At 34.5% G+C, this 288,358-nt stretch overlaps 2 pseudogenes; both read right to left on the bottom strand.

Annotated features, from left to right (window-relative positions):
* Nucleotides 1–71,321: 71,321 nt before the first annotated feature.
* LOC143398874 (E3 ubiquitin-protein ligase RNF152-like) lies at nucleotides 71,322–71,965 on the bottom strand (annotated as a pseudogene).
* Nucleotides 71,966–222,406: 150,441 nt separating this feature from the next.
* LOC143400056 (transcription factor JunD-like) lies at nucleotides 222,407–223,429 on the bottom strand (annotated as a pseudogene).
* Between the last annotated feature and the right edge of the window lie 64,929 nt (nucleotides 223,430–288,358).

The following is a 288,358-nucleotide window of genomic DNA, read 5'->3' as shown; positions in this document are numbered from 1 at the left end:
GATTAGTGTACGCCGAGACTTAAAGGATCAGCCACTGCCCTACCCTGAGGTCGTATGGTTTACGGATGAGAGCAGCTTCCTCCAAGATGGAGACTTGGCTGCACAGGAACATTCAGGCAGCTTATCATCTGGGACACAGATACAGAACTCTGGGAAGCCTTCTCCACAAAGAAAGAAATAACCCAGATAGTGGTCAAAAAGATTCTGGAGGACATCTTTCCAAGATTTGGACTGCCTAATGTAATGAAGTCCGATAACGGACCGGCGTTTGTGGCCCAGGTAAGTCAGGGACTGGCCAGGACCCAGGGGGATTAATTGGAAGTTACATTGTGCCTATAGACCCCAGAGTTCAGGACAGGTAGAAATGATAAATAGAATCATCAAAGGGACCTTAACAAAATTAAGCTTGGAGACCGGCATAAAAGATTGGACTATGCTCCTACCTTATACACTGTTTTGTCCTGATCAGTTCTATTTTTGGTCAGCTGTATGTGTTAATGTCTATAAAATAATCTGCTTAAATTCAAAAATTTACAAGTATTGTTTCAAAATGTGACCAGAAGTTGGTTTTTGTCACGACTGCCAGGATCTCAAACAGGGGATTATAATGTATAGCTCTGCCAAAATTCTAGGTAGCTAATATGTAAACTAAATATGTTTCTACCCTAGTTAGTTTTGTTTTGTAGTTTGCTCTTAGATGGTCTAAGGATTGCCTGTTAATGTTTTAAGGAGATACTGCTTTAAGAACTTACAACCTGGTTCAACTTAAGATAAGAAGTTACCACCTACAGGATAGAGAGATAGGCATTAAAGCCCAGTACTTTTAATATAAGGCTGTTAGAACTTATTTGCTGGATGTTTAAGATCAAGTTTTAAAATTAAAAATTTGGCTCTTGCCCTCTGAGTCAGTCTAAATCAGGGAATAGGGGAACTTCTCCAAAGAGCTTTGCAACTCTGGGCCACATATCCTCCTGAACAGGGAGATTAATGAGACCAGTGGAGGACAGAAAGCCAATCGGTGCATTTGCTGTGAAGAAGAGGGTCATCAGAAAAGGGGGGACATCCCTGATGCTTCCGAGGGAAGCCATATGGTCAAGCAAGGCCTGGACCCATCCTAGCGCAAATGGCACTAACAAAACTGGGAAGCTGCTGTAAGTTCCCCGAGGACTCCCAGGGAAACTCAGTTGACTGTTAACAATAGATGGAAACAAAGGTCAGTTTAACTTGCTTCATCTTAAACACTTAGCAAAGACAGTTAAAGCCAAAGCATAGCTGTTCCTGGGCATTTTAAATGATAGTAATAGTTAACTGTAACTTCCATAAATAAATAAACTAGAGGCTACAAAAGAGATTCTTAGGTAAAAATGCCTGATAACCATCGAAAGGAACTGCCAGAGTAGTTTTTTAGTTCAAGGCCTTTAACCAACGCAGATAAGCTTAATGTTTGCTAATATGGTTATCCAGCCCTAGTAACAGAATTAAAGCTTTCTCTATTAGGCACAGAGGTCATACTAGTACAAAGATTTTGCAAGATCAGATGACATTAAATTATTAGACAGACTATATCTTAAGGGAAAGGACATCTGTAACCCTAAAAGTTAAATGTTGTATGACAAGTATCCTTAAAGATTTACATGCTCAGACAGAAGCCATGTATTCAGCAACTTTGTCATGGAAACAATATCTTAGCTCCTGGTTCTTGGTACTGCCTGATGAAAAACATTGTTAGTCTTTGTCTTTGCCATCATACTCATTGGCATATTCCTGTGCTATGAGATTTATTGCTGCATCAATCTGGTTCCAGTACTAATGAATTCTTGTTTCTCTTATAGACCACTCATCATTCAAATGGCCCTCCAGTCTGTTACTTCTCAATTGGACTTTTATCATGGACCACTCTATAGACCCGATTTTTTTTAGAGGGGGACTCCAAACTCCTTGCCCCACACCGTCCCTTTTCAGCCTAAAAAAGCCAGAAAGATCATCTTAGCCCCCCTTCCTTACAGCAGTAAGGAGTTCCCAAATTAGAGGGGGGAAAACAAAGCCAGATTTAAAGTTAGGTTGTCAGTGTAATTAAATTCGGTCTAATATCAAGTGGGATCTAAAATGGAGGCCATACTAAAAATGATTCCAGGGAACGCGAAACAATTCATGTAATATGAGACCCTTCAATAATTATGATTTAGTACTTTTAAGATTAAAAGTAGTCAGAAAAAGGAGTGGGGAATGTAAAGGTAAAATTTCTAAGCTGATTCTAAGCCGCAGAGCCAGAGTTAAAGTGTAAAAGACCGGACATTGTGAAGTCTCTAACTGCAAGGCTTGGGTTGTAAAGTAAGAGACCATTGATATGTTAAATACCTCGGCTACCCCGGAGCCTTTGATCTCTGTAGCTGTTAGGACAATACCCGAGCTGCCCAGTAAACATTCTCACTGGCTCCTGTGGTTGTCTAATAACCTGGGACTCTGTAAAATGGCACGTAGACATTACAAGTCCCAAAACCAATCAGTTTGAATGTGCACCCCACTTAGAAGTAACCAATCACCCCTGTCCAATCTGTTCCCGCCAGTAAATGTGCTAACCAGGTCTCAGAGTTGTTGTTCAATTTTCCCGCGCCTCATGATGATTTGTTCTGATGTATGCAAAGCCCCCCCACTCTCCAAAAAAGTGTACATAAGCTCTGCCTGACCTTTGCTAGGGGCTCTGGGCTGCTCTATCTTCCTGAGTGAGCCTGGAGCCTCAGCATGCTGAATCAATAAAACCCCTTCTGCCAATTGCATGGAGCCGGTCTCTTGTGGTCTCTCCCTCCGACGTTTCGCTGGACCCTTACACTTATACTCTAGGTTCTGGGATACTGAGAGATCTAGAGAACTGGTAGCTTTCACCTCTTTATTATTTTAAATATTATTACTAGAAACTTTAAAATTTTACTTGTGCCCCATTTGTTGTAGGGGAGTGGGGACATTGCTGCCTCAGGAAATTACTTATGAGTTGAAATCTCAAGCTGTTTCTCATAAGACCAGAGAACAGAAATATTAAATAAAAATTTAAAGTAATTTTGATATTTCATTTTTATAAAAAATTATACATATGTATTCAAAAATTGTTTTAACCTTCTATACAGTGACAAATATAAATTCACTTCTGTCTGGGCTATATCTATGTGTTGGGAGGAATCTTTGCCTTGAATTATTCCATCCTGAGGAACTTAATGCAATTCACAGGGGAAAATAAAGATTCCAGGGCTGTGGAACATTTTTGTAATATCAGTTACTTGAAAAGCCATCAAAAAAAGAATTTGAGACCCTGTCCCAAAACTCTATTTATTTTTTAACCATTTATTAATTCATTCATCTGTGGTTGTGGGGCTCTGTAGTGAATACCCATGGGTTTGATACCCAGTGTTTTGTTTTGTTTTTTTTCTGACTGGGAATTGAACCCAGGTGCACATGACCACTGAGCCACATCCATAGCCCTGTTTGTATTTCTTTTAGACACAGTGTCTCACTGAGCTTCTTAGTGCCTTGCCATTGCTGAAGCTGGCTTTGAGCTCACCATCCTCCTGCCTCAGCCTCTCCAATTGATAGAATTACAGGGACGTACCACTGCATATCATTGATCTCCAGTCTTCTCTAGACAAAAACAAAGCAGCCAAAAACCTGTGTTGTGACCTTATTTGTTTCTGGTCTGGATGCAATTTACTGTAACTCAAACAGTAGGCCTACCAGGCTCAATTGTGGAGGAAGTGCCTGAAGCCTTTTCCAATCTGACACTTAGGTGAGTACTGTCCAATCCTCACACAGGCAGCAATGAGAGGGCAGGCTTTCACAATCTTTGCTTCCTTTCTTTCTGGGGGCTGCCATTCTTTGCATTAATTTCTATGCTTCCAGTCCTACATCAGGAGCCCCAGATCTGTGGTACCCAGGAGCTGAAAAAACAATAAAGGGGAACACTAAGCATCCTGAAAGTCAGAAAATGGTAAGTATATGCTCTTATTTTGAGACTGGATAGGGAGGCTGTTTGAAGCCAGTGGGACTGGCAATGGCAGAAACTTGAATTGTTGTCCAGAAACTCCTCATTATTGTCTTCAGTGTCTGGTGACCAGAGGTTAGCCTTCAGTTTTCTCTGACTAGTCTAGTAGAGCTTAGATCAGTATTTGAGACCCCAGGTCTTTTGTTCCAATATTTTATGGTGTTTTCAGGGACTTCCTGAATTCCTATGTGGGCATTTGTGTGCCATTAGCCTAGCATGTCCCCAGATTGTGTGGTGAAGACTGGGATAATTAGCTGTGTTCACACATTAGCTGTGTTCCTGTGTGAGAGAAGCTAGGGACTCCTGTTTTTGCTCCTTCTGGTTTTTTATTTTTGTTGTTGTCATTGTTTATATGTTTGTTTATTTTAGACCAGGAATTATTCCTAGGGGTGCTTATCTACTGACCCACATTCTCAACCTATTTTTATATTTTTATGTAGACACAGGGTCTCACTGAGTTTCTTAGCACCTCACTAAGTTGCTGAGGCTGGCTTTAAACTCACCATCCTCATGCCCCCTGAGCTTTCTAAATGTAGGCTAAGGAGTATCTCAAATCCAGAATGGCTATCTGATATCCAGAACTTCAGTTTAGCCATCCATAGGCATGACATTAAATCCCTAAATTTCTAGCTCTCTCTTCACATTCTCAAAGCCAGGGTTTCCTGCTCACTTTGATTAAAAAAAATAAAATAGTAAATGACCAGGCAGCTGTATAATGGACATCTTTCAACCACACCTGGAGGCTAATGGATAAATATGTTAATAAGCACCATTAAGGCTTGTTTCAAATGTAAAAAACCTTGAGGCTCACTCTTGGGCACACCTTCTACAAAATTCTTTGTATTTGGGGTAAATCCAGATGAAAGTCACTGGAAGGAGGATGGGATACAGAAAGGACAAACATGAACCCGTTTGGTAGTCCAGATGCTTTTCTAATACCTATTTTAAATAGATTTTTCTCCATGCTCTGCCAAATACCCTATATAAACTCCAAAGATGGCACACAAAAATGGTTTTCCAGCTATCATGCCCTCTTCCATATTTTGGGAATTCTATTTTTTCTTGCTAAAATAAATCATTTTCTTTTTACTCTTACCTTCCTTGAGTGTCCATAGATTTTATTCTTCAGAATTTGTGAGACAAGATCTCAGAGAAAATTTGTTGAATGGAAAATTTAATTTTATCTCAAAACTTTAATTTCAACATGATCATTTATTTTTTCCATGTTTCATTTTGAAGTGTAAGAGTAAAAGAAATTGAAGTTAAAAAGTGAAGGACCAGGTATTGTTAAATTCCTCTGCTACACCCTGAGGCAGTTAAAACAACGCCCTACTAGGCTATTTTGCTGATTCATAGCCTAGAGCATACAGGGCCCGAATCAATCAGTTTGAATGTGTACCCCGCTTAGGAATAACCAATCACCCCTGCCCAATCTGTTCCCGCTAATGAATGTACTAATCATGTCTCAGATTTGTTGTTCAATTTTCCCACGCCTCATGCTGATTTGTTCTGATGTATGCAAAGCCCCCGCCCTCCCCAAGAAGTGTACTTAAGCTCTGCTCAACCCCTGCTTGGGGCTCTTGGCTGCTCGCCCTTCTTGAGTGGGCCAGGAGCCCCAGCGCATTGGAATGGATCCCCAATAAACCCCCTTCTGCAATTGCATGAGTCAGTCTCTTGGTGGTCTCCTCCTCCGACGTTTTGCCAGACCCTTACAGAAGGGATACCTTATTTGTAATTTTTTTTCTCCAAGAACTAGAGGCAGTTTTAAAAGATTTTGCTTCATTCTTGTGAGTTTTTCACATAAGAAGAAATTAGGAAAATATTAGGTGACATTAAAAATAATGACTCTCTTCTAAATAAAATAGTATATTTAAGGTGTCCCTGTCACTGAAGCCAGATTTAAAATTAGGTAGTCAGTGTAGTTAGGTAAATCGGGTCTAATATCAAGTGAAATCTAAAATGGAGGCCATACTGAGAATGACTCAGGGAAAACACAGGACCACTCATGGAATGTTAATGAAGTCATGAAAAGGCCCTAGACCAAAGTCCATCCCAAAGAAGTGTTAATGAAGTCCTTCCTGCTCAGACTACTTCTTTGGCCCACCTGTGTCCCACCCCTCAGGCCTTCCCACTTACATTCCATCACTGAAAGAACTATAAAAAGGGGAGACAACAGCCCTTCCACGGATTCCACCTCTTGTATCCCCTTCTTCCTCCGGGAGAAGTCTTTTCTGCTGTCCTTTAATAAACTTCTAATTTCTACTCTGACCTTGCCTCGGTGTGCTTCTTTGGTGTTATTCTTCAACATTGGGGAAGCAAGGACTCGTCACTGGTCAACAGCGGTAACATCACTAGGGGACAAAATTGTGATGTATAGTCAGGGGAGAAATAAAAAAGTCTACATGCTTCTACCATTTTCAATGATTTATTCACTCAAATTACTCAATACAATTTTACCCTGTAGGTTTTTAATTAAGAAAACGACAACCCTTAATGCTCGGTACTGTAGTAGACATAATCCATTCACAGCAAAAAATTCTAATATTATTCATTCACAGCAAACAATTGTAAATTAATTAGTTTACTGCAAACAAGTCTAGATTAATTTTAAGCACTGCAAAACACACTTAATCATGACAGGATAGTGACAGATATTCCCTCTTTATGTTAAGTTCAAATGTCAGAAATTAAAAGTCTCAAGCCTTAGGCTTTAAGTCCAGCAGATGCACACTCACTCAGACCCTGGTGATCAGGTCTGAAACAAAGGCAGACTTTTCCTGGCTTGGAGTGGACAATCAGTTGAGAAGAGAGCCTATGGAATATTTGTGGCTCTCACTAATGTCCAGAGAAGGCAGTAGAGTTGGAGAGCCATGAGGATCATGCAGAGGATCAGGGGGAAAATGACAAGGATTGTCAGGTCCTCATTAGCCTCTCCAGGTCAAGTGCCTTCTTGTTTCAGCTGGCTGGAACCCTTCTCATTAATTCTATTATTTATAGTAAATTTTGGGGCTTTTGACCCCCCTTTCAATCCTTATCAGCTACCAGCAGATTTCTGCAAGACATAATTTACCCTGGGGTCAGAAACTTCTTGTCCAGTGTTATCCATCCTGATCTTCTGTCTTTCCCTTTTATCAGGCAAGTACACCCTGCCAGATATTTTACTCTGTTTTTCAGGGTGAGGGGAAGTAACTGTTGGGAAAAGTATAAATGGCAGCCACACCCCAGAGAAAAACCCCAACATGGCACCTAAAGACCTTCTCTTCCAACTTTCCCCTTTTTCTCACTGGCGCAAAAATTTCCCACCATGTGAACTCTCCCTCCAGTGCCAATTTCAAACCTCGCTGGTGGGAAACTTAGCCCCAATAAGAACTAATTCCTGGGCTCCAGAGCTGATATCTGGAAGAACTTGCCAATAAATTGGTGGCCTGCCATTTATCTAAGCTCTGCCATCTCCCCTTAGATCTATATAAGCACACAGCCTTTTGCAATAAAATTGAAATTCTCCCAGCGAAGTGTCTTTAGTGGAGTATTCTTTCAGTAACTTGTTCAACTGGAGGCCCAACTGAAGATCTCTGTGGGTGTGCCTGGTGAGATGGCAGGTTTCAAACTGGAGTTTTAAAAATGAAGTTGCTTAGGCTAAGACCTAAATACATCCTATCAGTCTGAATAAAATATTTTTTAATTTAATGTGTCCTTAATTGAGTTTTCCCCCCTATATGTAAGACCACTTTATTAAAATGACCTGTAGAAGCATTCCAAACATTCCAGAAAATATCTTTGTCCTGCTGTGGAGGAAAATAAAGGTGGGACTGAACTTGGTTTAAACTACAGGGACATTTAATCACAAGAACTAGAGTACCTAGTGCATCTCAACACCAAAAGCCATGTGAATAATGTGGTACTTTTTAATTTTTTTAATTGTCAATGGACTTTTATTTTATTTATTGATACCTGGTGCTGAGGATCAAACCTGGTTCCTTACACATGCTAGGTGAGCGCTGTTCCACTGAGCCACAACTACAGTCCTAAACTAGTACATTTTTAATAACCTGTTTTACATAGATATTAGCCAGAAGACTTAATACTTTTTCAATATTTGTTTGGATTGAATCAATAACCCAGAAATTAGTGAATCAGAGAATCTAACTCTATCTCCAATTTTGTTTTCAGTATCACAGTGTCTGAGTTAAGATTCCCCTTTGATGAATTTACTATGTGTTGTGTTCTCATTCCAACTTTCCATATTTGCCCAGTCCTTAGTTTTAGAACAGTCTTAAATAAGGTGCCCACAGACAGCAATCTCTTTTGGCCTATTTAGAAAATATCAGTATCTGAGTCTTGCCTCCTAGAAGTCAGTTTGAACTATAGGTGTGTAGCATCTAAGGGGAGTAATTGGATATTGTGCAGCTGGAAGGAATCTTCTGATGTACCATTAATCTAAAAGAAATTTTATTTTGGGGGTGCATACCAGGAATTCAACTCAGGGACACTCCACCACTTAGCCACATCCCCAGCCTTATTTTAAATTTTTCTTAGAAAGAGTTGCTTGGTGCCTTCCATTGCTGAGGTTTCTTTGAAGTTTCCATCCTCCTGCATCAGACTCCCAAGTTCATGGGATTACAGGCATTTCCCACCATGCCTGGATGGCAGTTCTTTTTTTTTTCTTTTATTAGATACTGTGAATAAAGCTACAACAAAAATGGAACTGCAGTTATTTCTTTGAGAGAAGTTTTCTAATTCATTTAGATATATACCCAGGAATATTATTACTGGATTATATGACTTTTTAACCCAGATTTATTATTATTTTTATTTATTTAGGTACTTGAGATTAACCCATGGGCAGGCACTTTGTCACTGTACTATATCCCAACTTGTTCCCCTTTTTTGAGATAGTGTCTCACTCATTTGCTTAGGACCTTACCAAATTGCTGAGACTGGTCTTGAACTTGAGATTCTTTTTTCTTATCCACCTTAGCCACTGGGAGCACAGCATGTGCAGCCTTGTTCTAGTACCCAAAATTATTGTTAGTGGATTATATGTCATATTTATCTTGAGCTTTTGAAGAACTTTAACACTTTTTTTTAGAAAATATATTTATTAATTTTATATTTGCACCTATGTTTTTACATGTACATATACACTGTCATACTTATAATCTTTCAGAATTTTTTTATTCTTAGTTGGTTTGGCACTGGGAAATTAACCCAGTAGTGCTTACCACTGACCCACATCCCTAGTCCTTTTTATGTTTTATTTTGAGACAATTTGTCATTAAGTTACTTACAGGCTTGCTAAGATGCTGAGACTGTCTTTCAAATAATAATTATAAACTTCTGGGATTACAGATCTCTGCCACCACACCTGGCTTTCAGATTTTTCTTAAAGACATCCTAAGAGCCCTGCAGAGGGTCCAGGAAATTAATTGAATTCACACATTAAATTCTGAGGCAATTTTATGTGAAGTAGCCAGTGCAGGAGTATTCTGTAAAGATTTATTGGAATAAACAGAGATTTCTGGTTTCTAACTCCTATTCTGAACTACTATTGGGTATCATAGTTCATAAAGGTGCTAGAAATACAATGTAAATCTATTTTTTTTCAACCTAGGCAGATTTGCACATGCTCAGTCACCTTTGCTTCAAGAGTTTAGAAGTTCAGGACATAGTAACATGAACAAAAGATGTTTAAGTTGAGAAATTCAGTGAACAAGCAAACTCCTTCTAAGAGCAATTGGTAGTTCTGGCTTTATAACCGGGGTGAGCAGGGTTGGGGCTGGGCTCATGAACTACTAAAATCTTACTCAGGGTACTAGTGCTTTATTGTATTTCCCCCTATTACATCTACAATACAACCTAGGGAGAATCTTCTCTTATAGTAACAGCAATTGGGAAAATATGTTGGCAAATTTCTTCCTGAGGTAAACTGACATCATTGATATTTGGCCTTGATCCCAGCTAATAAAACACTTGTAGAGGCTTTCATGGCTCCTAGGAATCACCATATTTTCTGTGCTTAGACACTTGTAAAGCACTTTTCCAACATTTCTATTTACTGTGGGTGATATTGGCACTTGGGGATTTTGTCTCAAATGTGATAATTTGCTCAAGACAGGACTAATACTCAGTGTACCCCAGCTTTTTATTCTGATTGAAGGTAGATATTTTTTAAATTCCCAAATATATTTAAGTCTCTTTACTCATTTATAACTTTGTCAAAGAGACACTGAGAACATTAGTAGCTTTTTATTAATTGTATTTATAGATGGAGGAAAATGTCAGAATTTTAATATTCTGCTTTATTTTCAACATCATTCCACATTAACACCTGCCTTTTATTGTGTTTCTAAGTTTGGACCTGAGTACCTTGCACATTTTGCACACACACACTCTACTAATAAATTGTGCTACTGGTCCCAAAATCCAACTTCAATTGGATAAATTCACTATTCATGTCTAATATTATTTTTATATATATGGTTTTTTTTAGCCTTACTTATTTCTATTAACAATGCACAAAATGACATATATAAGAATTCAGATTTGGTTAATTTATGATTCATTTGTTTTTATTAGATCCATGTAGTTTCATTAATAAAATAATACACATAAAATAATAGCAACTTTATTTGATCTTCAAAATGAAAAGTTTTTGGCTATTTTACATATGTTTTTTTTTTTCTAGATAAGTTTCAAAAACTACAATTTAAGAATACTAAAATCTTAATTGGTCAATATTATATATTAAACTGAGAAAAATAGTTTTCTTTGTAATTATGAGTTTTATTTACATACATGATGTGTATAATGGAGCATTTTATGTCCTCTGTAAATTATTGTTTTGTGATAAATTGCACATATTTTCCTTGAAAGCCTCTATACATGTGATGTGTTACACAGATATCATCTGTATGTAATATTTTTTTTCTGTTAATTAAACAGTATATAATGATGTTGTAGGCATAGATGAGGCAAGACACTGAAGATAACAGAAAACAGTTTTATCTATCTGCAGCCAGATTTGGAGTGCATAGCTTTTACTATAATCAATCAATCCTCTGAACCCCAAGTTTGAGTAGTTTCATAGTTTTATTGCCCCCATTAAGTGGAGAGGTGCAGAAGTTCGCAGTCTGCAGAAGTTCACACAAAAGCAGTTTTTTTTTCTGCCACTGTTCTGGGCAAGATAACCCTTCGAGGACAGCACCTGAGAAGGGGAGAGCTTCTTCTCTTCTTTCTTTCCTCCCCCTGCCAGATATTACCAGGGAGCCAAATTGGTAACTTCTCTTGTCTTAGAAATGTAAAAAATTTTGTGAAGTTCAAATAAATGAGGCCTCAAATGAGGCCTCATTTACACATTTTTTACAAACTACTCTACTGGATACATTTTTGTAAGGTACTAGTAAGGGGGTGTCCAGCACCTAGAGTGCTGATTTCTTCCAAGCCAGTGGCTGATTAAAACAGGACAACCTGAAAATTGGAAGTTTATCTACATTAAACTCTTTTATAGAGACTCTTTTGCTGACAGTCCTAAATCAGCCATGGTGAAGATTTCTGGAGAAGCCCAGTTAAGACTTTTCTGTAGAGAAAGGGGGTGCCACTTCAATGAAATTAAAAATGTGTCTGATCCCAAGATAACATTTTTTTTCACACTACAGTATTTATTTTATTTTAAATGTACCTCCTCTTTGCACATATTTCCCTGGTTTCAACCTCATGGACTAACATACCTGTAGCCTTTTGCTACCAGGTAACAATATATTATCAGGGTTTAGAAACACAGTAATTTATATAAGCTTTACTACTGGTTGAGGATTGTCATATATATTAAATAAAAACTTGACAGAAAAAAATCATAGCAATTTACACTCCTTCTCTAATTCAAGAGAATTTGTTTATTGTCCTCATCAATATTGTGTAATTTTTTTGGTATATAATATTAGTTTGTATTTTTCTGATTTGTTAAGATGTTGAGAGGTTTTACTTTTTGAACATTTCTTCTACTCCAAAAGTGTTATTTTCTTTTTTTATTAAACATACTTAATCTTATGTAATGTCTATGTTCACCCACCTTGTCACTTCTTTTTATATCTTTTCTTAAAAATATTTTATTATCTAGTTGTAGTTGGATATAATACCCTTATTTTATTTATTTATTGATACGGGGAGCTGAGGATGGAACCAAGGATGTCACATGTGCCAGGTGAGTGATATCCCACTGATCCACACCCCAACCCATCTTTGTATCATTTAATGAACAAAACATTATTTTTAATGTTGCCCAATTTATATTTTTTTAAACAAAGTGTGTTTATTATATTTTTTAAATTAATTTTTTAGTTTTAGATGAACACAATATCTTTATTTTTTTTATGTGGTGTTGAGAATTGAACCCAGCACCCCACACATGCCAGGTGAGTGCACTACTTCTCGCGCCACATCCCCAGCCCCAATTTATGAATTTTTAACATATTTTTATAACTTTTTGAAGATAAATAACTTCTCTGTTTTGTGGTTCTTGAGATTTAAAACAAAGCTGCTGTTACACTCATCAACATCCCAACCATTTTTGAATCTTGCTGACAGGTTGTCAGGAAGCGGCCCAGGCTAATCTTGAAATTTTAATCTTTTTGTCTCAGTCTCCCAAATAGACAGCATTAGAGGCATGTACTATGACATTTTCAATATAAATCCTTTTTATTCATGCTGGGGATTGAAGACAGGGGCACCTGAAAAATCAATCACATCCCCAGTATTATTTTATATATTATTTAGTGAAAGGATATCACGGAGTTTCTTAGTGACTCATTTTGTTGAGTCTGGCATTGAATTCACAATCCTCCTGCCTCAGTCTTCAGAGTTTTTGTATTGCAGGCATGTGCCACCACACCTAGCATAAATCCCTTGTTATAGTAACTTTTGACAGATATATATGTGTTATTGAATCTAGCAGTGGTCTACCCTTAAGCCACAGCTATATACCCAGGCTATTTATTATTTTATTTTGAGACAGGAGCATCCACATGGTGGTCACAGCCTTGCTAAGTTGATGAGGCTTTCTTTGAACTTTTGGTTCTTCAGCTTTTACCTCCCAAGTCATTGTGATTATATAATACCATTCATAGCTATATTTTATTTTTTTATTGAAGTATATAATATTTCTGAAAATGATTTTTTCTAGTATTAAAAAAGCATATAATATAGTCTTCCCCAAAAATAACCTCTTGTCCCAATGGTTTTCTTTTTTTTTAAACTGTTTATTTAGTTTTTAAACTTTTCATGTCACTTTGTCTTTCTATTTTTTAGTTTTGACTCCCAGACATTTTTGAGACCCTGGCTTCATCGTCTGTGAAATGGTCCCTAATGGTGACAGTCACAGGGACTCTCTTTCCTGAATGCTATTAGTGACCTGTGAGAGAAGGGCATGATTTAACTTGCCAGTGAAATGCACAATTGTAGCTGTGTAGAACGACTGAAGACAGCATATGCTACAAGCTGGTATTCATGTGACCTTTAACATCCCTGTAATAGATGGCTGCTGCAGATGTAACTGAACTATAACCAAGAGAAAAGAATTTATCTCCTCTCTTCAAAGTATCATACTCTTAAAGACATTATCTCACCCAATTTGTTAATGCTAAGAGCTCATAGCAGTAAGAACTTGCAGAAGGACGACAGAATGAAAGAGTCTTAATGTATTTTGCCAAAGGGAAATTTACCATCTACCTGTCTTCATGAATCACATATGCTGAGAATAATATTTTAGAAGATTCTGACAACAAGATGCAGTAATTTGTAAATGAAAATTACTGATGCTGCCCTTTTAAAAAGCAATCCGTGGAATAAATCAGTACAGAAATCTATAGGGTCACAAGTCAAAGAATTGAAATAGGAGAATAATAAACTATATTATTGTTTTTTTTTGTAATTGTAATAAAGATACCAAATCTTTAAAATGTAATTACTTTGATTCAAACTCCCCTGTTTCCATTTGCACCCTTTCAATGTGCCCCAAGGCAGGACAGAAAAATACATTTTTACAGCCAAGAGTACAATCAAATCATACTTGAAAAACATTGTCAGACATGCATTTAAAGATCTCACAATTACATCATTGACAAGTCTGATTTCTCAGACGGTGTTCCCTATAGCACAAATAATGCAGTGGCAATCAATGGAAGATTTCAAATTTCAATGTGTGCTAAAATCAAAAGGTGGAATTTTAACTTTTGGAAAAAGTAAAATGTAACTTAAAATTGCAGAAATCCAGTCATAAATTTGGGAACAACCAAGAATTTTCCAGCAGTGATCTGGTCATGTTCTTGCTTTATCATATACATATCATAAATTTAGAATGAAAAACCATTCAAAGTTGATAGAAATTGGGGAATAGGTATTCTCTCCAAAGTTGGTTTCGAAAAGAGTATTAATGAAAATGGAAGGTTTATTTGGACAGTGACACCTCTTATATTATAAATCAGGTGATTTAATCTTGATTCCATATGGGCTGAGAAACCAAATTAAAACATTAATTTCCTTTCTTACTACAATTAGTGGTGGTACTGATACTGCCATATTTTTCTTTTTATTAACATTTTTTATTAGTTGTTCAAAACATTACAAAGCTCCTGACATATTTCATGCATTTGATTCAAGCAGATTATGAACTCACATTTTTACCCGTATACCTATTACAGATTCACATCGGTTCCACATCCACTTTTTTACATATTGCCATACTAGTGTCTGTTGTATTCTGCTGCATTTCCTATCTTCTACTATTCCCCCTCTCCTCCCATCTTCTCTCTCTACCCCATTTACTGTAATTCATTTCTCTCTCTTGTTTTTTATTCTCCTTTACCATCACTTCCTCTTATCTGTAATTTTGTATAACAATGAGGGTCTTCTTCCTGTACCATGCCATTTCCCTTCTCTCTCTCTTTCCCTCTCCCCTCTCGACCCTGTTTAATGGTGAACTTCTTCTCATGCTCTTCCTCCCTATTCTGTTCTTAGTTGCTCTCCTTATATCAAAGATGATATTTGGTATTTGTTTTTTAGGGATTGGCTATCTTCACTTAGCATAATCTGCTCTAGTGCCATCAATTTCCCTGCAAATTCCACGATTTTGTCATTTTTTAGTGCAGACTAATACTCCATTGTGTATAAATGCCACATTTTTTTATCCATTCATCTATTGAAGGGCATCTAGGTTGGTTCCACAGTCTAGCTTTTGTGAATTGTGCTGCTATGAACATCGATGTAGCAGTATCCCTATAGTATGCTCTTTTAAGGTCTTCAGGTCCGAGAAGGGCAATAGCTGGGTCAAATGGTGGTTCCATTCCCAGCTTTCCCAGAAATCTCCATACTGCTTTCCAAATTGGCCCCACCAATTTGCAGTCCCACCAGCAATGTACAAGTGTACCCTTTTCCCCATATCTTCGCCAGTACTTGTTGCTTGACTTCATAATGGCTGCCAATCTTACTGGAGTGAGATGGTATCTTAGGGTGGTTTTGATTTGCATTTCTCTGACTGCTAGAGATGGTGAGCATTTTTTCATGTACTTGTTGATTGATTGTATGTCCTCCTCTGAGAAGTGTATGTTCAGGTCCTTGGCCCAATAGTTGATTGGGTTATTTGTTATTTTATTGTTTAATTTTTTGAGTTCTTTGTATACTCTGGATATTAGGCCTCTATCTGAAGTGTGAGGAGTAAAAATTTTTTCCCATGATGTAGGCTCCTATTTACCTCTTTTATTGTTTCTCTTACTGAGAAAAAACTTTTTAGTTTAAGTAAGTTCCATTTGTTGATTCTTGTTTTTAACTCTTGTGCTATGGGTGTCTTATTAAGGAATTTGGAGCCCGACCCCACAATATGTAGATCGAAGCCAACTTTTTCTTTTATCATACACAAAGTCTCTGATTTGATATCAAGCTCCTTGATCCATTTTGAGTTAACTTCTGTGCATGGTGAGAGAAGGGAATTCAGTTTCATTTTGTTGCATATGGATTTCCAGTTTTCCCAGCACCATTTGTTGAAGATGCTATCCTTCTTCCATTGCATGCTTTTAGCCCCTTTATCAAATATAAGATAGTTGTAACTTTGTGGATTAGTCTCTGTGTCATCTATTCTGTACCATTGGTCCACCCGCCTGTTTTGGTACCAGTACCATGCTGTTTTTGTTACTATTGCTCTGTAATATACTTTAAAATCTGGTATTGTTATACTGCCTGATTCACACTTCCTGCTTAGAGTTACTTTTGCTATTTTGGGTTTTTTATTTTTCCATATGAATTTCATGATTGCTTTATCTATTTCTACAAGAAATGCCATTGGGATTTTTATTGGCATTGCATTAAACCTATAGAGAACTTTTGGTAATATCGCCATTTTGATGATGTTAGTTCTGCCTATCCATGAGCAGGGTATATTTTTCCATCTTCTAAGATCTTCTTCTATTTCTCTCTTTAGGATTCTGTAGTTTTCATTGTATAAATCTTTCAACTCTTTTGTTAGGTTGATTCCCAAGTATTTTATTTCTTTGAGGATATTGTGAATGGGGTGTTTTTCCTCATTTCCATTTCAAAAGTTTTGTCACTGATATACAGAAATGCTTTTGATTTATGGGTGTTGATTTAATAACCTGCCACTTTGCTGAATTTATTTATTAGTTCTAGTAGTTTCTTTGTAGACCCTTTTGGGTCTTCTAGGTATAGAATCATGTTATCCGCAAATAGTGATAATTTAAGTTCTTCTTTTCCTATTTTTATGCCTTTAATTTCTTTCATCTGTCTAATTGCTCCTGCCAGTGTTTCGAGAACTATATTGAATAGAAGTGGTGATAGAGGGCATCCCTGTCTTTTTCCAGATTTTAGAGGAAATGCCTTCAATTTTTCTCCATTCAGAATGATGCTAGCCTGAGGCTTAGCATAGATAGCTTTTACAATGTTGAGGTAAGTTCCTGTTATCCCTAGTTTTTCTAATGATTTGATGATAAAGGGATGCTGTACTTTGTTGAATGCTTTTTCTGCGTCTGTCAAGATGATCATGTGGTTCTTATCTTTAAGTCTATTGATGTGGTGAATAACATTTATTGATTTCCATATATTGAACCAGACTTGCCTCCCAGGGATGAATCCTACTTGATCATGGTGCACAATTTTTTTGATGTGTTTTTGTATCCAATTCACCAGAATTTTATCGAGGATTTTTGCATCTAGGTTCATTAGAGATATTGGTCTGTAGTTTTCTTTCTGTGAGGTATCTTTGTCTGGTTTCAGAATCAGGGTGATGTTGGCCTCATAGAATGAATTTGGCATAGCTCCCTCTTTTTCATATTTATTGAAATAACTTGAAAAGTATTAGTATTAATTCTTCTTTAAAGATTTTGAAAACTCTGCTCTATACCCATTTGGTCCTGGGCTTTTCTTGTTTGGCAGTCTTTTGATTGCTCCTTCTATTTCATCCATTGATATTGGTCTGTTCAAGTTGTGAGTATCCTCCTGACTCAGTCTGGGCAAATCATATTACTTAAGAAATTTATCAATATCTTTACTATCTTCTATTTTATTGGAATATAGGTTTTCAAAATAATTTCTAATTGTCTTCTGTATTTCTGTAGCATCTGTTGTGATATTGCCTTTTTCATCCCGTATGTTAGTAATTTGAGTTCTCTCTATTCTTCTGTTCGTTAGCATGACTATGGGTCTGTTGATCTTATTTATTTTTTTGAAGAACCAACTTTTAGTTTTGTCAATTTTTTCAATAGTTTCTTTTGTTTCAATTTTGTTGATTTCTGCTCTGATTTTAATTATTTCTTGCCTTCTGGTAGATTTGCTGTTGTTTTGCTCTTCTTTTTCTAGGACTTTGAGATGAAGTGTGAGCTCATTTATTTGTTGGTTTTCTCTTTTTTTGAGGAATGACCTGCAGGTAATGAATTTCCCTCTTAAAACTGCTTTCATTGTGTCCCATAGATTCCGATATGTTGTGTCTTGCTGAGAGCCATAGCTAAGTAAGAATGACGCATGGCAATTTCCTTGTCAGCCTACCCCATGTTGCTTAGAGGGAGGACTCTCCATTGTGGACCCAAGTCATTTGCAGTGACATTGCATGAGAAAGGTGACCCTGCTCAAGGACCAGGGTTGATCCAGGCTTAGGGAGGATCCCGCTGGATTAGGGTGGTTCCAGGTTTAGGGTGTATCCTGCTGGGAATAGGGTGTATCCCACTCCTTGGGTTTAGGGCGGTTCCAGGTTTAAGGTGGACCTTGCTGTGAATAGGGCATATCCTGCTGCCTCAGGTGCCCTCCCACTCCTTGAGTTCCTGTTGAGTTCTCCCGGGATTCAGAGGGTATTTTGGGATTCAGAGCCCAGTGGAGAGTTTGGATTTTCCCCAGAACGTATGTGTAGAGTGCCGGTGACAGTTCGGGAATAAAGAATTGCTGTTTGAATCTACAAGGCTGTGAGTGGCTAGTGATTTTGTGCCCAGCCAGACTGCGGCAGTGTCTGTATTTTCATTTATCCCTAAGAATTTTTTGATTTCCTCCTTTATGTCTTCTGTAACCCATTGATCATTCAGTATCATATTGTTCATTTTCTATGTGATGTAGGATTTTTCCTTCCTTCTTTTATGATTGATTTCCAGTTTCATTCCATTATGATCAGATAAAATGCATGGTATTATCTCCACCCCTTTATATTTACTGAGTGTTGCCCTATGGCATAATATATGGTCTATTTTTGAGAAGGATCCATGTGCTGCTGAGAAAAAAGTATATCCACTTGATGATGGTTGATATATTCTATATATGTCAGTTAAGTCTAGGTTATTGATTGTGATATTGAGATCTATAATTTTGTTATTCAACTTTTGTTTGGAGGATCTGTCCAATGGTGAGAGAGGTGTGTTTAAGTCACCCATAATTATTGTGTTGTGGTCTATTTGATTCTTGAACTTGAGGAGAGTTTGTTTTATGAACGTTGCAGCACCCTTATTTGGTGCATAAATATTGATAATTGCTATGTCTTGTTGGTGAATGGTTCCTTTTAACAGTACATAATGTCCTTCCTTATCCCTTTTGATTAACTTTGTCTTGAAGTCGATTTTATTTGATATGAGGATGGCCACCCCTGCTTGCTTACGAAGACTGTGTGTGTGGTATGTTTTTTCCCAACCTTTCACCTTCAGCCTGTGTATGTCTTTTCCAATCAGATGTGTCTCCTGGAGGCAGCATATTAGCATATTATTGGATTTGTCTTTTTAATCCATGTTACCAGCCTATGTTGCTTTATTGGAGAGTTTAAGCCATTAACGTTTAGAGTTACTATTGATATATGGTTTGTACTCCCAGCCAGGTTTGATTATTTATCTTTTTTTTTTTTTTTAATTTGGTTTGTTTCTCCATGATTAGCTTTCCCCCTGCCCTCTGGCTTTACTTAGGTACTTTGCACTGTTGGTTTTGGTTATTGTTTTTCATTTCTTCCTCATGTAGTGTTCTGCTCAAGATGCTTTGCAATGCTTGTTTTCTGGCTGCAAATTCTTTTAACCTTTGTTTATCATGAAAGATTCTTTTTTTTGTTGTCATATCTGAAGCTTAATTTTTCTGGATACAAAATTCTTGGTTAGCATCCATTGTCTTTCAGTGTTTGAAATACGTTGTTCCAGGATTTTCTCGCTTTTAATGTCTTTGATGAACAATCTGTTAACCTTATTGGTTTAGCACTGAATGTAATCTGCCTCCTTTCTCTTGTAGCTTTTAATATTTTCTCTTTGTTCTGAATATTGGATATCTTCATAACAATGTGTCTGAGCATGGTCTACTGTGATTTTGTATCCTCAGTGTCCTGTATGCATCTACAATTTGTACATCTGTTTCCTTTTTCATTTCTGGAAAGTTTTCTATAATTATTTTATTCAGCATATTGCTCATTCCCTTGGTTTGAACCTCTATACCTTCTTCTATCCCGATGACTCTTAAGTTTGGTTTTTTTATGTTATCCCATATCTCTTGGATGTTTTCCTCATGATTTTTTACCAGCCTTTCTGAGTTGGCTAGACTCTTTTCAAGATGATATATTTTGTCTTCATTATCTTACATTCTGGCTTCTACTTGTTCCATTCTGTTAGTGATACTCTCATTTGAGTTTTTAATTTGGTTTATAGTTTCCTACATTTCTAGAATTTTTGTTTGATTATTTTTAAAATCTCTATCTTCTGATAAAGATACTTATTTGCTTCTTTTATCTGTTTATGTAATTCATTTTCAATGTGTTCCTTCATTGTTTGAATTTGCTGTCTCATATCCCCTTTAAGATTTCTTTCCATCTGTCTAAGGTATTCCTTGAGTTTTTTTTATTTTAACATTTTACTGATGCCTCTAGGTGCTCCTGAATATTTAGGCTGTCCTGCATTGTTTGTACTCATTTTCTTCCTTGCTTTTTCATGCTGCTCATTCATGTTACTTACAGTTCTGTTTGACTGCTGAGTTATTGTTTACTCCTATAAATTTATTTGATGCTTGCAAGGAAAGGTATTAGAAAGAAAGGGAAGAAGTCACTAAAGAGAATGAGAGAAAACAGGTAGAATTCATTGAAGGGGGAATAAGGAAATTGAAAAGAAATGAAAAGACAAAAGAAACAAAAATAAAAAAAAATTAAAGAATGATCAAAAAACTAAACATAAAAATAAAAAAATAAGAAATTTAAAAAAATTAGAAAAATTAAAACAATGAAAATGAAAAAAAATCCAAATTAAAAATAATAATAATAATAAATGCAGTCTTAGAGTTCAATTAACTTCTCTTCCAGCAGGTGGAGCTGTGCCCACTGGGCCAAGCTTCTCCTCTCTATATGCAGGAACCAATCACTGTGCAGCAGTTCCTCCTCCCCGACTGGGCAAGTCTCCAATCCTGAGTGCCTAGTCACTTCCCCACTTTTCCTCCAGCCAGGCCCTGCTCACTGGTGAAGCTTACCACAATACTGGCTACACGCCAGGTCTGTTGCTCACGGGAGCCCTATTTTTCTTGAACAACTGAGCACACTCTCCCTGCTTGCCCTTCCCTCAAACCCTAAAGTTGTGGAGCTTGGGGCTGATAACCCTCACCTTATTTTGCTTGCCCTCCGGTAGCCATGCCCCCGGTAGCTGGTGCAAGAGAACTCAGTTGTCAGCACTGGAGGGAGCGGTAGCTGGGGGTTCCATTCTGCAGGTCCCGCGCCACTCCTGATTCCCTCGGTCTGACTATGGTGCTCACGGGAGAGCTGGGAGGGGCCCTTGAGGTTTCCCCGCTGTGTGGAGAGGGAAGGCTAGGGGTTATACACCTGTCACTGCCGGTTTCAATGAAGTTATCTCCTCTGCCACATTCTGGTGACATCAGTTCTCTGCCATGATGGTATCCCATGCAAATGTTGACAATTCGTTCCCTTTGCCAGGTGACCAATGCAACGGGTGGGTCCTGACTGGCTCTCCCAAGCCCCCCAATGGTTTTCTTTGGAAACAATGTCATAGTTCTATTTCTGCAAAGCACTGCAAACTTTCACTAAATTTCAAGTGTTTTATTTTTTGTTTTTGTTGTTGTGTTGTTTTGTTTTGTTTTTTGGTTTGTTTATTTCTTTCTCCTTTTTCTTAATAAAGGATCTGTGTTACTTACACAGGTCTATCATTCATATTATTATAAGGTATCTACTAATTTCGATAAGTTCATAGTTTACAACTATGTGTGGTAAAGTCATCTGTTGTTCAGTGATGTACTTTATGTAGATATAATATGCAGCCTAAATATTTGGTAATACAAAATTCTAGATGTCAGTTTTCACTATGATATTTAAAAAAATAAAATAAAAATAATAAATGAAAAAAGTTTAGAGTGCATTTTTGCAAATCATACCCATCATTAAATGAGGCATGTTTTGTACTGGTATATTAATATATATATATATATATATATATATATATATATAATATTATATTCAATATATATATATAACCATTATATATTACCATTATATTTTATTACCACATCTCAAATTAATTATATCTCTTTAAATTTAATTTGTCTTTTGGAAGCACTCACACGTGATACTCTGTGCATATTTACATTTTGTGAGTTTTGAAAATTTTGCTTTTGCTTAGTATGTTCTGTCCTTTACTCTCTTTTTATAAAATTATTTTTTTTCAAAATTATTGATTTTCATGAATTATAGACCTTTTATTTTAACTAGTGAAGTCTGTAGATTTTCTTTTTATCCTCATCTTTAGGTGCATCCCACTATATAAACTTTAATGTTGTGTAATTGACCTTTAATATTCTGCATATTTTACCCCCAATTTTGAGCATTCTGGACTATTGATGTCTGAATGGGGGGAATCTCAAAATTATTCATCCACAAGGCAGGAAATAGATGGATCATAATGTAAGAATTTGTGGAAGCTGAGTATGTAGATGTCATTATTAAAAATGTATTGGTGAAGGGGCTGGGGTTTTGGCTTAGCTCTCGAGTGCTCACCTAGCACATAAGAGACCCTGAGTTTGATCATCCGCACCACATAAAAATAAATAAATAAATAAAGGTATTGTGTCCAACTACAATTGAAAAAATAAATATTTTTAAAACTTTATGGAATATGTGAGTGTAGGGGGAAAAAAGTAATGAAGAATAAAGTAGAAACTTGAGTAGTAGAAGGGTTAAGATGCAACAAGTCTACAATGGCATCATGAGGGTAGAGGGATAGTGTTCTTGGAAGCAGATATAAAATTTGGGGAGCAAGAAAATGTACCTGTTGTGCAGTTCCCAAGTGAGAGAGCCAGGTGAATGAGTTCTGTTTTTAACTCCTCCAATCTAGAAGTGGAATTGATAGTTTATAAGATATGCATAAGTAAGTAGTAAAACACCGTATCCAAGCACCTTACCACTTTTTCAAGGCTACAAGCTCTCCTTGATAATTTCAGCCACATTACATCTTTATACTTTTTAGTTATTCATTCATTTATTTTATTATTTATTCACTTTTTCTTTAGTTGTCATTGTTTTCACATTCCTGGTGATTATATAATGGTATAAATATCCTGAATATTAACTTCTCTGATATTGGTTTATGTGTTTATTTATATACTTGTTATTGGAACCTTTTCCCTTTTGCCAAGCATGATTTGTATTAGGTCTTTATCTTGTTTTATGAATACTAGATAAAAACACATTATTTCAAACAACTTAATTTCAATTGCAAATTAAAATGGACCTTAGGTCAATTAAAAGCTGTTTCAAAACTCCTCTTTGTTCCTATACACATCTTAAAATAGGACTTCTCTCTCACTTGTATATTTTTGAGAGCAAACTAACTTCCCAAAGCAGCATTTAACAAACCTAGATGAATTTCCATTTACTAACCCACTATTGTTTTTAAATTGTTTAAATCCTTGACCCTGAAAATGTCACTGATTACCTTTTTTAATTCTCTCTCTCTCTCTCTCTCTCTCTCTCTCTCTCTCTCTCTCTTTCTCTCTCTTATATTACAGATTGAACCTAGGAATGCCTTTTGGCTAAGACACATCCTCAGCATTTTATAAAATATTTTATATAGAAAAAGGGCTTTGCTGAGTTTCTTAGAGCCTCACTAAGTTGCTGAGGATGGCTGGCCTTGAACTAGTGATTTTACACCCAGATTCAAAAGACTCTAGGATTACAGGCATGCACCACTTCACACAGCTTTTGATACTCTCTTTAAAATAATCAGTCACAATTCTAATAATTTAAATTGCATTTACATCACTCTTTTCTTTTTTTAATTTTTTTATTAGTTGTTCAAAACATTACAAAGTTCTTGAAATATCGTATTTCATACATTTGATTCAAGTGGGTTAAGAAATCCCATTTTTACTCTGTATACAGATTGCAGAATCACATTGGTTACACATCCACGTTTTTACATACTACCATACTAGTATCACATCACTCTTTTCTAATGCAGTAATATATTACCAACTAAAATATTATTAAAACAAGTTTATTTAATGACTACTCTTTTACTCCCAGAGTTTATTCTGTTACCTCTCAAGGACTTGGTAAATGGTCTTTTTTCTTCTTAGAATATGGGTGTCTCTTCTTATCAAATGGGTCTATCATAAGTGTGTAGAAAATTATGATTCTATACCTATCACCTATTTTCACATTTCCAAGAGTATTGAGGGCAGTAAAAGAGCAATATTCATAACTAATGAATCACTTTCAGTGGAAGCATAGTAACAGTGATGAAGATGAAATGCAATCAAGATGCTTCAGTGGTAAGTTGGTGTCAGAACCACCACCCTATGGATTTGGGGACATTTAAACCACCATGTACATCTCAGAATCTTTTACTCAACTTTTAAATACAATTACTAATGCTTGCATGAAAAACAAAACACTATGTATAAGAAAAATGAATGAAAATTAAATCCTCTGGAGGCACCAAGGTTGATCTTTAATTCTAGTGTTTTATTAGTGAAATAAGAAAGACCTTTCAATTGCCCCATCTTTCCAAACTACATGAAATGGAACATTTAGATGTACTAAACTGAAATGACAAAAATGCATTTCAAGGAGGTGGTATCAAAGAAATTTTTATGACAGAATCTTGGAATTGTGAGATAAAAATATAGACGTACATATACAGTTATATAGAGAAAGGATATATGATAGGTTTATAAATGCACGGGTAAATTTAATGTGCCACATGTGTTGTATGTACAAGGTAATGACAACATCTAAAAGATTAAGAAAGTAGTAATTGAGATGATTCAGAACTCTATAATTGTGGGAAATATTAATAGAAATTTAGTAAAAAAATTGATCCTGTTACATCCCTTTAAATATGCCTCTGTCCTCTGCTCTTTATCTGAATTTAATTCTCACAAGTGAGATTATGTGGGTAAGGTGCTCTCTGAATTTTTGTTTTCTTTTGTTTTCAGGATTTTGTCAGCTATCTCTTCTAATGCCCAGTCCTGAACTCACTTTTGTGGCTCTTTTACAACTTATTCTTGTCTGCAGAGGCACAGACCCACTTCACTCATTTTATGCAATGAACTGACTTTTCTCTATCTTTGCAAAAATGTTTTGAAGAGCCAGTCTATTAGAGGGTCTTCCATATTATATAGTATGGTTCCCAGAAACTAGGGTTTGAGGGTAGTTCCTTGCTATGTTACTACCATATTCTCTGTAAGAGGGCTTATCTGTTTTCTGTGTTTTTAGTGTTCCATCAACTCAGATTCTTCTGAGTTGAGCATTTGTAGTCACAAGCTAAAAAATACTAGAATCCATGAGATTTGAGAAAATGCAAGGAATAATTTGCTCTTAGAGCTTTGATAGGTAGTATGGCTATTTCATCACTTTAAAATTTGTACATTCACATTCACTCACACTGTGAAAGTCTTGTATTTAAATTATCCATAATTGTATCTTATAATTTCTGGTTATGTCATTCCAATATGTGTCTAATTCTTTTTGTAGTCATATTAAAAATTTAGAATTTACTGCAAATTAAATCTGTATATTCAAATTTCTATCAGATAATGTGATCAGCATTAAGTAGTAATTAAGTGTACATTGAATGTACATTGAACAAAGTTGCTATAAAATATGAGGAAACCTCTCTGTTTTTTCTGAGTGTCAGAAACAGATTGATCAGGCACCTTTTAATTTCTGAATAGTATGTAAGTGTAATTGGGTGTAATTGGGATTCATTTCTCAGTACCAGTTTTTTTTTTTTTTTGTGATGTAATCTATTGGTGTTCTTTGATAAACTATTCCCTTAATACTAGACACTAACATGTTCTCTTTGCTCTTCGTTACTTCTGGTAACTTTTGCCTTAACTATCATTTCCTTATGAATTTAATAGGAGTACTTTTTATTATTTTGAACTCATAAATCTGATTTTCACAGAAGGAGGTTTTTAACTGTTAAACATATCCTGATCACTCTTGTTTTATATTTTGGAGATTGGCTGATATATTTTCAGCTTTTTAACATACTTAGTTTAAACATGGTCAAATTGTTCGTTAGTTTTCTGTCATTTGTTTCATTGAGTGAATGTAGTTGGATCAACTTTCGGGTCCCATTCTCTACTTTTCTACCTCATTGATACAGTTGTTCAAAGTTACCCATCAAAGTCTCTGATATGTGGTGGGGTAACTAGTGATGAAACTCAGGGCTATGGGACTACTGAGCCTCATACGCAGCCATATTTTGTATTTGATTCAGAGACAAAGTCTCATAGAGTTGATTAGTTCCTTGTGGTTCTTGAGGCTAGCTTTGAACTTGAAATCCTCCAGCCTCAGTTTCCTGAACTGCTAGGATTATAGGTGTGTGCCACCTTGCCCATCTAGATCTTGCATTTTTTAACTTTATGTTAAATTAAATTTTCAAATACAACTATATTGTACTCAAGAAATATATTTCCAAACAGTATATAACTATTTTTGTGGTAACAAAATTTTGGGGGGTAAACTTTCTCTATGATTTTTTAGTACTTACTAAATTAAATATATGAAGTATCATTATGTTAGTGTCATATCCTTGAGAGTATTTTACAACATTTAATATTTTGTAGCTATTTTGTAACTAAAAATAAATAAGCTCATATTTTTTTCAATCTTGTGTAACCCCAATATATCTAATTTTGGAAACCCTTTCCAGTGTTTATACTCAAATTTATCATTTGATGATGAGTACAACAAGGACAAAATTTGAATTCATCCAAAGAAGAAGCATTTAATTGTATTTATTCAGGTCATCATCACATCTGATAAGCCTATAAAGAAAATAGTAGTGTGACTCCTTTATAGTTGATTGTGAGTTATTTGAGTTTAATTCTGCTTAGTAATTAATGTGTTACTACAATGTTTTCATTAGAAACATAGCTCATAATTCACTCAGTATACATTCATTAAATTATGATCTTTTGAGAGACTTTTAGCATGACAGAATAAAGATATCCATAAAAGTTCAGCCCAGCAGAACTAATGAACAGAGTAAAAATAATAGCAACACAATTCCAACTATTTATAATTGCTGCTCCAGAAATGTAGATAAAGAAAATAGACAAGGAAAGGTAAAAATAAAAGTATAAAAGCCAATAGAAATAAATTAATTATGTATTTTTAAGAAAGATACATAAATTATCTTATGTATTTTTCATGGTTGAATTTTTCTACTTTCTTAATAGATAGTGAAATAAACATATAAAACTGTGTATTTAGAATATATGTTTCTAGTACCACACACACACACACACACACACACACAAACACCATGTGGGAAGCATTCTCCGTATTCTTCCTTATATTATTTGACTGGGGTTTCTGAAAAAAAAAATGTAAATAGTAGGGCCTGTGCAGCCTGAAGTGTTTAACACTTTTATTCATCACCCCCCACACATATTTGACCTAGTATAAAAATTATGGTTTAATTTTACTAATTTATATTTTTTTCAGGGTGTAATCAACAGCTTCAGGATGTGTATTTTTTCACTCTAGCACGTGCTTAGTGCCACATTATATATTCTCCAATAGTAATCGGTTCTCATATGAGCTGAGTAAAAACTATCAATAAATTTCAGTTTATTCAGCTTTTCTCTTATTGAATGTGTAGGAGCAAATCTGTTGTAAATTCTGTAACTCTACCAACTTAACTAAGGAACTGATTAATTAATTTAATTTTTAAAATTACACGGTGGAATTGACTTAAGTAGATTTGTGGCTCTCTCCCTACAGTAGGTAGATTATCTTATGTATTTTTCATGGTTGTATGTCTTTATCTCCATTAAAAACCAAGTTTTATTTTATTTTTTCTTGTTCTTCTTTGTACTGGGGATCAAATTTACTGTTTTCTATAATTGAGCAATATTATCTATGCCTAAGTTGCCCAATTGGTTTGTACTTATTTTAGTATCAGAAATTAAACCCAGAGGCACTTAACCATGGAGTCACATCAAAAGTATTTTTTTGTTGTTTTTATTTTATTTATTTATTATTTTAAATTTATTGTACCAGACACTGAAATCATGGGTACATATCAACTAATCTGAATCCCTGTTTTTTTATGATTTATTTTTAGGTAAGTTCTCTTTAGGTAGTTTATAGCTCTTCTAAATTTCTAAGACTGGACTTGAACATTCAATCTTCTTGGTTAAACATCCTAAACCACTGAGACTACAGTCATCTACCACTATATAGAATTTTTTTGTTTTTTTTTTTTTGTTTGTTTTTTTGTGTGTGTTTGTGTGAGACAGGGAATCACTAAGTTGTTTAAGGGCATATTAAATTTCTGATGTTTCCTTTAAAATTGAGAATTCCCTGCCTTAGCCTCCTAAGATGCTGGTATTACAGTAATTCACCATGATGACAAAGAGTCTTCTACTTATTTGATTGGCCTCACCATCCCAACATCCAAAAATTTTAGATATACACAATCATGCCTGGCTCTTATTGAGCAAGTCTGAGGTACTGGGTTAAATTCTCAGCAATACATATACATAAATAAATAAAAAATGAAAGTCAATCAACAGTGTGTGTGTGTGTGTGTGTGTGTGTGTGTGTGTGTATAAAATTCATACTTCAAATTTGTTTCTTATTTATTACTAAATTAACAATTGTTAATAACACTTACTTACATTTTTAATAACATTGGTTATTAAACCCTTGCTATTATAATTAGAGTTCATGAAACTGGATAATGAGCTAAAAGCAATGTATGTGTCTTGGCCTCAGAGGAGTACAATTCTTCAGTAATTTACAATAGATATCATGTAAATTTGATTTGCAACTGTAAGTTACCTTCTTCATGTAGGAAGTAAAAATGAGGCTAAACAATGTGTAGGTCAGATGTTTTTCACCTAAAAACTATGTGTTGATTTTTTAATTTAAAGAACTATTACATAATTCATTAATTCATTTTTAGTAAATTGCAGGTATTAAGTTTTTTGGCCGTTTTGGTGATTGACCCCATTGACACTTTACCAATGAGTCACAGACTGAACATTTTCAATTTTAAGACGGGGTCTCTCTATGTTGCATGGGGTTTCACTAAGTTGTTGAAGTTAGACTCCAACTTTCAATCCTCCTGCCTCAACTTTCAACATTTCTGTGATTACAGTAGTGTGCCACTGCCCCCCTACAGTTATTAAATTTTAAGAGAGAACAATTGGAAATATAATGACCTTGCTTAGCTGACTTTGTATTTGTAATCTTTTGGCCTCAGCCTCCAAAACTGCCAGTTTACAGATGTATGATAAATTGTAATTTACATCTTTGTGAATTTTGTGAATTACTCATATAACTAATGTGTAAATAACATGTCAGGGAACTTTATACTCAAAATATTATTCCTCAGATTTTATTTTGTCTTTTAGTAAATGCCTTCTGACTCCTTTTTCATAAATCTGAATGTTCCTATGCATAGTTTTTTCTGTCTGAAACATGGCCCTGAGATAAAGATGATTTTTTGTTTGTACATTTCAACACAGACTTGTGCCTTGCTATGTTAGAGTAAGACCCAGGACATATGCACTAGAATAGGTAAGAGAGATTGCCAACAATGAACTAGAGCAAAAGCAGAAGTGAGAAGCTGAGGAGTCCAGAGAACTGAGGAGTGTGTGAGACTGAACACATCAATCATCAGGGAGATCAAGTTTATATTATATATAAAATAAATAGGCAGTACAAGAAAGCATATGTGTGAAGTAGTAGAAGTGATTAATCATAGGGAATTTTTATACACTCATAAAACAGCAAGAGCAATCAATAGAATAGTAACAGAACATTAATTAGAACATGATAAAAGTTTATTTTAACAATAAGAAATATATACAATATAAACTTAAAAATTGGCATTTTATATCCTTTCAAGAAGAGATAAAAAGACAGATATGGTAAGACATGCTTGAAATCCCAGAACTGGGGACTGAAACAGGAGAATAATAAATTGGAGGCCAGCCTCATGAACTTAGAAAAACCTTCTGTCACTATAAAAAATATCAAAAGAACTCGGGATGTAGTTCAGTGGTAAAATTTGCTGGGTTCCATCTATGTTACATAAGTGAAAACAGAAAAATATAGTGAGACAAAGATAGAGAGAGAGAGTAAGGGACAGAGAGAGAGAAAAGAGAGAGAGAGAGAGAGAGAGAGAGAGAGAGAGAGAAAAGAAACCACACAGAGATTGAGTGAGACAGAGAGAGAAAGCAGAGAAAGATAAAGAGAGAGAGAGAGAGAGAGAGAGAGAGAGAGAGAGAGAGAGAGAGAGAGAAGGAGAAGCAACAAGGATTAAAAATCCAAATTTGTAGCGGGGGTTGTGGCAAAACAATGCAACAACTGTCATGTTTGTGCAAGATCTTGGGTTTGATCTTAATCAGTGCATGCACACACGCTCACAAAAAATGTATATTTATTTACATAAGTATATTAAAAACTTGACAACTTTACAATACTGATTGAGGCATAGACATACTTTTCTTATATGTTTATCACAAATTATGAATCAAAAGAGAAAACCAAAAAAGCCACAGCATATTCACTTAGATGTAAGTGGGTCTCATAATGAAAACTCAGTGTTTCTTTGAACAGTAATCAGTTACATTTTAATTTTTCTATTTTGCTTGCTGGGATTTTGGCTGGTTTATGCATTCCATAAATTATTAATCTATTAATTCCTTCAAAGCACCTGTGAACTTAAAATTAATTTTATAAATATTTTCAGAGTGTAATTCTTTATCATTTAGTATATTTACATGTGTACCATCCCAAACATTTAGTTTCAGAAACTATTTGAGATAGAAGGAAATTGGTGCTCACTAGCATTTTTTCCTTTGTTTCTTTTTCACACAGCTTTTGGCAATGACTAATCTGTTTTGCCTTCATGAATTTACTTGTTCAGAAAATTACATATAATATTAGTTGTAAAACACATTACATATTTTCTGCTTACTTTCAACAAGCTTATGTTTTCCATGCATATCTTCATTTTAACATTTCATGCTCTAATGAAACATACTTGCGCAGTATGGCTGGGATTATAGCTCAGAGGTAGAGTGTTTTCCTAGAATGTGTGAAGCCCAGAGTTCAATACCTAGAAACACAGAGATAATATTGCTGAATAATATTCTACTGTGGGGATGTATACGTTTCCATTTATCTACTTACCTTGCATTGATTTTTACATTTGGGTTCTTATGAAGAGTTCAGCAATAAATACTCCTTTAAGAATTACAGTCTCAACACATTCCCAGATTCTTTTGGTATATTTTAGATATAAGTGCTTGTTCATCTAGTAATTCTTTATTTTACCAAGAAACACCAAGTTAATTTGATTTTGTATCAAAGAGGCATGAAATTTTCAATTTTCTGTATATTTGACATTTTTACTTTTCCATATTCATCCATTTCTGCAATTTTTTTGCAAATGCTAATAATATAAGACAGTTGCATTTGGATAGGCAAAAGGAACAAAAGAATACTGACAAATTTAAACACATATTGGTTTATTCAAAGGCATAGCAAAAACAAATTACAACTCTGGTGGCAATTTGTACATGTCAAGTGCTATGAAGTCATCTAGATTTTAGGACTTATTGACTAAACAGCTTGTAAAAATTGGGAGTCACTGGGATTTATAACATTTTTCAATGGTTTAATCCCTTATTATGGGGTAATTATGAAAGATGCATTTTGGCAATGGAGTGTGAGAGACTATAAAAAGATATTGAGGCTGTGGGCTCAATCAGCTTTGCAATAAGGAGGATTGATTACACTCCAGACAAGGTTAAAAACTGAAACAGATAGTTCTTTGAAAACAAATAGGAAAATTTCAAAATTATGTCTTCACATTCATGGTGAGGTTATTATTTGTACAGAAGTTTTTTCAAGTCCAATTTATTATTTCTTATTTTTACTTTGGAATCATAAAGAAGACTCCACAGCTAAATCTGATTTATAAATATATTTTTCTTGTTAATTTTTTATAGTTGTAATTTTTATATTTTGGTATAAGATACATTTCATGTTAAATATTATAAATAATCTCATAAAATCCAATAATATTTCTTAAAACATAAATATGTATTTATATTAATCTTGCTTAAGGCAGAGACTACTTATTCTCCATTTAATTATTCTGACAAAAAATTGTCAAAATTAAATTGACCAGAGGTGTGGAGTTTACTTGTAGACTTTCAATTTTTTTTCATTGTTGTATTTTTCCATCTTGTTCATATATATACTACCTGAATATTCAAACAATTATAATGCTTAAGGTGGTAGGAAATGTCTATGTCAGTAAGATACACTATGTAATAACAGATCACTTGTACTTAAGTTTATGAGACATAAACAAGAACAAATAGTGAGAAAAATTGAAGCACAACATTTCTAAAGAATTTTTTTTTGTGTAGCTGGGATTGAACCCAGGGGCACTGCACCACTGATCCACATCTGCATATCTTTTTATATTTATTTAGAGACAAAATCCCTCAAAGTCACTTAGACCTTCACTAAGTTGCTGAACCTATCTTTGAACTTATTATTTTTCTATCTCAGCCTCTTGAGCCACCATTTTTGCTTAGATTAAGTATTTCACAAAGGTGAAATATTGTTCACCTGTGTTATTGGAAATTATTCTCACTCATTAACAGAAGCGTAAGTAATCAGAAAAGTTTAGGATAAATGTGGCCTCTTTAATAGAAAGCTGGAACTAAATTTTCATCTCTATACCAGGGAACACTCTTGTGACAGATATGGCTTTACTTATATCAGGTGTGTCTTATAATTGATTTTTATTTAAATTATTAGTTGTTTTCCATTAATTTTTATTATTTTTTTAACTAAAATTCATATTTGTATTTCTGTATATTAAATAATTAGAATAATTCTTGCAATTAAATTTAAGATGGTGTTCTATTAATGCATACATATCATAATCATCGAATGTACTTCCCATTTATGTCCATTAAAAAATCATTTTATATTGACACAAGTTTTATGTAGTTTCATGTTCTTATACAGAAAGGCCTAGATAATAATCTCATAAGAGAGTTCTAGAGCATTCTTTGGTGTCTTGTTTGAAAGTGTTGTGTGCTTCTACACTCTCTTTTATGGGTTTTCAAAATTTCATTTTTATCCATTTTGGGACACAGATGAAGTATTCTCTTTCTAGAATTTTAAAAGACTATATTATCACCATGCCTGTGGAATGCATTGTCATATTCTCATAAAAAATGTATTGTTGATAATTGATTTTCTGAATTGAGACATCAGCCATTACTCAAAATTATTCCAAGATCTTTCTAGAAGCTTCAGAAGAACACACTTGAGTATATTATTTCCACCAGTGATGTACACAATGTGGACAAAGATCCTGCTTTTTTGGTATGTCTCTATCCAAAACCTAAGACAGTGAGAAAATTTGCATGTAGTATATGTGGTCTAATGGAAACTATGTGATTTGGAGTCATGCAGAGTTGATTCTGAATTCTACCTGGTCTGCTTAACAGCTTTGGATATTCAAACATGTTTCTTTCCTTCAAACCATTATATAAGATTCATGTATAAAATAGGGTAGTATGATATAGAGTGCATGATATCAGCAATTTTTCATTTTTTTCTGAATTTGTAAACTAGGTATTGTGTTTTTTATCTTCACCTGTTAAGATGCAGAATCTGTTTCCAAGTCCTTAGATCTAATATTTCTTTCTTTCTTTTATTGGGGTTGTGGGGTGGTTGCAGTATGAGGGATTGAACTCAGCAGTACTCAGCTACCAAGCCACATCCTCAGCCCTATTTTGCATTTTATTCTAAACAAAGTCTTACTGATTTTCTTAGTTCCTCAATATTGCTGAGACTCAGTTTAAATGTTTTTAACAATTCTCCTTCTTGGGTCTCTTGAGCCATTTGGATTATGGTCTTGCACCACTGTGCCTGGCATTTTTTAAAATTTATTGTATCTCATAGGTACCAATAAAGATGAAGTGAATAGTATGGTATCTACACTCAAAAAATTGTTTTTGGTTTTGCTTTTCAAACCCTTCTGTGTCCAAAATAAGATGCCCACATTAAAGGAGGAATTATCAAAGCAGAGAATCAAGGTGACACTGGTGAGAATGATAGCTAACCCTCTGAAGTTCAGCAGTCATCAGCTAACTCTTTCTACCATAAAATCCCAAAGAAGCCCAGCATGAATTAATAAACGAGCCCAATCACAATCTAATAACCTCTAGAGTGACTCATTCACCAATTATAATTGGAAACCAAGATTCTTTCACATACTTTGAGAAAATTCTGTGGAAAACAGCAATTTCCTTATTGGTACTGTTTTCCTTTTTTCATAAGTTAATTCTGTACCATTATTAAGGTGCTATTAGCTAATGCAGACATGCATACATCAGATTGATGCTAAAACTCTCACAATGTCTCATTCCAACTGAGGAAACAATATCACAGCATAGGCATTATGTCAAAGGCTAAGTTGCAAAATAAGATGTTTGTCTTTAATATATTTAAGTTTTAGTGTCAAGTCTGAAATGAGACATCTAACTATTGTAACTCTCTCTTCTCTTCTATGCTGACATCTGAAATGAGAAGAAGTCTGTGTCCAGCATCAAATAGAAAAAAAAAATCTTATCTTTTGGACCCTGGCTTGTTTGGTCTTCCTTCTCTTTCTGAGGGCAATACTGCTATTGCTGTTTGGTGTTGTGAAAAAGCATTGATTAAAAAGTGTATTCTCATGCCTCTTGTATGGAGTCCAGGCACTTTGACTCCCCACTGTCAGAGGAGTCATATTCTCAAAATGGAATGTGGCCATAATGAATTAAGATGTGCTAGAGCCTTAAAATGGAGAGAATTGTGAGGATGTAGTTCTAAATACATATATATTCTTTCTTAGTAATTTTATATTTATCACACAATAATAGTATTCTTGATATATTCAGTTTTTTGATTAAAATTTAACTATGTCTTTTTTATTGTATATATGAAATAATTAAAAGCTACACCTGTGCCTAACATTATTTGTACTGGACATTAGGGGAGATCTTCTAAGTAGAGAGCTCTAACTGCCTTTTTAATACATAGATCAGAAAAGTTAAATATAATAAAATTATTGCTCATTGTGTGGTTTCCAATAATTAACAATATTTATGCATACAATTTATACATTGATATTATATAAAAGTTTTAATTTAAATATCCTACTTCTAGGCTAGACTCCCTCATTTTTGGAAAAACTTGCCTTTTAAAAATTTGCTATCTGTACTCAATTCTAATCACCTTAAAAGAAAAGTGAAGTAAATGCACCCAAGAACCCACCTCTCTTGACTCATTCTTGCCTCATTCATTCATGGAGTTGATGCCATCTACTGTCATTTTGATAGTAGGCTCAGTGGATTCAGATGAAGAGGAAAGCAGTTTCCAATCAGGTGCTTTTGGGTGATAATTGTACAGTCCAAAATATGATAAGTACAAAAGGTATGACTTACACTATCTGATTGACTTTTAATATCTAGAGCTTGACATTTTTTTTCAAATTCATTTCTAGGCTTCCTTCTCAATGCTCAGGAAAGCCAGGTTCTGCTTTCACCCAGAAATGAAAAATCTATAGGGAGAATTTAAGGCACCCTGAAGGCCAGGCAATAGAGACTATGCAGAATTTTGAGACCATATCTGAACACTGCAAATGGAGACCATTTGAAAGAAGTTTCAAACAGCAATTCTTATCACTGGAAGTGGTTTTGGTAGATGGGAGTTGCCCAGCATAGTCTCCAGTATATGCAAAAATGAATCATCTTATAGAAAAGTTCATTTCCAGTCTCCTCTGGCCAATTCAGTGGGAAATACTTCAGCAGCTGAAATTCTGGACATTCTTCCCCATCCAACAATGGTATCTTCAGGCATGGGCTGAAGTGTATGTTGAAAGGTTTTTTCTGGAAGCATGGCTTCTCCTCAGATTTTGTGGTACTGACTGGCATGATTATCAGAAGAGAATCTCAAATCCAAATGTAATTTAACATAATAAACTGTTTCTCATATTTCAAATAGACACATTATTTTGTAACTATTTTTTCCTAATACTAGATGGCACTGTTCATAATATTCATTTTATTTTTTAGTTAAAGGTGGACACCTTATCTTTATTTTATTTTTATGTGCTGCCAAGAATCAGACCCATTGCCTCACATATGCTAGGTGAGGGCTCTACCTCTGAGCCACAACACAAGTTCTAAGAGGCATTGCTTATGGGATTTTTATTCTCCTGTTTGTGAGAATTTAATATTAGAGGGAAAAAAAGAGAAGAATCATTTGATACTTTGTAATCAATTGCTCATTCTTCAACTTTCTTATTCTTCCATTGACAGAGATACCTTACTGGAATGTATTTAAGTTGGGATTCCCTATTGTAGACTTGGCAGGATGATATGTCCTCATGACATTCTCATACTTTCTCCTGGGTCACTTTTTTCTGAGGTATCCACAGCTGTCATGCCTATATCATTTTGGAGTGCATAGCCCATTTGAATCTCTTTGTCTTCTCCTGCCAAGAGGAAACAGTCTGAAATATAGTGTGGAGATTATCTGGAAAGTAGTTGGATGCCCTGCACCTGAAATAAATTTCCTGAGACACACTTCACTGAAGTATTTTTTTTTTTGACAACTGGCAATACTGCTTCATGATAATGGGCATGCAATCATCTCTTTGACTTACTCATTTAACTTCTTGAATTTACACCCAGAATTAATTTAACCAAGTTATATTTTATTTTTGTTATAAATTGTTCAAGGAGTCTATATTATTTTCACAAATGACATTCCTAAACTTATATTTTCACCAACAGTGTGCAAAAGTTTTCTTTTTCACATATCCATAGTTTCTTGACCTTTGTTTGTAATTAGATTGTTGACAAAACTGTTCTTTCTATTTTTTGTGGGTAGGCACTGGTACTTGAACTCAAGGGAACTCAACCGCTGAGCCACACCCAAAGCCCTATTTTGTATTTTATTTAGAGACAGGGTCTCACTGAGTGCTTAGTACCTCACTTTTTCCTGAGGCTGGACATTGAGCTGAGACCCTCCTGCCTCAATTTTCCAAACTGCTAGGATTACAGGCATGTGCATCCATTCCTGGTGACAAAACGTACTCTAACACCTGTGCTCAGTATACAAGTGTTCACTTTTTGACTTGTGCATCAAATCTGTCATGGAAGATTGGAGAGTCCAGTCTGTCAAATAGCCACAGAGAGAATGTGTGAAAACCTTATCTGGGAATTCACAACTGTAAGTGTTTCTAACCCCTTCTCTGAACTACTGCTTGAGATTTTACCAGCCCATTGTGATGCTTGCAAATCAATGGAAAACCAATGGTTTGTGATCTAGGGGATATTTGCATATGATCAGTAGTAAGCTTCATTTCTGGAACTTGAGCATTTGGAATGACTTTCTCTTTGGTGTCCTCTGCCTAAGCCTTCTACCTTTTTTTTTTTTTTTTTTTTTTTTGCAGAGTGTTTTGTTATATGTGAGGTTACTAGTTTCTTCCATTGAATGGAAGATTTTAAGATGTTACATAAGTCAGTGAATAAAATTTTTCCTGCTGGGAAAAATTGGCTGTAATGGAATTTTTAGAGGGGAAATCTGGAGACTGGAGCTCTTTGTGTGCTGAACACCCATAAATGCATAAATCAAATTATTTGTGATTTAATTTCTCTGTCCCAATCCCATGGTTTTAAGCCCATGAATGCCCCTACATGAACGTATATAACTATCATTTTTTTCCTGTATTCTTAGTTCTATGTATGAATGTCCTTCTTCAGCACAAGAAAAATTAAGATTAAAAGCACAGAAAACTATTTAGAGGTAGGGTGTTATATATATGGTCCCAATCTTCCTCTTTTCAGGGTACCACTAGCTGTTGATAATTCTGTTCCAATTACATAGCGCATTGCCTAAGGCTGGACTGAGGCCAAAGTCTACCCTAGCTTTTTAAAATCATCAAGTGACAGATATTTTCTTAGTTGTACAGTTTATATTAATCTCTCATCTCATTTTTTACTTTGCCTAAGAGAAACTTGGAACATAATATTTACATTTAATATATTCATGGATGGGGAGAGAGTCAGAGCTACTACTTATTTATATCCAAACATTGGCCTCCCTTTAGATAAGCCTTCTGTAGTTGGGCTCAAATTTTAATCCAGTGCTTTACAGATTGTTTTTAAAAAAACGATACCAGTTACTTCTGCCTCCAAGTTGATCTTTCTTTAGGTTTGGCAATGTCAACCATTTACATATGATGTTGTTCTTGAGGTGTTTAGATTTATGTTTACCTTTCAATTTCAATTACATACATATGCATTTATCTATGGATTTTATTTTGTATTATGATTCCTTAGTTTTTATTATTGTAAAATAAGTTCTTCTTTTAATTCAGAATTTGGGGGCTGATTTCTGTATAACATATAACATTCCAGATGTATTTTAGAATTTTTTCTCTGGTCACTTTTTTTTTATTAAAAGTAAAATATGCTAACATTTTAATGAGGTGATACTGTAGATTTAGAGAAAATTTTACCTCTTGATAATGATGATTTACATTGGAGTGTATGATAAAGTCTTTTATGTTCTTTTGTATACATTTATTTACTCAAACTCTACATATTTTTATACATGTATGAATGCAAAATATCACATGTATGTGACATCTACATAAAATTATGTGATGACTCTCATATTTGTCAAACTGGATATATTATGATGAAAATGGGTTCTGAAAATCATTTTTATCACTGTATTCCCTTTGTCTTTCTAACCCTATTCTCATTATATCTTTCTCAGTGTATATTGCCTTTTCTCCATGTCCTAGATTTTATTTGTTTGGACCAATACTGCCATATTCTTACATGTATCAGGGTTCAGATATGTAGTAATTTTTATAAGCATATGCTTCTGCTGGAAAATGAATATGTGTTTTCAATCACCATTTCTTAAAAGAAATATCAATTTCTACTCTCTCTTTAGTTTCTGAGAATTTACTTGCTTCATGTGTTTACTGATACTATTTAATTTTCTCTCACAGATATGATTTTAATTGCCATTTTCAAATTTCTAAGCTAGTGAACTATTTAATAATTATTGAACACTATGTTTCATTTTAAAAGGTGGCTATTGAAGTCTCTTCCCTGCCTTTTATTAGTACTAGGGATTGAATCCAGAAGCACTTTACCACTGAACAACATCCTACATCTTTTTTTTTTTTAATTATCTTATGATACATGGTTTCAATTAATTGCTTTGGGCATCAATAAATTGCTGAAACTGAATTTGAACTCACCATTCTTATTTCTGAGTATTCTGAGCTGCTAGAAGTATAGAAATGTGCCACCATGAATACCCTTTTTTTTTGAGTCTCTGTTTTTGACAATTTAAAAATTTTTATTTACTTATTTGACACTCAGTTTTAAAATCAGGCATGCTGTACAACAACCACTGCTCTTTTTATTTTATTTTATTTTTCAGAAATGGCCTCAAATTTGCTTATGACCTGGATGAGTTGCTAAGGCTAGCTTCAAAATTGGAGTCCTCTTGCCCTATACTCTTTTTCTTCTTTTTCATATGTGAGGCATACATTTTATCATATGTGAGGCAATTAGTGTATATATATATATATATATATATATATATATATATATATATATATATAGAGAGAGAGAGAGAGAGAGAGAGGTAGATGGTATATAGATATAGATATGGATATAGATAGTTTGTTTCTCTTTACTCTTTTGAGGGCTTCATCACTATAAAAAGAAAAGAAACATTTGTAACCACAGAAAAGTGACCAATAGCCATTAGAAGCTAAAATGATTCTCTCACAGAGTTTCTGCAAAAAGTGTGGCTTTACTAATACTTAGATATTAATCCTCTGTAATGACAATAAAAACATCCATATCTATAAAAATGAGTTTCTATTATTTTAAACTGTTATATATTTGATTATTTTCTTTAGTAGCAATGAAAATCTAGGGATTTTTTGCAACTCGAATTGATGATGTGACCAAACTGAATCATGCTACAGTGGTAGGTATCAAATATAAATAGTGGTTGTCCAGGTTGTGCATATATTTGCAAATTATAATTTAAAGCTGCCTACCATATAATTAGAAATAGAAATAGCTTGGTAAAGAAAATTCTTCAGTATTTTAATTTTTTTTCTTTAATTCTTTAACTTCTGGTTACTGCAGATGTGACTTTAGGAAGTATTCTCTCTATCTTTTATGTAACTTCTCACTACTTATTCTTCATAAAATATTCTAAAATACTTTTGTATGTATTTAATTTTTACAGTATTTAAAAGTGTAGAGCTGATTCTGACAAACATCCTGAAAATATATGTTTTTATTTTTAAAGATTGGAGAATTTTTATTGCTTCTGTTTACTTATTTGAGAACAGGTAATTTACTGGTTAATGTTTCTTTCATTTTCACTGAGTGGATGTATTTGTGTCTCTTGGGTTGTATTCTTTTTTTGTTTCTGAATTGTAGGCTTGTGAGATTCTCACCAACATTTTTAATTTGGTGAAAGTAAGGTATATACAAAGTAGCTTCCTTGTATCTCTTGCTATCTTAATTTTGTTCTTTCCCCCAATGAGTAATAACAGAGCTTAAAAAGTAGATATTTTCAATGTCACCATAAATGAAGTGTGTAAAAATAGGAATTATTAGATAAAATGGTAAAGTCAACAAAGTATATACACTTGAGCTTCTGATTAATGTATATAATGTGGTCAATTTCTGGCTTAATGTTATCTAAAGTGTGTGTTATTGTGTAGATAAAAATTTGAGAGTGAGGACTTAAATTCAGAATGTTCACATAAAACTTTTTTCATCTGTAATGTGTCTTAGAGTTTTCACCAGGGGTATTAAAGAATCTCTATACTCCTTTTTGTGTAGTGTTCAGTGACTTTGAAACCATTCTTAAATTCACCTTCTTCAAACTTTAGAAAACTGAGAGCAAAGTATCTTGTACAACATAAAACAATATGTATAAAGAATAATATATCCTGTTGTTTAAATGGTACTTCATACTATAAATAATGACATTGAAAATTTATACTTAGAAATATGTGACACATATGAAAGAAAATTTACCAAAACTACATTTCTACTAATATTATAGCCAAAATGTCACTAATAACATTTTACGATTTCTCAGTATTATCTATTAAATCCAATATGTATTATGTCATTGTCAAAGTTTTACTACACTGCCTAAGTTTTATAATATATATTAGATTTTTTTTTGGTCCCATTGATGAAACCTAGGTACACTTAAGCACTGAGCCACATTCTGAGCTCCAATACCCTTTTAAAATTTTTTATTAAAGACAGTGTTGTGCTGAGTGACTTAAAGCCTTGCTAAGTATCACAGGTATTATTTATCTTTGTGATCCTACTGCCTCATGCTCCCAAGTCACTGGAATTATGTGTGTACCACCATGGCTAGCATATATTAGGAACCTTATGATTGACACTTGTTACTTTTTGTTTTTTAGTAAAGTGATTATACAGTGTATTTTGAGATGTATAATATATACATAAATATTTGTAGTAGTTGTGCAAACAGTATAAGAAAATAAACAGTTTGTGGTAAGGTTTAATTTTGTATTTATTAAACACATGAATATTGACTCTAGTTAAATTGAAATGATAAGATGAAAATTATAATTTTCATGGAAACCAGTAAAAATAAGTGATTTGTTGACACCTGGTGCTTCTTAATGTCATGTGCTTCTGCCATAATGTGCTCACTCACCTCAAACATAAAGCTGTAATAGCAAGCACTCATCAACAAGAATCTCCAGAACTTTGATTCAAAATAGAGGTTTTTCTACTTGTTAGTTGATTATCACAATTATTTTTCATAGCTATAAACAAAACAAAACAAAAAAACCCAAAAACTGAAAAATTGGGTGGCCAAAGTCATGCACATATATCTTATGTGTCTTTGCAAATCATTCATCAAAATATATTTATTTAAAATAGTGGTTTTTATTTTTATTACACATGATAATTACTTTCCAATCTTTCAAAAACACTGATGTCTGAGTTTCTCTCCAGGGATATGGATTACATTGTTTTAATGCAATTTTTTTAAATTAAAGAGTCCTTCAGGTCACTATACACTTAAGTCAGAACTGGGAACTACTGGTTCACATTTGAAAATGCATTTGCTCATGTGGTTTCCTTGTGTTCTGTGTAGATTTGTCCACTTAAGCCTTTCTTGTAGGTTTTTATAGAGAAGAGATTTGCCATTTTGAAAAAAATAACAGGATGATTTTCTTGAATTTTCAGGTGTTTAGTCAAACTGCTGGTGGAGGAAGTATTTTGTCAGTAGATCACTCTTGTTCTCTCGCTTTCATATCAAGAAACTATTTTATGAAAAAAATGTCTAGGCGTAGCCTAGGTTCAAAATCATAAGTAGACTAAAAACACACACATAAAAAGAATAAACTAAGTTGAAGATATACTTTGTGTTATGCAAATTTTTACTATTATCTCATGGTGAGATATAAAAATGAATCATTTAGCTTTATTTTCAAAACATAGTCCAAATTGATTTAACCAAAGTACACCCTAAAAAAAAAAAAAAAAAAAAAAAACCAAAAAAAAAAAAACAAGCAAACAAACAAAAAACTTGAGTGCTCTTGAAAGTATTGGAATAGTAAAAAGTAATAAAGGATATGAAGCTAAAAATGTGCTTCTATAGAAGAGGTGTAATTCTTCAATTCCTGGAATACTTAAAAAAATTTATGATTTTTTTTTTTGTGTGCTGGGAATTTATCCCAGGGTCTTTTGCATTCAAGGCAAGTACTCTATCAATTGAAATGTATCAAGAGCCCTAGAAATGTTGCATGATTATTGCTGCCTTGGAAAATCTTTGAGTTTTTGAGACAGACAATTGTGATTCTGAGTTCAAAACCTGAATAGCCTCTTATTACCTGTGGTATTGTTAAATGTTATTAATTTAGAATAGACATACAAATATTCTCTAAAAGAAAACCAAAAATGTATAAAATGAAAATTACCTCCAGTTCTGAATTCTTTCCTGTGTCCCAGCAAATTGGCAATTATCTTTTATAGCTGTCTTTATCAAGAGTCAATATCTCTTTGACAATATGAGAATTAAAAAAATGGAATTATATTATAGCCAGTAGAAGAGAGAAAATATAGAAATATACTGGTATTATGCTTTGACCTAAAGTGTCTTAAATTCTTCCAATATTATCTTTGTAAACCTCATCATCTTAAGAAGAAGAAGCTCATATTAGGCTTATAAAGAGAAGAGGCCATGTGGATGAGAATGCAAAGACCTCAGTGGACAGCCATGTCTAGTGTACATTTCCCAGATTTAAAAAACAAAACAAAACAAACAACAACAACAAAAACCGCAGCTCTTAAGGACCTGAGATTCCAGCCTTTATTCATGCCTGGATTAGATAATATTCCCTGTCATTCAAAAAAGGGGATCACTGGTCTCAGATTCAAGTGCATGATCTGAAGCCTCTTCCAATCAAAAACATTTTGTGAGGACTGTGCAATCCTGCGTGTCATCAGGGAGGAGGAGGGTGGGCTTTCATAGTTACTTCTTATCTTCTGAGTCCTCCATTTTTGCCATTTGGCTGGACTTTAGTCTCATACTTCAGAGTCACAGGTTGTTCTGCTGTGCAGCATCTGAGGATGCCAAGCAGGCCTGACTCCTGAGAACCAGGAAATGGTGAGTGTGCATTGGCCTAGCAAGGGAGGCTTGGGGAGAAAGACTATTGCAGCCACAAGACTGGCTGTTGTGAAAACAGGAACTAGCAGATTGGGACTCTGGGCAGTCTCTGGAATCTGGAGGCTTAAGTCCTCCACTGGGCCACTATGGCCTCACTCCTACTGGCCAACTAGGTGGGGAACATGTCAGTGGCAGAGATTCTTTGCTGCCTTCTTTATGCTCAAAGGGCATCCTCAGCAACTTTATAAAATATTGTGTGTCAGGTGTGTTCCTGCAGCCCAGTGTCTTAACAGATGCTGGAGATCGACAGGTGGAATAATTATCAAAATCAAACTCCACAAGCCATTTTCCTAAAGGAGAAGAGCTATTGTTGTCAGGGACCTAATTTCCTTTTGTGCTAGCAAATTTTTATTTTGACTTTCTTTTATTTTGACTTTCTTTATTATTATTATTATTATTATTATTATTATTATTATTATTATTTATTTTTAATTTTTGTTAAAGTTAGGAGAACTGAGGGATACTTTACTACTTAGCCATATCCTTGGTAGTGAAGCCAGATTTACAGATAGGTAGTTAGTGTAGTTAGGTAAATTGGGTCTAATATCCAGTAAAATGAAGAATGAACACCATATTGAGAATGGAGTCGACAAAAAGGGGAATTGAAAATGTCCCCAAGGCCCAGAGCCCATCCCAAGGAAATGTTAATAAAGCAGCTCCCAGCAAACTTGAACATGCTAAACCAAAAGCCCTTCCTGCCCAGATTACTCCTTCAGCCCACCTGTCCCCCACAATTTGGGCCTTCCCACCTACATTCCATCACTTCAAGATAACATAACAAAGGACAGAAATGTGACAGGAATGTTGGAAAGCTGAAGGAAGACCTTAGTAATAAAAAAAAGGAAAATTTTTGCCCTTCCATGGATTCCTCTTCTTGGGTCCGCTTCTTCCTCTGGAGAGAAGTCTTTTCTGCTGTCCTTTAATAAAGCTTCTACTTTCCACTCTAAACTTGCCTCAGTGTGCTTCTCCGGTGTTATACTTCAGCATTGGGGAAGCAAGGACTCTTCAACAGTAAACAGCTATAACAGTAGGTTTAAATTTGTTTTGTAAAACGTCCTAACTAAATTGCTGAGATTATTTTTGTTATACATTGATTTATCTAGACTTTGCTATTGCAATAAAGCATACAGTTTTTACATACATATGTATTCATATGGGGATTTTATTTATATTGTGATTTTTGATGGTTATTGTAATATTATAATTTCACCATATATATGAATAGTAGGTCATTATAAGTTCTTTTTTTGCTCTTATAACTGAAAAGTTTTTTGGCTAAAGTTACATATAATTTTGTAGATGAATTTTAGAAATTTATGCTTAATTTTTTATTTTATTTAAAGTAAAGCTTGTTGATTTTTTTTATTATTGCATTATTGTTGTATTTAATAGTCAGGTTTATTTTGACATAACCATTAAACATGGAATATAATTTGCTCCCCTTCAGTATCCAGTAGTTTCCCTTTCCCTATTCTCCTACTTTCTTCTATCATATACTTATTTATATTCTTTAATCATTGCTTTATAGAATACACACAAAATAAACTTCACTCTGATATACTCATATTTGTACATAGCAATTTTGGTGAGATACACTGTGGATTACTTTGGGAGAAAATATCACCTTTATAATGATGTGTTTTATCATCTATACATGGGATATATAATTCAGTCTTTTATGTGATTTTTGTTATTTTTATTATCTCTTAAGTTCTACATATTTTGTTTCTAAAAATGTACAAATGTGAAATACTACTTGCATAAGGCACCTATGAAAATTTATACATAGTGTTTTGTGCTGTTTTGTAAACTGGATACATTACAAAATGTGACTGGCCCTAGTGACCATTTTTTCCTACAGATTATTATTTATCTCTTCCAAGATTTGCATTGTATTGAGCCATGCCCTTGGGCTTCAAGTGTTTGGATGAGTACCATTATGTATTTACATGTTATGATGGACACATATGCTCTAATTTCAGTAAGTCTTTGTGATGGCGAGTATCATGTATATTCAATAGCAAAATAGTTTCCACAAATACATACTAATTTAAACTCCTTTTGAGTTAATGATTATTCATTTGTTTTATATGTTCATCAATATTACTTAATTTTACCAAGATGGGTTTTTATTTTGCATTTCTTTTGTTTCTAAAGATTTTGAATTTTTATAATTAATAAACAAATCTCATGTATATATTTACAGTTCAAACTTCTGGCCTTTATATCTTTTGTGATTTCTGGCTTTAAATATGAGAAAATGGATCCAAAAATGCAGCTAGAGTTTGATTTTAAGAAAAAAGAAAAAGGTTAAATTTTTTTAATTGCTTTTTTTTTCTCATCATTTATTATAGGATTCTTCTGTGATTGTAAGTGTAGGTTATTTAAAGTGGATTCTAGGGATTATCTTTGGAAATTACTACAAGAAAAAATAAATAAGAAAATCTTTATACTATGGTTGCAGAAAAATAAATAAATTTCCTCAAAATCATATGGTAATTACATTGTCAAATGACATTCACTCCTTAAAGAATTTTTTTCTTGAATATTTATGTCAGTGAATCATGAATTCTATTATCTGAATTTTGGGGTTTAATATAAAATCATATGGAATGACATTTGGCCAATCCTAGAAATATTCATATGTAATTTGTTGATTACTTAATGATGTTGTGAAGATAGCAATTAATGAACACATTTATTTTTAGAAATAGTTACTTTTTTACTTTTCAGTTTCTAGTAAGCCTTTTAGATTTATTTCCTTACTGAGTCACTCAGGGCCACTAATGTGTGGTTTTTTTTCTTTCTTTCTTTTTTTTTTTTGTAGTCTCCAGGTACTTACCCTTTTAATAAATCTGTCTTGAGAGCTCTGTTTCTGAAGAGTTTCTTAACATGAAAGAAAAAAAAAGTATTTATGTTTCCCCTGAAATGTATTATCAATGCACTCTCTTCAAAATGGAGAGTAAATAATAATATTTTCCCAGACTGACATCCCTGTGTCAGGCGCTAACAATGCTCTGATGATCTTTGAAGAAATTTCATACTGTTCTGTCTCTGGGTAGTTTTCTGTGGACTGCTGAATTGCCATTTAGTATCCAGATACACATGTTTTTTCATCTGTACTATGGGAATAATTTTAAAGGACACGAATGAATAATGCTCTTCATGGAGGCTATGAATACCTGTATGTTCTATAGTGCACAGCTGACAAAGTTCCTAGAATACACTGTGCAGATACTAATTGGTTTACCACTATCTGCCACTCACATGAAATTTCTTTCAAAAGCTTGTAATAACCTTTTCATTTTAGGCATCCATGTCATCCACATTCCCAAGTATAAAAGTTTGAATCATTCTTTTCTGAATTCCAGGTTCCATTTCTCTTGTGGTTCAAGGTGGTGCAAAAAAATTATGTGCTTTTTTCTTTCTTTTACACTATGTTTCCAATAAAAATGTTCTCTGCTCCAAGCCTATATTCCCAATGTCCAGCTATGTTTAGAAAACAACATAGAAAATTGTATTTGATAATTTATAAAGGTGAGTTGAGAATACTTCTGGCTCATTTCTTCTTTCCTTAAAACCAACCAGACCTATGCTTGGTCTTGAAAAGGGAGCACCATAACTAATAAGATATATTTAAAAAAAATGTTTATTGATTGTATATTCTCTTCTAAGAATTGTCTGTTCAGATCCTTGGCCCATTTGTTGATTAGGTTATTATTATAATTATTATTATTATTATTATTATTATATTTTTATTAATTATTATTTGCTTAGATTTTTGAGTTCTTTATGTACCCTAGATATTAGTGCTCTATCAGATGTGTGAGGAGTAAAAAATTCCTCCTAGGAAGTAGGCTCTCTCTTCACCTCACAGATTGTTTCTTTTGATGAGAATAAACTTTTTACTTTTATTCCATCCCAGTTATTGATTATTTGTTTTAATTCTTGTGCTATAGGTGTCATATTAAGGAAATTGGGGCCTACTCCTACATAATAAAGATTACAGTCTGCTTTTTATTCTATTAAATGCAGAGTCTGTGGTTTAATTCCTAGGTTCTTGATACACTTTGAGATGTGTTTTGTACATGGTGAAGGATAGGGGTTTGTTGAAGAGGCTAACTTTTCTCCAGTGCATGTTTTTGGCACCTTTGTCTAATATATGATAATTGTAATTTTGTGTGTTAGTCTCTGTGTCCTCTATTCTGTACCATTTGTCTACCAGTCTGTTTTGCTACCAATGCCATGCTGTTTTTGTTACATTGCCCTGGAGTATAGTTAAGATCTGGTATAGTGATGCCACCTGCTTCACTCTTCCTGCTTAAGATTGCTTTAGCTATTCTGGGTCTCTTATTTTTCCAGATAAATTTCATAGTTGCTTTTTCTATTTCTATGAGGAATGCCATTTGGATTTTGATTATAATTTTAGTAAATTTGTATAGTTCTTTTGGTAGCATGGCCACTTTGATAATATTAATTCTGCCTATTCATGAGAAAGATAGATTTTTCCATTTCTAAAGGTTTTTTTTTATTTTTTTCTTTAGGGTTCTGTAGTTTTCCTTGTATTGATCTTTTACCTCTTTCATTAAATTGATTCCAAAGTATCTATTTTTTTGAAGTTATTGAAAATTGGGTAATTTCTTTCTCAGAAGATTTTTTCACTGATATACAAAAATGCCTTTTATTTATGGGTGATGATTTTATATTCTGCTACTTTGCTAAATTTATTTACTAGTTTCAGACGTTTTCTGATGGAGCTTTTTAAGTCTTCTAGGTATATAATCATATCTGGCATTTGCAGGTAAATGAATAGCATTGGAGAAGATAATGCTAAGTGATGTTAGCCAGTTCAAAAAAAATGTCAAATATTTTCTCTGATATAAGGAGGCTGACTCATAATGGGGCATAAGAGAAATAGATGATTCTAGATAGAGTAGATGGATGGGAAAAAATAAAGGGGGCAGGGGATTATCAAGGATAGTGGAATGTGATAGACATCATCATCAAAATTACATGTATGAAGACACAAATTGGTATCGCCACCGTGCCCGGCTTCGCCACACTTTATGTACAACCAGAGATATGAAAAATTGTGCTTTATACATGGAATAAGAATTGTAATGTTTCTCTTGTCATGTATTTAAAAATTGATAAAAAGATATATAAAAAAATTGTTTATAAATTATATACATTAAATATATGCATGTTATATATAGAATATATATATCTAGGGGAAGAAAGTCTCTTTTCTAATTTTTAAAAAATCAATTAATTCATTAATTTGTTCTAATTTTCTATTAGAGCAGAATGCATTTAACTTCATAGTACACAAATGGAGCACAAAATTTTATTTCTCTTGTTGTACAGAAAGTATAGTTACAAAACCCATGTAACTCCACTTTGTACAACAAGATTTTGATCTCATTCAACCATCTTACCTAACTCTACACCATCTCCCATCACCTCCCTCCTCTTTGTCTTATTCACAGTTTCTTCATTTCTTCCATGCTACTTCCCTCTTCCCTTGTGGATCAGCATCCATTTAGCACAGAAAATATTAGGTCTTTGGTTTAGGGGGATTAGCTTACTTGTCTTAACATGATATTATTCAACTCCATCCATTTACTTCCCAATTCCATAATTTTATTCTTTTTTTAATTCTCAGTAACATTTCACTGTATATATACACCATATTTTCTTTATCCATTCATCTCTTGAAAAGCATATAGATTGGTTCTATAGTTTACCTATTGTGAATTGTTTTGCTATGAACATTGATGTGGATATGCCACTGTATTATGCTGTTTTTAACTCTTGTTTGTCTAAACTGAGGAGTGGGATAGCTGGGTCAATGATGGCTCCTTTTCAAGTTTTCTAAGGAATTCTATTCTTTTCCAGATTGGTGTCACCAATTTAGAGTCCTACCAACAGTGTAACTGAGGGCCTTTTTCCCCACATCCTTACCAACATATATTTTTGCTTGTATTTTTAATAACTGTCATTCTGAATGTAGTAAGATAAAATTTTAGAGTAGTTTTGATTTGCAATTCTTTAATTGCTAAAGTTGTTGAACATTTTTAAATATTTATTGATAGATTGTTTATCTTCTAAGAAGTGTGTCTCTTCAGTTCCTTAGCCCATTTCATTGATTGGAAAATTTGTTTTTTGGTATTAAGTTTTATTAATTTCTTTATATATCCTGGAAATTAGGGTTCTATCTGATGTGCATGTGGTAAAAATTTGCTCCCATCCTGCTAAGAGCCACAGCCAAGTAATATGATGCCTGGCATTTTTGATTGAAAGGTGATGCCAGCTAGCCATTGAGATGATATGATTATGTTAAGATTTACATTCATATGGATATTGGACTCCTGCTGTTCACCTCGGCCTGCTGTGGGACTCCTGGAAAGTTCCCATTGTTTGGGGAAGTGCAGTAGGAGTGAATTCTGGAGGAAGAACCTCCTCTTGGGATCCAGGAGAACGGCGGCGTGGGTCGATCTAAAATCTTCCCGGGCACACACGGGCCATTTGCGGCAGTTTCAAAAATAAAGTTTGTTCCTTCTTGAGTGGCTCATGATTTTGTGCCCAGCCAGACTGCGGCAATTGGTGGCCCGTACGGGAAACGCCTGAAGCTTGGAGGTGAGTAAAATTGCTCGCCCCTGAGGGAAGGCAACAGAATGGGTGACCATTTCAAAAAACAATGTGTTCTTTTTTGTGTTATTTTGTTTTTGTTACAAGCTGCTTATCCCTAGAATTTTCTCAGGCAAACTGGGAAAAATGGTTGGCTCAAGGTTTGAAGTTGTTTGGCCCTAAGAAAGAGAAAATTGATACAACTATTCCTTGTTTCATTTTTGTTTCATTTTGTTTTGGTTTTGTTTTATGCTATCTTATTGGGTTGTGTTACCTTTATAGTAGATTAGAAACTAGTAAAAAACAAACTGAAAGACTGATAAGTAAATTATTAGAGGTCTAGACTGTGGTAGAAAACATGTTAGGTCAAGCAAAAGAGAAGGTCTCTCGAGCTAGTCAGACAGAGGAAAATTTGAAGATAGAAAGCTTAGAGGAAAAACAACCACCAGGCGGGGAATTACAACAGAAGGCTGCTACTAATTCCATTCTATCACCAGAGGGTGTAATTTAACCAACAGCTCCATCTACAGCTGAGCGGCCCTCAACTCCCATAGTTGATGGACGGAATCCTGAGGCAGGACCCCAAAGATTAGCATGCCCTGTACTTGATTAGGCAGGAGGGCAATGAATGCACCGTGCTTTAGATTTCAAAACAGTAAAGCAATTAAAGAAGGGTGTAACAACCTATGGTCTACAAGCACCCTTCACCATTAGTATGGTCGAATGTATTACCAACTTGGACATGACACCAGCAGATTGGGCTAACATGTGTTGATCTGTGCTAAATGGAGGACAATATTTGTTATGGAAGGTTGCCAATGAGGAATTTTGCATGGAGACAGCTAGGCAAAATGCACCACCCGGTTACCCTCAAAGAAATCTAGAAATGTTGTTAGGAAAGGGACTTTATGAGGGTCAATGGCAACAAATTGAATATGATCCAGGTGTATATGCACAAATTGCTGTAGATGCGGTTAGGGCATGGAAAACTTTACAAGGGCATGGAGATTTACAAGGACAATTATCTAAGGTAATACAAGGAACTAATGAACTTTACACTGAATTTGTAGATAGGCTTATTCAAACAGCTTCTAGAATATTTGGAGATATAGAACAGGCAATGCTATTTATAAAACATCTGGCTTATGACCAAGCAAATCGTTGCTGCAGAGAGGTCATTAGACCATGGAGATATAAAGATTTAAACACATATATTAAATAATGTAGAGACATTAATGAACAAGGGAAAGTCTTAGCAGCAGTACAACAGGCTTTAAATGCTAGGCCAAAAACATGCTATAATTATGATCAAACAGGACATTTTAAAAGGAGTTGCCCCATAGGAGAAGGGTTTAACAAAGCTAGGTATCAAAGGAATAGAATACCAGGTATTTGCCCACGATGCCATTGAGGGAGACATTGGGCTAATGAATGCTGTTCTCAAACCACCATAGAGGGTATTCCGTTATCAAAAAACGGACAAAGACCAAGTGTTTACCCACAATATCATGGAGAAAGGCATCAGGCTCCATTGCCAAAAAATGGACTGGAGGGCCCAATGCTCCGGAGCCCAAAACCACAAATATACAGGGCAATGGAGGAACCCAGCAACACCATCAAGGTAGTGCCCAGAACACATTTTCCATTAACTCCTTCATCAGACAAACTAGAGGGAACACAGGGTTGGACATCTGCGCCTCTTCCAGAGCAGTAATAACTCCAGAGATGGGAATTCAAATCATTAACACAGGAGTAAAAGAACTTCTTCCCCAAGGAACAATAGGCTTATTATTGGGATGCAGTTCTTCCACACTAAAAGAACTTATGATAAGTCCCGGGGTGATTGATCCCGATTATGAAAGTGAAATAAAAATTATAGCCAGTTCTCCAAGAGGTATATCAGTAATTTCACCAGGAGATAGAATAGCACAGTTATTAATAGTACCCAGCCTACATGATAAATTTTCCAGTCATACTGTAGAAAGAGGTACCAGGGGATTAGGCTCCACAGGTGTAGATTGGGCTATGCTGTCTTTAAATTTAGATTCTCACCCCATGCTAAAACTAAATATTCAAGGACATAAATTTAATGGGCTGCTGGACACAGGTAATAACCTTAGCATCATATCTCGTCAAGAATGGCCAAAACATTCGCCATTACAACAAGCCACTCAAACGCTTTGAGGCCTATGAGTGGCGACTAATCCCCATAGAAGTGCAATGGTATTAGATTGGAAGGATCCTGAAGGATGTGAAGGAACTATACAGCCCTATGTATTGGATCATCTTCCTTCCAAATTTATGGGGATAAAATGTCCTAGATCAATTAGGTTTGACATTAACAAATAACATCAGTCCTAATGCGCCCACTACTAGGGCTAGACAAGGCTTTAGGAACGAAACAAGATTAAGAGAACAAGAACAAGGTATGACAGAACCAATTCAAATAGATCAAGAAATAAATAGACATGGATTGGGTTTTCAAAAAGGGCCACTGAGACAATCAAAATTACTTGGAAATCAAAAAGACCAGTGTGGGTTCCTCAGTGGCCCCTGACTAAATAAAAGATACAAGTAGCCCATGACCTGGTCAAACAAAAATTAGCGGAGGGACATATACAACCTTCTGTATCTCCCCATAATACTCCCATTTTTGTCATTAAAAAGAAATCTGGTAAATGGAGATTATTACAAAATTTAAGAGCCATTAATAATGAGATGGTTATTATTGGACCCGCTCAATCAGGGATTCCCCATTTGTCTGCTTTACCAAAAACCTTGTATGTTTTAGCTATAGATATTAAAGAATTTTTTTTCAATTCCAATTCATCCTGAGGATAGTCCACATTTTGCATTAAATGTGCACTAAATCATGAAGGTCCTGATCAGAGATATGAATGGAAAGTTCTCCCTCAAGGGATGGCTAATAATCCAACTATGTGTCAAATTTATGTTAACAAAGCAATCCAGCCACTTAGAAATCAAAATCCTGAACTACAAATATTTCACTATATGGATGATGTGATATTGGCACATAAAGATAAAAACACATTGCTAGAATGTTATGCCACACTTACAAATTTATTAAAAAGTTATAATCTAGAGATAGCAATAGATAAAGTACAATTAAATCTTCCAATTAATTATTTAGGAGTTCTATTATCCTCAACCATGGTCTGTCCACCAAAAATTCAAATACGAGTAGATCAACTCAAATCACTTAACAACTTTCAAAAGTTATTGGGAGACATAAATTAGATAAGGCCTTATCTAGGAATACCAACAGGAGATCAAAGACCTTTATTTGATATCCTAAAAGGTCCATCAGATCCAAATTCACCCCATATGTTAACGCCTGAAGCAAGAAAGACATTAAAAATCATTGAAACATATATGGAAAATATGCATTTGGATAGAATTGATATAAGCTTGCCTTTATTATTCATTGTACTACCAACAAAAAATATTCCTACAGGATTATTTTGGCAAGAAGGTCCATTATTGTGAATACATTTATCTTCTTCTAATACTATTCTTACTAGATATCCTGAGGCTGTAGGACAATTAATACTCAAAGGAATAAAAGCAGCAAAGGGAGTGTTTGGGATTTCTCCCAATAAAATTATTACTCCATATACTATGGATCAAATTGATGAGTTAGCTAATGAGTTAAATACTTGGGCAATAATCATGTGTAAATCTAATGTTTCATTTGATAATCACTTACCATCTAATCTTTTGTTGTCTTTTTGGTCTAAGCATCCTGTAGTTTTTCCAAAAATGACAAGAAAAACCCCTATCATTAATGCTCCAAATATATTCATTGATGGGTCAAATAATGGTACAGCAGCAGTAGTTACCCCTGATCAAACTTTTACATTTTTATTACCCAAACAATCAGCTCAAAAGGTAGAGCTTAATGCAGTATTACAAGCTTTTATGATGTTTAAAGATTCTGTATTTAATTTATTTTCTGATAGTCAGTATGTAGTTAATGCTATAGTATCCCTTGAAGATGCTGGTAGGATTCCCCTTCTTCTACTGTTTTCTCTTTGTTTTCCACTATACAAAGTCTAATCTGGAACAGAAAAGATCCATTCTTTATAGGACATATCAGGGCACATACAGGATTGCCTGGAGCCCTTAGTTTGGGCAATGAATTAGCAGATAAATCTACACATGACATACATATTTTCTCCACAATAGAAGAAGCTATAAATTTTCATTAAAGGTTCCATGTCAATGCTAATACTTTACAAAAGCATTTTAAAATAACTAAAGAACAAGCCAGACATATAATAAAACAATGTCAAAATTGTGTGACATTTTTACCACAAGTTAATCTTGGAGTCAGTCCTAGAGAACTGATACCTAACCATATTTGGCAGATGGACGTCACACACTTTCCAGAATTTGGAAAATTAAAATATTTGCATGTTACAGTTGATACTTCTTCCAGATTTTTGATGGGCTCCCTTCATGCTGGACAAAAAACTAAAGATGTTATAGCTCATTGCTTACAAAATTTTGCCACTGTGGGCGTTCCAAAACAATTAAAAACAGATAATGGTCCTGGTTATGCTTCTACCTCTTTTAAACAATTTTGCTCATCATTTGGCATTACTCACATAACAGGAATTCCATACAATTCACAGGGACAAGGCATAGTTGAAAGAGCTCATCAAACTATTAAAATGTACTTATTAAAACAAAAGGAGGAAATTAAAAAGTGGTATATATCCCCCAAAGATAAACTTAAAATAACCCTTTTTACTCTAAACTTTTTAAATTTGGATTCATCAGGGCTTAGTGCTGCAGAAAGACATTTGTATCCAAAAAAATGTACATAAGCCTAAGGTACTTTGGAAGGATATTCTAACAGGACAATGGAAAGGTCTTGACCCAGTGATTATCTGGAGTCGGGGCTCTGTTTGTGTTTTTCCACAGGGAGAACAGCAGCCGATTTGGATTCCAGAGAGATTAACCAAAACAAATTCTACAAACCAAAAAGAAGTTGATTTGACTGAAATCCATAACAGCTGATATCCAGAACTCCAGCGTGGCTATTCTTACATCTGTGACAGTGATTAACCAGGATGCTTTTTTCAATATCTATTTTATTATTGCTTTTTCCCACATCATAAAGTTCTATTCTATTTTTGAGCTCATACAGACCTAGGTTAATGTTTTTCTGATCAGTTTTATTTTTTGACTGTGGAGTTTTTAAACATTGCAATGGAGATTTCACCTAGGTAAAGCTACAAGGCCTTTACTATTGTCTTATGTGTTGTATGTTACGTGTGCACACTTCTGTTTTGTGTTGTATGTCTGTATGTGCGTATGTCCATATATCATACATGAGGAGCGCTCATGAATAAATGCATCCAATTTTTTTTATTATTCACGTGATTTTAATGATTTAATTTAAATTGGGTAAACAGCTGTTGAAGATTGTTTTAATATGTGTACAAATAAGCAGGTTAACAGATCTGTTTGTTTACTTTCACCTTTCCTTTTCATTATATTTAATAATTCTGTTCAGGATAATGTAAATTGTTCTAAAAATTGTTTTCTTAGTACCTGGTGAAATGTTACATTTTTTTTTAACATCATTGTCAGAATTCCTATTTTCATCCCAGTGCCGGTGAAGACAAAGATGAAACCAAACTACAACTTTTTTGATGATTATCACAACAAACTGTATAAACTGATAATCAATGAATAATAACTCAACAAGTAATGCTCAATCAATGAGTTGATTTATTTTGGGAGGAAATGGTCATATTGATAGATTCCTCCACTTTGAACTGCTTACAGAACTTGCCTGGAAAATGTATCTCTTGTATGCACTGTGATCTATCTGTTGATGCAGCGAATTATGATAATGCTGGTGTATCTTTGCTGATGTGTCACCAGTGATTCAATTTTTCCTAAGGAGCCGTCAGTTGACTTGGTGTCATGGCATTTCTGTATCCTCCTTCCTTCTACTAGTGATGGTCTAATTTGGGGGGCCAACAGAGTTGAGGCAATGAACCTCATCCCCCCACTGGCACCAAGGCCAAATCTGGGGGCCAACAGAGGTGAGGCAAAAAACCTCATCCCCCTATGGGTGCATAGGCCTATCCACAAGTATGGCTGTATGCTGGACTGGTAGTCAGTGACAGGTATGATCCAATTGCAGTGGTATCAACCTAAGACCGGAGGCTGATGCCTAGAGGTCAGTTTTCCGATGATGGGTAAGAACCATATGTTGAATTGGACAATCCTAACAGGCAGGGTCCCTAGCCACATTGCTTGTTGCTTAATTAAACAGAAGGGGGGAGATGCTAAGAGACACAGCCAAGTAATATGATGCATGGCATTGTTGATTGAAAGGTGATGCCAGCTAGCCATTGAGATGATATGATTATGTTAAGATTTACATTCATATGGATATAGGACTCCTGCTGTTCACCTCAGCCTGCTGCGGGACTTTTGGAGAGTTCCCATTGTTTGGGGAAGTGCAGTAGGAGGGAATTCTGGAGGAAGAACCTCCTCTTGGGATCCGGAAAAACGGCGGCTCGGGTACATCGAAAATCTTCCCGGGCGCAGACGGACCATTGGTGGCAGTTTCAAAAAATAAAGTTTGTTCCTTCTTGAGTGGCTCGTGATTTTGTGCCCAGCCAGACTGAGGCACCATCCCCTGGTATCACTCTTGCTTCACTGATTGTTCTTTTTGCTGAGAAGAATTTTTCAGTTTGAATTCATCCCATTTAGTGACTCTTGTTTCTATTTTTTGTGCTTTAGTAGTATTCTTAAAGAAGCAAAATTTCAAATCACCTACATGGGATTACAGGTGTATGACATATGCATAGCAACACAATTCATCTTAATTTCAAGCCCATTTTCTTAAGGGGCTTTCATCCTAGCAAGAAAATAAAAATGTTATAGACAGGCCCTAGGGTCTGAGGCCATGTCATAAAATTAAAAATATATATACCATTAATTAATTTAAATAATAGATTCAAATCTTTGGGTGTGTGCAAAACACACACACACACACACACACACACACACACACACACACACACACATTTTCTGGTTAAATCTCCCTGCCCTCACTCAGGGCAGTTTCTCTCTAGATTTTTATATCTCAGGAGAATTATTGATTAAAAAATATATCTTTCACCTGTAGCATAAAAAGAAGTGGTCATGTCCTTCATCTTCCTGAACTTAGGACAGGCATAACTCTCAAATATGTTTCTGTAAACTGAGACTTTTCTGGAGACTTGACATAGTTTTGAGGGTGCTGTTCCAAAAATATATATACTTCATTAGTAATATTTTAGTCACATAATGGTAATTTTTACCTAGTGGATAAATTGTGTTATGCTATAAAATTCAAATTTTACTATTTTTATATGAATTCTGAAAAAATAATTATCTTTCAACCTCATATAATTTTAATGTTCAATCTGTTTCCATACAAGAGAAGGTAACTGAAATTTTACAGGATTGCCACTATATTATTTTAATCCATAAATGATATATTTACATATAAAATATACAAATGCAAAAGGCCTCATATGGAAGATTAAATGCAAATGCTTTTCTGGGTTGGCTGGATTTTACTTCTCCAAGGATACTTTGCCTTAAATTAGCTGCAGCTTGAGGATCTGGATTTCAATTCCCAGAGCCAAAAAAAAAAAAAAAAAAATACAGACAAAATCCTACAATTGTGACATTATTTATTTCTGGATTTGAGGTTATCTCCTGTGATTCATAAAACTCCCTAGGCTCAGATTGAGCATATGAAGACATAAACTGTGTCCAATCAGGAGCCCTCATATAAGCATTGTCCAATCCACACACATTCAGTAAAGAGAAGCAAGTTTTGACCATCTGGTGTGAAGCCTGCCAGTGTGGGTATCCATTTCTAGGCTCCCTCACTTATGTTCAGGGAACCTGATTTTTTTCTGCTGTTTAGGTACTTTGTGATTTATAGGGAGGACATTTGGTTCCTAAAAGACAGTAAATGATGAGTGTGCAGTGAAATCCTGAGACTGGACAGTGAGTCTCATTGAAACTGGCTGCACTGACTATGGTGAAAAATGGCAATGGTTGGCTAGAATCCCTGGTGTAATCTTTAGTTTCTGCAGTCCTGTGTCTTCTTCTGAGAAAGGTCAGCCATGAATCTCCACTGGCCAGTCAACTGGAACATATATTAACAGTAGACCCTCAAACTCCTATAGTATCCTCTAGAATATCTTCAGCCCCTACTTTCAGTTCTATCTGAGAACATTTGTGGCAACATTTCAGAATCTTCTCAGATTGTGTATGGATTCTTGAGTGGGGAGATCATCAGAATCACAACTCCATGTATATTTTTTCCTCCAGGAGGGGGATGAGATAGTCTATAGGTATCTCAGTTCTTCTTTCCTCCTGAGTTCATTCTCTTTCATTTTGGAGATAGTGGTATTGTGGACTGAGCCCAGAGGTACTGTATCACTTAGCTACATACCTGGTACTTTTAATTTTTTTATCTTTAGACAGTTGCTGAGTGTGATTTAAAAATTGTGCCCCAGTATTGTGAGTTGTATTTATATATATAAATTTTAGTTTCCTGTTCAATGACAACTTTCCTCTTTCCCAGTATTATCAGTTACTTTTTTGCAGTATTATCAGTTACTTTACCCATATTATATTTCAAATGAACATGGTATTTTCAATTGTTATACCAAAAATTTGATGAGACATTTTAAAGTATTTTTTTCTCTCTGGGTGCAATGATACATGTATATTAATTCCAGAGACTCAAGTGGCTAAGTCAGTAAGATTGCAATTTCAAGGTAAACATCAGGAACTTAGGTGGACCAAATAGACAATTAGAAAAACCTGTATCAATATTTTAAAACATGGCTGGGTATGTAGCCCAGAATTAACATGCTCCTGTTTCAAATCCCCAGTACCATATAAAAAAAATCAAAAGCAATTTTTTTTTATTATGAGCATTTTACATGATTGAAAAGTAAAGAAGAATCCTTGATCTTGCCAAAGTCATGTGTTTCTATTCTTCCTTTTGGTCTCCAAGGGCTGACAACCTGTCAGAGTGTCTTTATGTTCAGATTTCCTTTTGTGGAATTTATATGAGAGCATTCCATTCCCTAGTCTGGTATTTTCCTGAAACTGTGTTTCAGACCTATGTAATATGAGGATCCCACAACTAGCACATCTAATGCCTCTTGTAAATCCAGACCAATACTTGGGGATTTTCTTGTTCAAGAGTAGTATAAATGTAGTGGGTATAGTTTCTCAAAGAAGTAACTGAGAGAACTCTCAACTTCCATTTTTTAAATGTCTTCAATAATTTTATATTCTAGCACAGTATTTCTTTCTTCCATATCCATATAATTGGAGTACTACTTACTATTCCACTTTTTGAGAGTAGCCATTCTCACAGATGTGCTGAAGCTGCAGAAGATCTTATAGTTGGCTGGCACCTAAAATTCTGATGCAAGCTTTTTAGATTCCAGGGTGCCTTATGCTCACTGGAAAAAAATTTATGTACACCTATTTTAGAAATACAGAGGGATCTTGCAAATTCTGATGCAAGCTTTTTAGATTCCAGGGTGCCTTATGCTCACTGGAAAAAAAAATTGATGTACACCTATTTTAGAAATACAGAGGGATCTATGATTTAGAAATACAGAGGGAAAAAATTGATGTACACCTATTTTAGAAATACAGAGGGATTTTCATAACTAATATTGGAGATTTTAGCCCATTACAATGTTTGCACACCAATGTGAAACCACTTCTTTTTGATCTAGGGAGATTTGCACCTGAACAGGTGCCATTGCTTTCAAAGCTTTGAGGTTTAGGTTGTACTCCATTGAATGGAAAAAAAAAATATTGAGACAAATTACTTACAGAAAGAATCGGTTAGGTCTGATGTTATTAATAAAGTGAGCTGGGAGAGAGCTCAGGAAGTGCTAAACTGCCACCTTTGCTTTCAGTGGTGGTCTGTATTTCCCTGTTAATATTTTGGTACTGTCTAGATAATAGTTGAACTGTCAGCAACATCTATTTGCATTTTTAGAGAATGTTGGTAAATCCCTCCATGGGATTAAGGGGTTTCCTTAAGATTTAACACCTCTTCTACTCTGGTCTACTTGAAGAAAGCCTGTGGATCTTGCATGGCCATAATAAAAACACTTATTTTTTTTTTTCTCCATGGAGTTAATACTCATGTATATTTTATTCCTTCTTCTGTGTATAAAGATAAATTAGCATTCAAACTACATGCAATTTAGAGTTAAGTATACTATATTTCAAACACAAATAAGTCTTTCTTTATTCATTTTAACACTGGATTTGGGCATTTTGTTCCAGTAATATGGCATATGGCTCAAATCAGGAGAATGTTCAAGTGCATTCTACTCATCTCTTGGTAGATATTTTTTTTCAGTTTTCCAATATGTGTGCCTCTAATTCCTTTACAGTTTTAAAAAGGACCCAAAGGAGTATATATTTATTTGGTGTATCCATCAATGGAGGGAGACTTGTATTCTGCTTTTATTTTGATTTTATTTTTTAAATTATCTCTCTTTATAGCTGCTGTTAGTTGGATACTTGTGTATAATTTCAGTGTCACACACCTTTTTTACACAAGTTCCTACTATGATTTGAGCCTCTTGTTCTAACATCTACCTTGAGGTTGGATTGTAGCATTCATTCACATTAAATACTTTTATTGATATCTTTTGAATTATATACTTTAATACTTAACATTAAAAATGATATTTGCATACATATGAATTTCCCTCTGTAGTTTTCTATGTGTGATTACTTTATCTTAAAATTAGTACACTGTTGTAATATTATACCATGTATTAGTGTCAAGTAATGATCACTAGTACATTTGCTCTTATGTATGAGAGAGTTCTTGGCTAATATTATATACATTTAACTTTCCAGGAAAATTTTAAAAGTTTTTCCTTTGATTTCTTCTTTTTTTTTAATTTTTTTATTGGTTGTTCAAAATATTACAAAGCTCTTGACATCTCGTATTACATATATTAGATTCAAGTGGATTATGAACTCCCATTTTTACCCCAAATACAGATTGCAGAATCACATCGGTTACACATCCACATTTTTACATAATGCCCTATTAGTAAGTAAAGTATGATAAAATTTTGACCAGTTATCATTACAGATTAACTTGGAAAAAATGGTTGCTTTTATAATGCTTTTATCCTTTGTAAATATGTTGAACATTTGAGTCTTTTATGTGCTTTTCTCCATTATTTACTTTCTCAAATACTGCATATTCCTTTTGTAAATATACTTGCATATGAAATGCAATATTCATGTGACATCAGCATAAAACATACATGGTATTTTATAGATTTTGTCAAACTGGATATAATACATCAAAAATAATTCTAGCTACTAGAATTTACTATTTATAAAATTTAATAATTATTTATTCCTCTTTAACCATGCCCCTTGGTTTTAAAACTGGAAGAATATGGCTGTATTCTCATATGTACAGTTGTTGTAATTTTAGTCTCTGTTTCTTGGGTGGGTGTATCATATACATTTGATTACAAAACAGTTTCAACAAATGGATAATAAAAGCTTAAATTATTATTTTCCTTTTGTGTGAATGCGTTAATTCCACATATTCATCAATAGTATTTAATTCACCTATATGATGTGATTTTATTTAATATTACCTAATTTCTAAAGATTTTGAGTTTTTATAATTATTGAACACTTAGACATATCCTTTTTAAAGTGGCTCTTCGAGAATTTATTCTGCTTTTATTTTGCAATCTGTTTTATATTTTCTTTCTTCTTATAAGTATTTGATTATTTGTGAGGAAATTACTTTTTTTTTACCTTGTCACTTTTGCACCTTTAATGTAATCATTTGATGAATAGATTTTTAATATTAATATTTTTAATTCATAAGTTTAAATTATTATATTGTATAATTTTGAAAATAAAAATCTATATTTTTTCTATGTGATATTAGGGATTCAACCAATGTGTCATATTGCTGAGTATATCCTCAGCTCAGTTTTAAATTTTATTTCCAGATGGGGTTTGCTTAATTTCATCAGTTGGCCTTAAATTTAAAATTTCATCTCTTAAACTCCAGAATAGAAGATATTTCCGGTGTGCACCACCATTTGAACCCTATCTTTTGTTTGTAAACTTTTAAGATTTGTACTTTATTATATATTTCAGTATTATTTTTAATAACTTTTATTCAGCATTTAATGTGTCAAAATAAGTTGCTATGTTTTATGAGTGAAGGGATACAATAGTATTTTATTATCACATGGTTTTCCCAATATCCTAGCATCTTTCTTTGAAATGAATACCATTTTTGCTCTTACCTGCACTGTAAACTTTATTTTACATTTATGCCTAAATAACAAGACACTTATAAAGAGTTTTTGTGCTGGGGATGTGTCTCAAGCGGTAGCACTCTCGCCTGGCATGCGTACGGCCCAGGTTCGATCCTCAGCACCACATACAAAGATGTTGTCTCCGCCAAAAACTAAAATATAAATATTAAAAATTCTCTCTCTCTCTCTCTCTCTTTAAAAAAAGTTTTGTTGTTTTTGTTGTTGTTTTCAGTACTTCCACCGTTTATTTTATTATGAGGTTTACCCTGATTGATTTAACTTCATAACATCAATCATGTGGCATCATGGTATTTTGGTCAGCAGTAGATTTATGTACAAAAGTGGATATAGCAAATATCTTAGCCATGTAACAATCTATACTATCTAGAATCTTTTCATTACACTCAGAGAAATGGAATTTTGCAGAAAATTCTTAGGATAAATTTTCCAGAGTGTATTTCCATGAAGTGAGAAATCATTATATATGCATATATTTACAGTTATATACAATACAATTAACATAATTTTTATTTGTTGAATTTTCAAATTTGCTAGTGCTTTTTTAATTGTATCTGCTTTTTCAAATTTGTACTGAAGATTGAACCCAGGGTGCTTAACCATGAGGCCATATCCTCAGTTTTTTTTTTTTTTAATTTAGAGACAGAGTCTTGCTTAGTCTTGTTAATTCCCTCACTAAGTTGTTCAATACTATATATATATATTTCACTACATGTTCAGAACAGCCAGCTCCATCAAAGAAATAATAATTAAGATTCTACTCTTTAGTAAATCTCTGATTAGTGGTTGTACAATTAAAATTTGAGGATTCTCTTTCTTAATTACCATAATTTTCTCATCTGAACACTATGTATAAATTAGATTATGATATAAAAAATTACAAAATATATGTTTTTTGGTAATGCCTGAGTTTTATATTGTGTTTCATAAATGTGGAGTATATATCCTTTTCTAAACTTAAATCACTTTTTCTGAAGAAGTAGATAATAGTATCATTGTGTTCCAAAATACCACCTACATAATAGTCTAATAACTCTCATTTCAATTTCAATTACCTTACAGACTGTGCAAACATTTATGTGGTGAATATGTTATTGATTTACCTATTCTTATTTCAGATACTCTTAACATTCAGGGATATAGCCATTGATTTTATTGAAGAGGAGTGGGAATGCCTTCAGCCTGCTCAGAAATCTTATATAGAGATGTGTGGTAAGCCATTGTTGTAGATTGTGGCCGCCATTAGAAGATGGCGCCAGCTTCCACTGTGGCCTGTGGTAAACAAATTCTTTTGTGGAGAGTTGGCACGCTATCCCTTGCCACCCTATAAGAAAGATCCACGTGGCGGCTTAAGATTGGTACGTGGGAGGCTTTATTAGGCTGTGCTTGGGCGCTCGGGAGAGAGAGGGGGGTCACTAAAAGATACTTTAATCAAGGCCTGAATAAACTGCTGAAAGAAGATTCCTGAGTTGCGTCTTCCTTGCGGGCAAGGGGTCGCGACAAGTGGTGCCGAAACCCGGGAACCAGAACTTTCAGCAGTCAGGGGTGGTGCACCGGTTAGTCCCAGGTAAGTGGGACCCGCGGTCAAAGCGGAGATTAGTCCCAGATAAGTGGGACCCGCTATCAAAGCGGAGATTAGTCCCAGGTAATTGGGACCCGCTATCAAAGCGGCAGCTCCTCTGTAAAGTCAGAGAGAGCATTACATCTTATTGCAGCTGCACTGTGTACTTTCGCTCTTACTTTCACTTTTGTTTTTTGTGTGTCTTTTGTTGTGTCATGGGTGCCGTATCTTCAAGTCCGCTTCTCCTGGCCCTAGATGACCTGTTACGTTCCAAGGGCCTAGAAGTGAAACGTAGTACTTTACAGAGATTTTTATAGAAGACAGATATTGCTGCACCGTGGTTTGCGTTCTCGGGCAGCCTTACTATACCTAGCTGGGATAAGTTAGGCACAGATCTTGACTTTGCTTCTGAGCAGGGCATATTAGAGGGTGGGGTGATACCCCTTTGGAGGATGATCCATAGTTGCCTCGCAGATGGCAGATGTCAGGAAACACTTACTAAAGGACAAGAAGTTTTAGAGCAATTACATGAAGAAAGATCAGAAATGGCAGGCAGTGACGTATTTCAGGAGGATGGCAGTGTGCGGAGCGAGAAACAGGGGAGGAGGCGATTGTCTCTGGCACGGAGTGAGATATTTCAGGAGGAAGGGAATGTGCAGAGCGAGAAACGGGGGAGGAAACGCTTGTATCCAGATCTCAGTACACTGCGCACACTCCCATACAAAAGTGGGTCAGAAGAGGAGGAGGATGAGGAGGAGGAGCTCGGGAGACTGTCTCGGCAGCTAGGGAGTCTAACTATGGGAGAAGGAAACAAAAATAAACAGTAGCTCAAAAAAAATGATCCTCTGGACCCGCCGCCTTACGGTGGGGGTGTTTCGAGGAGAGCTTTCCATGCCCAAACATGGAGGGCTGTTAACGCTGAGATGGGTCTTGCTTATCCAGTTTTCCAGGATGATAATAGGGGAAGATTCCATGAGCCCTTAGATTTCAAAATTGTGAAGACCCTGGCAGAGTCTGTGCGCACTTATGGGGTGGATGCCGCCTTCACATTAACTCAGGTGGAGAGTCTGTCTAGATACTGTATGACTCCCTCTGATCGGGCTAGCCTTGTTCGGGCTTGTGTTTCTCCAGGCAAATATTTGGACTGGAGAGCCTTTGTGCTAGAGGGCGCTGTAGAGCAGGCCGCCCAAAACTATGCGGCGGGACACCCCCATTGGGACAAGGATATGCTTTTGGGACAAGGCAGATTTGCTAATCAACAGACAGGATTCCCTCCTGAGGCATATGATCAAATTAACAACATTTGCATTCGGGCATGGAAGTCACTTCCAAATAGAGGAGAGGTGTCTGGTAACTTGACTAAGATTCTGCAGGGCCCCACAGAACCCTTTTCAGATTTTGTAGCAAGGATGGTGGATGTCGCTGGAAAGATTTTTGGGGACCATAATAGGCACCTACAGGGGCGTAAGCATCCTGTGCAAGGTCATCAAAAGCTTAACAGGTTTCGTCTGGGTTTTTCCTAGGGGCCACTGGGGCTCAAATACCCATAACATGGCTCACCGAGGAGCCTGTTTGGGTGCCTCAGTGGCCTCTTCCCTCGGCTAAACTGGCAGCAGCCCATGATCTAGTCAAAGAACAACTTGATTTGGGTCACATCCAACCTTCTACTTCTCCATGGAATACTCCCATATTTGTCATTAAGAAAAAATCAGGGAAGTGGCGCCTCCTTAGGACTGAACCATACATTGCAGCCGCTTCTACACAGTGGGATAGGACCTCTACTTTCGCCTGCATTGTTTTATAAATTAGAAGGGGGAACTGTGGTAAGCCATTGTTGTAGATTGTGGCCGCCATTAGAAGATGGCGCCAGCTTCCACTGTGGCCTGTGGTAAACAAATTCTTTTGTGGAGAGTTGGCATGCTATCCCTTGCCACCCTATAAGAAAGATCCACGTGGCGGCTTAAGATTGGCACGTGGGAGGCTTTATTAGGCTGTGCTTGGGCGCTCGGGAGAGAGAGGGGGGTCACTAAAAGATACTTTAATCAAGGCCTGAATAAACTGCTGAAAGAAGATTCCTGAGTTGCGTCTTCCTTGCGGGCAAGGGGTTGCGACAGAGATGTGATGTTAGAGAACCATAGGAACTTTGCCTTCCTTGGTAAGTTTAACTTCCCTTTAAAATTTTTAATTAATAATTATTATTTAATTTACTTCTGTTGTATCTTCTGGGAACTTCTCTATAAGAATGAGTTTCAAATTTGTGTTTCAAACAAAAAGGGCATTTTAGTACAGATATCTTACTCTTTAATATATATTATTTTACTCTTTAATCGCTCAGTTTCTTGGTGTGTTATACATCTTTCACTTTAGATAAATAGTACCTAGCATAATTTAGTGATGTGAACTATTGTAGCCTACACATAGTAGGGGATACAGTTGAGATATTCAAATGTCAAGGAGAGAACCAAACTAAAAAATGTTGGCAGAGTAGTTACTCAGCAGAAAAAAAATTTCAGAGGCTTAGGTTTATTTCTATTTATTGTAATCATTGAACACATACTGCCCAACATTTATCACATTTTTCAAATTCTTTGTAGTCCTCTGTTTTCTTGTTTAGTGATGTCCCACTTTATTCAGATTAACCACCAAAACTTACCTTATGTTGTGAGTGCCAGCATGATCTGTTACAAATCTTATTGTAAGAAAACCTGTAAAGAAGGAAACAGAAGAAAGACACACACACACAGTGAAAAGAAAAGATAAGAAAAGGAAAAAAAAAACTGGCCACTCCTCTTCATGGCTGCACATAGTATACTCCCAAATTAAATAGTTTCTGTGACCATGACTACATTCTAACCCAGTATTATTTTAACCACAAGTGCTAGCTAACCAAGATAAGGTACAGTTAATACAACCTAGAGTCCCTTCTCGCTAAGGACATTACCACAGAAACTAGATAGTGTGCCTGTATAGTTGTCTTAATAGCTTCAGGGAGAAACTACTGAGCATTACAATTGTGGGACTCAGGGTGCAGTTACCATCACCCCCACACTTTCCTGTCCATTTCCAAGGTCAGAATACCTACAGCCCCACCTCATTTTTACAACCTTTTGAATACTTAATATTACTTATCTCCTTAATGTTGGTGGGGGCAAAAATTAGGGCAGGCATAGAAAAGAGCAAGTGCCAACATCAGTAAACATCCACCTATGAATTTTTTTTGACCCCAATGAAACTGAGTAAACATAAAATTAGCCAATCCATCATCTTCTTGGACCTTACTAATGATATCTTTAAGGTAATCTAACTCTTTTGAAATAAAATTACTATTATCACTTAAATTGAACGAATACATGTTATTAAACTTTTAATATTCATTATGATATAACAATACCAGACAATCAATTGCAGCATGAATGTCAAGTATGGCTTCACAATGTTGTTTTTGTTCTTCATTAAGCATATAAATGGCCAGGGATGCATGACTAATACCTTTTATGATAGCATAGGTGAGTTTCATAGTAGTTTTGTAAGTCTGTAGAGATAGTCCAGGGAAACCCAGTAAGGAGAATGTCAAAGCATCAAATTCTGCCTTAGAGAGGTTCACTGAATTATCACAGTTTTTATCAAGAATAGACCTTTCATGAATAAATTGTGCATGATGGTGACCTATTAAATACTATGTGAATGGTAAGGACACAGTTATTCTGCTAACACAACAATGAATACCATGAGACATTTTTTGCAGGTATATAACAATTTCATCCAAGTGAGTTAAGATATTGTAATGGGTTGTAGAAGTCCAGGATCTGGCAGCACTGAATTTCCCACAGCTGATGTACAAAAACAGAACAACATTGTTATTAAGAACACAGCATTTACAGAGTTTTGTGAGTTTATCAATCAAAGCTGGAACTAAGTTAATAAGAGTACATTCCAACCTATTTGAGCCAACAGCTTTTTATCTGAGATGGTTAATGGTTTTATATCTCCCCAAGTAACTGGAATTATAGTATCTTGGGTTCTTCTTTTAATATATCTCATATTTTAAGGAGAATGATTATTCTCTTGTTTGGAGGGACTCTTCTCTTCCAGGGTTAAATGAATCAGCCTGTCAAGGTCCTGATGTACATTTATAATTGCTGTATTTCATGCATCAAGCTAGAGTCCAAACAGGACACGTTGGCATAAGTGTAGCAGTCCATGCTTTTCTCCATGTGATCTAAGGCATAGGATCTTGTCATGCTGGTCAGGTGGAATCTTATATATTACATATTTTTTTTTGGTAGTGGCTGTTTGAGAATGAAATGTCTATTCAATGCAGATGACCAATTTTAAGTATTAACTTTAGGTTGTATATTGAACACATTAACTTTAAATAAAACAATATTTAATGCATAATAATATGAGGGAGGCTAGATCTTTGTTAGTTTGTTTCTGTTTTAAAAGGAAAGTATGCGGATACAATTTGCTCACTCATCAAAAGCTTGTTCAAAAGGATTATGAGAAATTTCATGATTTAAAACTATATCTCATTGATTAAAAATTGTGCAAAAGGATGAGATGTAAATACAGGGGCATTATCCATCTTTAAACAAATAGGGCCTCTAGGAGCACATCATGGTTGCTTTCTTTCAATGCTCTCTGCTGGAACTGAGTTGCAAGTTTACTTTTTTAGATTCAATTCTGTTAGTAATTTTTTTGTTTTGTGTTTTGCAATAATGCATTAATAATCATGAATATTTTGAAGTGAATAACTCATTATATTTCTACTTTGTAAGTTGTTTTTTGTATTTCTTACTTTTATGTTTTTATTAATGATTTAATTTCTGGATCATTGCTTTTTATTGTGGCATGCTTGGATTATTTTCACAATTTTATATATTTATATATTTATATATATATATATATATATATATATATATATATATATATATATCTCCCACTTCCCCTTTTATATTCTATAGGGTTTTAATTTTTACAGTGTTTCACAGGTTTCTTAGTTTTGTCTTAAACTTGGTCCTGCTTGATAAGCCTCTCCTATAGTGGTAGAATTTCAGCTTTGTACACTAGGAATGCCCCTGTCATTTTTTCTTAAAGAATTATTCACATACACAATTTGTGCCTATTTATATTAGTATTTTTTATCTGAATTTTACTCTCTAAACTGTATTTAAATATTTATTTAGTGTTCTTTGAGTAATTCATAACTGTCAGTATCCTAATGTTCAGTTCTTAATTTTTTTTCTTTTTTTGTCAATTGGATTAAGCCATGCTTCTCTTTGTTTATATTTGCTGTACTATTTTTTATTTGTTCATTAAAGGAGTCAACAGTATATTATATAGTCCATTTTGGGGAAAAAAAGTATAAAAACTTTTAAACAAATACAAATAGACAAGAACAGTGCTGCTTCCTTGTAATATTTGCTAATTGGGAGGCCATGCAAAAGTACTTCAAGTTTGACAGAAGTCACAGAAATTTAGACACAGCATGACTCGAACAATTTGTTTTTTAATTCAGCAGTTCTTTCTTTATGAACATTTATAAACCACTACACATTTAATAACACTTACATTAGGAATGTGAATTGTATGTCTACCTTGCCATTTCTCTCAATAAAAACATATTTTGAAATACAGAAGATTTTCTTGCTTACACCAAGAGGAAACTGGAATTCAAAAGGGTCTAATGCTGATGGAACAGCATCTTTCAAAAAAAATAATTGTGGACTGCCTTTTGAAATGCCCATCAGTTTTGCCATTGCAAACAACAAGTGTGGCTTTTAAAATACTCCAGAACTAGAAGAAAAGTCAAACTTTTGTTACTCTCCATTTGTGCCTTAAAAACTACAGGACTTAAACACAGAGCAGAGGGGTGAGTATTGGGGTGTCGTGTAGGAGACGTCTCATTGGGAGGATCAAGGTGCCTACCGTTTCAGATACTTGAGTTCTTCATGCCCACGAGGTCTTAATACTGGTGTTCTTCTGAAAAGACTCAAAAACCTGAGGCAAAAAAAATTACACACACACATATACACACAAATACACAATATTTACATTTTAAATTCTTATTTTGTGAGATGGCTTGGGAAAAATTGTCATACAAGATTCCTGCGGGATTAGGCATTTCTCATTATTTCTTGGTTTATTGCTTCCCTGTCGGGCTTTCAGCTTAATAAACATGTACCAAGCTCTAATCACAAGTGAAGAAAAGTGAAGGTACATGACAAAACACAACACACTGGAGATACTTGTTCAAATATTTTCTCCAAAAAAACAACTGTCCATTTCACTTATTTTGATTTGGGGTTCCATTCAAAATGTGTGTGTGTGTGTATATATATATATATATATATATATATATATATATATATATATATATATATATATATATATCTTAGCAATTAAATGAAGCCTGGGTTCCATTTAAGAAAAAAAAAAAAAGAAGCCTGCAGTGTATGTCTACACTGAATTTTTTACATGGATTCAAGGTTTAATTCTACTTGTATACATAGCATCTTTATTTTCATCTACCGCATTTAGAGATCACATGGTATGCACAAGTATGGTTTAAGGTCTAAGTAGAGTATGTCTATCTCATAACATGATGTTGAAAACTCATAAATCACAGCCCATTTAGTACATGATTACGAGGATGCATGCAATCATCTTCAAAGCCCTTGCCATCCACACTCAGAACAATTCACCTGCACCTTGAAGAGACCTCACCTTCCTCCCTTGGCATCTGTCTTCAGGTGAATCAAGTGGCAACCCAGAGGCCAGCGCTCAGAACCAAATGGTCAGTGTCGCCCTCCCTCATCTCGCTGGGATCCCGTCACCAACACCTACTCAACCCCTAAGTTGGCACCCACAAGAGCCTTCCCTGCACCCCGCCTCAGCCACAGGATATCACAGTGAAGCGCTTAGAAATGCAAGACATATTGTGGAGCATGATGCCCAGAAGGATGATCAAGACACAGGCCACCAATATGACAGTGCACATGCCCGACCAGGTGGAGCTTTTCACCACGCCCGGCCTGTCCAGCTCCTCGGCCCCTGCCTCCTGCAGAGCCACGCCTTGCAGCGGCTGCTGTTCCGCAGGGATGGTCACCACCATGACGGACTTCTGCTGGTCCGGGAGCAGGCGGCAGCCCATGTCTCCAGGCAGCAGTGTGCTGCTCCTTGGACATGGGCAAGGGCAGCATGTGGCACCCATTGCTAGGAAGTTTGATGAAGATTTGGGTGTGCTTGGAGGTGTGCGGAATGTCGATGACGGCCAGGACCTTGGGGTCATAAGGCAGCTGCGACACAGAGAAGCCAGGGGGCACCTTGGTGATGCCACGGCATAAGGGGCACCTCATGCCCTTCTGGCTCGTCCTCATCTGCTGGAGGCACACCGAACAGCAGGTGTGTTTGTAGTCCAGCAGCTTGGGCCTCCGCTGGGGGCTGTAGTAGTTGAAGCAGATCTGACATTCCAGCAAAGAATCCTGGGAAAGTTTCTCCATGGTGGACCGTGAGCAGCAGGGGCAGCGCCAAGACCAAGGGCAAGGAGCTGTTACTCAGAGGCCTCTACTCTGCCTTTCCAGTGCAGCCAAGGAAGCTCACAGGCATCTAGCTTTCATGGGCGTGTTCATTTCTTTCTCCACTGCACTCTCGGTTGCTGACTACACAGGCCGCGGCAGCATCTCTGGGTCGAGCTTTTTGTCATGACTAACAATTTTAAAAAGACTTGTATTGTAGTTCAGTGATATAGAATTTTGTGAGTTAATCTCAAGCACCACACATGAAAAATTAAAAGTTGGATGACTTAAAGATCCAGAAATGTCAGTACTAAATAAGTATCCATGAACAATTAAATCAGAAAATTTAACAGATACCTCTGCTTTTGTGTTTATTGAAAACATTGTTCTCAGTATTAAAGCCAGAGACTCTATGTATGTGCCAATCAATGATCAAATGAGTAAAAATATTGTACATATATACTATTATTATTTAGTTTTGAAAACATTTTGTCTCATAAAATGTTATAAGAAATATATGCAGGACTTTGCATTAAATAAAATATGGCAGGCAGAGATTAAGTTACTGGAGCATTTGAGTCACATGTGGAAGTCAGAAATTTAGTGAGTAAAATTTTGCTCACCAGGTACTGTGTTTTGTGTAGGATTGATATTATAGTCAAAGTCTCCATATTTTTATTTTATTTTGTTGACTTTATCCAAGTATTATGGCAAAAGGTTATGCAAGGTTTTATAGTCTTATAAAATGTTTTTATGAAAAATTTTACAGACATATATGTGTGTATTTCTTAGTAAATTTTTTGTTCATATTTCTTTTTAATAGTCCATAACCTCTTTACCCTTGTTGAATATTTGTGGTATTATCACTCAAAATCTACTAGTTATTTTCATGTCTCTATGTCATGGTAGACACAAACCAGTTTTTGGACACTCTTTGAAAAAGCCACAAATGTTTGTATAAGTTTCACCTTTCTCTTATTCTACAGAGAGTGAGGGAAGCTGGTAGATATTTCTAAATACACAATGCTATCTTATGGAGAACACAAGGCTGTAGAATGCAAAAGTAACATGCTTTGCTTCTTTTTATTATATTACTCTTCTTAATGATGTATTCCTCTTGGATACTGTGATTTCTACAAGAATTTGGAAAATATTCTCAAGGTAATTGTGTCTGTCCATTTTTATTCAAATGATATATTTTTGGATTTATGATGACTATAAACATACTAATCTGCTACACTCCTGATGTACTTATTTTACTTTAATTTCATGTTATGTATACAAAATATATTTATCCAAGTCTATTAGGTATTGTTTTTTAATTTTTATTTATACCAGCCATGAATTCTCATGATACCCAAGAATATTCACCAGAAAAGAGTATAAAACATATATTTCACAAAGTGATATGTGGAAAATATAGAAGTTGTGATTTTGACTATTTACAACAAAAGAAATTTGGAGAACTACAAGTGAGAGTGAACCAAAAATCATATAGAATTTCAGGCCTTGTTCAACACAAGAGAATTCATACTGAAGAGAAGCCCTAAAACATAAACAATGTGGCAAAGTATTCAGTAAAAAAAAGGTCTTATTTACCAAAGAAGAACCCACACTAGTGAGATGCCATACCAATGGGCAGAATGTGATAGTTTATAAAGAAAAATCCAACTTTATTAAGCAAAGCAGAATTCACACTGAAGAGAAGCCCTACAAAAGTGAAGAATATGGTAATGTTTTTAGAAAAAAAAAGTAAACCTTAGTTACCCAAGAAGAATTCACACTGTAGAAAGGCCCTACAAATGTAAAGAATGTGCAAAGCTTTCAGTCAAAAAACAGACCTTATTCACCACAGAAGAACTCACACTGGAGAGAAACCGTACAAATATAATGAATGTGGCAAAGCTTTTGGTCAAAAATCACACCTTATTTGCCACAGGAGAACTCACACTGGAGAGAAGACCTACAAATGTAAAGAATGTGGCAAAGTTTTCAGTTGAAAAGTAGGGCTTATTCACCACAGCAGAACTCATACTGGAGAGAAGCCCTACAAAGGTAAAGAATGTAGCAAAGCTTTCAGTTGAAAAGTAGGGCTTATTCACCACAGAAGAACTCACACTGGAGAGAAACCCTACAAATATAAAGAATGTGGCAAAGCTTTTAGTTGAAAATCACACCTATTTGCCACAGCAGAAACTCACACAGGGGAGAAACCCTACAAATGAAAAGAATGTGGCAAAGCTTTCAGTAAAAAATAATACCTTATTCACTACAGCAGAACTCACACTGGACGATAGCCCTACAAATGTGAATAATGTGGCAAAACTTTAATAAAAAATAAAACTTTATTCATCACAGCAGAAGACCCCCTGGTGAATGTGAAATGTGAATAAAGTGATAATACTTTTAAAGAAAACTTAAACCTTTACCCAAATTTATCTTAGTAATTTCTACATTGAAAAACTAATGATACCTCTAAACAAAACTATTTGTTGCAATAAATCTGAAATAGTTCTTTAATATTGCAGAACAGAAAATTGGTGGCATTATTCACTGAATGCCAATATTTTCCAATAACACCTCAGACCAAAGTAAATGTACCTTATATAGTTTAATACCTAATAGGGGTACTTAACAAAATGGATAGATAATTAAAATAAACAGTGAAGTGAGACCCAGAAACAACTAATTTTAGTAAAAATTATTATTACCTTATTTCAAAGATACAAATTATTATTACCTTATTTCAAAAGGGTGCACATTTTTGCTTTTTTTCCAAAAGTTATTTTTTTAACCTTTTGGTATGATATTTCACTTCAATTATATAACATGATAAATAGTACTGTTTTTTCATATACACTTTCTGATACTTCTCAAATATACTTGCATACCCCAAGACCTTAGCAGATTTCTATGCACATTATTCACTAGAGAAACAGTAGTTACTTCTGAAATCTATATTTCCCTTTTCAAATGAGGTTTTGCAGTTGTTTTGAAATATTTAAAATAATTAGGATGAACTTAGTTCTAATTAGGATATAGTAAATTCTTGATAAATATTTGTGAAACGATGAAGAAATAATTAGAGCATTTATATAATCTGTACAATATGATGTGTGGCATTTCATGTTTTTAGCTACCACTTATTGAATACTATAACAATATTACTATGTGGGTAAGATAAGCATATAATGAACCAATAATAAATAAAAATTGCCTGCTGCATTGTTAGTAATTCACCAAACAATTTTTTCAAAAACAGACACTCTGATGTGTGATTTTTTTCAACTATTATATTATGAATGAATGAAGTTTAGTAAATGAATAATTGGAACTACATACTTGATTAAGGTGCCTATCATTCATTGTTAAAAAAAAAAGCTGTAGCAACATAAAATTTTAATACTGTATGTCACATTGTGATTTAATGGAATTTCGATAAAATGTACATTAATAATGCTGAAATCTTTCATTGAGTCTTATATCAGTTTATGAAATAAAAATGCTATATGTGATTTCCTCAATTCTAAGTGTCTCATGTTTTAAGAAACTGTATGGACAATGCAAATTAAAGTTAACATACTATTATCAATAGCAGAAGAGCCACAGGAAAGATGAAAGCAAAGAATTGGGACATTCCATCATTATAGACATAATTTTCTCAATATCTTTTCAATGTACCTAACCCAGTGTTGATACCAAAATTAATGAGTAACCTCTTCTCATGCTGAATGTGCATGATTCTATTATATAAAATGAAAACAATTGCAAATGTGTCAGAGATGCATTTTACAACATTAGTTGAAAATACAATTGATTGATCAGTATCTCACTGTGTTTGACCCCAGCAAATACCTTCTCAGTGTATAAGATAAATGGGTAAAAAATTTTAAAAAAATAAAGTAAAATCCATGTTAAAAAATAACAGCTGTTTTTCATAAGGAAACTTTCAATGTCTTATTGAAACAACATGACAATAAACTCTGCCCTGTCACATAGAGGAAAGCAACAATTCTGGTAAACTTTTTTTATTTTATTCTTTGAATATGCCAAGTATTCTTTGGCAAAATGCCACATATATTATTTTAATTTCATAGGTGTAAAATATATCTGGTTTTCTCTAAATTGCTACTTAATTAATATAAATTTGTTGAGAAATTATTTCTGCATGTGCTGATTAGTGAAATATAGTGAGAAATGAAATCATTTAAATCTCTATGAATTGCAATCCCAGAATGGTGGAAGGAATTTTTATATAATCATGAGATACATATTGTGTACTCTTAATTTGTTTCAGATATTCATTTCCCTTAGTATCCACTTTTCACTTAAACTAGTGCTTTTAAATGGAGCTGACTATTAAAAATCATAGGAAAGGCCATAAGAGCAATCAGAAGAAAAAAATTAAAAGAAAAACAAACAAATCATCTGGGTGAAACAGGAACTGGCCAACTGTTGAATCTTAGCTTTTGACTTTACTAAATTTTCTCCTATCTTTCTTTTGATGATGACTAAGAGGAAGGTACTTCTATTAAGACCATGACCAGGACAATTCAGTTTATGGCAATTTGTTTTTCTAAAACATATATAAAATTGACTTGCTAACTCAGAATAGAATCTAATGAGTATATCTTGTTATAGTAAAAACAAACAAACAAAAAACGTATAACTAATCAACATGAAGACTGGCGTTTTGAAAAAAAAAGAATGTGAAGGTGAAAACCAATTTGGAAAGGTAGAATTGAATATTTAATATCAAAAAAGGCAGGAATATTTAAATAGTTTTGATTATTAGATGCATGTAAAAAAATCAAAAGATAGTGTCCAGGCCTGATGTGGTGGTACATACCTATAATCTCAAAAATCATAGAGGCTGAGGCAGAAGTATCACAACTTCAAGGCCAGCTTTGATAACTAAGTGAGACCAGTTCTCAAAATAAAATATCAAAGAATTGTGAATATATATGAGTGATAAAGCACCTGGGTTCAATTCCCAGTACCATATAAAACAAAAAGTTTCCAAAATTTACACCCAAATCAGCAGCCTCCACTCTTTCTGCAACTATATAAAGTTCTAAATGGCAACTAAATTTAGCCATACCTACAAATAGTTGTCTGATATTGACCATAATCTTGAAACATATACATAGAAGACCCTTCACAATGTATTAGGTATTCCCATTATTTTTTTTTTCAATTGTAATGATAGAGGGAGAAAAACCAATTTAGTTTAGGGGCCACTTCTTTCTCTTCAGGCCTAATGAATCAAATATTAAAAAGCTTTAGTGTTTACTTGATTATTATTTATGAAATCATAATGATATGTGTTCTGTGATTTCTTTCTTATTCTACCTTAGACACTTTATTATTTCGAGTAACAGCATCTGTACAGACCACCACACCCCACTCTATTTTTTAATAGTTACAAGTCCCTGTGTTCATGCTTCCTCAGTTAGTTCTTATCCTTTTAAAATAATTATGTGTTGCATTCTTTGTCAACAGATAATTTATGAAGGTTAAAAACCAGTAAGCATTTTTACAAACTTGACTTTAAAATATTTTTTATCACAAAACACACAACGGAAGCAAGAATGATTTCTTTGTCTAACTTATTGCCTTTCTGACATCCAATATCAGAACATAAATGCTGCTGATGGAGGGATGTTCTTCCCATCAATAACAATCAATACTACTTTCTTCTATTCCATTAATTGTTAAAAAAGTGAAAATTTTACTGTGTTTCATATGCAGAACTTGCCTTTCCATTATTTGTGTTTAGTGGGCTTTTACTTTATTTTTCATCAGTTTGTTTTTCCTGTATTTTCTAATATTCAATTTTTTTTGTGGTGAGGAAAATAGATCGCTAGAATCTTCTAACTTTTGCTATGTTCAGTCACTTGACTACTCACTAGCTAATATTACTATTAAACCATCATTTTAAAGGTAGGACTGAGGTAGGCTAACAAAACTATTTTCAAGGTCTACTGCAGAATCAACATAACTGTCTTGAGCTCTGTAGTTAAAGCAACAGTTTCTGTCCAGAAGCTCTGCTCCCTTTGTTTTATTTTTCTTCTATATTGAGTAACTCTCTTTGAAATGAGGTACATAAAATAGCTTTTTGGAATTTTATCATTTATGAAAATCTATTTTTAATTATCATTGATGGACAGTGTGCTTCAGTTTAGAATACAAGGCTGAATACAATTTTTCCTTTAAATCTTGAGGTTATTCTGTATTTATCATCTATAAGCCATCATTAATGATAAATTATTGGATTCTATTTTTGCTTTCTTGAAGCTGATTATGGTTTTTCTTTTCAGGACATTCTCTTTGTTTTAAGCATAGCTACTTGAGAAATTCTGTAGATATATTTAGCACGTTTAAATTTTATTTTCTTGATTATAGCATTCAATCAAAATGGAATATTTTCAGACCTGATTTTCTTTTAAGTACATACATGTAGAAAACTGGATAAAATATTGAAAATAATATGTCTCTTTTTCAAACACCAAAAACAGGCATAGCAGGTGAGTGAAACCATGAGCAATAAGTGCAGACTGGTGAGGCAAATTATAACTTTATTTAAAAAATTTTCTTAATAAGTGCAACTTGATAAAATGCTGTTAAAACTTATGGGTAAAGGGGAAGTAAGAATAATCAAAATATACCATTGTAATAAAAACTTGAGGTTTGGCACCTGAGAGCAGACTGTGGGGGAAAATCATGTTATGATAGGAACCCCCCCTCCCAATTTTTCTTCACCCTCTCAGACACTTAACCTCACCAGGAACCACCATGATGCCAAGAATAAAAGGTTTCTAGTTCAATAGTCACACTCTATCCAAATACAAAAAGCAGTTACAATTCAACTGAACACAGAAGCTTCAGTGCAAAGTTATGAGGATTTGAGACATCATATAAAAAGTTATGTTAAAGATGATCCTGTGGGTTTGTGTGTGTGTGTGTGTGTGTGTGTGTGTGTGTGTGTGTTTGTTTTGTTCTGAGGGTGTATCTATTCCTTGGTCACCTGAACTCAGCAAATAAACTGTTATTTTCATGAAGTATCAGTGGCTGACCAACATTAAAAATAAATGTTAAAAAAAATTTTTAAAAGCCTAGTTACCAAAAAGGAAAAAAAAAATTGTTGCTCCTTTCTCCCTCCACATTTTGCTTTTTAAACTATTTTTTAAAGTTTTTTATTATTTTTGCTCCTGAAAAGTAGACAGTAAGACAGCTTCTGGAAGAATTTACAACCAACTGCATGGTGGTCTGGGAAGCTGAGAGGATGGTGCATGGCTGGGAGGAGCAGACAGGAAGGGGTCTTTCCCTTAGTCACTAGAGACCAACTATAACTAAATAAGACAAAAATCAGTGTTTGTAAACCAGAAAATGACACAGATTTTCAAGTTAGTATTAGTTATAAAAATTTATATAATCAAGAAAATAGAGAAATCATGAAAAGTATTAGAAAATAATGGGTGTAAATTTTACTTTTAGAAGTTTATTTGTGATACATAAAAAATGAAGATGAATTTTAAATTTTGATTTTAAATGGAAGCAGAGAGATATGCAAGTCATATAGAAACTTCAAAAATCTTACTTCAGTTAGAAAAGTATAATCAATTGATAGCTTCTACTTATTTTACTCTCTATCTTCCTTGGCATTTGACCTGAGGTATCTAATAACTAACCAAATAACTAACCAAGAAGGTAGTCACTGAAAACCCCAGTCAATTTCAGAGCAAAAAAGTGATACAACCCTATTAATTTCCTTGTTTGAAAAAAAGGTCCATTTTATGAATCAGATAGAAGAGAAAATTGGCCAACCTTTATCAAAATGTTGCTAGAAGTAAATATGAGTTAGCTTCATTTAGAAGTAAACTGAAATAAAATAACACCATTGTACAGCATCTTTCAGGGTTAGCTTGAAAAAAAAAAAAAAAAATATATATATATATATATATATATATATATATATATATATATATATATATATATATATATTTCCAAAGAGCAGAACACTTGCCAGCACATTTCATCCTCAATTTCATGTGGAAAAAGTTACCTCAGGTAACAAATATATAAACTAATAGGAAGAAATCAAGACATGGTCAAGGGTCTAGAAAGAACTTTTGAAGATTATAAAATTTGGGGGGTAGAGTAATCAGGGGGGTAGAGTAATCAGGATGGATTTCTGAGAGAGACAATGAAGTGTAAATATCATGGGATTTCATGCTATCACATGGCAAAGCACATGCATTATGAACATTCTACAAGACAACAAAGTTGACAATTTGACTTGGCTTGTTGTTTTCTCCAGTCTTGGATGATGCACAGGATGAATGAGAACTGAGTACCATAGTGGTTTCCAGCCACCACATTTTATCTATTAAATACTTCTTCCAAATATCCAGCCAGCTAGGAGTAGAGATATATCTCTAGGTTATTTTGACAGCATCATTATTTTCATCATTCTCTCATAATAAATTAACAAGTAGAACTCTTTTAACCCAGAAATAATTTTAAGCAGAAAAACCCAAACTTTTCTTTTTACATTTTGCTTTTACAGACAATAAATGCTAAGAAAGCACCACTAAAAAAAGACAACACTTAACAAAAATAAAGATATTACTATCAGTCTATGACCATGGTATCCACTGTATTATAATCAATAAAAGAAATAAAAAGCTGCTGGCCTGGTAGAATTCTGGAACAGGTGATGGTGTTGTTAACACTTCTTAAATTTCACATCATTATATCAGGTTGTGCTACCAAGAGATAGACTACATAGATCTAGGAATCAGAGTATCAATGTTGAAGAGTCTTCACTCATGATCACTCCCATTAACCACTTGGCAATTAAATTTTCTTACACCATGCCTCTGCATCCTTCAGTTTTAGAAATCCTAATTATTTAACAGGACACTTTTCCAACAGGATGCCTAACAAGATTCCTAGTAAAATTAATTAATTAATTAAATTTTGTTTTTAGGTTCTTCTTAAAATATTTATTTATTTTTGGTACTGGGGATTGAACCCAGGAATGCTCTACTACTGAGCTACATCCCCAGCCCTTTTTATTTGTATTTTTTTTATTTGTTGTTCAAAATATTACAAAGCTTTTGACATCTCGTATTACATATATTAGATTCAAGTGGATTATGAACTCCCATTTTTTCCCCAAATACAGATTGCAGAATCACATAGGTTACACATCCACATTTTTACATAATGCCCTATTAGTAACTGTTGTATTCTGCTACCTTTCCAATCCTCTACTATCCCCCTCCCGTCCCCTCCCCTCCCATCTTCTCTCTCTACCCCATCTACTGTAATTCATTTCCCTCCTTGTTTTTAAATTGCATGGAAATGGAGGGAGACCCTCAATGTTATACAAAATTACATATAAGAAGTTGTGAGGGGAAGCGGAAAATAAACAAGGAGGGATCCTAGTAAAATTTAAAGTACACCTGAGGATTTTAAATTCTATGTACTAAGAAAACAGAAAGCAAGAGGAGAAATTATAATCCTAGCTAGGTCAATTCACTCTCATTACCAGAAGGACATTGATTCCATGTTGCAATAAAGACAAAAATCAGATATTCAATTTGAAAACAGATGATCCAGTTCTCTAATTTTTAGTACTCACTTGCCCTACAGGAATTGTAAAAGGACCAGTACAGTAGTTGTGTCTTGAGAAAATTATGGTGAGGAGGCTCAAATGATTTGGGGATGAATATGAGTTTCACTAAGCTATGTTATAGAGACCAAAAGAAGTACACATAGGAGATCTAAAATGAAAAGCAGAAGAGACAAAAGATGACCATTAATTTGATATTCAGTGTACACTGCTGCCAAAACTGTAATTAGTTGCACTGCTTTCCCTCCTTATTAGTTTTCTTCAGGAATCGAGTCTCAACAGTACAATAAACTAAGTACAGAACTTAGACTGAAAAGTGAATTTTTGTGGTGTCACTATAGGGAACTGTGTTATTTGGTACCCTTATGACTGAAGGATTCAATTCCCAGGCAATTGCTGAAAGTGGTCATTTCAAAATATTTTCATCAGAAGAGAGTTTTTGTGGTTATTACCATGCAAGGCTTCCTACACTCAAGACTGTTTGAGATTCATGTAAATTACACTCCATGTCTCAAGTAAGAACAAATATGAGAGTGCAAGAGAGCTCCAAAATTTCACTTTGAGTAAGTAGAAGCCTCCTTTGAGATTAAACTGCCACCCCAGATTCCCTGTGCCCAAACATTCTTCTTTCCCTTTATTTCCATTGTGCTGATTGAAGCACACTAACTTATAGACTTCAAAGATGCCTAATCACAGTCTTAATGTACATCCTTGGAATCCCTAGTCAGAATTCAAAGGCATCCTTCATCTACTTCCAGATTGTCTATTTTCCAAAAGTTTTTTGAAATCTTTTGTCACTGGAGATCACCTCCTCTTTTCATGTGTATATTTATCTCATTTTCTGCTTCTCTTTGTTACTTTAATTCATTGTGGGTAAAATAGACTTGTATATTTGAAGATCCAGATCTCTAAGTAAAATAGTTAGCTTAGTTTATGGGCTTATAATACACAAAAAAATGTGCAATACATTTTAATATGAATTTAGATTCATGATTATAATTGGAGTAAATAAATAAGCTTTATAAGGACATAATTCTGCACTACAAAGTTGTCATTGTTTTCAAAAAGGATAAAAATTTTGGAGGATAACATGGCACCAAGAAAAAGAATCACTATTTTTTATATATAGTTGTGCTTGAAAGAGAATAATAATGTCACCATAAACTGATGACATAATATAAAACAAAAAGCTTTACGACCAAGTTGTGTTTATTTTTGACCAAATAGCAAATCCATGAATCTCTTCAAAATACTATACAGTAAATAGCATTTCTACACAAATCATATAATATTTATGATATTATGTAAATTTTTAGACATACATGTAGAAGATAAATACATTAATATTCTTTCTCAAGGCACATTTATTTTGAAGCATAGTTCTATAAATCTGCAAATGCAATTAACTTTTACTTATTATACACAGATCAGTACCTCAAAAATGACCAAATACCTGGAAATAATTTCTTTGGCATATTTCTATTTTTTAGACAATATGGTCAGCTTTAATATAATATATCTTCTACCTTTTCAGTGACAGAATTTTTAAATTTTATGTAGACATATCCTGTAGGCTAAAAATTTACCATAAAACTAAGGTACTAATACAATTAGTGATGGATGTTACAAAAAAAATTTAGTACTTTTAAGAGAGTTGTTTGAAATGAAACACTAGATCAACACATGATCCTTCAAATAAATTATAATAATGCATGCACAGCAAAAAATTTGGCATAAAGAAGGTATAGGTATTTATTAGCTACAGGTCATTGAAAACACATGCTTTGGACCTAAAAGACAATTAAGAGAGGGCTGTGAGACTCCATGGTATTTCCCCAGCACCGCCTGAGCTGTTCCAGAGATGCCTGAAAACCTGGATATTCCCTATACACCCTTTTAAGCAGAGACCACCAGTGAAATCAAGGGCAAATTATCTCTCTCTCAGCTGTCAGTTAGACACCAAATTCTGGCTTTTAGCATCTCTTTAAGGTTCTTCCTTTTATTTATCAACCTGATCAATAAGACTTCCTTTTTTGTTAGTGTAGAAATTATATGCTTTCTGAAGTATACACAGCAGAAGAAATCCTTCCCCACCCAATTTTGATTTTAAAGCACTAAACCTTGAAAAAAAGAACTAAATTTCATGTCATGAATCAAAAGCTCTGTGTGTGTGTGTGTGTGTGTGTGTGTGTGTGTGTGTGTGTACATGTGTACACCTTCATGGATTTGCTGTGTTTTAGTGGGTTTTCCATCACTGTGATGAAAATACCCAATGAGAACAACTTAAAGGAGGGGAAGTTTATGAGGGGCTCATGGTCTCAAAGGCCCCAGTCCACAGATGGCAAACTTGATTTCTTCAGGCCTAAGGTGAGACTGGAGGATAACATGGGGGAAGGATCCAGGAGAAGAAATCTTCTCAGGTTATGTTGGGGTCAGGAAAAACAGAGACAGAGATTCTTGCCCCTTTGGTTCTGGACAGGAAAATATGATCCCAATGTAGGTTTGATAGTAAATGTTAATAATAAATGGGTATGCTATAAATATTTAAATAACTGGGAATGAATCAGACATATGGGGAACCCTTGATGCTTAAAAACTAGAAAGGAAAAGTTAATCATTAGAAAACAAATAAGTAGATGGTATTGGACTCAGGGACTGGCTACCAGGGCTGAATGTTATAATATTTTGCCATTCAAGTGATCCTCTGAGACCCCATGCCAAGGCCAGCCCCTGGCACTGAAGGCCATATTAAAAGATAAATGTTTAACTTTCCTTGGTAAATGTCAGAGAGAACAAGACTTAGAGGTGACCTTAAGAACTGGTTTGCAGGCATGTCTTAGTCAATCTTGATTTTATTTCTATCTTTTAGAGAAACTATTTTTTGATATATTCCTCACCTCCTCAAAATAAAATGTGCTGTCCCAGAAGCTATAATTTGTTGAATTAAGTTTGGATACAGGGGGGTTGGGATTGTAGCTCAATTATAGAAAGCAAGCGAGTTTGATTCTCAGTACCACATAAAAATAAATAAATAAAATAAAGGTGTCATGTCCTTCTACAACTAAAAATAAATAAATAAAAAAGTTTGGATACAGGGAAATAAGAAGTAAAAAGTTAGTAAGAAATGCCATAGACTATTATTGCAATTAAAAGCAATAATGGAAGACAACATAGAATTATTACACATAGTATCTTACATTAAAAGTACATCTAGGAGCTGGGGCTTGTAGCTCAGTGATAGAGCACATGCCTTGTGCATGTGAGATACTGGGTTAATTCCTCAGTAACACATAAAATTAAATAAAGATATTGTATCAACTACAACAAACAAACAAACATCTAGGAAGGGACTGGGGTTGTGGCTCAGTAGTAAAATGCATGTGAGACACTGTTCAATCATCATTACCACAATATATATATATACACACACACACACACACACACACACACACACACACACACATACACACATCTAGTCGGGTGCAGTGGTCCACACCTATAATCCCAGCAGCTTAGGAGACTGAGGCAAGAGGAACAAGAGTTCAAAGCCAGCCTTGGGAAAAGCAAGGCACTAAGCAACTCAGTAAAACTCTGTCTCAAAATAAAATACAAAATAGGCCTGAGGATGTGGCTCAGTGCTCAAGCACCCTTCAGTTTAATCTCCAGTACTAAAAACAAAAGTACTTCTAAATTTTTGACTCAGTTATGCTAATATAATTTTTAAAATACTTAGAAAAGTCTTCAGAGTTGTAGTACATAAGATACTGCAAATTAAATATAAATTGAACACATTAGAAAATTTATTCAATATGTACCCATAGGACATGCTCTATTAAATGAATAAAAATACACTTATTTTTCATTAAAAATCTTAAGAATATAATTTTGATTTGACCAATTAGAAAACAAACTGATTCCCTATTAAATGAACACTTTAAAAAAATAAACTTAGAAATGTTTTATGTCCTCTCCCCTAAAGTTGGCATCAGTTCAGACATCTGTGTAACACAAATCTCATTTTCCAAATCACTTCTTTTTTCTTTGTAACTTGCTGCAGCTGCTGGAGTATCCTCTATTTCCCCATGTTAAACCTCAGAGCTACCTTGACCTATGCCTTTTGCCTGCTCCTCATATCCTGTCTCATAACTACATACAAAAACTTATCAGTTGCTTTTGCACATGGTCATTTTGCTTAGTATATTTGGCAAATTAAAAGCTACTCTGGTCAGGCATGGTGGTCATGTCTGCTGAGACAAGGAGGATCAGAAGTTCAAAGCCAGCCTCAGCATGTTAGCAAGGCCCTAAGCAAATCAGTAAGACCCTGTCTCTACATAAAATATTTAGAAAGGGCTGGGAATGTGACAGTGATTAAGTGCCCTTGAGTTCAATCCCAGGTACAAAAAAAATGAAAGAAAAAAAGGAAGCCACTCCATTTTCTTCTCATTGTTTATAGAATAATTACACAAGCTTTTAAGCTGCTCCTGATTATAGGTAATTTTCATAGAATGTGTGTACTTAGAACAGCACCTGACAAGAAAAAGAGCTCAATAAATGGGAGCTCTTATGATTTATATCAACAGTACTGTTTGTTTGATTTTATTTTGTATAAATTTCCACAAATTTATGTTCAAATAAATCACATGCAATATTTAATTATATTAATTATGTTATATATTATTATTATATTAACTATAACATACATTACTTTCTGGTAAATAAACTAAATAACATCCATCTAATCTATGTTGAAAATTTTTACCTCTACCTCAAATGTTGTTTTAAATAGCAGGCATATTTTTTACACTATAAGATGTGTTTTTATTTTAAATATCCATTTTTTATATTGAGTTCCAACATTTTTTTCATGTAAAGTTGAACCCATAATGTCATGGTGAAGACTTTCCCCCTCAAATGTGCACTTGAAAGTTGATTGATTTAAAAAGTACATTCTGATAATTGAATGAATCTCAGTACTGATCCTTGAAACTGATATGAAGTTGCCCATAGGCAGTCAAACTCACAAATGAACTACACAGATGTGTGCCTCATCAGTTAATCCCTTATGCCTTTAGTGCAGTATCACAAACAAAAACATAATTGGTACTCAAGGAATGGATCCCTGGCATACATAAAATCAACAACCTGTTTTCTGGGAGCAGCAGATGAAGAGTGGTCTTCATGTCTGGAAACCCCCACCTGACTTTTTGGAAGAATGAGTTCATTTGCTCTCTATCCTGGAGCTACTAGTGTAGAATCAAAAAGATTAGCTTAGCAAGAAGAAAAGCAACTTTGTAAGTCATCCCTGGGGTAAAGAACCAGTCATTTTTCAATGCTGTCTCCATGTTTGAACACTCATCTCATTCCTTAATAAAATTTCCTGAGATGAACTGAAGGATCAGAAATCTTTCTCTACAACACAAACATACATTTTTGATCCTGAGTATCACTTTTGTAACTGAGAGAACAAAGTAGAATGGGACCACCTAGGGCTACTGATTTTTTTTCTAATTATTTTCAGCTTTAAACTCTGCAAAACTCAAAAGTATAAAAGGAAATGAACATGGAGTTTTTCTAGCTGAATCAGGTGAAGTCTGTGTCATCCATGCCCATTCCATGACCACAAGGCAAACTGCAGGGGTCATTTGGCTCTGGGAGTCATCCTGAAACATCATTGACTGAGGAAAAACATTGAGAAAAAATAAAAAGGATAATAGGGAGTGGTAGAAGACAACCTAAGCAAAGTCCCTCTGTTAGTCAGCTTTATGTTACTAAGCAAATATTAAATGCAATTCAACTTACCATGATCAAAAGTTTCTTTTGTCTGGGTGTGGTAGTGCATACTGTTGGGCATGGAGCCAGAACAGGACCAGGTCACCACTCAACAATGGCGACCACCCCTAGGGCTTTAGGCTTTAGGCTTCCGGGTTCTTCTTCCTGCCTAAGAGAAGGGGCCCATCAAATAAGCCCAACAAAAGGCCATCATCTGCCCAAGAGCCCAATAAAAAACTGACAACAGGGATGCCAGTCATAACCACACACACTTCCCATGGGGGATGATTTAAGTCCTTAAAACCACACTGCTGCTATCTGTAGCCTGTACTGAATAAACTGATCTCTGGACAGCCCAGTGTGCTCCCTCATTGAATGGTTGGGGTTTTCAGGGGTCTTTCACATATCTGTAATCCCAGTAACTTGGGAGGCTGAGGCTGGAGGATCATGAGTTCAAAGCCATGGTTAAGCACCCCTGGGTTCAATCTCCTGTACCAAAAAAATTCCTTTGACTCATAGTTCCTATCCATAATCCATTGACATCATTGTTTTGGACTTTGATGGGTTAGCACATACTGATGGGAGCAGGTGGTGAAATAAAACAGGTCTCTCATGAACTGGAAATAAAAAACAGAGAGAAAAGGGTTGGGGTTGTGGCTCAGCAGTAGAGCACTTGTGAAGTACTGTGAAGCACTGGGTTAAATCTTCAGCACCACATAAAAATAAATAAATAAAATAAAGATATTGTGTTCATCTAGAACTAAAACAAGCAAAGCAAAAATTGAGAGAGAAAGAGGAAGACACCAGATTCCTAATAATTTTTTCAGGCAATGGAACAGAGTAGAAGACACAGAGGAAATTCAACATTACTATAGTCATCAGGCTCTTTACAAAACTAACATCAATATAGATTGGAGAATAGAAAGTCTATTTAACAAGTGGTCTTGGAAACATTGCATATCCATACATAGAAGAAAACTAGATACAGATCTCTTAGCCTGTACAAACATACACTCAATATTGATTGAAGGCTGAAATATTGGATCCAAACTTTACAATTATTGGAAGAAATAATTGGGGAAACCCTTCAACATACAGGCATAGGCAAAGATTTTCTGAATAGGACTCCTATGGCCGAGGAAATATGAAAAAGAATCAATAAATCAAATAGCTCAAATTTAAAGACTTCTGTACAACAAAGGAAACAATTAGTAGATTGAAGAGATAACCTATAGAATGGTAGAAAATCTTTGCCAGCCACTCTTCAGAGAACAAATATCCTAAATGAATAAGATTTTTTTAATGCTCCCTTGGACTATATTTGCTTTAATATTGAGGTAACCAGTCAACCTTGTTCAGTGAAAATACTTTTAACACGATGAAAAAAAATCATATATGCAATTCAAATAAAAATAATATATGTATAGTATATATTATATATTATTTTTAATTCATTAACGTTTACAAAATAAAACCTGTTTTCTACTGAAATTTTTGTGCTTCATCACTAAGCTTGAAAGAACAGAAAAGTCCAATTAAATAATCTTACATATGGATTTAAAGATGCAGTTTGTGAGTTCGTGAAAGATGGATAAGTAATAGTTGGAAATTAATGCATCTTTAAAAACTGTTGCTTATTAAAATTTATAAACTTGAACTGTAAGACCCAATTAAAAAAAAGACCACAAAATTTGTCAAAATAGATTAGAATACAGGAAAAAATTTCATGAAACTACTGAGATACTAACTAGTGCTATGGCTAATATTAAAAACTGAAAATTCTATTTAAATTGTACTCAAACTAGTTCTACACACATTGAACATTACAATCACAATAATCAACCTCAAATTAGCAACAAATTTTCAAGATCCATAAAAAGCTTCTTCAGCTGGCAAAATACTAGGGTACATTTACAACATTTAGGAAGGAAAAAAAGTTTTTAATAGTATAAAAGTTGTTTACTGGTGTTTTTTACCATAAAGCTCTTCTACAAATTAAAATGAATAAAGCAATTATGTATGTGACAGTGATCAAAAACTATAGAGCAGGCATTTCATGTAACATTTGGCTGACAAATTTTAGTATAACAGATTATGAAAATATTTGTTACACAGTTATGATTTAAAGCAGAACTAAAAACATAAAAAATATACTCAATATCCATATGCTCTTCTCAGCAATATCTGGGTTTAGATGAATGTATAATAAGTATATAAACTGTCAAATATCTTATCTTCCATCAGCAGAAAAAATGGATATTGGCAGACATTGGATTTTCCTATTACTTTAGTACCTACTATTGATTCAAATGTGAAATTTCTACAAGTATGCCAATACATTATTAACATTTTATTAAGAATCCTAATGCAAAAATAAATAAATAAATAAATATTAAAAAAGAAAATAAAAATTAATGTGCATGAACACACAGTCTACTAATAGGGAAATTAAAAATATACTTTTAAGTTAAAATAAATTTCACAAAAAATAACTATATTCAAAAATCTGAAAGGTGTACACAAATGAAATTGTAAAATAAAAAATAAAGCTGTTAACTGAACTTCCATAGAAATATGCCTGCAAATATGGATCATTGACTCCACTCTTGTGATGGTTGAATGGGAAGACATTCCCCAGTGAGAGCCAACTAGTCTGACTCTTATACATGGAGAAAAATTTCTGAATACAAAATCTAACAATCTACTATAGCCTTTGTTAAGTCACCATCTTTATCACATTATGTGATAAAGATGGTGACTTAACAAAGGCTTTAATAACACATAAATAACACATTCTGAAATACCAATGTTTAAATTAATTACACATTAGTCCAATACCAATGTTTAAATTAATTTACACATTAGTCCACTTTTTTTAAGCTCTGTCCAAGGAATAGCTTCCTATATTTGTTATGTCTTAAACAGCAATTATGTAATCCAATCTGAGTGAACTAGGTAAGAGAGATTTTCTACTTTATTGCTCTCTTTTTAACTTTTCCCTAATTAATTGTGTAAATGTGTGCTCATTAAAACAGCAAAAGATCATGAAATAAATACTGTATATTTCCTGGTAAACAAAATCAGTTTCATCAAATATTAAATACACAATATTTTCTTTGGCTTAAATTGAGAATTTGCTTTTAATTTTTCTATAGTCACTGCAACCTTTCCAATAACTTTATTACTTAAGCTTTATTTTTTTATGACTGTAAAGATTTTAAAATCTGATAATAATATTTACACTAAATAAACAAAATAGACAATAAAATTTTAAGTAAAACAAACTGTATCCACATCTATTAGACCAAGCAGGTCTCAACATCTATATTTTATTTTATAAATTACACAAATACATTGTACATTCTGAAACAATGAATTCTTTCAATATTTACTTGTAACCTTTCCACATAAAACAACTTACACAGGAATGTGAATGGATCAATATTTGTGATATAAATTGCAACTCTCAATTTTTTTCTTTTGTGGCTGTTGTTTTTTCTTCCTAGTTTCCACAGACTGCCGCAGGATTTCTTATGTTTTGGCTATGAAATATGAGCTGAATGTGGCAACATTGGCTATGAAGGCTTATTTCTATGATGGAGCATTATCCGTAAATCTGATGCCATTTCCAGAGAAAAGTAGGAGAATCACAGCTATCACAAATTTTCAGGTTCTGTTTTGATGACTTTCTTTTCCAAAGTAGAAGCTGAGTGAGGGTAGTCTTTTAAAATCCCAAGACTCTCTGAGGAGTGGGACTTTGCACAGATTTAAGAGTCCTTTGTAAATTACTAAGTTTCACATCTGGTTAATGTGAAATTATTTCTCATGAGGGCTTAGTCTTTGTAGAAATCAGAGCTGAACAAAGCTTAGCTAGATCTAATGATTAGAGAATTACAAATAATGCATTAATTTAAAATGAAACATGGGAAAATAATAATTGATTATGTTGAAAGTGGAGTTTTAAGATGAAACAAAATTTCTCATTTTGCCAATTGCATCTGGAAGCTTGTCTCACAAATTTTAAAGAATAAAATTTATTTAAGCAAGAAGAAATAGAACTTCTGATGTAATCCCAGATTCTTGAGACTCCAATAGATCTCCAGGTGCCAAATCTGATGAAATCACACAAGAGTCTTTATTGCAGCTAGAGCCTGGACTCAAATCATTTCTGACATAGCGGTCCCGAGGAGTGAGTTCTGACTCTTAGTTCAGAGGATTTATAAGTTTGGGGGGAATACTCTATGCATCACAACATCACACAGCAAATTATTTCATACTGCAGGAAAATCAAGCAACAACTCTTAACATTGATTAGCACATTCACTGGCAGAAACAAGTTAGGTAAGTGTTATTGGTTAGGTCAAGTTGTGGATATATTTGAACTGATTGGATTAGGCTGTGAGGGGTTGAAAGAGGGTATATACTGAACTGTAGGGTGGCCTAAGCATGTTATTAATCACTGAAACTACTTGGAGGGTCACCTGGAATTTCAGATATTTCCTTGTCTCATGATGATTGGTGGTTGTGAGGAGGTTGCTATGGGTTCTCACATAGCATAATGGAGTCAGGAACACCTGGCACTGCAGATCTCTCCAGGGAAACACTCAGCAGGGTGGATATGTGCCTAGGAACCCCCTCCCTCTGGAAGACCCTTGAGTTAGAAGCTGGTTTCTCAAAAAATGGAGTCACATAAGTTTCTGACCACCATGTGGGAAGGGGAATGATACAAGAATAACTCATTTTGGTGTGCCATCTTAGAAGTTTACAGATGGTTTTGGACAGAACATTAAGCAAAATTTATTTAAAATAGGCTTCAGAAAAGGCATCCTGACTATCATATGGGTTCACTTTCTTTCTTTCTGTGACCCATACTCCTTTCTTCAACTTCCATTCGAATCACCCCTGGAACAAAGGACTTTGTTGGAGGTGTTCCCACAAGTAGATTTCAAGGATTTGTACATTTAAAATAGGCCTTAATGGTCTTCATTAACATATCTTCCAGTTAGCTTCCAAGTGTGGTTGAATGAGGAACATTATCCTTATTACATGGTCATTTTACAATCCACTCTATTTTATACTTATTCACTGTTAACAGAGCAAGACATTACTAAGAGATATGTTAACAAAGAGCTAGAAAAGTACAGGTTTATTTTTAGACATATGAAGACCTAAGCTGAAGTTCTGGATTTCAAATTTTTGTTTTGGATTTAAGATAAAGCTTCCCTTTCATTTAAAAAGCTCTGGAGTCATGATGAGTATGAGTTAAAAGCCAGAATCAGCAATTTAGTAAGGACCTAAGAAACTCAAAGGGACCCTGTCTTTAAATAAAAATGCAAAAAAGGGAGGGCTGGGGATCTGAATCAGTGGATGAACACCTCTGAGTTGCATTTCTGATACCAAAAAACAAAACAAAACAAAACAAAAACTCATGTTAACAAACCCTAAAATCCATAGTATCTCTCATGCATGAATAGAACAAATGGATTTGGGATTCTCTCCTTATAATTATCCCAGGCTTCAACAGTGGGATAATAATCTGGGGACATGCTGGACTTGTTGTACATTGATGCCTCCAAAGGGCTTCAGAAAGAAGCTGAAAACTCCATACAATGATGGAACAAAATGCTCAGGTTTTCAACTGCTTATCTAAGCTTCACAAGACTAGTCAGAGGCAGGTGAACCCTGAGCTGTCACTGAGAGTCCCTCTGGCCCCTGAGTCTGGAGAGAACCATGAGGAGCCCCAAGCCACTATTTCCAGTTTCGGCCATTGCCACTTCCACCAGCTTCAAATAACCTTTCTACCCAGTCCCAGGATAACAAACACTTACCATTTCCTGACTTTCAGGATTCTCAATGTTTTCCTTGTGATTTATTTTCAGCTTCTGTGTAGCAAAGAAACCTGGGCTCCTGATTCAGGATAGAAAGCCTACAAAAATATTGAAAAAATGGTGGGCTCCAGACAGGAAGAGAACAGAATATTGTGGAATCCCACCCCCACATCACTGGCTGTGTGAGGATTTGACATTTCTCACCTAAGAGACTGATTAGACAAGGCTTCAAGCACTGTCCCATTTTCATTGTTGACAGATTAAGGATCAGGGATGAGGATATAACTTAGTCAATATAGTGCTTTCTTTACTTATATAAAGCCACAAAATTCAATCCTCTGCACCATAGACACACAAAAAAAGAATAAGTGAAGAACTGTGGGACCTGGGGTTGTGGTTAAGTGGAATAGTGCTTTCCTAATATGTGTGAGGTGCTGGTTGGACACCCAGCACAACATTAAAGCAAAACGAAACAAAAAACCATTTTTTTGTCTTAATATTTAATGTGTAATGTGTGAGGTGCTGGTTGGACACCCAGCACAACATTAAAGCAAAACGAAACAAAAAACCATTTTTTTGTCTTAATATTTAATGTGTAATTAGTCAAATCAGGTGGGCCTTGCAATTTCCTCCTCTTTTTCAACCACATGAAATGGAGCATTTAGACACTCACTTCAAGTGACAAAAGTGAATTTAAGGGAAATGATATCACAGAAATTTTCAGAACAAAATTATAAAAATGTTGGAAGAACACCTGCACACACACACACACACACACACACACACACACACACACACACACACATATATATATATATATATATATATATATATATATATATATATATATGTATATATATATTTGCACAAATGTGAGGGTAAAGTCTGTGGCCCACAAGAATTGTTGGTTAAATATAATGATAATATGCAAATAATAAATTTGTGAAGATGATGCATGGTTCTACAATTCTGGGAGATGATAACAGGGGTATAGTAAATAACATAGTTAAACTCTCTGAATGTGCCTCTTTACTCTCTACCTAAAATTCATTTGCGTTTGGTGATTTCTGAATATTCTCTGTTCAGAATACCAAAGGTAATATCCTCTAATATCTTATCCCATGTCAAATTTGAGGCAGATTTATCATCTTTTTCAGTCTGCAGACATAAGAAATCATTTCACTTATTCTGAGAAAAGATCTGACTTACCATATTGAAGAATATTTCATAATCATTTTTTCAGTATTTTATTTTTTCTACATTTTATTGGTGTATTATAGTTGTACATAATATTGAGATTTGTTGTAAACTATTCACACATACACACAATAGAATTTTTTCAATTTGACTCCCCTGCAGCCCCATCTCCCTCTTCTTTTTTTCTTCTTTCCCTTTTTCTTGACTGCTCTTCTTTTGATTTTCAGGCAATCCACCCTTACCTTTTATTTTATTTTTTTTTGCTACCTAGCTTCCATAAATGAAAGAAAACAAATGACTATTATTTTGCTAAACGTCATGGTCTCTAGTACCATTTGTTTTACTGCAAATGTCATAAATTCTTTTTTCTTTGTGTTTAAACAAAATAATAATAATAATAATAATAATAATAATAATAATAATAATAATAATGTATCCATCTACAACAACATATGATATTTCAAAAAAAACCTGTTTATTATACTTGGGCACCCTCACTACAGGACACCACAAACACTTTTTATATATAATATATAGATATATGTCTTCAGAGAGGGCATACATTATTACTGTGATGCTTTTTCAGCTAACATATATTACAGGTGTTTTTCATAAACCTGAAATCCCCCTACCCTGTTTGTTATTATTTTGAGTGGCTGAGAATTGCATTAAGTACCTCTGGATAGAGTTATTTTAAGGCAGAGTTTCCTCCAAATAGAAGAACCTAACCCAGACAGAAGTGCATTGACACTTATCACTGTATATATAGTTAAAGAAATTTTTGAATAAATATGTATATATTTTTATTTATGGAAATGATATCACAGTTACTTTAAATTTTTATTTAGCTTTTCTGTTCTCTGGTCTTATTAAAAACAGCTTGAGCTTTAAACTCATTAGCAATTTCCTGAGGCATCAATATCCCCATATCCTTCCCCCCTAAAAAAGTGACTCACAAGTATAACTTTAAAGTTTCTACTATTCACATTAAAAATAAAAGAAAAAAGTCAGGCACAGTGACTCACACCTGTAATCCAAGTGACTCAGGAGGTGGAGGCAGTATTAGACCAGGAAGCAAAGAGAAGACCACTGACTCCTATTAAAATCAAATTAAAGCAAACTTATTATTTTGACCAGTCAGGCTGCCTCTTCCAACTAAAACCGCAGGAATAAGGCAGCCTTGTAACTTTCTTGCAGCCCAGCTTTATAGCCCAGAAAGTTACACAAAGTGGGGGTTACAGATAACAAAAATCTGACAAGCATAACACAAATGCTTGTTATATTTGGGCTGGCCGAAGCATCAGAATTTCTGAAGGTCATTTGAGCCTCAGAGAGGGTCATTATCTTGCCAGGGAAGGCCAAGATTTATGAGGCATCACTAAAGTTTCAGAGAGTGCTTCTATCTGATCAGGGAAAGCCCAGCATGGGTGTATTGAAGGCACAGGCAGGTATTCTCCTAAAGTTCAGAATTTGCAGTAATTTAGAGTAAAGCTGAAATCAGCTTTTTCTGTCTTTGTGGTGAGATGGTTCTAAATTTTAAAAGGGAATCAGGCTGGGTTTATCAGCAAAAGAATTGTGAGTTCAATGTTACCTTCAGAAAAATGTTAGGCACTAAGAAACTCAGTAAAACCCTGTCTTTAAATGAAAAAAAAAATAGGAGGAGGAAGAGAAAAAGAAGTAGGAGGAGAAGAAGAAGAAAATAAGAGCTTAAACAAGTTGTTACAAGTAAAAGCCACTATTATCAAAATATTATCTGTCCTTGGCTCCTGATCCAGGACAGAAAGCCTACAAAAATATTGAAAGAATGGTGTGCTCCACAAAGAAAGAATACAGAAGATTGTGGAACTACAATACAAAAAAGAGCTAAAAAATATTAGTATGGCTTCAGCACATATGCTTTCTGAAGTTGCAGCCAAAAAGCAACTGACAATGATCATTTGCATGAATGATAAGCTTGTCTGGGTACCATCTGGAGGTGGCTTTTAGTAATCCTAGGCAGGGGTCTTGTATTCTGGTCACATGACTTTGAAGCATACACTGTTTTTGTCTGAGGATGCAGAGCTCTGGCCTTCTTGCTAAGGGATTATTACAGAAGACTTCAGATGTTTGGATTTTGTGATGAGGGATCCTAAAAATATGAATTGATAGAGAGGCCCATGATGGCTATATGTATGCTGTCTTGCTGATGCTTCCATCAGGTTGGTTTTTATTATGTATTCAAGGTAATAAACACTCTGATTCAGTATTTGTATTGAAGGTCATAAATATTTATTTTTCAGCATGTATTCACTATGTAAAATTTTTGAATTTGGCCTTCTGTTTTTGAGATATATATATCTCCTATGCAATGATGCAGGAGGCTATGGCCACTTCTGCATAAGCATGACTACTATGCGTACTGTGCCTCATATATTTCAACTTCTAGAGATCCAACCATTGCTTCCTGAATCTGATCTCTCACAAAGCAACAGGAATAGTCTTTAGGATCTTTTGCAGGTGAGAGATACCTGAGCCCTGATATATTAGTGGTGTTGATTTGTGGAGCAGGGAGCACCTATGGCAATCAAGAAACTTATAGCACTCAGTGTCCACAATCCTATTAGAATGTTACCCCTATGAAGAGCTAAGATATGAGGGATGCATTTCTTGTAAACTTAAGGAAGGCTTCTGATTGCACTGTGTGTTTACAAGAACCCAGCAAGTTTAACTGTCAAGGACTTGTTAAAGCAAAGACCTTATTCCCTGGGCATGGAAAAAATGGCTTGTAGAAATAGCCTAAGGACCATGTGCAGGTGCTAGGGCCACAGTATGAGTGATTTCTATTTATGTGACAGAAAAAGCTGACACAAAGCTAGATGTGGTGGTTCACACCTGTAATCCCACCTACTCAGAAGGCTGAGGCAGGAGAAACCCGAGTTCAAAGCCACCCTCAGTAAAAGTGAAGTGCTAAGGAACTCAGTGAGACCACACATCTATATAAAATACAAACCAGGGCTGGGGAAATGGCATAGGGGTTAAGTGCCTGAGTCCAATCCCCATTATCAACAAAACAAAACAAATGAACAAAAACAAAGAAAAAATACTGACCAAAATGGATGAGAGATTGACACAATTAGAAAATTTTAAGACAAACAAGAAGCCTATAAAGCCAGAGCACAATCAGTAGAGGAGGATCTCTATACTTTGAAAATACCCATCAACTTTCCCCATAGTGTTGATTGAGTCAGGGAAGGAGAAGGAGGATAAAGTCCAGGAAATCCAGTCAATGGTGATGCATAAAATGAAACAAGAGCAGCCAATGGCTCCAGTGAACTACTGGCAGGGTCGTCCCAGGTATCCAATTTCATCACATTTTACCAATCAAGCAGAATTTGTGGACTTATGAAAATAAGTTAAACATGGGGCAAGAGATCTCCAGACTCTTTTGTTTTTTTGTCTGTATGGTTTAGAGATGAATAGCATTCTGCGTAGTACCTTGAAAATGGAGAAGTTAGCACTGCTCTTTACAGCAGAAGTTGCAAAATACTCAATGCCATGAGGTTTTTATAGGGCCAAATGTGACTGAGTGTGTTACAAGGTGGCAAGGCTTTCAGAGGGCTAGGATTTTAGTAGGTAGCAAAGGTCATAACACATTTATTCAGTGTATATACTCAAGGTCATAAACATTTGCTTGAGTTTATGTACTTACTTCGGTAAAATATTGGCAATGTGCCTTCTTTGACCTGCAGTTAAAAAATGTTCTATGGAATAATGTAAGGGACTGAGGTCTAGAATCTAGAGTCTGGCTAGAGACAAATGTTGCCTTCAAATAAAGCAACCCTACTATTACACTTTCTCCTTACATCTTTTTTTTTTTTTAAATTTCTGGAGCCCTAAACCTTGTTTACTGGGTCTCAGCCACTGCACAGCAGCCAAAGACCTGAAAACAATTTGTAATTTGAGGCTAATACAAATCCTCTGATTTAAAGTAAGTTCCAAAATGTATTATTACTTTTTTTGTATTTTTGTTGTTGTTGTTATACTCTCAGATGATATTCTTATAGTGGAGATTTGTGTATCATTTGTTTTATAGATCATAAACATTGCCATATTTACTTCTCCCCTTTATTTTCTTATGTGGAATTTCATATTTTCAATTTGAAAAACTCTTTTTTTTGAACCAGGGATTTGACTCAGAGGCACTTGAACACTGAGTCATATCTGAAGACCAATTTTGTATTTTATTTAGAGACAGATTCTCAAAGCATTTCTTAGCACTTCACTCTTGCTGAGACTGGCTTTGAATTCACAATTCTGTTGCCTCAGCCTCCACAGTCACTGGGATTGCAAGCATATGCCACTGAACCCAGCTTCAATTTACAAGAGTGTTGTAATACAGATACAATTTTCTGGTTGCAGTATCCATAAGCATGTTGCATTATTAATATGTGTGTAATAAAACATATCCATTTAAAAATTTCTTCTCTGATGAGAAATTAAAAATATATTTTGTTTCTTAATTTTTTAAATTCAGTTCTCAGCCTTTTTTTAGTTTACTTCAGGTTCATGCTAGAAGTTTTGTAAGTCTATTCTCAAACATATTATTCCAATTGGAGGGGGGGCGTCAAACAGTATGAAATAAATGGAAATTCTGCTTTTATCTTATTTATTTTTTAAATAATATTGAGTATTTAATTCAGGGATGCTTAACTACTGAGCTATATTTCCATTTTGTGTATTTGTGTGAGTGTGTGTGTCTGTGTGTGTGTTTGTGTGTGTATGTTTATTTTTGATTGTGAGCTTCTTCTGGGTATTGAACCCAGGGCGCTGTGCACATGAGGCAAGCACTATACTAATGTAACTTTATTCTCACCCATTTTTTTCTTTTCATAAGTTTTTAAATTTTTTTCTTTTCTTTTTTTTAAGATTTGCTATTTCTTTATTCTGTGTTGGATAATATGTGCATGCACTCATGTGCCTCTTTTTTAAAATTAATTTTGAGACAAGATTTTGCTGAGGTTCTTAGAGTCTTTGTAAGCTGATAAGACCAGAGAAAATGCCACCAAACTGTAGCTTTGTGTGTTTTTTTTTTTTTTTTTGAACCCTGCCCTAACATCAGTAGGGGCTGCTCTTTGTTCTGGAGTGAGCACTGGCCAGTAATAAAAGCTTCCTATTGGAATACTGCTGACCATGTTTAGACTATTTTATTATTGAGGGATTTACTCAACTGGTGGGATATAACAGAACAAAATTGATGTCACCATAGCCTGATGATAAAATATCATTATTTGAATGTTCAAATATATCTGAATCTCTATGCAAGTGGAGGCCCCCAAAGGTGTCAAAGACAGAGAATAAGGTAGAGGTTCAGGGTGCTGCAAAGAAGAGAAGTAAGGACTCCACACCTCATCTCCATTCATCCAAGGAAAAGAGAACACAGGAAGCAGGACGTCTCAAGGCCTCCCATGTTTAATTAGAGCAAAAAGAAGCAGGGCACACTTTAGTGAATTAGTAAGCTCCTGATAGATTTATTTATTGTCAGGTCTATGGAGTTTTTTTGCAAAATGAGAAAATCTGGGATCAGCTTTCTTGGACTCACAATGAATGCCATTTATTTTTCCTTATAGAGAGAGACTCAACAGAATCTCTCTCTCTCTCTCTCTCTCTCTCTCTCTCTCTCTCTCAATACACAAATCTTTATATATAATTTATTTTTGTCTTATGTAATAATAGCCAACATTTATTGACTTTTTACTATATGGCAAAGACCAGGTGAGTTGTTTTATGAGCAACATTTTATTTAATAATTGAAACAAATCTGTGGGATAGTTACTATTATAACCCATGGTTTTACAGATGAAGAAAGAGTTTCAGAGAGTTGAAGTAACTTTTCCAAAGTTGCAAAATAATGGAGAATAACAGAACTGGATTTGGACCTCAGAAGACAAATCTCAAAGATCTCTTTGTTAACATTTTACTTTCTTGCCTCTCTTCTGTATTTAAAATGTAATATACTGTTATAACTCAGTGAGCAACTTATCAAAGTGAATCTCTAATGAGAATGTTTAAAAGAAAAAAAATCTAACATTACATATGCTAAATTCTGCTATTGTAAGTAGTATCTCATGCAAGCAGGATATTTTTACTACAAAGTTATAAAATATCTATAATTTTAAACTATTTTCACCTTTTAATGAGACTAAGCTGAAAGGCTGACCCTTTTCTTGAATCATGAAATGTCCTTTACTCTTGAGGTAAACTTGAAATAAAACATCTGTACAAATATTCCTCCTTTGCAAGCAATTTGTTTTCTTTTATTAGATCTCTCAGTGAAGTCATAATCCTATGTTTTATACCAAGAGCTTTCTGGGAACCACCACAGACTTTAACATCAGAATTTCACTACTATTTTTGGCAAAGACTTGATATTTTCATGGGTATTTAAGAAAAGATAACTTCAGTTGGAGAGGGTAGTATAGAATAAGCAAAGAAATTTGTAGAGGGGAGAAACATAAACACAGGAAAAATGCAAAAATTGAATCATCTTTGCAGCTTTTTATTTTTTTTAAATAATGGACTATTCTGAAAAAAAATTGGAAGTTATTTTGATAATTATAAGACTGTGCTCTCCTTCCAACCTAAAGTGTTAACTTTATGAGCTATCAAAAGGTTACCCAACAATATTATCCCCAAACTCCCCAAATGTTCATCAGCTGAATGGATAAATAAATTGGGTATATTCACCAAAAAATTTAAAAAAAGAATTGTTGCTATTTTTATCAATTTGGACATATTACATGGCATTATATTGAGCTAAAGAAGACACCAAAAATGACATCTTATGTTTGATTGAATTTAAATTCACTCAAACAACAGATTAACCTATGACATTTGGAGTCAGAATGGTAGTTCACCTTGGGACAGAACAATGACCGTACAATGAGCAGTGAGGTTATTTCTTTATGGACTTGGATACTAATTTCTCAAATGTGATTAGTTTGTGTTGTACGCTTTCGATTTGTGGATTTTTCTGGCTATATGTAATAATTTAAAAACAAATTTGAAGAAATAAAATAAGGAATACCCACCCTCACGAAAGAAGAAGAAGAAAAAGAAGAAGAAGAAGAAGAAGAAGAAGAAGAAGAAGAAGAAGAAGAAGAAGAAGAAGGAAGAAGAAAAAAGAAGAATAAAAAAAGAAGAAGAAGAAGAAGAAGAGGAGGAGGAGGAGGAAAGAAGAAGAAAAAATGTACTGAAATGATATACCACAAGTGCTTGCTACCTGTGTGGAGAAAATTCATTATGTATAATTTAATGTGACCAGAAAGAAAACCACCCAGAAAGCTAATCATGCATCTTCAATTTACTTCTTAAAATCATCTTCCAGAATTCATTTTTACAATAAATTTTTCTCTCACATAAAACAAGGGCTACCAATTAATATAAGGTGTTGTTTTATATAAAATCAAAAGAAAAAAAAAACAGGAAAACATCTGAAAATACCTGGAATACTAAGGGTCTAAAAATCATCCCAACTATCACCACATTAATGCAAGGACCTCAATTATGAGCCAATCACTAGCAAGTTTTCTGCTATAGAGACTGAACTGTCCTGTAAGGCCACAGGTGGGGAAAGACTGCCGCAGTCCAGCTGCAGCAAAACAACTGGGGGGTGACGAGCAACTTGTGTAGATTGATACAGCAGGAGTGGGAGCCATTTATTGTAGGACAGGAGGGGTATATATACATTATACACAGCTTATCTTAATTAACATAAACTAGATACAGCAGTCAACCAATAAGGGATCTCCACACTTAATGGCTCACTGGCATTACTTCACAAACCACTCCCTCTAGCAAAATGCCAGGCACCATCCTGACTTGTTTACAGACCTTAACAAAAGACAAAATGCTATAAAACTCAAAGGAATGTTCAGAAAAGCACTTCCTTTTTCTTAGGTCTATAGTGTGTTCATTTGAAAATTTGTTTAGAAGATTTTTGTCTTGATAAGGTAATAGGATCAATTGTCAGATCAATTAATTATTTGCTATTCTTAGTATTCTGTAGTCCTTTGATCAATATGGTATACTGCATGATCGCTCAATATGATTCATATAAAAGGTGATAGTATACAAACTTGCATCAGAAATAACTATACACTAAATTACATAATATAATGAGAAATGCAGATTGCTCATTTTTACTCAAAACTTTATAATAACTTCATCTGTTACTGCTGTAAAGTCCCTTTGGTCCCAGAAAATAGGAGGGAGGCATTGACAGCTTCCCCAAATGCTGGGGGACTAATTAAATGTTTTTTATTTATTTCATCATTAGCTCTTAGACAAAATATGTTCTCAATCTTTGAAACAGGAACTGGCTTTTGGAAGAGGTAGGGGACAGAAATAAGCACCCAGTCTCTGTAAATTATTTAACATCAAAGTAGTGATTCAACAAAACACTGAGGCAGACAAGGTTTCCAAGGCAAATATTAACCAGAGAAATATTCCATGCTCATAGGCACAATAAATTCCAATAATTTAGTCCTTTCTCCTCAACTAAAGAAGATCTCAATCTTTAATTTTCACATCTAAATTAAAAGTTCTCCCTACCTCAGCCTTGTTTTAAATAATTATCCTTCTAAGATTAAATTTTTCTTTCAATCCAATGCCCAGAATTTTACTTCCTCCTTCATCTCAAATTATCGATTTAACTTGATTTTACTTATTTTTACAGACTCCTCCCAAGTCTCTAACCCAGGATAAGGTACAATTTAAAAAGACTACCCCCTACATTGAAACTAAACCACAGAGGCCCACAATACTATTTTCCTTGCTTAGATTTAGAAAGAATATATTTTAACTAAAATTTCATTATCATAAATTTCTTCCCTACATTTCTCCTATTCCTCCTTCTGTTTTAAACACAATCACAATGTAGCAAACTCTCAAAATGTGTTATATATATATATATATATATATATATATATATATATATATATTCATATAAAGACTTTCTAAAAATATGTAACTGCAAGTATGCCACAAATACCATTTTAAATTCTAATGTTAGGGATAGAGATTAAAAAAAACACTGAAGTTTTTATATACATTGTGCTTGTTTTTTGTTTTCAGGGGTAAGAAGGCCATAGAGGATTGAGGGCCTTCATACAAGAACCAATTGCTTCACCCGAAACTACAAACTGTATTGCAGCAGAATTCCATTGAAGACTAAACCTTTTTTTTTTCCTTTAAAGGGAAAAATTTGAAATTGCACATAATAAAAAATAAAGTCTCTATATCTTGCCCATAAGGATACAAAATATTAAATAACTTATTTTTTCCACTTGAGAAACAGGCTTCATGTATCAAACTAGAGCCTTATGAAGTATGTATTAATGAGTAATAGAAAAAAAAATCATCTCTCCACTTTCTACCCTTTAAAGACTTAAAACCGTGGTAAAATGGTTTTAGAGAATGCCCATTAATTTAATTATCAATTCAGAATACAACCTAAGGGGTATTTTGTGAGTGCCATCTGGGATCCAGGCAGCCTTATCAACAAAAATAAAACTTGTTGAGATCATCCAAATTTAAAATTCACATATGTTTTTACATCTGGATTGAATTAATCTTTTCTTGGTAGTGGTTTTCATGTAATCAAAGACTCCCGAGGTGACTGGCTCGCCTGGTGCCTGACCCTAGAAGCCAGCGAGCTAGAAGAAGAAGAAAGACTGAGAGGGGGACACTGCCTTCACCGGGACTGGTGACCTCAAAAAACCCTCCCTAAACTGTCCAGTCCGGCTGACAGGGGACCCAGCCGGCGCCAGCGCTCGGTTCCCAGGGAGGCGCTGGGTTCCTTTTCTTCCCCCTAGAAAGTCCTGAGCGCCAGGAGTCAGACCCTCCTCAGCTGTGGTCTTCTTCCTGTCGGTGCCTCCTGCCCGCTCCTTTGTTGAGTCTCTCATAATGATAAGTCTTCTCTGGACTATGTGACTTTTTGCACCACTGAATCTGGAAAGCAAGGCAGAACACTTAGCATCTTTTTTAAAAATTATTTTTAGTTGCGGATGAACACAATACATTTACTTATTTATCTAGTATGATGCTGAGCATTGAAACCAGGACCTCACACATGTAGATAAGTGCTCTACCACTGAGCCTTAATCCCAGCCCCACTTAGAACAAGCAGGCTGGGGTGAGCTGTCATCACACTGTTATTTATTTATTAATTCACCTTGAAAAGCACAGAGTGTTTAGCTACTATTAAGAATGAACACTTGGGTAGTGGCTTTGCAAGTTTTTTAGGAAGGAAGGTGAGTGCCCAATGCCTGGGATCCATGTGATTTACCTGGAAACTGGGCAAGCACCAAGGTCAATTTTTCTTTGTGCAACGCTGCCATCAAGAGGCCACTGCGATATTTCTGACCAGTCAACTACTGAGCCAGAGTGCCCAGCTGAGTTTTACACATTTCTGAGCTGACTCCACTCTTTTGAAATGATTGCTGTTTTCTGCCTCCAGCCAGAAAGTCATCTCAAGATATTTAATAATTTCAGAAGGAGGAAAATAAGGGTCTAATGCTGCCATCCCGGTCCAGGTCTTCTCCAGGGCACCTGCTAGGCCTGCTTTGAGCCTCCCTCAAAATGGTCAGGAATTCATTGACCTATTTCAAAGGGGCTGAAATGTCATCACTGTTTCTATAATTTTGTATTGATCAACATTAGCATAAAAGATACAAACATGACAAAGGGAGAAGATAAGAAGCAAACCTCTCATTGGCAATCTTTTCTTTATTCAGTATTCAGCAGTAGAGTCAAGCAGTGGTTTACCTAGCATGGCTTATTTTGGGGGCAGAAAATGGCTTAAGTAAGGATCTGGGTTACATAAGCTTCTTTCACCATATCAATTTTCTTTCAGAAGCTTACAGCATTCTTATCATGGGCACTCATGCCATGCACATCTCCAAATACAATATGTCAAATCTTTCTTTTCTGAAATCTAGATTCTATTTTTTGATGTTTCATAGTCCTTCCGGTAATTATATTTCCAACCTTGGTCTCCTTTTTCCTCTATGTGCTTTCTATTTAAAAATAAAATAAAATAAACAAAGAAAAAAGAAAAAAAATTCTTCTGTGTGCCTATATAGCTCACATTTCTTTTAGTTTTGAAAACATAGGATTTGGTGGTACTTTACATCTCTCTAGATAAGCCTGTTCTCTAATTAATAAACCTTGATTAAACTTCCAACATATTCAATGTTAACCTATATTGTGTATGTAAACTTCCAACATATTCAATGTTAACCTATATTGTGTTGAGATAAATTCTAGCTCTTGTTTGTCCTTGATGTAAACTGTGAAGTGTATGGAAAATAAGTCCAAGCACATTACTCTAAATCTTTTGTCATTTAAAATTATAGACCTCAGTCAGAGCAAAGGAACATACACCAAACTACTTGCACCAGCCTGGTTTCAGACCCCCCCAACCTAATGGAGCAGCTGACCCCAAAACAATAGGCCAAGTAAATACCCTATTCACATTCCTGTTCCATGCTAATGACTCAGCTGGGATCAGTGCAGAGAAGTAGCCAAATATCAAAGGTGCCAGTTTAACTTAAGACAGTATCAGCATATTTTCTCAACTACTATTGCTGGCAGTATTGTATTGTGGGTTTAATAGGGTAGAATAAAGTAAATCACCAATACCCTGAGTGAGATTTTAGACCTTCCAGCACCCTGGCCTAACTCTGCTGACCACAGTAATAACTCCACAACTATCAATTGCTCCTAAAATAAATTTGTTTGTGCACTGTTTCAACTTTAAAAAATTTTGTTTAAGTTACTATATTCTGAAGTTTAAAGTTTTAGATGCAAAGGTGAATGAGCATGTGCTAATATCTGTAAACTGCAAAGAAACAAATTTGCACTTTTTTTTCTAGGACTTTTATGGGCTATGGTTTCCAACAGTCATTCACAAAAGAGGTTAGAAAAAAAATCCCTGTTTATTCCCCAAAAATCTTTACACAATACTCTAAAACTGGCTACTTCACATAAAATTGTGCCAGGGATTTAATTCATAAATCAAATGAATTTCCTGCAGCCTGTACAGTGCTGTTGGAATAGCTATTATAATAATCTATAATTGTCATGTGTGGTAACATATGCTTTGAAAGAATTCCTCCATGCAAGACACTTTGCTGGGATAGTTCCACTTTATTACAAAAGGCTGTGGGCTTATATAGATATAAGGAGAGAAGGCATGGCTTAGGTAAATAATGGGTCACTCATTTATTGGTAAGTTCTTCCAGATGTCAGTTCCAGAGCCCACAAAATTAGTTCTTATTGGAGCTAAGGTTTCCTGCCATCGAGATTTGAAATTGGTGCTGGCTGGGGTTTTTGGTGCTGGCAGAAAAGGGAGAGGCATGAAGAGAATCTCCTCAGGCTCTATGTTGGGTTTTTTGGGGGTGTGGCTGCGATTATACCTTTTCCCAACATGTCTGAAATCCTAGAAGTTCAGGAAAATGAGGAAGGAGAATTGTTAGTTTGAAGACAGTCTCAATAACTTAACAAGGCTCCAAGAAATTTAGTGAGAGCCTGTCTCAAAATATAACATAAAAAGGACTGTGGATGTGGCTCAGTGGAAAGCACCCCTGGATTCAATACTCAGCACAAAACCAAATATTAAAAAAAATAAAACATAAGGATTCCAGGGTACAAAAACATGTAAAAATGTTGGCAACAGCATAAATTTAATAAATATATTTTTATAAAAGTGTTAAGGTTCTTTAAAGGCCCAAAATTAAAATGCTACATAATTCACTAGTAATAATTTGGGGTAGTAGCACAAGGTTGTACATGCCTGTACTCCCAGTGGCTTAGAAGGATGAGACAGGATGATCTCAAGTTAGAGACCAGACTCAAAAAATTGGCAAGGTCCTAAGCATATCAGTAGACTCTGTCTCAATAATAAATAAATAAATAAAATTGATGGAGACTGGGTATGTAGCATATTGGTAAAGTGCCCATATGTTAATCCCTGGTTTCAATCCTCAGTACCACAAATAAGTAAATAAATGAAATAAAAGAGAGAAAGAGATATATTGAACTTGCATGTAATTTAAATTCTAAATAAATAAAAAATATTAGTATATATGTAAAGCAATTGAAATTCTTTCGTTGAAGATATTGTTGCTCTTCTATTGTTATTGCATCATTATTTACAGTATCTAATAAAAGAAAACAAATGAAGTGCCTTTTAGGTAAAATGTATAATCAGAAAATGCCTTCCAGCTGCAGATTATTCAACTAGTCCATTTAGAAACTACACACTTAAAATTAAAACTGGTCCCTAGAAGGCAAGACTCAGATGCTGGTGTTTTCTAAGTACTTCAAGAGATTTGGTATCTGTGGGCACCTTTTTTCAGACTGTTCTAAAACTCAGAACGATGCACATATGGGAGGTCAGGATGCCACCACAACATACAGTAAATTCTTCAATGGGTAATCTTAACTCAGACACTCTGATTGATGAAACAGTGTTGGAGATAAAACTAGATTCTCTGTTTCACTGATTTCTGGGTTATGGATTAAATGCACACATATATTTAAAAAGACTTAAGCCTACTGGTTAAAATTTATTTAAATAGGTATTAAAAATATACAAAGGGCTGGGTGTGTTGGTGCAGACCTGTAATCCCATTTGCTGGAGAGGCTGAGGCAGAAGGATCAAAAGTTCAAAGCCAGCTTTAGCAAAAGTGAGGTGCTAAATGACTCAGTGAAACCTCATCTCTAAAAGAAGTAAAAAATAACCTGAGACTGAGTCTCAGTAGTTGAGTGTTCCTAAATTCAATCTCATATCCCTCATAAGAAAAAAGTACCAGGGGGTGGGGGCTGGGCCTGGGGCTCAGTGGTAGCTTAATTGTCTGGCACGTGTGAGACACTGGGTTCAATTCTGAGCACCACACGTAAGTGAATAGAATAAAGGTCTATCAACAACTAAGAAAAATTAAAGTTTTTATATAATGTACCTATTTGTTGAAAGCCTTTGTCCTCATTTGCTGTGTACTTTAGTCTTTGAGATTGAATTTGCCCATGCATGGTGGTGCATGCCTGTAATCTCAGCTGCTTCAGAGGATGAGATAGGAGGATCTTGAGTTCAAAGCCAGTCTCAGCACTGGTGAGGTGCTAAGCAACTCGGTGAAAACCTTTCTCTAAGTAAAAATTAAAAATTAGGGTAGGGATTTGGCTAAGTTGTAGAGTACCCCTGACTTCAATCCCGGTTTTGCCCCCCAAAAATGGGACTGGTAATATAGCTCAGCTGCTAGAGTGCTTGCCTTCTAACCATGAGGCCCTGGATTTAATCCCCAGTACCACAAACAACAACAACAACAACAAAAAAAAACCAAAAAAAAAAAAAAAGGAAAGAAAGAGAGAGTTTAAATTCAAGGTAGTCACACTTTTATTTTTCTGCCATACCAGAGAATGGTGTTTACTTAAATGTTTGTAATGTTTCAATAGGTCAGGGTAATTTTAATAAACTTGTCTTACATATGAAAATAAGATGAATTGAGGACCAATTAAACCCAGATTTAAAGATAGGTAGTTAGTGTAGTTAGGTAAATTGGGTCTAATATCCAATAAAATTGAAAATGAAGGCCAAATTGAGAATGGAGCCTGGGAAGGCAGATCAGCACTTGGGAAATTGAAATGTTAATGTTCCAAAGGCCCAGAGCCCATTCCAAAGAAATGTTAATGAAATAGCTCCCAGCAAACAGGGAGATGCTAATCAAAAGCAGCCCCAGGCCCTTCCTTACCATATTACTCCCCAGGCCCATCTGTCCCTCACCTTTTGGATCTCCCAACCTACATTCTATCACTGCAAGATAACAGAACAAAGGACAGGAATGCTGTGGGAAAGCAAAAGAAAGACCTTAGCTGTAAAAGAGGGAAGATCTCTCTCTTCCACAGACTCCACCTCATGGGTCCCCTTCTTCCTCCAGGAGAAGTCTTTTCTGCTGTCCTTAATAAAGGTCCTACTTTCCACTCTAACCTTGCATTGGCATGCTTCTCTGGTGGGGAAACTAGGACACATCACCGATAAACAGAAGTAACACCATTAAAATTTTGAAAAGTCCTTAATTGGGACACATAAAGTATACTACCTCATTTAGGAGAGATTAATTATATTTAATGTCACCTAATTTTATTCTGTGAAAAGCTCAGATTGTTGGTAAAGATGGTGCCTGGAGCATTTCTCTTCCAGGAGCTCAGGTCCAGGACAGACTGAATGGCGTGAACTTTGAATGGTTTGTGAACAATCACATTCAATCACTGTAAATGGTGTAAACTTTGAATGGTACACCTCCAAATTCCTTAAGTGACATGAACTCTCAGCCAATAAAGAAGTAACAGCCCACTCCCCCTGCTCCTCCTCATCCTGCTTTGAGCCCATAAATATCAACACCCTGTTAGTTCTCTTTCTCTCTCTCCCCCTCCCTCTCCCTCTCTGCCCCTCTCCCTCTCTCTCTTTCCCCTTCCTCTTCTCCCCTTCTCTCCCTCTCCCCCTCCTCTCTCCCTAGGCCTCCCTCTCCCCCTTTCCCTCCCCCTTTGCCTCCCCCTTCCCCTTTCCGTTTTCCCCTCTTCTCTTCTGTGACAGGCTGCTACAGTCCTGCTAATAAAATCTTGGCTTGTTGAGTTTATGGAACTTTTCTGTCATTTCTACACAGATGATAAATCAAAATCTTTTAATAATGCCCTCCATTTCTTGAAGGAAAATGAAATAAAACATGGGAAAAAAAATCATTGATAATGTTGAAAGTGGAGTTTTGAGATGAAACAAAATTTCTCACTTTACAAATTGCATCTGGGTGCTTGTCTAACAAATTTTGAATAATTAAAATCTATTTATTTAAACAAGAAGAAATAGAACTCCCACCATGTGGGATAGGGAATGATACCAGATAAACACATTTTTTTGTGTGCCGTCTTAGAAATTTACAGATGTTTTTCAGCAGAAATGGAAAAAAAAAAATCACTTAAAATAGGCTTTGGAAAAGGCATCCTGACTATCATATGGGTTTACTTTCATCTTTTCCGAGACCCATGTTTCCTCTCCCAACTTCACCACAGGACAAAGAACTTTGTTGAAGGTCCAAAAGTGGACTTTAATGCTTTTTACATTTGAAATAGGCCTTAATGGTGCTCATTAACATATCTTCCAGTTAGCCTCCAGGTGTGGTAGTATGAGGTCCATTATCCTGATTACACTGTCATTTTACTATTTATTCTATTTTATACTTATTCAGTATGAACAGAGAACCATAGATTTGAATATGTGAACAGAGAGCTAGAAAACTAGGGGTTTATTCTCAGACCTAGGAATAGCTAACCTAAAGTTCTGGAATTTAGATTTTTCTTCTGAATTTTTGATACTGCTTCCCCTACATATAAAAAGCTCAGGAGTCATGAGGAGCATGAGTTGAAATCCAGCATCAGCAATTTAATGAAGCCTTAAGAAACTCAAAGGGACCCTATCTCCATCTGAAAATCCTAAAGAAAGGACTGGGGATGTGATTCAGTAGCTGAATACCCCTGGGTTGAATTCCTGGTACCAAAAAGAAAACAAAACAAAACAAAAATCCTCATGAGTAACAAGTTCTAAATATACAGCCTCTCTTGTGTATGAATACAACAAATAGAGTTGGGGGTTCTCTCCAGATAATTATCTCAGTCTTTACCACACAATCTGGGGACATGCTGGACTCATGGCACATGGGTGCCCACAAAGGACTTTCGAGACAAGCTAAAAACACCATTAAATTATGGAACAAAATGCCCAGGTTTTAACTGCTGATCTAAACTTCACTAGACTAATAAGAGGGGGGGCGAAGGTTGAGCTGCCACAGAGACCCTCTGAGGAGTTCTGTGAAAGTGGCCTTTGGCCTCAGCCTGCACAACTCTATTTTAAAAACTCCAGTTTCAAACCTGCAGTCTCTCCAGAGCACTCCAGTATGGCCTCAAACAAGTTACTTCCCTTCATTCTGATAAACAGAGTGAAGCCCCTGGCAGGCTGTCCTAGCCTGATAAGAGACAAAAGCAAAACAATCAGGCTGGAGACAACCAGACCAGATGTTTCTGACCTCAGGGTAAATGATATCATGAAGAAATCTAGTGGTAGCTGAAGATGATTGCAAGGGGGGTCAAAAGGCCCAAAGTTTAATATAAATAATAGAGATAATAAACAGGGATTCAGCTAGTCAAAACAAGGATGCGCTGGACATGGAGAGCCTGATGAGGACCTGACATCCCATCACTTCTCTTCATTTCCTGATCCTCTGCATGATCCTCACAACTCTCAAACTCTACTCCCTTATATGGTCCCTGGTGAGAGCTGCAACTTCTCCCTATAATCCCCTCCTCAACCAGTCATCTGCTGCACACCAGGAAAGGTCTGCCTTTGTTTTTGACCTGATTACCATGGTCTGAGTGAGTGTGCAAATGCTGGACATAAAGCCTAAGGCTTGAGAGTTTTAAACTTAGCATGTAGAGGGAATGTCTGTAATTAGCCTGACATAATTAAGTGTGCTTTGGAGAACTTAGAATTAATTTCTAATTGTTTGCTCTAAATGGATTATATTGATTGCAGTACCTAGCATTAAGAATTGTTGTTTTCTTGATTAAGAACCTATAGAGTGAAATTGTATTGAGTAATTGAGTGAATAAAGCATTGAAAGGGGCAGAAGTGCATGGACATTCTTTATTTATCTCCTGTACTGCATAAGTCACAATTGTTGCCCCTTCACAAGTCCCTAGCCACAATTTCCACTTTCCACCATTGCCACTCTTGCCACCTTCAAACAACGTACTTATCCATTCTCAAGATAACAAGGCACACTTACCATTTCCTTGCTTTCCAGGTTTTCAGCATTCTCCCTATGATTTGTTTTCAGCTTCTTCTTATTATAGAAACTTGGGCTCCTGATCCAGGACAAAAAAAACCTATAAAATGATTAAAAGAATGGCAGTTCCAGAAAAATGGGAATAAAAGATTGTCAAAGCCCTCCCCCTCATCACTGGCTGCATGAGGATTGGGCAGTTCTCACCTAAAAGACTGGATAAGTCTACAGGCACTGCCTTCAACCTAAGCCAAGTGGGCCCAGAATCAATTCAAAAATGCAAGCTGTTCCATTTTCATTGTTAAAGACTAAGTATCAGGACTGGGGATATAATATTAAATAAGAGAAATTAAAATACTACTTATAAGGTATCTGCAGTTTTCCAGATATCCTCTGTACCACATGTGATTGAATCCTGACATTTTCCCTACAGTGGATATATTGTTGTCTATAACTGTATAAGAAGTCACTCTAAAATGTACTATTTTATATTTGGATTGAACTGCATTCATCTGCAATATTTTTGCTACATATATTTTGCTGTTAAGTTAACTAAACTTCAGAGGGTGATCTGGCTGCCAAAAAAAGCACCCTGAATCTTCTTCACATGCTATCTCAGAATCAAATAAATTAAGGTGAACTTGTTATCATTGAGGAGACAGTGTTCTAAAAGCAAAAGCAAAAACATTAAAAAAATATTTCCTGACTAGGTACCTGACTAGTACTCTTTCATAGCCACAACTTTATATAAGCCATAAAAAATAAGAAGAGCTCTGACCCAAAGTTTGGAGAATAAATTCTGCATTTGACTAGAGTAGGAGTAAAATTGCATTACCAAAATTCTGTACACAGATAAGGCTAAAGGACTACTGATACTATGGCACTAATTCTGCCTTTTGTAGTAGTTGAGGTTTATACAGCTGTTTCAGTGTCAAAAAATATTTTCAAAGTCCCACAAGTACTGTGTGTATGTGTGTGTATGTGTGTGTGTGTGTGTGTGTGTGTGTGTGTGTGTGTGTGTGTTTATATGAGTACAGTACTGGTGGTTAAACTGAGGGAATTATTCTTCCTGAGCTATATATCCTCAATTTTTTGTTTTCTTTTTTATTAAATTTTGAGACTGTATCTTACAAAGATGGTTTGTTGTGTTCCTACAATTTTTAAGTATTAAGTATATTAAGATCAAATATGCGTGAACCAATGGCAAAACTTACCTCCTTTAAAAGCCATGATTCATCATTATTTTAAAATTCTCTTAAGGAGATCCAACATGGCTGTGGGCATGGAGAGATCAAGTCTCTGACCTCTTCAGCTGCGCAGGCATAGGGAGTCTTAAATTTTCTAAATGCTTTTTGCTCAGGATCACTAGGCAATGCTGAACTAACGTGGATGTAGAACGAACAGTCTGTGCCTCTCAGAACACACATTGAGCCCAGATCGGCTGAATTCAGGATCCCGTTCACCTGCGTCGGCCCTTCTGAACCTGCGGAGGTTAATACAAACCGAGCCTTTATAGGCAGTGGCCACAGGATTGAGACGGGGCTTGGGAAAGCTGGTCAGGACCCACCCTTTGCATGGGTCACCCGGCAAAGGGAACAAACTGTTGCCATTCGCATAAAATACCACCATGGCAGAGAACTGATGTCACCAGAATGCGACTAACTTCATTGATAACAGATAACTTCTTTGAAACCAGTGGCGGCAGGTGTGTAACCCCCTAGGCTTCCCTCTCCACACAGCAGGGAAACCTCAAGGACACCTCCCAGTTCTCCCGTGAGCGCGATAGTCAGACCGAGGCAATCAGGAGCGGTGCGGGACCCGAGGCACAGGAGTCCCGGCTACCGCTCCAACCACAACTGAGGTCTCTTGCACCAGCTACCGGGGGCGTGGCTACCGGAGGGCAAGCAAAATTTGCTTATGGTTCTCAGCCCCACACTCCACAACCTTAGGGTCTGAGGGAATGGCAAACAGGGAGAGGGTGCCCAGTCATTCAAGAAAATAGGGCTCCCAGGAGCATCAGACTTGGCATGTAGCCAGTATTGTGGTGAGCGGGGCCTGGCTGGAAGAAAAGTGAGGAAGTGACTAGACACAAGAAAAGGCCCTAGGCACTCAGGATTGGAGACCCACCCAGTCAGGGAGGACGAGCTGTTCCACAGTGATTGGTTCCCACATATTGAGAGGAGAAGCTTGGCTCAGTCGGCACAGCTCCACCTACTGGAAAAAAAGTTAATTGAACTCTAACACTGCATTTTTAAAAAAAATTTTTTTTATTATTATTTGGGATTTTTTTATTTTTATTTTTAAATTTTTTAAAAAATATTTATTTAATTTTTTTAATTATTTTTAAAATTTTGTTCTTTTATTTTCTATTTTTTTCTTTTTTCATTTCATTTATTTTCAATTTTCTTATTCCCCTTTCCTTGAATTCTACCTGTTTAATCTCATTCTATTTAGTGACTTCTTCCCTTCCCTTCTAATACTTTTCCTCCCAAGCATTACAATGCTGTTTATGTGTAATTTACTAAATATATATAGGTCAATGTTCTGAGGTATTATATAGTGCTACCAAGTCCCTAGCTACCCCAAAATACTCCAGACCATTCTCCTGTTAATATCCCTCGTCAGTAGAGCAACCCTCCAAGGTTGCCAAAAGATACCAACCTCAATACCATCACATCATTCGACCTAAATGTAAGTCCCAAGACCAAACCGCAGACTGCTATATGCCATCAGAATCCATACACAGTTTAGGAAACGAATGAATCTGCATTAAAGTGCAACAAAACTCATCATCTCTAGTAATAGTCTCCCATCACAAAAGAGAGACCTCAGAGACACACAAAAGCAAATAAATTTATAGGAGTAAACAGTAATTCAGCAGTCAAACAGAACAAGAAGTAACATGAGCAGCATGAAAAAGTAAGGAAGAAAAGGAGTGCAAACAATGCAGGAAAGCCTAAATATTCAGGAGGACCTAGAGGCATCACAAAAAATGGTCAAATAAAGAACTCAAGGAATACCTTAGACAGATGGAATGGAATCTTAAAGAGGATATGAGACAGCAAATTCAAACAATGAAAGAACACATTGAAAATGAATTGCATAAACAGATAAAAGAAGCAAATAAGCATCTTCATCAGGAGATAGAGATTATAAAAAAAAAAATCAAACAATAATTCTAAAAATGAAGGAAACTAAAAACCAAATTAAAAACTCAAATGAGTGTATCACTAACAGAGTGGAGCAAGTAGAAGCCAGAACATCAGATAATGAAGACAAAATACATCATCTTGAAAAGAGTCTAGCCAACTCAGAAAGGCTGGTAAAAAATCATGAGAAAAACATCCATGAGATGTGAGACAACATTAAAAAAAAAAAACTTAAGAGTCATTGGAATAGAGGAAGGTATAGAAGTTCAAACCAAGGGAAGGAGCAACCTGCTGAATGAAACAATTATAGAAAAATTTCCAGAAATAAAATAGGAAATGGATGTACAAATTGTAGATGTATACAGGACACTGCGCATACAAAATCACAGTAGCCCAACGCCAAGACACATTGTTATGAAGATATCCAATATACAGAAAAATGAGAAAATATTAAAAGCTACAAGAGAAAGGAGGCAGATTACATTCAGGGGTAAACCAATAAGGTTAACAACGGATTTTTCATCACAGATGCTGAAAGCGAGAAGATCCTGGAACAACATATTTCAAACACTGAAAGACAATGGATGCCAACCAAGAATTTTGTATCCAGCAAAATTAAGCTTCAGGTATGACAACAAAATTAAAATCTTTCATGATAAACAAAAGTTAAAAGAATTTGCAGCCAGAAAACCAGCATTGCAAAGCATCTTGAGCAAAACTCTACATGAGAAAAAAATAAAAAACAATAACCAAAACAAAAAGTGCGAAGTACCTCAGTAAAGCCAGAGGGTGGGGAGTGATCTAATCATGGAGAAACAAACCAAATTAAAAAAAAAAAGATAAATAATCAAACATGGCTGCCAGTACAAACCATATATCATTAGTAACTCTAAATGTTAATGGTTTAAACTCACCAATAAAGCGACATAGGCTGGTAACATGGATTAAAAAACAAATCCAACAATATGCTGCCTCCAGGAGACACATCTGATTGGAAAAGACATACACAGGCTGAAGGTGAAAGGTTGGGAAAAAATATACCACGCACATGGTCCTCGTAAGCAAGCCGGGGTGGCCATCCTCATATTGAATAAAATTGACTTCAAGACTAAGTTAATAAAAAGGGATAAGGAAGGACACTATATACAGTTAAAAGGAACCATTCACCAACAAGACATAACAATTATCAATATTTATGCACCAAATAAGAGTGCTGCAATGTTCATGAAACAAACTATCCTCATGTTCAAGAATCAAATAGACCACAACACAATAATTATGGGTGACATCAACATACCTCTCTCACCATTGGAGAACTTCTCCAAAAAAAAGTTGAATAAAGACACAATAGAACTCAATATCACAATCAATAACCTAGACTTAACTGACATATATATATATATATATATATATATATATATATATATATATATATATATATATATATATATATAAAATATATCAACCATCATCAAGTGGATATACTTTTTTCTCAGTAGCACATGGATCCTTCTCAAAAATAGACCATAGATTATGTAATAGGGCAACCCTTAGTATATATAAAAGGGTGGAGATAATACCATGCATTTTATCTGATCATAATGGAATGAAACTGGAAATCAATGATAAAAGGAAGGAAAAATTCTACATCACATGGAAAATGAACAATATGTTACTGAATGATCAATGGGTTACAGAAGAAATAAAGGAGAAAATCAAAAAATTCTTAGAGATAAATGAAAATACAGACACAACATATCGGAATCTATGGGACACAATGAAAGCAGTTTTAAGAGGGAAATTCTTTGCCTGGAGGTCATTCCTCAGAAAAAAAAAAAAAAAAAAAAAAACAGAAAAAAACAACAAATGAATGAGCTCACACCTCATCTCAAAGCCCTATAAAAGGAAGAGCAAAACAACAGCAAATATAGCAGAAGGCAAGAAATAATTAAAATCAGAGTGGAAATCAACAAAATTGAAACAAAAGAAACTATTGAAAAAATTGACAAAACTAAAAGTTGGTTCTTCATAAAAATAAATAAGATTGACAGACCCTTAGCCATGCTAACGAAGAGAAGAAGAGAGAGAACTCAAATTACTAACCTATGGGATAAAAAAGGCCATATCAAAACAGATGCTACAGAAATACAGAAGACAATTAGAAATTATTTTGAAACCCTATATTCCAATAAAATAGAAGAAAGTGAAGACATTGATAAATTTCTTAAGTCATATGATTTGCCCAGACTGAGTCAGGATGATACACACAATTTGAACAGACAAATATCAACGGATGAAATAGAAGAAGCAATCAAAAGACTACTAACCAAGAAAAGCCCAAGACAGGATGGGTATACAGCGGATTTTTTCAAAACCTTTAAAGAAGAATTAATACCAGTACTTTTCAAGTTATTTCAGGAAATAGAAAAAGAGGGAGCTCTTCCAAATTCATTCTATGAGGCCAACATAACCCTGATTCTGAAACCAGACAAAGAAACCTCAAAGAAAGAAAACTACAGACCAATATCTCTAATAAACCTAGATGCAAAAATCCTCAATAAAATTCTGGCTAATCGGATACAAAAACACATCAAAAAAATTGTGCACCATGATCAAGTAGGATTCATCCCTGGGATGCAAGTCTGGTTCAATATATGGAAATCAATAAATGTTATTCACCACATCAAAAGACTTAAAGATAAGAACCTTATGATCATCTTGATAGATGCAGAAAAAGCATTTGACAAAGTACAGCACCCGTGTATGTTCAAAACATAAGAAAAACTAGGGATAACAGGAACTTACCTCAACATTGTAAAAGCTATCTATGCTAAGACTCAGGCTAGCATCATTCTGAATGGAGAAAAATTGAAGCATTTCCTCTAAAATCTAGAACAAGACAGGGATGCCCTCTATCACCACTTCTATTCAATATAGTTCTCCAAACACTGGCCAGAGCAATTAGATGAAAAAAATTAAAGGCATAAAGATAGGAAAAGAAGAACTTAAATTATCACTATTTGCGGATAACATAATTCTATACCTAGAAGACCCAAAAGAGTCTACAAAGAAACTACTAGAACTAATAAATGAATTCAGCAAAGTGGCAGGATATAAAATCAACATGCATAAATCAAAGGCATTTCTGTATATCAGCGACAAAACTTCTGAAATAGAAATGAGGAAAAACACCCCATTCACAATATCCTCAAAAAAAAATAAAATAAAATACTTGGGAATCAACCTAACAAAAGAGGTGAAAGATTTATACAATGAAAACTACAGAACCCTAAAGAGAGAAATAGAAGAAGACCTTAGAAGATGGAAAAATATACCCTGTTCATGGATAGGCAGAACTAACATCATCAAAATGGCGATATTAGCAAAAGTTCTCTATAGGTTTAATGCAATGCCAATCAAAATCCCAAAGGCATTTCTTGTGGAAATAGATAAAGCAATCATGAAATTCATATGGAAAAATAAAAGACCCAGAATAGCAAAAACAATTCTAAGCAGGAAGTGTGAATCAGGCGGTATAGCGATACCAGATTTCAAACTGTACTACAGAGCAATAGTAACAAAAACAGCATGGTACTGGTACCAAAACAGGCGGGTGGACCAATGGTACAGAATAGAGGACACAGAGACTAATCCACAAAGTTACAACTATCTTATATTTGATAAAGGGCCTAAAAGCATGCAATGGAGGAAGGATAGCATCTGCAACAAATGGTGCTGGGAAATCTGGAAATCCATATGCAACAAAATGAAACTGAATCCTCTTCTCTTGCCATGCACAAAAGTTAACTCAAAATGGATCAAGGAGTCAAGGAGCTTGATATCAAATCAGAGACTCTGTGTCTGATAGAAGAAAAAGTTGGCTCCGATCTACATATTGTGAGGTCGGGCTCGAAATTCCTCAATAGGACACCAATAGCACAAGAGTTAATAACAAGAATCAACAAATGAGACTTACTCAAACTGAAAAGATTTTTCTCAGCAAGAGAAACAATAAGAGAGGTAAATAGGGACCGTACATCCTGGGAAAAAATTTTTACTCCTCACACTTCAGATAGAACCCTAATATCCAGAGTATACAAAGAACTCAAGAAATTAAACAATAAGAAAACAAATAACCCAATCAAATAATGGGCCAAGGACCTGAACAGACACTTCTCAGAGGAGGACATACAATCAATCAAGAATTACATGAAAAAATGCTCACCATCTCTAGCAGTCAGAGAAATGCGAATCAAAACCACCCTAAGATACCATTTCACTCCAGTAAGATTGTCAGCCATTATGAAGTCAAACAACAAGAAGTGCTGGCAAGGATGTGGGAAAAAGTGTACACTGTACATGGCTGGTGGGGCTGCAAATTTGTGCAGCAAATTGGAAAGTAGTATGGAGATTCCTTGGAAAGCTGGGAAGAAAAATAAAATTCTCTTACAAGTTAAGTTGTAACATTTATTTAAAAATGGCAGTGGTGTTTACACACATATGGTGGCTCATGTCAGCAATCTTAATAATTTGGGAAACTTAAGCAGGAGAATCACAATTTCAAATTCAGCCTAAATAATGTGAGACCACCATTGGAATCACCATTTGATCCAGCTATTTCCCTTCTTGGACTATTTCCTAAAGACCTTAAAAGAGCGTAGTATAGGGATACTGCTGCAACGGTGTTCCTAGCAGCACAATTCACCATAGCTAGACTGTGAACCAACCTAGATGCCCTTCAATAGATGAATGGATAAAAAAATGTGGCATTAATACACAATGGAGTATAACTCTGCACTAAAAATGACAAAATCATTAAATTTAAAGGGAAATGGATGGCAATAGTGCAGATTATGCTAAGTGAAGCTAGCCAATCCTTAAAAAACAAATGTCAAATGTCATCTTTCATATAAGGAGAGCGACTAAGAACAGAATAGGGAGGAAGAGCATGAGAAGCAGATCACCATTACACAGGGATGAGAGGGGGGAGGGAAAGAGAGAGAGAAGGGAAATTGCATGGTAAAGGAAGGAGACCCTCATTGTTATACAAAATTACATATAAGAGGAAGTGAGGGGAAAAGGATAAAAATAAGAGAGAGAAATGAATTACAGTACATGAGGTAGAGAGAGAAGATGGGAGGGGAGGGGAGGGGAAGGCAGGGGGAATAGTAGAGGATAGGAAGGGCAGCAGAATACAACAGAAACTAGTATGGCAGTATGTAAAAAAGTGGATGTGTAACCGATGTGAATCTGCAATATGTATATGGGGTAAAAATTGGAGTTCATAATCCACTTGAATCAAATGTATGAAAAATGATATGTCAAGAGCTTTGTAATGTTTTGAACAACTAACAATAAGAATTAAAAATAAAAAAAAAATTAAAAAAATAAAATTCTCTTAAAAGTTAAGTAGTGACATTTATTCAAAAATGGCTGTGGGGTTTACAAACATATGGTGGCTCATGTCAACAATCTTAATAATTTGGGAGCTTAAGCAGGAGCATCAAAATTTCAAATTCAGCCTAAATAATATGAATGGGGCCCTGAACAACTAAGCAAGACTTTGTGTGTAAACTAAAAATACAATAAAATACAATTAAAAAAGGGCTGGTGATACAGGTGTTTAGGAGAACTACCCTGGGTTAAGTACTCATTTCTCTCCCCTTTAAAAAAAAGAATAATAAAAATAAAAACAAAATTTTTACATCTGGTGAACTTTTTTATTTAATGGAGATAATATGTTTGAGAAAAATTTCTGAATCTTATAGCAAAGATTTAAAATAAACTTGGGAAATGGCTGAGAACTAAATTGAAAAATCAAGAACAAGCAATATTTTTATATTTATTATCAAAAGAAATTTGAAAACTGGTATTTCATTACAGTCATAATAAAAATGTAGCATGTTATGAAACATACAACAAAAATACTGTATCTGTATCATAAAAGTTTTGTAAATAGAGAATGTGAAACACTACATAAAAATGAGGGAAAGACAACATTAAAGCAATATATGTAATCTAAAATAAATTATACACTAAATCACTAAATGAGTATTATCTGGGAGTATGTCTACAAAACAACACATAAAGCAAAGAATTTGTGATAGTCTCAAATTAAAAATAATTTCACATCTGTGGCTGCTGTGTAGGTGCTCATATCAAAAAAAGCAAGGTTTGGGGCTAAAGCAGTTGAAAGAAGATGTGAGAAACTTTTGTGATAGTAGGCATGCTACTTTTGAAGGCAGCAATAGCCCATGACCAGCCTCTAGCTTCTATCCCTCAGCCCCCAAAATTATTAAATAGAACTTTTTTAATGCACATCAGAAACAGAAGAAGGCACATTGACAACATTTTATTGATGTAAGAGCATGCTCACAAACAAATGTTTTTGACCTTGAGTACATACATTGAATCTGAGTGCTTATGACCTTGGCAACTTGCTTAAAACGTAGTCCTTTGGAAGCCTGGCCAGGTACTAACACAATTTGTATTTTTTTGTCCCTAAATGCCTCATGGCATTGAGCATTTTACAACTTCTATGCTGGGAGCCACAGCCAATTAATATGATGCATGGCATTTTTGATTGAAAGGTGATGCCAGCTAGCCATTGAGATGATATGATTATGTTAAAAATTACATTCATATGGATACCGGACTCCTGCTGTTTACCTTGGCCTGCTGCGGGACTCCTGGAGAGTTCCCATTGGTTGGGAAAGTGCAGTAGGAGGGAATTCCGGGGGAGGATCTTGCGCGGGGTTTCCGGGAAGGAACCGGCCGAACGCCACGTGGGTGGATCGGGAATATTCCCGGGCATGAACGTGGTATTGGCGGTTTTTTCAAATAAAGTTTGTTCCTGTTTGAGTGGCTTGTGATCTTGCGCCCAGCCAGACTGTGGCACTTCTACTCTAAGGAGCAATGCTAACCTCTCCCTTTTTAGGGTGCAACAGAGCATGCTGATTATCTCTAATTCTTACAGAAAAAAAAATAATAATCTTGGTCTTTTTGCCACCTTGGTAAATTATTTTAAGTCCACCAGTTCTGCTTAACAGATAAAGTAGGGTAAACTTGGATACCTGTGATGGACATGCCAGTTGTTCACTGGAGCCATTGGTTGCTGTTGTTTCATTTTATGCTTATTCATTGACTCACTTGAAAGCCTTTATCCTCCTTCTTCTCCCCAGACTCAGTCATCACAATGGGGAAGGTTTATAGGTATTTTCAAAATACAGAGGTCTTACTTATTGGATTTACTCTGGATTCCTAGACCTCTTTATTATCTTGCAATTCATCATTCTGGTAGTCTTTCATACACTGGCATCAGTTATTGCTCTCAGATCTATGGAAACCACTCATCCCATGGCCAGTGCAGCTGCACATAACTCATTTGATTACTACTCCAAATCATCTATGCCACTGCTGACACTTTTTTCTTTGGCCAGGGGCTGGGGCCTGGGCTTCAACACTTCATTGACAGTTCAACTTGCAGGGTTGATGTTTGCCCACAGTGCACTTAAAATCCTTATTTCTGTTTACAAGGTACTCATTATATCACAACTCTCCATAGGAGTCCACTGTAATAGGACTGAGAGAACTAAGTGTTGTATGGTTCTTGGTGTCCATAGATGCCACCACTCTCCTAACAACTTTCATTAATCCATCAGGACTGAGATCTCTCTCACCTGCAAATATCCTAAAGACTACGCCAGTTGCTGTTGTGGGTGTTGAAACCCAGGATGTAAAATTTTGGTGTCTAGCTATTGAGAGGTGTGAGGCAGAGTTGACAGTGTAGTCATGCTTATTCAGAAGAAACAACTTCCAGAGAGCACAGAGAAATCAGCCCTCAGACTCCTGCATCATTCCATAGACCTTTTCACATATAGGCCAGAAAACAAAGGTGCATGGCCAATATTTTACATAGTAAACATATGCTCAAAAAAAAATGTTTATGACAATGAATGCATACACTAAATCAGAATATTTATTTCTTGAATAAATAATAATAATAATAATAACCTGTTGGAAGCATCAAAAAGAGAGTAGCTATAGCCATGTCTGGCCTTTCTAATGATCCACCCTTTTAGGATTTATCATCAAAAAATCTACACACTGGAAGTCTTCTACAATGATCTATTAGCAAGGAGGTAAGAGCTCTGCATCCACAGGCCACAAAAAATATGCTGTACTGTGATATGACTAAAACACAATCCCCCTGCCTAGGATTACTAAAAGCCATCTCCAGATGATATCTAAACAAGCTCATCATTCTTGAAACTTATCATTGATCAACTGCTGTGTAGCTGCAACTAAAGATGTTATATGTATTGAAGTCATACTGATATTATTTTGGTGATCTAGAATATATATACAACAGAATATGGCAGAAACCATTTCTGTGCTGCTGTTAACAAACCAAGTGCCATGTGATATTGCAACACAACTTTTTGTATTTGATATTTTTCTTTATTAAGTAGAGATAGAGCCTGCCTTGTATGATTTAAGGTTTGGCTGTGTACTCTGTATCTTATTCACCAAGGATACATTAAAAAAATACCAAAGAAAGTACCTCATCCTCATGAGTTTAAATTTTATTTATCATATAGTCTTCTCTTTAGCTATAACCACACCATAATATCCCATAGGCTGTATGCTTTTAACCTAGTATCCTAATAATGCCAGCAGAATAAGCAGAAGTTAAAACATATTGAGTAACATTTTCAAATTAAATCAAAGTTTAGCCAGTAAAAAAAATCTGGATAAAATGGAGACAAACAGACTGTTGACTATAATAGATAATGTTACCTTCAATAGAAATTGAAAAATGGATTTCAATATTTAAACCTTAAAAAATAAGCCAGAATTAACAAAAGGGTGTTTATAACAGCTGCTTCTTGGCTTAGCGTTTCAATTTTGCTTACTAGACTCAGCAACTCAGTGGGGCCTTAAGCATGTTAGTGAGAACTTGGCTTGTCTTAAAAAAAAATGGACTGGAGATGTGATTTGAGATAAAGTGCCCTGAGTACAGTCCTTGTACAAAAACAAAAATTTCTGATTTTTTTTTTTGTGACACCATCTAACTTCTAAGACAATAATGAAAGATTGATAATTCATGTAGTCTAGAGGACATGAGTTGTGGCTTTGGAGTCACATAGAGTTGATCTTAAATTCCAGTAAATTTGCTTAATATTTGTGAGACCTTCCAAATATTCTTTCACACTGAACAGCTATGTAAACCTCATCTATTACAAAAGGCAGAATGATATTGAGTATCAACATGTTAGCAATTCTTTAGCCTTATCTGTACACATAAAGTTGCCAATGTGTTTTTACTCCTCTTCTAGCCAAAGTGCAGAGTATGTTTCCCAAACTTTGGATCTGAGCTCTTATATTTTTGTATAACTTATGTAAAGCTGTGACTATAAAAGTGTATTAGTTAGAAAACATTTTGAGTACTTTGTTTTTACTTTCGCAACACTTTTATCTCCATGAGAATGGGCCCACCTTAATGTATTTGATTCTGAGAAGAAGGGTGCTTTTTTTTATGGCAAGCATGTCTCCCTCTTAAGTTCAGTAATCTTATCAACTATGACCTTATTACATGCAGTAAAAAGATCCCGTATGAACCCAGCCTTAATTGATGATAAGCCCACACATGAGACAATAATTTTAAATAGTTTCTTCTTATTCAGTGATATATAACTAATCCACTAACCATAGGCTGAATGCCAGGATTCAATAACATGTGAACAGAAGTTATGTGAAAAACACATTCTGCCTTATAGGTAGTGGTTAAATTTTTCTTAATTTACATTTAAACTTTAATCTCTTTACAGGCTTTATTGAATTATACTGAAATATGTGTAGACTTCGATGACCTTTAATATTTGATAATATTCTCAAAGTACCCCATACCAAAGAAGAAAATTGAAATTACAACCCTGCATTAGGCTAAAGACAAAATTGAAAAATAAGTTTTTCTTTAAAATGTTTAGACTCTACTTTCTGGGTTACTGATGATCTGGTGACCTAGAGTCTTTTATCCAGTGATACCCATCTCTTTTGGTTACAGTATGATATCTAAAATGGAAATGGATCTGTGCCCAGAATCCTGTGAGAAACAGTGTCCACTTTTGTACACTTCTGAGTTGTAGATGGCAGCTCTGTCAAAGTGCACAGTCTCTCCTTTTATTTGGCCCTGAGAAAATGTTGTTTGGTAAGTTCATTCCATAACCTATGACATGGACTTAAGTTGTCCAGTTTTTTTTCACCTTGCTGAGGTCAGGGTATTCATAGATCTGAAACATGGAATATAGCTGTGGTGAACATAGATATCCCTGAGAGGTCAAGAGTGAATTTTATGATGAAGCTTGAAAAATACATGTATTTATTAGTCAGTTTATGTTGTCAAAAATAATAATATTTTTATATAGTGGTTTAAGTTATTACAATTGATTTAAGCTGTCCTTCTTAATTTTTAATATGGATACAACAAAGTTTTAAATTATACTCATGCATTATATTGTTTTCCCTCTGGTGAAACATAACGGTCTTGGTACATTGCTTAGAAGATTAAAATACAATTTGCTTCCTCATAAGACCAGACAGCAGAAAAGTTAAATGAAATTTTAAAGGAATTGTGATGAAATTTTTATTCAAAAAAATATATATTTTGGGTATGTGGGAGACCTTTCCTTTGGGTTTTATTTTCCCCATTGGTTTCTCTCCACTGAAATTAAGTTTTTGTCACATGAAAAAAACATCTTTTACCCTTCTCACTCTCACTAAGGTCATTATGTGGCTGTAGAGTTTAAGAGTGGTGAGGATAATGCAAATGATGAGAAGTGAGGAGATGTCTTTGGAAGTCCTCATTAGCCTCAGAGCTCAAGTGCATTTTTGATTGAGCTGGCTGAACATCTGTTCACTTGCTTTATACTAAATTTTGAGGCTTTTTAACCCTCTTTTTAATCCTTATTAGTAACCACCAGATTTTTTCATGACATAATTTACTCTAGTGCCAGAAACCTCTGGTCTGGTGATCTGCACCCTGGTTTTTTCACCCTTCCCTATTATTAGGTGAGGACAACCTGCCAGAGGCCTCACTCTGTTTCTCAGAGTAAGGGGAATTGATTTGTTTATGTCTGAGGGCAATACTGCAGGGCTTCTTTAGACATGCCTGGTGCGACTGCAGGTTTCAAACTGAAGTTTCTAAAATGAAGTTGTTTAGGCCAGACTTAAGGCCATCCTCACAATAGTGCAGTTAATTTGTCCAAAATTAAGGGTATTTCTGTTTTGTTTTTGTTTGTTTGTTTCTTTAATGTATTTGTCCTCAATTGAGTTTTTTTTTTCTTTTTTCTTTTCTTTTTCTTTTTCTTTTTTTTTTTTTTTTAATACCAGGTATTTAACTCAGGGGCACTGAGACAAAACTCCAGCCCATTTATTTTTTGTATTTATTTAGAGAGGGCTTCAGTTAGTTTCTTAGTGCCTTGTTTTTGCTGAGGATGGCTTTGAACTCATGATACTCATGTATAATTTTCCTGAGCCACAGGGTTACAGCCTGTGTCACCAAGTTTGCTTTCAACTGAGCTTTTAAATATGTAAGACAAGTTAATTGAAATGACATTTAGAAGCATTGCTAATATTCAAACAAACTCCTTTGTCCTGGTGTGCCAGGAAATAAATGTAGAACTGGACTTTAATTTAAATTACAAGAAAGTTCAATTGCAATGACTTAATTAGAACACAGTGAATTAGAACGTCACAGGCCATGGCACTGTTGTACTTTTTTAAAATAATTCTTTTCTTAGTTGTATATGGACACATTTTCTTTATTTTATTATTATTATTATTTTTAATGTGTATCAAACACACTGCCTCATGTATTCTAGCCAAACAATCTACCACTAACTCACAACCCCGACCCTTACCTGGTATTTTTTTAATATTTACTTATATATTTTTTTATTTATATATGGTCCTGAGAATTAAGATCAGGGCCTCATATATGCTAGGCAAGAACTGTACCACTGAGCCACACTTTCAGCTCTTTCCTGGTACTTTCTAAATACCTTCTTTACATAAATTTTAATTAGTAGCCTTAACCCTTTTCCAATATGTGTTTGGATTTAATCTAGTTATATCTCAAACTCTGATTTTACTTCATCTTTCTTCCCCAGAAACAGACACCTTATCACAGTGTCTGAGTGTTCATAGAAGCACAATTCACAATAGCTAGACTGTGGAACCAACCCAGATGCCCTTCAATAGATGAATGGATAAAAAAAAATGTGGAATTTTTTACACAATAGAATATTACTCAGCACTAAAAATAAACAAAATCACGGCATTTGCAGGGAAATGGATGGTATTAGAACAGATTACGCTAAGTGAAGCTAGCGAATCCTTAGAAACAAATGCAGAATGTCTTCTTTGATATAAGGAGGGCCAACTCAAAACAGAGCAAGGAGGAAGAGCATGAGAAGAAGATTACCATTAAATAGGGATGAGAGGTGCCTGGGAATGGGAGAGAGAAGGGGAATTGCACAGAAAATGGTAGGAGACCTCATTGTTATGCAAAATTACATATAATATGGTGTGAGGGGGAAGAAAAAAGAGAGAGAGAGAAACATGTCACAGTAGACTGCGTAAAAAGAGGGGAGGGGAGAGGAGGGAGGATAGAAGGGCAGCACAATACAATAGACACTAGTATGGCCCTATGTATAAACATGGTTGTATAACCAATGTGATAATGCAATCTGTACACGTGGAAAAATAAAATTAAGATTAGGTACCCCATTTGAACAAATGAATGCATTGTACTGTTTTGAGCAACTAATAAAAAAATTTTAAAAAAAAGATTCCCCCATGAGGAATTTACTGTGTGTTATTCACATTCCAAACTCCAGTATTTACCTATTCCTTAGTTTTAGAAAAGTCTTACACAGTTTTCTAGAGGTTCAAAAATCTCTTGGAGTACTCAGAAAAATCAGTATCTGAGTCTTGCCTTTTAGGGAGCAGTTTGAATTATAAGTATGCAGCCTTTAAGGCAAGTAGATGGATGATCTGCTGCTGGAAGGAGCCTTTTCATCGATACCTTGCATCTAAAAGACACTTCATTTGATACTTTTTATTAGATACTGTGAATAAACCTACAATGAAAATGAAAATGAAGTAATTTCTTTAACAAAATGTTCCAATTTCTTTAGATATGTATCCAGAATTATAATTACTGGGTTATAGGGCATTTTTAACCAAGAATCGTTATTCATTTTTATTTATTTAGGCACTTTACCACTGTGTTATATCCCTATATTTTAATAAGACATAATCTCACTGAGTCACTTAAGCCATTGCCAAGTTTCTGAGGCTGGTCTTGCACTAAGGTTTCACATATTTCATCCTCCTAAGCTACTGGAAGTACAGACATTCACAATAATACCCTGCTTCAAAAAATATTATTAGTGGATTATATGGCATTTTTATTTTGAGCTTTTAAGAACCATGATAGTTTTTTCTAAAGTATCATTATTAACTTTATATTGTAACCAAAATTTTTATCAATACCTATACACATATACTCTGGAGTAACTACTATCTTTTATTTTATTTTTTTTTTTTGTGTGTGTGTGTGTGTGTGTGATTTGGTGCTAGAAATTGAACTCCGGGGGTGCTTACCACTGAGTTATGTCCTCAGTCCTGGTTTTTTTTTTTTTTTTTGAGACAGGTGACATATCACTAATATCTCACTATGTTGCTTATAGCCTTGCTATGTTGTTAAGACTGTCTTTCAAATCACAATCCTCCTTACTCGCCTCTCCAGCCTCTAGAATATTTGCCACCACACATAGCTATTTCAGATTATTAAAAAACCTTTTCAACAACACTACCCAGGCTACAGAAAATCTCTTTGATTGATGTATTTTATCCCTGTGGAAAGTTTATAGAAGTAGCCAATGTAGGACAATTCTGTAAAAATTTGTAGAAATAAACAGGGATTATTGGTTTTTAACTTCCTTTATGAACTACTGTTTGGTTTCATAGTTCTTAAAAGTGCTGGGAAAAAATGTAAATTCATTTGTTTGAAATCTACAGAGATTTACATAAGCTCACTCACCTTTTGTTCCAGAGCTTGGAACTTCAGGACATAGTAACATAAACAAAATATGTTAAAGTTGAGACATTCAGTACACACATCCACACACACATACACACACACACACACACAAAAAAAAAAAACTTTCTAGGAGCAATTGGTAGTTCTGGCATTATTACTAGTGTTTCAGGGACATAGTAATATAAATAAAATATGTTAAAGTTGAGACATTTAATACACACAATCACACACCCACCAAAAAAAAAAAAAAACTTTTTCTAGGAGGAATTGGTAGTTCTTGCCTTATTACTAGTGTGTCAGGGTTGAGGCAGGATTCAGGAAGTGCTAAAATCTCATTCAAGCTTAAAAGTAGTTTACTGGATTCCTCCATATTTCACCTAAAATACAAGCTAGAGTGAACTTCATCTGTCAGCAACAGCAGTTGGGAAAATATGCTGGCAGATGTTTTTTGAGATAAGTTGACAGCTTTGATATTTGGGTCTTTCTGTGTCTTGATCACAGCTGATGAAACACTTGTGAAGGCTTTTATGGCTCCTAGATATTACCACATTTTTTTAATCATTTCTTTCTTCTTTCTTTCTTTCTTTCTTTCTTTCTTTCTTTCTTTCTTTCTTTCTTTCTTTCTTTCTTTTTTTGTGGTGCTAGAGATTGAACCCAGGGCCTTGTGCATACAAGGCAAGCACTCTAAAAACTCAGCTACATCCTCAGCCCCTTTCTCCCATTTCTGTTCACTAAAGGTGATGATGGTAATTGGGGATTTTGTCCCAAATTTGGTACATTTCTTAAGACAGGACTAATATTCAGTGTATGTAAATCTCTCTACTCATTCATGATTTTGGCAAACAGTCAGTAATAGTAATTATTTCCTTAAATGTATCTATAGATGGAGGGAGAGTGCTTTATTTTCATTTAATATTCTGCTTTATTTTCAACATCATTCCCTCTTAATATTTGCTTTTTATAGTGTTGCTAAGGTTGGAACTTACTACCTTGCACATTCTGCATACACACTCTTAACAGTGAACTTTGCCAGTATGTCCCAATTCTAACTTTAGGTTGGATAGATTCGTTCATTCACGTCTAATGTTATTTTTCATATGGTTGGTTTTACATACGCCTTTCTATTGCTCTTAACAATACTATTGACCTACATATGGTTTCAGATTTGATTAATATTATGATTTATTGGTCTGTATTATTGCAATATACATTAAATATGTCTCATAATAATAACTATATTATTGTTTTTTTATTAAAGGTTTTGGGGTATTTTACATATATTTTATTTCAAAGATAAATTTATGGTTTTTTTTGGTCCCTTCTTTTCTTTTCTTTTATTTGGTACTTGGAATTAAAATCAGGGGAATTGAGCCACATCTCCAGATCAATTTTGTATGATATTTAGAGATGGTGTCTCACTGAGTTGCTTAGGGCCTCACTTTTGCTGATGCTAGCTTTGAGCTCACAATACACCTGTCTCAGTATCCCAAGGTGCTGGGATTACACTTGTGCATGAACACGTCCAGCTCTCTTCTTGTATTTAAAGAAAAACATGCTAAAATTTTGATGAGAAAATATTATATATTAAATTGAGCTAAAATAGTTTTCTTTGTAATGATTAGTTTTATTTACACACATGGTATTTTATGTGCTTTTGTAAATTTTTATTTAGTTTGTGATAAGTTCCACATATTTTCCTTGAAAGCCATTATACATGTAATGTATTTAACAGATGTAACTTCAGTATAATACTTATGTGGTATTTTGTACTCTAATTAAACCAAAATTTTTTCTGGGCTCTAGAAACCAATTTTTCTCAAACTTTATCATTTTTATTTTTCGGATTCACCTCCTCTTTCCTCCTAGGCCCCAGATTTCCACTGTATTGACAAGTATAGCTCTAGATTTGTGCTGTCACATAACTATACACTGTTATTGTACACACATACTATAATTTCTACAGGTCTAAGCTGCTTGGAGAGAAGTATTTCATATATATATATATATATATATATATATATATATATATATATATATATATATATACAGTTTTCATTATGAAATAACAGCAATTTCTACTCCATCTTTAGTTCATGAGAATTTGTTTTGTGTCCTCATCAATACTTTGTATTCTTTTCATTATTGTTGTTTCTTACTGGAACTTTAAATCAGGAGCACACAGAGATTGCATCACACATAGTTGCTTAGGGCCTTGCTAAGTTTCTGAGGTGTGCTTTAAACTCAGGATTATCTTGCCTTAGCCTCACAATTCAATGGTATTAGAGGTGTGTGCCATGAAACCTGATTCTATTTTATTTTTATATTGAAATATATATTACTTCTGAAAATAATTTATTTTTTATATTAAGAAAGCATAGAATATCATTTTCCCCCAAAATAACCCCCCTTTTTTGGAAAAGATGTCATTTTTTTTTGTAAAAGATGTCAGTAGTGCCAGATGTACAATTTATTAATGTGTAAATGGCAAGTTTTATTATTATTGTTATTATGGTATGTATTAGTTACAAAACTCTATCTGTTCATATTATTATAAGGTATATACTCTTTTCTATGACTTTCTAGCATACATCAATGTGTATCAAAATGACCTTTTGGGGGTTGGGAGGTGAGGGGAGGGATCATAGGGTTAGAAGTGATGGTGGAATATGATGTATATTATTATATAAAGTACATGTATAAAGAAGTAAATTCATGTAAATATAATTTGTGTAAAACCAGAGAAATGAAAAATTGTGCTCTATATGTGTAATAAAAATTTTAATGCATTCTTCTGTCATACATAATTAAAAAATAATTAAAAATTAATGATAAATGATCGCATTATGTTCTTACTGAAAAAAATTCTACTCCTTTTAAAAATTGAAAAAAAGGTCTGTTGGTCAGTTGTAAACTTTATAAAGTACAAAATGTATCCTGAACATTTGGTAATATATAAACCTAGATGTAGGTATTTATAGTGTTGTCAGCAAAATTAAAAAAAATACTGTAGAGTTTATTTTCTGCAATGTACACTCAGAATTATATGAGATGAATTTTGTACATCTACAAGTATACTAGCATTATATATAATTAATAAATGATTACTACAACTTGCATTAACCACATTTATTTCAAATTAATTTGTCTTTTGAAAGTACCAATATATGTCACTCTTTGATAAATACACTTGGTGTGTCTTCAATTTTGTCACTTTATGTATTATGTTCTTTTCTTTATTCTCCTTTTAATAGAATTTCTTTTTTCAAATTTTTAAGATTAATGATTTTCCAATTATTTAGATTAATAATCTTCAGTTTAACAGTGCAGTCTGTAGATTTTCTTTTTTAACCTCAGATAAAATACAACCCAATTATAATAGGCTTATTTTTATGTAAATGACTTCTAAAAACCTGCATATATAACACCCTAGCCTGACCTTATTCTGGACTATATCTGAGTGGAAAGGATCTCAAAGTGATCAATGGAAAAGGCAGAACAGGGATGGGTCAGGATGTGAGATTGGTAGATGCTGAGTATATTGTAATGAGTATTCATGAACAAGTATTGGTGGAATAGGTACGGGTAGACAAAAAAAGTGCTATAAAGGAAAGGGGGAAAGAATGACCAGCTCAAGAGTTCAGATTTAAAATGGCTAATGGTGAATAATTGGTAGTATGTGGGTAAGGAGTAGTTTCTTTGGAGGCAGAAATAAGGTAAAAGTAAAAGAAGAAGGTAACTCTGGCACAGTCCCAAGAGAAAGAGTCAAATGAATGGGTTTTGTGTTTATTTCTTCCCACCTCAAAGCGGAATGAATAATTCACAGAGTATGTTTTAGTACGTGATATAAAACCATTTCCAAGTATCTTTACAAATTTATATGGCCACAATCAACATTCGATAATTCCAGTCACATAAAATCTGTGTACTTTTTTATCTGTTTTATTTATTTATTTATTCATTTCATTTTTTTTCATTCACTTTTGCTTTACTGTTACTGTGTATATACTCCTGGTGAGTATCAAATGGTATATATATACTCCTGGTGAGTATAAAATGGTATATAAGGCTAACTTCTATAACATTAGATTAAAGTCAGCCAGCCTCAGCAACTTAGTGAGGCTCTAAGAAAATCAGCAAAACCCCTTTTCTTTATCGAATGATTTATTTAAGGCTGAGAGTGTTTCTTGGTAAAAAAGCACATCTAATTTAAATTTGTCATATGAGAGAGACAGAGAGAGAGAGAGAGAGAGAGAGAGAGAGAGAGAGAGAGATCTTGCAAAAATAAAAAAAAGTAATCAGTGACACTCTTAGTGTCAAGGATGTAAATAATTCAAAAATAATAGTGAGTTAGTTGGCAAACTCATCTAGGTTATTAACTGCTGCTTGGGAAGTTAGTCTGCTTTCCAAAATATAAAAGTGAGAGAGGAATTCTTTATTAAAGTCTGTATAAGAAAAAGAGGAGTTTTGACACAGCTTTTAGTTGACCCAGACTGGGTCAACTTTAGCGCGTGATTAGGGATCTGCCGAAATGATAGATCCTTGAGTTATTTGGAATAATGTGATTTTATCTAGTCATCATGAACAAAGATTGAGGTCTAATATAAATCAGGTTTGGCAAAGTAAAAACATTTCAGTGAAAAGTAAATATATGAATAAATACATAAAACACTATTTAACAAAAAGTTAACATTAAGTAATCACGAGTAATGTAAAAACAATGACAATTAAAGAAAAAGTGAAATAATAAAAAACAAATAAATAATGTAATGAATGAATTAATGAATGAATAACTAACAAGTACAAAGATTTAATGTGACTGTAATTGTCAAAGTCAGCTTGTAGCCATAAAAAAAGTGTAAAGGTACATAGAAATGGTGTTTTAGTACTTACTGAGACATACCCTATAAACTATAAATTCCACTCCTAGGTGGGAAGAGTTGAACACAGAACCCATTCACCTGGCTCTCTCACTTGGGAACTGTGCAAAAAATTACCTTTTTCTTTTCCCTCAAATTTTATTGCTGCTTCCAAGAACACTACCCTCTATATTCATGCTATCATTGTAGACTTGTAGCATCTGAACCCCTCTAATGTTCAAGTTTTTAAATTTTTTTCATTGCTCTTTTTCTCTCTACCCTCATATCATCCACTAATACTTATTTTGTATAGCAAAATCTACATACTCAGCAATCACCAGTGTTATATCTTACTATATCCTTTTCCTACCTTGTGCATGAACACTTTGATATTCCCTCCATCAAAACATCAATAGTCCAAAGTGATCAGAATTGGGGTAAAATTTGCAGAATATTAGAGGTCAGTTACACAACAAGAAAGCTATAAAAATGGGCTTTATTTAAAGGTGAAAATAAAAAAAAAATCTATAGACTACACTAGTTAAAATAAATAATCCAAAATTTATGAGTCTCAATAATTTGAATTATACCTGTGAATCACTTTTTTGGAGGGGAAGGGATATGGGGATACTTCTGCCTCAAGGAATTGCTAATGAGTTTATAGGTCAAACTGTTTTTTTATGAGACAAAGAACATAAAATTAAAAAATATATTAAAATAATTGTGACATCATTTTTTAAAATAACAATATATACATATTTATTCACAAATTGCTTTAATCTTATAAACAGTTGTAAGTGTCAATGCACTTCTCTCTGTGTTAGGTCCTATTATTGGAAGAAAACTTAGCCTTAAAATAATCCCATCCAGAGGCACTTAATGCAATTCACAGGTCTCAAATAATAACAATAACAATAACAATAACAATAATAATAATATTTGAGGTGGGGAGGATTTCAGGGTTGTGAAGCATACCTTTAAAATAAGTTACTTGAAAAGCCATCAAGGGAGAATTTTATACACTGTCTAAAGACATATATGTATATACTATATGTAAAAATTGTTTATGAGTTCTGTAGGGAGGTTGCACAAGTTCAATACACAGTCTTTATTTTTCTCTTGAATATTTTTGTTGTTGATGGACTCAATAACATTAGTAGTTTGTTTGTTGTTTGGTTTTTTAATGTGGTGCTGGGTATTCAACCCTGTACCTTACGCATTCTAGGAAAGCACTCTACCACAGAACCATAACCCTAGTCCCCAAAGTCCTTTACTTAATTTTTTTTTTTTTTTTTTGGAGGGGAGTGTGTGTGTGTAATGCAGGGGATTAAATCCCTGGCCTTAAATAAGCAAAACAAGCATTCTACTTACTAAGCTATATTCTCAGCCCTGATCTGTAGTCTTTGAACAATAACAATGGAGCAGCCTGTCATTCAGACTTTTATTCTGTGCCCACTAGGCTCAGGTTGGAGGCAGTGCCTGAAACATTGACCAATCAGTCTCTTAAGTGAGAACTGTCTAATCCTCACACAGCCGTGGCCAGTGATGAGGGGGAGGGCTTCCACAATCTTCTTTTCCCTTGGAGTATGAAGCCCGCCATTTTAAAAATCTTTTTGTAGGCTTCTGTCCTGGATCTGGAGCCCAGGTTTCTGTGCTAAGCAGAAGCTCAAAACAAATCACTGGGAGAAAGCTGAGGACCCTGAAAGCCAGGAAATGGTAAGTGTGCCTTGTTATCTTGAGACTGGGTAGGAAGGTGGTTTAAAGCTGACAGAAGTGGCATGGTGGAAACTGGCAATAGTGGCTAGGGACTCCTCATGGTCCTCTCCAGAATCTTGTGGCCAGAGGGTCTCTCTGTGGCAGCTTAGCCTTCTCCCGCCTCTGACTAGTCTAGTGAGGCTTAGATCAGCAGTTGAAAAGCTGGGCAATTTGTTTCATAATTGTATGGTGTTTTCAGCTTCTTTCTAAATTTATTTGTGGGCTTCCATGTGCCATGAGTCCAGGATGTCTCCAGAGTGTGTAGTGAAGACAGAGATAATTATCAGGAGAGAACCCCAAATCCATTTGTTGTATGCATGAGAGAGGCTGTTGATTTTAGGGCTTGTTACTCATGAGGGTTTTTAAAATTTATTTATTTATTTATTTAGTTAGTTAGTTAGTGTGTGTGTGTATGTGTGCACGCACGCACGCCTGCGCACGTGCATTGTTTTCTTTTTGGTACCAGAAATTCAACCCAGAGGCATTCATCCACTGATTCACATCCCCACCCCTTTTTAATATTTTTATTTGGAGACAGGGTCCTTTAGAATTTCTTAGGACCTCACTAATTTGCTGATGCTGGCTTTTAACTCATGCTCCTCAAGATTCCTGATCTTTTTACAGGTAGGGGAAGCAGTATCTGAAATCCAGAGCAAAAATTTGAAATCCAGAACTTCAGCTTAGCTCTCCATAAGTCTCAGAAAAAAACCCTAGTTTTTTAGCTCTCTGATCACATATCCAAATCTAGGGTTATCTGTTCACCGTGAATAAGTATAATATAGAATAGATAATATAATGACCATTAATCAGAATAATGGGTCTTGCTCAACCACACCTGGAGACTAACTGGAAGATATATTAATGAGAACCATTAAGGCCTATTTCAAATGTAAAAGACCTTGTAGCTCACTTGTGGAAACACCTTCAACAAAGTCCTTTTTCCCAGGGGTGATTCCTGATTGTATTTGAAGAAAAAACAATCGGTCACAGAAAAAATGAAAGCAAACCCATTTGGTAGTCAGGATGCCTTTTCAAAAGCCTATTCTAAATGCATTTTGCTTCATGTTCTGCCAAAAACAATCAGTAAACTTCTAAGATGGCACACCAAAATGAGTTTATTTTTCTGCTATCATTCCTCCTACCACATGGTGAGAGTTCTATTTCTTCTTGCTTAAATAGATCTTTTTTTCAAAATTTATGAGAAAAGAACCCAGATGCAGTTGTCAAACTGAGAAATTTTGGTTTCTCTTAAACTCAACTTTCAGCATTATCAATCATTATTTTCCCATGTTTCATTTCAAATGGATGCATCATTTATACTTTTTTTTCAAGAACTGGAGGAAATTTTTTAAAGAATTTAATTTATTATTCTGAGATTTTTCACAAGAGAAGAAAGCATAATAAAATTAGGCGACTTTAAGAAGAATGGATCTCTCTGAGGTTTATGTGTCCCAATTAAGGATTTTTGAAAACTGTAATGGGTCCTAAATTGAGGGTTTATTTATTTATTTGTTTATTTATTTATTGTCAGACCATTTTATTACAATAACCCACAGAAGGATCTGTGGTTGTGGCTCAGTGGAAGAGTGCTCACCTCTCATGTGCAAGGCCCTAGGTTCGATCTTCAGCACCTCATAAAAATAAATAAATAATAAATAAGTAAATAGATAAGCCACAGAAACATTCCAAACATTCCAGGTAACTCTTCTTCTGGTGTGGCAAGAAAAAATAAAAGTGGTACTAACTTGAATTTAAATTATATGAAAGTTTATTCTCTCTCTCTCTCTGTACTGGGGATTAACCCCAGGGCCTCATGCTTAAGAAGCAAGCACTGTACAAGCTGAGATTTTTACTCAGCACCATTTTTGGGGGAGGAAGACCAGGGATTGAAGTCAGGGGCACTCTACCACTGAGCCACATCCCTACCCGTATTTTGAATTTTACTTAGAGACAGGATTTCACTGAGTTGCTTAGTGCCTTACCATTGTTGAAACTCCTTTTGAATTCATGATTCTTCTGTCACAGTCTTGTAAACAGCGGGTATTAAAGGCTTGTACACCATGCCTGGCCAACTTCAATCTCAAGGGCTAATGTACATAGAAATTAGATCAAAGTCTATGTCAATAACTTGGTACATTATTTTTAAAAAATGTATATACATATATACATATATTTATATATACATATATATGTATCTATATATACATAAATATATTCAGTTTTTGATATACCTATATTTTATTTACTTATATGTGGAGCTGAGTATCAAACCCAGTGCCTCACATGTGCCAGACAAGTGAGTAATCACTGAGCCACAGCCCCAGCCCCCTGGTGTATTTTTCTATGAGTGATATTGGAGATTGAACTCAAGAACACTTGACTACTAAGACACATTTCCAGGGTTTTTTTGTTGTTGTTGTTGTTTGTTTGTTTGTTTTACTTTATTTTGAGACAGGGTCTCACTAAGTTCCTTAGAACCTCACTTTTGTTGAGGCTGGCTTTGAACTTTTGATCCATCTTCCTCAGCTTCTTCAGCAACTGGGATTACAGGCCTGCACCAACACACAAGCCCCTGGTATATTTTTAATACCTGTTTTACATAGATTTTAAACAGTAACTTTTACTTTTTTCTAATATATATTTGGATTGAATCCATAACCCAGAAATCAGTGAAACAGAGAATCTATTTTTTATCTGCAGCACTGCTTTCGGTTATGACAGTATATGAGTTAAGATTCCCTATTGAAGTATTTACTGTGTATTGTGGTCTCATTCTGCCCTCCCATATGACCTAGTTTTGAGTTTTAGAATGTCTGAAACAAAGTTCCCAAAGATTCCAAATTTTTTGGAGTATTTAAAGAACACCACTGTCTGTGTCTTGCCTTCTAGGAGCCAGTTTGAATTTTAAGTGTGTAGCTTCTGAAGGAATGGACTAAATGAATGCTTTGAAGCTGGAAGGCATTTTCTGATTCACTTTCTATCTAAAAGGCACTTCATTTGTTTCCTGTTATTAGATACTGTGAATAAAGATACAATAAAAATAGAAGTGTGGCAATATCTTTAACAAAAGGATTCCAATTCCTTTACATAGATACCCACAATTGTTATTACTGGATTGTAAGGCATTTTTTGCCAATAATTATTATTTATTTCTTTTTATTTATTTAGATACTGGGCATTTTACTAGTGTGCTACATACCCAGTCTCCAACACTTTTATTTATTTATTTATTTATTTTTGAGATAGGGTTTTACTGAGTTTCTTATGACCTTGCCAAGTTCTTGAGACTGGCCTTTAGCTTGAGAATTAACACCTAGTTTTCTACCTCTCATCTTCCTAAGCCACTAGGAGTACAGGGATGTACAACCTTGAACTGCTATCCCAAATTATTACTAGTGGATTATGTGACATTTTTATTTGGGGCTTTTAAAGAATCTTAACACTATTATAAAAATATATTTATTAAGTTTATATATCACCAATATTTTTTACATATTTGTGTACCCAGGAATCCCTATTAGTTATGAGATATTTGCTTGGTTTTGTTTGGTTGTGTGCTGAGTATTGAACCCAGGGGTGCATACCACTGAGACACATCCATATTCCTTTTTATGTTATATTTTGAGAAAGGCTCTCACAAAGTTGATTTTATCCTTGTTATGTTAATGAAGCTGTCTTTAAACTAACAATTCTTCTGCATCATTTTCCATAGCTTCTAGAATTTCAGGCATATGCCACTATACATGACAATTTTAGATTTTGTAATAGCCATTCCAACAGCACTGAAAAGGCTGCAAAAAAATCTATTTGATTAATGCATTAAATTCCTGAGGCAAGTTTATGTGAAGTAGCTAGTGTAGAAGTGTTTTGTAAAGATTAGCAAGGATATTGGAATGTGATAGATATTATTATCTAAAGAACATGTATGAAGGCAGGAATTGATGTGAACATACTTTATATACCAACAGAGGTATGAAAAATTGTTCTATATGTGTATTAAGAGTTGCGATGCATTCCACTGTCATGTATTTAAAAAATAAAACAACAACAACAAAAGATTTCTTGGGAATAAACAGGGGTTCTTTTTAACTCCTTTTGTGAATTACTGTTTGAAACTATAGTCCATAGTAGTCCTAGAAACACATGTAAATTAATTTGTTTGCAAGTTGTGAATATTTGTACATGCTAAGTCACCTTTCCATTTAATCTTGAAACTTCAGAAAATAGTATCTTGAATAATATTTGTTGAAGTTTAAAAACTCAGTGCACAAACACATTTCTTTTAGGAGCAATTGGTAATTGTGAAGTTAAGACTCCGGTTAGCTCTATTGGTGAAGGGCTCTGGAAGTGTTAAAATATCAATCTGGGTATTGGCAATTTACTCTATTTTACACCATTTACACCCACAATACAATAATGCCAGCAAAAGCAATTGAGAAAATATGCTGATAAATGTCTTGGAATAAAAGGACATGTTTGATATTTAGCTATTTCTCTGCATTAATCCCAGCTCATGGAAAATTTGGAAATACATTTATGATACCTAGAAAATTACCATATTTTCTGTGCCTTAGATACATGCATATCACTTCTTCCACATTTGTCTTTACTGAGGGTAATTCTGGCAATTGGGGATTTGGTCTCAAATGAGGTACTTTGCTCAAGACAGAGCTAATGCTCAGTGTACTCCAGCTTTTCCTGCTGACTGAAGGTAGATATTTTCTAAATTGTCCAATGTATCTTAATCTATCTACTCATTTGTGACTTTAAAAAGATAAAGTTATGGCATAAAGGAGTAAAGATGGCGGTGAAGGGAGTGCATCACCCCCGTTTACCGCGTCACTGAGAAGGAGAATGATGAGTTAGAATGGCTAAAAGCTAGCCTGTTAGGAATTTCCAGCAAAATTGTGGTGCTCCAAAACCTAGAGGAAGGATTTCCATCGCATGAGGATCAGCTACGGTGGCTTAAACTCGAGAGATTTGTCTGCACGGAGGGTCACGCTGCTTATTCAGCAAATCGCCCCGTGGCTAGAGTTTGCAGCATGTGCTGGGAAATGACGATGAGATAGCAACACAAAGATACAGCGCTTCGGATTCTGTGGGCTCCTGCCAGCTGTGCAATTACTGTAATCAGTGCTGAATTCGGGGTTTGAGATGGGGGAAGGAAGTGGTCCAATTTGGTTCTCCACACTGGTCAGACCACAGAGGAAGCCAGCAGCCACCATCTTGGAGAGCTGACGTCACCATCCCTGTTTTCGACTGATCACAGCTCATTCAGCTACAGAACAGGTAATTTCAGACTGCCATTCGCCTGCATCTCGCGGACAAATTACTCAGGCTCAGTGCTAAAGAACCCACAGAAACTGCTTCTTGGAGCCTGCTCCTCTCAGAACATACACTGAGCCTGGAGCGGCAGAATTCCAGCTCCCGGAACTGCTCTGGCCCAAGGCTAAAGAACCCGCAGAAACTGCCATTTGCCTGCATCTTGCAAAGAAATTACTCAGGCTCAGTGCTAAAGAACCCACGGAGAGCACACACCGAGCCTGGATCGGCTGCATTCAAGCTCCGGTTCGCCTGCTTCTCATGACTCAGCACTAACAATCCTGCTGAAATAACTGATCAGCCCTTCTAAACTTACAGAGGTAAAAGCCAACCAAGCCTTCATAGGCAGTGGCCACAGGATTAAAATGGGGCTTGGGAGAGAGACAGTCAGGACCCACCCGTTGCATTGGTCACCTGGAAAAGGGAATGAACGGTCACCATTTGCATGGGATACCACCATGGCAAAGAACTGACATCACGGGCTGAGGAGATAACTTCATTGAAACCAGGAACGACAGGTGTATAATCCCCTAGCCATCACTCTCCACACAGCGGAAAAACCTTAAGGGCCCCTCCCAGCTCTACTGTAAGGGCCCCTCCCAGCTCTCCCGTGAGCGTGATAGCCAGACGGAGGGAATCAGGAGTGGCTCGGGATTCATGGCGTGGAACTCCTGGCTACCGCTCCCACCAGTGCTGACAACTGAGGTCTCTTGCACCATATACCGAGGGCGTGGCTACAGGAGGGCAAGCAAATTCGCTGGGGGTTCTCAGCCCCAAGCTCTACAAACTTAGGGTCTGAGGGAGGCAAACAGGAGAGTGTGCCCAGGCGCTCATGAAAACAGGGCTCCCAGGAGCAGCAGACCTGGCATGTAGCCAGTATTGTGGTGATCCTCACAGGTGAGCAGGGCCTGGCTCGAGGAAACACAAGAGAAGGCTCTAGACACTCAGTATTGGAGACCCGCCCAGTATGGGAGGAAGAGCTGATGCACAGTGATTGGTTCCCACCTATTTAGAGGAGAAGCTTGGCCCAGTGGGCACAGCTCCACCTACTGAAAGAGAAGTTAATTGAACTTTATGTCTGCATTTATTATTACTATTATTATTATTTTTTTTAATTTGTTTTTTTTCTTTCATTTTCAATTTTTTGGTTGTTGTTGTTCTTTAACTTTTTAAAATGTTTTTAATTTGTTTAATTTTATTATTACTATTTTTTAATTTTAATTTTAATTTTTTTATTATTATTATTTAAAAAAATTTTTCTTTCTTTCCTTATTTTCTATTTTTTTTCTTTTGTCTATTCATTTCTTTTCAATTTTCTTATTCTCTCTTCCTTGAATTCTACCTGCCTACTCTCATTCTCTTTAGTGACTTCTTTCCTTCCCTTCTAATAGCTTTCCTCCCAAGCATCAAATAAATTTATAAGAGTAAACAGTAACTCAGCAATCAAACAGAACAAGAAGTAACATGAGCAGCATAAAAAAGCAAGGAAGAAAGGGAGTACAAACAATGAAGAACAGCCTAAATATTCAGGAGGAACTAGAGGCATCAGAAAAATGGTCATATAAAGAACTCAAGGAATACCTTAGACAGATGGAATGGAATCTTAAAGAGGATACAAGACAGCAAATCCAAACAGTGAAAGAACACATTGAAAATGAATTACATAAACAGATAAAAGAAGAAGTAAAGCATCTTTATCAGGAGATAGAGATTATTAAAAAAAATCAAACAATAATTCTAGAAATGAAGGAAACAATAAACCAAATTAAAAAATCAATTGAGAGTATCACTAACAGAGTGGAGCTAGTAGAAACCAGAACGTCAGAAAATGAAGACAAAATATATCATCTTGAAAAGAGTCTAGCCAACTCAGAAAGGCTGGTAAAAAATCACGAGAAAAACATCCAAGAGATATGAGATAACATGAAAAAACCAAACCTACGAGTCATCTGGATAGAGGAAGGTACAGAGATTCAAACCAAGGGAATGAGTAACCTTCTGAATAAAATAATTACAGAAAACTTTCCAGAAATAAAAAAGGAAACAGATATAGAAATTGTAGATGCATACAGAACACTGAGCACACAAAATCACAGTAGACCAATGTCAAGACACATTGTTATGAAGATAGCCAATATACAGAAAAAAGAGAAAATATTAAAAGCTACAAGAGAAAGGAGGCAGATTACATGCAGGGTTAAACCAGTAAGGTTAACAATGGATTTTTTTATCACAGACGCTGTAAGCGAGAAGAACCTGGAATAATGTATTTCAAACACTGAAAGACAATGGATGCCAACCAAGAATTCTGTATCCAGCAAAATTAAGCTTCAGGTATGACAATGAAATAAAAATCTTTCATGATAAACAAAAGCTAATAGAATTTGCAGCCAGAAAACCAGCATTGCAAAGCGTCTTGAGCAAAACATTACACGAGGAAGAAATGAAAAACAACAACCCAAACCATCAGTGAGAAGTGACTTGGAAATGACAGAGGGCAGGGGGGAAAGCTAATCATGGAGAAACAAACTAAATTTTAAAAAAAAGATAAATAATCAAACATGCCTGGAATTACAAGCCATATATCAATAGTAATTCTAAACGTTAATGGCTTAAACTCTCCAAAAAAGCAACATATGCTGGTAATGTTACCATGACTTCATTTACACTTCTTTGGGATGGAATTTGGCCTAGGGCCTTTTCAGGACTTCATTAACATTCCATGAGTTGTCCTGCATTTTCCCTGAGTCATTCTCAGCATGGCCTCCATTTTAGATTTCACTCGATATTAGACCCGATTTACCTAACTACATTGACTACCCAATTTTAAATCTGGCTTCATTCCCCCCTCTAATTTGGGAACTCCTTGCTGCTGTAAAGAAGGGGGGCGAAGAAGGTCTGTCTACCTTCTTCGGGCTGAAAAGGGACGGTGTGGGGCAAGCATTTTGGAGTCCCCCTTTAAAATCGGGTCTATTGAGTGGTCCATGATAGAAATCTGATTGAGAAGTAATAGACTGGAAGGGCATTTGAGTGATGGGTGGTCTATAAGAGAAACAAGAATTCATTAGTACTGGAACCATATTGATGCAGCAATAAATGCCACAGCACAAAAATATTCCAATGAGTATGATGGCAAAGACAAAGACTAACAATGTTTTCCACCAGGAAGTACCAGAGAACCAGGAGCTAAGATATTGTTTTGACAAAGTTGCTGAGGACATGGCTTCAATCTGACCATGTAAATCTTTAAGGATATTTGTCACATTGCCAGAATTGTCAGGTATGTAAACACAACATTTAACTTTTACGGTTATAGATGTCCTTTAATGTCATTTGATCTTGCAAAATCCTTTTATTAGTATGACCTCTGTGTCTAATAGAGAAATCTTTAATTCTGTTACTTAGGGCTGTATAACCATACTAGTAAACATCAAGCCAACCTGTGTATGTTAGAAATAAAGGCCTTAAACTAAAAACTACTATGGCAGTTACTTTTGATAGTTATCAGGCATTCCTGTCTGAGAATCTTTTTTGAAGCCTCCAGTTTAGTTATTTATGGAAGTTACATTTAACTATTATTATTAATTAAAATGGCCATGAATAGCTGTGCTTTGGCTTTGACTGTCTTTGTTAAGTGTTTAAGATGAAGCAAGTCAAACTGACTTTTTGTTTCTATCTATTGTTAACAGTCAGCTGAGTTTCCCTGGGAGTCCTCGGGGAGCTTCACAGCAGCTTCTCAGTTCTACTAGTGCCATTTGCGCTGCTAGTGCCATTTGTGCTAGAATGGGTCCAGGCCTTGCTTGACCATGTGGCTTCCCTCAGAAGCATCAGGGATGTCTCCCTTTTCAAATGACCCTCCTCTTCACAGCAAATGCACTGATTGGCTTTCTGTCCTCCACTGGTCTCATTAATCTCCCTGATCGGGAGGTTATGTGGCCCAGAGTTGCAAAGCTCTTTGGAGAAGTCCCCTATTCCCTGATTCAGACTGACTCAGAGGGCAAGAGCAAAATATTGGTTTTCTTTGCCCTTTTAATTTAACTAATTTTAAAACTTAATCTTAAACATCCAGCAAATAGATTTCAACAGCCTTATATTAAGAGTACTGGGCTTTAATGTCTATTTCTCTATCCTGTAGGTGATAACTCCTTATCTTAAATTAACCCAGTTTTTGTGTTCTTAAATCAGTACCTCTATAAAACATTAACAGGCAATCTTAAATCATTTATAAGAAAACTACAAAATAAAATTATCAAGAGTAAAAACATTTAGTTCATATAATAGTTACCTTGAATTTTGGTGGAGTATATCCCCTGTTTGAGATCCTGGCAATCGTGACAAAAACCAACTTTTGGACACAACATTAAATGTACTGAAATCTGGCCTACTTCTTCCATACTCACTTTCACATGCAGTGAGATGGGACATAGAGCCTTATCTCAAGTAAGGTGGGGCTCTTCATAGATCTTAATTACTATAGTTCTGAAACTGATCTTTGCTTTTTAGACATCATTTTACAAAGCCTACATAAACTGTTGTGAACTTCAGCAAACACAACATAATATCACATCTAAAACATGAATTAAAGAAAAGCTGAAAACTTTTAACCTTTTGTAGAAAAGTAGCAAAGTACTTTTGTGTTTTGCAATAAAACCTTTACATAGATTAGGCTCTCATTAACTTAAAAATACATTTAAATTGTATCTCAGTGTAAAAAGTAACATAGAACTTTACATAACTTATTGATAACAAGTACAGCTATAGAACACAAATGATATAAGTACATTTCCAACATGTTTTTCTTTGAAGCCTAAAATTGCCATACAATTTTAGAACACCAGCTTGATATAATGCTCTTTCTAAAGCTTCTACCTTACAGACTTGTATACCTGGAAGATATGAACACAATAATAACACCAATTACATTGTTTTTATATTAACCAAGTTTAGCTTTTAAAGAAGTAACATAGCACAATTCTCTAAAACAACAGCACTTGTTTAACCAGCTGTTTAATTTCTTTAAGATTACTTGCTCAAAAACTTACACTTATAACCAACTTACACAGACCTTCACTTACTTAAACCCTCTTACTTAATCATATAGACTTTTATCCAGAAACACATTTTCCCTCTATTAAATCCATACCTAGAACCTTCTAGTTTCTATTTTTTATCTGTTAACCTCCTTCTGTTCACATTTTGAAACAATACTTGTAAATTTTTGATTTTAGGCAGATTTGACATTTTATTAGGGCCTTTTTTGAACACCTAGAAAAACTTATATGCTTAATTTTAAAGACATCGTTTTTTCATCTATTTACCATTTTTAAATTGAGCCATTTCAATCACGTGAATCAAAGATATTTGGATCATTTTTTAAAATTTTTATGAGCGCTCCTCATATATCTATCAATTGTCATATCACTGCATGATATATGGACATACACACATACAGACATACTGACATACAACATGTAACACAAGTATAACACAACACAATAGTAAAGGCCTTGTAGCTTTCTTGGGTGGAATCTCATTGCCATGTTTAAAAAAAACTCCAGTTGATCAAAAATAGAACTTATCAGAAAAACATTAACTTGTCTGTAGGATCAAAATCATGAGCTCAAAAAACAAAAACAAAAAAAACAAAAAACAATACAGAATCTAAGAAAAGGAAAAAGTCCTAGAAAAAAATTGACGGGCAAGTAATTAGTAAATGCCATACAATTTACTCTTTGGCTTAATCTAGTTTGAGTTCACATAAAAAGACACTTTTACCCCCTTTTTTTTTTCTTGGGCCTCAGATCTATCTTCTACTGAGTGCTCAAGACTTCTTATATTTGCATATCAACTGAAGTCCTGGCTGAGGTCTGGGAGGAACTGAGAAAACTGGAATTCTGAGAAGAAACTTCATGCCTAAGGCATTTTAACCATAAATCACAATTTTCAGGTTTGGATGTTGAAAATTATGATACAAGTTGAAGATACAATTTATAAAATTTCATACCTTTACATCTTTCTACAATAGAAAAACTTGCTCACACAAAACTGAAAATAGGATCTCTACCATCAGAAGAAATTTCTTTAGGATCATTAAGTCACTTTCTTTGTTCTGAAGTTCCTAAAGTAGTATTAAGTTACATTAAATCACCTGAAAAAAATCTTAAAAGAGAACCACACACTACCATGTATATTCAAAATTAAGCTTTAAAATTTTAAGAATGTTGCCATTCAATGTTATTTCAATAAGCCAGACCAACGTTCCAATTCAACATTTTATTTCCTAAATCTTACACACTGAGGGGAACAGATACCATATAATTTACTATCCTTGCCCAAGTTAATGCACTGGTACACCTAGTGAAATCTTCTCAGGCTACCCAGTTCAAAAATTGATGAAAAAAAAAATAATGATTGGGAGTTAATTGCCAACTTGGAAGTAGAATTCTTTTAATTTTCTATCCTAAGTATTTAAGTTCTCTGCAATAAATTATCTGAAATCACAAACTAAACAATTACCTAACCCTAACTTTTAACTGCAAGGTTGTACAATGCTTCAAACTCATTTAGATACCAGATGTTAAAATAAAAAATAATCTTTTAAATATACATTTAGTCAAGGTTATCCCCAAGAAACAATCAGACAACCAGATAAGAAAATATCTCTCCAGGTTTTGAACTTCCATTTAATTATGACTTCTATCAGTGACACCATCGATTTCCCCATGAGTGGACCAGATGTTTTCACATAGGGGCAACTATAGGTGTAAAATCAAGGGTCTCAGTGTGACTGACTTTACTGCATTCAGGTGGAGTAATTCTTACAGTGCAGGGAAGGAATGAGGAATTTCCCCAAAGCGAAAATGGCTCTGGCAGCTGCTGGGTGTCCCTCAGTCTCCCCTTTACTTACAGGATTAGCTCCTTTGGATATATCCTATCCCAGGCAATCTGGCATATCTCCTAACTTTCCAATAGAGTCAGTTTTTATCTGCCTTAGGTCTTGAAGGGGAAAGGGGGTATGTACTTTGATCGGCTCAAAGTTTTCTCTTGATTCTTTTTTTTCAGTGAGTCCAAGATTTTTTCTCTTCATGACAGATATGATAGCTAAGTGTACTTTACACTGTTGGCATAATTTAGGATTTTCCCTTAGAGCAAAGAAAATCTGAACATACAGCACCTCATACCATTTTCTTTTTGTAAATTTTATCAAACTGTAAAATTGTATTTAAATTGATATTTTCCTCTGGTGGCCAGGTTTCTCCATCAGAGAGTTTGTATTGAGGCCAGGCCAAGAAAATGAGGCTCTTTTTCTTGAGTACCTGAGGGTCAAATATATCCCAATTTTTCAATATGCAGGCTATTGGTGCACTGGTGTATTGTAGAGAGAGAAGCTCCCGTCTGAGTGAGAAGGAAACAGGACTCAGGCACCCACGCTGCACCGGAGAAAACTGTTCTCATTAGGGACGTCTCCCTAAGCTTGAGCTTCCTAAATGGTCTAGAAAACCCGTTTCTCACCCTGCTTTGCCAAGGGGTTTCTGGTCCCCTTTAGCAGAGTGCTAGGGTCTCAGTTTGCCCTGTGCCAGAGACCCTGGGAAAATTCAGACTTAAGGGCATCACTGCTAATCCTCCCGGCCACTGAAAACCCATTGCAAAAGAGAATCTTGTGCTCTTTTGTTGTCTTTGCTCTGTAGACTAAAGGAGCCGCCTAAGTGTTAAGGGATATCTACTGGTTGTAAGGTAGCAGATTACTGGAGGAGTTGATTCTAAAAATGCCTCTCTAGTAGCTTAAAGAACACAGCTCATTTTAAACATTGGGGCAGTAAAACAGACTATTAAAAGTTACCTATGCATCTTAGAGAACCTGGGCAGATTTTACTAATTATCCCATGCCTTTCTCTCAGTCCTACAACCTGAATTGCTAACATTTCTGACCTGAGAAGAAAGGAGAGCATTCAGGAGGAATGGATGCGAGGTTGGGAGTGTTGCATAGCCCATACAGAGGCAAATGTGATTGGGGCTTTCCCTCAGTGCCTTTCATCTACTGATCACCCTAGATACCCCTGAGGGCTTTCGGGAGGGGGCTCAAGAGAAAGGAATCTTTGAAATCATCTGAGGGTAGCCCAAACCAAAATTCCGCAGTTGTTCCAAACTCCTTCCTCCACCTCCACAGCATCCGAGGCAGACCGGGATTCGGGACACTGTGTACTCATGCCAATTGCTCTCCAGGCCCAGACAGAAAAGTTGGAAGTGGCTTTGGCAGAACCCAACATGCCTGCTCTGTTTTGAACAGGTGATTGAGAGCTGCCTAGGCCGAGAAACCTCTCACCCGAGTCTTGAAGAGTGGCGGCTGCACTAATTGCGTTTAAGTAGCCGTCAGGTGCCCACCTTACCCTCAAGAAAGAAAGAGAGAGAAAGATGCACCTTATACAGACATGGGGTCTATGCACTTACCTCGGTGTAGAATCTCGGTATGGGACCTCCAATATGTTACCGCTGTTGACAGGTGATGAGTTCTTGCTTCCCCAATGTTGAAGAATAACACCAAAGAAGCATGCCAAGGCAAGGACAGAGTAGAAATTAGAAGTTTATTAAAGGACAGCAGAAAGACTTCTCCCAGAGGAAGAAGGGGACCCAAGAGATGGAATCCGTGGAAGGGCTGTTGTCTCCATTTTTTATACTTCTTTCAGTGATGAAATGTAGATGGGAAGGCCTGAGAGGTGAAACACAAGTGGGCCAAAGACGTAGTCTGAGCAGGAAGGACTTCATTAACACTTCTTTGGGATGGACTTTGGCTTAGGGCCTTTTGAGGACTTCATTAACATTCCACGAGTTGTCCTGTGTTTTCCCTGAGTCATTCTCAGCATGGCCTCCATTCTAGATTTCACTCCATATTAGACCCGATTTACCTAACTACACTGACTACCTAATTTTAAATCTGGCTTCAGTAACATGGATTAAAAAAACAAATCCAACAATATGTTGCCTCCAGGAGACACATCCGATTTGAAAAGACATACACAAGCTGAAGGTGAAAGGTTGGGAAAAAATATACCATGCACACGGTCCTCATAAGCAAGCAGGGGTGGCCATCCTCATATTGAATAAAATCTACTTCAAGACTAAGTTAATCAAAAGGGATAAGGAAGGACATTATATACTGTTAAAAGGAACCATTCACCAACAAGACATAACAATTATCAATATTTCTTCACCAAATAATGCTGCTGTGACATTCATAAAACAAATTCTCCTCAAGTTCAAGAATCAAATAGACCACAACACAATAATTATGGGTGACTTAAACACACCTCTCTCACCATTGGACAGACCCTCTAAACAAAAGTTGAATAATGAAACTACAGAACTCAATATCACAATCAATATCCTAGACTTAACTGACATATATAGAATATATCAACCATCATCAAGTGGATACACTTTTTTCTCAGCAGCACATGGAACCTTCTCAAAAATAGACCATATATTATGCCATAGGGCAACCCTCAGTAAATATAAAGGGGTGGAGATAATACCATGCATTTTATCTGATAATAATGGAATTAAACTGGAAAACAATGATAAAAGAAGGAAGGGAAAATCCTACATCACATGGAAAATGAACAATATGTTACTGAATGATAAATGGGTTACAGAAGACATAAAAGAAGAAATCAAAAAATTCTTAGAGATAAGTGAAAATACAGACACAACATATAGGAATCTATGGGACACAATGAAAGCAGTTTTAAGAGGGAAATTCATCACCTGGAGGTCATTCCTCAAAAAAGAAAAAAACAACAAATAAATGAGCTCACACTTCATCTAAAAGTCCTAGAAAAGGAAGAGCAAAACAACAGCAAATGTAGCCAAAGGCAAGAAATAATTAAAAACAGAGCGGAAATCAACAAAATTGAAACAAAAGAGACTATTGAAAAAATTAACAAAACTAAAAGTTGGTTCTTCGAAAAATAAATAAGATCAACAGACCCTTAGCCATGCTAACGAAGAGAAGAAGAGAGAGAACTCAAATTACTAACATACGGGATGAAAAAGGCAATATCAAAACAGATGCTACAGAAATACAGAAGACAATTAGAAATTATTTTGAAAACCTATGTTCCAATAAAATAGAAGATAGTGAAGACATCGATAAATTTCTTAAGTCATATGATTTGCCCAGACTGAGTCAGGAGGATACATACAATTTATACAGACCAATTTCAATGGGTGAAATAGAAGAAGCAATCAAAAGACTACCAACCAAGAAAAGCCCAGGACCAGATGGGTATACAGAAGAGTTTTTCAAAACCTTTAAAGAAGAATTAATACCAATACTTTTCAAGTTATTTCGGGAAATAGAAAAAGAGGGAGCTCTGCCAAATTCATTCTATGAGGCCAACATCACCCTGATTCCGAAACCAGACAAAGACACCTCAAAGAAAGAAAACTACAGACCAATATCTCTGATGAACCTAGATGCAAAAATCCTCAATAAAATTCTGGTGAATCAGATACAAAGGCACATCAAAAAAAAAATTGTGCACCATGATCAAGTAGGATTCATCCCTGGGATGCAAGGATGGTTCAATGTACAGAAATCAATAAATGTTATTCACCACATCAATACGCTTAAAGATAAGAACAATATGATCATCTCGATAGACGCAGAAAAAGAATTTGACAAAGTACAACATCCCTTTATTTTCAAAACATAAGAAAAACTAGGTATAACAGGAACTTTCCTCGACATTGTAAAAGCTATCTATGCTAAGCCTCAGGCTAGCATCATTCTGAATGGATAAAAATTTAAGGCATTCCCTCTAAAATCTAGAACAAGACAGGGATGCCCTCTATCACCATTTCTATTCAATATAGTTCTCGAAACACTAGCCAGAGCAATTAGACACACGAAAGAAATTAAAGGCATAAAAATAGAAAAAGAAGAACTTAAATTATCACTGTTTGCAGATGACATGATTCTATACCTAGAAGACACAAAAGGGTCTACAAAAAAACCACTAGAATTAACAAATGAATTCAGCAAAGTGGCAGGATATAAAATCAACACGCATAAATCTAGGACATTTCTGTATATCAGCGACAAAACTTCTGAAACAAAATGAAGAAAACACACTCCACTCACAATTTCCTCAAAAAAAAAAATAATAAAATACTTGGGAATCAACCTAACAAAAGAGGTGAAAGATTTATACAATGAAAACTACAAAACCCTAAAGAGAGAAGTAGAAGAAGATCTTAGAAAATGAAAAAATATACCCTGTTCATGGATAGGCAGATCTAATATCATCAAAATGGCGATATTACCAAAAGCTCTCTATAGGTTTAATGCAATGCCAATCAAAATTCCAAAGGCATTTCTTGTAGAAATAGAAAAAGCAATCATGAAATTCATATGGAAAAATAAAAGACCCAAAATAGCAAAAGCAATTCTAAGGAGGAAATGTGAATCAGGTGGTACGGCGATACCAGATTTCAAACGATATTACAGAGCAATAGTAACAAAAACAGCATGGTACTGGTACCAAAACAGGCAGGTGGACCAATGGTACAGAATAGAGGACACAGAGACCAATCCACAAAATTACAACTATCTTATATTTGATAAAGGAACTAAAAGCATGCAATGGAGGAAGGATAGCATCTCCAACAAATGGTGCTGGGAAAACTGGAAATCCATATGCAACAAAATGTAACTGAATCCTCTCCTCTCGCCATGCACAAAAGTTAACTCAAAGTGGATCATGGAGCTAGATATCAAATCAGAGACTCTACGTCTGATAGAAGAAAAAGTTGGCTCCGATCTACATATTGTGGGGTCCTGCTCCAAATTCCTTAATAGGACACCCATAGCCCAAGGGTTAATAACAAGAATCAACAAATGGGACTTACTTTAACTGAAAAGTTTTTTCTCAGCAAGAGAAACAATAAGAGAGGTAAATAGGGAGCCTACATCATGGAAACAAATTTTTAATCCTCATACTTCAGATAGAGCCCTAATATCCAGAATATACAAAGAACTCAAAAAATTAGACAATAAGATAACAAATAACCCAATCAACAAATGGGCCAAGGACCTGAACAGACACTTCTCAGAGGAGGGCATACAATCAATCAACAAGTACATGAAAAAATGCTCACCATCTCTAGCAGTCAGAGAAAAGCAAATCAAAACCACCCTAAGATACCATCTCACTCCAGCAGCCATTCTGAAGTCAAACAACAACAAGTGTTGGCGAGGATGTGGGTAAAAGGGTACACTTGTACATTGCTGGTGGGACTGCAAACTGGTGCGGCCAATTTTGAAAGCAGTATGGAGATTCCTGGGAAAGCTGGGAATGGAAACACCATTTGACCCGGCTATTGCCCTTCTTGGACTATTCCCTGAAGACCTTAAAATAGCGTACTACAGGGATACTGCCACATCGATGTTCATGGCAGCACCAACCCAGATGCCCTTCAATAGATGAATGGATAATAAAAAAAAATGTGGCAATTATACACCATGGAGTATTACGCAGCACTAAAAAATGACAAAATCATGGAATTTGCAGGGAAATGGATGGCACTAGAGGAGATTATGCTTAGTGAAGCCAGCCAATCCCTAAAAAATAAATACCTAATGTCTTCTTTGATATAATGAGAGCAACTAAGAACAGAGCAGGGAGGAAGAGCAGGAAGAAAAGATTAACATTAAAAAGAGACCTGAGGTGGAAGGGAAAGGGAGAGAAAAGGGATATTGCTTGGAAATGCAGGGAGACCCTCAATTTTATACAAAATTACATATAAGAGGTTGTGAGGGGAAGGGAAAAATAAACAAGAAGGGAAATTAATTACAGTAGATGGGGTAGAGAGAGAAGATGGGAGGGGAGGGGAGAGGAGGGAGGATAGTAGAGGATAGGAAAGGTAGCAGAATACAACAGTTACTAATAGGGCATTATGTAAATATGTGGATGTGTAACTGATGTGATTCTGCAATCTGTATTTGAGGTAAAAAAGGGAGTTCATAACCCACTTGAATCTAATGTATGAAATATATATCAAGAGCTTTGTAATGTTTTGAACAACCAATAAAAAAATTAAATTAAATTAAATTAAATTTTTTCAAAAAGATAAACTTATAACATGGTTAGCTTTTTATTAAGTGTGTATACAGGTAAAAGAATGATCCATAATTTTAATATTCTGCTTTATTTTTAACATCATTCCTCCCTTAACATCTGCCTTTTTTGTTTGTGTTGCTAAGGTTGTAACCCAGTACCCTGAACATTATGCACACATGCTTTACCACTGAATTGTGCCACCAGTCAAAAATTCTAACTTTAGATACCTCAGTTTTATGCCTTCATGTCTAATGTCATTTTTCACATGGTTGAATTTAGGTAGAACTTTCTGTTGCTCTTATCAATACTTAAAGTGGACATAAATATAGATTCAGATTTGTTCTCATTATAATTCTTTGGTCTCTATTATTGCAATATAGTTTATGAAATACATATATTATATGTCACATAACAATGACTATTGTATTTGTTATAAATTCAAGGTGTGGGAGTATTTTACATATTTTACTTCCCATATAAATTTTACAAAAAGTGGTTTATCTTTTCTTTTATTAAAACAACATCATGCTTAAATTTTTATTAAAAAAATATACTTTAAATTGAGGAAAAGTGGTTGGTTTTGCAATTTTGAGATTTATTGACACACATGGTATTTTTAATTAATTATTTTATGTGTTTCTGAAAATTTCTATTTTGTAATAATTTTTTACATAATTTACATGAAAGCCTCTATACATATGATGTGTTACACAGATATCAATTTTATATAATACTTCTATGATATTTTGTTGCATTAGTTAATAGAATGTAATGAAACAAAATGTTTCTGGGCTCTAAAATCCAAATTTTCTCAGACTTCAATATTTCTTTTTTCTTGAATATACTTCCTTTTTTTCCAACTATGTAATAATATAGCAGTAACCTTATGCTATCATGTAACTATATACTAACATGGATCACTATGATACTTATTCAGGAGTATCATATATATTAAAAGGTTAAACAGTTTGTATAAATGAATAACAGTTATTTCCATCTCCATCTTTTGTTCATGAGAATTTGTTTCATGTCCTCATCAATACTGTGTAAATTTTGTATCTAATATTATTTTCTATTTCTCTATTTTGTTAAAAAATTAAATTTTTGAACATTTCTCTTATATAGTTATTTAAGTTTCTTACCTGCTTTTTTCTTGGTGTGTCATTCATTTTCTTTTTGATTAAAAAATGCTTAGTTTTATGTGTGTTCAAGTTCTCCCACTGTCTCTCCTCTTTGTATCTTACAATAGTATTATTTATGAATAAAATTTTTATTTTAATGTTGCCCAGTTTATAAATTTTTAACATATTTTGTGTAACTTTTTGAGAAGAAATAACACCTTTTTTTTGTTATTGAGATTGAAATCTATCTTGCCATTTTACTGAATTTTATCCCCAGGCATTTTTAAGTTTATTGGTGAGAAAGAATGTTAGTAAGTTGCCTGAACTGACCTTAAAATGTCAATCCTTATGCTTTATCGTCAAAAACAGATGGCATTAGAGGCATGTATTATTATATCGACACTATAACCCCCCCTTTTTTAATTATTGGCACCTGGGATTGAACATAGGGGCACCTAATCACTGAGCCACACATTGAAAACTATTTTGTATATTATTTAGAGACAGGGTATCACTGACTTGCTGAGCACATTACTTGTGCTGATGCTGACTTGGAACTCAAAATCTTCCTTCCTCAGCATTCCCAGCCAGAAGGATTACAGAAATGTACAACTGTACAAAGTATTTTTTTTTAAATATCTTACTAGTTGTTGATGGACCTTTATTTATTTATATGTAGTGCTGAGAATAAAACTAAGTGCCTTGCACATGCTAGCTAAGTACTCTACCACTGAGATACAACTCCAGCCCATGTACCCAGCTTTTTATACTCTTTTTGTAGTAATCAGTAACAACTTTAAAAATTAAAATTGCATTTATGTCACTTTTTCTAGTACAGCAATGTGTTACTAACTAAACTTATTTTTAGTATTTTTAAAAACAATCTAATGGATGACAGTTATTTTTTTCCAGAGTTTATTTTATCACTTCTTTAGGGTGTGGTGAAGGGTCTTCTTTGAATATCTCCTATTATCAAATGTGTCCACGCTAAGTGTGTTGAAAATCATGATTCTAAAAATTCACGCAATCCACACATTTCCAAGACTATAGGGGTGAAGAAAAGGACAATATTCACAGCCAAGAAACAGTTTCCCATGAAAGCATAGTATCAGTGTCCAACCTGGAGTATAATCCAGATATTTTAGTGGTAAGGTTGTTTAAGAACCACAATCTAGGTTTTTGGGTTCCTCTAAAATACCCTGAATTGCTTTAAACCATTTACTCTTCTTAAAAATAAAATTTCTGCTACCTACTTAAAAAATAAAGCACTATGAATGAGAAATGTTAATGAGAATTAAGTTCTCTGGAAGTACTGAGGTTGATCTTTAATTATAATTTTTAAATAGTCAAATAAAAAAAGACTTACAATTGTCTCATCTTTTCCAATAGATTATATGGAATACTTTGATGTATTAACATGAAATAACAAAAATGCATTAAGGAAAGTGATATCACACAAATTTTCAGGGTAGAATCTTAGAAATTTGGGAAAAATTATTCATATACAAATGCATTTTTGTAAAAAAATAAATAGTAAGTGCTTGACTATAGGGATAATTTCAGTGTGCCTCATATATTGTAGATAGAAAGTAATGATAAAGTAATAATTGAGGAAATCCATAACTCTATAATTGTGGGAGACATTAATAGCAATTTAGAAAAAGAAAATACAGTTAAATCTCTTTAGATATGCCTCTGCTTTCTGTTCTTCTTATGAATTTGATTGTGTCCAATGAGATAATTTGGTTATGGTTCTCTCTGAATTAAAGTTTTCTTTTGTTTTTAGGATTTTGTCAGTTATGTCATGTAAAGCCCTGTCCTAAACTCACTTTGGGCGCTCTTTTACCACCTTTTCCAGACTGCAGAGCGGAGACCCACTTCACTCATTCTGTGCAATGAACTGACTTTTGTCAATCTTTGCAAACAATGTTTAGAAGAACCAGTATATTGCAGGATCTTTCATATTCTATAATATTATTGTCAGACCCTGTGGGGTTAGATGGTAGTTACTTGCTAGGTTAGAATCATCTTCCCTATGAGATGGGCTTATCTATATCTATATCTATATCTATATATATCAATATCTATCTAGCTATATTATATATATATATGGAAGGAAGAACTATATATATATTTGTTTTGGAGGCCCCATAAACACAGAAGAGAAGCAGTTATGTTTACAAATAAAGGAATACCAGAAGCCATTAGATGTGAGAAAATAAAAAAAAAAATCTTCTCTTAGACCTCTTAGACCTTTTAGAGGTAAGGTAGTCGTTCCTTCCATGAATTTTATATGAGTAAATTCACAGTCACTCACATTGAAAATCTTGTATTTATTTATTTATTTTATTTATTTATTTTTCTATCAAATGTCATTTTTAATTTTTTTCTTTCTTTTTTTATTGGTTGTTCAAAACATTACAAAACTCATGACATATCATCTTTCATACATTTGACTCAAGTTGGTTATGAACTCCCATTTTTACCCCAAATACTAATTGGAGAATCACATTGGTTACACATTGACATTTTTACATAATGGCATATTAGAGACTGCTGTATTCTGCTACCTTTTCTATCCCCTACTATCCCCCCTCCCCTCCCCTCCCATCTTTCCTCTCTACCTCATCTGCTGTTGTTCAATTCTCTCCCTTGTTCCCCCCCTTTCCCCTCACAACCTCTTATATGTAATTTTATGTAACATTGAGGGTCTCCTACCATTTCCATACAATTTTCCTTCTCTCTCCCTTTCTCTCCCCCCACTCGTCTCTGTTTAATATTAATCTTTTCCTCTTGCTCTCTTCCCTGTTTTGTTCTTAGTTGCTCTCTTTATATCAAAGAAGACATTTGGCATTTGTTTTTTTTAAGATTCGCAAGCTTCGCTTAGCATAATCTGCTCTAATGCCATGCATTTCCTGGCAAATTCCATGATTTTGTCAATTTTTAGTGCTGCGTAATACTCCATTGTGTATTAATGCCACATTTTTTTATCCATTAATCTATTGAAGGGCATCTGGGTTGGTTCCACAGTCTAGCTATTGTGAATTCTGCTGCTATGATCATTGTTGTGGCAGTATCCCTATACTACGCTCTTTTAAGATCCTCAGGGATTAGTCCGAGAAGGGCGATAGCTGGGTCAAATGGTGGATCCATTCCAAGCTTTCCCAGGAATCTCCATACTGCTTTCCAAATTGGCCTCACCAATTTTCAGTCCCACCAGCAATGTACAAGTGTACCCTTTTCCCCACATCCTCGCCTGCACTTATTGTTGTTTGACTTCATAATGGCTGCCAATCTTACTGGAGTAAGATGATATCTTAGGGTGGTTTTGATTTGAATTTCTCTGACTGCTAGAGATGGTGAGCATTTTTTCATGTACTTGTTGATTGATTGTATGCCCTCCTCTGAGAAGTGTCTGTTCAGGTCCTTGGCCCATTTGTTGATTGGGTTATTTGTTATCTTATTGCCTAATTTTTTGAGTTCTTTGTATATTCTGGATATCAGGGCTCTATCTGAAGTGTGAGGAGTAAAAATTTGTTCCCAGAATGTAGACTCTCTATTTACCTCTCTTGCTGAGAAAAAACTTTTTAGTTTAAGTAAGTTCCATTTGTTTATTCTTGTTATTAACCCTTGGGCTATGGGCGTCCTATTAAGGAATTTGGAGCCCGACCCCACAATATGTAGATCGGAGCCAACTTTTTTTTCTATCAGGTGCAGAGTCTCTGATTTGATAACAACCTCTTTGATCCACTTTGAGTTAACTTTTGTGCACGGCAAGAGAAAGGGGTTCATCTTCATTTTGTTGCATATGGATTTCCAGTTTTCCCAGCACCATTTGTTGAAGGTGCTATCCTTCCTCCATTACATGTTTTTAGCCCCTTTATCAAATATAAGAAAGTTGTAATTTTGTGGATTGGTCTCTGTGTCCTCTATTCTGTACCATTGGTCCACCTGCCTGTTTTGGTACCAGTACCATGCTGTTTTTGTTACTATTGCTCTGTATTACAGTTTGAAATCTAGTATTGCTATACCTCCAGATTCACTCTTCCTGCTTATAATTGTTTTTGCTATTCTGGGTCTTTTGTTTTTCCATATGAATTTCATGATTGCTTTATCTATTTCTACAAGAAATACCATTGGGATTTTGATTTGCATTGCATTAAACCTGTAGAGAACTTTGGGTAATATCGCCATTTTGGTGTTGTTAATTCTGCCTATCCATGAACAGGGTACATTTTTCCATCTTAGAAGATCTTCTTCTATCTCTCTCTTTAAGGTTCTGTAGTTTTCATTGTATAAATTTTTCACCTCTTTTGTTAGGTTGATTCCCAAGTATCTTATTTTCTTTGAGGATATTGTGAATGGAGTGGTTTTCCTCATTTCCATTTTAGAAGTTTTGCTGCTGATATACAGAAATGCCTTTGATTTATGCATGTTGGAATATCTTGTATTTAAATCATTCATAAATGTAAGAGAAAAATTTCTGGTTATTTTATTCCAATAAGTGTCTAAATCTTTTAATTTTCAGCAGCAGTAGAAAATCAGAGATTATATCAAATTAAGTCTTCTATGTGATCAAATTTCCATTGTGATCATCATGTGATCAGCATTAAGCAGTATTTATCAAAACACTGACCAAAGCTGCTAAAAAAATGAGATTGAAGCTTCACTGACTTTTCTGAGTTTCAGCTATAGCGTGATCAGGCAGCTTTTAAGTTTTAATATGTATGTAGGTATAATTGTGATTCTTTTCTTACCACAAGTTTCCTTGTGATGTGAATTAGGTTGTGTTCCCTAAGAAACTATACCATTAATTCTAGACACTAAGATGTTTTCTTTGCTTTCAGTTACTTCCAGTAACTTCTGCCTTAATGATTCTTAAAATTGTTTCTTTATGTAAGTAATGGGGATACATTTTATTTTTTGAAACTAAGAATCTGATATTCACATAAGGAGATTTACTACTGTTATGAATTCTTGATCCCTCTTATTTTACATTTTTGAGATTCATTGATATATTTTCAAAATTTTTCATACTCATTTGAAACTTGGGCAATTTAGTAAATTTATTTTTGTTTTAATCAGTTATACAGGACAGTATAATATTCTTTAACTCATTGTACACACATAAAGCTACAGTTTTACTTCTCTGGTTGTACAAAAAGTAGGGTCACACCATTTATGAAATCATAAAAGTTCCTAGGGTAAATGATTTTGGTCTCATTTCACCATCTTTTCTGTCATCATTGCCACTACCTATCTCTCTGTCCCTTGGACCAATCCAAAATTCCTCCACTGGTCACATGCTTCTCCAAGTTATGAATTAGCATCCACACATCAGAGAATTAATTTGTCTTTTTTTGTGGGGGGATTGATTTACTTCACTTAGCATGATATTCTCCAACTCCATCCATTTACCTGCAAATGTCATAATTTTATTCTGTTTTCATGCTCTGTAATATTCCATTTGTGTGTGTGTGTGTGTGTGTGTGTGTGTGTGTGTGTGTGTGCAGGTCTTTATATTTTTCTCTAAAAAAGGGCATCTAGGTTGGTTCCACACTTTGTCAATTGAAAACATGAGCATTTTGTTTACTGTTCTTTTTCTGTCATCTTTTATATTAAGTGAATGTGATTTGGCCAAGAATAGAGACCATCTACTTTTCTAGCTTATAGATATTTGTGTATTCTAAGATTTATGTCAAAACCTTTGACTTTATTAAGGAGGTACTGGAGATTGAACTCATGGGCACTTGACAACTTAACTTCAGCTCTATTTTGTAATTTATTTAGGGAGAGAGTCTCACTGAGTTGCTTAGCCCCTTGCTATTGATGAGGCTGACTTTGAACTTGCAATCCTCCTACCTCATCATCCCTAGTCACTGGAATTACAGAAGTCATTTACTTGTGACTTCATCAAGTAAGGAACACTGGAAATTTCTTGTGTATTTTTGCATTTTAAATATGGTTTTGTCATCATCATACTTGCCATGAGGTAAAAATTTATTTCATGAGAATATTTTTAAAATTAACACCAATGCAAATGTGAGAAATTGAGTAAAGAGGAAAAAAAAGTGAAAGTCAACAAAGGGTCTGGGACTGTGATGGAGACCATGTGAAAAATCTGAGCTTTTTTTGTATGTTTTCTTATGATTTTTTTGATTCCAAGAATTGAAACTAGGGCCACATGTGTGTTAGATAAGTACTTTAATATTTAGTTACACACACAGCCTCTGGCTGAATATTCACTAAGGGACTGCATTTTATGTTACACAATTCTCAGAAGAACCATGGGAATGTGACACTTTTATTTTTTTGTAAAACATAGCCATCAACTATATAACTGTTCTTACAAGTAAACTGAGGCAGTGCTTTTAGATTAAAAATAAAAAAAAACTGCTCTAAACCTGAGTTTCAAGGCTCCAGAAGCAAAATATATTAACACACACACACACACACACACACACACACACACACACACACAAACACACACACACACAGTGCTTGGTTCCTGCAGAAGAGATTGTCTTCTACATCAATAACTAGGCTTTTCGGTTTAGTCAGGATCAACCTAATTTATGTATACTTGTGTTATAGCAGTTTTGAAAGAAATTGAAATTTCACTTTTTTTTTGCCATTTTCTTTAACTATACATGGCACAATGAGAAGTAAAATCTAAAAAAAAAGAAAAAAAGAATTTTCAATTTAAAATAATAATAAAAATTTATGCTACTTCAACTGCTTTTAAGGTTAAAATTGGTATTCTTACTCAGGGAGTACTTGACCAATGTTTCACATCCCCAGGCCTATTTTGTATTTTATTTATTTATTTATGAATATACATTTTTTTTTCTGGGGGGTACTGCAGATTTAACTTGGGGGCACTTCTCAGTCTCATTCCCAGCTTTTTTCTTTGTATTTTATTTAGATACAGGGCCTCACAAATTTTCTTAGCTCCTTGCTTTTGCTGAGGCTGGCTTTAAACATTTGATCCTCCACCCTCACCACTCCCAGATGCTGACATTTCAGGAATGTACCACCACATCAAGTTAGATCTTAAATCTTTTAATATTATGATATAGAAACCTTTCACATGCAACTAAATTGCATTTAGATAAGATATATTTCCACAGAGTAGGTACCTATTGATATGGTAGCAAAAGTTTTTTGGTATGTTTCTCTATTATTTTTCAGTATTAATTACTAAATTAAATATATGATATATCATTAGATTGGTTTAATATTTTTTACAGTGTTTTATGACATTTAAAATTTTTGTAACTGTGTTGTAACTAAAAATGAATGAGCTCATTTTTTCCCATTTTTTTAAATATGATCCCAATGTAGGTGGAATTATATATTAAGAAATACTTTTTAGTGTTTGCACTCAAATTTGTCACTTTATGGCAAGCAGACCAGGTCATAATCACATATGAAAAGCCTATAATGACTTCTTTTTAGGAAATTGTGAGTTGTTTCAGTTTATTTTTTTTTTGTAGTTAATGTGTCACTACAATGAGTCATTAGAATCACAGCTCATAATTCACTCTATATGGGCTGAGGAAAAAATAATTTATTTTCAGTTAATCCAGCTTTTTTTTTTCTTTCTTGTTAGATGTATAGGAGTAAACTCTTTTTTGTAAATTCTGTATATATACCAACTTAACTCATATAATGATTAATTTATTTTTCTAAGTTCTGTTTTGGAAATTACTGTAGTAAATTAATGGCTCTATTCCTATACTAGATACTTTCTCTAAGATATCTCCATGATTTTATGTCTTTATCTCCATTATGATATGAGTTTATTTTATTTTTCTTGTTCACCTTTTTACTGGGGATCAAAACTAAGAGTGCTGTATCCCTGAGAAATTTCAAAGCTGGCCAAGATGAACAATTGGTGGTGTACTTTTTTGTTTATTTTATTGTACCAGAGATTGAATCCTAGGGCACTTAACCACAAAGTTATATCCTGAACCCATTTTTTGTTAGTTTGGTTGTTTTTTTTTTGTTTGTTTGTTTGTTTGTTTTTTTTTTTGTTATTCCAGGCACTTAAACCAGGGTTGCATAACCATAAGCGACATCCTTAAGTCTTTTTATGTTTCATTTTGAGACAGGGACTTACAATATTTTTTACAGTTTTCTAAATTGCCAAGGCTTTCTTTGAGCGTGTAATATTCTTTCTTTAATCTCTAGAGTAACTGGGATTACAGGCATGCACCACAAGGCCCAGGTTAATATTTCTTAATATTACTTCTGAGACAGGGTCTCAGTAAGATTCTTAGGGCTTGCTAATTTGCTCAGTGTGCCTTTAAACTTGAGAACTTTCTGCCTTAGCCTCCTGAGCTCCTGGAGTTACAGGCATGCACCATCATGACCAGGGTCTTGTACTTATTTGGCTGGCCTCACTATCGCTACTTACTAAAATTATAGATACTCACCACCATATCTGGTGTATTTTCTTCTTAAAATTATTCAATACTTGTGTTAACTCTAATTTATTTATTCCATGATGTTTGTCCCTTCTGTTTTTAGACATTAAAGTATTAATTGGTGTTTTGTATAGAATATCAAGGTATACTTTATATAAATTTATTGACCACTAAATGTAGCAGTTCATATTGGATTAAAAACATAACTGGTCAGGTGTAATGGTATATGCCTGTAATCCCAGGCCTTGCAGGGTGAGGCAAGAGGAAAACAAGTTGAAAGACAGCCTCAGCAAAAGTGAGGTGCTAAACAACTCAGTGAAACCCTTTCTCTAAATAAAATACAAAATACTGCTGGGGATGTGATTCAGTGGTTGACTGCCACTCAATTCGATCCCCAGTACAAAAAATATCTATCTTAGGAACTCTGGTTGTACTTCAATAGTTGTGTATTTGCTGAGCCTTTTTTAGATGCTGAGTGATTCCAAGCACTGCATATAAATATATTTTAAAAAATAATAAATTTTAATTTAATGTACATACGTACATATACATATATATATATATATATACATATAAATATTTATAATAATATAGATAAAATATAAATATAGATGAAATATAAATATATATAAATATCTGAATCCAGATACACAATTCAAATTTATTATTTTACTACTAAATGAACATTCAGTTTTTATTGACCCTGTGTTATTATAATTAGGTTTCATGGAACAGGATAATGAACTAAAAACAAATGTATATATCCTACTCTCAGGGGCTCATAATTCTATGGTTAGTTACAATATATATCATTTACCTGATACTTTCAAATTTAAGTTATCACTTTTATATAGAAAATAAAAATGAAACTAAAGAAGATGTGGGTCATTTTCAGATCAGAACTGAGTTCTGATTTCTTAATTTAAAAGATACCTAGATAATTTATTAGTTATTATTTTTACTAAATTACAGATATTAAATTTTTCACAGTGGCTTAAACTATTGGCACTTTACAAATAAGCCATTGCCCTAGCCCCTTTAATTTTGAAAGAGTTTTCACTAAGTTTCTTAGAGCCTCACTAACTTGCTGAATTTTATTTAAACTTTTAACCTTCCTGCCTGAGCCTCCAATGTTGCTGGTATTTTAATAGTGTGCCACTATACCTGTAGAGAGAGTAGATTTTAGGAAACCACAATTGTAATTAAAATGAAGTTGGTTAACTGGCTTTGTACTGTTAATTCTCTGGCCTTAGCCTCCCCAGTTGCTGGGATTACAGATATATAATAAATAGTTGTTTTTTATTTACTTGCATTTGTCATTTTTATTATAACTCATATTTGTATTTATCTCCATTAAATATTTAGGATAATTTCTTGCAATTAAATTTCTTTTAATGTATATATACTATAATCATGGAATGCATTTTCCACTTAAATCTATTAGAAGTCCTTTTGTATTAACACAAGTTTCATGTAGCTTCATGTTCTTTTATAGATATGTCTAGATAATTATTTTATCAGGGAATTCTATTGCATTCTTTGGTATCTTGTTTAAATGTGATGTGCTCTCCTACACTTTTATGGGTTTTAAAATTTTCCATTTATAGCACTGTTGAGACACAGATGCAGTATTCTCTTTCTAATGTTTTCATAGAATATTTTATCATCATTCTTGTGGAATGCATTGTAGCATTTTCATATTTCTCATATAGAAAGAAATTTAAAATGTATTGTTGATTATTGATGTTCTATTTTAGACATGAAACATTACTGATTTTTATTCCAAGTTTTTCCTAAAAGCTTTAGAACCATACCCTTGAGGATATTATTACCACTAAATGTTTGCACAATATAGAAACAGATCCTGCTCTTTTTGAATGTCTCCATCCAAAAACTAAGACAGTATGAAAAGTGGCGTGTAGTCTGTGTTTCAGTGGAGCTCTATGGAATTTGAGTCATGCAGAGTTGATTCTGAATTCTACTTGATCTGCTCAATAGCTGTGAGCTTTGAAAATTTTTCTTTCCTTCAAACCATTATATAAAATTTATGTATAAGAAAAGGTAGAATAATATTGAGTGCCAAGATGTTAGAAATTACTTTTTTGTATTTATAAGGTACATATTGTAATTTTCATCTTTACCTGTGAAAACATACAATTTGTTTCCAAGTCCTTGGATCTGATACTTCTTTCTTTTCTTTTTTTTTTTGGGGGGGGTGATACCTGAGATTGAACTCAGGGGTACTTGAACTCAGGGGTACTTGGCTACTGAGCCACATTTCCAGTCCTATTGTGTGTTTTATTGTAGAAAGGTCTCACTGAGTTGCTTAGTGCCTCACCATTTCTGAGTCTTGGTTTTAACTCAAAATTCTCCTTCCTCAGTTCCCTAAGCCACTGGGATTAAAGATATTTGCAATAATTTCTCACATTTTTAAAATTTTTTTATGGGTTATAGGAACTGTAACTATTAAAGTGCTTAGTCTGCTCACTACATCCCAAAGACCTTGATTCTTTTGCTTTTACTCTTTAAACACTACTATGTCCAAAGTAAGAAGCCCACACTAGAGAAACAGATGAATCAAGGTACTCTGTGAGATGAGGATAACTCAGCTTCTGAAGTTCAGCAGCATGTAACACTTTTCATCAGGAAAAAACACAGATAATCCTTCATGAATAGATAAACCAGACTAATCATAATCTAATAAGTTGTACAGTGACTCATACACCAATTATAAGTGGAAACCAGATTTCTTTAACATCTTGTGTAAAAGATATTGTATACATCAGATTGGTTTTAAAACTGTCACAGTACCTTATACGAAACAAGAAGACAGACATTACAGCTTAGGCATTAGGTCAAGGGATAAGTTGCAAAATAATATCTTTGTCTTTAATTCATTTGAATTCTAGAGTCAAGGCTGTGGAGAGATATATTGGCATGTGGCCTCCAACTACAGGGACTCTCTTTTCCATGCTGTCTGAAATCTGAAATAGAAATAAATTTGTGTCCAGCATCAGGTGGTAAACAATCATCTCCTTTTAGACTCTGTTTTCTTTTATCTCTCTGCTCTTCATGAGGGCACTGTCACTCCTGCTGTTTAGTTATAGAGAAACATTGATTACACCTCTTTATGGAATGCAGTGATCCAGGTTCTTTGACTCCCCAAGGTCATAGGAGCCATAACTCACAAAATGAAATGTGACCATTGTGAACTAAGATGTGCTGGAGGCTTAAAATAGAGTTAGTTGTGAGGATGCATTCTAAATATGTATGTATTCAACATTAGAAATTTTATGTTTGACATGTAATAATAGTATTCTTGATATAATCTTCAATTGTGTCATTCTAATGAAGTTAAACAGTGTCATATTTTTTCTTTTAGTGTAAATATTAGAAAAGTCAAAACTTCACCTTTGCCTGATATTTTACTTATATTGGATTGTCTTCTCAAAAAATAAATGAGAAGAGTTAAGTAAAAAAATACTGCCCATTATATTGTTTTCAATAATTAACAATATGTATGCATATAATGCATATAATGATGTCTCCCTATTTACAAGGCTAAATTTAAATATCAACATGCCATGCTAGATTTCACCACTTTAGGAAATCTTTGCCTTTATAAAAGCTGAAACTGCTATTTGTACTCAAATGTAATCACCTTAAAAGAAAAGTAAATGAACCCAAGAACCTGCCAATACTGATTCAATGTGGCCTCTTTCATTTATGGGTGTTGATGCCATCTACTGTCACTTGGAGAGTAGGCTGAGTGGATTCAGACTCAGAGGGCAGGTCTTTTCCAACCAGGGGCTCTTGGATGAGAATTTTTTAATCCAATATACAACAAGCATGAAAGGTGTGGCTTCCACTCTAAGATCCAGTTTTCATCTCTGCAGATTGCCATTTTTGGAGATCTATTCCTAGACTTCCTCATCAATGCTCAGGAAATCCAGATTCTGCTGCCACACAGATGATAAAAAACTTATAAGGAGAATGCAGATCACCATTAAAAACCAGAGAATTGTGGCTGTGCAGATTTTTGAGACTGCATCTGCAGATTGGAATTGGAAACAAATTAGAAGAAATTTTAAACAGCAATTGCTGTGGCTGGAACAGGTTTTTGTACATGGGAACTACCCAGTATAGTGTCCAGTGTCTGCAAAAATGAATACTTTTGTGGAGCAGTTTATTTCTAAGTCTCCTTTGGCCAATCAAGTGGAAAATGTATCAGCAGCTAAAATTTTGGAAATTCTGTTCTCTCCATTTATGGTATCTTCAATCATGGCCCAAAGCCCATGTGGACAGCTTTCTCCTGGCATCATGGGATCTCCTCAAATTGTGTGGTAATGATTGCTGTGATTATCAGGAGAGAATTCCAAATACAAGTGTGATTTTTTTTTCTCTTCACAAAGTGTTGCTGATATATAGGTGAGAATCAGGGCCTCAAATTCAGAGTGCTGGAACTTATCTTTAGTTTTTTATTCTGGTCTCAGAATATATCCTATATTTTCATTTTCTTGTTCACACTCTAATTACCAACTTTATTACTCCACAATATAATAAACTGTTCCTCCTCATAGAATATTTTAAATAGATGCAGTATTTTGTAATTATTTTTATCCTATATTAGATGCACTCTATATGAGATTATTTTGTCCTTCAGGTGGTATTGTATATGAGAGAAAAAAAGAGAAGATTCAATTGACCCTTTGTAAAACAATGCTCATTCCTGGCCCCTCTTTTTCTTCATTAGATACAGATACCTTATTGGAAAGTCTTTGATTGGGAATTACCCACTGTAGACTTGGTAAGATAACATGTCTTCCTGTCTCTGTCATACCTTCTCTTGGCTCAGGAGTTTCTGAGGTATCTACAGCTCTCATGTCTATATACTTTGGAGGGTAGGCTAATTTGAGTCTCTGTGTTCTTTCTTGCCAAAAGAAAGAAGTCTGAAATATTGTGTGAAGGTTATCAGGGGAGTAGTTTGACACCCTGCAGTTGAAATAAATCTCCTGGTACATCCTTCATTTAAAGACACTTTATTTATTTATTTTTTCTAAACTACTGACAATACTGTTAAATAAAAATGGGCATGCAGTTATTTTTTTAACTTCCTCATTCTAACTCCTTGAAATTATACCTAGAATTAATTTAACCATGTTATATGTTAGTTGTGTTTTAAATGATTTAGAGTTTACACTATTTTCAAAAATGCATTTCCTAAACTTGAATTCTCACCAACAGTGTACAAGGGTCTTCTCTTTTCTATACCCACAACTTCTTGAATCTTTGTTATTATAAGCATATTGACAAAAGCTGTTCTCTCTCTTTTTGGGGAAGGCTATTGGGGATTAAACTTGGGGACACTCCCACACTGAGCCATGTCCCCAGGCCTATTTTGTATTTTTTTAGAGATATGGTCTCACTTAGTGCTTAGTTTCTTCCTGTTGCTGAAGCTAGCTTGGAACTCTCAATCCTCCTGCCTCATCCTCTTGAACTGCGGGGATTATAGGCATGCACCACCACACCTGATGATAAAAGCTATTCTAACAGTTGTGCTTTATATACAATTATCCACTGTTGGACTTGTGAATCAAATCCCTGATGGAAGATTATAGAGTCCAGTCTGTCATGTAGCCACAGACAGTATGTGTTGCAAAATTTTTCTGGGGACTAACAGACATGTATTCTTTTTAACTCCTTCTCTGCACTATTACTTGGTATTTTAGCAGCTGAGAATCTTGCACACCAATGGAAAACCTTTGGTTTGTAATCTAGGGGAGATTTGCATGTTATCAGCAAGATTTATTCTAATAGCCTGAAGATTTAAAATGGCTTCCCATTTGGGGTACTTCTGCATAAGCTTCTTACTATTCTTTTGAAGAGTATTTTATTAGATTTCAGGCAATTACTTACTTCTATTGAATGTAATATAATAAGAGGAAAGAAACTCAGAGATGAAAAATTTTCAATTTGGAAATAATTGGCAGTCATATTAGGCTTTTGAAGAAGAGACCATCTGTATAAGCATGGAAATGCTACAGATTTTTACAAAATCTAACTCAGCAGTAGAGTTCTTGCCTCACACGTGCAAGGTCCTGGGTTCCAATCTCAGCACCACATATAAATAAATAAAGTTATTGTGTTCAATTACAATTACAAAATTTAATATTAAAAAAGGATATGGTAAGCTAAATAGTCTGTAGTAAAGTTGTTTTTTTTTTTTTAAGAAAGAGTGAGACAGAGTGAGAATGAGGGAGAGAGAGAGAGAGAGTTTTTTAATATTTATTTTTTAGTATTTGGTGGACACAACATCTTTGTCTGTATGTGGTGATGAGGATCAAACCCTGGCCGCATTCATGCCAGGCGATCACGCCGCTACTGCTTGAGCCACATCCTCAGCCCCTGTAGTAAAGTTTTATATATTGTGTTTATTAAACTCATATAATATTGACCCTAATTAAATTGAAATGTTAAGATAAAAATTATAATCTTCATAGCAATAAATATAAATGAAATATTGTGTCATTGAAATACTATAAAAGAATATGCTACTTGGCATAATTATTTGTTAAAAATATTGATAGTCCCAGTAGTTTTAATGGTCTAAAATAAGAAATAATGCAAATGTTCTTGAATGTTGAACAATCTGTAGTGCACCCATAAAATACAAAATTAGTCATCACTGCAAATAAACACATTACATAAGCACAAACCCTGATTTACTTTCATAGATACTATATAGTTCAGCATCTATATTTAAAATTCCAATGCATAATATGAGGCAAAATGAAATAATGTTAAATACCCATTGCAGTATCATGCTCTGTGAACAAAATTGTTGCATGTAATAGGAAATAGTTTTCTTAGAATGCTTTAAATATTTTGTTCTTAAAAGCAGTGAAAGTTTTTATCATTCTATTTATCAAAACTGTATAATTAATATCTGTTACAATCAAGGCATGTACATATGACCTCACCAAAAAATAAATATATAAGGATCAGGGTTGTTCTGGGTTGGGAATGGAGAGAAACATGGAAAAATATTTAAAAATGACATGTAATAAACAGGTACTTATTCTGGATAACTGGTATAATATTCGTTTTATGTATATGCATATTACATTTATGTAATAAAACATATTCACTTTATGTATATGTATAATACATTTATGTAATAAAACATTCCCATGCTGGTTCATATGATCTTGTTTGATTTTTTGAATCATAGATGGAGAAAGTGATTTAGTCTGCCCTGAGTGAGGCTAATTAAAATTGTGTTTATTTTTGGATAATTTCTCAATGGAAATTTTAAAATTTATGTTTGTGAAATGATTACATATTTCAGAATATTATCAAAAATTTGTGAATTGGTTCAAATCTCAAATTGGTTCATTTTGGATTTTAAATTATAATATTCTCAGGCATTTATTCATGTTCTAACATATCTAAAATTAGTTTATGCAAAAGATTTAATGCAGGTGCTCTCGATTGGATAACTATCCCCTAATAATCCATGTATTAAAGGCTTGGTTTACAGGGTGTTGGATTTAGTTAAATCGTTAAAAGGTATGGCATCATGAGAATCATTTAGTTCATTATAAATTACGTACTTGAAAAGAATTTTAGGTCCTTGGTGCTTTTAAAAAAATTTTCTTTTGCCATGTGCTCCTGCCATAATGTGCTTGCTCACTTCAATTATAAAGCTGCAATCCCAATCACTTATCAACAACAATCTCCAGAACTTTGATTTAAAATAAGATTTTTTTTTGTTTGTTTGATGATTATCTCAGGTACTTTTCACTGTTAGAAAAGCCTGATTTAAAATTGAGTAATCCTGAATGGGTAAAGACATGAGCATATATTTTATTTATAACTCATTTATTAAATGATGTTTATTTGAAGAAGTAGATTTTAGATTAGCTACACATAATATTTTTTTAAAACTGTCTAAAAAAAAAAAAAAAAAAAAAAAACAACCTCTGATTCTTGGTTTCCTCTCCAGGGATATGGATTACATTGTTTTAATGCAATTTGAATTTCAGATATTGAAGAGCACTTCAGGTCATCTATATAATCATAAAAATTCCATAGGCCATTTGCACAAGCATGAAAATACCACAGTGACTGTACACTTTATACAAAATTGGGAACCAATTTTTATAGTTGAAAAGGAATTAACTCTGCATAATTTCCATGTGTGCTGTGTGAATTTGTCCACTTTAGACTTTCCGGTGAGGTTTTTTTGAAAACACACTTACCATGTTGAAAATAAAAAAATAAAATAAAAGAATGATTTTCTTATATAATCAGGTGTTTAGAAAAAATATAGGTGAAGGAAATATATTGTGAGCAGATTTATCTTTGTCCCTTATTTCATATTAAGAATTTGTCTCAAGAAAAGAAGGTCTAGATTTCATCTAGGTTAAAAATCATAAGTAGACAACAAATACCAAAACAACAACAACAAAAAAAATGAATGAAGTTACAGATATACTGTTTGTTATTCACATTTTTACTATTAACTTTTGATGTCAAATAAAAATTAATTATTTAGTTTTATTTCATAAACATAACCTGTATCTATTTACTCCAATTATTTCCTTGTTTAATAAATACTTGAGTATTATCTTAAAAATATTTTAATAATAAAAATAGTGAAGGGATATGTCCCTAGAAAAAATGTCTTTCTATTGCAGAGATGTCATTATTCACTTCCTTGAATAACTAGAAAAGGTGCATGATTATTTTGGCCTAGCCAAAAATTTGTTTTTTAAAGAAAGCAGTAGTGATCCTCAGTTCAAAACATTACCAGACTCCTAGAACCTGTGGTTTTGTAACATTTAATTAAGTTAGAATAGTGCTGTAAATCTCATCGTAAGGAAAAAAAAGGTATGGATTACCAGAATATCTCCAGTTATTTATATACTTCCTTCTATCTAGGTCATTGATAATGTTTATTTATAGCTCTTATTATTGACAGGCAGAATCTTTTTGCCAAAACATGAATCTAAAATAGCTCATATATTACAACCTGTAGAATACAGCGAGTATGAATATGTACTGATATTATGCTTTGGTATAAAATGTCATGTTTTTTTTTTCTGTTTTTGTTTTTGTAAATCCAAGAACCTCATATTAGGCTTTTGAAGAAGAGGCCATGTATATAAGCATGAAAATGCTACAGATTTTTACAAAATCGTCCAGCATCTTCAAAATTCCTAAATATGAACTGGATGTGTTGGTGCATACCTGTAATTCTAATGGGACACAAGACTTAAGAATGTAGATCACCAGCTTAGGACAGCCTCAGTGACTTAATGAGACCATGGGAAAAATAAAATTTTTAAACAATTGGAGATATAGCTCAGTAAAAAAATAAATAAAACAAAGGTATGAAGATTATGAAACCTAAAAATGTAAAGTAATTCTCATTGTAACATTTGCAATTGTGAATCTGTCATTGATATATTGTTATTGATAATTAATATAACATTGTATTAAACATTAAATACTTATGTCCCCTTTTATAGCCAGATCTTTTTGCACAGAGAAAGCTGTTTCTGAAAATAAATAAAACTACAATCCTGTCAATCTTGCATTCTGGAGCCTGAGTTAAATTGTCTCACCTGACAATCAAAGACAAGCTCAGACTGAAGGGTCTGAGCTTGGTATTTTTTTCTATTCAGATAGAAATTTTTTATTCAGGAGTGATTGTGGTGATAATTTTTTTAATTAGAGGAACAACCAAAGTATAGAGGGTATGCTTCAAAATCTAGAAGACATTTATCTCTGTCTCAGGCAAATCTCTGAATCTATGTTTAGGTTTTGTGATGCCTTGGGGCCTCTGTCATATTCTCTTCCACTCTGACTGTCAGGGGATAAAGTAGTTGTAGAAATGATAAGTTTGCAGGGCTGGGCATTACAAAATAAATGACAGGGGGTTGTTGATAGTTTGGGAATCTGGGCTTTCCTGAGGTCAGCTTTTAACCTCTGGTCCACAGTCATAATACTATATTTGGTCATGTGTCAGATTGGTGAACTCAGCCTGGCCTAAAATTAACTCTGTACTTTCTTTCCCAAACTCCTTCAGTGGATGTTAAAGCAAGGACCATGAATGACAATTCTAACTGATGTAAATAATTCATATTTGAGAACAGATGTTACCAATGGGGTTTACACTTTCTCTTTTCTTTCCAAGTATTTCTTATTTTATTAGAGAATTTTCTGAATGTATGGTAAACATGATTTTCCTAATTGTCATCTTTTCTCAATTAATTTACTATATCATGAAGCATGCTTCTCTGTAATACATTTAGAATAACACAGTATTTTAACTAATCTTTTTCTCTGAGTTATGGATAAAATAAAAAATAAATGTGTGTGTGTGGGGGGGTACTTTCACATGGGAGGAAGAGAAGATTAAAACATGAAACTCTTTTAAAAAGTATTTGTACCTAATGCCACAAGTGAAGATGTAAATCAGTAACCCTAGCATTTTAGTAGACTGAAGCAGGAGGATCACAAATTTGAGGGTGGAAAAATAAAAGAGGAAGGAGAATGTTACTTCATGATTAAGCACTTCTGAGATCAATCCTTGGTACTAAAATAAATAATCTTTGACATTCTCATCTCTTTGTCTTTCATAAACATAGACAGTAAGTTAAGGGTTCCCATAAGAAACTTTAGAGTATAATGTTTTTTGTTTGTTTGTTTGTTTTTTTTTTTTTCAGTTTCTCCTATGTCTTTGACTGGTATTGGGTGTAAGAATTGCATGAAGATGACCCAAGGTGCTCATACAGGCCATGCTTCTTTATTTGCCTAGAGAATACCAACCTGTATGTAATCATCCCTTGCTATAGAGCCATTTGAGGTTAGGGAATGGAGCACCTTGTTGGACTGATAGGTTACTGTAGAAATTACAGGTATAGGTTTCATCTAAATAGATCATTTATTGAATCATTAATATTATTCTCCCTAAATGTTAGATTCATATCCCAGATACACACTGCTTGTCAGCGATGTTAATTCTCGAACTAAATAAAAATGTAAAGATTATCTGTATCTTCTTTGCTCTTACTCATCTAAAGAAAATAGATGATCATGTGTCAGAATTTAAAAGAAGAATAAATAATACCAAAGAATTAGAAAAAAAAGCATATTATTGTGTTTGTGCAAAAGTCTCGAAGGGAAAACTTAAAACATGCAGGTTATAAGACATAGTGCAGTGCCTCAAGGTTGGGGTTTACAGTAAATACTTAAGCAAATAAGATGGTGGATGTAGACTTTCTCATTTTAGTCTAACATTCTCATTAGCTATGAAATGTAATTTATCACTAATTTTTAAAAGATAAAAAATGTTTCCAAAGAGGAAAGATACAAGAAAATTTCAGAATAAGATTATATTCATAGTATGGTCAATTTTTAAGCTTGTAACAGAACATCACTGATGGTTTAGTTATTTCTTAATTTTGTCCATGGTTATATTTTTTTATTTTTGGAGAGCTATTTCTAGACTGTCAGATTAGAAAAGTTCAGATATATGTAAAAAGTGGCTTTTTTTCTAAACATATATTGCAATACTGGAAAATCAACAAATATAAAACATGGATACCTCTCAAATATTAGGCTACCAATGGCTTGATTTTAAAGGGAAGAGCAAATAAAAAAATATAAGAAGGGTAGAACATTCATATCATGCTGAACATATTAGAACATGCCAGTAATTATAACTACTTGGAGATTAATGCAGAAAGGTCACAAATTCAAGCTTTGTGGAACAACATAGTGAGACCCTGTCTCAAAAAGAAAATAAATTTAAAGGGCTATTAATGTACCTCACTTGTATAATGCCCAGGTATCGAAAAACAAATCAAAATTCCAAATGAAAAATCAATTGCCCTTAATCCAGCCAATACTTAGGAGGTTTTTTTTTTTTTTTAAATTTGTGTATGTTTGTTTGGGCTGACATGAGATGGCTTAATGTTCTATAGGTTGTACATAAGGGAGAGCCTTAAGTTACATTTTGTCACAATATTTTGTTCTGACTACTGAATGTAAAAGTGTTCAACTAATTTTTTGATGAAAAAAATGGGAATATGAAGAATGAGTATCTGAATCACCATATTTAAAATAGGGAGGAACTTTAAAATCATAATGGAAAGCGGACTCTTCACTCTTGTAGTAAAACACCAAATTTGGATTTAATATCTTCGATCAGTTGTTTCCTAAAATGGCCTATATAGTGTCCCATCTTCCTCTAAATATTTTTCATACTCTATGCATGTTTTTTATTGTCATCCTACTTGTTTATATATTTCAAAAGAACCTGGTATACATAATTGTGCTCTCTTGTTCCATGTGTTGTTTTATCAGATTGTGTAACTTCAGTGTGTAATTGTAGAGACCCCCAATTTATAAGAAATGGATCACAAATACAGACGTTATTCTGGGGCTTGCAACTTGCTTCTCAAGTTAGTGAAATTCTATATCAGTGAACCCTAAACTTTAGGCATATGTATTAAGGATCATCCGAATTGAATTATTGGACAACTAGTTGTTGAAACATTGGTTGATGTGAAAATTTGCACATTTGATATCAAAAGTGGTTGCAATGTCAAGTGTGGTGGCACAAAGTTGTAATTAATCTTAATAATGTGAAAGAATAAGAAAGAAGCAAAGCCAATTTTAGTACAGTCTCAGTAATTTAGATATGAACTAAGCAACTTGGTGAGTCCCTGTCTAAAAAAAGTTTTAAAAAAATTAAAAGTTCTGGAAATGCCAATGAGTGGTATAGTGCCCCTGGGTTAAATCACTATTTTTTTTTTTAAAAAGGGAAAAGGACATCAGAGATGAGAACCTTAAACTAACTCTCGGCATGTGTATGTTCATTGGTGAAAATTGAGACCCTGGAAGAGGTACTATTTTTATACCCTTAGGCATTTAAAAGTGCAAGAATCTTTAAGAATATTTTCCTCATTTTATTAGTATTTTTTTACTCATTACTTTGAAATAAGCCATGTGAGAATACAGTTGCACAGTGTAACCTGATGTGCCAGTTTTCTTCTGAACAGTGGGATTAATAGTCTATTCACTTAATTTGCTTTTCTATTGCTTCTTTTGTTATAACACTGTGCCATGTAATTTAAATATGTGCAAATACCTAAGTGTTTTTTAAAAATTTGATATTTAAAATTTTTATTTTATTCATTCAAAAATGACTCATGACATTGTGGTCTAAAGGAGTGAAAAAAATTAAATAAATTACGTGTTCTAAGATACGTTTAAATAATAAGAATACAGATAGTTCTAGAGACTGTCATTCATATAATTATGTGGGCTGTTAGAAGTTTTGATGTGTCTCATGTATCACATGTATTTTCTATACATAAAGGTGACCACTGTCCTATGAGTCTTGTTATTACTTATAAGTTTGCTATGCATATCTGAAGTATATATTGTTGTTTGTATGTGCTTCTTTGAATATTCAATAATTTATTGCAACTGTTATTTACACATTAGAATTATTTTGGAATTTTTCTCCTTTACCTGATTTTTTACTCAGGATTTTGCTTCACATGTGCTGCTCTCTGAGTTCTAATATAGCAAATTTATTCACCAATTTCACTGCTGATAACTAATTATTGGGGCTGTGGATATAGCTCAGTTGTTAGAGGGCTTGACATACATGCAAAAGGCCTTGATTGCAATTCCCAGCACCACATTAAAAGTATCATATTGAATGATTGATGTCAATCCGCCCTGTGAAAACCAGCTCTTATAAATCTCATTAGAACTTGTGTCATTAAAAACTGTATAAATGATAACATGATTGATGTGAAATATGCTTTCTTATTTTTATTTCAGGAACCACTGACATTCATGGATGTGGTCACTGATTTCTCCGAGGAGGAGTGGAAATGCTTGGACCCAGCTCAGCAGACTTTATATGGTGGTGTGATGTTAGAGGTCTATAGAAACTGGTCTTTGTGGGTGAGCATAAACTTCCTTCAGAATTTCTAATTCATAGTCAAAATTTAATTTTTTTAATTTATGGAAAATGTTTGGCAGCTCCTATTCTGCATTAAAAAGTGTTAGGTTCTTGATTTAATGATGAAGATTGAGTATTTGTTTATGTAGAAAAGAAAATGTTAAAGGTTTTTCTTTTTATGTTTACCCTATCACTGCAAATTAGTGCTCATAATCTGGATACTGAATATTGTTTCAAAGTATTTTGTCTTTCTGTAAAAAATAGAAAAATAATCGTGTAGAATATTTTATGATATGTTTTTTTCTTTTTTTATAAAGAGAATAGTATTATGAAACTGGCACAGTTACCCCAAAATAACAAATGAGCCATATTTATTTTTCAACAAACATGTCTTGCTGTCCATAAGTAATCCTTGGCCATTTTTCTGTCCCTAGTGGAGTAACCTTGTAATTTCAAGAGAAATGTGATAGTAGCTATATATCCAAGTGTGTGGAAATCAATGAAGAAAAGAATAAGATAAGACATCCAAATGTCCAAGAGGAAGTCACATTTTAAAAGGTTAATTGAGAAGGTAAAATCCAGCAGAAATTATTTTTCCAAACCTAGGTTTCTTTCTCTGGTATTCATTAAATAGCATACCCTGCTCTATGTTGACCCCATCTTTTATACTTCTTCTTGTTCTCCAGTGATCTCTCTACATTAAAGTAAAAAAAAAATATTCCCTAATGCCTGTGAGGATTTGCATAATGCTAGATGTTTATTGATCTTGGGGAACTCCCTAGAAAATCTAAACAAATTTCTTAATATTTCAATATCATGTTCTACATATATGTATAACTTTATTGATTTTATTTTTAAATACATGACAGCAGAATGGATTACAATTTTTATTAAACATATAGAGAACAATTTTATATCTTTGTTTATAAAGTAGATTTATGCCAACTTATGTCTTTATACATGTACTCTTTATTTTGCATTACAATTCTTATTACACATATATACCACAATTTTCATATCTCTTCCCTTCATACATGTACTTTGAATAATGATGTCTATCACATTATTGTATTCATACATGTACTTTGCATGATGATGTCCATCGTATTACACCATTTTTGCTACTTTAATATAATTTAAATATTTATTCACTCACATTTTTTCATCACAGCTTTTTATGAATGCTTACAGATTCTCCATGAAATTTTTTTTGTGCCTTGTAATGAATAATAATGATTCAAAATATCTGCTCCTAGTGACAATATAAGTATTGCTGATAAATGTGGTTTGAAGAAAGATTTATAAGGCAGAGGCTATATCTCAGTTGCTGAGGTTTTCTTCCCAACCCCCACAGTATAGGCACTGGGTTTGATCTTTAGTACCACTTATAAAGAAGCAAATTAAATAACAGCCTGCTGTCCATCTATTACTACAAAAATTCAAAAAGAAGGATTTCTAAACTAATAGAATTATTCAGAATTTTGTAGGTTATATTTTCTCTAATTCATGACTCTTTTTGAGTTCCACTTAAATCATATTTACCAAATATATAACAGAGTAACTTCAGTGTTGTTCAGTAGGTTTTCTCACATCAATGATTTTTTAAAAAATTTTATACCTATATGTTATAACTGAAATAAAATTCATCTGACTTTTTACTTGAGCATAATACAAGGTCCAATTAAAACAAACATAAAATATGTGCCCATTTTTAATAAAGTCATATATGCTTTTTCTTACATGTGTAAATATTATCCCTGTTTTGTAAATGATTTATATATAGTGTTGTGGTTGTTTACTCTGTTCATGTAATTATTCATTTATTTTATCGAAATTTGTTTATATAAATATATGCAGGCATATGTATTCATATTGGGGATTGAACTCAGAGTTCATATAATACTGAACTACATCTCCAGCACATTTTGACTTTATTTTGAAACAGATTCTTGCCAAGTGGCTGAGGCTGAATTTGCATTTCCCTGCTTCAAACTTCCATGTAGCTAAAAGTACTAGCAAATTCATCAACTCTATATAGACAAATCTGTTCTTTTGTTTAGGAGTAAGACTTTAGAATTTAAATATAATGATTTTCACATTTTTGTTTATATATTTTCAAATTTTAGTTGTCATTAAAACTATTAACTTACTTAAACATACTGTCTTTATATTTTAAATATACTGCTTACTGGAGTGTTGATTCAAATTGTTTTGTAACATATTTGTATAAAGTTTGTATTACATAAAAGTAAATTTTTCTCTCCACCAAAAAAGTGCTCGTTTGCTTTCATCTTTCCATTCCTGATTTCATTCCTTTTGGCCTGTTTATTTGGTACATTAGATATATCATAAGTCGAATCACATGGTATTTGTCTTCTTGTGAATGAATTACTTCACTTAGCATTCTATCCTAAAGTTTCATCATTGTATATATTATATAATTTCTTTTCTTGGTAAAGTTTGAAAACTTTTTTTTTGGGGGGGGGGTGGAGCACTGGGGATTGAACACTTCAACCACTGAGCCACATCTGCAGCTATGTTTTTATTATATTTAGAGACGGAGTCCCACTGAGTTTTTTAGTGCCTTGTTGTTGCTGAGGCTGGCCTTGAACCTGTAATCCTCTGGTCTCAGCCTACTGAGCTGCTAGGATTTCAAGCCTGGACAACAGAACCTGGCTACATTTGAAAACTTTTCATAGTTCATTCCAAGTTGTCTTCATGCACTCATGTGAAAGAACATTTGATTGGCTGTTTACAATTTTCTCTCATTCTCTTTTAACTTCCTGCTTTTTGCTTAAAGGAATAAACTTCTACTACCAATGCAAAACTGTAAACAACTCCCAAGCAAGCTTGTTACAAATGCCTAAATGCAGAACACCTAAATTTTAGGGGATCTGTTCATACAGCTGACCCTTTGCCCTTCTCTACCTTCTTCCCACCTTGTGTACTGGATACTCCAATCTACACCTACTGACCAAGAATTAATTTAAAATTCCCATGCATGTTTTAAACTGCTTTCAGCTGAACTACAGCTGGCTTCACTTTAACTACTTTTAAGTATGTTAAAAATACATATTTGGCTTAGAGAATGGTTTTACTCCACCAGGTAGATACCTGTAAAATATAGGGTCTGAATTACATAAATATACAATAAGCACACAATGGGGAACACATGGTCTCCACATCTCAAAATGGGAGAGTGAAAGAAAAAAGAATTAAAGGTGAAGTCCTCTCTCTCTCTCTCTCTCTCTCTCTGTGTGTGTGTGTGTGTGTGTGTGTCTGTGTGTGTGTGTTCCTCCTCAGTAATAAAAAGGAATGTTTTCACTTTAGGTGTTTGGTATCAGGGATTGAACCCAGGGGCACTTAACCACTGATCCACAATTTATTATTATTTTTTATCTTCATACACAACCTTACTAACTTTCTTAGGGCTTTGCTAAGTTCCAGAAGCTGGTTTTCAACTTTTGACTTTTCTGCCTCAACATCCTGAGCCACTGAGTTTATAGGTGAGGGCCATAGCACCAAGCAGAATGGAGAATGTTTTTACTTTTTGATGTGGTTCTATCAAAATTATGCATTAAAATATTACTAATCTTTCAAAAGCACATCAAGATGACGCACTCAAGTAGTTCCTATTTTAAGGAGTTGTTATTTAATTTTACTGTGAATACTCTTTTCATTTTCCTCTTGCAACCCTTCACCAAAACCTTTATTTAACTAGTGTCTGTTCTCACAGATTACCACCAAAAATAATTTCTTTTGTCACCAGTAGTTTTCCTTTTTTCTAATGATATTTTCTCCTAGAAAGAGAAAGCAATGTTCTTTTTTAAGTTACCTAAATGTATCAAATTTCATATTTCAGAAAAATTACCTTTCCATGTTATCCCTCCCAAAACCTTTAGTAATGGATGGCCCTTGATGCTTATGAACAGGATATGTCAAATACAATCATCCAATTTATACTAAACCTTTACTTACTCGGTGGTTGAAAAAGCATGCATGTGTTTTTCAATTAATGAATCACTGGACTACAAGAAGCTACATCTGAATCTGACAACTTTATTTCACCAAGACATACAATTTAAGTTGGGTGCACTAGCCAGATGGGTCTGTGGTCATCTTCCTTGGGATGGGAATAAGCATATCAAGAAAAGAAGTAACATGGAATTTAAACGGCTAGATGAGTAGCAAACACTACTAGATATTTATTAAGTTATTTTCTCCTCCTCTTATTATAGCATACATCCTTTTGAAATGGGGCTTCTGAAAAAGGAACTGTATTTTTCTGGTTCTTCTTGAAGCTATGTGTAAATTTATGATTAAATTTTTATAAGAAGAGCAAATGTGAGGTATAACTATTTAACTTTTTAGAAGAAAAAATGCCTGATCCACTCCTTCTCCTTTTTTTGTACTTTGGAATGTTCATAACTAATATAATTCCAGGAGCCACTTATTGAAGTTGGTAAGTTTGACATAGTCAGAGACCTCATCTATGAAAAACAGGACTCTTTTGGACCTAGCAAAAACACTGGTCAAAGGAAATAAAACAACTATCTCTTAGTTTTATGGGGTTAACAGTTGTATTTAAGAAATTAGGAGTTAAAAGTACACCAAACCTCAAAAATATGGGAGTGAATAACATACCAGGAGATAAAAACCTGGGAAAGTCAGTACAGCCTCTGGAGACTATGGAGTTAGCATAATAGTCCAGCTCAGGACAAAGCTAGATCTGCACTATTTTGAAAATATTAATAGCAGATTAATAATTATGAAAAAATTTCAACATATCTAGGAATTAGAAAAATGCATATTAAATCTACACTGATAGTTAACCTTACTCCAGTCATAATATTAATTATCACAAATACAAGTAATAATAAATTTTGCTAAGGATGTGGAAAAAAAGACACACTCACACATTGATGGTGGGACTGCAAATTGGTGCAACCACTCTGGAAAGAAGTATGGAAATTCATAAGAAAACTTGCAATGCAACCACCATTGGACCCAGTTATCCCACTCCTCAGCTTATACACAAAAGACTTAAAATCAACACACTACAGTGATGCAGTCACATCAATGTTTATAGCAGCAAAATTCACATTAGCTCAGCTATGGAAACAACTAGGTGCCCTTGACTAGATGAATGGATAAAGAAACTGTGTTGTATATACACAATGGAATATTACTCAGCCATAAAGAAGAATGAAATTATGGAATTTACTGGTAAATTGATGGAACTATATAGTATCATGCTGTGTGAAATAATCCAATCCCCCCAAACAAAATGCTGAATGTTCTCTCTCATATGAAGATACTAACAAAAAATAAGGCAGGGAGAGGGAAGAACAGACATAATTTAGATTAGACAAAGGGTAATACAGCAAAGGGATGGTGATAAGAATAGGTAAGACAGTAAATGAAATGGACATGACCTTTCTTTGTTCAAATATAAATACATGACTGGTGTATCTCTGCATCATGTACAACCACAAAAATGGGAAGTTACACTCCATGTATATATAATATGCCAAAATATATTCTACTGTCATTTGTAAAAAAGAGAAAAACAAATAAAAATGAAATTTAAAAATATTAATAACAATGATTTTTCCAGATAATAAGTGAACCTCTAGGTGGTGAGGGGCAAACACTTGTGCAGCATAGTCATTTAATTATTCAAGAGTTATCTTTACCTTATTTGCGTAGTAAAATGCACACCTTAGCAGAAAATCTAAGATGGAGACTTAAGGTAGAAATGAGACGTTAAATATGGGGACACATGAAGAGGCATAATGAAGAAGGATGCAGAAACACTGAAGTTCCACCACTACAGGTGATGACATTAAGAGACATGCACATATATCTATATGCATATAGATATTTTTTTAAAAATGATATGAATTAATACTTATATGGAGGTTTAGGAAAAATTTTAATCACCATGGAACTTATTTGGCTTTTACAGTTCCATGGCAGGTGGTAGAAACAATGTAAGCAGGCACATTTAAAGCTTCAACTCATACATAGTATCTATTCACATTCCAAAACAAAGCATATGAGAACTGCCATTCAGAGACACAGAAAGTCACATGACTAAGAGTCAGGATGCACAATAATCCCATATGGGAGAAAGTGGATATCTGGGAATAGAAATACAATCTATCAAAGACAGCCTCCCATGTCTTATAATTGAGAAGATATAGCACACTGTTTACCTTCAGAGATCATATGTATGGGCCATGAAATAGAGAAAACACTTTGCCTGTGGACTTCACAAGCTAATGAGATTACCATGGAACCTCAATCATGAAGGATGACTCTTGATCTCTGGAGTCATTACTGGTGAGATGAAGATAGTTGGGTGATCTCCATGTTCATTTCCTCCAATGTGTTTTGGTCTTTCACAATATCCTAGAAATTCAAATTTGTGTTTAGTTTCTTATTTTAAAAAAGATGGTTTTGTTTAGTATTCATAGCCAACTACCAATGACCTCACTATGAATTACAATGTATCATGGGCATTTCAGAAGCACATTCAGATCTTTTAAGACTTCTGATGTTGAAGATTATTTTTCTTGCCATTTCTGAGCATTTTGGGGTATCAAAATGGGGAATATCCTTGGCTTAATGTTATTACTGTACCTAGCAATAGAGATATATGTGCAATAGGCATGTTTATTTTTCAAACCTAATACCCAGGCTTTGTCAAGTTAGATGGTTTCAGATTCTTATCAACTCAGAAGAAGTGGAAGGTCAGAGACAGTTCTTTGGATTTCATTGTAGGCTGAATCATGAGGAACACTGAGGCTTTGTGTAATTTTATTATTGAGATAACATGCTCCCTATGTAAAAATTTGTCAGAAAAATTAAAATCCAGCACTAGTAAACTCAAAAACTTTAGGAAATAGCTAGGAAAATCCTTATAACTAACCAATTTAAAAAGACCAAGAGGTTTTATCTGTTTTGTTCACATATAACCTGATCTTAGAACTTGAGCCAGTAGAAGACACTTTATATATGGATACAGAATGAAGGAGGACATAGAAGTTGGGAGAAAGTTGGGGAGAAATGAAAGCACTCTCATTGGGCACCCAGGGCAATGTGGGAGACCACAATGTGTGGATCCTGTTTGCAATCATATCTTGGTATTTCTGGCTTAATATTTTCAAAGTACTCCTGCTCTTTTCCATCATGTGGCTTGGTTTAATTGATTTCTGTTCTTTCCTGACTTTTTATCTTTGCATTACATATTCAGTTACATAAATATAGAACCTCGTTTGTTGTTTACTCCTGAAGTAATTGAATACTATCAATTCTTTTGGCAAGCTCACTGAGGCTTACCTGATATTGTTCTAGGAATGTTCTAGTTTCCTACTGTGTATAAAATAGTATAATTTTTTTATACTTTCTTTATAAAGCAATTATATAAGAGTATTTTTTCTCTCCCTGTGGTTGTGCAAACTTCTTTGTTGTTTCTAATGGGGAAACAATGGGATCAAAACTGCCTTCTTGCTTTGTTCCACATGATTGTGCTCATTATTTATTTGCAGGAAGCTTACATGACAAGGGACCTTTTCAGAAACTATCCCTTGTCTGTTTTGAACAACTGAAAAGAAGAAATGAAAAGGTACAGAGTAGATGTAGCTAAACTTGTGTTATTTATGTTAAGATATTTTATAGATGATGTGTAAAATATTATAAGTCAAAATCTTGTCATAGTCAATGATATTATTCCAGAAAACTTGAACTGAAAAAGTGTAAGTAAGACCCAGGATATAATGGGAGAGGATCTAATGAGTTATATTATTACCATTCTGCAATTTGAAAGCTGATGCTCATTTTTAATAATTTTTTCTAATCTACAGGAAGTAACTAAAGTGAGAAACATCATTACATTTTTAGTTAGCCTAAGACATTCTTAGTCTTGATTATTCTCCCTGCTAAATGCAGAACTTACCCAGAGGTTTAACCATTATTCTAGGTGATAATTTAGAGTCCCAGTATGTTTTTATGAGCAGCACCTATTGAATGGTGTCTGCACATTGCAGTTTTTCTATGACATGCACATAGCATCTCATGGATCTGGCATTTAGATTAACTAATTTTTTCCTTGGATTTAGATTTTTTTCCAGGTCTTTCTTGTGCAACATATTCAGGTGACAAGGTGGAAAGAGTCCATTTTCAGCAAGATGTAAAACAGAAGTCACACTTTCATGTGCTGCTATCTATGCGATATTCATTTGTTTCTCTATAGCAAGAGTTATTAATCTGTTTCCTTAGATGTTTTAGAATTTACTGAAATAATATTGAAATTTTTTGAGAGAACATATTTTTCTAGCAGGACAGTCTACTTCAACACAGTCTCAAAAAGGGACTGTGACCAAAGTAAAGGATTATTGTGCTTCAAGTTAGCTAGATATATTTCCCTCTCTTTTCTGGTAAATCAAGGGGGAAGCTTCCTATTAAACTGGCACTTTAGTGGCATTTTTGTTGATGAACAGAAGGTGGCAGGCAGGCAGGGGTGTGGGTTTCATGTAAAGAGACATCATATCTGATAAGGAGAGGATAGGAATGGAGGATGCTTAATTCCAGACTCATTTTATATTCTTGTTTAAGCTAAGACTGAGTAACATTAAGAACTTCCACTTAACCATAACTCCCTTTTGATTGTATGATAGTGTTACTTATAGAATTCATGCTTAGAACTTTTTTTTTACTTAGTAAAAAAGCTAAAAACTTATATCCTGTGATTTATGAAAGTTAATAAAAACTAAAGATCTAGCTTATTAATATTGGAATTTATCAATACCTCTCTTTTTATTTTACATTTTTTAAAGATTTCGTGATACTAGGGATTGAACCCAGGGTGCTTAGCCACAGAACCACATCCCAGCAATTTTTATATTTTATTTTAATGTAGTATTTCACTAAGTTGCTTAGGGCCTCTGTAAATTGCTAAGGTTGGCTTTGAACCTGCCATTTTTCTGCCTCAGTCTCATGAGGCTGTTGGGATTTCAGGTATGCACTACAACACCCAGCAATGCCACTTTTTAAATGTGTCTTCCTAAAATTTTCAGGTTTACTTGAAAGATGCACCATTTCTAATGTTATGAGTATATAGTACTCTGTCAGAATCTGTAGTGGATATGTTGAAGTCTTGTCTTACATTTTTTTGGTACTTGCCACTTTGCTGATGTATCTGATCTGTCTTCTTTTGGTCCTGTTTATGCATAAGCAGGCATGATGGGAGTTCAGTGTTCTAACGTTTATTCATTAGCCATGTGTCCTTGGGTTAGTTAATTTCCATGAACTTCAGTGTTTTCCTCTGACAATGAGGATAATTCTCCCATTAAAGAAAGATAATTACCTTTCTAACTTTGGATGACTGTTGTGAGAACTGAGATCAAATCTGCATACTTGGTGTTTAGTTGACACCAAGATTTTTAATTTTGTTTTGTTTTTGCTTCATTTTGGTACTAGGGATTGAACCATGGAGTTCTCTACCACTGAGCTACATCTTCAAATCTCTTTATTTTATTTGAAAAATTTGAGACAGTATCTCTCTAAGTTGCCAAGTATGGCCTTGAATTTGTAATTCTCCTATCTCAGCTCCCATAGTCTCTGGGGTTATAGGTGGGTGCCACTGCATTCTGTCTAGACACTAGCTTTATTACATTGTAACTTGCATAGACACCTTTCAGGACTGTTGTTTTGCAATTTTACTGTAATTTAGCAGCCTTTTCCTGGGAATAACAAAGTAGCAAGCATTGCTATAAAATTAACATTTTTAAAAGGAAGTTTAAATTATCCTTCCAATTAAAATATTTAAACTATATTTTTGTACTGGGGATTGAACTCATGGAAATTTTACCACTTAGTTGCATACCAACCCCTTTTTATTGTTTATGTTGAGGCAGTCTCACTAAGTTATTCAGGCTGGTCTTGAATTTCTAATCCTCCAGCCTCCCAAGTATTTGTCATTATAGGTGTAAACCATTGTATCCTGTATGCATCTTTTTTTAAATATTTTTAGCTGTAGAAGGACACAATACCTTTATTTTATTTATTTATTTATTTATTTATTTTTTGTGGTGCTAAGGATTGAACTCAGCGCCTCACATGTGATAGGCAAATGCTCTGCCAATGAGCCACAAACTCAGCCTCACTGTATGTATCATTAGTATTCAGAAGTTTTCGTTCTCAAAGTGCCTTGTCAATATTTGAAATATTATTTTCCTCATCCAGATTGTTGTGGATGGGTTTCTGTTTTACTCTTATTTTGAAGTATTAAAGACTAGGTGCTAGATTTTATGATTTCATCCATTTTTTTTTACTTAATTTACATTTAAATGAACATATGATATTACTTTTCTTAAGAAAAATATATGCTTTTCCTCATTTTCACACTTTGTACTTCATTTCATTTTATGTCATGTCACATTAATTTAATGTCATTTTATTTTATGGTGCTGGACATTGAACCTAGGGCCTCCCACATGGTAGGCAACTACTCTACTACTTGGTTATTCCCCTAGCTGTTTCTAACATTATTATTATTATTATTATTTCTGGGGCACGGGTAATATGGATTGAACTCAGGGGTAAAAAACCAGTCTTCTTTTGTATTTTTGTATTTTTGTGAGTCAGGGTCTCACTGATTTGCTTAGCATCTCACTTTTGTAAGGCTGGCATTGAACTCGCAATTCTCATGCCTCAACTTCCAGAGCAGCTGGAATTAGACATGGTCCTCCATACCCAGCCTTTTATTCTTTTTTAAAAAATATTTATTTATTTACTTTTTAGGTGTAGATGAACACAACACAATGCCTTTATTTTTTTATATGGGTTGAGGATCAAACCTGTGTCCCATTTGTGCCAGGTGAGCGGTCTACTGCTGAGCCACAATGCCAGCCCAGCTTTTTATTCTTAATATCCAACTTAACTCTTTTGAAGTCACTTTAGGGAAAGGAAATACTGTGAGAGTTACTGTTATAACAAGGACAGTACATCATGGAGCTACCCCATGAGGGATAAGATGCATAAAGATATCCATGATAAATGTTAATATTTGGCAAGTCTCAAAAAAATAATTAAAATGGGATACAAATGTTGTTGTGTACTTTACATAAATTATCCCATTTAAGTTTCATGAAAATGTCAGTAGGCAGGTATTATCATTCATTTTACAAGTGAGGAAACTAACATATTAGGTATCTCAGTAAGGCAGAGCAGACATTTGAGCAGACCCAGCACTTGGTACTATGGATCTTCTTTTCAAGAGAGATTCTCTAAGTATCTAGACGCACTGGAATGTCACCTTGTTCAGCAAAAATACATTTTTATATCTCAATCTGTTCTGAAGAAATTTATGGGTGGATATTAAAATGATAGTAATGAAGGGACATTTATAATATTGACTCATAGTAAGAATCACAGCGACATACATGTATTCTTTCAGTATGCTTGTTAAGGTTATACTTTTTCATTAGTATATTGTACATTAAGAAAATAGAAGGGAAATGTAATAAAAATCTATGAACTAAGGAGATATATGAGAGACATTTAAAACTGCCTGTTACCACTATGAAAAAATAGAAATATTGGACAAGAGAAAATAGACATGTGAAATCACTGAATCAAGAGGATCAGGAGTTCCCTTGTTGGACTCTCCATTTTGAATTGGAATTCCCTGTACCTCTTTCTCTACAGAAAACACTTTTTAATTTCTTTTGATGAGTGATTCAATCCACTTTTATTCGTAGAACCAAAATCCACCTCACTTAGCCTTTTTCAGTGCAAATAAGCATTTTTTACATGTTTATGTATGTACAAACCTGGGTCTAGTCCTTCCAAAGAAATAGGACCTAAATTGTTTTCAATGGCACTATACTATGGACATGCATGACTTTATGTCATAACTATAGTCCAAACTCATTGGGACCCTATTTTCTAGTAATAGTTAAATGCATCCTCTACTTATGCTTCTCAGTTCTCTTCTTAGACTTCCTGCCCTATCTTTGGGTTTCCAGATCACTCTTCACATGCACCATTCTCATTGGATAAATAGATGAAGTTACAGAAGATAATGCTAAGTGAAGTTAGCCAATCCAAAAAACAAAACAAATTCGGAAATTTTTCAGAATTTGACTATAGGCACCACTTTTCCCCTGAATTTTCTCTGTAGACTAAGACTAAGAAGCTTTCCTGTTTGTAGGACAGCCTCTACAAAGATGTTTCTTTTAATTTTTCAATAACTGTCTTTTCTTACTCACTAGTTTGCTTGACACACATAATTTTACAAGTACAAAACTAATGTAGTGAGATTCCATAATGTTTGCAAATAAAATTAAAGTTAAAAAGGTTATAACTTCCACTTTATTATCTTTTTCATGATTTTTACATTGTAAAAGAAGATATTCTTTTTGTTATTATGTATTTTTGTACCATAGTATTTCTCAATTTATTGTCTATTATATTTATTTAGTTATTTAAGGTTTTTTTGGTATTTGAAGTAATGCACCTAGAATATAAACAAATGTGTTTTTTTCATATTTTGGATTCTTTCTTTCTTTTTTTATTCATATATGACAGCAGAATATATTACAATTTTTATTACACATATAGAGCACAATTTTTCATATCTGTGGTTGTATGCATAGTATATTCACACCAATTCATGTCTCCATACCTGTACTTTGAATAATAATGATCATCACATTCCATCATCATTAATAACCCTATGCCCTCCCTCTTCCTCTCCAACCCCTCTGCCCTATCTACAGTTTGTATATTAATCCCATGCTCCCTTGCCCTATCCCACTATGAATCAGCCTCCTTATATCAAAGATAACATTCAGAATTTGGTTTTTTGGATTGTATAACTTCACTTAGCCTTATTTTTTGTAACTCCATCCACTTACCTGCAAATGCCATGATTTATTCTCTTTTATTGCTTAGTAATATTCCATTGTGTATATATGCCACATTTTCTTTATCCATTCATCTATTAAAGGGCATCTAGGTTAGTCCCAGAGTTTGGCTATAGTGAAATGTGCTACTATAGATATTGATGTGGCTGTGTCCCTGTAGTATGCTGTTTTTATGTCTTTTAGGAAGAGACCAAGGAGAGGATAGCTTGGTCATATCGTGATTTTCCATTTTTCCAAAAAAATCTCCATACTGCTTTCAATGCTGTCTGCACCAATTTGTAGCCCCACCAGCAGTGTGTGAATGTATTTTTTCCCCACATCCTCACCAGCACTTATTGTTTTTTGTCTTCATAATAGCTGTCATTCTTACTTAAGTGAGATATCTTAGAGTAGTTTTGATTTGTTAGAGATGATGAATTTTTTTTATATATTGTGGATTGATTGTATATTCTTTTCTGATTAGTGACTGTTCAGTCCTTGGCCTACTTATTAATTTGGTTATTTTGGTTTTTTGGTGCTTGAATTTTACAGTTTTTTATATACCGTTGAAATTAGTGCTCTCTCTGATATGTGAGGAGTAAAAAATTTGCTACCAGAATGTGGGCTCTCTATACACCTCAAATATTGTTTTTCTGTTTGTGTGTTTGTTTGTTTGGTGAGGAAGAGACTTTTTAGTTGAATACATCCCATTTATTGATTCTTGGTTTTAATTATTTCTTAATGGTTTCTCAGACCTACATGTGTTGTAGAATTTAGAAGGTGTGAGTAAGAATACTGTGAAGTGAAGTTTGTAGTTCAGGTAGAAAATGACCAGTGGCAGCAGCAGGTTGATTTTCTCACCTAATTTTCAGTCACAGAATGTGTTGTGTCCTAGATAAATTTAGCAACTGCTTCCTGTCCATTGTGAACTGTCACTCTGGTCAGAGCCATGCATTTTGATTGGTTTGAGCAGGAATTGTTTTGAGAAGATAGAATTTCCACAGACTTAAATGTGGAATTTTATAAGAGAGAACAGCTTGCTCTCTCTTTTGTGTGCAAAATGGCCTTCTAGAACTCAGCCCTGGTGGCAATATTTAATCTTTTTGTGAATGTGGCCAATAGTGTTTTAAGGTACACCAGTAAATTCTGAGATCACTGTGGTTCCATATGTAGTGTGATTTCAGGGCAGGAATCAGAGAAATGGATCTGGAATCAAGGTTGAGGCCTTAGATATCTGAAAAAATACACAGTGAAGGACGTTTCTGAGCCTTATTTTCTGTGGGCCAAGTATGAAAGGTAACCAGACCAGGTTGAATGTATATAATGCTAAATTTCTTACAATAAAATTTTGGCTTACCAGTTACAATAAGGTAAAAGCTTCTCATACATGGGATCTATACAACAATCATATCCCAAAATTATTAAATTTTTTTATATTACCTATAATTCATGAATAACTAAGTTTACAAAAACATATGGCTAAACACAAGCTATGGGAACATAGTACACTCTCAAATATATAAATACATTTTTCCAATTTAATTCTTCATGGAACATGATAAAATATGTTATATGGACAATATTTATGTCCCCAAACATGACTTAATGACAGGATTAAACAAGAGACTACTACTGAATATAGTATGACTAAAGAAGAGGGGAAATTTATATGTAATCAGTTTGAGTAAATTGCAGTAAGAGAATAAACCATTTTGAGCAAGGACAACCTTTGAAAGAAAAAAGAGTCATAAATGGAGTTAGCAATGATTATTAAATCACATTTGTATGATGTGTGATACACTCTGAAATATTTCTGCAGGTTTCATCTTAGTCAAATTGGGAAAAAAAATCCAGAAAGTTAAAAAAAAAGAAAGAAAAGAAATGTATTCCTCCTCTTCTTTTAGAAAGTATTGCTCCTCTGGTTTTCAAAGCAAATGAAGTAATAGAGAGAGGTTTACTGAGCTGGCTAAGGTCACTTTACTAGTTACAGAAGCTATCAAAAAATAGAACCCAGGTTCCCAAAATATCATTAAAATGTATTTCAGCCTTGCTGGCTGCACAGGGAATTTTTGCTGAACAAAGAAATTCTTCCATTATGTTCAATTTAAAGAACATAGCTTTTTAAAGCCAGTCTTTTCCTTTAATAACAATGATGTCAGTTTCTTTGTCTTTGGCCAAAAAATTACATGATCCCCAGGAACATCTGGTTCATCCTCCATCTATTTTGCCACAACATCACCTCTAGTCAAGATCATATTAATCTTTTGGCTGCTCCATCAAAACACTTTCTTCTATTAATCTTAAGATCAAACATATACTTAAGAGAAAAATATGATGCATGTTACAACTTAGTTTTACTCAGAAAAATAAGTTTTTTTTTTTCATAAAGAATATATTCCAAATGCTTTATCTTTGGAGTGCATTATAAAAATAAAAGATAATTTTAATGTGTATTGTGACCTTAAAATAACCTTAAAATAATTTAAAACAATAGGTCATGTTTATTTTCAATACAATTTTTAATATAGCAAACATCCTAATCAAATTGCACAGCAATCAGCACTAGAGGAAACAAGAGGAAAAACAGCTTTAGTTTGGTTTCTTGTCACAGCCTCTCAATACCTGCTGTTGATTACTTGTGGGTTCCACTTATAATTAAAAGACAATTGATTTTCTCATATATAGTTGGTGAAATGGATGACAAAATCTCTTGCATTTTCTACCTGGGCAATTCCTCCTACTTTGAACAAATGAACCCCAAATAAAATATTTTTACTTTACATTCTAATTATGTTAGTTCTTAATGTGTCTAGCACCTGCCCACATATGTGCACAAACACACAAACTTTGCTTTCTTCTGGATGAGTATTTCAAGCCCAAAAAGTATGATGTGAATCAAGAGAGCTGTTTTGCATTCAAATACAAACCTGTGTTTGTACTTGAACATGTTTTAGCTTTTGAAGATCTTCATATCTCTTTCTACACTGGTATTATAATTGATTTTGACTTATGTTAATAAAAGTAGCTCAAAGAGTAAATACATAATTTACAGTCCTTGATTAGTACAAATACACATAACTTGTACTCTAGTTGAAGACTCAAACTGATGCTGGCAAAATCTAAATTTGTTTAATGATCACCCTCTTTATTTATGGTTTTCTAACAGTTTTGATCAAGTCAATTCAAACCACTTCTAATTAATGGGTACTATCAAGAATTAGCCATAAATGCCACTTTGCTCTATAATCAGTAGCAAGGGCACAGTGCATCACATTATATATAAGAACATTCACATAGAGCCTTTGCTATAATTTAAAAAGTCACCGTTTCTTTTGCTTACTGAGCAAAATCACTCCACATATTTCAGTTTCAATGTAAATGGCAAAAAACTAGTCTAAGTATCATGGGGAATATAAAAAATACAAGATATGTCTTCTGATAAAAAAAATGAGATTCATACAAACTGAGCCCTTTACTATCTGATCTTCAAAAGGTCTTTTAAAATGTAATCATAGATGTCCTACTCATTATCATAAATGAGAGGCCTGGGAGTTAAAGACATTTCATCACTCACTAAAGATAACTCAGTAAATGCAGAACAGATCTTTTTCCAAATCTTTTTTTTTTTTTTTTTTTTTTTTTTTTTTTTAGAATTCCTGGTAATGCACTGCAGTGTCTCACCAGAAATTATTTTGAGAAATAAGACACAGAATTTGTTCTAGTGTGTGTTATAATTTTATACAAAAATACCTGAGGCAGGCCAAAGCATAAAAAGGAAAAATGCATAAAAATGTTATCTGAGTACATAGTTATAAAGATTTAAGAACACTTTAACAGCATCTTCTCAGCTTCTGTGAGGCCCCCTTCACCTGCATCACACATGAGAAGGCATGATGGTGACAGTCAATTCAAGAGAGAGAGAGAACACAAAGAGACAGGAAGCAGACAAATTGGGGACAAGTCTTGTTCTTTTTGTAGCAACATGCTTTAATAAAAATTAACTTGAGTACCATGAGAGCTACATTAGTCTTTTCCAAGGGAATTTTCCCAAATGATCTAACCACCATCTACTAGTGAACTCTTTATAAGTTTCACTATTTACAAACTCTCTTACAATGCAAACCAAGCTCCCAACACATGATTCTTTGAACAACATATTCAAATCATAATGGAAGTAATATGATAGAGACACATGGTACAAATGAGACATAGAATGCTATTACTTAGTGGTCATGAAGATACTAGATACTTCAATAAAAATGCTTTAGAACCTGAAAAATATTTTAGTGGAGACTTTTTTTAAAAGATCATAGGGGATTTAATTAAACTACTTTGTAAAGGATGGATGGATTTGAATAGGACAAGAATAATGGGCTAGTTGTATTAAAAGATGTAAATAGTGCAAAAACTGAAAGGATATTTAGGAAATCATACCTAGGTACATAAAAAATGCTTGTTTTTTGAATATGCTCTATGGAGACCTCAAAAGTGTCCTGGTTAAAATATGGTGACCCTCATAGTGAGCAAATATTCATATGAAAGATGAAATGGACATCATTTCCAATAGCTTCCTACTCAGAATATTTGCTTTCAATGGCTACATGATTGTTAGTGATTCTCAGTATTAGTTGTCTTTAAATTTCAGTTTCAGTTTTTAGATCAGTATATAGCTACCACATCATCTCTTGGCCAGATCAATAAGTTTTTGGAATTATTTATATATTAATCTATAAAGTATCACACATATGTTTGTTTCTAGATTGTCATGGATACATTACAGTTTATTATGAGGTTTGTGAGAGGATCTAAAAGCATAAAACATTGCTATGGGAAATTAGCCAGGTTGTAGATGGGAAGAGAGGAGAGAAAAAATGCCAAAGTCTGCATCTATAATAAGATACGCTGATTCAACGAATGACATTTTAATGAGGTCTAGTTTGGGTGTATGGAAGCAACATTACATATAGACTATAACATAAAGATTAGCTAATATTGTGTTACAGATTCCTTGAGCACATCCAGACTTTTCTTGGTTATTCATACATTTGGAAACTACTGTTACCTGGAAACAAACCTATTTTTTTTCAATAAACCTGAATTAGCTTTTTAGTACAGCATAACAGAAAATTTGTGGAATTATATACTAAATGCCAATATTTCCAATTGAAATCTCAAACCACAAAAAATTAACCTTACATATTTTAACATCATAGGAGTATTTAAGTCATAATATAATTGATATGTCATTGCAGTAAAGGGTGAAATAAAAACCAGAAACAACAGATTATAGTCAAAATTATTATTGGATTATTTAAAATACCAGTGCACAATTTATATTTTCTTCATTAAATTTCCATTTAATGGAACCGCCATTTAATGTAGCTCTCCCTATCCTTGGTCTATACCTAAAGGACTAAAAAACAGCATACTACACAGACACAGCCACACCAATGTTTATAGCAGCACAATTCATAATAGCTAAACTGTGGAACCAACCCAGATGCCCTTCATTAGATGAATGGATTTTAAAAAATGTTGCATGTATTAACAATAGAATATTACTCATCAATAAAGGAGAATAAAATCATGGTATTTGCAGGTAAATGGATGGGATTAGAGAATATAATGCTAAGTTAGAAAATCCCATATGACCAAATGCTAAATGTTTTCTTTGATATAAGGAGGCTGATTCATAGTGGAATAGGGAGAGGGAGCATGAAAGAAATAGATGTATTCTAGATAGGGCAGAGGTATTAGAGGGGAAGGGTGGGTGCATGGTGTTAGAAATGATGTTGAAACACGATGAATATTATTATCCAAAGTACATGTATGAAGACATGAATCGGTGTGAAAATAATTTTTATCCAACCAGAGATATAAAAAATTGTTATCTATATGTGTAATGATAATTACAATGCATTCCACTGTCACGTATAAATTTAAAAAATCCATTTTAGCTGTTAGTATGATATCTGTCTTCATTTATCTAACATGATAAATAGTACTATTTTTTCTTATGCATTTCTGTAATACACCTCAAATATCTTTGGATACCCCACATACTTAGCATATTTATATATATAATAATCACTATAGGAAGAGTAGTTATTTCTGAAATCTACAATGCTCTTTTGAAATGAGGTCTTGCAGTTTCTTGAAATATCTGAAATAATAAGGATGCACTTCATGCCAATTATCCTATAGTAAATGCCTGATATTTTTTAAAACAATAATGAATGAAGAAAGAATAAGTTCTTTAAATAATCTGTAAAATGTGGTATGTGGCATTTTTTGGTTTTGCCTATAACTCATTGAATATTGTAACAATCTTACTATATGGGTAAAATATGACCCTCTTATAATAGATAACAAGTAAATACTGCTTTGTTAGTAATTCACCAAACAGATTTTCAAAAACAAGCACTTTGACATGTGTGTTTTTTATAAAAAATAATATATTGTGAATGAATGGATTTCAGTAAATGAATAGTTAGAAATACATACTAGCTTATGGTGCCTTATCAATCATTGTTAATGAAATCTTTAGCTCTAAGTAATTTTGTTAGTGTACATCATATTGGTATTTAATAGAATTTTGATAAAATATACATTAATAATGCTGATGTCTCTCATTGAGTCTATATCAGTGTATAAAACAAACAAGTCATATGTGATTTCCTCAATTCTAAGTATCCTATCTTTTGAGAAACTATATGGACAATGCAAATTAAAGTCAGCATGCTGATACTAGTATCATCAGCAGCAGCACAGGAAAAATGGAAACAACAAACTGGGAAATTTTGTCATTATAGTTATAATTTTCCCAGCATCATTTAAAAGTACCTGACACAATATGGATAGCGAATTTAAGGAGCAATCTATTCTTATGCTGAATGTGCATGATGCTATTATATAAAATGGAAACAATTGAAATGCATCAGAAATGTATTATTAAACATTAGTTGAAAATGCTCTTGATTGATTTGTATCTCACCATGTTTGTCCCTAGCAAATACTGGCTCAGTGTGCAAGACATATGGGAAAAAAAATCAAGTAAAATCCATATAAAAATAACAAATATTTTTCATAAAAAATCTCAATGTCTTTTTGAAACAATATGAAAATAAAATGTTTTCTGTCACATAAAGAAAAAACAACCATTCTGGGATATTCTATATTTTTAGTTTTGAATATGCCAAGCATTCTTTGGCAAACAGCCACATATATCATTTTTCTCTCACAGCTGTAAATTATGTATAGTTTATTCTACATTTCTACCTAGTTAATAATAATTTGTTGAAAAATTATTTCTTCATGAGCTGACTGGTAAAATATTTGAAGAAATACAGATCTCAGAATTGTGGAAGAAAGCAATACATAATGACTAGAAGCATATTTAATACTCTCAGTGTGTTTTCTTAGATTCCACTTTTCACATCAAATAGTGCCTGCTAATGGGACTGACTATGAAATGTCATAGAAAGGGCCTTTTCAGCAATCAGAAGCAGTAGTTGATGTAACTGTTTAGAAAATATGTTTGCATATCAATTAATTAAAATATTATCAGTTGTTCTGAATATTTTGTATATTAAATATTTTTATATGTGTATAGGCAAGTGAATACCATGAGTTCAAACATTTGTAAACTGACATACAGAATATTAATATTGAAATGTACTATGATAGTGAAGAGTTTTTTTTTTTAAATATACTATTTGAACTCAAATTGCTCTTTCTGTAATTTATATGTAAATATTCAAAGTTATTCAGTGTTGAACTTCAAGTGGTATCTTTTCATTTCTCTTTCCTGGAATGTGCCCTTAAAATATAAACACTTTATAAGAGATAAAATGCAGAGAAGAAAGCTTATAAAAATCTGAAAAATACCTTAGAATTTTGGTGAATCATAAGCACAAAATATCTTAATATTCAATAATTGAAGACACTTGCATCAAAATAATTCTTTAAATAGAATTTTTGAACAAAAATGTATTTATGATATTTTCCCCAAATCTGAATGTCTTACTATAAGAGGCAGTGCTGTAACAGTTTTATATTTTAAAACAAAAGGTGAACAGACCATCCACAAGAATCACAAAGTCTTTCACTGAGGAGTGTTAATTTTACATGTTTTTTTTACTACACACATAAAATCATATTTTATGAAATATGTGGTTTAATTGTCCTAAAATTAAATAATTTTATGTATCAATACAATTTTAACAAAGGAAATATTTTTATTTATTTATTTATTTATTTATTTTTATTTTATTTTTTTATTGGTTATTCAAAACATTACAAAGATTGCAGAATCACATCGGTTACACATCCACATTTTTACATAATACCATAATAGTAACTGTTGTATTCTGCTACCTTTCTTATTCTCTACTATCCCCCCCCCTCCCCTCCCATCTTCTCTCTCTACCCCATCTACTGTAGTTCATTTGTCTCCTTATTTTTTTCCCATTCCCTTCACAACCTCTTATATGTAATTTTGTATAACAATGAGGGTTTCCTTCCATTTCAATGTAATTTCCCTTTTCTCTCCCTTTCCCTCCAATCTCATGAATCTGTTTAATGTTAATCTTTTCCTCCTTTTCTTCCTCCCTGCTCTGTTCTTAGTTGCTCTCATTATATCAAAGAAGACATTTGGCATTTGTTTTTTAGGGATTGGCTAGCTTCACTTAGCATAATCTGCTCTAATGCCATCCATTTCCCTGCAAATTCAATGATTTTGTCATTTCTTAGTGCTGCGTAGTATTCCATTGTGTATAAATGCCACATTTTCTTTATCCATTCATCTATTGAGGGGCATCGGGGTTGGTTCCACAGTCTAGCTATTGTGAATTGTGCTGCTATGAACATCAATGTGGCAGTATCCCTGTAGTACACTCTTTTAAGGTCTTCAGGGAATAGTCTGAGAAGGGCAATAGCTGGGTCAAATGGTGGTTCCATTCCCAGCTTTCCCAGGAATCTCCATACTGCTTTCCATATTGGCCGCACCAATTTGCAGTCCCACCAGCAATGTACAAGAGTACCCTTTTCCCCACATCCTCGCCAGCACTTGTTGTTGTTTGACTTCATAATGGCTGCCAATCTTACTAGAGTGAGATAGTATTTTAGGGTGGTTTTGATTTGCATTTCTCTGACTGCTAGAGATGGTGAGCATTTTTTCATGTACTTGTTGATCGATTGTATGCCCTCCTCTGAGAAGTGTCTGTTCACGTCTTTGGCCCATTTGTTAATTGGGTTATTTGTTTTCTTATTGTTTAATTTTTTGAGTTCTTTGTATATTCTGGATATTAGGGCTCTATCTGAAGTGTGAGGAGAAAAAATTGTTCCCATGATGTAGGCTTCCTATTTACCTCTCTCATTATTTCTCTTTCTGAGAAAAAACTTTTTAGTTTAGGTAAGTCCCATTTGTTGATTCTTGTTTTTAACTCTTGTGCTATGGGTGTCCTATTAAGGAATTTGGAGCCCGACCCCACAATATGTAGATCGGAACCAACTTTTTCTTCTATCAGACGCAGAGTCTCTGATTTGATATCAAGCTCCTTGATCCATTTTGAGTTAACTTTTGTGCATGGCGAGAGGAGGGGATTCAGTTTCATTTTGTTGCATATGGATTTCCAGTTTTCCCAGCACCATTTGTTGAAGATGCTATCCTTCCTCCATTGCATTCTTTTAGCCCCTTTATCGAATATAAGATAATTCTAATTTTGTGGATTGGTTTCTGTTTTGTCTATTCTATACCATGGGCCCACCCGCCTTTCTTGGTACCAGTACCATGCTGTTTTTGTTACTATTGCTTTGTAGTACAGTTTGAAATCTGGTATCGCTACACCTCCTGATTCACACTTCCTGCTTAGAATTGCTTTTGCTATTCTGGGTCTTTTATTTTTCCATATGAATTTCATGATTGCTTTATCTATTTCCACAAGAAATGCCATTGGGATTTTGATTGGCATTGCATTGAACCTATAGAGAACTTTTGGTAATATCGCCATTTTGATGATGTTAGTTCTGCCTATTCATGAACAGGGTATTTTTTTCCATCTTCTAAGATCTTCTTCTATTTCTCTCTTTAGGGGTTCTGTAGTTTTCATTGTATAAATCTTTCACCTCTTTTGTTAGGTTGATTCCCAAGTATTTTACTTTTTTTGAGGATATTGTGAATGGAGTGGTTTTCCTTATTTCCAGTTCAGAAGATTTGTCACTGATATACAGGAATGCCTTTGATTTATGCGTGTTGATTTTATATCCTGCCACTTTGCTGAATTCATTTATTAGCTCAAGAGTTTCTTTGTAGACCCTTTTGTGTCTTCTATGTATAGGATCATATCATCTGCAAATAGTGATAATTTAAGTTCTTCTTTTCCTATCTTAATGCCTTTAATTTCTTTTGTCTGTCTAATTGCTCTGGCCAGTATTTTGAGAACTATATTGAACAGAAGTGGTGAGAGAGGGCATCCCTTTCTTGTTCCAGAATTTCGAGGGAATGCCTTCAGTTTTTTTTCCATTTAGAATGATGCTAGCCTGAGGCTTTGCATATATAGCTTTTACAATTTTGAGGTAAGTTCCTGTTTTACCTAGTTTTTCTAATGTTTTGAACATAAAGGGATGCTGTACTTTGTTGAATGCTTTTTCTGCGTCTATCGAGATGATCATATGTTTCTTATCTTTAAGTCTATTGATGTGGTGAATAACGTTTATTGATTTCCGTATATTGAACCAGCCTTGCATCCCAGGGATGAATCCTACTTGATCATGGTGCACGATCTTTTTGATATGTTTTTGTATACGATTTGCCAGAATTTTATTGAGGATTTTTGCATGTAAATTTATTAGGGATATTGGTCTGTACTTTTCTTTCTTTGAGGTGTCCTTATCTGGTTTGGGAAAAGGGTGATATTGGCCTCATAGAATAAATTTGGAAGTTCTCCCTCTTTTTCTATCTCCTGAAATAGATTGTGGAGTATTGGTACTAGTTCTTCTTTAAAGTTCTTGTAAAACTCTGCTCTATATCCATCCGGTCCTGGGCTTTTCTTGGTTGGTAGTCTTTTGATGGCTTCTTCTATTTCCTCACTTGATATTGGTCTGTTTAGGTTGTTTATATCTTCCTGACTCAATCTGGGTAGTTTATATGTCTTAAGGAATTTACTGATGCCTTCACTATCTTCCATTTTTTTTAGAGTATAGGCTTTCAAAATAATTTCTAATTATCTTCTGTATTTCTGAATTGTCTGTTGTGATGTTGCCTGTTTCATCCCATATGCTAGTAATTTGGGTTCTCTCTCTTCTTCTCTTTGTTAGCGTGGCTAGTGGTCTATCAATCTTATTTATTTTTTCAAAGAACCAACTTTTAGTTTTGTCAATTTTTTAATTGTTTCTTTTGTTTTGATTTCATTGATTTCAGCTCTAATTTTAATTATTTCTTGCCTTCTACTGTATTTGCTGCTGAATTGTTCTTCTTTTTCTAAGGCTTCGAGGTGTAGTGTGAGGTCATTTATTTGTTGGCTTTTTTTTCTTTTAAGGAATGAACTCCATGAAATGAATTTTCCTCTTAGTTCTGCTGTCATAGGGTCCCAGAGATTTTGATATATTGTGTCTGAGTTTTTGTTTACCTCTAAGAATTTTTTAATTTCCTCTTTGATGTCTTCTATAACCCTTTGTTCATTCAGTAGTATATTGTTTAATCTCCATGTGATGTAGGATTTTTCCTTTCTCATTTTATTATTGATTTCCAATATCATTCCATTATGATCAGATAAAATGCATGGTAGTATCTCAACTCCTTTGTAATTGCTAAGATTTGCCCTGTGACATAATATATGGTGTATTTTTGAGAAGGATCCATGTGCTGCTGAGAAGAAAGTGTATCCTCTTGATGTTGGGTGGTATATTCTGTATATATTAATTAAGTCTAAGTTATTAATTGTATTATTGAGCTCTATGGTTTCTTTATTCAACTTTTGTTTGGAAGATCTGTCCAGTGGTGAGAGAGGTGTGTTAAAATCTCCCATGATTATTGTGTTGTGGTCTATTAGACTCTTGAACTTGAGAAGAGTTTGTTTGATGAACGTAGCTGCACCATTGTTTGGGGCATATATATTAATGATCGTCGAGTCTTGTTGGTGTATGGTTCTCTTGAGCAGTATGTAGTGTCCTTGTTTATCCTTTTTGATTAACTTTGGCTTGAAGTCTATTTTATTTGATACAAGTATGGACACCCCTGCTTGTTCCAGGGTCCGTATGAGTGATATGATTTTTCCCAACCTTTCACCTTCAGTCTGTGTATGTCTTTTCCTTTCAGATGTGTCTCCTGTAGGCAGCATATTGTTGGATCTTTTTTTAAAATCCATTTTACTAGCCTATGTCTTTTGATTGATGCATTTAAGCCATTAACCTTTAGGGTTACTTTTGAGATATGGTTTGTATTTACAGCCATATTTGGTTATGTAGGATACTTAACATGATTTGTTTTTCCTCTATGCTTAGTTTTTCCTTTACTGTACTAACTCCCACTGTTGGTTTTCATTGTTATTTTTCATTTCCTCTCAAAGGAAATATTTTAATTATTTACCTTTACTTTAAGCTTAATTGAAATGCATATTAGATTAAATCACTATTCAAAATTTTTGAGACAATTAAACATTTCCTACACACTATAATTTTGATTTTTATAATAATTTTCTGCATTTTCAACTTGTTTGTAATTTCATGTAATACTCAAAAAGGATAAGTTAACACTAAGATTGGAATAAATTCTTTTACAATTTCATGTTTATAGGCTACTAAAAATAACCAATAATCAACTTGAATTTTAAAAAAATTATTTACTATATTTATTATAAAGCTGTTTTGTTTTTTTATTTGCAATGCCTTCCAAAAAACTTATGTGTTGAAGACTTTTTCCAATGAAACAAGGATGTGGATTGTGAGGCTCTGACCTCATCAATGGTTTTATCCATTGCAGGTTCATCCATTGAGTATTCATAGCTAAATAAACTATTGGAAACAGTTGAAACTCTAGGAGGCATGTCATTGTTGAAGTTGGTGGGCCTTTGAGGGTACATCTTATATATTTTGCTTTTTTGATGCTACAAAGTGAGTGATTTTTCTGTGCCACATTCTTCTGCCATGATGTTCTGCCTCAACTTAGAACAAAGAAATGCAGTTTTATGACGATGAACTATAACCTCTGAAATCAATAGCCAAAATAATTTTTTTCTCTTTTAACTAGTTTCTCTGTTATTTTGACACAGTGACATGGCTTTGGATAGCTAATACTCTGTTGATTTTGGAACGATTTGAATTAAGCATTATGAAACCTGAAATTACCTAGAATTTCTAAAATGAACTTTTGTCATCAAGGAAAAGTTACTGAATTTTATGTGCTTTTATTTAATAATCATGTAATTGGAAAAGTACATCAAATTTTACTATAATATTCACTAAAATATACTCTATTAGTATACATATTTACTTATTTATTTGTTTATTTATATTTTTGTACCATGGTTGAATTCAGGGGCACTTGATTAAAGGTTTTAATCACAGTACTTTTTGTAATACAAAGCTATATTCATACCAGAGAACAACATTAATTTGAAACAATACAACATAATGATATTAAACAGGAGTATTTCAAGTTCAAAAGCAGCCTCAGCAAATCTGTGAGATCCTTTCTCAAAAATGGTTCCATATGTTTCATTGAAATAAAATGTTGAGGATCTAGCTTGATGGAAGTGCACCCCTGGGTTCAATCTCCAGTATTAGAAAGAAATAAATTAAAAATAAATAAAAAAAATAACCAATTAGTTGAACATGTATGTTTTCAAGATAACATATTAAAGGTTTTTTTTTTTATTATTTAGGTGGAACAAACAAAAAGATAATGTTATATTGTACTAATCATATTATTATACAACTCATAGGATTTATTTTGGTAATTTTTAAATTACTGAAAATTTTGAATACTAGTTTAATTATTTATATTTCTGTGTGTTAATAACTAGTTAACAACTAGTTGTATCTAATGCATAGTGGGCATGGTTTGGCCACCATTCTTTGAAAATATCAATAATCTAATTATAAATATGGCTAAAGAATCCTAATCTGGAGGCTTAATGAGGCTGGGGTGTGAGTGGCAAATACTTAAGTATGAAAATAATAACAAGGACTTGGGAAAATGCTTTTTTCTCTCTCTTTCTCTGATTGATATGAGAATCTATTTATACATCAACCCATTTATTTTGAAACATGTTTTATTGAGATTGAAAAGGCAATTTTATATTATAGCTTTTTATATGACAAAGGAGAAAACAGTCAACTTGTCCTCTATGAAGGACCCAAAGATGTGTGTTTTCTCAAGTCAAGTAATCAAGGTTTGAACCATTTGCTGTATGGGGACTGAGGCAACTTACTTATTTTTATTTTCTTTTCCTTTTTCTCTTTCTAAAAGGTAGCAGTAAATATAGCAGCTGGTTTACAGTATTTTCCATTAGTTTTAAATAAATTATGTGGAGACAGCTGACATATAGACAGTGCCCAACAAAAATAGCAGTGACTCTTGCCACTGTCATTCATCTTGTGGTCTTTTTCCATCATATTACAACAGTGCTGTAGGATCAGAGAGATTTAATCCCTCAGAGTATCATTGATTCTCTGTGATCTAAATTGTGACAGCTAATCTTTCTGGGTTTGGTTTGTCATAAACCAATTGGTGATGAATGGTTGGTTTCTTTCCTGCACATGTTTGAAAAAATTTATGCATTGTTCATACACTGTTGGGTGACATTCTTGTAACACATCCAACTGCAGCTATTTGAAATATTATTACTAACAGCCTTCCAAATTGTCTTCATGACACCTATCTTCTGTAGCTTTTCCTATTATTTTAATTTACATCAGAATTTTCTTTCTAAAAATGAATTTACTCTTGTCACATTACTTCAGATGTACCTTTAGGATAAAAATTCCACAGGAAACTAACATAAATATAATGAATTCCTTTTGTTATTCAATAAGCTATGAAATATATAATATTTTATATTATGTAACATATAATAGAAATTCTCTAATTTAGTCCTTCCAGTGATTTTTCAGTATAGGTGATTGTTTTCCCAATTTTAACTGCTGCAGAGATTAGCAGAAGTAAGAAGAATCATGTTCTATTGGCACCATCTTCTCTTTTATATTGAGACTTAATGAAGAATCTGTGAGTGATTTTCTGTTCCTTGGAACTTAGTAATTAACATGCATTTATGCACTGAAAATAAAGACCAAAAATAAAAGAAATGTCATGTTACACATCTTTGTTAAGGGAATATTATAATAAAAATCATAAATATTAGCAGTCAGATATAAGATAAAAATATTCTTTTTAATATCTGCATCAGTATTCTGGAAATAATTTGAAAAAGTGATCTAAGGTATTTGGAAAGAAAAGTACAACACTTCACTGAAATAAATAACACTGTTGTTGTTTGGGGAAAAGATAAACAATCAGGATATTTTGAATTAAAAAAATAAGTTATAAAGTTAAGCTATAAAGGATAATACTTAAATAGTTTAAATTCAACAAAAACATTTGTATAGGATGCTTAAGTATGATCAAGTATAACTAATCATAATAGAGATACATGGAAAATAAAAGTGAAGAGTTCTTCAAAATATTTAACTGTATCATGATACTATAGTAAAACATTATAGTGTGGACACAAGGTTGCAGATCTATTATATGAGAATAACAAGGAAGAACTAGAAAATTTCTAATTCTTTAGAAAATGAATTTGATAAATTAATTGTAGAACTTGAAATTTTTACACTATTAATTCTATTTCTAGAAATCTTGCCATAAGTTACAGAAAAATTGTGTGACATTTTATGGATGATCACATGCATTGTAAGTTAAACAGTAGAACACATTGCATGTTCATGTTCTTACAGGTGTGACATTAAGCACCTTGCAGCAGAGGAACAAGCTACAGGTAAATTATTCTCTTTGACATTATCACCTGTATCTTTAGTAGAACTGCATGAACATCTCAATAAAGTTTAGAATCAATTCACCATTAATGAAGGCTGACAGTCATTTTTATGTAATTTTTCATCTGCCATCTGTAGAAATGTAATTAATATATAATTTTCCTACAATAAATATAACATTAGCATTTCAACTATTTTGCAGAAATATGATTCTTGTTTCATCACAGTGAAAACTTTAATAAACTTTGTATATTATTAAAACATTTATTAAAAATATTTGCTAATTCATTATTAATAAGAAATCAGTCTAGTTTATATTTTTCCCTAAAAATGGTATTTTAAACAAAAATTGCATATTTATACCTATTTCCATTTTATTTTCAGATGTGCATCTATAAGAAAAGTGGTCATTTTTTGAAAAGTAAAAAAAATAGTTTTTGGTTAGCTACAAAGTATTTTATGAAATTTTCAAAGAACACTGTGAAGTATGTACAAAATAAATACATTTAAATATATATATATATATATATATATATATACACACACACACACACACACACACACACACACACATAAAGCAATGTTTTGTTGTTTTCGGTCAGAAGTATTTAGAGAGTTCTTTCAGATTTTGTTACACTAAATTCTAAACCAGCAAGTTAAAATGGATATATTTCTATCAATTCAACATAAAATAATAGAAATAAAGAAAACTATGATTTTTAAATTAATTTAACAACTACCTGTTGTTTTAAGAATAGTGAGGTATTAAAATTAGAATTCAAATTTATATCTATATATGTTTTCAAATATTTGAGCTCTTTTTATTTTTGCATGAGTCCAAAATAACAATGAAAATACCTAAATCCACACCCTACAAGACCAAATTTTCACAATAACTAATTACATACCTCTTCTTTCCTAATTCCATGGTAACTCCTGGCAATGACTAAATGTGTTTCTAGTAGTACTAGTAATAGTAGGTAAATGTTAATGTTTTTGAACACCAAAATTATTTTTTTGACTTATAATCTCTTTATGCTTTATTTGTTATTTCTGCCCATGTTTGATTAAGAGTTATGTGACAGAGGAGCCATGAATGGGACTATGTAATTTTCCTGGAAGTTACAAACAAAATACGATAAACAGTGTAGCTAACAACAGACATTTATTCTCTCAAAATTCTAGCAGTCAGAATCTGAAATTGAGGTGTGAACAAGGCTGTGCTCCTTCTGAGAAGCTAGATAAAATTCATCCTTTTCTCTACCTAGCTTTGGTGATAACTCTTAATCCTCCTCAATTTTTGTCAGCTTTTAGCTGCCTCACTCCAATCTTCTTCTGTTCTACAGGTCCTTCCCTTCCCATTATCTTGTTATATATAAGTCCTTCAAGCATATTGGGTAAGGGGCAACATTAATTCCCTCATTTTACTGCAAGTGATAAAAACATAATGATTTTACCATCTTAGTCATTTTTATAGACTGACAGATTAATTTTGTTCAAAGTATAATTTAAAATAAACAACTTACAAGAGTAACAGGCTTATTGCATATTTTATTTTCAGTCCCAAGCACTATTAAGTATCCAATTTTGTAATGCCATATGAACATTCTTCATTTGGATATGTACATAGTTGTTTTGTATTAAAATATGCTGGCATTTTAAATCTATAATTTTCAGTAAGGAATTAATTAATTTAAATGATACTTAAGAAAAATCAAATAGTGATTCCTTTAAAATAACATATTAGCCATTTTAAGTGTGTAATAGAGTAATATTAACATTTAACATTGTTGGAACAACCTAGGTGCCCTTCAACAGATGAATCAATAAAGAAAGTATGGTATATATACACAATGGAATGTTATTCAGCCTCAAAAATAATGAACATATGGCAATTGCTTGTTAATTGACAGAACTGAAGCTGTCTTTCTAAGTGATATAAACCAGTGTCAAAAAAACCAAGGCCAAATGTTCTCTCTGAGGTGTGGATGCTAACCCATAATGAATGAGGGAAAATATAGAAGTTCACTGAATTGGACAAAAGGGAATGAAGGGAGGGGTGGGAATAGAAAGACAGTAGAATGAATTGCAAATGATTTTTCAATGCACATATGAACACAAGATCAGCATACCTGCACATGAATGGGATAATAATTGTAATGATTTGCATTCCATATATGCATAATATGTTAAAATACATACTAGGGTCATGTGTATGTAGAAAACAAATTTTAAAAAGGAGAAATAATATTATATGGGTTTTGTATTCAAATTAAAATATTTTATGCTGTCAGTGATGAGAAATATAATAATGTTTTCTGATAAATAAAAAGAACCTGTATTTGCATGTTTTTCTTTCCCAGAATGTTTGTTAGACAAAGGTGACAAAAACATGCATCTGAGAAAAGACAGCCTCTTCCACAAATGGTTCTAGGAAGACTGGAAATCTATATGCAACATAATAAAATTAAAACCCTATCTCTCACCACACACCCAATGTGGATCAAGGACAGAGTAATTAAACCAAAATGGATTAAGGACATAGGAATTAAAACAAAGAATCTTCATTTAATAAAATAAAAAGTAGGCCCTAATCTTCATCATGTGGGATTAGACTCCAACTTTCTTAATAAGACTCCTGTGGCACAAAGGTTAAAATCAAGAAAATCTCAAACCAAAAAGTCACTCCTCAGCAAAAGAAACAATACGTGAGTTAAATGGAGAGCCTACATCTTGGGGGCAAATTTTTACCCCTCATATATCATATAGAGGACTAATCTCTAGGATATATAACAAACTTATAAATATAAGCATCAAAAACAAACAAACGAACAAGCAAACAAAAGCAAATAACCCAATCAATAAATTTCCAAGGACCTGCACAAACATTTCTCAGAAGAGGATATAAAATCAATTAACAAATATATGAAAAAAAAATGTTCATTATCTCTAGAAATTAGAGAAATGTAAATAAAAACTACTCAAAGATGTCATCTCACTCCAATCAGAATGGCAACTATTATGAAGACAAACAACAATAAGTTTGGTGAGGATGTGGGGAAAAAGGTACACTCATACATAGTGGGTGGGACTGCACTTAGTGCAGCTGGTATGAAAAGCAGTGTGGAGATTACTTGGAAAACTGGGAAACCACCAGTTTTTTTTTTTTGACCCAGCTTTCCGTCTTTTTGGTCTATACCCAAAGGACTTACATACAACCTATTACAGGGAAAAAGCCACACCAGTGTTTATAGAAGCACAATTCACAATAGCTAAACTGTGGAGCCAACCTACATGCCCTTCAGTAGACCAATGGATAAAAAAGTGGCATAGATACACAATGAAATATTACTGAGCAATAAAAAATTAAAATTATGACATTTTCAGGTAAATGGATGGAGTTAGAGAAGATAATTCTAAGTAAAGTTATCCAGTACCTAAAAGACAAAAACAATACTTGGGTTTTTACAGGAAGCATGGGAGAAATAGATGAACTCTGCATAGGGCAGAGAAATGGAAGGCAAAAGAGGGAGCAGGTGGTTATAAGTTATGGTGGAATTTGACGGACATTATTATCCATAGTACATGTATAAGACATGAATTGCTGTGAACATACTTTATATATATATACAGAGATATAAAAAAAGTGTGCTGTATATGTGCAATAAGAATTGTAATGCATTTCACTGTCATGTATTTAAAAAAATAAGTTAAATTAAATTTAAAACAAGAATTGAATGTAGGGACTCAAGATTTCATATGTACACCTGTTCTCATACTAGCATTTTTAAAAATAACCTCTGATAGAAAAACCTCAATATCGCCCAAACACATTAAATTATAAAAAAAAAATCATGGCATTGGCATACCATGGAATACTATTCAGATTGGAACAACAACAAAAAAGTTTTCAGGAGTAATTCACGAACCTTTCAAACATTATTGCAAGTGACCGGTAGGTCATGAATTATCCAATGCTTTAAGACTTTAATGTAGAAGATGGAATTGAGGATAGAAATTCATACAGACAGAAAATAGAATGGCATTTATCGGAAGCTGAGAAAAGGTGTCAGTGATATTTTGAAAAGAAGAAAAATCAATTGAATGGATGATGAAAGCTTCACAATAGTAAAAATGTGCTTACTGCTTCTTATCTGCATTCTTAGAAAGCATCTAAAGGTTCAAACAAAAAATAAGACCAAAATTTAAGTGGGTGGCAACTTAAATATTTATAATGTTTCAAAATTATATATATACAGACACACACTCACACACACAAGTAAATAAATGATGTTGGTATTTAAAAAAGAAAGAAAGAAAAGGATCAAAATGCTATATTTTCTATTTTGTGCACCTTATCATATCAAGAAGTACACCTTGACCTTTTCTATATATTAAGTGTAGTATGCCCAGAGCAGAAGGACAAAACACCATAAGTTCTCAATTATTTGTAGAAAGCAATAAGTAAATATAGTTGAACAGGATGGAATAGCGATCACAAGAGAGCGGGAAGAGTAGAAATAGACAGATTGAAAGAGTTCATTGAGGAGAACAAAGACCAAAATGGAGGAATCACACCTTATACTTCTATGGCACAATTGGGTAACTATTGTTGAAAATAACCTAAAATGTGTTTTAAAATATAATTTGCACCTGGCAGGTGGCACATACCTGTAATCCCACTGACTTCACAGACTGAAGCAGAAAGATCTTCAGTTCAAAATCATCCTCAGTAACCCTGTCTTTAAGTAAAATAACAAAGAGGGCTGCAGTTGTGACTCAGTGGCTAAGTACAACTGAGTTCTAACCCCAGCACCAATAAATAAATAAATAAACAAACAAATAAATAAATTTGCAATAAATAAAGATAATTAACATTTAAAGAGATAAAAATAATTATTACTATAATTACTACCAGTTCTATATATATACTGAATTATCATAATGTACCCCATAAAATTAATATATTAAATATATATTAAAGAATTTCCAGTAACTTTATAAACAGCTGTGAAAAACTTCTCTTAAATGAATAGAATTTTATCTGTCATGATTCTAAAGATGTCGACATATAATTTGTATACTTTCTGAAAATTTTAAAGCATTTTAGTGGATTGGGTTCAAATCATTTTTTTCATTTTCTTTTTTTTTTCTTTTCTTTTTTTCCCCACAAATTATTCCCAGTGGTGATTAACCATTGAGCCACACCCCAATCCGTTATTTATTTATTTATTTATTTATTTATTTATTTATTTATGTATTTATTGAAACCGGTTCTCAGAAAGTTGCTTATGTTCTTCGTATGTTGTTAGTGAATGGGCTCAAACTTTTGATTCTTTTGCCTCAATCTCCCAAGTAGCTGAGATTACAGGTATGTGCCACATTGCAATGTATTCAAAGAAGGAGAAGGACTTCTTGCTATGGATTCAATTAAACCTCAGTCTATGCTGCTCACTCTTTCAAGGGTATGTTGCCTTACGTAGCATCAGTTTCTTCATTTTCTGCGTTTATATTTCACAAGAGATCAAAATGTAAAACTCAAATGATAGAGAAATATGTGAAAAATATCTGGCCTTAACAATTCATGCCATAAAAATATGGATTTGTAGTATTATTTTAATAAGAAAAAAATATTAGAGTTTCATTTCTAAAGAGATATCTGTATTTTATGTCACTGAAAATATCAAAATATGTACTGTGGGAAATGTTGAAATATTATATATATCTTATATATTACTGTCTCATAATATTGTTCTTTTTGTGAGGTAATTTTGGATTTAAAATTATGATGTAAAAAGCAACTGAAAATTTAGAACTGGTTCAGGTAACTTGTAGAAAAGTTGTAGAAATTTATCTTCTAAATAATGAAATAATCAAAATACACAATAGTAATTCCTCAATTAATGATCATGTCCAATTAGTTGAAGTGGTGGGATGCTGTGCCACAAGAGTTCCAGTGAATGACAAGTATAGAAGAGAAGAAAACATGAAAAGACCCTTCACAAAATAATCTCTAGAAAGAGCATGAAAACATCTGTAAAGATGCTAAACAGCACCTGTCAAATGGGAAATAAAATTAAAATTAATACTAGATTCCTCAAGCCACTAATAAATGGCACACATTCACACAAAACCCAATAGTAACAAATACTGATTTGTTGTGGAGCAGAGGAATTCTTTATGATTGTTGCTTGGATGCCAACACAGTCTTCTGGGAAAGAAGCACTGTATTTTTTATCCTTAATAAAGTTAATAAATGATGCAGTCATCACACTTCCACATTTTATCCTCATTATTTGTAAACTGATGCCTACAGAAATGGTGTATATGCTACTAAACTTTGATCCTTCTCCCTGATGCCAATTTAATAAGGAGGACATGGTTTTGAAAAAAAAGGCAAACCAGGAATATTATTGCTTTGCTACTAAAGAAGAAGCACAGAGAACTCCATTTGTAGACGCTTTGATTCTGCTCATCCGAGGTAATAGAATCTTTGTGTGTGTGTGTGTGTGTGTGTGTGTGTGTGTGTATGTGTGTGCGCGCCAAGTGGGGATTGAACTCAGAGGCATTAAACCACTGAACAGCATTCCCAGTTCTATTTTAAATTTTTATTAAGAAACAGAGTCTCACTGAATTGCTAAGCACCTTGCTTTTGCTGAGGCTGGCTTTGAACTCAATCCTCCTGCCTCATCTTCCTGAGCCACTGGAATTATAGGCATGAGTCATCATTCCTGGCAGAACAAAGAATATTTTCAAAATAAGCTATTCAAAGACTGCCTGCCAGGTACTCCCTGTAAAGAAAAGTAACTGTTCACTTGTTAATTTGGGAGATATCTCTTTCTTAGATCTCCTGGGGCCATCTTTGATGTCTGAATTATTTGGTTCCTCTGGTAGATGTGTTCTCAAAGCTGTCTGATTCATGAATGGGAAAAGGTGATATAGTTCCTAGTTATGAAACAGGAGAGAGAGAGAGAGAGAGAGAGAGAGAGAGAGAGAGAGAGAGAGAGAAATGTCCTTTTTCTCTTTTCTTTTTTTAAAAGCCTCAGTGGTAGTGTGACAAGGGTTATATACCAAGCATGGGGCAAGCCACTTTTACATATGCAAATATTCACAGCAGATTTATTCAACAACAATTTGAATTGGAGGATATATAACAAATTAATGCAAAATGTAACATTAATATATGGAATATATGGAAATATAGCAAATTTGCTAAAAAATCTTTAGCAAATTAATGGAGAAGTATATGTATTTTCAAAGTAAAATCAATTCTACAAGAAAAGAGTAGCCTATTAATTACCTCAACAACCAAATTAATATTCAAATGAATTTTCCTAAGTATAAGAAGCCAGTGTAGTAAAATGAGACAAGATCAGACACCAGAGGAGTAACAGAAATGGGATTTATTTGGCTGCAGCCAGGTTCAGAGAAAAAACTTTTGACTCAATCAATTGGCCTAAAGACCATTTTCAGGATATTTTAGGACTTCAAACCCAGTGTATAGGGAGAGGTACTCAGAGGTTTAAAATCTACAGAATTTCCCATCATAACAGAATTTTTTCACTGTTCTGGTTAAATTAACACCTCAAAAACAGGGTTTTTTTTCCCAAGAATCAGTACCTGAGAAAGAAAGAGTTTCTTTTACCCCTCTTTTTTCCTCTAACTTTTTGAACCATTACAATGGAGCCAAATTAGTCTTTGAAATATAAATATTCCTGTGAATATCTCTGGCCCAAAGACAAAGACTCTGTTATAATAAAAACACACTTTTTCAAATACACTTCCCACTTGAAGAAATTTCAGAAAGTATATTATATTATTGAAATAATAGGTAGCTCAAAAATCTTGTGAAAAACTAGTAAAGAGGTGTTCAGCATCTGATACATTGATCTCTTTCAGGCTCATGGCAAAGTAAGATAGAGCAACAGGAAATAGGAAGCTTTTGTATTTACTTTTGCTCATAGTCATACAACAATTATGGTGAATATTTGTAGAGAAGCTTAATTAAGATTTTCTGTGTAAAAGGGGATTTCATTAGAATAAGGTGCAAAGGGTTTTTTTTATTTCAATTAATATGACATTTCTGAGAAGGAGACAACATAGAGTAAACTAAGGCTACTGATTTTCATGGTTGGACAAAAGTACAGTCTCTGATGAAGTGGATTTTTTTTTCTCTTCCTGCATCACAGTTCCTGATATTTCTTTCAATGAAATTCTATTAGAGAAATATTGATGCTTTTCTTTCTTTTTGTCTATGAATATATGCATGCTCATATCAAAACTACTCAGGAGTCTGCAAGAGTATTGCAAGTCTGTGGGAATCTTGGGTAACTTAGTGAGACTTTGTGAACAAAATAGGCAGGAGATGAATCTCATTGGTGGACCACCTTAAGGTTCTTTTCCCTATACCCAAACTACTACAACAACCACCTGAACAACAGAAATCCAACAAAAAACATGAAAGAGTTCTTTACGAACAAAAGAATGCCTTCATTATGTTAAAAATAAAAGTGTTGGGAACCATGTGAAACAATTGGAAGCTACCCCGACTTCTGTTAAATATATAAAATGGTATAGTAGGTATAGGAATAAAATTGATGATTGCTAAAATTTTAAACATAGAATTACCAAATGACTCACCAATTTTGTTCCTAGCTATATTTCCAAATGAACTGAAAACAGATATTCAAACACTTGAACATAAATATCAATGGCATCACCATGTCTACTAGGAAATATATGAAAATCCAAATTTCCATCAAGAATGACAAACAAATGAGTCTATGTATTTATATGTATCCATGTCTGAGTAAGCATATATATATATATATATATATATATATATATATATATATATATATATATGTTTCAATATTACTCTGCCATAAAAATGAAGTTCTGATACAGCTGACCATGTAGACAAATCTCAAAAATATTAAGAAAAGTAAACAAAATCAAACATGAAATTTCACCTATGCTATTACTACATTTATATTTAATATCCAAAAATTGGAAATCATAGAGTTAGAAAGGAGAGAGTTGATTGCCAGGGCTTGGAAGGTATGTAAGTGAGTGGTTGATTAACAGATTACATGATTTATTTTCAGTGATTAAAATGCTTAAAGCAAGGTAATTGTGGTAATTATACCACAACATTGTAAATGTCACTACTTAAATTATTTTTCGATAGGCACTTTTATGAGAATTCAACATCAATAAAACCAATAAGAAAAAGAAAACTTGAAAACACTGAAGTCTATGCAATAATAGGTAGAAGTGACAGAAATGAACTATGGATTTGGACATAACTTCCTTATCTTTGTATTTGAACACATGACCAGAGTGACTGCATTACATATAACCACAAAAATAGAATCCTAAATACGATGAGTTATACTCCATGTATTTATAATATGCCCAAATATTTCCTATCATCATGCATATCTGAAAAAAACAAATAAAATAAAATAAAAAGAAAGAAACTATAGAGTTATAGTCTCCAACATGTACTCTGCATCACCAAACAAAAGCATGGATGGTAACACTTGATACCAGAAATCAAGAACCTTCTCTGTCTGAGGCAGTATTCTTGATTCATTATTTACTTTGTTCTTATCTTTACACTTTTTTGGGTCCTGATTGGAAGATCTCTTATCTAACAGATGAGTACACCATGTTTGAGAGATGACTGATTGTTCCAAGATCATCATCTATGCAGAATAAGGCTCTGAAAATTAATTTGTGTCATTTTCAATTACTGTATCATGTATCACAATACAAAGTCAGTGTTGTTGTTGTTTTGTTTTGTTTTTGTTTGTTTGTTTTCCCTGGTGGGAGGAGAAAGCAAAAGGTAGAAATTACAATAGGGCACCAAGAACCATCTGCATAAACTATCAATATTAAAAACTTGATTGTGGTCATTGTTACACTGTAAAAGGGTATATCCAGCATGACAAATTATGACTTATGTATGTATAGCTTATTGTATTTTAGTATTATCCTAATAAATTTGCTTTAAATTTGAATGAAAGAAATAAATATATTCCTCCAAAAAACCAAGTATATATTTAGAAAGCATAGGAAAAAAATGCTGAATATTATGTTATTAAGTAATTAAAAATTAAACACACCTATAAAAGTTTACAAAATTTCAAACTTGATAATATCAAGAGCTGGCAAAGATGGGGAATAAGAAGAACTCTCATACATTGCTGTTGGAAAAACAAAATTGGACAGCCACTCTGGAAGACAGTGCGGTGTACACTTAATATGGCCTACTAATTGTATTTCTCAGTGTTAATTCAATGGAATTAAAAGTTATGTCCACACAAAACCCACATACAAATATCCACAGCTTCTTCATTCATGATTGCCAAGAACAGGAAGCAGCTAAGAGAGACTTCAGTAGCTATTTACCTGTTATTAATGTAAACACTGTGATAAATCCATACACTGGAGGGTTATTCAAATTTTTTCAAAAAATAAAATTTACTATCAAACATGGAGACATCATAAATATATACTGCCAGAAATAATATATTGTCTGAAATATCATATTTGTATAATTCCAAATGTATGATATTCTGGAAAAGTCAAAATATTAAAAATATTAGACATTTCCAAGAAATCAGGGGAGTAGAAAATGTTTAAAGAGGTGAAGAACAGGGATTTCTGGCATGGTGAATCCACTTTGTAAGATGCCATCATGGTGAAAATTGACATTATTCTCTGTCAATGCTTAAAAATCTGTAAAATTAGTGTTTTAATAAATAATTAAATTATTTATTGCTATTAATAATTATTTAACACCATCACTATTGGCAAAACATTTTGATTTTTTGCTTACATAAAATATTTCTCAGTAAATAATACACAAGAAAAAAAATTGTAGAAATTCTGAATAAGGGAAAGAATATGGGAACATGGTGCTATGTGCTTTGTTTTTCTGTAAATCTACAATTCTCCTTAAAATAAAGTTTGTTAATTAAAACAATCAAAGAAGACTTGGTGGTTTTCCTAGCCTCAAACATGTCTGGCCTACAACTGACCCTCAACAATAAAATTTGCACTGAGAATTAATAATTTCCAACAACCTTGTTTTTCTTTTGTTTTCTTTCTTTCTTTTTTGTATATTTTTCTGTGAAATGTTGCTGGAGTTTTTCTACAAAAAAGTCAAGAAAATCTATTTCTATAATTTTCATGACCTTTTTAGAGAATAGTGAACATAAGACCTTAGTGAATAAACTAGTAACTTATTAAAAAGATGCTTATACATCAATAAAAAATGATTATTTATCACTCTGCTCCATAGGTGGTAATTCTTTGAATACTAAGGAAAGTATATTTTAAACTTATTTTACTACAAATAATCATGAGAAAATTAACTGAGATTATTTTTAAGTCCACCTCACTTCCAATATGCTACCTTTAAAATGCAATTACTTTTTTTTCCTTACCCAAGAAATCTCTGGTTGAAATAAATGAAGATGGTCCAAGTAAAGAGGTGTGCTGATACACATTAAGGGGCAGATAAATTGTGGGTGATATTACTTAGAAACACAGTCCTATTGATCAGATAAATACTAGGCATTTGATGAGACTGAAAATTCCATATTCTTATTCCATATTTTCTTTATAACTTAATCATTCCCATGTAGATCTTTCATTTCTGAGCTATGGTAGTTACTAACACTATCCTACCAGAAACAGATAACAGGGTCCATGAGTCATTTCTTTACAGATTAAGTTCCATTATGCTCACAACAATATTTAGTATAGTTGGACATGACCAGGGCCAGTCAGGACCTTCTTTTACATTCCTCAGCCAAGGTTAACAAAAAAGAAGTTCTCATTTTGGTTCCTAGAATGGGAATAAGAAAATCCTGCACGATTGGCATCTACGGTTCATTTTGTTGTCACAGTTCTTAAACTACCTGCTCATGGCTAATCTGAACTGTACAGCAGCTGAAGAAATTCTCTTCAAAAACATATTGGTTCATAATGACAATATATATCTGCTAAATATTCAATTTGATGAGGTCAAGAGAATCAGAAGATGAACTACAATGGGAAGGGGTAATTGGAAGAAAAACTGGCTCCCTCAGAAAGAAGGTGCTTTAACCTGTCTTCATTCCTAAATGAGAAAAACCATTAGTCAAATGTGTTCCTTCCTTTCTCTCTTCTCTACTTTTTTCATTTCTCATTTTATTGGTTATTTCTTTCATATCTCTCACTCTCCATCCCTTCTTTGATTTCTTTCTAAGAGAAAATGTCTCAGTTTACTTTTCATATTTACTTCTCACAAACTAGTCATTTGGAAAATAAAGCTCTATGGGAGCCATATATATTTATATTAGGTATCATTACTCTGAAATTTTTTTAGTTGAAAAACATGAAAAATATATTTTAAGAGTATACACACTCACATAAAGCATTAGTTTTTTTTTGTCTAATTTATTTTTTTATACAACAATCATACATGTTCAGGTTCTAGTGAGAAGCCTTACATTGTTTTGCTAGGAACAGAACAAAAAACAAACAAACAAACAAACAAAAATGACAAGAGTAATAAAAACCAAATTATTTTCTATTACATTAGTGACTTTTCTGTAATAAGAGCAGTTTATAATAATTTAGAGAAAGTTATTTTATCTTTTTCTTAGAAGTATTAAAATTTTCAAAGAAATTTTCACTGATTTTTTTACCCAAATATCAAAGGATGATTTTGTTCACTGAAAACATTAAAGAAAAAATGCTTTTCAAAGACAATTTAAATTCATTCAATGAATGACAACAGATTTAAATTCATTCAATGAATGACAACAGACTTTGGGTGTTCAGGTAAAGTAAGCATTTTCTACAGAAAATATTGTAATTTTAAAAGAAAAAGGTAATTGGATCATCAGAGTACAGCTTTGCTCCAAATATCTGAATCTACACATTGATGTCAGGATGGCCAAAGCTTAGAAAAAAAATGAAATTTTTCTTGCAGAAGACTCAAAGCCCTGGGTACCTATTTCTCTGTATTCATGTGTCTTTCAGGCACTGAGGGACTATTCTGGAAGAGGCAGTGGAGTTAATGAATATTGCAGCATTATTCATAGTGTAGCCATTTATCTGAAAAGACTTTCTGTTATTACTGAGTTTATTCATGGGAAATAATCATTTTTCTTTTTTGGTCATAGATGTGTCAAAAACAGTTTAACAAGTTGAACTTGACACTTTCTTCTACCACAGCCTGGTTTATTAGTTTCCCTTGAAATGAAGCATTTTATTGAATTTATTAAAAATATGTGTGTAAACTATTATGTTCTATTCTGTCCTCTATTTGCTTAACTTTGTTTCTTTCTACAAAACATCTCTAGGCTTCACATTTGGGTTTCCAGCTAAATTCAGCATGATGTTTATGATAGAACTCCCTTTATTTCCCTATTTCTTAACACTGTAATAGTATCTTATAGTCTACTATTCTACAAACACCTAAATATCTTAGTGTAGTAATTATCCCAATACACACACACACACACACACACACACACACACACACACACATACATGAATAATGTTGATTCCACCTTTCATGGAACTTAGCTTTTAATTCAGAAGTATTTCATAATCTTCATCTTGCTCTCATGGGGGTTCTGTCACATCACTTGACTGATTCTCTTGTGTTTTATTTATTTCAAAGGTTTTCATATTTATTTCAGGAGAATTATGTCAAGAGTATGAATGACATTACACTCCATTAGCAATAAATTTGATAATATTGGAGAGTTTGAGTGTTAAAATATTTTATCCCATCATTTCATACTTCCATGTAGAGACTCTGATAGAAATTAAAGCTATTTGAAGTGTTGTATGGATCAAAAACTTAAGATGTGGGCTAAAAAATTTGTGTAAAATACCCAACTTGAAGTCATGGCTGTGTTATTTAATGAAGTTTTAACAAGTGACCACAAAACACTGGACACACACACACACACACACACACACACACACTTGTGTTTAAAGAAAGGAATCTTGGAGGTGTCAGTCCTCTCCTGGGGAAAAATGTTTAAAAAATATTGTTATTTGAGGACTAATATTTGTCAAAGCAGGCTAATGTTAAGGTAGGCATTTCTCTTCTAAAGCATGAAGTCTTGAGTGTACTACATTATTTTTCACAAGGAAGGGTTTATCACAAGCCTAACAACTCAGAAAAAAACCCATTATCAGAAGAATTCTCAGCCCAGTTATACAAGAAATTGAAAAAAGAATGAACACCAATTCTTCTAAAATTATTTTATGAAATAGAAAATAGCAAAACCTTCTAACCTCATTCTATGAAACTAATATCAACCTGATGCAAAAACCAGACAAAGATAAATCAAGGAAAGAACATTTCACACCACTATTCCTGATGAACAGAGATGTAATAATTCTCAATAAAATTATGGCAAACAGCATACAAAATCATATTAAAAAGATTGTACAACATGATCAGTGGGCTTTATCCCAGAGATGCAGGGTTGGTTCAACACATGAAAATCAATAAACATTTTTTAAGTAAATAGATGTAAAGTCAAGAATCAAAAAAAATTATCTCAACAAATGCAGAAAAAGCATTTTACTAAATACATGGTCAAAACACTGGAAAACTATATATATTAGAAAAATGTCTTAACACTATAAAAGCTGCCTATGGTAAACACAGGGAAATATTCTTCTTCTCCCTTTTTTTTTTTTTTTTTAGTAAGGAAATTTTACTGAAAACACAAAATCTGACAAAGGATTACAAACAGGAATGTGGACTCCTAGCAAAACAAAAACAAAGAACAAAAAAGGCAGGGGAGAGGGGTGTCAGGAGGACAAAAGGGGGTAGCCAGAGTGAGGAAAAGGCATGATATTTTTTTTTTCCTTCCCATTTCTTTTAAAAAAGCCAAAACAAAGAAACACACGCACGCACAACCCTTTGTTCCTGAGTAGAAACATAAATACGGAAGAATCAAAAACTCTGTTCTTCTCTCTTCCAAAGGCAAAAAAAAAAAAAAAAAAAAAAAAAATGAATAAAAGAAAAGGCAGGCTGAAGGCTGCGCCTCACAGAGCCCCTTCCACAGCAGTGTGTAGAAGGGGTGGCTGGGCCGCGGGTTTGTGTGACACCTAGAGACAGCACAGGGAACAGAAGCAGTGCAAGGGGATGTCATGTGCTCTCCCCCAACACGCCAGGAGCAGGGGGTCCAGCTTGTCAAGTCCAAGGCACCCTCTCCAAGTCCTGGGCACCCTCTTGGAGGGGGTCGCCAGGGCCGCACCATACCAACTCCTGGGAGCTCAATCCCTGCCCCCTGCAAGCCCGCCCCTAAAGAGGAGGCAGCCGCGGATGTGCCCTGTGCTTGGGCTCAGTACCAGGGCACCTAGTGCTGGGGTAGCAGCTGGCGGCTGCTGTTGACATGGCTGAGGACTTTCTGCTTGAGCTGCGCCACCTGCTTGAGCAGCAGGCTCATGGTGGAAGCCAGCTCCCTGTTCTGGCTCTTGAGCTCTTCACTTTCCTCTCCAGTGAGAGATGCTCCAGCTTGCCCTTGAGGCACTTGGAGGCTCTGATATTGTTGAGCAGCTGCTTGGACTCAGCCTTGATGCGCTCCTGCATGTCCATGTCGATTGGCGACACCAGGCTCTCGCCGAAGCTTGGCAAGTTGGGCACCATCTGTGGTTGTCCTTGAGCACAGCTAGGCACAGCGGCCCCAGTACACCACCGGGAGGCAGCAGCTGTGGGAAGGGAACGGGTAGGAGGAGAAGTTGACAGTTGCAGCATCCCCAGCACCCCTAGTGCCATCCTTGTTGTGGCTCAGGTTTAGGAAGACGGGTGCCAGCTGGGAGGGTGGCGCCCTATGCGGTGCCAGAGGGTCCTCCTGCGAGGCCGCAGCAGCAGCTGGGCTGCACCCACGCCAAGCTGGTGCTGCTGGTTCAAATCCTCCAGGGCCTTTACAAAGTCCTCGTTGAACTCCTGCTCCTCCCTGTCCACCATCTTGGGTAGAGGAACTGCGTGCTACTCAGGGTGGTTGTGACCGGCTCGTTGGTCTGGATGTTGAGGTACTCAAGCTCAGGAGAGGCGAACTTGACCAGCCCTAGATGGGCCTGGAGAGCAGGCTGTCGGGGGCGCCTGTTGGGGGTGCAGTCTGCGCAGGGGAGCCAGAGGTGGCGCCTCCACCACTTGTGTGCTCAGGCTCAGTGTCAGCTGTCATTCTTCACCACTTTGCCTGCCAATGCTGTTTGGGGCGCCCCAGGGACAAGAGGGCCAGGCACCCAAAGTTGTTGCTGCTGCCACTGACGCCATTGCCCAGGCTGCTCAATGTCTCATCACCATAGAAGAGTGTTTCCAGCCTCCGCATCACCTTTGCACCTGGTGCAGGAGGAGTGGCCATGGCCTCCCTAGGGGTTCGCTTCCCTCCCCTGCCCATTCAGCCCTGTGCTCACCCAGGCAGTGGCTGCTGCGCCTGGGCCTTCTGTGGCGGCTCCTCGGAAACATTATTTTTAAGGGAGAAAAAATTAAAGCAGTCCCTCTAAAATTCAAAAAAAGGAAAAGAATGCCTTTTTTTTGCCACTTCAATTCAACATCATCCTTGAAGCTCTATCCAAAACCTATGTTTCTATTTATTTATCTTTAATAAATAAGTGAATAGATAAATGAATAGAAACATAAGAAATAAAACTGTCACTATTTATTAATCACATGATTCTATATTTAGAAAATCCAAAAAATTTCACTTGAAAACTTTCTTGACTAATAAATTCAGCAAAATAGCAGAATATAAAATAAACACCCATAAACCAAATGAATTTCTATACTCAAGCCATGAATTCAGTGTAAAAACAAAACAAAACAAAAAAATAGGAAAACCACCGCATTAACAATGGCCTCAAAAAAGAAAAAGAAAGAATAAAATAAAATACTTGGGAATCAATCTAAAAAAGAGGTAAAATACTTCTAAAATGAAAACCACAGAACACTAAAGATAGAAATTGAAGATCTCTCATGCTCTTGGATAGGAAGAATGATCATAGTCAAAATGGCGATACTAACAAAAAACTTATACAGATTCAGTGCAATTCCTTTTAAACGTCCAATGACATTCTCCATAAAACTAGAAAAAGCAATCGTGAAATTCATTTGAAAAAATAGGAGAGCAACAATAGTCATTCTCAACAAGCAATTCTCAACAAAATGATTGAATCAATGGACATCACAATACTAGACCTTATACTATACTACAGAGAAACAATAAAAAAAGAAAGAAAGAAAAAGAAAACCCCATATCAAAAGACATATAGACCAATCCATACTAGACAAAGGTAACCAAAATATAAATTGGAGAAAAGATAGCCTCTTCAACAATTGTTTCTGGGAAAACTGGAAATCCATAAGTAGAAAGATGAAATTAAACTTCTATCTCTCACTGTGCTCAAAATTCAACTCAAAGTAGATCAAAGATTTACACATGAGAATGGAGGCCCTGTGACTAACAGACAAAAATAAAGAAGGTCCAAATCCTCATCCTGTTAGCTGACATAATAAACAAGAGTCCTAAAACACAAAGAGTAAAATTAGGAATCAATAAATGGGATGGATTCAAACTAAGAAGTTTACACTCTTTAAAGGAAACAATCTATAACATGAAGAGAGAGCCTACAGAATGGGAGAATAAATCCTTATCACATACACATCAAATAGAACAAAAATCTCCAAGACATATAAAAAACTCAACAAACTTATTGCCACAAAAGAGACATAACCCATCAATAAATGGACGGAGAAACTGAACAGACACTTCACAGAAGAAATATAATTGATCAACAAACATATAAAACAGACCATCATCTTTAGCAATTAGAGAAATGAGAATCAAAACTATTTCAATATTTTATTTCACTGCAGTCATAACGGCAATTATCAAGAATATGAGCAATAATCGTTTTCATGAGGATGTGGGAGAAAAGGTACACTCATACATTGCTGGTGGCCACATCAATGTAGAGTAGGTCAATTCACAATAGCTAAACTATGGAACAAACCTAGGTATCCTTTAACGGATGAATTAATAAATAAAATGTGATATATATATACATATATATATATATATATATATATATACACACACACACATACACATATATATGTATATATGTGTATGTGTGTGTGTGTGTCTATGTGTGTGTATGTGTGTGTGTTTATGTATATGTATGTGTGTGATAGAATATTACTCAACCCTAGAAAGAATAAAATTATGCCACTTGCTGGCAAATAGATGAAACTTGAGAATACCATGCTAAGCTAAATAAATCAATAGCAAAATTTCAAAGGTTGAATATTTTATCTGATGTGCTTATGTTAATTCACAATGGAAGGCACTAGAGAAGAATAAATACACTTTGGATTAAAGAGAGGGAAGCAAAAGAAGGGAAAGAGGTATGCATTCAGAAGGATCATGAAATGGATCAGATATCATTACTCTGCACGATTATACAATTACATGACCAGTGTAATTCTGCATCATGTACAAAAGGAAAAATGTGAAGTTGTACTCCATTTATGTACAATGTTTCAATGCATTTACTGTTATGTATAGCTAATTTTAAAAATCTCAAAAAGATAGAATCAAACAAATTACAAACTATAAGAATTAAAACACTGTTGTACTGAAATAGAAGGCAACATGTAGACCAATGCATAAAAAAGAGAACAAGGATAAGCCCAGACATTCACTTCATACTCATCTTTGAGAAGAAGGCCAACAATACAGAATGAATAAAGAATAGTTAGTCTCTTTAACAGATGGTGTTGAAGACACTCAATATCCAGACAGGAAAGAAAGAAAACCAAAACTTATCTTACACCATATCAAAACATCAACTCAAAGAGGAATAAATGTAACAGTGAGATGTAAATCTGTAAAATTCCTGGAAGAAAATACTGGGGTCCAATTTACCAATCATTTCCCATCCTAATAAGGTGAAAAATATGATCACTACACAGTGTTACATGTATTGAAATATCATGCTATACAACATAAGCAGATGAAATTGCTATTTTTTTCAATCTAAAATAGAAAAAAAAGAAAGAAGAGCATACGTTTGTGAGCAAAATATACACACACAAAAAAAAAACACACAAAAGAAACACTTTCCAACATTGTTTTAGGAAATGATCCTTTGGTTATGTCAGTAAAAGGACAGGACACAGAACCATAAGCAGACAAGTATAATTCCATTAAACCAAAGGCTTCTGAACAGCACAGTAAAGCATGAACAGGGAAAAGATTCAACTGTTGGAATGAGAGAAATTACTTACACATCACCTGAGAAGAGTATAAAATCTGAAACACAAAATAATCTCTATGAAAACCCATTAAGTGAGCTGGGTACAGTAGGACATACCTTGAATACTAGTGGTTTGAGAAGCTGAGGTGGGAGGAACACATGTTAAAAACCAGCCTCATCAAGTTAGCCAGGCCCTAAACAACTGAATGAGACCATGTCTCTAAATTTATATATATATATATATATATATATATATATATATATATATATATATATAGAGAGAGAGAGAGAGAGAGAGAGAGAGAGAGAGAGAGAGAAGCATGTTGTTTGCAAAGAAATGTGGTTAGGGTAAAATGTGGTGCTGCTCTTCAATGGATATAAAATTTTAATTGCATAAAATAAACAATTTCTAGATATTTGCAGCAAAATTCTGTACTTACACTTTACAATAGTATAATGTTCACTCATATGTTTTCAGAGTACATGTATCCTACTTAGTGTTCTTACTATTGTGCAAGGGAGGAAGGGAGGATACAAGGTACTGAGGGAGGGAAGGATGATGGAGAGAGAGGAGGAGGCAGAAGGCAGGGAAAGAAGGTCTAGCCCCATGATGCTCTTCATACACAGTCAGGATTACTGTTCAAGGTGGACCTGTCCTTGATTGAATATTCTGCAGTTGCTATCATAATTTTTATTGATTTTACCTTACTACTTATTTTTCATAAGTAAATTCCAAGATGGCAGTGGACCACAGGTATAAACACAGCACATTAATGTAACCTGCAGGTATAGTGCATTTGAGCACCTCACGGACACTGAGTTTTCATTCCCATTATCACAAATTCCAGCGGGAAAGGAAATATGGTAGCTAAGAGAGAGTTGAGTGCAATGTGACCGTGTCTTATTCACCAGTAAGTAAATAAAGGGAGCATGATGAAATGCGGGGAGGCCACATCTTAATGTTCAACCAGAATTAGATTCAAATACAGAAAAAAAGACAGCTTTGTCACTCAAGGTACTTCACTGTGTTAATCCACCTCTCCAGCTGAGAATATGAAGGGAAAGGAAAAGTAGGGTGATCCACAGTCATTTTTCTTCCAGTTCTTTCAAACTAATTAACAAACCAGCTGGAGAAATTGTTTACAGTAATCAAGGTGTAGTAAAAACAATTGCACTGGTTCTGTGTAATATTTACTGTTTTGGTATTAATGAACACAACATGGATATGTAAGCTCTCCAATGTGACTTGCTCATAAGTTTGCATTTAGAATTGATATGGCATACATAAAGATGAATGTTAGAAGTCTTGCTAAAAATTTAAAATTCTCTAATATGGACAATTAAAAGACAGACAAAATTTACCATGACATGTGAAGAGATCACAGAAGAAAGAAATTGATTTCTGTCTCATGATGTCAATGGTAGAGGTCACCTGCTTTTATACAGGGAGTCAAAGTTTTCATTTTGCATTGGGCCCTAAAAATACCAGTAAAAATTTGTATATTTCCCTGGAGAAAATGATGATTCTATGATCTGGTAATATAAATTTAAAAACGAACCTTAATATAGTGGGAGGAAAAAGAAGGAAGAGCAAGAGGAGAGTATCCCAAGATGTCCCACATGTGGATTCCTGAAAATGACATGAGAACTAAAGTAAAAGATCCTGAAAGAGTAAAAGATCGAAAAATATGAGCAATAAAATAAAAACAATATCAGTAAATTATAAGTGAAAGCAACAAATGAATATATATTTACTGATAAAACATAATTGACTTTAATAATAATTAATGATGGGAACCGACAAACATTTCAAAACAATGCAGGAGAATAGCATCCCCTCCTGCATGTGGAGCTTAGTATCCTTGTCATTTTACGAGTGGGCAGATTCAGTGACTTGATTGCAACAAACAGTGAAAGAATAAGGAAAATATTACATTCCCAAAGGATGAAGCTGGCACAAACTACCTTGACAATGGATGGACTGTAGCGCTTCAAATATTTCAGTGACCATCAGATAACCTCTTTATACTTTGACAACAAGGCATTTCAAATGCATATTATTCCTTCCAAAATTATTTAATAAGTTCTCTTTATAGGTGACTAACAATAACCATTTTCACAAGCAGGAAACAAACCAAAAGGATATTCTGTCCCTCGGTGTTGAGTGCCTACTTTTCAGTGATCAAATAGAATAATTAGTTTTAATTTGTTTTTAAATAACAAATATTTATTGCACATGTTAATGGAATTGAACATAATATTTCCAAATGCAAGGTACACAGTGATCATATCTAATTATCTGTCTTCAACTTTCATCCCTTGCCCTGCCCCAGCACCCTTCCTACTCTCCAGAAATTACTATTAGGCTTCTATGTTACTTCTAAAAAATCAACTCTAGGGTGTAGGTGGAAAACATGGTACTAGAAAAAAAGATTTCTACAGCTACAAACAAACTTTTGCAGAAATAAACTTTTCCCACATCTCAGAGGCCATTAATTTTAACCCCTGGCTGAGTCTCCCTTTATCTCATTGTACACAATCAGAAAAACGATCTCCAGCTATTGCCTTCACTATGCTGACCTTAATTTTTCCAAAAAATCTTTCATTTGGCTTCAGTTCCTACCATTTTAGGATAGGGGCTCCACTGAGACCATCAGAAACAACTATGGCACCAAATCTCAAGGTCCCTCCTTTGTCACCCTGTAGTTTACTTTTTAGTGGTTTTTAGAACAAGAGGTTCTGCCTTTCTTTTTAAAATTATCTCTTCCAGAAATCCATGTCATTACATTTCCCTGGTTTTGTACCTCCTTAACTGGATGCCCTCACACTTTGTCTCCTTCATATAATTTCCTTCTCCATTGCTAAACATAGGTGTGTCCCCAGCCAGAGAAATGCTCCCTGTACTCTTTATCTTCACCCATGCCCAGGGTCATGCTCAGTCTCATTGCAGTATTTTGCACATTCCCCTGCCTTCCAAATATTCATTTTCTTCCCAGTCCTCTCCTGTCACATTCAGATATGTTCTTGTTGAAATCAAGGAGAAATCACAAACAGCAACACAAAAGCCTTCTTTAAGACTAGCACTCTTTTCCCTGCCTCGTGTAGTTTTTCTTCTAGATACAGGATTGGGTATAACTACCCTAGAGTGCTCAAGTCAAAAATTCAGCAATTGTCCTTGATCTTTTCACCATTACACTCACACCAATCCATCCACAAACCTGCTTATTCTAAAGACAATATTATAAACATGTATGTGTGAAAGACAGATACATGTATTCAAAATTATTGCTTTATAAATATATAATTATATGTACATTAAATGTTTATAAAATATATAATGATAAATAAACAAATCAGGTTAAACCACTTTCTTTCCTGTTACCAAGTCATGCCATCATGTCATATAATACATATTCTATTGATAATCTTATCCATGGGGACAAGTTCTGCTAAATAGCCACAAATCCTCCTCATATTGAGGGACTTAAAAGCTGCTTTTGCCAAAAAGGACTGAATATTTACTTAGGACTAGAGATGTCCAATGGACAACTACGAGTGAGATAACACTTGGCATCTCTGAGATATATTTATTCTATTTAATGGCTTATAATAACCACAGCATAGACAAGAGAAAGAAATACTTGCAATATTAGTAAGGACTCCTGAAACATCCCAGGAACAACAGGTGTAAAAAGAGGCCATGACTGATTTGAAACCCTTATCCCACTTCTGAATAAATCTTGAGAAAAATATATATGTTCATAAATACACACACACACACACACACACACACTCACTCACACACACACACACATACACACACATACATACACTGGATAGTTAGTGTACTACTCCCTTTCATAGCTGGATGATTAGTTTCATACATACAATTAATGAATATTTGAATGAAAAAAATTCAAAAGCTGTTTGTAAATCAAATACCGAAGGGCTTTCTAAAATGTTTCTTAACCAAGCCAGTCAATAAGTAGGCAAATACTCTGGTGGAGGCTAGAAAAATGTCAAAAGTACAGTTCTGGTGCCATCTAGTGTCTAATTAGGAGTTAGCACTTCTAACATGGGAAAGTACCCACATTAAGCAGAACAGTAAGTACAAGTAGGGATGAGACAAGAATTCTTGAAACCTCAGAGAGGGGTGGGGAGATGCAACTGGAGAAGCCAGCAAGGGAGGGATCCTTAAGGAGGCCTTTATCTCACAGGTAGAAAAGGATTGGGGCAGCTAAGTTACATGGTGAGGGGTTTGTTTTAGAATAATTGAGAAGGTAAAACATTGCCATGGATGGTAACATTAGATCAGATGACTAAAGGGTGTCAGTACTCTATGTCCCTTTAGTGCCTGAATTCTTGCTTCAGACCAGGATAATAGTAGCCCCCACAAGAATGACAGGAGAGATTCCTTGCTGTTTTGTACATGTCTGTGTCCTCTTTGCCTGGTACTATTGTTTTATTTTAAAATGCAAGGGGTTATGTTTCCATATATAAAACTAAATGACGGCTGTGGTTTTTCATAGATGTAGAATGTTCCCCTATTACACATGAGGCACTGGGTTCAAGCTTCACCATCACATAAAAATAAAATAAATGTATTGTGTCCACCTACAACTAAAATAAATGTTTAAAAGAAAAAAAAAACTAAATGATAATACTGTCAAAATAGATCCCCTTCCCCATCCATGCCAAACTGCCTTTCAGAGAATCATGAAGCTGGACCAGCCTGAGAGGCAGGCATCGCATCGTGTTCTACTTTACAGATTTAGGGAGTTCCTCAAAGTCACCCCTGGAAAGGGTTAAGGCCTCCTCCTCGTTCTGCTGGGAGCCATCAGCCAAGTAAGTATGACAATTTCCTTGCCAGCGTACTCCCATGCTGTCTAGTGGAAGGACTCCTGAAAGGTGACCTTGCTCAAGGACCAGGGTGGATCCGTGTTTAGGGTGTTCCCGGTTTAGCATAATAGGAGATTAGGGTGTTCCCCATTTAGAATAGGGCGTATCCTGCTGCCTGAGTTCCTCTTGAGTTCTTAGGGTCAGACAGTATACTCTGGGAGACAGAAGCCCAGTGGAAAGGTGGATTTGGGCAGAGAACGTGGATTTCCCCAGAGCGTGTTTGTAGACGGCCGGTGTGAGATCGGGAATAAAGAATTGCTGTTTGAATCTACAAAGCTGTGAGTGGCTCGTGATTTGTGCCCAGCCAGAGACTGCGGCATTAATGCAGCATCCTTCTATGGTTTTTTTTTTTTTTTTTACTGCCTAGGTGCTAGAAAACACTTCCTGTGCCTGAGTGAGTGAGTGAAGTGGGCTGTGATATCAAAACTAGGCTCCAGCAAGTTATGGCTGCATCACAGGCTTACCCTCTCTGGACCTCCAGGTCTCAGTATGTACACAGCAGGCACTAAGAGAAGTCTCTGTGAACATGATAGTAAAATTTTTGTTTCCCAAAAACAAAGTGTCTCAGATGATATCCCCAGGACCTCTTCCAGAAACCCCATGGAACCCAATTAACCTGAAATAAGAAAAGTGCACAGCATCCCATGAGAGGGAGGAACCAAGAAAGGCTGTGCTGTGGCATCTTCAGACTCCCTTCATCGCCGTAGTGTGTAAGAGGGGAAACTGAGACCCCCAATGGAACAGACCTGAGGTCACATTTCTATCTCAGAGCCCAAAGGTCCTGCTTCCCCACTGGGTCCACAGTGTATCCTGACAGAATTTCCAGATGCCTCACCTGACTCCATTTGCCTCCTGTGGACACACCTACCTTGCCCTCTGCTCCTGCACCACTGTGCCTCCTGGATCCTAGGCTGTGATCACCTAAGGAGTGCTGGATGGGGTGCTGCCTCCCACATGCTTCCCCTGTCTCCTCCCCATCCACTGTTCTTATGGGTTGGGCTACACTCACTCAGCCTGACTCTGCCTCACCCAGCTCTGCCCAACATTCAAGCCCCACTAGGTCTGTAAAGGTAAAATTTCTAAGTTGATTCTAAGCCGCAGAGCCAGAGTTAAAATGTAAAAGATCAGACATTGTGAAGTTCCTAAACTGCAAGGCTTGGGTTGTAAAGTAAGAGACCATTGATATGTTAAATTCCTCGGCTACCCCGGAGCCTTTGATCTCTGTAGCTGTTAGGACAATACTGGAGCCACCCCAGTAAACATTCTCCCTGGCTCCTCTGGTGGTCTGATAACTTGGGACTCTGTGTAAAATGGCACGTAGGCACCTCGGGCCCCAGAACCAATCAATCTAAATGTTCACCCCGCTTAGAAGTGACCAATCACCCTGTCCAATCTGTTCCCGCCAATGAATGTACTAATCAATTCTTAGGTTTGTTGTTCAATTTTCCCGTGCCCCGTGATGATTTGTTCTGATGTATGCAACCCCCCCGCCACCCCCCCGCCCCGCCTTCCCCAAAAAGTGTACTTAAGCTCTGCTTAGCCTCTGCTTGGGGCTCTGGGCTGTTCTCCTTTTCTGTGCGAGCCTGCCTAGAGCCTCAGTGCGCTGAACCGGATCCTAATAAACTTCCCCTGCGTGTTGCATGAGGCTGGTCTCTTGTGGTCTCTTTCTCTGACGCTTCGCCGAACCCTTACAGGTCCTCTCCACTTTATTTCAATGTGCTTCACCCAACACCTTGCCTCTTATTTGCTCTCTTATGCAGAGCCACGCCCACTCCATCCACTTTATTTTTTGCATTCTGTCCACATTGCTCAGCCAACACTGACATATTTAACACTCTTGGATTGCAGGTTTTTCCCTCTAGCTCTTGAATATTTGCAGTCTGGCTTGGCCCAATTCCACCAACATCCACTAACTTAAAAAATGGCTCTGATCTTCTTCATTAGCCATGCTTTTCCATCAAGTTTACTCCTACGGCAGCCTCTCTGTGTCACCTGGCCTCTCTACTGCTCCTTGAAAACTCTATCTGAAATGAAAAAACGAGATCTTGCCAAGATGCCCAATGTTGTGACATCACTGAGTCTAAGGGACAATTACCTTTGGGCTCTGGTCACCTTTGAATTCCACATATTTAATGTTTGACTTTGAACAACTCTGCTAACCTAAGTCAGAGTATCTCCATTTACAAAATTCAGCTGATGACGATACTTTATTTGCATAAAGGTGAGCACATTTTATGGATGCAGAAGAGGTACTGGCAAGCAACTAGCAAGGTCCATGCACTATATGTAAAAGAGCCCAGCCAGAATTAAAGAAGCATGTTTGCAAAGGATATGGCTTTCTGCTTTTCTTTAGGTCTGTGCCTTAAGCACTCTTACCCTTTCAGCACAGAATGGGCACACCTACTTGGCAAACAAGAGTCACCTGTGATCTCTTCTCCAGCCAGCCTGGGGCATCTCAGTATGAGGGAGCATAAGTATCTGATCATGGCCATCTTTCTCAAGGTTGAGTCTCAAAAGAAAAGCCTCTTTATAATGACTTATGTATAACTATTGTTTATTCTGACAGCCTGACTCAATGCTGTAGAGACAGGGCAGCAGTTGGGGACTTGGGTTTCAAGCTGCAGAAACTGAACTGGGCGCTTTTAAAAAGATGCTCTAGATGACACCGGGGAGGTCAAAGGAACCTGATGGCAAAATTCAATAAAACCTGGAGCTGGGTCTTGCCAGGTGATCTCAGTGTCCAAAACCCCATTATATTCCTTCCTGGACCCTGTTGTTATATTAGCACACTGGAAGCCTTTCTGCAGTTGCTTTGTTGCTGCTCAGATTCTTAGTCTTCAGAGAAGGGGTCTGGTTGGCTGGGTATAGTTATTGGCTGAGAGTATGAATTCTTCACATTAAAGTAGGTATTGAAGGATGAGTTGAAGTATGCTAAAGAACAAATGTAAGGACATTATAGGTAAGAACACCATTTGTGACCTCACAATAAAATTTGTGTCTTCTCAGAATCACACAATCACACCATGCCAGGTGCTTTTCTCATCATGTCATTCAATGTCCACAGACCTTTCAAAAATAGTGCCATATTCTGGGAAACTGTTTGCATTGTTCTACAACAATGCTAAAAGCTCCTATAAAGAATTCAAAATACACAGTAGAATACTGAAAAACTGCCCAAAGTGTGGGAATTTTGCCAAAGCCCAGCGCCCCCAAAACCAGAATTTTCATTAGGTAGTATCATTTCTCAGGCCTTTTTAGTCACATAGATTGGAGGGTGAATAAAAAATCAAGGGTCGGTAGAAAGAATGAAAAGAATTTGATTAAAATGCGGTTAAATGTGGGCTGGTTTTGTGGCTCACTGAAAGAGTGCTTGCCTAGTGCACACGAGGTACTGGGTTATATCATCAACACCACATAAAAATTTTTAAAAAAAGAGAATAATGGCGAAAATTATAACAAAGTTATTAAATATGAAAATAAACCATTTTCACTTGAATTTAAGAAAAAGAAACAAAATCAGTAAAAGAGAAGTCGTTGTTAAAATGTCATATTTATTTTGTGACCAAAGTGCTTGTTTGATATAAGAATACACTAATATTTTGATTAACAATTTGTCTCAAAAGTTAAAAAATAACATTAAAAAAATATGAGGAAGAGGCTCATTGGTATGTGCCCCTAGATTCAAACCCTTGCACAAAAAAATGAAAGAAAAGAAAAGAAAAAAAAGAAAAAGAAAAAAATATGTGGTTCCTTTTTCTTATGTTACATATTGAAATTTTAGCATCCATTTTCACCTATAGTGGAGGCTGTGAAAAGTAAGTCTCTCACACATACATCCATGCTCACACCTGACATTTTGCTGGCAGGCTATTATTTTATATAAAGGTTTATACTTTTCCTGCCACCTCACTTTAATTGGAATTTTTTTCAAATCCTAGTTTTCTCTGGAGGCAGTGTTCATCTTTAGTCCTTGGACCCTGGCTTCTTCCTTCTGTGTTCACTTAGATTCAAGACTTTTTTGGAGAAAACCCACTTCAAAAATGTGAACAGAAAGGCTTGCTTAAAATCACTTTCCCAATGGCCCATCAGTACAAGAATTGAGATTGGGACCTGTGTTAGCCTGTTGTGGAACAGTTCTCAGGAGAGCCATGGGAGCCCTGAGATTTTGGACTTGAGTGTTGGCATCAAAAGAAAAGATACTCACTCTCTGAGAACATTCTGGGGTAGGTAAGAGATCCTGGAGATGACTCAGGCCTAACTCTGCCCCAAGGGCTCAGATTAGGTGAAGTCGAGGTTTTGTGTTGTACTTTCTTTCCATCCACAGAGACCTGAATAATAATTGGTGACAAAGATGGCTGGTTCTCTTGGCCTACACTATTCCTGTACCTAAAGACAATGAACAGAAAGTAAAAAAAAAAAAGAAGAAAAATCAATGTATCTGTCTTTCCACTACTAGAAAAATATACCCATAAAATACTGAAAAAGATTTCCTTTTACTTGAAAATCAAAAAGCCCTGTGGTTGGTAGTCTGGGCTGCTTTGGCTATCCAGCTATGCCATCATGCCCCAGAACCCTTTCTGTTCTTCATTCTGCAGTCCATTCAATACAGCAATCAGGGGAAAGGGAAGAAGGAAAAAACAAAGGTCTAGAGGCCCAGTTGCTTCCACTGATATCTCATTGGCCAGCACAGAATCATAGAGACCCCTACCTGCAAGAAATATTGGGGAATACAGTTTGTTTTTCACTTTTAGATTTGGTTTGGTTCTGTTTTGGGTTGTGGGGACTAAATCTGGGATTGCTTAAGCACTGAACAACCATCCCCAACCCTTTTTCATAGTTTAGAGACAATGTCTCTCTAAGATTTTTAGGGCCTCACTACATTGCTGAAGCTGTCCTTAGATTTGTGATCCTCCTACCTCAGCCTCTATAGTCACTGGGATTATAGGCATGTGCCACCAGGCCTGCCTGGCTTTTTTTTTACATGCTGGAGTTGGATCCTGGGAGGCCATCCTTACACGTGATTTGAGTTACCTCCCTGCCTGGGTGAGAGGTGCTTAAACACAGCCTGTGTTAAAAAACCTTCCCCACCTGAGGGCTTGTCCGTGCTGAGCCGTGCCTGGCCCCTGACCTGAAAACCCAATTGCCAGCCTTGAACTTGAGATGCTGCCCCCCTTATCCTTCATTGGATGGGATTTTCTCTTGAATTTTTTGTTCCCCTATAAAAGCTCACTCCCTGGCATGCTCTCCTTCTCTCGCTAGTCTCTTCTGTAAACCTCGTCACCACATTAGGTGGTTGGAGGCAGGAACTAGGAGAAGCCATCTTGGATCTGTGCTAAAGGTAATGAGAGCCTCTTTAATTTAAAACTTTCTAGCAATTTCTTATGCACCAAATCTTCTTTCATGAAGCTCATGCTGGTCACGTGGCAGAGGAACCCAGAGCCAGTCACATGGGAAACACTCCTTTTACTACTGAACTGTACTTTCAGTCCTCAGCCTGTCATTTTGAATTATTAGAAACCCATTTTATAAAATATAAGGTCCCAGTGGAATGAATTAGTGATACGTGTACCTGGACCTTAACAACCAGTTGTGCTCGGGTGGCTTAGTGCAGGTCCAGTACATAGTCACACGGTGGCATGAAAGAATGGGCATCAAGTGAGGAATGGGTCATTAGGGCTGTTAAAGGAGAAATGCTGGATAGGTGGCCAGGCTGAGATATTGTTCTTTCATATGTGTTAGGGTGTTTATCCCAGATAGAGAAGGGGTACAGGGTGAGTACATTTGGGTGGTTACCCACTGAGATATATCACCAGTTTTTTTTTCTTTTTTTTTCTTTTTTTTTATTGTTGGTTGTTCAAAACATTACATAGTTTTTGATATATTATATTTCACACTTTGATTCAAGTGGGTTAGGAACTCCCATTTTTACCACATATACAGATTGCAGAATCACATCAGTTACACTTCCATTGATTTATAAATTGCCATACTAGTGTCTGTTGTGTTCTGATGCCTTTCCTATCCTTTACTATACCCCCTCCCCTCCCCTCCCCTCCCCTCCACTCTTCTCTCTCTACCCCCTCTACTGTAGTTCATATCTCCCCCTTGTATTATTTTTCCCTTTCCCCTCGCTTCCTCTTGTATGTAATTTTGTATAACCCTGAGGGTCTCCTTCAATTTCCATGCAATTTCCCTTCTCTCTCCCTTTCCCTCCCACCTCACATCCCTGTTTAATTTTAATCTTCTTCTCATGCTCTTCATCCCTACTCTGTTCTTAGTTACTCTCCTTATATCAAAGAAGACATTTGGCATTTGTTATTTAGGGATTGGCTGGCTTCACTTAGCATAATCGGCTCTAATGCCATCCATTTCCCTCCAAATTTTATGATTTTGTCATTTTTTAATGCAGAGTGATACTCCATTGTGTATAAATGCCACATTTTTTTAATCCATTTGTCTATTGAAGGGCATCTAGTTTGGTTCCACAGTCTTGCTATTGTGAATTGTGCTGCTGTGAACAACGATGTTGCAGTGTCCCTGTAGCATGCTCTTTTTAGGTCTTTAGGGAATAGACTGAGAAGGGGAATAGCTGGGTCAAATGGTGGTTCCATTCCCAGCTTTCCAAGAAATCTCCATACTGCTTTCCAGATTGGCTGCACCAATTTGCAGCCCCACCAACAATGAACAAGTGTACCCTTTTCCCCACATCCTCGCCAGCACTTGTTGTTTGACTTCATAATGGCTGCCAATCTTACTGGAGTGAGATGGTATCTTAGGGTGGTTTTGATTTGCATTTCTCTCACTGCTAGAGATGGTCAGCATTTTTTCATGTACTTGTTGATTGATTGTATGTCCTCCTCTGAGAAGTGTCAGTTCAGGTCCTTGGCCCATTTATTAATTGGGTTATTTGTTATCTTATTGTCTAATTTTTTGAGTTCTTTGTATACTCCGGATATTAGGGCTCTATCTAAAGTGTGAGGAGTAAGATTTGTTCCCAGGATGTAGGCTCCCTATTTACCTCTCTTACTGTTTTTTTTGCTGAGAAAAAACTTTTTAGTTTGAGTAAGTCCCATTTGTTGATTGTAGTTATTAACTCTTGTGCTATGGGTGTCCTATTGAGGAATTTGGAGCCTGACCCCACAGTATGTAGATCGTAGCCAATTTTTTCTTCTATCAGATGCTGTATCTCTGATTTGATATCAAGCTTCTTGATCCATTTTGAGTTAACTTTTGTGCATGGTGAGAGAAAGAGATTCAGTTTCATTTTGTTGCATATGGATTTCCAGGTTTCCCAGCACCATTTGTTGAACATCCTATCCTTCGTCCATTGCATGCTTTTAGCCCCTTTATCAAATATAAGATAGTTGTAGTTTTGTGGATTGGTTTTTGTGTCCTCTATTCTGTACCATTGATCCACCCGCCTGTTTTGGTACCAGTACCATGCTGTTTTTGTTACTATTACTCTGTAGTATAGTTTGAAGTCTGGTATCTCTATACCGCCTGATTCACACTTCCTGCTTAGAATTGTTTTTGCTATTCTGGGTCTTTTATTTTTCTACATGAATTTCATGATTGCTTTCTCTATTTCTATAAGAAATGCCATTGGGATTTTTATTGGCATTGCATTAAACCTATAGAGAACTTTTGGTAATACCGCCATTTTGATGATGTTAGTTCTGCCTCTCCATGAACAGGGTATTTTTTTCCATCTACTAAGATCTTCTTCTATTTCTCTCTTTAGGGTTCTGTAGTTTTCATTGTATAAGTCTTTCACCTCTTTTGTTAGGTTGATTCCCAAGTATTTTATTTTATTTTTTTGAGGATATTGTGAATGGAGTGGTTGTCCTCATTTCCATTTCACAGGATTTGTTGCTGATATACAGGAATGCCTTTGATTTATACATGTTGATTTTATATCCTGCAACTTTGCTGAATTCACTTATCAGCTCTAATAGTTTCTTTGTAGACCCATTTGGGTCTGTTAGGTATAGGATTATATCATCTGCAAATAGTGATATTTTAAGTTCTTCTTTTCCGATTTTTATATCTTTAATTTCTTTCGTCTGTCTAATTGCTCTGGCCAGTGTTTCGAGAACTATCTTGAACAAAAGTGGTGAGAGAGGGCATCCCATTCTTGTTCCAGATTTTAGAGGGAATGCCTTCAATTTTTCTCCATTCAGAATGATGCTACTCTGAGGCTTAGCATGGATTGCTTTTACAATGTTGAGGTAAGTTCCTGTTATCCCTAGTTTTTCAAGTGTTTTGAACATAAAGGGATGCTGTACTTTGTTGAATGCTTTTTCTGCATCTATCGAGATGATCATATGGTTTTTATTTTTAAATCTATTGATGTGGTGAATAACAATTATTATTTCTGTATATTAAACCAGCCTTGCATCCCAGGGATAAATCCTACTTGATCATGGTTCACAATTTTTTTGATATGTTTTTGAATCTGATTCGCCAGAATTTTATTGAGGATTTTTGCATCTAGGTTCATTAGGGATATTGGTCTGTAGTTTTCTTTCTTTGAAGTGTCTTTGTCAGGTTTAGGAATTAGGGTGATATTGGCCTCGTAGAGTAAATTTGGAAGTTCTCCCTCTTTTTCTATTTCCCGAAATAGCTTGAAAAGTATTGGTATTAGTTCCTCTTTAAAGGTTTTGTAAAACTCTGCTGTATACCCATCCGGTCCTGGGCTTTTCTTAGTTGGTATTCTTTTGGTGGTTTCTTCTATTTCCTCAATTGATATTGGTCCGTTTAGGTTGTCTATATCCTCCTGACTCAATCTGGGCAGATCATATGACTTAAGAAATTTATCGATGCCTTCACCAACTTCTATTTTATTGGAGTATAAGGATTCAAAACAGTTTCTGATATCTTTCTGAAGTGTCTGTTGTGATATTGCCTTTTTCATTCCATATGCTAGTAATTTGAGTTCTCTCTCTTCTTCTCTTCATTAGCATGACTAAGGTTCTGTTGATTTTATTTATTTTTTCAAAGAACCAACGTTTAGTTTTTTCAATTTTTTCAATTGTTTCTTTTGTTTCGATTTCATTAATTTCAGCTCTGATTTTAAATATTTCTTGCCTTCTACTTCTTTTGCTGTTGTTTTGCTCTTCTTTTTCTAGGATTTTCAGATGAAGTATGAGATCATTTATTTGTTGGTTTTTTCTTTTTCTAAGGAATGAACTCTAAGCAATGAATTTTCCTCTTAGAACTGCTTTCAATGTGTCCCATAGATTCCGATATGTTGTGTCTGTCTTTTCATTTATCTCTAAGAATTTTTTAATTTCCTTTTTGATGTCTTCTATAACCCATTGATCATTCAGTAACCTATTGTTCATTCTCCAAGTGATGCATGGTTTTTCCTTCCTTCTTTTATCATTGATTTTCAGTTTCATTCCATTATGATCAGATAAGATGCATGCCATTATCTCTACTCCTTTATATTGTCTAAGAGTTGCCCTGTGACATAATGTATGATCTATTTTTGAGAAGGATCCATGTGCTGCTGAGAAAAAAGTGTAACTGCTTGATGTTGGGTGGTATATTCTATATATATCAATTAAGTCTAGGTTATTATTTGTGTTATTGAGTTATATAGTTTCCTTATTCAACTTTTGTTTGGACGATCTGACCAGTGGTGAGAGAGGTGTTGAAGTCTCCCATGATTATTGTATGGTGGTCTATTAGACTCTTAAACTTGAGAAGAGTTTGCTTGATGAACATAGCTGCACCATTGTTTGGGGCATATATATTTATGATTGTTATGTCTTGTTGGTGTATGGTTCCCTTGAGCAGTATGTAGTGTCCCTCTTTATCCCTTTTGATTAACTTTGGCTTGACATCTATTTTGTTTGATATGAGTATGGACACTCCTGCTTGTTTCCGAAGTCCATATGAGTGATATGATTTTTCCCAACCTTTCACCTTCAGTCTATGTATGTCTTTTCCTATCAAATGCGTCTCCTGTAGGCAGCATATTGTTGGGTCTTGTTTTGTGATTCATTCTACTAGCCTGTGTCTCTTAATTGGTGAGTTTAAGCCATTAACATTTAGGGTTATTATTGAGATATGGTTTGTTCCTCCAGCCATATTTGTTTATTTATATTACTAAACATGGTTTGTTTTCCTTTTTGATTATTTTCCCCCCTTTACTGTCCTACCTCCCACTGTTGGTTTTCATTGTTATTTTCCATTTCCTCTTCCTATAATGTTTTGCCGAGGATGTTTTGAAGACATGGTTTTATAGCTGCAAATTCTTTTAACTTTTGTTTAGCGTGGAAGGTTTTAATTTCATCTTCCATCCTGAAGCTTAATTTCACTGGATACACGATTCTTGGTTGGAACCCATTTTCTTTCAGTGTTTGAAATATGTTATTCCAGGATCTTCTAGCTTTCAGAGTCTGTGTTGAAAGATCAGCTGTTATCCTGATTGGTTTACCCGTAAATGTAATCTGCTTCCTTTCTCTTGTAGCTTTTATAATTCTCTCCTTATTCTGTATGTTGGGCATCTTCATTTTAATGTGTCTAGGTGTGTATCCCTTATGATTTTGCACATTCAGCATCCTGTAGGCTTCTAGGATTTAAGATTCTGTCTCATTCTTCAAGTCGGAAAGTTTTCTCGTATTATTTCATTGAATATATTACTCATTCCTTTGGTTTGGACCTCTATACCTTCCTGTATCCCAATGACTCTTAAATTTGGTCTCTTTATGTTATTCCATATTTCTTGGATGTTCTGCTCATGGTTTCTTTACAGTCTTGCTGAGCTGTCTATGTTCTTCTCAAGTTGAAATACTTTGTCTTCATTGTGTGATGTTCTATCTTCTAAGTGTTCTACTCTGCTGGTAGTATTCTCAATTGAGTTTTTAAGTTGGTTTATTGCTTCCTGAATTTCTAGGTTTTCTGTTTGTTTTTTATTACCTCTATCTCCCTGTATAGTTGATCTTTTGCTTCTTGGATTTGTTCATGTAATTCATTGTGGAAGTGGTCGAAGTGATCTTTCATTGTCTGATTTTGCTGTCTAATGTCTTCCTTGAGACTCCAGATCATCTGAAGCATGTATATCCTGAATTCTTTATCTGACATTCCATCTGCTGCAGCTATCACCTTTTCTAAAGTTGAGTTGACCTGCATTGCTTGTGGTCCTCTCTTTCCTTGTCTTTTTATATTGCTCGTGTTTCTTTCTGCTTGATGAAACTGTTGTGTTTTTTGAAATTTTTCCCCTATATTTTTATATTGCTCTTGTATAGTTGAAAAGTCTCCCTTGCAGGGGCGGGCGACGGCTCTGCTTCTCCTCCAATTGGGGTGATCTGTCTACCACGCTGGAGGGCCGCTGGGACTGTTCAGCCGTTCGGTTGCAGGTCTGCCTACCTTGGAGGTGCGGGCAGCGGCTCTGCTCTGCCCCTACTCCAATTGGGGTGACGTGATACCACGCCGGCGGGTCGCTGGGCCTGTTCCAGGTGCAGGCGGCGGCTCTGCTCTGTCCCTACTCCAGTTGGGGTGACGTGTCTACCATGCCGGAAGGCCGCTGGGCCTGTTCCTCCGGTCGGTTGCAGGTCTGCCTACCTTGCGAGCACGGGCAGCGGCTCTGCTCTGCCCCTATTCCAAATGTGGTGATGTGTCTGCCATGCCGGCAGGCCGCTGGGCCTGATCCACCGGTTGGTCACAGGCCTGCCTACCTTGCAGGCGTGGGTGGCGGCTCTGCTCTGCCCCTACTCCAATTGGGGTCTTGTGACTGCCACGCCGGCAAGTCGCTGGGCCTGTTCTGGGCGCGGTCTGCGGCTCTGCTCTGCCCCTACTACAATTGGGGTGACGTGTCTATCATGCAGGCAGGCCGCTGGGCCTGATCTGCTGGTCGGTCATAGGTCTGCCTACTTTGCGGGCACGGGTGGCAGCTCTGCTCTGCCCCTACTCCAATTGGGGTGACGTGACTACCATGCCAGTGGGTCGTTGTGCCTGTTCCAGATGCGGGCGGCGGCTCTGCTCCGCCCCTACTCCAAATAGGGTGACATGACTGCCACACTGGCAGGCTGCTGGGCCTGTTCCGGGCTCGGAATCAGCTCTTCTCTGCCCCTCCCCCAACTGGTGTGACGTGTCTACCAAGCCAGCAGGCTGCTGGGCCTGTTCCGCTGGTCGGTCACAGGCCTGCCTACCTTGCGGGTGCAGGTGGCGGCTCTGCTCTGCCCCTACTCCAATAGGGGTGACGTGACTACCACGCCGTTGGGCTGCTGGGCCTGCACCGGCCGCGGGCTCAGGCTCTGCTCTGCCCCTACTCCAATTGGGGTGACGTGACTACCACACCAGCAGGACGTTGGGCCTGTTCCGAATACGGGTGGCGTCTCTGCTCTGCCCCTACTCCAAATGGGGTGACGTGACTGCCACGCCAGTGGGTCGCTCGGCCTGTTCCAGGCATGGGCGTCGGCTCTGTTCGGCCCCCACTCCAGTTGGGGTGATGTGCTACCACGCTGGTGGTTCTCTAGGCCTGTTCTGGGCACAGGCGGTGTCTCTCTCCACCCCTCTGGCCTCCACAGTATTCAACAGGACCCAGACAGAGAAGCAGTTTCCGCGGGTTCTTTATCCCTGGGCCAGAGCAGTTCGGGGAGCCAGAATTCGGCCTCTCTGGGCTTGGTGCGTGCTCCGACAGGAGCAGGCTCCAAGAAGCAGTTTCCACGGGTTCTATAGCCCTGGGACAGAGCAGCTCCGGGAGCCTGAACTCAGCCACTCCGGGCTCGGTGCGTGTTCCGATAGGAGCAGGCTCAAAGAAGCAGTTTCCACGGGTTCTTTAGCACTAAGTCTGAGCAATTTGTCTGTGAGACGCAGGCAAATGTCAGCCTGAAATTACCTGTTCTATAGCTGAAAGAGCTGCAATCAGTCGAAAACAGGGATGATGACGTCAGCTCTCCAAGATGGTGGCCGCTGGCTTCCTCTGTGGTCTGACTGGTGTGGAGATCCGAACTGGACCGTTTCCTTTCCCAGTCTCAAACCCAGAATTCAGCTCCGAGCACAGCAAATGCACAGCTTGAAGGAGCCTGCAGAATCAGCAGCACTGCATCTCTGCACCGCTAGCTCGTCGTTTCCCAGGGCGCACCGCAGACTCCAGCCGCGGGGCGATTTGCTGAATGACCCGTTTTTTAAATAGTTTTTTCTTTGTTGATAGATTTTAATTTTGTTTATTTATATGTGGTTCTGAGAATGAATCCCAGTGCCTCACACATGCCATGAAATTCATTTGTGCTACCACTGAACCACAGGCCCAGCCTCATCCCTAGCACTTTTATTTATTTATTTGATTTGGCCCTTCTGGGATTGAACTCTTGGATACTCCACCACTGAGCAAAATCACCAGCCTCATTTTGTATTTTATTTAGAGTCTCACTAATTTTTTAGTTCATCATCATTGTTGAGACTGACTATGAACTCTTGATCCTTCTTCCTCAGCCTCTTGAGCCACTGGGATTACAGGTGCGTGCCACTGTGTCTGGGTCCCCTTTTCTTTCTTGTTTTTTTTTTAATATTTTGATAAAGGGTTAAATTTTTTCTCAGGACCTCACTAAGTATATGAGACTGGCTTTGAACTCTCAATACTCCTGCCTCAGCCTCCACATACACTGGAAAGACAGGCCTGTGCCACTGAGCCAACTCTAATACAATTTTTAAAGTTATTTATTCCATGGTAACATGGATCTATTTAAACTTACAATCCCAAAACATACATATACTATATTCACTTATTATAAATAAATTAATAAGAATTAGTATATGCCATTTTTATAAAAATAGATGTCACAAAAATTACTCCCATTGACCAAATGTGACCCATAAAATCTTGAAAACATGGATATTTGATTTATATATTTTTATTCTTTTTTTAGATTTATTATTATAGACAAGTTCAAAACACTGAATGAGTGAATGAAAAGAATTATGCAAATTTCCCAAATTACTAATTGAGGATAATAATTTTTTTCCTAGTAATGACATTTATTTTCCCACAAATACTGCATGTGGCATTTTTTGTGTTGAAGCTAAAAACTTGATTATACAGAAACGGAAACAGAAATGCTCCCCATATTAATCATAAGAATGAGAAAGAGACTGATTGTGTGTAAGGAGTGCCAAAAAAAGTTAAGACCAGAAAGTAACTCTTAGGTTTTATAGCACAATAAGGTGATTACATTCTATAATAACTTCTTAAACAAATCAAAATAGCCAGGAATTTGCACGTTTCAAACAAAGAATAATAATTTTAATTAAATGAAAATTACCCTGATCTGATATTTATACACTATATAAACATGTTGAGTTACAATAATGGGTCTCATATCCAAGTACAAATAGTAGATTCCAGTTAAAAATTAAAATAAACAGAAATCAACTCTTTGATGTTTTAACCAAATATCTACATCACCTCAGATTTTAAAATAGTATCCTATGTTCATAAATGGTTCACTATTTTAGTTTTTCTTACTGTCATGTCTTTTATAACTAAAAGGTCTAAAGAGTCATGGAACAATTTAGCCTCATCCACATGGTATTCTGATGACTGCTATTTTTTTTCAAAACTTGTTTACACTTTATTTTATTATTTTATTTTTTATGTGGTACTGAGGATTGAACACAGTTTCTCACATGTGCTAGGCAAGCACTCTACCACTGAGCCACAATCTTAGCCCTGATGCCTGGTATTTTTTAATATGTAGATTGAAACAAATTAAAATACATACCTACTATTTCAGACACTTGACTTAAGACACAACATGCCTTGTAAAGAAAATATTCCAACAGAATAACATCAAATTTTCAGTATCAATTTTATGTGTGGTTTCTTTACTGAAGAAATACATTACTTCCTTCAAGAAGATGAATATTGGGATTTTATGGAAGTTCATTTTTTAGGCTTGGGTCAAATTCTTTTCTTTTAATTAAAAACCTCACAATGAAATGACTTTGAGTCTATATGAACTGTGACTTTAATTACCCCCTTTATTCCAGATGACTGAGGAGAGGACAAAAATAATATATTTCTACAGATATTCATTAGCTGGACTTTGGTAACTTAAGATATTTTTTCTGGTCATGATAATAACATATATGCAAGGTGGATAGCTACATTGGGGATTCAAAGACAGGCCTAAAATACTGCCAAAGAGCTTTCTACACATATAGCTAGAATATTTTAACATTATGAAAACAATTTGAGGCAAAAACATATGTAGCCATTATTAAAAGAAAAGATTTAAATCTATTAAATCACATATATGAGGAACTGCAAAATTAAAACATAATGGCGAGCTTTTCTACTGAGGGTTTTTTATTTCAGAAACCATCCATATTTGATGCTTGTTCTTCTTTTATACACAATAGCTCTAGAATATATGTAATGTGATTCCTTACATATCATATAATATAAGATGATCAGATTTACTATCAAGGTAACGCTTTAACTCAATAAAAGATTATAAATACAAATTTAAAAAAAAAATCTTAGAGGGAATGATTTTCAGTGTCATATTTGATGATATATTAAAGGCATTAATTCTGGTAATAAATGTCAAAAGACAGCACTAAAAATATATCTATGTGCACACCTACTATATTAAGATGCATTTTTGAGAAAGTTGCAATTCTTTACTTTTCTGCAATCCTTCCATTTCAATTCACTGAAAATTGTAGAGTTTTCAATATGTCCCTACTGCTTAATCAAGAAGAGAAAGATGAAATCAAAGTAACACACTTCTCCAGAAAACCTCAAGATGAGATTATATCAAAAACTATTTTGATAATATGTGGTAATTCTGAATCTATAAGAAAGCCTATGTACAGTGGGAGCACAACTACCATTACATAATCCAGAAATAATTTGGTAGTAATATTGGAATGGCACCTGGAGAATATTAGAGGGAATTGATAACTAAAGTGAGAAAAATGTGTTTTGGCTGAATCCACATATATCTCTGGTAATAGGATAGGCTGAGATTGATGAAGATGACACTATTTGAAATAAAGGCTTCTGCTTTGTTTTCTCCTAAGATATATACTATTAATATAAAATATGAAAAAAGATAAAAAAATCAACAAACTATATTAATTTATTAGTAAAAGAAACATTTTCCTCTGAAGTTTGTTTTGAGATTTCGGCTAACACCATAATTTTCTCCTGAAACTTCATATTCCTATTCTAGCACAAGATCTAGCCCAAGAACTTTACCATTGGTATCTTGGCCCTAATACATCGAGGGATGCTAATAATTATGGGGTTCATAGTTACAGATGTTTTTGTCTCATAATTTTGTGATGACATCAAATAAAAATTAATAATCTACTTTCACAGATTTTTTGGGGGGATTACTTCTTCATGTATACCACCTACCCACTGAGTGTTCTCTATGACATCACCTTCAGCCCCAGAAGCTCCTGCTTGGCAAAGTTCAACCATCAATTCTCACATCAGAACCTGTGATTCCTTGTTCTTTGTGGGTATTCTACATGTTCTTGAATGCTTAATTCTCATTCTCTTCTACTGGCATCATCAGTGTGACCTAACATGATCTTATATTTATTACTGTTATGCTGAACAATTGTACCAATGTATTACTTTCTAAGGCATTTATTTTCAATATTGGGGGTTTTCCAGGAAGTCATTTTTGTAATACTCATGTCCTTATAAAAAACCCTAACTAAAATAAATAAATAAATAAATAAATAAATAAATAAATAAATAAATAAATAAAACTCTAACTAAAAAATAAATGATGTTATCACTATTAATACATGAACATTAAAATAAATAAACAATATTTGAAACTCTCAGCCCATAGTAATAAGGACTTAGATTACAGAGAACAATTTTTTAGAAGACACAAACTACAAAAATGCATTTTATCCTTGGTGATTATTGTACTGGGAAGAAATTATTGTTTTCAGCATTGAACTGTCTCTAAACAATGGGTTTCTTTAGGGTAGGACACTGCTGTTTTCTTCTGTAACCATGACATGGTATCAATCATATGTAAAAAGAAAAAAAAATAACAGAAATAGGAAATGGTTCTCTCAGGAAAAAAAAAAAAGAAATTACAAGCACATTGATATAGTGCACAGAATATCTAAAATGTGGCCTCTGTATGTGGTGCATTTACAGAAAGCATGAACATGTGTACCTACTGGGAGAAAGAAAAATGTTGCAACCCTCCAGTGATTTGGGCTTTATTATTTGAAAGTATAAAAAAATAACCATTGAGAAAGCAATATTTCTTGCAAGACTGAACATTGATTGTACATTTGCAAGAATATAATATAGATTCCCAGAGCTATTCAATACAGAAATATTGTTAAGAAATGAAATTCAGAAATAGCCCAAATGTCCATCATTTGCTGAGTTCCAAGTTTCGTCTATCTATATCATGGAAAGTTAAGATTTTTGCATATGTGGAGTGTTTTCCAGGTTGTTTCATTGAGTGAAAATTAAGGGGCAGAAAGGATATACAGGAGCACTCCCTTTTGGGTAAGAAAGAAATTTACATTATAACTTATTATTGTTATTGCCTCCTACCAAAAAAAAGGAACAGTAAGAATATATACTAGAAACAATTAAATCAGTTGTTCACGAAGGGCAATGGTTAAAGATTAGTGGAGACAGAATATAGGTGAGTCTTTAGTGTATTTTAATGTGGGTTTATATTTGAGCCACATAAACAAAAAGCATGTTCAAAAGATAGAATTAAATCAAAGAACAAAAATCAATCCCAACAGACAGGTAAGAGTCTGACAACACAATCATGAACCATACTATTTTGTGATTAATTAATTTCTTAAGCTTGCATGATTTCCAGGATCTTTTCTCCAATGTGAAAAAAAAATGTTTACCTAAAATAGCTGTGATGTAACATTTACTGATCAGTAATTGGCAATAGAGGATCACAGGATTTATATGCAATGTTTACTGTCAGCACAGCAAGGGACAACATGAGTTTTATGCTTTCTCCATTAGACTGGAGTTCATAAGAGTAGGGGCCACTTCTTATCTAGTGTGAGAAGCCTGGTGAATACATAAATATGACTATTAATAAACACTGAAGAATTCTTTGAAAGTTTAATGCCAAGAACACAGAGAGGACTGGACAGTTACTTTCACGTCCAGGTTTCAGAAGCTTGGCTATTCAGACTTGGGGGAAAATGATGAGTCCTAGACCCTGTGTGAGTATGTATTTTAATGTTGTGGTAGTTGATCATGAGCCTAGGCAGACAAAGGTGGGGTCCTGCAGGTTATTAAGTCATGGAATAGGATTATTGTCATTTATTAAAAGAGAGTTGAAAAGAAACTTCTCAATTTATACTGTGAGGACAGAGATGGTGTACTTTCTTACTCTCATCAAGCGGCTATAGTAATCTATAAGCCACAGACACTCATTTTTCACAGTGTGTAAGGTCAAGGAACAAGGCAATTCAATGTTTGGAAAGGACATTTGTAATGGGTAGAAGCTTCTGGCTGTGTCCTCATGTGGTGGAAGAAGTCAGCTAGCCTATAGCACTGTTCATTACAGCATTAATTCCACTGATGAAGTCTTCAGCCTCAGGACCTCAACACCTCCCCAAAGACTCATGTTCTAATACCATCACCTTAATGGAGAGGAGTTCAACCAAGGTACTCAAGGGGATGCAAGCCTCCAAATTAGAGCTGTCAATAAAAAAAGCAGGTTCTCAATAGTCAATAAACCTGTTGGAAACATGATTTTGGAAATCTAAGCTTTCAGAAGACCACAAATAATTTTTTTTTGCTTGTAAGGTATATGATTCTAGTACTCCCTTAGAGCAGTCCAAACAGACTGAAATATATTTAAAGTGACAATTCTGTCTTTTCAATTGTTTCTCCAATATGAACACTTCTTTGAATTTTACACAGGTTATCAACTCTCTGGGCATCCCTTCATGTGAGTGCCTATGTACATGCACATACAACAGCAAGGAGCTTGGGGCTTTCCACCAAGCCCAATCCTCATATTCTTTATTTTTACATGTCAAATTTGGGAACCACCCACTTGGCTCCATCCCTGCAAGGCAGGTGCAGGCCTCCTGTGGTGTTACTCTCTGAGCTTCCTCTTTAAGATAGGAATGAAGCCTCTTTCTACCCTTTACTCTGGACTCTGCTCTCACCTCCTCAGGTGCCCTGCCTGTATACTGGTTAAAACCAGGCCTTCCATTTGATCTGTACCTCATTTTCCTGCTCTATGACCTGATCATTATGTGCCAACACTTTACCATGCTCATCTGTGCATTTTTTCCTCTGTTCCCACAGCAACAATGAAGCTGCCATTTGCTATCTGTGTGACGTTAAGCAAGTTAACTCGACACAGCTGAGTATTCCTGACCTGAAAGATGGGTGTAAACATGGCTTCTTCTCATGGAGTTCTTATTGCCAGTGAAGAGTTCCGGGATAAAATTCTCAAAAACAATAGTCCAGTACATGGTCATCAATGGCTCCTGATGTCATTAAGTGTCACCATTACTAGCTGTCAATCCCACTTCACAACATGGGAAAAATGAATCCTTGAAAAGTAAATAAATAAATAAATAAAATAGTTAAGTTCATGGGGCCAGTGGGCCCAGGTCTGCTATGACTCTAGATTCCCTGCCCCCAACCAGAGCTCAGGGCAAGAATGAATACAAAGGTGCCAGATGAGGAGAGGACTAATGTAAAGTGGATAGAGGTTGTTTCATGAATGGACAAAAGGGAAAGAACTGAGGAAGGAGCCAAATCTGACATCTGGAGAATCAGGAGATTTTTACCTCCACATTGACTCTCTTCTCTTGAGAACAAAACTGTACTGAAAACAGACCACTGAGACAGGTTAGTAATCAATGCAGACAATAAAGATGACTCTGGATGGTACCAGGCTGTTTGGTGCATGTACAAGCAGTCAGAGCCACAGATTGGAAGAGCTCAAATGGTTCACATGAGACCTTTTCCTTTCTGCATCTTCATTCCCTGGCTCATACTATGGCAGACTGAGCTTAGACATTGATGGTCCTGTGTGCTTGCAGGTGACATCCCCAGGAAATAGCATCTACGTACCTTTTCACATGTTTACTCATTCTACTCAGCCATAAACAAGAATGGAATTATATCCTTTGTGGGAAATGAATGAACTTGAGAACATCAAATTAAATGAAATCAATCAAATGCAGAAAGTCAATTATCAAGTGTCTTGTCTCATATGTGAAAGGTAAAAGAATTATTGAGTTAAAAAAGAAGTGGATCTCAAAAAAAAATTGGAGGAAGAATAGTTGGGTTTAGACTGATGGAAGAGATGATAAGAGAGATGATTCAGGCACTGAGAAATGAGACTGGTCAATGATGTTATGCCCATATATGTTGAGGTCACAAATGAACATACTAATAAAATAATTACAATGTCCTAAATTAAATGACATTTTTGGTACCAGTAGCTAAAATTCAGCATGCTTCACCATTGAGCAACATAATATCCCCATCTCCCTTCCTATTTTTGTATTTTTTCTTGAAACAGAGTTTTGCTTAAGTTTTTCAAGGCTTTGCCAAAAGAGCTAAAGCTGGGTGCCCACAAAGCAAAAATACAAAGGCTTGTCATCTCCCTGGCTTATGGAGCACTCACTAGGACCTAAGTGCTAACCATCAATGACTTCATTTAATTCTCACTATAGTCTTGGGAACCAAGTGGCATTAGCACCATCTTAAAGATAGAAAATAGAAGATAAATTATAGATCTATTCAAGCTAAGTGAGGTGGCACATGTCTGCCATCCCAGCAAATTAGGAGCCTAAGGCAGAAAGATTGTCAGTTCAAAGCCAACCTCAGCAAAATTGAGGTGCTAAGCAACTAAGTGAGACAATGTCTATAAATAAAATTACAAAGTAGGACTGGGGATATGACTCAGTGGTTATGTTCCCCTGAGTTCAATCCCAAGTACCAAAGGAAATAGAAACTATTCCAGCCTCTATACATATATTAAAGCGAGAATACAAATGTGTGATATGTACTCAAAACCTTGGTCCATTAACATTAATCTTATACTAGTCATAACATCTAGGAACCTCTCTTCAAGCTTAATAAATCCAATGCTTGAGAGTACTCTCCAGAGATTTTTATTTCACTGACTGGAGCTAAAGTCCAGGTATCAGGGTAATTGACTCTACTGCTCACAATTAGGAATGTAATCACTTTTATATTTAAAATCAGGGAAACTTAGACAAAGTGATTGGATTCACCTGCTCATTGTTGTGCATCAAATCCACAGGAAAACCAGGGTGTGTGTCTGTACTTCTGTAGCTCTCCAAAGAGATCTCTGTGGCTCCAAACAAAAGAAGACTCCACAAAGCTGGGGGGGACACAAGCCAACCCCTCTGCCACAACTCACCCACAATACTCCAAGGGTATAAGTGTACATAGAGGAGAAAATTCCAGGTGGAAACTTGGTGATCAATGGACGATGACACGCAAGGAATTAGGGCACAACCAACTTTAGCAAAGGCAGAGGAGTGGCTGGGCCAGGATGGGGGCTGGCCAAGAGGATAAACTTTTCCAAGGCACATGAAGCCCGGGGCTTCCTCCTTCCCAAATGAGCCTTGACTTATCAAACATATGCTTGTTCAACTATTTATGCCCTTATCCTATTTTATATTTCTTTTGCACATGTCTTTGAAGGTCTCATGATTTGGTATTTCTTATAATTTTTTTTTCTGCTGCTTTCAAACTACTCCAAATTCAACCATGTGGAAAATTACCTGTAGATGTTACAGTTTTTATTTTATTTTATTACCATTTAATTCAAGTTTCCAAATCTCTCTCAAAATACATTTTTTTTTCATTTTTATGATACTTTCATTAACTCTTCACATATTGACAATGGTTGTGATAAAGCAGTATCTTCTGATTCCAATACTGGAATTTCAGTGACCTGCTTGAAATGATTGTACTTTCTTTTGATTTTACATCATAAGTCTCCATGTCATTTTTTATGCTTTATAAAACTTTATATAGAGTACAGACAAGACTAAGCTAATATTACATGCTTTCTCTCAGAGAAAGGGCACGCCTCCCCTCTACCTCCATTAGTAAGTATGAGGGATCATCTGAGGTTCCTTAGGGTGGCCTTTCAGCATGGGCTCTGACTCAGCTCCATGTTCAATCTTCCTGTGATTTCCTCAGCCTGTGGCATTCAGTTCTTCTTCTTCTTCTTCTTCTTCTTCTTCTTCTTCTTCTTCTTCTTCTTCTTCTTCTTCTTCTTCTTCTTCTTCTTCTTCTTCTCCTCCTTCTCCTTCTCTTCCTCCTCCTCCTCCTCCTCCTTCTCCTCCTCCTCCTTCTTCTTCTTCTTCTTCTTCTTCTTCTTCTTCTTCTTCTTCTTCTTCTTCTTCTTCTTCTTCTTCTTCTTCTTCTTCTTCTTCTTCTTCTTTTGAAATTTCAGATTAATATTTTACACAGAGCCTGAATCACAAAAAAGCCAGTTTAGAAATGGTGGCATGCAGAAACAACAATACCCAGAAACTAGGTGCTTCATGTGGGAAAAAGCTAGGGAAGAGAAACCTATCACACATGATAGAGAGCCATGGTGAAACCATGGGAGGTGCCAGAAATTCCTCACCCCAAAGTTGAGGTGCTGTAAATTGTTTAATAGGACTAGACTAATTTGATCTTATGATCAGAGTAATTGCAATTTTGTTTGGACATGATTCTAATTGAGATGTCTTTCCAAATATTTACAGAAAAATCTTTGGAGACCAGCTCTCCCAGGATTGCTGTTATTCACAAAAGAAGAAGTAACATTAAGAGACGTGTTACACTGGGAAAGTCACAATTCTGTGTTTTCTGGGGAGATTTTGGTCATATTTCTCTAGACAATAAAATTATAGGCCCACAGAGACAGAACTTAAAGATGTCTTTCCTTCAAATGTGCAACTCTTTAGGCTATTATCTGTACCACATCATCCTTTGCCTCATCCATATGGATAAGTGCCTCTGCATTCTTAGATTCAGAAGCAGTGTGCAGGTGGGTCATGAAAAGGCTGTGGAAGGAGGAAATTTTAGCATACTAGTGTGGTTTCTTGTAGATGCAGAAGAGACTTCAGCTCCAACAGTTTTACTCAATCCAGAGGACTGTGTTTGGTATGGTACATTGAGGAAATTTTGTTTTAACAACGTTTGCTTTTTAAATTTATATCCTCCTAAAATGAGTCATTTTTAATAGGGAAAATGATTAATTTTAGTTTTCCATTTGTTCTAAGTTTAATGAGTTCTAGTGATACAATTTACATATGGAATGTCATCTAGAGATTTTAAAAATTTCTTATTTGTATATATATTATAAAAAAGACATGAGTTTTACCTTGATATTTTATAAACTTTTATTTTATTTTATTTTTATGTGATGCTGAGGATCAAACCCAGGACCTCACACATGCTAGGCAAGTGCTCCACCACTGAGCCATATCCCCATCTGTATTGTATCATTTTTTATTTATAAACTTTCTTCTGTAGTATTAAAAAATAAAATAGAACTACTATTGATATGAATTCTATAATTTGAGTAATTAAAAGTTTTTAAATTTTTAGAAGGAAATTATATTCTATGTTCAAAACTTCATTTCATAGAGGGCAATATCACAATGCCATAAACTACTTATATTTACCATAAAGTCTTTAGATCCAATTTAACTCAAAAGATTAAAAATTTCCTGACCCTGTACTCTTTCAGTTAGGAAATGACAAATGAGAGGATCATGATAAAAGGGTTTGGAAGCACACTGAATATTTTTGAAAATCAATGAACATACTAGTAATTTCCTATTCCTGGATTAAAAATACACAGAAATATAATTTCCAAGTTTAGAGGAGGAATATTTGTGTTCATTCATTCTTAATGTATTAGTTTCATGTGTGTATATATATGTGACTCTAGAAATATATATATGCCCTTTCCCATTTATGTTACAATGGAAATGTCTGAATCAAATTTTTCTTAAAGGAACATTTAGGTAAGTGGAATCTCATCCTACCCTGATCACTGTACCTAAATTTTTAATGTTTTTACAAACTCAGTTGTTTTTTAGTTCTTTTTTTGCTTGTTTGTTTGTTTTTTATCTTTACCATGAATAAATATTTGTGAACCTTTCTCATTCTCTGGTCACTGAAACACAAAGAACAAGATGTCACAGGAAAGCCAAAGGTGTGGGGAAGAAAAGCAGGACTTGAATTTTACACAACTACATCAATAAGAGGGACAGACTGCTCTCTAGGTCTCCTTGGGTTTCCCAGTAATGACAGCTTGAAATCTGTGAAAAAGCACCTCTCTGGCTTCCTATTTCTTTACTTTAAGATTCAACAGATCTTAACTTTATGAACCAAATAAATTTATTGACCATCAACTACATGAAAACTCTAAGGCTAGACTCTGGGATGAGGAGTTCTTTAAGCCACTGTGCATTTTCTAGCTTGCATGGTAATTGCTTTCTAATTTAGAAACTGTATGTTTACTAAGAATTTCTAAATATATATTCTATAGTTAGAAAGAGGCATATAACTCATGTAAGGATATATTACATTAATACATCTGAATAAATGAAGCATGTGAGATCACAAAACAAAAACATAGACCTAAAACTCCTCACACAGCTATAAAAAGTCCTGCAATTACAAAGCAAAATAACTGTCTTTTATGTCCAAAGCATGGGTTTTCAAAGTCCTGTAGCTAATAAATATCTATACCTTCTTTATTCCAAATTTATTGCTGTGCATGCATTAATATAATTTGTTTGAAGGATAATGTGTTGATCTAGTGTTTTATTTCAAAAAACTCTCTTAAAAGAACTAAGAATTTTTCTTGTAACATTCATCACTAATTGTATTAGTATCATAGTTATATGGTGAATGTTGAGCCTATAGGTGATGTTTACTTAAAATTTAAAAATTCTGTGTCACTGAAAAGGTAGGAGTTATGTTATATTAAAGCTGACCTTATTGTCAAGGAAATAGAAATATGGCAAAGGAATTATTTCCAGGAATTTGGTCATTTTTGAGGTACTGATCTGTGTATAATAAGTAAAATTTAATTGTATTTGCAGATTTATGGAACTGTGCTTCAAAATAAATGTGCCTTGAGAAATAATGTTCATGTATTTAACTTCTACATCTGTGTCTAGAAAATTTACATGATATCATAAAAATTACATGATTTGTGAGAAACGATATGCACTGTATCTTTATAGTATTTTGAGGAGCTTCATGGCTTTGTCATTTTTGCTTCAAATATATTTTGTCAAAAATAAACATAACTTGGTCATAAAGCTTTTTGTTTTATATTATATCATGAATTTATGGTGACATTATTATTCTCATTCAAGCACAATTATATATAAAAAATAGTGATTCTTTTTCTTGGTGCCATGTTATCTTCCAAAATTCTTATCCTTTTTGAAAAACAATGATAATTTTGTAGTGCAGAATTACATCCTAATAAAACCTATTTTATTTTCTCCAATTTTAATCATGGATCTAAATGTTTATTAAAATGTTTTGAACATTTTTGATTGTGTATTATAAGCCCATAAACTAAGCTAACTGTTTTACTTAGAGATCTGGATCTTCAAGTATACAAGTCTATTTTACCCACGATGAATTAAAGTAGCAGTCAAAGAAAAGCATAAAATGAGATAAACTTCCACAATGAAAAGAGTAGGTAATCTCCAGTGACAAAAGACTTCAAAGTGCTTCTGGAAAACAGAAAATCTGGAAGTAGATGAAGGATGAATTTGAGTTCTAATTAGGGTTTCCCAGGAGGTGGATTAAGGTCATGACTAGGCATCTTGGAAATCCATAAGTTAGTGTGCTTCAGATCAGCACAATGAAAATAAAGGAAAGAAGCAGGTTGGGCACACAGAATCTGGGGTTGCAGTCTAATCTCAAAGGAGGCTTCTCCTTACTCAAAGTGAAATTATGGATCTGTCTTTCACTCTCATATTTTTCCTACTTGAGACATACAGTGTGATTTGCATGAATATCAAACAGTCTTAAGTTTAAGAAGCCTTGAATGGTAATAGCCAGAAAAACTCTCTTCTACTGATGAAAATATTTTGAAAAGACCACTTTCAGCAATTGTCTGGGAAATGAATCCTTCAGTCCTAATGGTGCCATAAAGCACAGTTCCCTATAGTGACACCACAAAAATTCAATTTTCAGTCTAAGTTCTGTACTTAGTTCATGGTACTGGTGAGATTCAATTCCTGAAGAAAACTTATAAGAAGGGAAAACAGTGCAATTAATTACAGTTTTGACAGCTGTGTAGACTGAATGTCAAATTAATTGTCATCTTGTGTCTCTTCTGCTGTTCATTTTATATCCACTAAACGTACTTCTATTGGTCTCTATAACTTAGCTGATGGAGTAAAACTCATACTCATCCCCAAATCATTTGAGCCTCCTCACCATAATTTTCTCAAGACACAACTACTGCACTGATCCTGTTACAATTCCTGTATGGAAAATAAATACTACAAAGTAGAAAATTATATCATCTGTTTTCAAATTGAATCATCTGATTTTTATCTTCAAATATGCAAGTCTATTGTATATTTGAAGATAAAAGTCTTTTTATCTTCAAATATAATATTTTCATCTTCAAATATACAATTGACGTGTATATTTGGATACAGTGGATACCATGGTCATAGAACAATAGTAATATTTTTATTTTTGTTACGTGTGGTCTGATTCAATTTTAAGCATGATGTATTGGCACTTTATTAGAGGTACTTGCTTAGCATTGCAAAATGGAATCAATGTCCTTCTGGTGAGGAGAGTGAATTGACCTAGCTAGGATTGTAATTTTTCCTCTTGCTTTCTGTTTTTTTAGTTCATAGAATTTAGAATCCTCAGGTGCAGTTTTAATTTTAGTAGGAATTTTGTTAGACATTCTGTTGGAAAAGTGTCCTCTTAAATAATTAGGATTTTTAAAAGTGGAGGATGCAGTGGTATGGCGTAAGAAAATATAATTGCCAAGTGCATTAATAGGAGTGATAGTGAGTTAAGACTCTAAAAATTTGACACTCTGGTTCCTGGATCTATATAGTCTGTCTCTTGGTAGCACATCCCAATATACTGATGTGAAATTTAAGAAGTGTTAGAAACACCATCACCTGTTCCAGAATTCTACCAGGCCAGAGGGATTTTGTTTCATTTTAGATGATAATACAGTGGATACCATGGTCATAGACCAAGAGTAATATCTTTATTTTTGTTAAGTGTGGTGTGATTCAATTTTAGGCAAGATATATTGGCACTTAGTAAGTGGTACTCTGGGTTGGGGATGTGGCTCAAGTGGTAGCATGCTCTCCTGGCATGCGTGTGGCCCGGGTTTGATTCTCAGCACCACGTACAAACAAAGATATTGTGTCCGCCAATAACTAAAAAATAAATATTAAAATTCTCTCTCTCTCTCTCTCTCTCTCTCTCTCTCTCTCTCTCCTCTCTCACTCTCTCTAAAAAAAGTGGCACTCACTTAACATTTATTGTCTGTAAAAGCAAAATTTAAAAAATGTTTGGGTTTTTCTGGTTTAAATTATTTCTGGGTTAATTTATTATGAGAGAATGATGCTGTAACAAGAATCTAGAGATAGACCTCTTCTCCTAGCTGGCTGGATATTTGGAAGAAGCATTTGATAGACAAAATACGGTAACTTGAAACCACTATGGTACTCATTCCTCATTCATCCTGTGCAGGATCAGAGGCTGAATGAAAACAACTAGCCAAGTATTGTTGTCAACTTGGTTTTCTTGTACAATGTGCATGATATATGTGCTTTAGTATGTGATAGCATGAAATCCCATGATATTTACACTGCATTGTCTTTCTCAGAGTTTCATCCTTATTACTGTACCCCCCAAATTTTATAGTCTTCAAAAGTTTCTTCTAAACTCTTGACCAAGTCTTGATTTCTTCCTATTAGTTTATGTACCTTCTTATGTACCTTCTTACCTGAGGTAACTTCTTTTTCCACATGAAATTAAGGATGAAGTGTGCTGCCAAGTATTCTGCTCTTTAGAAAGAGTTTTCTTCATTTTTTATTTTTCAAGGGTAATTCTGAAAGATACTGTAAAATGGTGTTATTTATTTCACTTTACTTCTAAATAAAGATAATTCATATTTATTTCTAGTAATATTTTGATAGAGGTTGGCCAATTTCCTTTTCTATCTGATTCACAAAAGGGACCTTTTCCAAAAGAAGGAAATGAATAGGTGTTTTACCACACCTTTGTTCTGAAATTGATTGGGGTTTTCTGATAAAGAGTGTAACTTCAGTGACTATCTTCTTGGTTATTTATTTGCTTAGTTATTGGTCACACTCTATAAGTGTGACTTCAGGTGAAATGCCAAGGAAGATACAGAGTAAAATAAGTGGAAGCTATCAATTGGTTATACTTTTGTAACTGAAGTAAGGTTTGTGAAGTACTATATGACTTGCATATCTCTCTGCCTTCCATTTAAAATCAAAATATAAAATTCATCTTTATTTCTCATGTATAAACAATAAACTTCTAAAAATAAAATTTACACTTATTATTTTTTTCTAATCCTGTTCATTATTTCTCTATATTCTTGATTATATGAATTTTTATAAGTGATACTAACTTGAAAATCTGTGTCATTTCCTGGTTTATAAACACTTATTGATTTTTGTCTCTTTTTAGTTATAATTGGCCTCCAGTGACTAAGGGAAGTCTGATCCTTAGTCAGACTTCCTGTCTGCTTCTCCCAGCCCTGCTTCAGCCTCTCAGCTTCCCAGACCCTCATGAAGTTGATTGTAAATTCTGCCAGAAGCTGTTTTACTGTCTACATTTCAGGACTAAAATAAATCAAAACTTAAAAAGAGATACTTTAAAAAGAAAAATGTATAGGGAGAAAGTGGCAACATATTTTTTTTGGTAATTAGGCTTTTTAAAAAATTTTTTAACATTTGTCTGTTTTTAATGTGGGTCACCCACTAATACTTCATAAAAATAATAGTTTCTTTGCTGGGTTCAGGTGACCAAGGAATAGCCACACCCTTGGAACAAAACAAAAAATACACACACACACACAGACAAAAAAAAAAAAAAAACAGAATTACCTTTAACCTAACTTTTTATATGATGTCTCAGATGCCCTTAACTTTGCACACAAGCTTCTGTGATCAGTTGAATTGGAACTGCTTTTTGTATTTGGAAAGAGTGTGACTATTGAACTTGAAACCTTTTATTCTGGGCATCTTGGTGGTTTCTTGTGAGGTTAAGTGGGTGAGAGGGTGAAGGGAAAGTGGGGGGTTCTTTCCTATTATAAGATGAAGTTTCCCCCACAGTCTTCTCTCAGATACCAGAACTCAAGTATATCTTACAGTGGTATACTTTGATTATTTTTACTTCCCCTTTACCCATTAGTTTTAACAGCATTTTATCAAACTGCACTTATTAAGAAAAAATTTTAAAATAAAGTTAGAGTTCACCTACAAAGTCTGCACTTTTTGCTTATAGTTTCACTCACCTACTATGCCTGTTTTTGGTGTCAAAAACCAAACATATTATTTTCCATATTTTATCCATTTTCCTACAAGTATATAATAGAAAAAAAATTGGTCTGGAAATATTCCATTTTGATTGAATGCTATAATCAAGAAAATAAGATTTAAATATGCTAAATGTAGCTCCAGATTTTCTCAAGTAGCTATGCTTAAAACAAAGAAAATATCCTGAAATGTGAAACCATGGTGAGCTTCAAGAAAGCAAGAATAAAACCCAAGTATTTATCCTTAATGATGGATTATAGATGATAAATACAAAATATCCTCAAGATTTAAAGAAAAAATAGTATTCAACCTGGTATTCTAAACTGAAGCAGATTGTCCATCAATGATGAATAAAAATAGATTTTTATAAATAATAAAAATATAAAAAGCTATTTTCTGTGCCTCATTTCAAAGAGAGTTACTCAATATAGAAGAAAACTAAAACAAAGGGAGCAGAGTTTGTGGACAAAAACAGTGGCTCGACCTGCAGAACTCAAGAAAGTTATGCTGATTCTGCAGTAGACCTTGAAAATAGTTTTGTTAGCATACCTGAGTCCTACCTTTAAAATGATGGTTTAATAGAAATATTAGCTAGTGAGTACTCAAGTGATTAAATGTAGCAAATGTTAGAAGATTCTAGTGGTCTATTTTTCTCACCACAAAAAAATTGAATATTAGAAAATACAGGAAAAACAAAGTGATAACAAAAGAAAGTAGAAACCCAGTAAGCAATAATAATGGAAAGCCAAGTTCTGTATTTGAAACACAGTAAATGTGCACTTTCTGTAACATTTATTGGGAGAGAAGAAAGTAATATTGATTGTTCTTGATGGTAAGAACATCCCTCCATGAGCAGCATTCATGTCCTGATATTGGATGTCAAAAAGGCTAATAAATTAGAGAAAGAAATAATTCTCACTTACAGTGTGTGTTTTGTGATTAAAAGTATCTTAAAGTCAAATTTGTGAAAATGCTTACAGGTTTTTAACCTTTATAAATTTTCTGTAGACAAAGAATGCGACACATAATTATTTTTAAAAGAGAATAACTAACTGAGGAAACATGAACACAGGGACTTGTAACTATTAAAAAGTAGAGTGGGGTGTACAGATGCTGATACTCAGAAATAGTAAAGTGTCCAGTGTAGATTAAGCAGAAAATCACAGAACGCATATCATAAATGTTAATCAATTGAACACTAAATCTTTTTAATATTTGATTCATTAGGCCTGAAAAGAAAGAAGTGGCCCCATAAGCTAAATTGGTTTTCCTTCCTCCCTCATTGCAATTAGAAAAAAATAATGTGAACACCTAATACATTGTGAAGGGTCTTCTATGGATATATTTCAAGATTATGATCAATATAATAAGACAACTAGTAGTAGGTATGGCTAAATTTAGTTGCCTTTTAAAACTTTACATAGTTTCAGATAGAGTGTAGGCTGCTAATTTGGGTACAAATTTTGGAAACTACTGTTTTATATGGCACTGGGTATTTAACTCAGGGGTGCTTTATCACTCATATATATTCAAAATTCTTTGATATTTTATTTAGTGACCTAGTATCAATTAGTTACCGAGGCTGGCCTTGAAGTTGTGATCTTTCTGCCTCAGCCTCTATGATATTTGGGATTACAGGTATGTACCACCGTATCAGGCCTGGACACTACTTTTTTTTTTTACATGCATCTAATAATCAAAACTATTTTAAATATTCCTTCCTTATTTTTGATCTAAAATATTCAATATTATCTTCCGAAATTGGTTTTCACCCTAATATTCTTTTCTTGAAAAGGCCAATATTCATGTTGAGTAGTTATACTTGTTTTTTCTTACCATAACAAGATTTACTCAGTAGATTCTATCCTGAATTAGCAAGTCAAGTTTATCCATGTTTTAGGAAAACATATTGGTATAAAGTGTTCTGGTCATGGTCTTAATAGAATTACCTTACTCTTAGTCATCATCAAATGAAAGACAGGAGAAAATTTAGTAAAGTCAAAAGCTAAGATCCAACAGTTGGCCAGTTCTTGTTTCAACCAGATGTTTATGATTTGATTGTTTCTCTTTTAAATTTCTTCTTCTGATTACTCTGATGGTCTTTTCTATGATATTTAATAGTCAGCTTCATTTAAAAGCACTAGTTTATGTGAAAAGTGGATACTAAGGGTAATATATATCTGGAAAAAATTAATGGTACTCAATATGTTTCTCATGATTATATACAGCTTCCTCCCACCATTCTGGGTTTCCAATTCATAGAGCTTTAAATGACTTCCATTCCTCACTATATTTCACTATAAGCACATGCAGAAATAATTTCTCAACACATTTATATTAAATAAGTAGAAATTTGGAGAAAACCAGATATAATTTACACATGTGAAATTAAAACAATATATGTGGAAGTTTGCAAAAGAATACTTGGCATATTCAAAGAATAAAATGAAGAAGTTTACCAGAATTGTTGCTTTATTTTATGTGATAGGGCATAGTTTATTGTCATGTTGTTTAAAAAATACATTAACAGTTTCTTTATGAAAAAATAGTTGTTATTTTTTAATATAAATTTTAATTGATTTTTAAAAAAATTTTTAGCCATTTATCTTGCACACCGAGAAGGTATTTGCTGGGGTCAAACACAGTGAGATACTGATCAAAATTGTATTTTCATTTAGTGTTGTAAAATGAATCTCTGACACATTTGCAATTGTTTTCATTTTACATAATAGCATCATGCACATTCAGCATGAGAAGAGGTTGCTCATTAATTTTGGTATCAATAGTGGGTTAGGTACATTGAAAAGATGTTGAGAAAATTACATCTATAATGGTGGAATCTCTCCCAATTCTTTGTTTTCATCTTTCCTGTGGTTCTTCTGCTATTAATATTAGCATGTTAACTTTAATTTGCATTGTCCATACAGTTTCTTAAAATATAAGACACTTAGAATTGAGTAAATCAAATATAGCAAGTTTATTTCATAAACTGATAAAAGACTCAATGAAATACTTCAGCATTATTAATGTATATTTTATCAAAATTCCATTATATCACAACGTTACATACAGTATTAAAATTTTATGTAGCTAAAGTTTTTTTTTTGAACAATGAATGATAAGCACCCTAAGCAAGTATATAGATCCAATTATTCATTTACTGAGCTTCATTCACTCATAATATAATAATTGACAAAAACCACACATCAGAGTGTCTCTTTTTGAAAAAAAATTTTGGTGAAATACTAACAATGTAGTATGCAATTTTTATTTTTTATTGTTTCATCATACCCACATCATACCCGCATAGTATGATTTTTATAATATTCAATAATATGTAGCTAAAATCATGAAATACCACATACCATATTGTATAAATTATATAAATGCTCTTATTATTTCTTCATCCTTTTCACAAATATTTATCAGTCACTTACTATATGCTAAATAGAAATAAGTTCATTATAATTATTTCAGATATTTCAAAAAACTGCAAGACCTCATTTGAAAAGAACAATACAGATTTCAGAAGTAACTGCTGTTTCTCTAGTGAATAATGTGTATAGAAATCTGCTAAGGTCTTCAGGTATGCAAATATATTTGAGATGCATCAGAGAGTACATATGAAAAAAAGTACTATTTATCATGTTATATAAATGAAGTGAAATATCATACCAAGAGGTTAAAAAAATAACTTTTGGGGAAAAAAAAGCAAAAGTGTGCACTAATATTGAAATAATAATATTGAAATAAGGTAATAATAATTTTTACTATAATTAGTTGTTTTTTAGTCTCATTTCACTCTTTACTTCAATTATCTATCCATTTTGTTAAGAACCCTTATAGGTGTTAAACTATATAAGATACATATATTGTGGTGTAATGTGTTATTGGAAAATATTGGCATTCAGTTAATAATGCCATCAATTTTCTGTTCTGCAATATTAAAAAACGATTTCACATTTATTGCAATGAATAGTTTTGTTTAAAGGTAACAGTAGTTTTTCAATGTAGAAATTACTAAGATAGATTTAGGTGTTATCAAAAAGTCTGTAACAACCATTTTTTTGATCAACTTTGTGTCATAGTGTATAAGAAAAGTTGCTTCCCTAGCCCAAACCAGACATCATTTGAATAACCTTGTGTAGTATCAGCACATACAAGTTTAGATGAGGGCTTTTGTATCTTTTCTCCTTTTACTTCCCACCTACTACATGGCTTATTTTTCATAAGCAAATTTCTATGCTTGTTCAACCTCTTGCACATCTCAGAATTCACTAAGAGGGAAACCTGACAATCTAGAAACAAACATATGTGAGATAATGTACAGATTAATATACGAAGAAGTTCAAGAAAATATTGATCTGGCCATGAGATGGTGTGGTAACTATATAGAAAGTTAAAAATTGAAATTGAAAGAAAGGTAATACTCCTGAGAATTACTATGAATCATGTAGTATTTGGAACCAGATATTTTAAGTAAGAAGCTCTTAAGACTGATGTCCACTGAATCTTTCATATGAATATTTGCTCTGGTTTTGAGGGCCACCAGATTTTAGTCAGTAAACTTTTGGCTTGATATAGCATAATCAGAAAGCTCAGCCTTCTCTTTTTATACCTAAGCATGGTTTACTAAACATCCATTGAGTTTTTGCACAGACTTTTCACTTATTTTAATATAACTAGCCCATTAGTCTTGTCACATTGTAATTCATTTATTCTTCAAAGAGTAATTTAGTAAAATTCTCTATTGTCTTTAAAATAAATATCAACCTAAAATAATTCCTATACTCTAAAGCACTTTATTGTAGTATCTAGAATCTTTATAAGTACTAAGAACTGACATTCTATGTCTCATTTTTACCATTGTCTCTCTCATATTATTTTCATTATGATTTGAGTATGTCCCCCAAATGCTCATGTGTTTGGAACTTAGTTTCAAAGGGAGAGAGTTGAAAAATAGTGGAATGTTTAAGAAGTAAGATCTAGTAAATTGTGCTTAGATCATTGGGGGAGATACTCTTGGAAAGGAGTAATGGAACTTTCATGGGACACAAGATAGTTCTTATTAAAGCCAGTTGTTTCAAAAAGAGCAAGTCTTCTTTCTGAATTTCTCTGACTTCCTTTCTTATTATGTTTTCTCTACTTCTCAAATAAGCCCTCACCATAATGCCGTCTCATGTGAAATGCAGGTGAAGGGGCTGTCAGAGGAGCTGAGAAGATTCTGGTACAATACACTTAAATCTTAAGAACTATGTACTCAAAAAATTTTTTTATTTATTTATAAACTTTAATTGAACACAATACCTTTATTTTATTTATTTATTTATTCATTTTTATGTGGTTCTGAGAATTGTACCCAACTTCTTGCATGTGACAGGTGAGCAGTCTACCACTGAGCCACAATGTCTTCCCCTCAGAAAATATTTTTATGCATTTATATCTCTTTTATACATTGTCCTGTTTCTAGTATTTTGTATACTATTATAAAACAGACTAAAACAACCTCTGTGTCTTATTTCTAAGAAGACAGGTGTGACTTTGCAATGTATTATCAAAAAATTCTGAAAAAGCTTTAAAAGAAGAACTGGTATGCATTCACTGAGTGACCTTTAGTGAGTGGTCAAATATCTTTGAGTCTAAGGCCTCTTACTATGAGAGTGAGTAGAACATCTAAGATTACATTTTAAAAGCTTTGGTATAGTTTAGCTGGTAATGGCTTAGCATTTATGATTCTTATTTTTTTATATTTCAAAGGTGATATCTTGTATTTCTTATATTCCTCATGGTGCTTAGGTTAATATATTGCCATTTACTTTGGGACTCAAATATGTGGAATTTATTTTGTTTAATAAAGCAAAAGCAAGAGTGGTTCCTTAGAATATAGCAAAGCCTCTATGAGAATGTTTTTATTTTTAATGGGAAGAATTGTCTCATTGCTACTGATCATAGAGGGAATTTACATCTTGATGACACCCATTAATCAGAAATGGTCTGAACTGACTAGATCAAAACCATTAGAAAACCATGAATAAAGAGGCAGATAAAAAATAATAGGTTTGTCTAGCACCATTTTGAGTCTCCTATTAGAGAACAAATTACAGTAATTTTTACAATGAAAGGACTCAAAGACATGTAGCAGCATTTTAAGCCTCTGTAATCACACAAGTCACCATCAACCATAATAGCGTTGTAGGAAGAGAAATGTAGATCTTCACAGGCAGAAAAATCAAATACAAAAAGTGCAATTTTCCCTATGCAAAAAAAGATCTCATTATTTATTCATACTTTTTTTAGCTCCCAGGTTCCATATCTTTGGGCTCAAGATATTCAACCAGAAAAAATTGGATTTTTTTTATGCTTGATGAGTTAAGAACTGATATAATGAAAATGTAGAGAAAACATTTTTTGATTTGGGGTTCAGTTGTTTCAAGTATGATGGCTTGCTCAGGAAAACAATGCAGGTGATTTTGTCCTCCACTTCACCCAAATTGTATGAAAAAATTATTATTTTTTAAAATTAAAAGTGGAAGCCACAGGCAATATACAGCAGGTATTGAAATGTCATGATGAGACACCAAACTGCAGTTGTTTTTTTATGTTATTTTGTATCATTGATTGCTGTGGAATTTGATTTGCATATTTGAAATATAAAAACTATATTTAAAAATTAACATTAAATATTATTTTGTATTATATGTTAATTTTAAAGCTCATAGCCTAAGGTCATAGTACACAGTATAATTACCTCATATTTTTCGAATGTAATCCCAAGACAAAGGAGTTGGAATATATTTTTCATAAAAAAAATTTATGCTAAGTAAAATTATGTTGTTCCATGTAAAATTATGTTGTTCCATGTGTCATACTTTTCTAGGCAGTATATATTTGGCCTTAAAATTTAAAGAAGTGAGTGCCTTGATGGGGCTGCCAAAAGATTTATATTATCTTGTCCTGGTGAATATTGTGGCAGAATATGGAGGATGAACCAGAAGACTTCTGAAATTTTGTATTTTTGTGGCTGTAAACTGTTGAAAGGTACAGCATTGTTATTAATAAAAAATAATGACTAAAAACAGCAATGTTCTTTAAGCGTACATATGTGAACAAATTCTTTGTTAAGCAAAAATGCCCTGTGCAGCCAGGGATGGCTGAAATACATTATACCTAGACTCTGGTAATCTCAGTTCATTTTTTTTTACCTCTATCTAGCAAATTTTTCTATCTCAATAAATCTCTCTCTATTCCTTTTCTTACTTTTAAAACCAGAGGAGCAATACTTGTCTTTTTTATCTTTCTGGATTTTTTTCCCAATTGAATGCAATAAAATATGCAGAAAGCTTTTGGAAAGTATTACAAAGCATACAAATGGAAGTCAATAAAATCTTTGCTTACTTTGTGACTCTTTTTCTTTCAAATGCTGTTCTAGGTCAAAGTGGGTAACTTATATTTCTTCAATTACCTTTAAACGATTACATGTCCATTTTCCCCCTAGCATTTGGAAGCCACACTTCATCCACTCTTGGTCTCTTGCTTTAGTATTTATAAGTTTTTTTATTTTTATATTGTTGTGTGCTGCTCCAATTGATTTTTCTTCTCATTTAGTGTGGTTTCATGTATAATTAAACTGGTATGATATGTCTATATTGAGGAGTGTATAATGTCCCCAGACCTTATTCTTAGGCATATGCTGTTGTAAACAAAGTTCTTCATGAATTATATGAAATGTTAATAAAATTGTGAATGATATTTAATATAATTTTTGTACGGATTCTATGTATAAGAAGCCTTTATACTATTGTAGCTGGTAAGCCAACATTTCATGATAAGAAACTTAATCTTTACATACAACATTCTCAGATTACCTCTAACTACAGAAAATGAGATGATAAATTATAGCTCATTGATTATTTTGCCATAAGTATAAGGCCTCATTCAACCTCGACTCCACATTCATTTCTCTGATTCCTGCCCTGAAATAACACTACCTATAGGATAACAATGATGTCAGAATTTACTAACATACATGAAAACAATGATCATTGACCTCATTCACAGAAAAATGAAATGTCTCCAATGAGGCTGAGGTCTAGAAGGTCATTATGCACACACAAAAAGAATTGAAGCTCTTCTCTCCTGTAAGAGCTACCTTTACGTTTGTGGAAATTCAGTCTATCAAAATCACTAGGAAATGTTAAAATGTTAAAAAAGTTAAAATTTTAAGATTTATAATTGAAGATATAAAAATCTGGGGCTAATTTTCATATATATATATATATATATATATATATATATATATATATATATATCCTTCTTTTAACTCTTAATTTCATCATAAATACAAACATAAAAAAATAATTATCTGACTTTTGCAAATTGTATTCCAATTAAGTTTGATTAAAATCTGAAAAAGTATTAAGAGATGCTAGAGTATTTTTTACTCAATAGTATGTTTTACTGTTACATAGAACATTTAGTCAAGTGGAACACTGTGATGTCTGTCATTTAACAACAGGATGCAATACATAAGGGTTACCATATAAACAATTATTCAGTTATAAAGACATACTGCATACATAAGTTAAGTATAGGTTACAAAAATGCACTGTAAACCTGCCATGATGGTTCATGCTTGTAATTCAAGCAAATTGGGAAGATGAGTAGTTTCAGAAGTTTAAATTCAGCCTCAGCAACTTAATGTGGTTTCTAGGAACTCAGCAAGACAGTCTCAAAATATGAAAAAGTAGAGAGAGGGCTTAGGAATGTGGCTCAGCATTTAAAAATATGCAAATTTAAACTGAAATAAAAAATAAAGTTTAAAATATTACACTTCAGTGTTAAACATCAAAAGTAGACTTCATTTAATTCTTTTCTCAGTATTCAAAAGTGAAAATAGTAATTTTTGATTTAGAAAAACAATTAAATTTTTTCAAAGATGAGGTTTCTTCACTATGCATGTATGATATTTATGACTGATATTTCTATAAAATAACTTGATAATGCCTAATAAATTTAAGCAAAAGTTGAAGACAACTACTTATTTTCTAAACTTAAATGAGTTCTGTATTTTACTGATCCTCATATACATCAAGGTGTAATGTTTACATAATCATTTTACTATACACTCACATTTATTATAAATCTTTCATTGTTCTATAAGGCATACATTTTTGACAAAATCTGTTCAATTTTCACTACAAGTATGAGTTTTCAGATGTTTAAAGAATTTAAAATTTAAATACGTCTTGGAAATATTATTTAACTTTTTAGGGTTTCTGGGTACAATGAATTCTCCAAAAATAAGTAGTGTTTAAGAAACATATGGCTACATTTTTTTCCATTTGTATTTTCTCTAACCAGTATGTATCAATAGGTGCTGAGTATTGGTGAATAAATTTTCGAGGCATTGTCTCATTCTCAATTTTCACATTTCAAAACTTTCTCTATGCTATGTTTATTATGGTGAGGATTAAATGTTGTCCCTTTCTTAGAATAATGGTTCAATGGTCTCATTTGTAGAACTTCTCTCCAGTGTGTTTTCTCTGATGTCTAGTAATGTATGATATATAATTTTAAATGTTTCTACATTCTCTATATTTATAGGTCTTCTTTGAGAATAAGTAGCCTAGTGGTGAAAAGAATTGATTTCTTGTTAAAAGGGTTGTTGCATTGTTTCAATTTGTAGGGGTTATTTTCTGTATAAATTCTGTTGTTAATAAGGTTTAGTCTTTCTTTTTTTTTAATGTTTACTTTTTAGTTGTAGTTGGACACAATATCTTTATTTCACTTATTTATTTTTATGTGGTGCTGAGGATCAAACCCAGAATCCTACACGTGCAAGGCTAGCACTCTACCACTGAACCACAACCACAGCCCCAAGGTTTAGTCTTTCTTTAAAAGTATTATCACTTTATTCACATTTCACATTCACCAGGATGTCTTCTGCTGTGATAAATAAAGATTTATTTTTTATTAAATGTTTTGCCACATTATTCACATTTGTAGGGCTATTCTTCAGTGTGAGTTCTGTTGTGGTGAATAAGGCCTGTTTTATTGCTAAAAGTTTTTCCACATTCCTTATATTTGTAAGGCTTCTCTCCAGTGTAAATTCTTCTGTGACAAATAAGGTGTAATATTTTAGTAAAAAGTTTGTCACATACTTTGAATTTGTGAGGCTTCTCTCCAGTGTGAGTTCTGTTGTGGCAAATAAGGTGTGATTTTGACTGAATGCTTTGCCACATTCTTTACTTTTGTAAGTCTTCTCTCTAATGTGAGTTCTCCTGTGGCAAATAAATCCTGTTATTTGAGTAAAAGCTTTGCCACATTCTTTACATTTGTATGGCTTCTCTCCAGAGAGTTCTGCTGTGGCGAATAAGGTCTATTTTTTGACCAAAGGTTTGCCACATTCTTTACATTTGTAGGGCTTCTCTCCACTGTGAGTTCTTCTGTGGTGAATAAGGTTTGATTTGTCACCAAAAGCTTTGCCACATTCTTTACATTTGTAGGGCTTCTCTCCACTGTGAGTTCTTCTGTGGCGAATAAGGTTTGATTTGTCACCAAAAGCTTTGCCACATTCTTTACATTTGTAGGGCTTCTCTCCACTGTGAGTTCTGCTGTGGCAAATAAAGAATGATTTGTGACCAAAAGCTTTGCCACATTCTTTATATTGGTAGGGATTCTCTCCAGTGTGAGTTCTGCTGTGGTAAATAAGGACTGATTTTCAAACAAAGCTTTGCCACAATCTTTACATTTGTAGGGCTTCTCTCCACTGTGAGTTCTTCTGTGACAAATAAGGTTTGATTTGTCACCAAAAGCTTTGCCACATTCTGTACATTTGTAGGGCTTGTCTCCAGTGTGAGTTCTGCTGTGGCAAACAAGGTGTGATTTGTGACCAAATGTTTTGCCACATTCTGTTCATTCATAGGGCTTATCTCCACTGTGAGTTACTTTGGCAACTAAGGTTTGATTTTTGACAGAATGCTTTGCCGCATTGATTACATTTGTAGGGCTTTTCTCCAGTGTGAGTTCTTCTGTGGCAAATTAGGAGTGATTTTAGACTGAAAGCTTTGCCACATTCTGTACATTTGTAGGGCTTATCTCCAGTGTGAGTTCTTCTGTGGAAAATGAGGTGTGATTTTTTACCAAAAGATTTGCCACATTCTTTACATTTGTAGGGCTTCTCTCAATTGTGGGTTCCTGTGTTGTAAATAAGATTTTTTTTTCACTAAAAGCTTTGCAACATTTTTTATATTTGTAGAGCTTCTCTTCAGTATAAATTCTCTGGTGGTGAACAAGGCCTGATTTTTTTATATGATTTCTGGTGTTCACTCTCACTTGTAGTTTTGCATATTTTTTTTGTTGTAATTAGTCAAGATCACAACTTCTAAATTTTGCACTTATCACTTCATGAAATATATGTTTTAGGACCTTTTCTGGTGAATATTCTTGGATATGTTTAGGAGTCATTGCTGAAATAAACAAAAAATTAAAAAAATACCTATTAATCTGGGATAAATATATTTTGCATACGTAACATGAAATTAAGGTAAAATAATTACATCAGGAGTGTAGCAGATTAATAGGTCCAAAGTCACCATAAATCCAAAAAATATATTAGTTCAATAAAAATGTACAGACAAAATTACCTTGAGAATATTACCCGAATTTATGTAGAGACCACAGTATTCAAGAGGACTACATCATTAAGAAGAGAAATATAATAAAGTATAGAAAATTATCACTAACAACTTTTTGTCCTTCATTAGATAGTATTGTGTATTTACAAAATATCAACCAGCTACTTTCACTGTCAGTAGAAAGAGAGAAATGTAAAACAAATACAAACATTTCTGGCTTTTTCAAAGAGTGTTCAAAAAATGGTTTTTGTCTACCATGACACAGAGACATGAAAATAACTAGTATATTTTGAGTGATAATACCATAAATATTCAACAAGGGTAAAGAGGCAATGGACTCTTAAAAGGAAATATGAACAAAAAATTTACTAAGAAAAATACACATATATCTCTATAAAATTTTTCATAAGAACAATTCAAAAGACTATAAAAACCTTGGATAGCCTATGGCCATAATACTTAAATGAATTCAACACATGACAATAAAGTATAATAAATTGATTTTTTTATTAATACATTTGTGTGATATGAGAATTTCCTTATTGACAAGTACAACTTTGTTTTTTTATGAATATATCATGGCATTTTATACTATATACACAAGGTAAAATGACTAAATAGAATGAATTAACACAATCATTATTTCATATAATTATCAGTTTGTTCTTACAAGGTATTTTATTCCTTCTACTAGTATTTATGAAGAACATAATACACTCACTATGTGGTAAAATAAAATCTTGACCCTACTATGTCAATAAAATAAAAATATGGAGACTTTTACTATAACATATAATAAATAATAATAGTACATAATTACATATTTTTACACATTTGACATTGATGGGCACACACATTGAGTCCCGAGCTTTAATACTGAGAAAAATGTTTGCACTACACACAAAAGCAGAGGTATCTCTTCAATTTTCTGATTTAATTGTTCATGGATACATATTTAGTACTGGCAATTCTGGATCTTTAGGTCATCCAACTTTTAATGTTTCATGTGTAATGCTTGATATTATCCCCAAAATTCTATATCACAAACTGCAACACAAGTCTTTTAAAATCGTTTGAGCCATGCTGTCTCTAAATTTCTGTGACTTCTCTCAAACATGAAGTACTTTTGCATGGCCTTCCAATTACCAAATATTACAAGGATGCAGCACTGTTCATGCCTATTTTTATTTATTTAATAGTTTTTATACTTTTTCCCAAAAATGGACTATGTAATTCACTGATGGCTCATTTAATGAACAAATAAAAAATAGTACAGCAAATATAAACAAAGAGAAGCATGGCTAAATTCAAGTGACAAAAAAAATTAAGAATTTAACATTAGGATACTGACAGTTTTGAATCACTCAAAAAACATTAAATAACTATTTTAAAAGTTTTGAGAGTGAAATTAAAAAATATTAACATCAATGAGCACAATGTTTTTGTGAATAATTCTTTAAGAAAAAAATGAGAGGGACATTCCTAGTGTGCAAATCTGAAATTTTACCAATATGGGAGAGGCTTATCAAGCAGTACCAACTTTAAGACAAGTCTAAGCAACTTGTAAAATACTGTAAAAATTAAAAATCTATAGGATATATAAAGAGAAGTGGGATATATATATATATATATATATATATATATATATATATATAGAGAGAGAGAGAGAGAGAGAGAGAGAGAGAGAGAGAGAGAGAGAGAGAGAGAGAGAGAGAGAGAGAGAGAGAGATAGTGTGTGAAAATAATTCAAGCATGCCACAGTAAAAAAAATGATCCAGAAATTAAATCACTAATCAAAATAGAAAAAATAAAAATATAAAAAATTACAAAGTAGAAGTACAATGACTTATTCACTTCAAAATATTTATGATTACCAATGCATTATTGCAAAACACAAAACAAAAGAAAAAAATTTACTAACAGAAATGAATCTAAAAAAAGAAAATATTAAGTCAGTTTCAGCAGAGAGCATGGAAAGAAATCAAGCACGATCTCCTCCTAGAGGCCCTATTTGTTTAAAGATGGATAATTCCCCTGTCTTTACATCTCATCATTTTGCACAATTTTTAATCAATGAGATATAGTTTTAAGTCATGAAATTTCTCATAATCCTTTTGGATGAGCGTTTGTTGAGTGAGCAAATTGTATCCTAATGCTTGCCTTTTAAAACAGAAACAAACAAAGATCTAGCCTCTTTTATATAAATATGCATTAAATATTTTTTTATTTCCAGTTAATGTGCTCAATATACAACATAAAGTTAATACTCAAAATTGGTCATCTGGATTGCATAGACATTTTATTCTCAAAGAACAATTACCAAAACAAAAATATGTAATATATGAGGTTCCACCTGACCAGCATGACAAGATCCTATGCCTTTTATCATGTGGGGAAAAGCATAGACTGGTACACTTATGGCAACATGTCCTTTTTGGACTCTAGCTTCATGCATAAAAAATAGCAATTATAAATGTACATCAGGGACTTCACAAGCTGATTTCTAAGTTTCATTTAACCCTGTAAGAGAAGAGTCTATCAAAACAAGACAATAATCATTCTTCTCAAAAGAGGAGAAACATTAAAAAAGGACCACAAGATACTTGAATTCTAGTTACTTGGGGGGATATAAAACCATTAACAACCCCAGCTCAACAGGTGTTGGCTAAAATGGGGTTAGAATGTACTCTAGATAACTTTTGTTACTGCTTTGATTGCTAAACTCACACAAAACTCTGTAAATGTTTTGGTCTTAATAACAGTGTTGCTCTGTTTTTGTACACAAGCTCTGGGAAATTCAGTACTGTCAGATCCTGGACTTCTACAACCCATTACAATATCTTGACTCACTTTCATGAAATTGTTATATACCTGCAAAAATATCTCATGGCATTCATTGTTGTCTTAGCAGAATAATGTGTCCTTACCATCCACATAGTACTTAATGGGTCACCATCTTGTGCAATTTATTCATAAAAAATCTATTCCTCTTGATAAAAACTGTGATGATTCAGTGAAGCTTCTCTCTAAGGCAGATTTTAATGCTTTGACATTCTTTTTAGTGGGTTTCCCTGGACTAGATCTATGGGCTTATAAAACTACTATGAAACTCGCTTATGCTATCATAAACAGTATTAGTTCTGCCTCCATGTATGTAAATATGCTTAATGAAGAACAAAAACAACATTGTCAAGCCATTCTTGACAATCATGCTGCAATTGATTTTCTGTTATTGTTACATCTTTAAAAATATTAGAAGTTGATTAACATGTGCTCCATCAATTGAAGTTATAATAGTAATTTTATTTCAAAAGACTTAGATTACCTTAAAGATATCATTAATAAGGTTCAACAAGATGATGGATTTTGGACTTGTTGGATTGATTAACTTTATGTTTACTCAACTTCATCTGGGTCAAAAATATTCATAGGTGGATGTTTACTGATGTTGGAACTTGCTGTTTTCTATGCCTGCCCTATTTTCTGTCCCCACCAGCATTAAGGAGATACGTAATATTAATTATTCAAAAGGCCCTAAAAAAGAGGGGAGGTATTAGGTATTCTGACCTTGGAAATAGACAGGAAAGTGTGGGGGTGATAGTAACTGTCACCCTGAGTCTCATAATTGTAATGCCCAGCAGTTTCTCCCTAAAGCTATTAAGACAACTCTATAGGTACACTATCTAGTTTCTGTGGTAATGTCCTTAGGGAGAAGGGGCTCTATCTTTGTATTAACTGTTCCTAATCTTGGTTAGCTAGCACTTGGGGTTAAAGAAACATTGGGTTAGAATGTAGTCATGGTATCAGAAGTTATGCAATTTTTGGATATTATATGTGCAGCTGTAAAGACAGGTGGCCAGTATTTTTTTTTCCTTTTCACTGTGTGTGTGTGTCTCTGTTTTATGTTTACTTCTTTAAAAGTTTCCTCAAAAGAAGATTTAAAACAGATCATGCTGGCCCTCACAACAAAACTTAAGTTTTGGTGGTTAATCTGAATAAACTGGGACATCACTAAAGAAGAAAACAGAGAACAACAAGGAATTTGAAAATGTGATAAATATAGGGCAGTGTGCGTTCAATAATTATAATAAAAATAAATAAATCTAAGCTTCTGAAAATTTCTTCTGCTGGATAACTACTCTTTCAACATTTTTAGTTTGGTTTTCTCCTTGACATTTGAATGACTCAACTGTGTATCCTGCTATGTGTAGTCTACAATAGTTTACATCACTAAATTATACTAGATACTACTTATCTAAAGTGAAGGATGTGTAACACACAAAGAAAGAGACAGATTAAAGAGTAAAATTACATATATATATATATATATATATATATATATATATATAGAGAGAGAGAGAGAGAGAGAGAGAGTAAAATATCTGTATTAAAAATGCCCTTTTTCTTTGAAACAAAAATCTGAAACTCACTATTATAGAGAAGTTCCCAGAAGATACTCTGAAACAGAAGTAAATTAAATAATAATTAGTAATTAATAATTTTAAAGGGAAATTAAACTTACCCAGGAAGGCCAAGTTTCTATAGTTCTCTAGCATCACATCTCTATATTAATATTTCTGAGCAGGCTGAAGGCATTCCCACTCCTCTTCAGTAAAATCATTAGCTATATCCCTAAATGTTAACAGTTCCTAAAAGAAGAATAGGTAAATAAATAACACATTGACCACATGAACATTTCCACAGTCTGTAATGTAATTGAAGTTTAAATGAGAGTTAGTAGTTTATCATATAGGTGGTGATTTGGAACACAATGATACCATTAGCTACTTCTGAAGAAAAAGTGATTTAATTTCAAAAAAGTATACATCCTTCACATTTATGAAACACAATATAAAACTCAGGCATTACCAAAAAAATATATATTTTGTAATTTTTTATATCATGATCTAAATTATACATATTATTCAGATGAGAAAATTATGGTAATTAAGAAAGGGAATCCTCAAACTTTAATTGTACAACCACTAATCAGAGATTTACTAATGTGTAGAATCTTATTTGTTATTTCTCTGATAGAGCTGGCTATTCTGAATGTGTAGTGAGATCTCTAGTAATTCCAATACCAATGGTATAAGAGAAATTTTGAAATGTAACAAGGTAGACAAACAACTTTATAGAAATATTTAATAGTTTATTTAAGTTCAAACATTTTATATATATATATATATATATATATATATATATATATATATATAAACTTTGATTGATGTTTATATTGTATGATATTTATAATAGAACATACATATAGCTCTTCAAACAAAAATAATTTGTTTTTTTTTATTTTATTGGTTCTTTCTAGTTCTACCTGACAGTAAAATTGATTTTTATGGTATTATGCAAGCATGGGATATATCTTATCCTAATTAAAATCCTGTTCTTGTTGGTGGCTATGATGGTAGGATTCACTTAGAGATATATATATATATATTTTATATTTCTATCCCTGTCCCTTATATTTATTTATTTATTCATTTATTTATTTTTTGTTTACCATTGTGCAATCTACTGATCTTCTTTTCTTAGTCTTCCCCAATTTATGAACTTTAGATTTCACATATCAGCAATAACTTTCAACTTTTGGTTTTAAAGAAATTGTTTGTTTTACTTAGCATAAAATCTTCAGATTCATCCATTTCCTGAAAAATGTCATAAATTCATCCTTGTTTATGTCTAATTCATAGTTTATTGTATACATAACCAACAGTTATTTTTCCTGTCATCATTGAATGGACCCATTCATCATTGATTGGTTGGTTTTATAGCTTAGCTATTGTGAATTGTGCTGCTATAAAAATTAATGTGGCTGTGTCAATCTAGTATGCTAATTTTATGTGTTTTGGACACATACAGTGCAGTTGAATAACTGGGTAAAGTTGTTAAAGAAAATTCCATTTCTTTAACAATATCCATACAGATTATTATGTTTCACTTAGACCTCCATACAACTGCAAAAATTGGAATTCATCTATACCTGAGGTGAAAATGAAACATACAAAATAGTTAGTAATCCATAAAATGACTAGAATTTATCATCAAATCATCCTTCCGAATAAAAAGTAAAATTTAAAAACTAAAAGTAAAGAAAGTCTTAAGCAAAAGAGCAAAATTAGAAGCTATTAAAGATAAACATAACACAGAGTTACTAATATCAATGTTGGTGCTTTTATAAAGCAAATGAGCCCGGTCTAGTGATGGACAACTGTAGTTCCAATGACTGAGGAGGATAAGAAAAAAGGATCATAAATTTTAAGACAATATTATATATAATATTGCCATATATTTATTGAATTGAGCAGTTTTGTGAGGCACTTAGCAACTCAGCAAGACTCTGTCTCTAACTAAAATATTAAAAAAAGACTGAGGATGTGGTTTTATTGTTAAGCACCAGTTGGTTGAATCTTCAGTACAAATTAAAAATAAAAACAGATACAATTAAAAAGGCACTAGCAAATTTGAAAATTTAACAAATAAAAATTATATCAATTATACAGTATATAATTGCAAATATAGGCATAGATAGTGATTTCTCACTTTATGGAAATACACTATGGAAAATTTATCCTAAGAATCTTCTGCAATTTTCCAATTCTCTGAGTGCAATGACAGATTCGACATGGTATAGACTAGTACATGGCTAAGATATTTGCTAGATCCATGGTTGTACATAAAGTCTACTGTTGCCCAAAACGCCATGATGCCACATGATTGAAGTTATGAAGTAAAATCAATCAGGGTAACCTCATAATAAAATAAATGGTAGAACTACAGAAAACACCAACACCAAAACTCTTAAAACATGCTAAGATATTGAGAAAACAGTGTGATTATAAACTGCTATTTTATCCCTTCACTCATAAAATATAACAACATAATTTGACACATTAAATGCTGAACATAAGTTATTAATAATAATACGGAAATATATAAGAAAGTACAAAGCTCAAAAGTTTACATACAAAAGATAGGGTTCATATGGTGGTACACACCTGAAATATTCATTATTCTTCAGTCTAAGGCATGAAGTTCAAAATTTAAGGTCAAGTGAAGAAATTGAGCAAACCCCATCTGGAAATAAAATTTAAAACAGAGCTGAGAATATGCTCAGCATTAAGACATTTTGGTTGAATCCCTAATATCACAAAAGAAAAAAAAGGTTTTTTTTGTTTTCAAAATTATAAAATATAATAGATTTAAACTTATAAATTAAAAATATTATTTTAAAAAAATTATTCATCAAATGATTACATTAAAAGATGCAAAACTGACAAGGTACAAAAAAAACCCTAATTTCCTCACATATACTCTAATGCTTACAAGAAGAAATAAAACATTGCAACAGAAAAACAGAAAAAAATTCTTGAAGAGTAACTTTATTTTTTTAAATTTTTAAATTTTTATTTATTTTATTTTTTTATTGGTTGTTCAAAACATTACAAAGCTCTTGACATATCATATTTCATACATTAGATTATGAACTCCCATTTTTACCCCAAATACAGATTGCAGAATCATATCGGTTACACATCCACATTTTTAAAAAATGCCCTATTAGTAACTGTTGTATTCTGCTACCTTTCCTATCCTCTACTATCCCCCCTCCCCTCCCCTCCCATCTTCTCTCTCTACCCCATCTACTGTAATTTATTTCTCTCCTTCTTTATTTTTCCATTCCCCTCACAACCTCTTATATGGAATTTTGTATAACAATGAGGGTCTCCCTCCAATTCCATGCAATTTCCCTTTTCTCTCCTTTTCCCTCCCACCTCTAGTCTCTGTTCAATTTTAATCTTTTCTTCCTGCTCTTTCTCCCTGCTCTATTCTTAGTTGCTCTCATTATATCAAAGAAGACATTTGGTATTTATTTTTTAGAGATTGGCTAGCTTCACTAAGCATAATCTGCCCTAGTTCCATCCATTTCCTGGCAAATTCCATGATTTTGTCATTTTTTAGTGCTGCGTAATACTCCATGGTGTATAAATGCCACATTTTTTTTTATTCATTTATCTATTGAAGGGCATCTGGGTTGGTTCCACAGTCTAGCTATTGTGAATTGTGCTGCTATAAAAATTGATATGGCAGTATCCCGATACTACGCTCTTTTAAGGACTTCAGGGAATAGTCCGAGAAGGGCAATAGCTGGGTCAAATGGTGGTTCCATTCCCAGCTTTCCCAGGAATTCCCATACTGCTTTCCAAATTGGCCGCACCAATTTGCAGTCCCACCAACAATGTACAAGAGTACCATTTTCCCCACATCCTAGCCAGCACTTGTTGTTGTTTGACTTCATAATGGCTGCCAATCTTACTGGAGTGAGATGATATCTTAGGGTGGTTTTTATTTCCATTTCCTTGAATGCTAGAGATGGTGAGCATTTTTTCATGTACTTGTTGATTGATTGTATGTCCTCCTCTGAGAAGTGTCTGTTCAGGTCCTTGGCCCATTTGTTGATTGGGTTATTGTTATCTTATTGTCTAATTTTTTTAGTTTTTTGTATACTCTAGATATTAGGGCTCTATCTGAAGTGTGGGAAGTAAAAATTTGTTCCCCTGATGTACGCTCCCTATTTAGCTCTCTTATTGTTTCTCTTGCTGAGAAAAAAAGTTTCCAGATTAAGTAAGTCCCATTTGTTGATACTTGTTATTAACTCTTGTGCTATGGGTGTCCTATTAAGGAATTTGGAGCCTGACCCCACAATATGTAGATCAGAGCCAGCTTTTTCTTTTATCAGACGCAGAGTCTCTGATTTGATATCAAGGTCCTTGATCCACTTTGAGTTAACTTTTGTGCAAGGCGAGAGGAGGGGATTCAGTTTCATTTTGTTGCATATGGATTTCCAGTTTTCCCAACACCATTTGTTGAAGATGCTATCCTTCCTCTGATGCATGCTTTAAGCCCCTTTATCAAATATAAGATAGTTATAACTTTGTGGATTAGTCTCTGTGTCCTGTATTCTGTACCATTGATCCACCCGCCTGTTTTGGTACCAGTACCATACTGTTTTTGTTACTAGTGGTCTTTAATATAGTTTGAACTCTGGTATCGCTATACCACATGATTCACACTTCCTTCTTAGAATTGCTTTTGCTATTCTGGGTCTTTTATTTTTCCATATGAATTTCATGATTGCTTTCTCTATTTCTACAAGAAATGCCGTTGGGATTTTGATTGGCATTGCATTGAACCTATAGAGAACTTTTGGTAATATCGCCATTTTGATGATGTTAGTTCTGCCTATCCATGAACAAGGTATATGTTTCCATCTTCTAAGATCTTCTTCTATTTCTCTCTTTAGGGTTCTTTAGGTTTCATTGTATAAATCTTTCACCTCTTTTGTTAGGTTGATTCCAAAGTATTTTAGTTTGTTTGAGGATATTGTGAATGGAGTGGTTCTCCTCATTTCCAGTTCAGAAGATTTGTCGCTGATATACAGGAATGCCTTTGATTTATGCATGTTGATTTTATATCCTGCCACTTTGCTGAATTCATTTATTAGTTCCAGTAATTTTTTTGTAAACCTTTTTGGGTCTTCTAGGTATAGAATCATGTCATCCCCAAATAGTGATAATTTAAGTTCTTCTTTTCCAATTTTTATGCCTTTAATTTCTTTCGTCTGTCTAATTGCTCTGGCCAGTGTTTCAAGAACAATATTGAATAGAAGTGGTGATAGAGGGCAACCCTGTCTTGTTCCAGATTTCAGAATGAATGCCTTCAATTTTTCTCCACTCAGAATGATGCTAGCCTGAGGCTTAGCACAGATAGCTTTTACAATGTCGAGGTAAGTTCCTGTTATCCCTACTTTTTCTAATGTTTTGAACAAAAAGGGATGCTGTACTTTGTCGAATGCTTTTTCTGCATCTATCGAGATGATCATATGGTTCTTATCTTTAAGTCTATTGATGTGGTGAATAACGTTTATTGATTTCCGTATATTGAACCAGCCTTGCAACCCAGGGATGAATCCTACTTGATCGTGGTGCAAGATCTTTTTGATATGTTTTTGTATATGATTTGCCAGAATTTTATTGAGGAATTTTGCATCTAGGTTCATAAGAGATATTGGTCTGTAGTTTTCTTTCTTTGAGGTGTCTTTGTCTGGTTTCAAAATTAGGGTGATGTCAGCCTCATAGAATGAATTTGAAAGAACTCCCTCTTTTTCTATTTCCTGAAATATCTTGAAAAGTATTGGTATTAATTCTTCTTTAAAGGTTTTGTAAAACACCGCTGTATACCCATCTGGTCCTGGGCTTTCCTTGGTTGTTGTCTTTTGATTGATTCTTCTTTTTCATCCTTTGATACTGGTCTGTTCAAATTGTGTGTATCCTCCTGACTCAGTCTGGTCAGATCATATGACTTAAAAAATTTATTGATGTCTTCACTATCTTCTATTTTATTGGAATATAGGTTTTCAAAATAATTTCTAATTGTCCTCTGTATCTCTGTAGCATCTGTAGTGATATTGCCTTTTTCATCCCATATGTTAGTAATTTGGGTTCTCTCTCTTCTTCTCTTCATTAGCATGCCTAAGGGTCTGTCGATTTTGATTATTTTTTTGAAGAACCAACTTTTAGTTTTGTTAATTTTTTCAATAGTTTCTTTTGTTTCAATTTCGTTGATTTCTGCTCTGATTTTAATTATTTCTTGCCTTCTGCTATATTTGCTGTTGTTTTTCTCTTCCTTTTCTAGGGCTTTGAGATGAAGTGTGAGCTCATTTATTTGTTGTTTTTTCCTTTTTTTGAGGAATGACCTCCAGGCGATGAATTTCCCTCTGAAAACTGCTTTCATTGTGTCCCATAGATTCCTATATGTTGTGTCTGTATTTTAATTTATTTCTAAGAATTTTTTTATTTCCTCCTTTATGTCTTCTGTAACCCATTGATCATTCAGTAACATATTGTTCATTTTCCATGTGATGTAAGATTTTTCCTTCCTTCTTCTATCATTGATTTCCAGTTTCATTCCATTATGATCAGATAAAATGCATGGCATTATCTCCACCCATTTATATTTACTGAGGTTTGCCCTATGGCATAACATATGGTCTATTTTTGAGAAGTATTCATGTGCTGCTGAGACAAAAGTATATCCACTTGATGATGGTTGATATATTCTATATATGTCAGTTAAGACTAGGTTACTGATTGTGATATTGAGTTCTATAGTTTCTTTATTCAAATTTTGTTTGTTGGATCTGTCCAATGGTGAGAGAGGTGTGTTTAAGTCACCCATAATTATTGTGTTGTGGTCTATTTGATTCTTGAACTTGAGGAGAATTTGTTTTATGTACGTCACAGCACCATTGTTTGTTGCATAAATATTGATAATTGTTATGACTTGTTGGTGAATGGTTCCTTTTAACAGTATATGATGTCCTTCCTTATCCCTTTTGATTAACTTAGTCTTGAAGTAGATTTTATTCGATATGAGGATGGCCACCCCTGCTTGCTTATGAGGACCGTGTGCATGGTATATTTTTTCCCAACCTTTCACCTTCAGCCTGTGTATGTCTTTTTCAATCAGATGTGTCTCCTGGAGGCAGCATATTGTTGGATTTGTTTTTTTATCCATGTTACCAGTCTATGTCGCTTTATTAGAGAGTTTAAGAAGCCATTAACGGTTAGAGTTACTATTGATATATGTTTTGTACTTCCAGGCATGTTTGATTATTTATCTTTTTTTTTAATTTAATTTTTTTTCTCCTTGATTATCTTTCCCCCTGCCCTTTGTCTTCACCGAGGCACTTCCCACTGATGGTTTTGATTATTGTTTTTTATTTCTTCCTCATGTATTGCTTTTCTCAAGACGCTTTGCAATGCTGGTTTTCTGGCTGCAAATTCTTTTAGCTTTTGTTTATCATGAAAGATTTTTATTTTGATGTCATACCTGGAGCTTAATTTTGCTGCATACAGAATACTTGGTTGGCATCCATTGTCTTTCAGTGTTTGAAAAACGTTGTTCCAGGATCTTCTTGCTTTCAGCGTCTGTGATGAAAAATCTAATGTTAACCTTATTGGTTTACCCCTGAATGTAATCTTCCTCCTTTCTCTTGTAGCTTTTAATATTTTCTCTTTGTTCTGAATATTGGATATCTTCATAACAATGTGCTTGGTGTTGGTATACTGTGATTTTTTATGCTCCGTGTCCTGTATGCATCTACAATTTGTATATCCATTTCCTTTTTTATTTCTGGAAAGTTTTCTGTAATTATTTCATTCAGCAGGTTACTCATTCCCTTGGTTTGAATCTCTATACCTTCGTCTATCCCGATGACTTGTAAGTTTAGTTTTTTTTTTTATGTTATCCCATATCTCATGGATGCTTTTCTCGTGATATTTTTACCAGCCTTTCTCAGTTGACTAGACTCTTTTCAGGATGATATATTTTGTCTTCATTATCTGATGTTCTGGCTTCTACTTGGTCCACTCTGTTAGTGATACTCTCATTTGAGTTTTTAATTTGGTTTATAGTTTCCTTCATTTCTAGAATTATTGTTTGATTTTTTTATAATCTCTATCTCCTGATAAAGATGCTTAACTTCTTCTTTTATCTGTTTATGTAATTCATTTTCACTGAGTTCTTTCACTGTTTGAACTTGCTGTCTCATATCCTCTTTAAGGTTCCATTCCATCTGTCTAAGGTATTCCTTGAGTTCTTTATATGACCATTTGTCTGATGACTCTAGGTCCTCCTGAATATTTAGGCTGTCCTGCATTGTTTGTACTCCTTTTCTTCCTTGCTTTTGCATGCTGCTCATGCTACTTCTTGTTTTGTTTGACTGCTGAGTTACTGTTTATTCTTATAAATTTATTTGATGCTTGGGAGGAAAGATATTAGAAGGGAAGGAAAGAAGTCACTAAAGAGAATGAGAGTAAGCAGGTAGAATTCAAGGAAGGGGGAATAAAAAAATTGAAAAGAAATGAAAAGAGAAAAGAAAAAAATAGAAAATAAAATAAGAAAAAAAATTAAAAAAAAATAATAAATTAAAATTAAAATTTTAAAAAATAATAATTATAAAAATAAAATTTAAAAAAAAAATAACAAAATTTTAAAAAGTTTGAAAACAGCAACAAAAAAATGAAAATGAAAAGAAAAACAAACCCAAATTAAAAAAAAATTATAAATGCAGTCTTAGAGTTTTATTAACTTCTCTTCCAGTAGGTGGAGCTGTGCCCACTGGGCCAAGCTTTTCCTCTCAATAGGCGGGAACCAATCCCTGTGCAGCAGCTCTTCCTCCCAGACTGGGTGGGTCTCCAATCCTGAGTGCCAAGGGCCTTCTCTTGCGTTTAGTCACTTCCCCACTTTTCCTCAAGCCAGGCCCTGCTCACCGGTGATGCTGACCACAATACTGGTACACACCACGTCTGCTGCTCCTGGGAGCCCTGTTTTTATGAACGCCTGGGCACACTCTACCTGTTTGCCATTCCCTCAGACCCTAAGTTTGTAGAGCTTGGGGCTGAGATCCCCCAGCGAATTTGCTTGCCCTCTGGTAGCCACGCCCCCTGTAGCTGGTGCAAGAGACCTCAGTTGTCAGCACTGATGTGAGCGGTAGCCAGGAGTTCCATGCCACGAGTCCCTCACCACTCCTCATTCCCTCGGTCTGGCTATCGTGCTCACGGGAGAGCTGGGAGGGGCCCTTAAGTTTTTCCCAGCTGTGTGGAGAGGGAAGGCTAGGGGATTACACACCTGTTGCCCCTAATTTCATTGAAGTTATCTCCTCCATTGCGTTTTGGTAGCATCAGTTCTCTGCCATTGTGGTATCCCATGCAAGTGGTGACAGTTTGTTCCCTTTGCCGGGTGACCAATGCAATGGGTGGGTCCTGACTGTCTCTCCCAAGCCCCGGTTCAATCCTGTGGCCACTGCCTATGAAGGCTCGGTTGGCTTTTACCTCTGCAGTTCAGAAGGGCTGAGCAGTTGTTTCAGCGGGATCCTTAGTGCTGAGTCACAGCAGTATGGCTGCGAGAAGCAGGCGGACCAGAGCTTGAATGCAGCCAATCAGGGCTCAGTGTGTGTTCTTAGAGGCCCGGACTGTTCGCCCCAGATTCATGTCAGTTCAGCATTGCCTAGTGATACTGAGCAAACAGCATTTAGACAGTTTATGACTCCCTATGCCCACGCAGCTGAAGAGGTCAGAGACTTGATCTCTCCACGGCCGCTGCCATGTTGGATCCTGAAGAGTCACTTTAAAAAGGATATATCAAAGGGTTCAATAATCATAAAAAATCAAAATATTAAGAAATTAGGTAACATTGAATAAAATCACATCATATAAATGAATTAAATAGTATTGATGAATACGTGGAATAAATGCATTCACAAAAAGGAAAAATAATAATTGAAGCTTTTATTATTCATTTGTAGAAACTGCTTTGTAATCAAATGTATATAATACACCCACAAGGAAACAGAGACTAAAATTATAGTAACTGTACATGAAAATACAGCCATATTCTTTCAGAGTTGAAACCAAAGGACATGGCTAAAGAAGAAGAAATAATCATTAAATTTTGTAAAATGTAAATTCTTGGAGCTAGAATTTTTGTTCAAGTATTATATCCAGTTTGACAAATACTATAAAATACTACCTATGTTTTGTGCTGATGTCACATGAATGTTGCATTCCATATGCAAGTATGTTTACAAAAGGAATATGCAATTTTTGAGAAAATAAAAATACAGAAAAGAACATAAAAAACTCAAACAATCAACATATTTACAATGGATAAAACTATTACAAAAATGAACATTTTTCCCAAGGTACCCTTCAATAATAACTGGTCAAAACTTTACCATTCTTTACTTTTTGTTAAAGAAGAAATCAAAGCAAAAACTTCTAAAATTTTCCTGGAAAGTTAAATGTATGTAAAATTAGGCAAGAACTCTCTCATATATAAGAGCAAATGTACTAGTGATCATTACCTGAAACTAATGCATGTTATGATATTACAAGAGTGTAGTAATTCTAAAATAAAGAAATAACAATACAAAAAACTACATAGGGCAATTCATATGTATACAAATATCTTTTTATTGTCAATTATTATAAGTATATAAATCAAAACATATCATTAAATATTTAATGTGAGTGAATGCTACAATCTAACCTCAAGGTAGATGTCAGAATAAAAGGCATAGATCACAAGAAGGGACTTGTGTGCAGAATATGTGTGACACTGGTATTATACACAAGCATCGACTAAACAGCAGATATACAATTAGATAATTTTTAAAAATAAAATAAAAATAAATATAAGCAGAATATAAGCCTTCCTCCATTTATGGATACACCAAGTAAATATGCAAAATTACTGGAACAAAATGCCCAAATCCAGTCTTGATATAAATAAAGGAAGATTAATTGGGTTTGAAATATATTACTTAACTCTAAATTGCCTGTAGTTTAAATACTAATTTATCTGTACATAGAGAGAAAGAAATAAGATATACATGAGTATGACTCCAGGGGGGGAAAATAAGTGATTTTCTATGGCCATGCAAGATCCATGGGCTTTATTCCATTAGACCAGAGTGGAAAAGTTGTTAAATCTTAAGGGGACCCCTTAGTCCCTTAGAGGGATTTGCCAACATAGATCAACATAGACTTGCCAAAATAGATTTAAGGTAGGGGCTGAAGATATTCTATAGGATACTATAGGACTTTCAGGATGTACTGTTTATATATGGTCCAGTTGACTGGCCAGTGGAAATTCATGGCTGACCCTTCTCAGAAGACACAGGACTGCAGAAACCAAAGATTACACCAGGGATTCTAGCCAACCATTGCAAGTCCCCACCATAGTCAGTGCAGCCAGTTTCAACAAGACTCACCATCCAGTCTCAGGATTTCACTGCACACTCATCATTTGCTCTATTTTTAGGAAACACGTGTCCTCTTTATAAATCACAAAGTACCTATA

The sequence above is a fragment of the Callospermophilus lateralis genome, chromosome 5 (genome assembly GCF_048772815.1).
Source record: "Callospermophilus lateralis isolate mCalLat2 chromosome 5, mCalLat2.hap1, whole genome shotgun sequence".
Classification (NCBI taxonomy): Eukaryota; Metazoa; Chordata; class Mammalia; order Rodentia; family Sciuridae; genus Callospermophilus; species Callospermophilus lateralis.
This window is presented reverse-complemented; position numbering and strand designations above follow the sequence as displayed.